The following is a 288,358-nucleotide window of genomic DNA, read 5'->3' as shown; positions in this document are numbered from 1 at the left end:
ATTGTACTACACAAGAAAAAACTGTTGATGTAAAATGTAATCCGTTTTGTAGATTCACATCTAAAGCAGTGTATAATTGATAAAAAGTTTCAGCATTGGAGATTTTTTCCGTTGTTTGGGGCAGTGACCCATAGGTCGCAGAACAGCGATGTCAATGGTACTAAAACAGATAAGCGCTGCAGTCGACTAAAAGTCTCAATGAAAACAATTTTAGAAGTAGCTCTTATTTGATCATTTACAGTATACAAACAAACAAAAATGTAAACACAAAATGTAAAGAAGTAAAGAAATTTCCCGTCACCCTACCTCGCTTAGTTGACGAGGAACTTGACAAAGAATCCAAATCATCTTTTGACATTCTAAGATCTTCAGAAGATAAACTACTATGCACAACTGTAAAATACACACAAACAAAAAAAAAACAGTTTAAGTACAAAACATACAAAAAGTTTATGGTAACAATAAATGAAGAACACATCCTTTTCAATGATAAATATGACTTTATATTATAGTATTATTAAAACAACATTAAAACATTATTATGGTAATTTTTGTCAGACATTCTAATGCATAAAATAATGTTTTACTTTGCAAAAGATTTGAAAAAATATGAATACTGACACTGTTTATATAATAATAATAATAAAAATAATAATAAAACAAAAACATTGTGTTTTATATATACATTCAGTTAAGTGCGGTATGAAATATAGATGAGAAGTATATGGTACTTGAAATATATTATATATATTAAGCTATGATATCAAAAATACAAAACTAAAGATTTAAAAAAATATATAGTTGCTTAAAAAACGTTAATAAAATGAGCATGGAATGATGTTATTAAAATGATATATTTTAATATTATAAAATATTTTATCTTTCTAACCTAAATTTTATAGTAATTATTAAAGATTGAAGTCTCCTTTATTTGTTTTATTTACTGGTATATAATTTGAAATTAATGCATATTAATGCATAATATTAATACATAAATTGTGTATATTTTAATACTTGTAAACATATTAAGTATATACATAAAATAAATATATAATATTTATGCCATATGTGGTGTACATATATGATAAGACTGATTAGTCAAAATCTCTTTTCACCCTCAGTGTTATGGTGGGAAAATAAATATACCAACAATAATACGTATAGTAATCCAGCCCTCGAAATTAACATTGTCAATCAGCATTTACGTCAGCTTTTTTGCAGAGGACTGTAGGTCCCAATTTCGAGAGCTGGTAGTCGAAACATATGTAAACACAGCAAAACAATATAACAACTAAACAAATAAAAGCAAGTTAGAAAAAAAAAATCTGTTCTGGTAATAAAGGTGATGTTTTAGCAATGTTATGCAGCTCCACAGCAAACATATTTCTTAATCACTACCTTCTTTCCTCTGTAATACCGGGTCACGCTGTGCTTCGTGCACATACGCTGGCATTGATTTACGATTTTGCATCGAGGCCTTAGATAGGTTGCTCCTACGGCGAATATAGGACTGATTACCTTGGTCGTCGTCACTCATGAAGGTGTCATGATCAGCTAAAGTACGAGTGAAAGCGAAGAATACATTCAACAAAAACATGCATTGTAAGACACGTTATTAAAAACAAACCACAGAATGTTTAATAGATATAACAAGCAATTGAACTATTTCAAGATCAAAAACAATAAAGTCTACATACATATAGATCTACTAATAAAGCTCTGTCTACACTATCAAACTTTATGTGTAAAAAAAATGTTATGTGCCCAAAAATGGACATATCACTACCATATAAAATCACATTTTGTTGACACATACAGTTTGATAGTGTAGACAAGGCTTTAAGAAATTTTTAAAATGGGAATTATAAACATCAACAGGAACAAAAATACATGCGTAATTATTGTCAGTATAGGGTTGATTTATTCTATTCTGTCTCATACACAGTAGTAAACAGATGGTAGGCTTTTGATAACCTTTTAAAAAAATACATTAACCATCTAAACTGGGGTGAAGACTATGTGACAGATGAGTAAAGTTGGTTAAAAAGGATATCTAAAGCCCATATATGGACATAATGATGTCATATCACTACCATATTTGGGCATATCACTACCATATTTGGGCATATCACTACCATATTTGGGCATATCACTACCATATTTGGGCATATCACTACCAGGAATTATTGTACACTATATAAATTGTTTATGGAAGTGAGCCATATTTGAACACTATTATTATGTGATGTATGTGAACTCTGCTTGTATTAATTTATCTGTTATGAGTTTGTATTTGGTTTTCCTTAATTTTCAAATATAACATTTTATCGGAGAATAGATTCATCAGGTTTGTTTGAAATCCAGAGAAGTAAATTAGTTTGTCAAACAATTTTATTTTGACAAACTAATTTACTTCTCATGACATTTTATGTTTTGTAAAGTTTTCAATGAAGATAAATCCAACAATCTAATTTCTATCATTATTTAGAAATTCTTAACCACAAACATACATCCTAAACACTGTCTTTTTATTCATTTTTTCAATTGATTAAAATTCTTGTTTTGTTTCCATATAACCTGAAATTCAATGTATGTTTGTGATGATAAAAATATCTGATTAGTTAGCAATACCACATGCAAAGCAGTCTCACCTGGCCGTTTGGCCGCTTCTATTGTCATTCCTTCAATCGATTCCCCACCACCAGAGCCGACTGAAGATGTCTCTCCTGGACTGTCTACCATGCCATCCATGCTGTCGTTGCCCAGGGAGTACTTACGTTCCTTCTTAGATTTGTCTTTATTTCGAGGCTGAAGAATTATTTTAAAAAGTTAAAACAATTTATTTACAAATTTATAGATAAACAATATTAATAGTTCTTCTATTTGATAGTCATACTTGGACGTATGCCCTGTCCCTGGCACTAGGTCATGATTGACAAATGACATTAGGTCAGGATTGAAGCTTGACACTAGGTCAGGATTGAAGCTTGACACTAGGTCAGGATTGAACCTTGACACTAGGTAAGGATTGAACCTTGACACTAGGTTAGGATTGAATCCTGCCACTTGATCAAGATTGAATGCAAGCACTAATTTAGGATTGAACCCTAGCACTTGGTCAAGATTGACCCCTTGCACTAGTTCAGGATTGAATCTTGACACTAGGTCACGATTGAACTCTGGACCTTAGGATTATAATGCAGGCACGGTAAACCACCAAGCTACAGCTACACTTTTTAAATTCTTCTACCCAGCCTAAAGTAGCCAAATCAACTTGCCTTATGTATCCGTTTCAGAAGTCCACTAAAACCACCTCCCTTATTCCTGAAAAACAGATACAAAATAATAGTACTATTAAAACAAATACTTTGATTATGGGCTGAATATGCTTTTGTTTTTAATTATATAATCATACTGAACAAGCTTGCTTTTAGACACAAGTCTTAAACAAGAGGGGTACATACAGTAGAATCGTAGGCAGATTAGGTTACATGTTTCTATCATGGTAGTACTGTACTACTAAAGCTTGGTTCCCACTAGAACGTAACGCAAGGACGTAAACGCAACGCAAGCGTTTTAACCAATGACCAGCGAAGTTATAGACAGTTAGCAATCACAAGCGAATAAGCCATCGTTTGTGATTGGTCAATTCACTTGCGTTGCGTTACGTCCTTGTGTTGCGTCGCTAGTGTGAACCACGCTTAACAGACAGTGACTGTATACACTACTGTAATAGTACATGTAGTAATTAAACCACATGCTCATTACTGGTATATGTCTTGCAATAATTAGAATGCACTATGTCCACCATCAACTAGGCACATTCTGTGAATCATCAGCTCATCAAAATGCAATGACAACAATTCCAACATGTAACATGCTTTATTACCAGGTCGCTTGACTTTCTAGGTCAAAGGTCATATAATCCACAATCACATACAGTACTTTATATATAAATACCATGCTGTTATTAGCATACAAATAATCAAACCTGATTGGGAGTATAAACCTACATAAAATATCCATGCAATTGTTAATTTGAAGAAGATCATCTTAACCATTTGAAGAAGTTTAAATTTAAATGGTTTCAAGCATTAACAGTATATACAAATTAATATTTATACCCTTCTAGTACAAAAACAAAAATGAAGTTAATTATATCAAATGGCGCTAATAAAATAAAACTTAAACTAGAGAAACTACGTTCCAGAGAACATATACCCTGTCAAGTGTCAGGGTAAATATAAGTTAATTTATATTAAATGGCGCTATAAAACATAAATTATATATCCGGATACCTTTTAGATAAATGCAAAAAAGTTACATAAATAAAGTTAAAAATAAAATGAAAAAATGAAAGAGAATATTAAACTCTACAGGGAAAACTGTTTATACTGATGAGTGATCTGTTAAAAAATACCGCAATATATTGAAACAGTTTTTAGAGGATACCACTCAAAAATAATAACCGGTAAAATAAAAAAACAAACAAAAAGTAAGAATATTATCAAATGCTGAGACAAGATATTTTGACAACCATGCATCCATGTTGTTAGGGAAACAATAAACAAAAGAATTATGGGTAAAATACCGGTGTACGTAAAGTTTTTAATAAGAAAACAAACAATAATGATGCATTTTAAGATATATTATCAACAGAAGACTTAAATGAAGAACGGATGCCAGGAGAGGGGGTATTGCTAAGACAACTCACCCAGAACAGATTGTATTTTGATAGCTTAGTTCGCTCTCTAAGCTAAAACTACCGCTAGAATTTGATTGGTAAAAAAATCATCATACAGTTAAAAATCGAATTAAGTTTATTTAGCATAGTAATTATGTTGCTTATGGAAGATGTGTTTTAATTTTACCATTAGGTAAAATAAAAAAATTTGTTATAGATGTAATAAATAAATAATTTTGTTGTGCAATATTATGTAGTACTATTTGTGACTATATTGGTTCTCTTGTTTGGATATACAGTGTGCTATGAGTACAGTGCTCTATAATTATATGACTATCAATCATTCAATTCATAATTATATACCTTTTTTGAGGCGATGTGTGGTTCTTATATTGGTCCATAATCTTTTCTTCAAGTTTCTCCTTCTGACGACGTAAATTGTTCAACTTTTCACTGCAAAATAGAAAACACAAACTTGAATGTTGCAAACATGTAAAGGATGGCATAACAAATACTGTAATAATAATGTTTCAAATCTTAACAATATTTACATTACTCAATGCTTTTACTATCTCTTCAGTTCGCATGCTATTCAAATTTTAAAGATGAAAGTGAACAAAATTCCCACATTAACAAATTAATTGAAAAGTGCTAGTATTTCCGGGAGCCTGACTTACACAAGTTGTTTCTGTTCCTCGTGGTGTAGTTCTTTGCTCTCCAGAGTGGACACCAGTAGCTCCTGATTCTGTGCCATCAACTGACTTAGTTGCTCCATCAGTTTCTTGTTCTCTTCTTCTAAGTTGCCATTCAAATGATTCAACAACTACAAAACAAAATTAATAATTTATCAAATATCTTGTAGCAAAAACTGTTTGATCAACGAATCTTCATGTTTAGTTTATCCATAAGAATTATCAAGGACCTACAGAAGTATCTCAACTATTAATTTAAATAAAGTTACCTCACACCGGTGTGCAACCTTACTGCTCTCAATCTCCATTTGTTGACAACGGTCTTTAGCATCATGAAGTTCCCCTTGTAGCACCGTGTGATCTCGCTGTAAAGTCCTTTAAAGTAAAAAATATTAAAACTAAGGTTTGATAGCAGGCCTTATATAGTATATAATTTGGTTATGCACTTGCTGTTAAGCTTTGTCTACATTATCAAACTTCATATGACAACAAAATGTGATGTGCCCATATATAGACATGATGATGTCATATCACTACCATATTTGGGCATATCCATACAATATTTGGGCACATCACACCTTTTTTGTCAAACTAGTTTGATAGTGTAGACAGAGCTTAATACATATGCTAATTCAGTTAATTAAATACATTCCCTCTCACCTGTACTGTCCTTTAACAGTGTTATGCTTTTCTTCCAGCTCCTTGTACTCTTTATTTAAACGGTCATAAATATGTTGTAGTGATTCATGATCCCGTTCTAGTGTGCCATAAGATTTATCGCGCTTCATCTTCCGTATGGAATCCTCTTCCTGACGGAGTGAGCTCTGTAGAAGGAGCATATCAACTTTTTTCTTCTCCATCTCCTCACGCTGTTCTTTCACATTTTCGAACTCGCTCTTTGCGACCTTCAATTCACTCTTGAGGGTGCTATGTTCATTAATTAAGCTTTCATACTCTTGGTTAAGATTTTCATGGAGCTGTGTTAATTGATCGTAATTTGATAAAAGAGAGTCGTATGTCCCTTCCATTTCTTCCAATTTTGACTTTGATTTTTCTGCATCGAGTTCAAGTGAAGAAACCTGTGTTTGGAGGTTAGAGTTCTCCGACTGGAGCGTTGAAATCTGCGAACCAATAGTGGCTTGCTCTACTTGTAGCTTTGCATGTTGGGATTGGAGATTTGAACTTTGTTCTTGTAGCATGCCTATCTTTGATTGATATGCTTTGTTTTCTGTTTGTAGATTAGCTGTCTGGGTTGTGAAACCTTCTTTTTGCGACTTCAAATTATTATTTTCTGCTAATAACGTTGCATTCTAAAGAAAAGAAAACATTTACATAGAGTAATCGCAGAATATGAAGTTTATATTAAAACTTAGAATATGACATTTTCATAGAGTTATTATATTAAAACTAGAGAGTCAACTCCAACATATTCATAGTTCAAAGACAGTGTCAATGTGGAATGGGAGTATCGAATATGGCTGTATTTTATCATCAATTATATAGCTCTTAGCATCATTTCACTGTTACCTAGTTCACTCTCTATTTGTAGCTAAGTATAATAACTCTATGGAAACTTGTAGAATCATTTTCATAGTTGATGGTTGCATCTTTTGTGGGTCACTTTAATACGTACCTCACGCTCTAATTCCACAAGATGATCCTTCATTTGAATAATCTGCTTGGCATGAATCTTATCACTGTCAGTTCTCCTGTAAGAAAATTAAGAAATGTAATGCCTGTATTAAAATGGCATTAAAGCAAAGGGATACTATTTCGAACAGGCCACTTATATTTTCTCCATTTAGTTAAATTGTAGTTGTACATTTATTGTATCATGTCAATAAATGAATTCTACTACAAATAGAAATGTGTTGTACATTAATACAATATTGTGTATATATGCATGTGTTGGTGTTTATTTGAGGAAATAAATAAAAGCCCTGGGATGTTTATTCGAGGAAATAAATAAAAGCCCTGGGATGTTTATTCAAAATTATGTTCTATGGGGGAGGTGAGGCGAGAGAAGAAGTTTATTCGAAAGGGGGGGAGTTTATTCAAAAAAAGAGTTTTTTTTTTTAAATTTTTATATTAAGTTTTTATATTTTATATTTTAATTCCAAAACACTACAATAATATTTATAACTACTAAACAGTTCAAAGACTGAATTGCAGACCTTTTTTTAACAAAAAGCAACGATAAACGATGAAGTTTGTTCACTTACTTAACTGACGCTCTTCCGGGTCCATCCATTGTTGACCTTTCGTCTTCTATTGTTTGTTGCTGAAGGCTGTCGTACTCACGTTTCACCAATCGGATCTCTTCGTTCATCTTTTGGTTGCGACCAGTTGATTCTTGTAATCTAAAGAAAAAAAATAATATTCATTGAATTATTTTATTTTAGTCCAAACAAAAATTAACAATACAGAATCACATATGGAAATAAAAATTTTAAAAGGAAAGAAAAGGAGGAAAAAGAAACACTTCTTAAATTTTCTCCCTACATAAATTAAATTAAATATTTAATTATATCAAAAAAAATTATAATAACTAGACATGAAACTCGTCACTTTGACGAGTTAGTTATCCGCTCGACAAACGCCACGTGCACGTCATACGTTAGAATATTGCACACAGAGAAATATTAAGGCATTATGACCTGAACTGAAGAATATGATATGTTGTTATTTCTGAATTCTGTTATTTTGTGTCATATAGTATACACAGTACAATCTGTATACATATCACAAACAGTGTAAAATAGGTGAAATTACGGGACCCGTATTTTATTGTAATTTTTAACATCTTGACGGTTTCAAAATGAAATGCAAAAGTAGAAATTTCAGAATGAAATTATCTCAGCAACAACATATTAACGTGTAGAAGAAATTTGAATACGTGAAATATTGATGCGCGCTCTTTTAAATGTAATGAAATATAACGCAAAAGATGAAAATACGACTTTTTGTATTTAACTGGCCATATGATGACGTCACAACATTCGATTGGCACAATTTTCACATGATTTTGTATCTACAATACAATAGCTTCCTGAAAACGTTTTAATCCTGATTATCACATTTTATTCTTACGAGCTATAACAGATTAAAATTTACTGTAAAGATGAAATTAATGACCAATGTAATTTAAATTTTTAGGCATGACGACGATAAAAAAATTAAAAAATGTTTAATTCATGCAACAGATAGTTGATTGACCTAGAATATATTAAAATCGGGGTGAAAATCGACTACGAATAAGTGGAGATGCACTCTATTAAATGTGATGAGCTATGACGAAAGAGACAAAAATCCTATATTTTATATTCGCGTGGCCATACGATGACGTCACAATGTCCGGTTAGCCATATTAATGCATGATTCGATATCTACAACTCATCAACTTCCAGAATATGTAATTAAAAAAAAGTTCTCCATGTAGTTTAGAATCTATGACTGTTTAAAAATAGGCATAATTTTGACGAATTTTTGAACTTTTTCACCAGAAACGCGTGCAAATTATTTAATTCGACGTGCTCGTATGACGTAATTTTAAGTCGAAATTGTTTAAAGGTTGGTAACATTACTATAAAAGGCTGAAAAAACATGAATCACGCGAAAAAAATATGTTTTTAACTCTAAGTGTGCACCGCGTGCGTAAAAAGTTTCGCGCGCGTGGGAATTTTTGACATGCTCAAAATGACATGAAACGCATAGAAAGTTGATTAGAAGTTGATCTTTCGCACTCTAAAATTTTAAACGCGCTGGCGCGCGTAATTTTTTGTGAAACATGCTATTTTTAATCCATAGGAAGTTTGCGCTTGATGTGACTTAAATTTTCACAAAGTTTCAAAACAAAATTATGTTTCGTTTTTAGTCTATGATCAATCATTGAAATTCATAAAATCGCGCGTAAGTCACGTTGCGCAACTCTGACGTCATTCAAAAATAGGAGGTGCACAAGTTCACGTAAATGTCGATATGTTGACAAAGTTACGATATGTTCTGTTTACACGTTTTAGAGAAACGCGACGCACAAAGGAAAGAAGTATAATACAGAAAAAAAAAAAAAAAAAGATGATGAAACAGGACGATTACAAGGAGTTATCCGCTACTAAGCGGATAACTAATAAACAAGAGGGCTCCTGAATATCAGTTACCCACTGAGCTAAACTGGAAGGGGTAAACTCTTTAAAGATGGTTGAAATAAAAAAAGAAAAACATAATGCATATACATTGCACAAATATTTATGAGCAGCCATTTAAACAAATTTAATTTCCATTTTAATTTGTCTATAAGGCATTGCATTTCAATGTGAATAGCTTCTCTCAACAGTTATTATATATCCATGGCATTATGTAATCCAGATATATCACATATTTTTATAAGTTCATTGTACACATTATGCAAGGTTTTAAAAGGCATAATAAATAATAAATGCAATTCTCTCCAATCCAAATTAGAAACATCCAGATACTACATATATAATCTATCCGACACAAAATTAATCAATTCATAATTACAAATTTTCAAAGTAATTTTTCATTTCTAATCCCAGATTATCAAACAATAATAATCAAGGACATCATAGATTATAGACTACAGTTAGATCAGAGCAGACTTAAAGTATTCAATATTTAAGCCTAGCCAAGCACGCCAGACCTGTGTATTACTATAGGCCAATAACATTCATGTAATCTAGCATGGCAGGCCTGTCGCGGTAACATTAATGTAATCTAGCACAGCAGACCTGTCTATGACTGTTACAGGTCAGTAACACACAAGTAATGCGTAATGATCAACCATTGTTCAGTGGTGGTGTGATGAAAAACATGTGATTATGCTAAAATTAGTAATTTGATTTATACGATCTTTGGAGATGCGGCTCTTTTAATGTGCAATTTGATGTATTTTACTTTTACTGTCTTTATTGTCTTAATTTGTGCCAAGCAAAAAAATGTCCATTTTAAGTGGACCAATGAAATGTCTTGAATCTTAAAATGTACCTTTGTTTTATGTTTTGTGTGTAAATTGATTAAATTACTGTACTAATATTTAATTCAACAACTAACATTTGTTAAAATGCTAATCACAATCGCAATGACAGCAATAACGATGATAATGACGACCATTTTACTTTTGTATGATAATTTTATTCACAGAAAAATGTCTAGTTTCATTTTCAAACTGATTTGATTATGTAATTTAGCAAAACTCTCATAATGTGGTAGATTTACCATAACATAGTATAGAATCATAAAACAATTCACATGCCTCGGGGAACAATGAACATCTAATTCAGGATGTGCGAATGGTCAATATGAATCATGTGACCTAATACACAGTCCCAAAGTGGCTCATTATTTATATTCCTTCAATAATGATAAAATGGTTTGAAAGTATGTGAGTAAACATACTCGCTGGTAGCACAGTAAATGGATAGCCTCTAGTAATGAATGGTACAGACTAAGTCTTGTTATGTGTGTAATATATGAGTCATGTTTAATGTGTATAAAGGTAAAAATAACATTAATGTTGTGATATTGTGATGTATGGTTATTGTCTCTCATTTCTAATCAAGGATAGTCAACTAATAAACACAATACTTTTGCAAATGTACTTTTGACAAATTTGTATCGAAAGATAAGATCATTTTAATATTAAAATGGATAGATTGCAGTAGAAATTTATTTTTCCAAAAACATATGATTTGCTCATCTTTTTAATTTTACCAGCTCACTATGTCGGTCGGTCGGTAAACACTAACTCAAATTTGAGCACATGACTGCAGCCATGTATATGGCCATGTTCTGCTTTTTATTTCTTTTGTTAAGTGCATTGAGGATTTGCATAATGCGATATATAAGTCCCATTTTTATTATCAATAATTAAAATAAATCAATTGGTATTGGATAAAAGTCAAAGTTATACAAACCTTTGTTCTAGTGATTTTATTTTCTCATCCTTAATTTCCATACTTCTGTTTAATGTATCCTCCATTTGGCTCTGCAGGGCCTTGATACGACTACAAAAAAAGAGTCAGCAATGTTAACAATCATTATACAAAACATAAGGCATCATTAATGATAAAATTATCATTCAAAATAAATATGAACAAATATTTCTCTACCTTTTTTCTAGACTATTTTCTTTCAATATGCTTATGATTAAGGGGCACAAAGCAGATAAAATAACATTTAACAAAATATAGTTACTGCAGTAACTGCAGAAGAACAATTGTTCATGGTCACCAATTGTAAAGGTAATAGAGATTGTACCTTTCATCTTCTCTTAGCTCTTCTCTCATTAATTTATCTTTATTTAGACCAATACGGTCCAATTCTGTTGACAGTTTTTCTAAATCGTTATCTTGTTGCTGGGTCCGAATCTTTTCATTAACAAGTTCCTGAAAAAAATCAACAAAAACTTTTAAAATAAAAAATGTTTTCATAATGGTTCTCAAACATAGATCTCCTTGATTTTTGTTTTGTAGTAAATAAATATATATATTTAAATGCTTTTAACTATATTTTTAAATATTAGTATTTAACTCTAACAAAAAGAACATTTGTGAAATAATGATATTACATCAACATTTAGTAGTAGACTAAAGTAATTGCAGGTCTATAAGTAAGAATGATTTGTTCTGCATGCAGAACAAAAATTAAACCGAGGATTAATGTAGCTAACGAGGCCATTAAATTTACATTGATTACTCCCGTAAGCAACCGACAGTAGAATTTTAAATGTACATGAATGTACAGTAATAATGTTTTTTTTTTGTATGGACTCTTCCTTCTGCATCTATCAAATGAATATTATGGTACTGGCTTTATTTTATTTCGTAAAAATAATGATGAAGTTTATAGTTCAACCAGGAAAGAGTGAAATAACACACTTCCATAATTTAATCTAGCTAAATTTTGAAATTTTACAATTGCAATAATAATACAGTAGAGCCCTATTCAGGGAAACAAACAAATGTCTCCTTAATTATAGGGGTTGACAATAGTGTTAACAAATATAGTGCTCCTTGTTCTCACAGTAAAATATACCTTAATAGCGGTGTCCCCTGAATAGAGGGTTTTATTCTAATGGATGGGTTATAAATTGGCTCCCATTGCACACAGTTGTGTCAAATATCTATATAAACCGAATACTGAGAGAATTACGCTACTAACCTCTCTAAGTGTTGCCAAAGTTTTTTTATCAAGTGTTGACTGTTTCAAGAGATCACGGTTTTCTACTTCAAGTTCCTTAACCCGCTCTGCAATTTCTTTATTCTTTTCTGCTGATTTCTGAGTATGCTTTATGTCACGTTGAAGTGTTGCTATCTTTGAGGAGGCTGCATCAATTTCACTATCTTTTCCTTCTAAAGACATTTTCAAGCGATTATTTTCTTTGTCTAGCCGTCGCTTGTCTTTTTCTATTGTTTCTTTCTCAAGCTCTAATGTACGGTTGTCTTTCTCAAGATCTTCGACCATTTTACTGGATAATTTTTGAGATTCTGACGATTTTTTCAGATCTTCTTTTAATCTTTCCACCTGATTGTCCAATTCTTGATTTTCCTTTTCTAATTTTTCAATTTTTAATTTATTTAACTCAATCGCTTTGTGCAATTGTTTATTCTGTGTTTCAAGCTCGATATAATCCACCTCCAATTGTGATCCTCTTTCTTGGCTCGATTTTAAAGCAACGATTGATTTTTGTAATTGTCTATTCTGCCGGTCTAACTCCTCTTTATCGTGTTCCAGTTCCAGAACTTTTGACATGTTGTCTTTCATAGTATCCAGTGTCTTCTGGAGAGTCTGCAACCTTGATCTCAACTGGACATTATCGGCTTCATATTGCTCTAGTTTCTGACAATGTACTCTAAGATCCTTAAGAGTTTTCTCTTGTTGGTGTTTCTCGTTCTCTAGTTTATCTTTCTGAACCTCAAGTACCATGTTCTCGCGTTCTAATTCCTCGTACTTATCGCAACGAATATTCAACATGTCAACTGTTCGATTCAGTTTATCGTTCTCTCTAACAGAATCGGAGAGGGATTGTTCAATTTCTTCCAACCTTTTTGCATTATCTATTAACGTTTCAAGTTTCTTTTGCAATTGTTTGTTATCAAACTCTACTTTTGATAATTTATTCTGCGATTCTTTCATTTCTTCGTGTAATTTACGATTTTCATTTTCAATATCTCTAATCCGGTGGTCAACGTTTTTCTGATTTCGTTCACGTAATGTATCGATTGTGTGAGTAAGTTGTTCGTTTTCGTTCTCTAGTTCTTTTACTTGTCTTTCACTCATTTCTTTTTCCGTTTGCATCATTTCTTCCAACTGTCCCTTTTCTTTTTTTAGGTTTCCGTTTTCTGTCTCTAAATCAAAGAAATTTTGCATCTCTGACGAACTAGCCACTTGAAGTTTTTCTATTTTCTGACAAAGTCGTTCATTTTCTTTCTGTAATAATTTTCCTTTGCTGTCTGTCTGGAAGCTTTCTTGCAGTGTTTGTAACTCACTCAACAGCTTTTGGTTCTCTCTTTCAAGTCTGACGATTTTACTCGAAGCCGAATCGTTGCATTCCTTCGACAATGAATTACCAGCTGAAAGAGAAAAACGGAAATAAATATAATCATAGGTAAATAAAGTAGAAATTTGAAAATGTAGTAAAAAGATTTCTTTTAAGCTCTGTCTCATGTGATGAGGTAGTGATATGCCCAAAAATGGTAGTGATATGCCCAAATATGGTAGTGATATGCCTAAATATGGTAGTGATATGACATCATCATGTCCATATATGAGTACATCACATACTTTTGTCACATAAAGTTTAATAGTATAGACAAAGCTTTACTGGTTTACAATTTATTTAAACAAAAACTGTACCATTTTACTGGTGTACCTGTAATAGTATCAATACTTATTGTAGATTTTTGAAATGAAATTATGATACTACGTACATGGCGATACAAGTTTAGCCATTTCTAGTTCATGACCAAGCGAAGCAGACTCGTTTAAACTTTGTCGATGATCCATTTGCAGTCGTGCATTCTCTTCAACCATCTCCTGCAGCTTGTCATTGTCCGTCTCGCGCTGTTCTTGTAGCGTGTCAATCTGCGATTTGTAGCGCAACAGGTCAGCTTCTAAATCTCGCACTCTGTCGCCTTTGCTTTGGAACGTTTCTACTTGATCTTGGAGCAATGCGTTTGTTTCGTGAAGAAGTTGGTTATCTTGTCTCAGTTCCTGAAAATAGAAGATAAAATTTGGATATTAGATTTTGTAAAACTCTTATAACTTACCATTGTATAATACTAATAGGTAATAAATGATAGGACTGTGGTTAATTTTAAATTCTAGGCAAAACAATATTTTTTGAAATGTTACCCTTAAGCTCGGTTTACACTATCGAAACTAGATTGACAAAAAAAAGTGTGATGTGCCCAAAGATGGTAGTGATATGCCCAAATATGGTAATGATATGACATCATCATGTCTATATGATGATGATGTATCACTTTGTGAACTTTGATAGTGTAGACAGAGCTTCATTCAAAATGCTATTATCTGTGTTCACCAAATGGGAGAAACATATACAACTTTCTCTTCCGTTTTTATTGTTTGATCTAAAAATCGTAATTTATGATAATAAAGACTAATCTATAGTAGTCATTCATAGTGTTAACCTCTAAATAACCTTTGATGATAAACATGCTTATTATTGCTTTTTATGTGATGAATCTAGATTCCCATAGGGTTTGACCGGTCGAATTCACTTCCGCTTCAACAACTAAAACAGCAATAGATATAAGGATTGCTTTCAAATTTGCCGCAACATACTGTGATGCATAGCTATCATAAATCATATGTACCATACTGCAGCATACTAATTGTGTACATGTGTACGTTTGTACAGGTTTTGATTTATTGAGATATCTTGTAAAATGTTAATTTCAATTAACTCTATTTATGCTAATAACTGTACAATTCTATTTCCTTTGTTTGCTTGCAATAACTGTCATTTACACTATCAATAGAAATTTGATTTCTTCCAAACAATCTAAAGTTGAGATTTTCTGCAATGCTGTTGACTATTTGTTGTCCATAAACTGTTTTTAATCATTTTTATATTCCTTAAAAATGTATAGTTACCAAGGAATTTAGTTTTAAAAAAGTAAAAAGTATCATTGATGATGAAACACATCCTCTTCAAAAACAATTTGGCCTCATGAATTCTGGCATAAGACTACGTGCACTTAACAAAACGGTTTAGGTGCTCGTTTGTACCTAATGCTATACACTTATATAACTCCAGAGTACAAAGATAAAAATAAACCGCTTTTGTTTATTTTTATAGCTCACGCATGTATTTTTAATGCTTTTATATAAACTTTAAATCATCGTTAGTGCAATATAATAATAAATCATATAATACAATTAAATAATAATAATATTTATCTAATTTTAACTATTTTTAGCCACTTAACTTTTTGTGTTTTGTGTTTTTGTAAATTGTATTTGATATTTATATTTTGTATTTTGCCAGTTTTCAAATCACATTTCTGTTTTTTGAAATGGACAATAAAGTATATATGACTATGACTATGACTATGATGTAAATTGTTCTGAATTACTTATATACAACTCGGTCGGTTGGAAGAGACACTAAAAGTTAGAAATCTCGAAACAATTTGTCTTTATACGCCATTAATTCTTTTGGTAAACCGGGAACTGCTTTAGATTTTTTTTAATGCTCAGGAAATTGGGAAGGAAGCGAGGCAGGAAAAGAAGATTGTAAATAAGACAATGAATATCTTATAAAGGTGTGTTCAACCTTTTCTACCTTGACTTTTATCTTAAATCACCTGTTTATTTGATAATATAGTCAAATTATATAACATTTAATAGTAATAATATTCGTTGTTATAGCGTTTATTGCATAATAATGCTTCTAAGCGCCTCACATTATTATCCCAATCATTTTTTTTGGAACAAACATGTATGGAAACATACTCCCATAATAATGCAGCTAGTAACCAGCGCAATGTACTGTCTTGATCTAACCGGGTAATCATTTTAGACACCTGGGTGGAGAGAGGCAAATGTAACTAAAGTATCTTGCCTAATGATACAATCACCATCATCCAACCGCCGAGTGTTGGATTCAAACACACCCTAACAACATTGCAGATTGTTTCTAACTTTAAAGATTGCAAAAAACCTGTTAAAAAACTCTATTGAAGATACTCTGTCTATCTGCAAATTTATTTTGTTATGCTTTTTTTAATTACTGCTCAAGACGATTACAATACAGGAAACGTCCTTTCATTTGAATAATTAATTAGAGTTTCTATTTCAGGTCTTGGCACAAATAAATAAGGTCATTTTTTTTTATTTAGAAGTTAATTGAAAGTAAAGCTCTGCCTACACTATCAAACTAATTTGACAAAAAAAGTGTGATGTGCCTAAATATGGTGGCGATATGCCCAAATCCTGTATGGTAGTGATATGACATCTAAAATGGGCACATCACGTTTTTTTGTCAAATAAAGTTTGATAGTGTAGACAGAGCTTAAGAAAAGATAAAGTTGAAAAGCATACCTCAACTCGTCTCTTTACATATTCCATTTCGTTGAGTCTTTCTCTATATTTACTGATTTCAATTTCATACTTGTCAACTTTACTGGCTTGTTCTTTGAGCGCATCAAGCTCGTCTCTGTACACACGAGCAGACCTTGCATCTTGAACCAAAGTTAAATTCTGACAAAGAAAAAAAAAGAATATCAGTAAAATAAAATTGATTATAATTAAAGTAGAACCCTATTAAGGTGACACCTTTGGGACCCAACAAAGTGTCTTCTTAATAGGTTGTCCCTAAAATAGGGGCTGGGTATAGTGTTAACACTTATTAGGGAGGTTTCGCAACCTTACAAATACGATAACGAAAACGGATACGTCACACATTTGTGAAACTTTTGAGCTGATCCCCATTTCATATTCGTAAAGCGTATTCGTGTTGACAAATATCACCAGTCATATTCGTAACTAAAAAACGAGTATAGTTTTTGATCTATTTTGCACATTTTGCATTTGAATCAGGAATGATTCATGATTATAATATAATTATAGATTTATTGAAAGTAATTTACTAAAGTAATTTACTAATAAGGGTTTTCCCTTGAATAGGAGTTGGGTGTAGTGTTGAAACTTATGTTCCTCTCATTCATTTCACAGGAAAGTGTTCCCCTAATAGGGGTGTCCCTTGAATAGGAGTTGGGTGTAGTGTTGAAACTTATGTTCCCCTCATTCGTTGCACAGGAAAGTGCTCACCTAATAGGGTTGTCCCTTGAATAGGAGTTGGGTGTAGTGTTGAAACTTATGTTCCCCTCATTCGTTGCACAGGAAAGTGTTCCCCTAATAGGGCTGTTCCAAAGGAGGGGTTCTTATATTATTTATTATATCTATATATTTAAGTTTCGTTTAGGTCACATGGTTTGTGAAAAACAAGTCATTTGTCATTTATAGTACACTGCAAATCCTTTTTGTTTCACTTACTTTTATACGACCGTCACATGATACATTTAAAATCTTACAAATTGTAATGTTTACCCATGATATGATCCACATTGTATCTGGGTTAATCTCGTAAAAAGTGTCTGGGGTTCACAACTTGTGTAATATCTTGCTCCCAAGCAAAGTATAAATCTTTCTTTTTCAAAGCTGTCAAACTTGTGTAGTCAAATCGGCCATTTGATTTATTAACACATTACTAATACTAGATGATTTTATGTACCAATTAAAAATGTAGTTATTTCAGTTTCTGTGTTATGTGACTTTTATTTTTTCGCGCATTGACATAATGTACCTTTATTCCACAACCTGGATTTATTTGATATCCACATACAAATATTTTTAGCTTATTACTTTGAGTAGAAACTTATGAAATACACACTGTACATTTGTACCTTATGCCAAATCTGTATATTGCTAAGTTTTGATGGTTTATGATTGATGATATGTCTGTAATAAAGGCATAAATGCAAACTACCAGTATCTTGGAAATATAAGAGAAAATTGGGTCATTTCATGTGATGGTATGATTTATGAGAAATATTCTTACATGATGTTACTTGAGAATAACGTAAATGAAATCAAACATATACTGAATTGAATTGAGTGCATCAATAATTTGATTGTGTTAGCTGCCTATAGGAAGTAACCAATTGCATAATGGAAGTATTTATTTCCTAAGTTCTTCCACTTATAAATTATAAATGTCAAGAATAAAGGTCATTTAAATACCAATTTAATGGAGGAGAAAGAGGTCATTATAGGTCTACATTAAACTGAAAGTACAATTTTGTACTTGGACTATAGTCAAGAAAATATTAAGCTCTGTCTACACTATCAAACTTTATGTGACAACAAAATGTGATGTGCTCATTATATGGACATGATGTCATATTTGGGTATATCACTACCGTATTTGGACACTTTTTTTTGTCAAACTAGTTTAATAGTGTAGACAGAGCTTCAGAAATATCATTCTGGATACAACGCTCTTTTTGCTGTGTAAAAACCATTCATAACACTAACAGGTTGTTCTCAATATATGGAGTTGAATTCAGCTAAAATCTTTAGACTCTGTAGAATAGTTAGGCTTTTACTATTAGATTATTTGAGACATAAAAAAGACTATTCAAGGCATTCTCAGATTAGAATATTGACATTGAATTAAGCATTGTATGTACGTCTAGTACAAAATAAACAAGTTTATGCCTTTCAATTATTTCAAATTCACTCCAACAGAATACATACAATTTCATAGGTAAAAGCTGTTCACCTTTGACCTGTAGGATTAGGGCTGACAATACAACCCTCTCTTGATTTAAGGAAGAGAGGAAAAAACCAACTACATGTATGATCTGAAGGGGCTCTTTTGTTTTTATTTGCATAGAAAGAGGGGGGGGGGGGGGGTGATTGGATTATCTTTGGATTTCTAGGATTATCTTTGGATTTGCATGAATACAGGCTATAACAAAACCTCTTGTTTTGAAACAGAAAAAAAAGTTATTTGCAGGTATGGGGGAAATAACAATTATCTTTTGATTAAATGCAGGGAATATGGGCAACAACTTAATCTTTTAGAAAAGGATCTACATAACTCCAGGGGGTTCTGAACAGGTTTTGGATTAATCTTGTGCACGTGGCTCTTGTTGTACAGCTTAGATCTTTCTGGTGAGATGGATTAACATGGTAATAGCCACACATGTTGTACTCAGTGTAGAACAAGTTTACATAAGGAAGATAAAATGTTTTATATACAGCTAGGAATCATTATATTATAACCAGTAAGTCACTTTCCCTTAACCTTAGCCTATATCACCTGCCATTGAAGATTTTGCATAAAAATATGAAGGTGGGATGATATTTCTTGATGGGCTTGTTACTATCATATGATCTGTTAAAAGCCTTAATACTATCAAGTGTGATGGAGTTAACACTGGACAATCTTTTGACAAAAATATAACTCATTATGTTTAAGAGGTTTCAATTTCACATCTGAAATACTGTATGTAAATTTCAATGTTGATATCATTTTCGTCCTATTTCCTGCTCGAGATTTATTGATTATTTTTCATGTTAAAGCAATTAGTATGTCACCAGCAACATCTTTGTTGTGTATATCAACGGATAATCCAAGCAACATTTGTTTTAAGTAAGGCACGCATGTTTAATAAGGCCTTCAGGCAGGTATTATCAGCACTCCTACTGCCTAGACTGCAAGGAATGCTAGCCACATTGTATAGCAAAACTATGGGAGGCATTTGCTGACATATATTCACTGTAAGGCAGGTGGTATAAGCATACCGATAGCTAAAGTTAATGGTTTTAAATTTGTATAACGCAAAATACAAATAGACTCTAAGCGCTGTTGACTCAGATGATACACTTTTCAACTACTGTACATGCTTCTCCCCTACGGGTCATGTCATGTCAGTGCAGCCACTATAAGACGCTCTCTCATATCTGCAATGACATGACTAGACAAGCGATGCTAGCAATCAATATGTTGGAAAGAACTTATTGACAAATTATGCATTTTCTGTCTTAATTGATGTTGAAAGATCTAATAAGGTGATATATAACGTTTTCATTAGAAACTGAAATTAATTCATTACGTCCGTATCTAAGTTAGTAAACAGACGACAAACATGGTATTAACAGATCATAACAACCATGCCGTTATTTATTGAAACACAGGTAAAGGTTTGTGCGCATCTTGCACTCTGGTGCATTCGCACTGACTCACATTGTATCTTCTATTACTCATAAGAGTCAATGGGTCAGATGGTGGTTTAAGCCAAAGATATTAATTGAAATACAGTGCACAGTAGCACATGTTAAAATGGTCAGAAATTGATTGTCTGAAGGGTCTTTATATAAGCTGTGCTTCCGAGATTTCCCCTTTCCATTCTTTTTTTTTCTCTTTGTACTATGTTTATTGTGTATGTTTATGATTGTGTATAATGAATGGAAATAAAGAAAGAAAGAAGCCATTTCACATCTGTTCCGGCGCCACCAAATCAAATCGAACAGCAATTTCATTTTCAAGATGCTTCATGCAGCTATACGGCAATCGTTATACGCATAGTCGCTTGAAACCGAAACATTTATATTCGATTTGATTTGCCTGCGCCAGACCGGAACAGGTGTGAAAGATCGTTAAAAGAGAAAGTGCTGAGCTTGGTTTTATACCTCTTGCCGCAGCTTATGTAGTTGCTGACCGAATCGATCCAGCTCTTCTTTGTATTCTAATGCTTGTTCTGCTTTCTCTTCCATCTCTTGCCGCGTCCGTCTAAGCTTAGCTTTCGTCTCCGCCAGTTCGACGGTCATTTGATGCCGATTCGCGGTGGGGCTCATCGGTGGGGAAATGCTTTTGCGTCCTTCAATTTGCACCTGCAGAAAATCCTTCTCTTGGCTGAGTTCCATAATGGTCTGAAAATGTGAGAAAATAAATTAAATAAACACTTGCAATGTACTATTCTATGTTTAAACAAAGGTGCATACTAATGAGCCTGTTTAGCTTCAGTGTACACAATTTTCAACATCTGCACAAACTAGTCTTGCAGAGCTACTCATTATGAGGTGGATTGTACACATAGTCATGATAAATAGTAAAACGACCTTTGAATGACCTATGCTATAGTAAAATCATGCCGCATAAATACAGTATTAAGTGTACACAATTTAAAATTAGATGATAATCCATTGCTGACCCTTGTCCAACACTTGCTTGTTTAACGAAGCATCAAAATAACGAGCATTAAACAACGAATATAAGCAGGATTATCACCACTATTAATCAAATGTATGCAGAGATGAATTTAACATTAGTTAGGAAAATTATTGTGTACATTATATAATTCAGATGTCTTTTAGCATTTAGCCTTCGAGCATGATGGAAATTGTAGAAAGTATATTGTTTCTAGTTCAATACGTTATATACAGTACTCTAATCTAATAATAAAATCTATGGTTCAGTTCAAGTACAGGATAATGGAAACTGAAAAAATTGTTTAGCTTTCCGAGGTGTAATATCAATTAAATATTTACAGTTGTATGTTCATATTTATTTCTTATTATTTAAAATAGAATAGAATATTAAATAAAATATTAAATAGTTTATTTTCTTGTTTGTGTTTTAAATACCAGGAATATTTGTTTCAAAATCGCATTACGCAAATAATCCTGTACACACAAGCCTTCCAATACATTATGCATTTATTAACATGCTTGAACGATTTTTATCTTTAAACATTTGAAACGGCTGAGCAAGCTCATAAGATTCCGATATTGATTCTCCCAAAGGCCCGGCGCGTTCTTAAACGCCAAATTTTATGAGCAATTACCGCATTGAATTGAACAGTTTCATATCGTGTGGGGTATCGATTAAAATTTAACGATCTTCGGTATACATTATTTGTATCAACAATGTTTCAATCGCACGTCGAAGATCTCTCAGTTGACTTTTATTTGTATTCATGATCTTCTTGTAGGTCTCCCTTTCCTTGTAAACACCCACCCTAAATCTCTGTCTACAGTACACTATCAAGTTAGTTTGACGAAAGAAGTGTGATGTGCCCATATATGGTAGTGATATGCCTAATATAGAAGTGATATGACATCATCATGTCCTTATATGGGCACATCACATTTTTTTGTCACATGAAGTTTGATAGTGTGGACAGAGCTAACTTTTCATTCACATACATAAAATTAAAATACTCATCTTACCTCCGAGTAATTATCTCTTTCCTTGACGATTCGTTTCATATGACTGAACATATTTCGAGATTGTAAATCTATCTGTTCCATCGACATGTCCACAAATTCACCCCAGTTCAGACTGCATACGTTCTCATTATTGTCGGTTATCTGTTTAAGAAATATTGGTTTGGTTTAGTCGTTAATAAACAAATCTATGTGCGTTGAATGTATGTACATTTCCTTTTAATAGTAACATTAGAAACCATATTTTTTTTAATGTATTCAAGACTTTAACAAATTATTTTTCATTGATTTTAATGAAAAAGTGGTTTTATAAATGTTTTTGTTCAGACTGCATACGTTCTCATTATTGTCGGTAATCTGTGTAAAAAGAAATATCGGTTTGGTTTAGTCGTTATTTTAAACAAAATAAAATGTGCGTTGAATGTATACAATAATAATTTACATTTCCTTTTAACAGTAAAATTAGCAACCATATTTTGAAAAGTATTCAAGACTTTATATTTTCTATGTTATTTTTCCTTGATTTCAATGCAAAAGTGGTTTTTATAAAGGTTTTTGTTATTAAATAAGTTCTAAATTTTAATACCAATTGATAGACACTTGAACAAGTGTATAGTATGTGTGTAAATTTACAAGATAGAATTTAATATACAGTACTGTACATACAGTAATGTATAGCATTTTTAGAAATGACATGATTATGAATAAATGCAATCACTTGACAAAGAGCAATGAAAAACGTATCAGTATTGTTGATGTTAATAACTTTCAATACATTACATTGTAAAACTAAATATACAAACCAAAGTTACCAATAGGCACGATATTTTAACCTATGACAATACTACTGTATGTCTATCAAATGTTAAATTAAATATAACTTTGTGGCACTACTTAATACATTTTTTTTCGTTTCCAGTTGAGCAATTTCAATGATATTTGCATTGGATTCAATTTTCACATAAAAGAATTTTATGATCCAATAAAATCTATTATTGTGCATGCTGATACTGTAATGAATAAGTAGTTCAACAATGTCCTCGGACATTGACTTTTGTCTCTACACCATCAGTTTGTTATTGGACCAGAGGAAACTGAGGTTATAAAATGGTTTTTATTCTTTCCGTGCAACTCCTCTTCCTTTGCATGAAGATCAGATAGACAATACTGGCGAGTAAATAGGAAACTTTTTCGTTCTGGTTATAATTAAAATAAAAATGTGGAATCCATGATTTGAACAGTTTGGAGGGGCCAGATAAACACATAGCTGTTAAGGCTAGTGGATAATAAAGCAGATACGAGATACCTTACACAAACAAAAACAACTTCCTATTCCAAGTGGAGTTGTTCTGTTAGAAGAAAAAAAATCCTGGCATCTGACAGGATTTTAACCCAGGACTCTGGTATTCGGGTTTTGGCTGTACAGCCCTAATATTACAAAGTATGCCTGACAATACTCCATGGAGAGAGGCAGCTATGAATGAAAATTGTAAAAGGTGTAAAAGTGACACATATACCCTTAGGCTATGCTATAAAATAAGTCTGGCATAATACAGCAATTGGCAAGGTTACAATTAGTAATATCCACAGAATAATGAAAGAAATAAGGGCTAATTAGTACTAATTTATAGTGTAAAACTTACATTTCAAACAGTCAATATTTTCAAGTGGTCAACATCATTAATTGTGTTGGTCATTTTGTGAAAATGAAGTATATGTACTAAAAATAATAATAATGTTGGGAATGTCCAAAACACACCAAACGTTCTTATCACTAAGTAGAATGTCTATATTCAAAATTAATATATCAAACAAGTTAAAGATGCATTGTGCCCATGAAAAATATTTTTTTACATTTTTTGTTGTTGAATATGCAATTTTAATTTCCCATTATAGGTATCCACTTTGACCAAAAATTAAATCGAAACAAAATATATTTACCTGAAAAAAACTGTAATTTAAAGCAAAAAATTGTCAAATTGGCTGCCAGTCAATTTATATGGAACGCCGTTTACGCAACATTTTGATGATATGAATTTTATGACGCGATATGTGAATGAAATGCATCGATATGAATTGAATGGCGCGAGATACTGAATGAAATGTTTTGAATTGAATGTTTTGAATAAAATGTTTTGAATGAAATGTTTTGAACGAAATGTTTTGAATGAAATGTTTTGAATGAAATGTTTTGAATGAAATGTTTGAATTGAATTGAAAAGTCAAACTATTGGCGGCGTATGTCATTCCCGCTCGCGATTTTGTTTTAACCTCTTAGGCCTAAGCCTGGGTACCCTCATCTCCTTTCCACGGTGTCATCAATATGGATCCTTTACAGAGAATCCTAACAGACCTGAAACATTGGAATACATATTTCCGAACCCAGGTCTGTTAAGCCCGGCGCACACTAGAGCTTCCGGCTGAGCCAACTGGCACGAGTAACACTTGCCTCAAGTGTGCGCCGGGGATTTCGTGAGGAATCGGCCACGCGTGCCGCTGAGGAAAATATCTATCGTGTTTAATATTTTTTGGCACGCGTGCCATTTTCCTCAAGTGTGCGCCGAACGTGAGCTTCCTGCTCACTAAAAAATTCCACTGCGCATGACATGTTCTGATTTATTATGATATTTCAGCGCGTGCTGTATAGCGTAGTAAGTAATTATCCAATCAGAAAATCGCGTACTCAAGACGTTTAGTGTGCGTCCGATAGAACGCGAACATAGTTTGCGGCAAATTTTTTAGTGAGCCAAGTGTTACTCGTGCCAGTTGGCTCAGCCGAAAGCTCTAGTGTGCGCCAGGCTTTAGGATTCTCTGTAAAGGCAGCGTGGAAAGGAGATGAGGGTACCCACGCTTAGGCCTAAGAGGTTGAGAAAAAAATCGCGAGCGGGAATGACATACGCCACCAATAGTTTGACTTTTCAATTCAATTCAAACATTTCATTCAAAACATTTCATTCAAAACATTTCATTCAAAACATTTCGTTCAAAACATTTTATTCAAAACATTCAATTCAAAACATTTCATTCAAAAAATTTCATTCAAAACATTTTATTCAAAACATTCAATTCAAAGCATTCAATTCAAAACATTTCATTCATATATCGCGCCATTCAATTCATATCGATGCATTTCATTCACATATCGCGTCATAAAATTCATATCATTGAAATGTTGCGTAAACGGCGTTCCATAAATTTATCTATTTATCATGTTATTTTATAAGTGAAAACATTTTTTGAGCGGTTTCTTTTTTTTTTTCTACAGAAGTGATTAACTTTATTAAAACTACAAAATAAACTATTCAAAGTCTGATTTAATTAATCTTCATTTTTCATGTTTTTGGGGGACAATACATCTTTAATTTAAAACAGGTCGCTGTGGTAAGATGTAGGACTGCTGCTTTAGCTTACCATCAAGAAGGACTATTCAACAATGAAAATAGCTTCACTTTTACTTTTCAAGATCATTAACAAAAACAACAGACACGACAAAAGGACTTGATAAACATCCAATAAAGCCATGTTAACTGATGGTTTTCAATTTCTTTTGTCTTCACCAATGTAACCACATCCCTGTAGCTATTTTAATACCACAATAAGAATATTCTAATCTTCTGAGCGATAACAACATGTGTGATTTCATTGATTGTAATTTATCGCCATGGTAGCATAATCTCGTGGAATAAACCAAATGACTTTTTTGTGAATTACAATTTAATGTGATTGTCATGTCATGTCAACATCAGGAATAAATAATTCCAAAAGTTATTCAAATTCAATTGTAGTGTTTTATGTGCGTTGTTTTATATTTTTGGACTGTACCATTTATGGAGAGGGTGTTTTCGAGTATATCTCGCTCTTCGAGAAGAATAGAGCATTTTCGGTTTATCCAGGTAAGCTAGGCATAAAACAGACCATGCTATTTTATGTAGTCAGAGTTCAGTATTCTAGTTATACTACATCTACATCCGAAAAATACATTGTCTGGTCAATTCAGGTGTATGTATAGTTTAAATCTAATGTGTAGTTAGTTTTCTGACATTGACAGACAGTAACATTTTTACAGCGAGTACACTATAAAACTGTCAGTTTGAATAGCATAGTAATATTGTGATAAGGCTATTTAGTGTCAATTAGGGTCTATAGACCCTCAGGAGCCCCTCGGGATATATAAACTGTTTATGCCCAATGTAAATAAGCTATTCAAATTGACAATCAAATGTCTATTGATCCTCACAGGGGATAGTGTGTTTTTGAATGATCACAAATCATAATAATTTATTAAAAAATACAAATAATGTTTGGCAAACAACGACACCTGTCAAGAGATTGATTTAGTACCTTACTATAACCTATGACCAAATATAGTCCCATGGACCAAGGTATAAAATTTGGCTAAAATCAGAGGGTGGGATTATAGTACTTTAATTGTATGAACAAAAATTTACCAAAGTTTTGAATTTAGCAAAAACTATGGGGTGGGATTATACTCGAGTATGGATTTATAATCGTCATAATGGTAATTTTTTTGGGCTAGCAAATTGCATGGGGCTAGTACAACAGACTAGCCCACGGACTCACTACCTTACCTCTTGAATATGATTCACAATAGCATGTTGTACATGAATATCCAACAGTTTAATTCCTTCGACAAATTCCTGTTTTAGTTCGCACTGCACGGCGCACCCGAGCATGAGTAATAGAAGCTTCTGTATTTCGTTGAAGGCCTCTTCGCTGACAGGATCTTTCGCAATAGTGAAGATGCGAGGTAACTCCATCACAATCAACTGCTCAAGAGAATCCTGTAATGTATAAAAAAACATTTCAAATTTCAAAACAAATATACAAACTTGTTCATTTGACATCTCACATTCAGTTATCGTTAACTTTGATGGGTAGGAACCAACTTACTGAGTAACTAAGTCTGAACACAGGCATACTTTAGTATAGAAACCAAATGTTTGTTATTCAAGGCATAATAATTTATGTTCTCTCTATTAATTTTTATATTATTGTTTATGAATTAAGAGCACTTTTGGAGTCAACCGTCATTCGTTTGAATCTGGTGCTTTACAAGAACTAACTTGTATATTATTACTATATTACAAATCACTTTATTGGGCCTACAGTACAGTATTGTGCTTAAATAGTTATAAAGAAAGGTTAATTTTTTTAACAACAGGTCATTCATTTGACATACTGAAATCTGTAAGAAAGCAAAGTTTTAATAGGCACTGCATTTTTATGTTTTAGTTTCTATAGGACTGACATTGTTTGCAGTTTAATTCTATTTTTTTTTCATTAAACATCAAATAGATGTTTTCATACAGTATACAGTAGGAAAGTTTTTTATCATACAAATTTGGACTTTGAATTCCTAACCATATTTACTTTACTATTAATGTTGTCATTGAGATTTTAAACTTTGGTTTTTAGTTTGCACAACAAAGTATTTCTTACGCTCTAAACTAAACTAGTTTGACAAAAAATATGTGATGTGCAAAAATATGGTAGTGATATGCACAAATATAGTAGTGATATGACATCATCATGTCCATATGGACACATCACATTTTTTTGTCACATACAATTTAATAGTGTAGACAGAGCTTTACATATCACCATTCTCTGTGTAATACTCTCAACATAATTTTTAAACATCTTATTTAACACTTCTTTTTTTCCCTCAGGCAATTACTGTCGGTATGTTGTATTCGACAAACCCAGTTGAATTACATACATTAATACTGTCCTAGTTTACAAACGTGTTGAGAATATAATCATGAAACCAGAAACGTGAACACGTTGAAAAATAACGCATCAATATTCATCCATGAAAATTAGTAAAACGATATGATTGTATTTAATCAGAAACGTGGATATACTATGTATTTTGAAATGTGATGTTTAGAGAGGCTGTCTTGAAATACAGTACATCATTTTATGAATATTGATTTAATATACGGTTGATTAATTGTAGCAACTTCAACAACACAGCATCAAGATATGAAATTTAAGAAACACTTATCACAGTTCTGGAATATATATACTCATCCGAAGATAACGATTGTCTGTATACTGAAATATAAATCTGCGTTATTGGTTGTTATCGAATGTGTAACATTCATAATGAAACCCGAAACGCATACCGTAATGAAATTTAATCAGACTGAGTTTAATTAGACAGAGAAATGATCATGAAATACATGGTACAGTTTTTTTGCATTAAGATTGAGATGGCACAATGGTAAGGCACATGACATGATAAGGCACTGTGGCAACTGTTTCCTAAAGGCCAACTCAGACAGCATTGTACAACGAGGCCCGACAAAACGTCTTGACTCGTCTGTGCTGACCGAGTTGAATTCCGATGAGGCGGTTTTCATTCGCAGTACTATACGTACCATTTATTTGTATCAACAAAACAAATATTTTTATACAGTATTTCTTTCACAAGAATATTTCTATAAACTTATTTGATACAAAACGGGTATGTAATGAGCCGAAGCTTTTAAACGCATTACCCTATAATACAGATATCTAATTAGCAAATAAAACAATAAAAGTACAAATAGAAATAAAAAGTAAAAGTAACAAAAGTGAACTGTTGAGTGTTTATTTCGGTGTCGTACAATGCTGTCTGAGTTGGCCTTCATGCTACAGTGCTTTATTCCTGTTGCCTACAGTATCGTCGTCCTTTGGATGGGATGTTGAGAAGTTGGTCCTGTGTAGGCCTACATGTATGGGATAAAACTTATGCACATTATTTTCGGGAGATTAGTGTGATCTTCAGTAAAATAACAAAACTAGAATATTGTTACTTTGGATCTGTGGTTTAAAAGATTTGAATACATAAAGACTAAACTACAGATGAACTTGAAGTCTGTTCAACAATAAACCGCTTTTTAGAAATGTTTATTTGATAAATTCGAGGCTTAGAATTCTCACGGTCTGTAGTATAAATGTGCATTGTCTACGGGATTAAGCTTCATATGGTTACCCATCCAAATCTATATTAAAAATGGACAATATAACCATCCTATTATTATACTCTATCAAGCCTAAAGTAATAATACATCTAGTCATAAACACACATTTCTGACTACAGTAACTTACTCACTGTGATAACATATCCAGGGGTAAACTGGTTTATGAAGCTCAAAAATTGCCTTCTTTTTTTTTAGAATAGTTCATTCTCAGTAGTCACATTGGGTGAGATGGTTCAGTTATTCTTTCAAAAGAATCTTTGCTACAGTACACATAGCCAGATGTATGTACTGGAACTTCTGTTTTAAGTTCTTATTGGGAGGGTGGGAGGGGGACTTGTTCTACAACCAGACCAGAACCATGTTCAACAAGAAGAGCCTTGAACTCATTCAGATTGTATGCTTACTACTGTATGGCTTGAAAAGGAGAAGAGGGGGGGGGGGAGGGGTGAAAACTTGTTCTACAACCAGACCAGAACCATGTTCAACAAGAAGAGCCTTGAACTCATTTAGATTGTATGCTTACTAGTGTATGGCTTGAAAAGGAGAAGGGGGGGGGGGGTGAAAACTTGTTCTACAACCAGACCAGAACAATGTTCAACAAGAAGAGCCTTGAACTCATTCAGATTGCATAGTTACTTTATGGTTTGAAAAGGAGAAGGGGGGGGGGGGGTGAAAACTTGTTCTACAACCAGACCAGAACCATGTTCAACAAGAAGAGCCTTGAACTCATTCAAATTGCATGCTTACTTTATGGTTTGAAAGGGAATATTTTGTTGAAAGAAACCTGTAATTAGGAGAGCTATGTTTTCACAACATAATATCTGACACCCAACATTGACGTTAGCCTAGCATGAACTTAATTAACTTTCCCCAAATTCAATTAACAACTCTCATTATTACTTTCTAAGAAATATTTTCTGCAAACTGTAAAGTAAATTTAGACCAAGTTATCACTCATGTGGTGAGAGAGTATGATCAAGTTACACAGGATGAATCATGACCTTAAATGAACTCTGGCCATGGTCTATAGTTCTGGAACATTTTAACCAAACATTGGTCTTGTCAACAAAGTCTAACAAAGGTCCACCACACCTTGGGAAATAACAATAAAGTTTTGACCAACGCAGAACTGATATACAATATTTATAGCAAATTGTACAGTACAAACACCAGGACAACATAATTTTTACTAATTGACTGATTCATTTTTAGTAATCAATTTATCTACAGTACATACAGTACAAGATAAACATTGCTAACATTTGTCAAAGCCTACCAAAGTTCCATCACACCTTGGAAAAATAACAGTTTTTGACTGAAAAACTGATTTAAAAAAACAATGTACAAGCCCTGGGGCAAAAGATGTCAGTCTAAACATAATGTTTGATTGACCGATTCATTTTCAGTAAACAAGTGCAATAATTTGTCTAACAAGACACTAAAAAGCTAGTTAATTTTCCACGATTATTAGTAAATGCTGAGTTTCAAAGGCGTTACTTTATACTTAGTTGATAAAGAAAGCTTTTAGTTCATTAAGAAGCGATAAAAAGCATAATTGACTAAAAGCTAATGTACATTGGATGTGGAAACGTCAATAAATAATTGATCATGAATTCAAATGGTTGACTAGAATTCGATCCAATAAGTACAATAAATAAGTTACAACTGTAACATCATTTCCGTTTTTCTACTGTCTGACAATTCAATAGTTCTAATTAATACAGGAACACATGACTTCAAATTCAAAATTCAACAAACATTTATTTCATTAAATGTCATACAAATAATACAGAGCATAAAATGAGGACCAACCTAGAAATAAACTTGTCTCAGTTTCCCTTTAACGTGGTATGCTATAAATACTTTTATTAAGCTACAATATGGTATGTATTAACACCGAAAAGTTTTATTATGAGGCACTGATGGGCAGATTTAAACCCAGTATTACCGTTTGATAGGAAGACGATCACATCAACCACTAGATTATGCTACAGAGCCTTATAGAGATATTTTGTACTGTAAATATAAGATTTGATTGTGCTTTTTGTCACCAAACAACATTCCACAACTTTACTATATTAACAAAATGAAATATAATCCCTAATTCTGAATAATAAATGAATCCAACCAGAATCATTTCATTTAAAATATACACAAAGATGTTTTATCCCAAATCATAAAACTGCACGCAGGGAATAAACCCAGAACAGTGACCCACACAAAACGATTTTTAAGTAATTCTTTATAATTGTTTTAAATGGCTTTCATGGCATATTACGGAAACAATTATCATGCTACGGCCCCCTAATGTGTCTTGGTCTGTGAACAGAAAATAGGCGGTGCACAATTTGCTAATTGTTATTGTACCTTGTTAGTTTACACTGGTGAATTGGAACATATGGCTCATTTGAGATTTTAAAAGCGTTGATTTCAAGCAAATTTTCCTGATTTATTTTGACTAATTGTTTATGACCAGTTGCGATATAATAAATGGGATTTTATTATTCATATGTACTACAGTATGCGATTATGAAAAGATTGAAATTAATCGGTACCGGGTACAGTATATGAAAATAACTTTGGATAAAGTTCTGAGTATAGGCTTAAAAATGTAACAAAATATAAAATTATGTAGTTTTTGATGCTTTTGATTAACAGAATTTTCCAATTATAATCTGTCTATCATTTTTGTTGTTTATAAACCTGTTGGAGAGACCAAGGTTTATGAGAAACCACTGTGATCTTTAACCGCATCATAAACATACACCCTCAGGGGTTGTATTCAGTGTCCCCTTGAGTAATGTTTTCCCAACAAACAAGGCCTTTTGATATGGAAGTCACATTTCTTTATCACAGTTTTTTAAAAGGAAAAACCACAGAACATAATCAGAACCGTATTGGTGTATTATAATGATATTATCAATATCATACTAAAAAATAATCATTCTCCAGGCATGGAAGTATAAAATGATAACTTCAACGTTTAGGCAAAGCCTTGGCCTAGAATTTTGGTAAAAAGTCATGTACTATTATTCAATAATAATAAGTAATGATTTGTGAAAGGATACCATCAAAAAATATTATTTTAATTACAGTGGATGATGATGATAAAAACACACTACATTTTATTGAACTAGTCTAGACTGCAGTACTTGAAGGAAAAAAAACATTTGGCTGTCATAATGAAATTATCAGCTAGTAGAATACTGCAGATGAAACAAAGCAAATGGACATCCAACAATACAAGACAGCAAAGTTAAAAGCCAACACTTCTAAAGAAACATAAGACTGACCTCGTGTCTATTTTTGGTACAAGAATTTCCATTGAAAAATCCGCTATAGTTGTTTAATGACTGTTTACCATGCTTCCCACCTTCATTTTTAAAGGGCAACAAACCGGATCACCTGCTAACCCACCCATTGTCATCACTGTGGCTTCAGGATCCAGGATATTGAAATAGGTGGGGCAAGGGCCTAAAAAGTATTCTGTAAAGTTAACATAAAGATGTCCTATTTTTGCATTGTAATGTAACTTTCGCGGACCTCCTGCATCAAAGAGCCTTAGTGTCGGCCTCTAAGGAAGATTTATCCACGGTACAACACACCAATAACCCTACTTAGAAACCAGACAAGAACTTTATTTACTGACATTCATTATTTATTGTCATTTGCATATAAATACATAAGAAATGATGTCATCTATTATTAATATTATTAACTACTTTTACCTGTATCTCAACACTGGATAACATTCTGCTGCACTATCACCCCAGAATCCCCCAGGAAAAGGTTTTGAGATCAAATTCACAACACAGTTATTGATTGTCTCTCTAGGCTTCAAATTTCCAATATGAGTTTGTTTAGTAATGCAACGTAGGATGCTAAATGGTACTATGGATAATGGTAAGGGTGCATTGATACGGTATACAAAAAAAGCTGACGATATTGACCAAATATTTAGGATGGGTGGAAAGATCCACCAGACCCATTGTGAAAATTAAGTTACTGTAGGTGAAAGAAAATTAGGCTGGTGAATACGCCCTATCAACTGCATTCAGTGTAACTAATACATGGGAAACATATTCTCCCTTGGGATAAAGTTTGATTCCTTCAGGCTACAAAATTCCAATATGTGCGAGTTTATTTAGCAGTGATAAACAGAGGATTAGATCCGGTTTAATGAGGTGTAGATGAAACCCAGTTTCTCTTGGTAAAATGGACAGAGGTTTTATATCAGCTGTGGATCATTATTCCCATGTGTGTGTGTTTTTTTCAGGACATTTATTGATCTGGTAAGATCAGCTGATGAATTCTAGATTTATCTTCAATTATAGTATTTGCCTGCTCCACAAGCATTTTAATAGAAAGTTGATTTAAATGTCATTCCATTTATGCCCACTTTGCCTCCCATACCATTCTTTAAAACACTGAATGATCAATTTATTTTATTTTTTGGGGATCAGATGAGCTTATTACAGTACTGTAAACAAGCCATACGGTTGTTAATATTATAGGATATATTTTAACAAATAGTACACATTAACATAACCTACTGAACTATTGCATTGCATTTACAACTAAAATTGCTATTTTCACACCACATGTATAATTTACATAATTTATTACTGATCATGCTTAACAACTGCAATCAAAGCAATGTCTAAGCGACAGATCTGCTATCAGGAGATTAGTGTACTGTTAGATATGTTTACAGTACAGTACTGTATGATGTTCCAAGACAGATTGTGAGATAATACTAAACAATGCAAAACAAATACCGTTTCTTGTTCTACAGTATTCTGTATAATATTACAGTATGCATGTTGTGTTATTGTGTGAGAAAATAGAATTCAGAAATAGACTAAACTATTATACATATTTTATTTTTAGTAGAGCAATCTTCATGCACTATTATAAACACAATAATTTGTTTTATTTTATTTACTTTTTGTATTGAAGAGCTAAATAACTAATGTAAAAAATAGATTCTGTTTAGTATACTGTGCCATGAAACGATATCAAATAATTAATGTTGGTTTAATTTCCCATGAGCTTGCAACGTGAATGAGGAGAGTTAGCCTTGGCTTGAGTGTAGTAATGGCAATGCATAATAAAGATATGGATACACATATACTGGAAACACTATATCATATACTGTAGTCAGATCTATAACAATGTCAAAGTATACAGCATTAGTAGATGAAGGTCGAAAAATACTCATCAACAACTTCTTCAATAATCAACTTCTCTGGATAATATCCAAGCCTTTGGGTACAAGAAATGACTAGTATGTTAATAATACCTACTTCTGTAGCAATGAAGACATTATACTATTACTGTATATTTGTTAATAATATAATAGCTTTCTCAAACAAGGTAAAGATTGAGGGGAAAAAACCAAGAAAAACCACAACAAAAACATTGTACAGTACTGTAGAACAGTATCAGCAAACAGCATTTTTATGCAGTAATTTTATTTGAGAACAAAACAATAAATTTATATTGAATAAAAAGAAAGTGTTATGGGTCTTAGAAATTCTTTCTCCGCTTCATTTAATACATTATGAATAGCAAGACACTGAGAACGTTCACAGATGAACAGCCTACGGAGATAAGTTTCACATGGTGTTGTGCTGGAAAGCAGTTTGCTGAAGTGGAAAACGAATCTTTCTTTAGGAAGTCCAATTACATGTAAACGTACACATATGTTAACTAATATAGACAGCTGAGTAGAGAGTTGCTAGTTAAATGCATTTTGATGAATTTTAAATTAAGAAGGCAGCCTAGTTTAGCAGTTTTTTCTGTGATTCTTTTTTAAACCGAAAACAAAATACAGAAAAAAACACCAATTTATTTAGAACACATTTTTTTACACAAAATAGACACTCATTTTTTATATAACTTTCACACCTACAGTACACTAAAGCTTAATTTTAAGATTTTCCACAAACAATAGCCTAATTTCAGAAACCTCTGTGTTACTTTTGACGCATATTTTATCATTTATCTCTAGCTAGTACTGTAGTATCTTTATATTATTATGAAAGCAAACTTTACATATCAAATAATTGCTTGTTTTTATATTCCATCACTCGTTAAATATTATCATCCACAATTCGCTAACGATGTCTAAATTCTTGTTGTATCTTCACTGAACTACAGAATTAAAAGTTCAATGTCATTGTAGATAACTGCATAGATAATGTTTTTGTTTGTATAGATCCAATAGTCTCTTTATAAAAAGACAGCAGTTTGTTTGTATAGATTCAAGTGTGCTTTATACCTGATGGGACAATAATCATCAGTGTTAATTATAAATGGTTAAATAGTATCCTTGAATTGAAGAGATTTCTGGATGAATAGTGTCACCAAAATGATTATCATAAATTATCTAGGAAGAGGTGACAAGATATGTACCTTTGCCTTTAGGGGACAATGTATTTTGTCATCATAGCTACTGATGGAAAGGCAGGGATGTGATGATACATTCAAAGACACAATATGCAGGCTTTTTCTTTTGAAAATTATAGTTGTACTAAAAATGGCACTCCTCAATACATTCAGAGGTGCTGTAGGTGTGCTGTTTGTATTTTTGGTGTGTAGAAGTTTACCAAATTTAAGCATTGTAAATTGCACTCCTCAAATGCAGTTTAGGAGTGTGTTAGGTGAGTGATTGTACTCGCTCTCCTTAAAAGACAAGGGCTGAATCTAGGCAAGTTTCCGGCAAAGAATTCCACTATTCTACAGATAATCATAGATCATTAACTACTACAATACATTAATAATAACAATGTTTGGTATTGTATGAGGTATGACCATGTACAGTATCAATGTTAAAGCAGCTCTATTCCTAGATGTACGAGAAAGGCTGCAAATTAAAACGTAAACAACATACACATTGACTCATACAATGACTGTTCAAAGCCTACTACAGCATTACAAATAATGATATCCTGAAGCGAGTTCAATAAACCGAATGAATACAAGCAAATAATATTGATTTTTCACAAATGGGAAACACCCCTGTTTTGTACTCACTCCCACTATTCACGTTGTAGCATTGTTTACGCGCTATAACAATATAATTAAAATACAGGATAAATATTAATAAAAGCAGTACAGCCAGTAATAAATAGGATTGGTATCCTTTTAAAGGATGTTGCATCAAATGTATAATTAATATTAATAATATTATTAATGATATATTTACTATACCAGCCAACTAAAACTTAATTGTTATGAGATCATCAACTATTAAAATGAAAGATGAACCACACCCTTCATTACAGATTTCCAATTTATATATAAATATTTTTATTCCAATATACTGTCAGTAAAGCTATAATAACTATAATTTAATACAGTGAGTAAATAGTTCAATATGGCCAAATCCATTTTGTTAGTATTAATGATAAACAGATCAGAACATAAGAGGAATTTTTACTTAAGTACAGTATCAATATCATATCTTCCAAAAACAAACAATGATTGTTAACGCAAAAATAGGGGTGGCTTTTTTTTCTTGATTATCCAATGGTTTGGTTTTTAATTATCAAAACCACATTGATTTGAACCAAGCATGTATGGGACCAATATGGTTAAAATAAAGAATACTGTACATGTAGTAGTAAGTAGTAGCAGAGTAGTAGTAAGTACAGAACTGAAATTTTAAATAACCCTGCAAATAATGTTTAAATTGTGTTTTTTTTTGGTTTTTTTTTAACAACTGTATATTAATTTAATACAGTAATTTGTACCAACTTTATTATTATGTAAGTATAGTAGTTGAGCTACTTATTCAGTGAGACTAAATCTCTTATTCGTCATGTTATTTTGATTTTTTCTTTTTAATTTTGGTTTGGATGCACCGTTATTAGGTATTGTCTAACGTGTGCCACTGTTACTCAAGTGATTCCATTAAATTGTATTATATTGTGTACAATACTCAATAGCCATCATAAATGAATAGCCTTGTTTATTTCCATGGTCACTTTAATTACTTAATTAATTAATTTAATCCAAATCTAGATTAAATAATAATGAAGCTTAGAACTTGCTGTACTCATTGCGATGACGATGATTGACTGTACTGTATGAAGAAAAATACATTAAGGATTATTGCAGGGAGTGCAGTATGTACAGTAATAAAGTATAGTAGAAAGTGCTGTAGTTTACAATTTACATGTACTATTCTGGGATACACACAGTTAAAGTATTTATAGTGATTATTTTTATCTATTTATTTATAATAGGATGCAGTGAGTCATCGTTTGTGAGTAAATTGGAATAGCCTATTAATGAGAACTCCACCTGGTTTTAATAACAATAGCCACTGACTCACAATACCATGCAAACAAGTGAACAAGAACAATAGTAATATTGGCTGTTAAGACCAGTAGTAATGAGAAAGGCTATGATGGGGAAAACCTTAATGCTGGTATACAGTTACTGTTACCATAGAGATATTATATCTCTATACTGTTACTACATTGGAAACTAAAGCTCCGTCTACAACCGTACCAAACTAGTTTTTCACATTTTTTTGTCACATGAAGTTTGATAGTGTAGACAGAGGTTAAAGCTTGTAGTGGAGCTGTAACTTGTTAGTAACAATTAACATGCTTGCCTTCCAATCTTAAGGTCTATGGTTCAATCCTGACCTAGTGCCATGGTTTTAACTCTTTCAAATGAGACTCAGTTAGTTTAAGCACAATAAATTATAATGTAATTAAACTGTAATTGGTGAGTTGCTCACTGTTGGATGAGTATGGTGTGGTTAGGGAGGAGTAAGAGGAAAAGGTTTTTGGTTGGTTAGTTGTTGAAATTAGCTGAGTGAAAATGAATTTAGTAATTTGTCATAACTGAAAACATGACAGCCAGTCAGGGACTACCTTACTTATCATAACAGGAAGTTATTTAAAGTTATGCATATCTTTTTTATACAAAAAAATATGAAGGTAATTTATGTAAACAAATACAGTACAGTTACCTCACCCAAAATGATTTATTATTACTATAATATTTAATAATATACCAGTAATTTTATATTTTTTGATAATGAACCAGCCAGCGTTGTTTATTTTTGTTTTAAAAATATGTGCATTTTTAATTATTAACAAATGAAGATACAGTACAAAATGTATGATCACAATTATTATTTTAATTGAGCATTTATTTATTGGAATGATTTCTATGATAATTTAAGAATGTGTTGTACAGTGTATTATTTTATATTAATACTGTACAGTTAGTATTGTGTAACTGCATTTTGAAAATAGCTATAACTAGTTTTATGATCTGACGACAAGGAAATGTGTAAAACCAGGTTATAAAAAATAATGTCATAAATAATATTTATTACATATTATTGCTACCCAGCAACAATGCTAAAGTTTCAACTTGAAAGGTCAAGGGTAGCTGGGAAAAAACTTGATTGGAATTCTTCGCATACCACCACTGACTACAAAAGGATGCCATACTGGTTCCCTAGCACTGTCACTCTGGTCACAGCTCTTCTTATGCATGCAGTACACTACCTGTACACAGCCTTATTCTCTATATTAAATGCTATGCTCTTAATCTTATAATGTACATGCAGTACATTATACACAGCCAGTCCCTATTACACTAATGGTGACTATAATGCATACTAACTATACACAGTCAGTCTCTATTATATACTATGGTCACTATAATGCATGTAGTATAACTATACACAGCCCTAGTATCTATTATACTTTGGTCACTATAAAATAATGCATAGTACACTATATACAGCCCTAGTCTCTCTCTATAATACTATAGTATTAATATATATTATATTATAAGCTCTTATCCATGCACGGTACAAAACGATACCAACTGGTCTCCTAGTAGCACTCTCTCTATAGTATGGTCAGAAGTCTTATTTAATGTTTGCAGACTTACACAAAAGAATACCACACCATTTCCAGTCCCCTAGTACCTACCACCTGAAATGACCTATTCAAATGCATGGAAACAATACAGTACAGACACCTAGGGGAAAGTAAACTATGGTATTGTGTTTGTATGTGGTTCAATAGAAGAATAGTGAAGTATATTGGGTTACGTAGATGACACGCTTTATTTCTTCTCTTTGTCATACAATTATTTAGGGATTACTATAAAAGCAAATTGCCGTAGACAAAATATAGTTTAAATAACATTAATAGTTAGTCGCTTGGAGCATACTATTCCCTCATGGACTTGATTAGTAAAGACCAAGGTGGTAGATTTCCTTTTTCGGTTTGTCGGAAATGATCCACTTAGGATAAAATCCTTAATCCTAGGATTTAAATGGATCAGCGTAAAATCCATCGAAGGATGTGTGCCAAATGCTAACACAGTTGATTGGGCTTTGAGCATAGTAGTAGCGGGTTAGTAAAAAGTAGGCCAACCTATGCTATTGCTACCAACATAATAAAAAGATATTCCTTGTACAGTTTAGTTTGGTGTACTACTAGTACTAGTTGACTCTTTAAAAACCTGGACCTTTTGAAAATCAGAACCTCTCCCAAAAAGCTTTACAAAAATGTTCTAAAGTGCAAGTTGAATCAACATGTTTTTTTTATCAATCATTAAAAACACTTGGAATACTTCTGATACCTCCCTAAAACATTTACAAGACTTGCCTACAGCAAGGTCCAAGAGGAACCAACTTTGTTTTATCAACCATTAAAAACACTTGGAATACTTCTGATAACTCCCTAAAACATTTACAAGACTTGCCTACAGTAAGGTCAAAGAGGAACCAACTTTGTTTTATCAATCATTAAAAACACTTGGAATACTTCTGATAACTCCCTAAAACATTTACAAGACTTGCCTACAGCAAGGTCCAAGAGGAACCAACTTTGTTTTATCAACCATTAAAAACACTTGGAATACTTCTGATAACTCCCTAAAACATTTACAAGACTTGCCTACAGCAAGGTCCAAGAGGAACCAACTTTGTTTTATCAACCATTAAAAACACTTGGAATACTTCTGATAACTCCCTAAAACATTTACAAGACTTGCCCACAGTAAGGTCCACGAGGAACCAACTTTGTTTTATCAATCATTAAAAACACTTGGAATACTTCTGATAACTCCCTAAAACATTTACAAGACTGACTTGCCTACAGTAAGGTCCAAGAGGAACCAACTTTGTTTTATCAACCATTAAAAACACTTGGAATACTTCTGATAACTCCCTAAAACATTTACAAGACTGACTTGCCTACAGTAAGGTCCAAGAGGAACCAACTTTGTTTTATCAACCATTAAAAACACTTGGAATACTTCTGATAACTCCCTAAAACATTTACAAGACTTGCCTACAGCAAGGTCCAAGAGGAACCAACTTTGTTTTATCAACCATTAAAAACACTTGGAATATTTCTGATAACTCCCTAAAACATTTACAAGACTTGCCTACAGCAAGGTCCACGAGGAACCAACTTTGTTTTATCAACCATTAAAAACACTTGGAATACTTCTGATAACTCCCTAAAACATTTACAAGACTGACTTGCCTACAGCAAGGTCCAAGAGGAACCAACTTTGTTTTATCAATCATTAAAAACACTTGGAATACTTCTGATAACTCCCTAAAACATTTACAAGACTGACTTGCCTACAGCAAGGTCCAAGAGGAACCAACTTTGTTTTATCAACCATTAAAAACACTTAAAACACCGTTATTTCTGAGACCAGCCCAGTAATATTGAAAGTGTTTACTATTACAAATTACAAAATGGCATATTATTGTTGTAGTAAAATCTAACCACTATAGTAAGATAGATTGATCGTTTCCATCCCCGAAACCTTGACTAAGAAATACCGGAATGGTGTCTGGCGGGGGATAGTTTATTACCATTAGTTAGGGTCTATGTAATGCATCTAGAGGGGTCAGTGATCCATTAGGCGCTATATAAATGTAGTTTATTATTATTATTATTATTTATAGTAAAATTTACGTGGCTATAAAATCTTACTACATCAAACAAATATTAATAGGATTTCATAAGGATGTTTTTTGTGCTGAACCTCGGTCTTATTTGATTAAAGAGCAATGTAAGTCAATACACAGAGACAAATCAATACAGAAAGACTAACTTGATTTTATATTTCACTAAAAATCAATTCACTCTATCTTTATCATTGCATGTATGGAGTGCTAATGGTGTAGAGAATCCTGTAATAATACAGCCAATTTACTTAGACCCCATTCACACGATTGAAATTGATAAATGCAGTGCTGTGAATGCTTTGGGTTGATTCTTTACTGGCAAAAATGTTGATCATCTGGCAAGGCGTTCAAACCAAGTTCAGCTATGAATCGTTGTGATCAATGGTAATGAGGTATAATGAATCCTCAGAGCCAAGTGTAAATAATATGCTGGAGCGGACTGAGAAAGTTAAATTCGGCCCCTGATCATGTAGTAGCCCAGGAACGAAATTTGTAAATGGGGTCTTGCACCGTCGGCGAGTTTATCACTGATACAGCATAAAAATATAGGGGACAAACATTGTGGGATCATAATTATTTTTAAACAAACATGAAAGTGATAAGGATTGTATGGTAACAGTTGGCAGGCGGCTCCATTATCTGATAGGGGTGGTGCTTAATGAATGGTGGGCTATTGTCATGTACAGTAAATCCAGGTAAGCTAGCCACATACTGTAATAGACCATCCATTATGGATAAATTACATGAGATTCTTTTAAGACAATTATCAGTTATGTAACGGTTTTTAATATTAGGTTTTTAATTATTATTATTAATTCAAGAAATCACCAACCTGATAATACACTCTGATGCTTTTCAGCAACCGGTCAAGATTCTGTATACGCGAGTTGACCTCTCTGTTCAGTTCATTGCTAACGGAAACATCGCTTGACCGACAATTTCTGCATAAAAAAGGAAAGTGTTTAGTTATGAATACAATTTTACTAGATTCATTGTGAAAAACGTCAACAACAATACGACAAATAATTACACACGTCACTCCGACAGATGGAGTAAACAAGACTATGAAATGGAATTTTGGCTTTAATAATTAATACTGTACAGTTAGTTTAATTGTCAATGGCATTATATAATGTAACATAGTGGGAAAAGGCCCATAGTTTAGTACTCTTAAAGGGGTACTCCAACACTGGGTAGTTGCATTGGAATGCTTTGCTTTGGGTTCACATAACTGTACTATGGGACATGTGCTGAAAGACATTGATTTTTCATACATTAACTCCATTTAAATGTGTACCTAATGTTGTACTGTCCAATGGTTCCTAATTGAATGTGAATATTGTCATTATGTATGCGTATGTTGGTCATGTGGCAATAATGGATGGTTTCTCTTTTAATGCATTCAGATTTTAAAAGAAAAGAAAAAGTAACTTCAAACAATAATGGACGGAAAAACATTTGCATTTTAAAACTTGTTTTGACACTTTCAAATCAAGCATAACTGATTCTAGGTGAAAACACAGCAGAATAGGAAGTGATGTAATTGCAGGCAAGTCTGTAAACGAAAGTTGCTGTGCAGAGGTTTCAACTTATACAGTGTTGGGCGGTATTAATAACTTGTTCTTTTAACCCCGACAAACAGCTTGATCTCACCTTGCTAACAAACAGACACTTTGATAAAACTAGGTATTGACATGTGGCTGCAATAGACAAACAGCAGGTATACGGACATTGCACAAGCAAGTTCACAAAATGATTGAAAATAATTAATACCGTAACAATAACATTCAATTCTAAAGCTGTACACTATCAAACTAGTTTGAAAAAAAAAGTATGGTGTGCCCAATTATGGTAATGATATGCCCGAATATGGTTGATATGAAAACATCATCATCTCCATACATTTAGACAGAGCTTAATAGAATTTGTAAAACACACGCACATAATATTAATATTAATGTAATTAAAAATATATTTTACAGAATAAATTTAGAAAACCTTTCACTATTCGGTTGTCACAGCTTTATATACAGTACAGAAAGAAAATACTGCAACTTTACCTACGAAGTAGCTTCGTAGATAGAACGTAGGCTACGTTGTTGGGTTCGTAGGTTCCATTGTTTGGCTTCGTAACCTCAATAAACAACTTTCAATGAGCTACGTTCTGAACTTCGTAGGGAGTTCGTAACCAAAATAAACAACCCTACGATGTTCTTAGTGAAGTAAGGTGTGAAATTAATGTGTTAAATTTAATTGGCGGAGGACAAAGTTGTAAATTAATAAAAAATAAATAATATTTTTTAAACGTAATATTTTCCTTCGTGCGTGTTTACCTACTCAACGGCAAATATAAATTTCCCACAATGTATAACGTAGAGAGAGACACGATCCAACACAGGTGAACCGCAACGAACAGGCCAACTAATAAACATAATATAGCGAACGTCCCATCCAGAAACGATGCCGAAAAAAAAAAGATCGTAAACAATTCATTCTAAATATAGCATCAGGACGTTCAATCGGTCGTTCAAAAAGACTGCCGACAGAACGACCGTAATTAATACAGACCTAGTTTTTTTTTGGGTCACTTGGCATGAAACGCGATACTCTCTGCTTACCGCAATTTCTCACATGTTTTTTTTTAGGGTGGCTACCGTCTGACGACGATAAAACAGTAATTAAGATCGTGTACCTGGATTTTGTGTCACATGACATGAAACATAATACTCTCTTTAAACTGCTCAGCTCACATGTTTTTTCCCCTCCAAATTCTGGTCGGGCCTTTTTCTTTATACATGTCGTAATCATTTTAAAAGGCCTATTTATTTATGTTAAATCTTAATATGGAATATATATTTATTTTGCATATATTTTGTTGGTGTCCTAGCCTAGTTGTCGTTGTTTTTATAATTCGCTAACCCAACAAGGTAGGAATAAATAATTTATAGTGTAGGCCGCCGAAACAAGCTAGCTAGGCCTAGCCTCGACTCTCTCTACGTGAGCTGATGTCCACCGGCCCGATGTCGTTTCGTCGGCGGATTTCCGTCCAAATTAGGATAACAAACAATTCATCGTAGGCTACAAACAATACATCGTAGGAGAGAACAATTACCTACGATGTAGGGCGGCTACAAAAATTGACCTACTATCTTTAGGTAGGATTTTAATTAGCAAACAATACATTGTTTGTTTGCATTGTCCATGCTTCTACGAACCACCCTACGATCGAGGCGTAGCCTAGATTTCATAACAATACATCGTAGGCTACGAACAATACATCGTAGATAGGAGAGAACAATACATCGTAGGAGAGAACAATACATCGTAGGCTACAAACAATACATCGTAGGCTACAAACAATACATCGTAGGAGAGAACAATGACCTACGTTCTACCTACGAAAGCCTACGCGTAGATACGAAGCAGTAATTTCTTTCTGTACTGTAACAATGGCATGAATACACATCATAAAACTATATATTTAATTTTCATTAAAAACACATTTCTACACAGTATTTATTTACACCATCTGTTGATTGAAATAAATTTTCTTGTTTGCTATGTATTATTATTATACTTTAGTCTCAATCACTGTGTTGATCTTGTCCAACAAATTTTAAAAAAAAACTCATTTTGTTGATTTTGTAAAATTTACAGTTCTGAACACTAAAAACAATCAGCAGATTGGATCATGTTGATAATGGTTAACCTGTAATGCAAACTCTTGGTAACCATAACAACAGGGACCCAATACAGGATGCACTCAATTTGGATTGTAGGTGATAAGAAAAATAAACAGTTGTTTTGTATAGTCTGTTGTCTTGTGTTTTAATACTATCTAGTGTGCAATACTGTCTGGGTAAGAACAGTCAACCCCAATAATCAGAAACTTGAAGAATCAGGTTTTGGGATGGTAAAAGTAATAATTACTCACATTTTCGCCATAACTGTATTGAGATATTTTCCATCAATCAAGTCTGCATAGCTTAGTAATCCACCATCTTTACTTACAGTTTTCACCTGTTGATAATTGAATGACAGAAAAAGTGCTTTTTTAGAACTTTCAGATGAACCATAAACCACATTTGGTACGAAACAGTGGTGGATCCAGTATTTTTACAATTTGCAAAACTTAGAAGAGCACCGGGGCGGATGGGCCCCTTCCTCCCTTGGATCCAACCCTCCGAAATTTTTACCGATTTATTTAATAAATAGATAATTTGATTGAATTGTGCAGCATGACCAATTAATTGTATGTAAAGTTCAAAGTTCTTCTATACCATGGGACATGTGCTGAAAGACATTTCACTCTCTGTACATGTGTTAATTGAAAGAATTTCATCAGCAGGTCGTTTTCAGAATATCAGATAACTGATAATGTGATGCTCTGGCTGGGAGAATGTAGGTGTGTGTCAATACCACTGGGCCTACATTATTATGAAGTGATTCAACTATTAAGTATTAGCTAACTAATACAATTATAATACAATTATACTTGATAATGAATAATCAAATATTCTCAATACAAGATATCATACTTACTACTGTTTGAATATTTTAATTTTAAAACTTATTTCTTACAGAATTTTCATAGCATAATTTTTGTTTTAAAAACTTAAAGCCTTTTTTTTTATTAATGTCTTACTTTATGATACCTTGTTTGTGTTCCTTAATGATCATTTACTGGATAGTTGAATTCATTCAAGTTTAATTGATAACACAACAATAACGACGATTGAATCATAGACTACATTTTGCTAACCTTTGCTTTGTGGGGTTAAAGAACCTTGGGTTTTATATTGAAACAATAGTACAGCAAATATTGAAACTAAAATTATGCAAATGAAGGTTATAAGTATAGAAGGTTGATCAACTGTAATATGCATGTTTTCTACTGTGTTTTACGAAGGTCACAGAAAACAGGTATTATAATCTTTTCCTGTTCTTCTTCTGTGTCAAAACCCTGTGACTACCCTGGATAATAGGCAGATAAACAGCTTAATAAAAAAGAAAGAAAATTATAATACATTATTAAGTTTAACAGAAACAAAATATACTATGTAATTTTGACGATAAAAAAACCACCACAAATTGCAGGTTGCTAAAGGTTGGTTCCCACTAGAACGTAACGCAAGGACGTAAACGCAACGCAAGCGTTTCAACCAATGACAAGCGAAGTTATAGACAGTTAGCAATCACAAGCAAATAAGCCATCGCTTGTGATTGGTCAATTCACTTGCGTTGTGTTACGTCCTTGTGGTGCGTCGCTAGTGAGAACCACGCTTTACACTGATATGATTTCAGTACACTTCACTTTACCACCATCAGGACCAGACAAAGTTGTATACTGTTTTCTACTTTCTTAAACTTACCCAAACCACAAGTGGGTGCAGCATAAAATCATCCACTGTAGACGCCATAGTGGTTTTACTTCCCTCCTGTGTAAATGTATAAATTCCACGTATTTATCCAGGCATAATAGGAATCCGAGTTTAATGTTCCAAGTAAGTCTCCATGGGGAAAATCATAGTATTAGTAGTATGCTTCTGCAATTAACAATTTTAAATTTATTATAGGCCTAGGCCAGTCAAAACTGGAATAATATATAACGTTATGTCTAAAGATACGGTACCGTATCCATACTTTTAAAAACTAAAGGTACGGTAATTATAGAGGGCGCTATGTAATGTGGATGTTAATCAAATAGGTTATTGCATTGGTTTTCTGCAAGCCAGCTGTGTAGCCTAGTGGGCATGTGATGAGTCTTTGGCTTAAGGGGTTGGGGGTTCGATACTCCTCTTGACGTCTTTTTTTAAATTTTTTTTTTTAGTTTTTAATTTAAGAGAGATTATTTAGAGGGTTAGGTTTTTAATATTTAGGAAGGAGTTTAATATTTAGGAAGGAGTTTAATATTTAGGAAGGAGTTTAATATTTAGGAAGGAGTTTTATATTTAGGTACGAGTTTTAGGAATGCAATTTTACCGTACTTTTAGCAAACGGAAGCGCCCTCTATAATTACCGTATCTTTAGTTTTTAAAAGCATGGATACGGTACCGTATCTTTAGCAACGGCGAATATATAAAGCATGCACATTCATCGATAATAATTAATATAGGACTAGCCTAGGCTTAACACCTCAACCACAAAAAAGGATTCATTTCTAAGCTTTTTTAAAAAGATTGTGGCGTTTTGGAATTTCAATTGGTCATTTTATTTTTTCATGACATGGGATAAGCAGACACAACAAGATCAGCACAGGACAGGCACTGGGGGACACTGCAGAACCGTTCAGCATTCGGGCTTAGCCTACTAGCTAGGAGGTAGAGGGTTAGACCTTTTGGCTAGCTGACCGTAGGCTAGCCTACAGTATCAATCATTCTTGTATAGGCCTATGCCACACACGGCACGGCGGGGATGAGACCTCTTCTTTTAATTAAGAAGATGCCGGGTAAGGTGTAATTACTTACCATAAAACAGACTTTAAAATGTACAGAACTTCTATAGAAATCAACTGTGCAAAGCAGACGTTTCAAGCAAGTAATTTAATGTATAATTCCTTTTATTAGTATTCTACTCTCCCCACACTCTAAAACTCCACACTCTCCGCCGCCGCCGAAATTAGTTTTCTTCTCTCTGCTGTTTTTGAAACTTCATTTCTATTGATAGAGTTCAGGTCATCATTAACCAATCAACACTCAATCTATTGTAATTCCACCGGTAGGTGTCGCTATATAAAAAACATACATCTTCAAACGTACGCGTACGACGTACAATGGATGCGCGCGTACGTTACGTATACTTGATGATTTTGTCTAAAATTTTCATTAAATGGTGAATACTGTATATTTGTTATGATATAATTATTAATAATTATATTTTTCGCATGTTGGATAGGGTGTTAAAAATGGGAGTTGGTTGTTGAAGGAGTGTGTGTGTACGTGTGTAGGGGTGATGCGTATGTATTTCGGTGAGTGCGTAGTGAAATGCAGCACGCGTTTCCTTAGTGACGTATGACAACAAAAACATAAACACAAACAAAAGAAAACATTTTTTTTACTGTACGGGCCTAGTTTGTTGTAAACTCGATCAAGATCAGTAGATCTACTACTACTTCAAGTAACATTTTTGTACATTGTCTAATAATTGTTAATAAATAAATTATCTTCGTGATGTTTGGAAGACTTATTGTAAGTTCGGTAAACCGACAAATATTAACTTCTCCTGCTACACGTTCTGTTCAAAAGGCCTACAGAAGTAATAAGGTACAGAACTGTTTAAATGGTTATGTCTGTGTGTACAAATCTGTCATTGTAACGCATAGGTCTACTGTAGGTCTATTAATATAATATTTTTGTTTATCTTTATTAGGCAGTTCTTCCAAAACCTGGTTTGAGTGCAGCAGAGACTGTTATAGGATTCTCATCATTCCTATGCACCGTTGTTTTATACCCAACGTGGTTCTTTAACCATGTTCCGCAATATAAAACTAGAGGTGATGAACAAGAAGACTAAACGATGGAGAAATTCAGCTTGACGAAAACAATTATAAATATTTATGCTAAGAAATAATGACTTGTTCAATAATTGTTTTTATTTATGATTATGAATACAATCTTTAAAAGTTGAATACTACTATCCTACAGTACTGTAATACCAATTTTGTCAAAGGATCTTTTTTTTGTCTGTGTTTTACTTTCTATTCTTAAAAATACCAGCAGGTGTCTGTCAATGTGTGTAAGAGAGGTTTGTTTTTATGCCGTAAGACAAGTTTAATGTAGTAAATTATTCAATTATATATATTTTTTTTTTCTAATAATAAAATGGTACTATAGCCCTATAATAGTTGATTTGATAGAAAGTACAGAAGTAAAAACGTTAATACAATGAAATATGAATTGTTCAATATTAATTATTATTAATTAAAAACAAACTTATCCTAGGCACATCGAACAACGGAATATCGTAGTAGTTGCATTGCAAAATTGAAGAAAACAACAAATAACTACATTAACTAAATAGGCCTACAACATGCCTAAACGTAATATTAAAATAGGGCCTATTGTTTGTACAGTAGAGGCCTATCAACAATTTTCGTTAGTTCTTAACATTTTTTGACCAAGAGTACAGTACATCATTTAAACGTTTTTGTTTGACTCATCTTTATGTCTGTCTCAACTGCGGTGGTATCGTTGAATCACGATCAATGTAGCTGATACAAACCCCTCTCACACCACAACTCCGGAGATCACTCCGGTGTGAAAGGGGTAATAATAGCCAGTCACTCTCTGTTCAGACGTGTTAGGATGTTACTGCTCTGATGATGTTGCCAATGTTGTTAAACATTGGGTCTGTCTCCTTCTGCTGGTCTAGGGCGAGTAACCATTAACCAAGCTGGTAAAGCACAGCAACCAACGGACATCAAAACCAAACCAATAACAGTATCCTTAAAAAAAGAGAAGAAAAAAAGAGATTGAACTAGGCCTACGTATCATGTTTTGGGGGGACAATACATCTTTTAGTGGGTGCATGGGATTAGCATGGATTCTATACGTGGGTGTTAACCCGAACCCACATCGATCATGTATAAAATCGTCATTATTTGTTGAAAAATGGTGATGGTACGTCGTGTACAAGTTGTACACGACGTACCATCACCATCTTTTCAGAAAAGATTTTCTGTAACATTTTTTACATTTGAATTGAAATTTATTTGATGAATGATAAAACCTTTCGTCTACGAACGAGACGTGATTTTCATAGATGCAACAGAGAGAATGCAAAAAGTCCTTTCTCCCAAAAACAAAGAGATGCGCTCCTCGTGTTATAATGGGGAGATAGGCCTGGCTGCTGGGGGATGTCAAAAACAAAAAATAAATCTGTCATTTACTGTACCTGTACAGGAAGCGTTTTTAATGGCGCAGTGGTTGATATTTTTCCTCTTTTTAGTTGCTTCAAAACTGTACTAACTTTAAGCAGACGAAGAGGGATCATTGTAATTATTTGATAATGATTTTTGAGCTCAAGAAGAATGATGAATAGCCTAGATACTGCTGCTGTATGTTTTTCTTCTTTCACACAATTATCGTCGCTTTTTAACATGCGTGCGCGTATGGGTGGTATGTTACATGCGCAACGCACTTCATACGATGACCTCACCACTTCTTCTGTGACACAGTATGTTAGTATTGTTACGCAATAAAATAAAACAATAATAACTTTATGCAAAACACAATAACTTCACATATCGTGAAATCATATAATAACATGTTTGTCAGAGCTTGACGTTGGTGTTCTTTAAACCGACTGTCATTTTTGTTTCCAACTTTAGTTGAATATGCTAAACATGGCTAGGCAAGTATAGCTACTGCAACTGGGAAATATGAAAGGAACCAAACAATTAATAAACAATTACTCTATAGTATAAAAACTTGTTTTTGAAAACTGTTTATTTACACTATCACTGTGAAATTACAATACATTACTGATCAGTGTTTATTTGTGGCCACACAAAATAAATGTTGTTACAGATGATAAATTTGCAAGAATGCAATTCTATAACATTTATCATTTTTATCTTTTAAAATATAACATTTTTATATTTATCATTGTACATTACTATCTTTCACTGAGCTTTATACAGTTTTTTGCTAACAATTAAATATATATAATAAAGGAAAGGGAGTATATCAATAAAAAGAAAATAATTGGTAATGACTGTATTTTTTGATCATTTTTCAGTTCTGAAATGACTACAAGCCAGATATTAGCTAATAAAAAACATATACATTTGTGGTGGATCAGAGCCATATACTGGAAGAGTTCTGACATTGAGTGGATTGGAAGCCATTTTTGTGTCCAAAATATTTCGCACCTCATACACGCTCTACGCGTGTGCATTTAGTTAGGATAGTGATTCTTTATAGTTAATGTACTGTTTTTACATTTTGTTGATTAAAATCATGTTAATAATTAACTTAATAATTTAAAAAAATCCTTTAAACAAATGGATTGTTTTTTGATATTAAATTCGGTAGTTAAATCCTTTTGAATGTTATATATTTTTATAAGAAAGGATTCAACTCCATACTCTACATAGGTATAGTTGGACAGAAAGATGGCTGGTAATGTACTACATGACTTTCTAATCCATGAACACAATGTCGTAACTCTTTCAATAGATGGCTCTGTGGTGGATATATGTCTACCACCCTCATTTCTTCCATACAGGTTGGTCTACTGCCCTAAATTCACATATTGATAAAGTATATAATTTAATAACAATTAAAGAAAATAATGAAACCACAGTTTATATTTAATCTTTGGGATCACCAACACCATCTTTCAAAATAGCAAACATCGCCTCAGATTCCGGTAAGCAGGGTGAATCGTAGATTTTACAGATTCGTGTCTCTCCTCGTCCTTTTCGCAAATATAACCTATAAAAAGATTAAAACTTGTTATTAATCATCATCAGAAAATCACCAAGATCATTAGAAATGTTTTGCCATATAAAAAAGTAAATATTAAGAATAAATTGTAACTATAAATTCTTTAAGATTTATTTTTTTCTAAAACATGGAACATAAAGATAAATAATAATAAACTTTTAATATACCATACTGTTATTTTAAAAAAGTTATCAACTTCCGTCAGAAAAACATTAACAAAACCAACATTATATTATTAATTCACTTGTTAAAAAGGCAAAATAAACCGTTACTATTTCAATAATTTAGATGCTCAATGTTGACATCTAATGGGATGATTGGAGTGTATGACGACGACGTAATAAAATTGGTAATTTAACACTCACCTAGTAGTGGAGGCATGTGCCATAATGTTGCCTCCTATTGGTTTCTTAGGATCCGCGGTAAACATCGCAGCGCCGTCCACTTGTGCCACGACTTGGTTGGTTATCACGATGGCCACGCCATACTGAAAAGAATTGATATGTCAAAGTTTTTGAGATTCAGTACACTGACAGTTACTATTGATGTTAATTACAGACGAATCTCTGAATAATACCCTACTCTCTGAAAACCGAAAAGTCTCCCAAAATATAATTCTTGAGGTCTAAAAGGTCCCAAATTCATTTACCATTCCAGATTATATTAATAATATAAATAATAATAATATTAGTACTGTGACTCATAAATAGATCATCATTTTTACATTGGCAAGTATCTATAGCCTAGGCCTAGTATTAACCCTATAAAAACCATAACCCTTACGGGTTTTACTTCTTGTAAAATCCTCTATTTTTAATGGTATGTTTCTTCTTTATTTAATTTGTTATTTTCTATGCACCATTAATAGAAATAAATGTTTATGAAATGAAAAAAAAAATAGACAAACCTTTTTTTGTTTCAGAATTATATTAAACAATTAATTTTATTGTATTTCAGACCAAAAAAAAAAAAACTGGAAATATTTTGGCCAGCTCAAAGGTGTCTGGTATTGGGAGAGCTGACTGTATATTAATTGATCAATTTAGTGTAATGACATCTTTAATTTGTACAACATTCATCTAAATATAAATATTATATTTACCTCATCAGCAAGTCTAAGCAGTGTTCTAAGAAAACGAGCTAAATGCATCTGTCTGGCCGACAACTCACCGCGCCCACTATAGTCTGTCCGGTACAAAGCAGTAGCACTGTCCACTATCAACAGTGCATACCTGTCACAGAAGAAAACAGAAGTGATTAATGTATAATACAACTATTTGCAACCAACTTGAAATAAGAAATGTTTATTGACTATACAGTACTAAAATAAAGCTCTGTCTACCTTATCAAACTTTATGTGACATTATGTGTATAAAGTACAAATTATGTCAGAGTAGGGCAAACATCTGACCAATTAGAAAATGCATATTATATAACACTCAATTAAAATTTTGTTTTGATTGGACAATATAGGGTCACATATCACATAAGAAGTTTATAAAATTATATACAAATATTTATTTTTAAGACATGTTGTGAAGTATTTTTTCATTGGTTATTCGAGAGATTAGAGCTAAATAATTGTTAATAGGAGACTGTAAATTTAAAAGTATTTTACTTGATAATGCATGTTATTTAGAAAGATTTGAATGAAGAGTATTAATAAATTTTATACCACTACTATGTTAAATAAAGTTCTGTCCACACTATATGTGACAAAAAAATGTATGGCCATATATGGCCATGATGATGTCATATCACTACCATATTTGGGCACATCACAATTGTCAAACTAGTTTGATAGTGTAGACAGAGCTTAAGTGTATGTACCTGGATTCTGACATCATGGCTGCCGCTTGCATCAACAACTGAGTCTGGTGATCGCTGTTATAAGCTCTGGCATAGGCTACATTATCTAATACATCACTACCATTCAGGTTATACCTAAACAAATAAAGAAATTATAAAATCATTTCTAATAGTTAATTGTATAACTAACAGTACTCTGTGGTGAACATATCATTACAGTTTTTTTAAAGATATTTTGTCGTCATTACAATTTATGGGAAAATAATATGTTGAATGTGATTGGCGTGGGAAGGTTAATTAATAATCAAAATGAATTAAGAGTATATTGACTTATATTACCTCTCTGCCACTGCCAATAACCTTTCTGGTCTAAACGTCCCCTCAGTATCAATATAAAGACATTTACCTTCTCCACCACCATTATCAATTGGTAACTGAAAACCAAAAAAAAAAAAAGCTCAATTCAGAGGTTGATTTGAAACACAATTTTGTAATCAATTTCCTTAACTTCACCATATGAAATCCAAAACAAAAACACTATTATTTCAAATTTTATATCAAATCAACATACCTGACATGTAACAGCCATTGTATGACATATCTGTGTTTTTCCTGTCCTAAATTCACCAAAGATTTCTGTTATTGAACCAGTTTCAATTCCACCTTAACATGAAACAAAAATATTCAATGTTTTATGTATGTATATTGTTAGTGTAAGGTGGTTGACCATTTAAAAATCCATAACACAGAAAAACAATCAGTATCTGGAATATGTTTGTTGCAATCCAATTAGAAATCAGATTATTATTTATTCTTTATACTGGGTAGCCTCTTCAGTCAAAGACTGTTCTCCCAGTGTATAGTACTATGATGAGTTTGTGACAGTGGCTGTGTGTGAACTAGTACATCGGGGTACCCCCCTACTTGTCTCGAAAGATGTACTAGGTTCTAGGAACATGAACCAGATGTGTACACTGGACCTACGGTTTATAGTCCTTATCCAAGAATACTCGTTCTACCATCAGAACCATGGAGCGAGTAAGCCTTGAACCCTTGCCGATGTTATGGCTACGTATTATGGTTCCACTGTCTTAACAGCTCGGCCATTCACTCGCTATTTAACAGCATTATTCTATACACATAAGTGAGCATTTGGACTTTTGTCATGTAAAACCCATTAAAATGTTTGTCTGAATATGGAATATATGCTTTGTGACCATCCAGATCTCTGTGAATAAAATTAATTCATTTTTACCTTGTAATAGTTTATCTAATTCTTTTGATCCTGTAGTAACTTGAATGATTTCTGATCTCTGTTGGTGGAATTGTGTTGCTGTTGTGAAGCCCATTGGCACTAGCTTCATTGCTTCGTTCTACAAACATAACAAAATAAAAATAATATATTATACAGGTCCTAAATCACTGACGTGCGGTCAACATTTTTCCATTCTTGCAGCCTAAACACAATATCACTACAGTACCAGGCAGTGGTGGACCCAGGATTTTGGGCCTAAAAATCATGCCCTTCCCTCCGCGCTTAAGCTCTGTCTACACCATCCAACCTTATGTGACAAAAAAAATGTGATATATATGCCTATATATTGACACAGTGACATATCACTACCATATTTGGGCACATTACACTTTTTTTGGGTCAAACTAGTTTGATAGTGTAGACTGAGCTTTAGATATGTCATAGCCTATGCAGGTAGAATAACAAGAAATTGATTTTTAAAGCCATAAATAGACGTTGAATCCTTTGAATGCACCTTGATTTTATCTGCCTTTGCATCACTGATTCCCTTTATATTACAGAGCTCTTTTTTGGTAGCATATGCGACTGCTTCTACAGTGTGATAACCATGCTCTTCCAGTTTCTTGACATCATTACTGCTAATACCATTGGCCTGAAATTAGAAGAAGAAAATAATTGTAGAAATTATATTATAAAAAGCTTTTTTTTCAAATACAAAAAATGTATTATATATCTTTATTCAATAATATGCAGTAATAGTATACATGAATTATATTATTTATTATCACCAATAATTTAGTAATAATACTATTATTAATTAATAGCCATGCCATGGCGTATTATTATTAGTACTGTCTCATTCATAAATGCTCATTTTTAAATCGGCACATATGCCTAGTATTAACTCCTTCAGGCTTAAATAGACAAACCAGTCAAAGAATATTGATGCACATATTTCAATGTTTCCTTTTTTTTCTTCAATAAAATAAAACTTCTTGAATAAAATTTTTTTTAAATATCTACCTCCAATTTTCCAATAGCAAGTGGACCAAAATCCTCCTGCACTTCTTCATGTTGCTGTTCTAATTGCATTGCCATACTGAATGTAGTCCTCTTTAAAACCAAAATATAGGCTAGGCCTTACTAGATAGCTGGTTATCAGCTGGCCACCACCCAGAAGAACAGTGAAAGGAGAGTTTATTCAGGAATCAGGCTGAGCAAAAAAAACCCACACAAACGAATGTCAAAGGAAATTAACTGCATTCAATAAAGCAATTACTGTTAAAACTGTTTATACATACACATGTATATTTTATTTATTACTATTTTGATGTTTTTAAATATTCGAAAACATGTATAAATTAAAGAAAATACAACAATTTAATACATACATTTTAGCTTCAATTTGTTCGACGTCGAAAATTACGTAGACTTTATTATTCTTTTGGACGAGCGCGCCACTTCAATGGCCAATTCCATTTGTTGTACTATTCCTAATGTCGTTTGCTTAAAACTGAAAGTAAACTACTATTACAGTTAAAGCAAATTTAGAATAACCAGTAATAAAAATATTGGTTTTACATATTGTGTTGTACGTTTGTTTGAATATTATCTTTATAATAAGTAATAAACAAAATCAAGTCACTACTGTTATACCCTACAGAAATTATGGACGCGCTAATTTTACCTTTATAAAACATGGAAAGTTAGGGGATCAGGTCGAACTACCAGCATACTAAGAAATAAGTTCCGAAATTTACTTTATGTAAACATTGGTTCTTTTAGATTTAAAGAGTGTGATACGTGGTTGTGAGATTGTCATTATTTTTTCATGTTTATGATTGCATATTTAAAATGAATAACTTTCAAGTTAAAGCTATATTATTAGATTTAGATAACACCCTCGTTGACACAAAAGGAGCAGACACTAAAGCATATTCTAAGGTAAATAGTTGGTGGTACTGATACCTCTACTACTAGTAGTAGTACTAGGCTAGTAATAGTATAGATACTAGACTACTAAATCTATATACTGATCATCACTATATGACTAGTGTTGTGGGTTGTTTTGAACTACTGAATTAAAACTGCTCCTGTATTCTGTAATTAATAAATAAAGCAATAAACCTGTAATGTATATTATTTAGCTAAATTATTGTTGTTTCTTAAGTTACAGGCGGAAACACGAATACCGAAATTGGAGATAAAGTTGCAGTCAAAAATTGAATGAAGACATTTAAAAAGAAAAATTGAATATAATGTGTAATGATGTATTTATAATTTTAAAATCATATTCATACGCCTATTATTTTTAACCTTTCTGTAATATACAAGTAATAATACAATATATTTTATTTCAGGTTGAAAACTATATTTGCACCAACTATCAACATTTTAATTCAAAAGAAGCAATTTTAGCTTTTCAGAAGTTACTTAAGGAAAAGGAAATTGACCCCGATGGTATAAAAACACCAGATGAGTGGCGAACCGGTTTATGGCAGACAGCTCTTGGCAGTGATGTCAGTCTAGCATTAGCATCTGAAGTCTATCAACTGTGGAAGGACACAAGAATCGAGGGTATCTTTTTTACAAAAGAAATCAAATCTTTTTTGAGAGCGTTACGATTGAAATATAAATTACTACTACTAACAAACGGTGATTCTGTAATTCAGCGATCTAAGATAAAGCAATGCAATGCCAGAGACTATTTTGATGGCATGGTGATCAGCGGTGATGAACCACACGCAAAGCCGCATATTTCAATCTTTGAAAAGTCATTTAAGATGTTGTCTGTCACCTCTACCGAGTGTATAATGGTTGGAGATAGTCTAGCTACTGACATTGAAGGTGGAATCAATTCAGATTGTCTCGCAACTGTATGGATAAACCCAGGTGGTCATCCACCTGCGTCTTCTGCTCCAAAGCCTCATTACACTATTTCAAGTATACTAGAATTAACCAATGTATTAGACAAAATTGCAAACAAAAGTTAATAATACAGTATAGGTGTTTTCTCAGTGCGGTCTTAATTATTATGCACTATAAAAAGTTATACTAAAATGTTGAAGATCTTAGTTTATAAAACCAAACAATAAAAATCAAGAAATTACAGAAATCATTTTATTAAACCATACAGAGTGTTAATAAATAGTCTGGGTAAATAGAATAGCTCAAACCAATCATATGGAAAACTCCATTTAATGCTTAAGTATAACCCAATAAAAATTGGTGAGAATATCAAAAAAGAAATGGATAACTTGAATTGACATTTTTACACACAAAAAAATATATGTGTGTATTGAGACATATTTTGACTTATTTTACTACAGTATATTGTTTTTGTAATCTAAGTTCCTTTTAGGAATTGACATTCATGTCATGACAAGAGCACTTTAAGTGGGCTCTATTTAAAAATGTTGTTTGTCTTTTTGCCAGAGATCATAGACGTTGCTTTCATACGCCTCACTGAATCGGTCAATAAAAGATTCAACAATTCCTGTAGCCGTGGCTTCATATTCGCAGAGCTCCACTGAACCACCTAAAAAAGATTATGTTTACAAATATTATTATTGATTAAATTTAAATTATTATAGATATTAAATGTATTTTGGTAATTCTGACTACAGCTCTACATTATTGTTTTCATCGTAGGGTAGTAATTCATAGCGTTTAGATAATCCATTTCTAATTGGGACATATGGCCACAATAAGGTTTATCGCAAATAGTGTGAGCGATGCATGATGGGACGGAATTGGGAGCAATAGCATATAGCGTATATACATTTTTTATTATTTACTATTACTATTTCCCCCAATTCCTTCCCATCATGCATCGCTCACGCTATTTGCGATAAACCCTTGTGGTTTCTACAAAAGTAATGTGATCATTTTAGGTGGTAGGGTTGTTAGCCCAGCACAGTATGATTACCAACAGAGGCTGAGATGAGACTACCCACAGTGCTCTACTATAAAATGATGGCATATATTTTTATTCCACTAATTTATAAAATGCCAAAATCCTCAACTTGGGTCTGAGCACCGAAACCTTTATTGTTTTTATGCTATAGAAGTTTCTACACAGTCCTGACATTCAACCTACCTTCACTCAGTTTTGTGTTTACTTGCACGAACATCCTACGGGGCTGTTTTTGTAGCATCACCACTTCTCTTAAGTTTAGAAACTTTTCAGGTGTGTCGTCATTCACAGCAGAGTACTGGCCATAGTACGCTTTGGCTCCGACAAAGTCACCAGTCGATTTGTACACCTGATGTCAAAAAAATGCAATTATGATGTACACTATATATAAGCATATGTTTTGATTTAGGATGACTAAATCTGTCTACACTATCAAACTAGTTTGACAAAAAAAGTGTATCCAAAATATGGTGGTTATATCCTCAAATATGGTATTGATATGTCAATATATGGTATATGTATATATAAGTTTGATAGTGTAGACAGAGATTAACAAAATTAACTAGTATTTTAATGTGATGGAATTAGTTATTTCCTAGAGGTCATCACAAAGGTCATAAATAACCCATATGACAAAAATTACCATATTTACCTGTAAATTCCTGAGGAATGTTCCAATTGCTTCCTTGCCAACCGTTTCTATCTTGCTGCGATCTAATGTTATGATTGCATTTGGTTGCCCATCCTCATCGGTGGTCCTGGTGATAGTCACTAGCCCATGCCCAGCTTCTAGTAGAACGCGTAGAATCACATGTCGGGCTTGCATATGGGCCTAGAACACAATTAATTAGTATTTTCTAGGTTATCTTTCAAACAAGATGTCAACGTATCCTTTATACACATCCAACAGCGAGTAACTCATCAATTACAAGATGGATAAACTATTTATAATTTATCATGCTTATAAACCAAATCTCATTTGAGGCTCAGTAGGGAGTGGAGTTGAAAGAGTCATGAGTTACAACCCTAGATCAGGATTGAACCATGGACCTTAAGATTGGAAGGCAAGCACATTAACCACCAAGCTACAGCTCCACTATTAATAACATCCTTATTTGGAACAGTGGACGATGAACAAACCTGTCTCCATGTTTCGGTTTCTGGCGTGTAGAATTCCAATCCCAACAGCCCAGCTCGTACCATATTTAACCAGTTAATATACAGGATGTTGTCAGCTCCTTCACCCTCATGTCCAAATATCCTTCAAGAAGAGAGAATTCAGGAATAACAATTACTAGATTTTGGATAAATTTAATACAGCTATTACAGAAAAAATTTAAACAATGTACAGTACATGGGATCGATCTAGACAAAAACTGTGAACCACCGTGTCTTGCCTACTTCAGATAATTCTTGATAGGCTCCTCCATAAATGCCAATGGGCACTGTATGCTTACTCAATGCTACTGTACTTGGCCTACCAATCTTAATAGATTTCCTTCTACTGAGATTAAGAGTTTGTAATGTCAATTTGTTGACAATGTACTAACTTGAGAATATCTCTATTAAGACAGAGGTACAAGCCAACACATTCAGCCCTGCATTCCTCATAAGTGGAGGCCATTGTGGAGAATTTGGTATCCCATGTTTCACCTTCAAGGTACCACGTGGAAATCTGTAATCAACAAAAAGACATCACTAAATAAGGCTCATTACTGTAATTCAATAATAAAAATATTCAAGCGAAAAGGTTTAAATGTTAGAACAGCCTGCGATGTCCATTAATTACATCAGACAGAACTGTGGGAAAGAAAATGTAAATACCTTTTCTCCAGTTATCAGATTCTTGACCTCTGGGTCAAAGTTGAAAGAGCCATCTTTGTTTTTAATGAACAGCTTTCCACTGCCATGTCCAAGCAGTTCATGTAGACCAACCTGCACTTCAAAGGCTGATGCCTTGAGACTAGAAAACAGTTTCTAGAGATTTTAAAGAGAAAATAGGTTTTAGTGATTTGAAAGCAATTTCCTGATGATTCAAATACTGTATATCCTGTGGTTTAATCATACCCCCTAGAACATGAACGTGGGCCGACTTTTGGGAATGGGACTATTACCTGGGAAAACATTGGTTCAGTAAAAAATTGATTGTTATGCATTTATTGCAAAAACTCATCTGAACTGGCTAGAGAGAACCTACTATACATCCAGATCAAAAGCCAATACTGGGACTATACGTGGGGATATGCCTGTTTGTGAAATCAGTTGGATTATACCCGAGGATATACGATTAACTTGTTAGTCTGAAATAGGAACATGTATTGTATTACCTTGTCTTCTTCAGTGAGAAAAGTAATTTTATCGCCTTTGCTATGCGCTGACAGTACATTGCCAAGTGATACATTTTTAAAGCCATCATCCTGTCTAATGTCATCATCTTAAAAAAAATACAAAAACAATAATAAAATAAATCAAAAACAGACAGACAAAACTATTTTGCAAGCCTTGTCTACACTATCAAACTTTATGTGACAAAAAATGTGATGTACCCATATACAGTATGGACATGATGATGTCATATCACTACCATATTTGGGCACATAACATTTTTTTTGTCAAACTAGTTTGATAGTGTAGACAACAGTTATTTTTACATGACATTACAAGATAACATGTCTTGCTATGTTGATTACGTACAATTAGGAATGTTGATTCCTGCAGGAATACCACTGGAAGCAAACGACAACACATCCAAGGAGGTGAAGTCCGGCTTCAAGAAATGGTCCTTCTCATAATCTGCAGTCCATGGTAACAGCGACAGTAAGGTTTCTGATTGGTCGACCAAATTGGAGAACTTGGCGCTCATTGCCTTGTTGACTATTGAAACAAAGCCTTTGAAAATAGAAATTGTCTAAAATTAATTTAAAAATATTTTGTATCAAGCTCTGTCTACACTATCAGATTAAAATAGTGTTTACAATAAAATGTTTAAATTAGAAAAATTGTTTACCTTCCCATTCTCCCCTCACTCCATATGGATCACGATAGCTTTCTATAAAGCCAATATAGCTGAAAGAAGGCACATAAATAAGAGAGCTTACAGAAATAACATTGTGTACATAAATAAAACACGATCATGACTGTGCATACAAGCCTAAATCATATCAGTTTGCATCTAGTCAAAATCAAAGCTCCAAAATTGTTTTGTTACTAGATGAAAAAATATGCAATTTAAATTTTTCTACAAATTCAATAGCTCTTTGGGTTTGAGAAGGTAGGGATTGGGGGTCACTACAATATTTGAATTAAAGAATTACTTTTCTACAATTGGTCCTTTGTCTTTGATCCAGTTTCTGGAGCCTTCCTTGTGAGCGTCTATTGATCCTGTGGTGAAACTCTCTATATACCCATCAATCATTTTACTCTGATTCTCATTGGCCGCAAATTCCTTGATAAAAATTTAAGTAAGTAAATTTGGTCTCACATAACATAAAAAGAAATCATGGTTATTATATCTTTTTGCATTGTGACATTGGTTAAAATGAAAATATAGCAAATTCATACTTTTGCTTTATTCAGATTTTCTGCGACCTTTGACATCAGGTATCCATAATCACCTTGCGTTACTTTGAAGTTAATGCCATCAAATTTAAAGTCACCAAATGGTGCTCCTTCACCTGAAAAAAAAACAAATCACAGTTTATTAGACACTATTCAAGATATTGAGATTATGGGATGATATTGATAGTAAAACCTATAATAAGGGGATACCACCTTGGGTCTAAAAATGTGTCTCTTTAATAGAGGTGTCCCCTTATAGGGGTTAGTTGTAGTATTACAACATATATTTTCCCTCGTTCATGTCTTCCAAAGTGTCCCCTTAATAGGGGTTAGTTGTACTATTACCAGGGAACAGTAAATTACACTAAATTCATTCTTCCCTGGTATTACATCATATATTTCCCCTTATTCATGTCATGTAAAAGTGTCCCCTTAATGGGGGTTAGTTGTACTATTACCAGGGAACAGTAAATTACACTAAATTCACTCTTCCCTGGTATTACATCATATATTTCCCCTTATTCATGTCATGTAAAAGTGTCCCCTTAATGGGGGTTAGTTGTACTATTACCAGGGAACAGTAAATTACACTAAATTCACTCTTCCCTGGTATTACATCATATATTTCCCCTTATTCATGTCATGTAAAAGTGTCCCCTTAATAGGGGTTAGTTGTACTATTACCAGGGAACAGTAAATTACACTAAATTCATTCTTCCCTGGTATTACATCATATATTTCCCCTTATTCATGTCATGTAAAAGTGTCCCCTTAATGGGGGTTAGTTGTACTATTACCAGGGAACAGTAAATTACACTAAATTCACTCTTCCCTGGTATTACATCATATATTTCCCCTTATTCATGTCATGTAAAAGTGTCCTCTTAATGGGGGTGTCCCAAAAGAGTAGTTCTACTGTAGTTGGATTCCAATAAGTTTAGTTTAGAAAATAATAAATCTCAAACACACTCTGTCGACAGTGAGATACTGTGATGCTTCTCATATTATTACACACCTGAACTATCTGATGCTGCCAGTCTAACTTCATACTCAGGTTTCTCATCAGCTCCAATTGTTTTAAACAGACGTGTGTTGTAAGGACTAATTTTCTATGCAAAAAATTGAAAAGCATTTTTAGTAAAATAAATGAATGTATTTATCTATTGTATTTAAGTATGTAAGTACTGTAGTAGTAAGTCATAATAATATTTCATAGTGTATTGTAATATAATGTTTGTTGTGAACCTTTTCATTCAAGAATTTCTGAGCCAATTCAGCATCCTCCAAGGTACAGTTGCCAGAAAAGTAAGTTGAGATGCCCTAAAAAGATGAATAAAAACTGAATAAAACATGTTATAATAAACGGTTTGTAGTCTGGCAATAAGCTTGGGTTTTTTTTATTCAGTATATCGAATGTTAAAAAGCAAATGATTAGGATGTAGAGTATCACAAAGTACTATTATGTTGTGATTGTGACCTCTTAAAAGGGGTCATCATAAGAAATGGTTTAAACCAATCACAACAAGGTATTTACAACAAAAGGTGAAATAACCATTGTTGATTTTAGAAGCCTATTCTAATAAATGTTATATATGGGGTATAATATAAGTGAGGACCAATATGTGTTGGTTGGTTGGCCTGTATTTAGCTAACTCTGTGAGTAGGATTATTACACTGCACATGTGAGCTCATACTGTAATTGCATCAATATGACATTTAACAACAATATCATAGATTTATTCTCCAGTTAAAAACGTCTAAATTTTCAAGTTTTGTGCAATATTGTATGTGTACTCTGTATAGGAATTTTTGTTTTATAGTTTATCTGCTTTTATCCTACTAATATTTGCCAATCTTTAAGAAGAATTTCCATTATTGTTCTATTATGACAATAGACAAAAAAAAGGATTTCAGTATTCAGTCTGTTGGACTAGGCTACTGTATACCTTATCTCCTAGTCCCATCTGCTTTTGCACAGGCTCTAAAGAATACATATTATCACCACAAGCATTCCAGATTTTCTCGATAGTTGTAGAATCTTTTCCGTAAGCTGCACTCGCCCATACAATCTTCTTGAAGCTTTCCTTTAAATGAAGTTTTAATTAAAAATTTTAAGTACAATGTGTTCCATTAAGAACCTTCTTCCTCAATAGAGATATTGAGAACTAATCCAACACAGTACAGTACATCAGCATGCTATATAAATAACATAATCGTTGTCTTAGCAGAATAGTAATTCTATCACAGTAACCAATTACTGTATAAAACAATGTTTAATATTATTTCAGTATACTTTACCATACTACAGCTTCACATTTATAAAATCATTGAGAAGATATTTAAATTATTCAGCTTTATACTTCATCTTATGAAAGCAAATTGCTATATTTTCTTGCGTTCTTGTATTATTTTAATTATACTTTGACGAAATATTTTACCTTTGGTAGATTAGGTACAAACTTTGTGTCACCAAATGACTTGTAGTTGCCAAGGTTCGCGTAGAAGGCTGCAGCATATGTCATAAATGCCTGAAACAAACAAACATTTTACAAATTCTATTAATTAAAATATAGTGGGCCAGAATTACAGTTTGTAAACTCACCAAGTTCCATTTAGGTAAAAAAGACATGTTTGCATCTACAAGATACTTTTATACACATCTAATCCACTGCCAATAAGATTAAGTTTATCAATTGATCAAAAAGTATGTTAACCATGTAATTAACCCAGGACTCGCCAAAAATTTAAATTTGAGCGATTTGACTGTCACGATTTTGAAAATCGGATGTGTCCTTTTAAATAATGTCATATTTATGTAATATATTCTCGTTTGCCATCTGGAGTCCGTACCTCCCAATCTTCTGGACAGATTTTCTTAGCAGCTTCTCCAAATTCCTTAACTGGTTGTGCTCTGAACAACTTCTGAAGCAGATAGAATATGATAGGAGACTCTGGAGAACACTGAAGAAGGCATATTAACCCACCACTCCATGATGCTCTTGAAAGGAAATGCGCATATTTCTTCTCCTTGTCATTGAGGCCATTCCATGCTGATTTACAATCAAGATTCACTATGGGGGCAGAGTTCGGGATAAGGAACTGTGAATCGGTCATTTTGAGTTTCTAAACTGCACTATACTGCTGCTACTGCTGTTGGTTTGGTAGCTGTGGTGATTGATTTGATACCTTCGATCCAATTGAGACTGAGACTGTAGCCACCTGTTAACAAATTTATGCAAATTAGTTATATTATAGGCTAGCTTATCTATGATGGATGGTTGTATATTTGGCCTAAAACAAAGATAATCCAAAACTCATTAACTGAAGAAACACAGTATAGAGGTTTAACTACTACTATACTAACTTGTATTTGTAGGCATTAATTCTTGCTAGATCTGGATTGAAATGAAAGAGAAGCAGTATTCCAACCAAACAAGTCTTCCTTTCTCTAAACTTTATGCTTGAATGATTTTGCAATATCACATGGACGCTTGTTAATTCAGATCCAATAGGAACACAATCAGTAGCGGTAGTAGAATACAAAACTTTCAAGAGATACGATGTATGATTTAACTGAACTTTGACATTGTACATAATAGATTCGGCGGAGAAAGAAACAAAAACCCAACAAAACGCATCTTGTTTGAGAGAAGAAAAACTATCTAAAAATGAATTTTTCTTTAGTTTTTATAGTGGTATCTTGTAGTGCATTTCATATTGTAAGTTGTATGCATATAGTTGGGACGTGGGATAGCGGTAGTTTTTCAAGCCTGCTCGCAAAATTCAGTTTTAATCCGGTTAGCGACAGTGCGATGGACGGAGGAGGATATGTTTATGGTAACGTTACTCTTCAATATGGTTCAGCAGCAGATGACCAGCAGAGCCTAGCGAGTTTTTCTTTGATGTTGCTAGATAAAGACGCATTTCCGAAATACGATGATGTTTTATCGAGTCAAATATTTGATTCCTGCTCAGAAATTTTCGATGTATTAGTCGACCAAACAAACTATGAAATGATAAACAGGTGCAATCCGAAAAATATGGGTAAATACATTGTTGAAGTGCCTTGCCAAATTGACCAGATCTGTCCCACTGAAAGAGAAGACGATCTTGTGCAAGATTCACAATTTACATTCCAAATTTTAGATAGCAAACCAAGGTAAAACTTGTCACATTCATTTGTTTATATTTTCAAAAATGTAAATAAAAATTGTTAAATATTTTGGTACAAAAAAATGTATTTATTTTTCTTCACTTTAGTAAACTTAGTCTAGCATTATAAATTGATGATGCGCAGCACTATGTAATTTTGAAACATTTTTCTTATTTTCCACAGGTATTGGTATCTAGTTCTTCTCGCCTGTTACCCATACGACAACGAGTCTATGACAAAGAACTGCACATGGGCCCAGTCAACATCAGACGCAGTGGTTGACTACAACATCTGGCTCGTCAATGGCTACCCAAACGGCAGCTTCAACTTTAACCCCTTCACATTCCAATTCTCCTACGAGAAACAAACCATCCTTCAGATGTTCATGGTGTTTGCATTCCTCTATACAATCCTATTCCCTGCGCAGATCACAGCGCAATGTGGGCAGTCGCATCCATTGGTGAAACTCCTCACGTTGTGTCTGTTCTTGGAGTATATTGGCGTAGTGTGTTACTTCATCCATTACGTGTTGTATGCGGTGAACGGCAAGGGCTTTTCATGGTTGGAGCACATGGGCCAGTTGTTTCAAATAGTGATGCAGTGTTGTTTTATGCTTCTGCTTTTGTTGCTGGCTAAGGGCTGGACCATTACAAGAACCGACATTCATCAAAAGAAGATAGTTTTTGCCGTTTGGGGTGTTTATTCGCTCTTTTATGTGTTTCTGTACTTTTGGCAAATGGTAAGCTGATTTAATAGTTTAAATATATTTAGTATGATAAAGGCACCTAATCAAATTTATATCAAACATTCTTAATTTTAATGAATTATTTTTCAATAGTTTATCAAATTGATAATAAATTATTTTTAAAGCTTTTATTTATACCAATACATATTTTAAATATATTTTTGTAATTGCTATTTGCTAATATTTTAACCTATTATAATGACGTATAGTTTGTATACCATTGTACAGAATATCAAATATTTTATTTGAATGTATCATTTATCAACGGCCCTTAATTATCAATTCCTTCATTGGCAATAGATAAATAAATTAGTGTTATTAGCAAAATTGGAACTCTTTATAATTTAATGGATGAGTACTAATTTTAAATTTATTTTACAATTTATTTTTTGTAGAAAACCAAATGCTTTTTGTTATCATCAATTGATAATTCACATTATAATATTAATATAGATGAATCTTTAATCATATTAATCATTTTTTTAATTTTGATATCAATAATGTAATTATGTTTCTTTAAGATTACTTTATCCCAGGGCTTTAAAATAATTTAGATTATGTATGCAAACTCATTAATTGTATTTATTTGAATAATGATGGTAAAGTAACCGTATTGTATTGAACGTATGATATCATATTGGATTTGTTTATGGATCATAGCAACTGCCTAAAAACTCATGTAAATGAGTTGTTATATTAACATCAATTTATCAATTTATTTTTACCCTCTTCACACATTGCAGTGCATACAGTACTGTAGTTCCCAGAGTTCCCTCTGCTCTGAGCAAGTCTCCCTAGGCTGTTCCATGTCTGGTTAATAAGATTCATTTCTATAAATTTCATTTAATAGTTGATGATCAGTTTTGTGTCCGATACCACCGAATACCAGTCACTTGCTGGTGGCATTGTTCTAGCCCTCCGACTCATCATTCTCATCTGGTTCGTGTATGAGCTTCACACCACCAGGCTTCAGGAGAGTGCTGAGCCAAAGCTTAAGTTTTACAAGTACTTTGGCATTGGTTACTTTGTGTGGTTTATTCATCTACCAATACTTGTGATAATCGCTGCTATGATCTCACCACAGTATAGACTGAAGGCTATAACTGGTATGTTGTCAATAGCTATAAGAGTGAAGTATTCTGTAACAATCAAAGATTACAAAAACTGAAACTTGCTTATGACAGAATATCTATTGTTGGATAGTAGTTTCAAAACAAGTTTTTAGATTTAAAAGAATAAAATTCTTTTATAATTTAACAATTAAAAAAACAGTAATCAAAGAAAACAAAACCATTATTGTTTGAAATAAATATAATACAATCATACTGTATTAGGAAAAGTTCATGTTTATTGGGTACAACTATTGTAACATACATGACTAGCTAAAACTGGCAAATAAATTCACAATTCTTTTAAAAAGAAAGGTTATGTAATAACATAATTATTACATAATATTATAATAATTTCATATAATGAAACTCTGGCATACTAGTGAGCCTCTTGGGAGTGATAGTGCATGATAAAGTTGCAGCCAGAGATTTAAAGCAGATGTATTTATCTTGAGCTCTGTCTACACTATCAAACTAGTTTGACAAAAATAGTGTGATGTGCCCAAATATGGTAGTGATATGCTTAAATATGGTAGTGATATGACATCATCATGTCCATATATGGGCACATCTTATAATGTTTGATGGTGTAAACAGGGCTTTAAATGATTGCTTGGTTACAAGTACTGTTCAAAGCAATATTTTCCCTTGCTTATTATAATCAAAGACTTTATTCAGGAAGATGCTTAATAATGCACAGAAACAGTCGTTAATGTACATGTCCTATTTGATTCATATTAACGTTTATCAAATTTCCTGTCTATGTTTGTCTGAAATGAATTTGTCATCCAGGTTTATATTATATGTAGGCTTTCATTTCACTACATTATTTTATACAGTTGGTGAATCCAATATTGGTCATCATCCATATATTAAACCATCTGCATATAAAGTTAAATACCTAATAGTTATATAAATCTTTATATAATAAAAAAAAAATAATATTGTGTATATTGGATATATTGTACTGTATATTATTATGATTCCATAGTCATTTTTTAACTGAAGGATGCCTGATCTGTCTACACTATCAAACTAGTTTGACAAAAAAAGTGTTATGTGCCCAAATATGGTAGTGATATGTTCAAAGATGGTAGTGATATGCCCAAAGATGGTAGTGATATGACATCATCATGTCCATATGGGCACATTACATCATTAGTTTGATAGTGTAGACAGAGCTTTAGCCCTGATGATAGAATAGTGTTTTCTGAAAGTTTGACATTTTCTTTCTGGCTGTTGCTTATTTCCATTTGGATCAGCCATTGATTTTTCCATAAATAACCTTTAGCATTATGATTATTTAAATAATAATAATATCCTGGATTTATATAGCGCCTAACGTTGTGAAACCTCTAAGCGCTGTACATAAACTAATACGAAAATAAGTGAATTCCAACCATATTATGTTTTTGTATGAAGGTGGCATATTCAGAATTTTTAAACAGGGAAGCTCTAAACATATACAGTACCAGTAATATTAATAGTAAAAATAGATATCAAATATGTTATTGTTATTTTAGCTGTCAAAGGGGAGCATGTGCCTCTATTGCTACAGTACAGTACCTCCCTGAATCTTTCCAGATCCCTGTGATCTCCATAAATAATACAGTACAATTAGTTATCTTTTATTAAATTCTATGTTTCAGGTATGACCTTGTCTGGAGACCTACTATCAATCTCTGCAATGGTGTACCTGCTATGGCCATCACGCAATCCAACATACTTTAAACTCGTGGTAGATGAGCGGAAGGTACTTCTCCAAAAATATGGCTACGCCTATAACACCATCTAGGGTAATGCTCCTAACCGGTGATTTTATTGATAATCTTGATACAGATAGCTTTTGATTTGGTGATGTTGACAGGATGGAGGATGAAGAGAAGTGTGTCCACATGAGCAAAAATTAAAGGAGTTGATTAGCTCATACTTGGTATTGGGTCAATGGCTTGGCTAAACCTTGATGGTTTTGTTGTCATTACTATACACCAAAAGCTTTCTACTCTACCTTAACCTTAGGACCTAGTCCCTTCTCTACCTTGATAGAATATACTATATATTTCTGAATATGAAATATTATATCTTGATACAAGTTACTCGTTACTCTACATATATAATATAAACTAGAACTTAGTAGTTAAGTATCAGCTCTGTTTGTTTAAATTGGTTGGCAAACATCTGCTGTTCAGCCAGTGATGTAAAGGCTATGAGCACTCACTGGCTAAAACCAGGGGCCCTGGAGCTTTAGGGGTCCCTGTGCAGTGTGCAGAGGAAAAAACCACGCATTAAAATATTTCCAAAAAAAACAGGGGCCTCCAGATTCTGTGTTATGTACAATATACATATAGAGCATTGACCATTGTTATGAGAGGTTTTCAGTGAGGCTTTTTTTTTTATAGTAACATTTATTTTAATGAAATGATCAATCAATCCTCTGCATACAGTAACACTTGATTCATGGATAATTGGCTGCACTGTAATAATCATGATATTCTCTACTTAATAACAACGGTGCCACAATGTTTTTTATTCATTTTTAATGACTTTTTAATTAATTTATTGTACTGTATAGTTAGGTGCTGTAAGAAGAGAAAGTGTTTAGTAGTAATCTATCTCTCAGTTGTAATTATTATAATGTATTTAAATAATGTGATCTTATTGAACTGAGGTGCTGAGTAACGAAAGAGAATTGAGCTAGCTTATCATAGCCTGGTGCTATCCTGAAACGACTGTTGTGATTGGTGCATGTTGAAGTAATTCTAGAAGTATGTATAAAGAATCATATAATTCTACCAGCTGCTGATAAAATTATAGTAAGATAGCTTAGCATTAAACATGTATGAAATATGGTATAGTAATAATAGTAATTGTTATCATTATTATTAACAATATTTTGTTAATATAATTTGAGTATATCCCACCTCTAATTATTTCCAAATTGTTTAGGCCCTTAATAACTCCAACATAGCACTTGCTTACATATAAACATTCTGTGCATTGGTTTCTGAGCATGTGCAGAATGCGGTAGCTGCGTATTCATTACAGGACCATTTTATCTTGATTTGGTTTGGTTGTAATTTTTGTGTTCGATTGTCTTTAAATATTTTTTTTTAAGATGTGTTTTGTTTGTATTACTGTACATATTTTTACAAATATCATAGTTCTGTACTTATTTTTTAATATACCATAGTTCTGTACTTATTTTTTAATATACCATAGTTCTGTACTTATTTTTTAATTTTATAAATTATGATTTGTTTAAAATTTGATTTGGCAATTTTTATTTATATTAAGAAATTGTATATTTAATGATAGTTTAATTGTGTTCAGTACTGTATATGTAACATTTTAGGTTTTTTTTAAAGATAAAATTGAAGATATAACACATGTTAACCTTAATATTTGGTTCCCACTAGGATGCAACGCAAGGACGTAGAAGCAACACAAGTAATTTGACCAATCACAAGCGATGGATTATCCAAACTGTCGCTTGTCTTTGGTCAATTTCCTTGCGTTGCACCTACATCTTAACTTTAGTATCATTTGATTGATATAGCCATATTATTAAACATTCCTAAAGTCTGTTCTTTGGCAAAATTTATTTATTACAAATTACAGTAATATACCACTTTCACATAGCCTAGGTTAATTTTGTAATGGCATGTTCCTGCCCCGGTGTGTGGTTTAATTCAGAATCTCCACCTTCTGAGTGTACAGCTATACTAGTTATATATGTTATTCAGTGCAATATAATAATATACAAAGTAGTGTTAATTATACTGTAACAAGTTATTCACTAAATTAGCCAATCTTAATAAATCTCTGTCTACACTATCAACTAGTTTGACAAAAAAAGTGCCCAAATATGGTAGTGATATACCCAAATATGGTAGTTATATACCCAAATATGGTAGTTATATACCCAAATACGGTAGTTATATACCCAAATACGGTAGTTATATACCCAAATATGGTCGTGATATGATGTCATCATGTCCATATATGGGCACATCACATAAAGTTTGATAGTGTAGACACAGCTTTAGCAATGTAGTTCATTAGCATAGCATAGATTTCTTAAAATGTGTAGAACAATTTATAGCTAAAATCACAAATATATCGCTAAAATTACTAATTTATCATTGTATTATTTTTGTGTACTATTGCACTTTAACTGGTTCATTTTTATTAGCCATGCATGATACAAGAACATCTAGAAATTAGCATAAATGGGAAAACATTATAGTGTAAAAATGTAAACATCATAAGGTGTTATATTACATTTATATGTTGTATATATTATTTAATTACCAGTATACGAATGAACCTTGTTGAAAGTAAAAACACATTGTTATTTACAGTGTAATTGATTATGGAGAAAGCATGCAAATGTTAAATAATAGTCTCGATCTCGCAATTCTAGTTTCATATATCTTAGTTTAGGTAATAGAAATAGTTTCAGATTACACTATTTGCAGTAGTTACATTTTATGCAAAGTTAAATAATGGTAGGGATCTTCTCCAAAATTACATATAGATATAAAAAAAAATATTTATGTCTACTTAATTGTGCAATTAGAATAAATGTACTACAAACATTCAAACCACGAATGGTTACAATTGTGAAATTGTGTTAGAATAGAATTATTATTATTACATTATAATAAGAAATAATAAAAATAAGTCATAAAATGCTTTTCTTTTTGTGGAGCTATTCAATTTGTGACTGATAAGAATTTTATAAGGAGAGATTTAGGATTAATGGGAATTATTTGCATAAATCTTACATCCTGGTCTCACCAATTATTGATACTTAAAATTGATGTTAAGTCCAATTGACCTAGTATTTTAAAAATCCCATACAGCCTACTGTGTAGAATTTCTAACATATACAGTACTTGATGTTTTTAAAGTTCAATCAAAGAAATTCAAATTAAAGTACAACTAGTTTGACAAAAAAAGTTTGATGTGCTCAAATATGGTAGTGATATGACACCATAATGTCCATATATGGGCACATCACATTTTTTTGTCACATAAAGATTGATAGTGTAGACAGAGCTTTAGTATAACATTATTAAACATCTTCATTCAATTTATTAAAATCTTTCTAAACAACATGCATCAGGTAAAATACCTTTTAAATCTACAGTCTCTTTATTTAAATTTAATCTCTCAAATAAACAACAAACGAAATACCAACACTTCAAAACAAGTGTTAAAATAAATATTTATAAATAATTATGTAATATATTTTAATACAATCTGTGAGGGCGTGTGGCACAGTGTGTTGGACGTTGGACTACTGATCGTGAGACCGAGGTTCGAATCCAACTCTCGTCGCATTGCTTGTATCCCTAGTCAATATACTTTACTTACGTTTGCCTCTCACCACCAAGGTGTATAAATGGGTACCCGGTTAGATCAAGACACAACTTTGCACCGATTACTAGCTGCATTATGGGAGTTTCCATACGTGTTTGATCCAAAATGACTGGGGTAATAATTTCAGTAGCGCAGTGAGCGTCTTTCTTAGACGGATACATGCGCTTTACAAATTTCCATTATTATTATTATTATTATTATTATTATTATGTGACCCTATATTGTCCAATCAAGCAAGATTTTAATTGAGTGTTATACAATATACATGATCTAATTGGTCACTTTATACTAAGTACATTCAAGCCCAAGTAAGCAGCGGGTACTACATTCTCAATGAACTTAGTATAAAGTACAAATCAGAGTAGGGCAAACATCTGACCAATTACTCAACACCCTTTCGCAAACATGCATTATCTACTTTCAATGACAATAGACTTAGAATTTTGATACAAATCGGCCATGTAAACTATAAGCCCATCCTTCAACTGGTACCACTGCTCTGCATTCCTCTTTAAAAGTCTTCGCATTGAGGACAAGCAGAAATGGACGCTTTCCTTCTCGGCAATCTAGAACAGTTGACAAGACCACTCCTGGAATATTAATATAACATTTTAATATAATAAGTACAAATATTCTGGGCATGGTGATCAAAGATATTGAGCCTTCCTCCTCAGAAACAATCTTAAAAAGCCCTTTGTGCAGAGGCTCCCTATCATTGCTATCTGTTCCCCGTTTCTGGACTAAAACTTACGATGGACGCTCCTTTTCTTTTGTTGCACCCTCTCTTTGGATCAAACTCCCTCCTTTTGTAAAACTTTCACCTACTTTTGACTCATTAAGATTAATTAAAAAACTCATTTATTTAGCAAATTTCAGGACACAATGCGTCTTTGATCATGATTGGAATTGGTACTATATAATGTTTGATTGTTATTGTTATGGTAATCAGGATAAGATAAATACAGAAATATTTTAGGCGGAACATACCATCATCTTCTTCTTTTGCTTTTGGGTTTGCAACAAACACTGGTTCAGACGCATGGCATCCTTCTTCGAACCACCTCACAGATGTTTTATTTTCAACATCAACTTTCAGTAACTATAAAAAGAAAAGATTAACATATATAGGATACTTAGTGGCGTAACAGCTTTGAGCACTCACTGACTAGACCCAGGGGCCCTGGAGCTTATGAGCAGTGACCAGGGAAAAAAACAAGCATTAAAATATGTTGTAAAAAGGTTAAAAACACCCGGACTCCAGCAGCGTTGGAGGGCCACTTAGGGTTCCTAAACCGGAGGTCTCAGGCCTCTGCATTACACCACTGAGGATACTGAACAGTGAATAAGGGTGTCTCATCGATAATAGAAGTCTGTTCTATGGAGTTTTATAGGTGTGTGTTTGATAGATCATAAGGGGGGGGGGGGGGGGGGCATCGTTCTTACCTCTTTGAATCCGGCACTAACTCCATAAAAGTATTTGTAAGGTTTGCCATTGTATTCTTTGTAGTTCATTTGCGGAAGTTCAATGCCTAGAGTATGAAAGACAAATTTGAATAACAACAAAACATTGACACACAAAATGATTTTAAACTTGAGAGATTATATACACTGTGTGAATTTAATACCTGTATTTATTTATAAGAGTGATTAACTGTACATTAAGCATCATCTTAAAATTTTAAAGCGATATAGAAATGGTGAAAGTTAAATAAATAAACACTGTTGTGTTGTTTTAGCATTTATGCATCATAATAAAAGATGATTAATCTAAAAATGTTTACAGCATTATTCCACTTACGAACATCCATTAAAACCTCTGAGTGACAATGGACCATTCCATCGTCTTGAACAACAGCACGACAGGACGTACCAGCAGGAAGAGTTAATTCACCATTTGTCGCAGAATCCTACAAAAAAGTAAAAACAATGACTTTTTGACTATGTGTGGAAAGCCTCTCTTTTGTTTATAACATTATGGTATTATCTTATTTTACGTTGTCTCGTCCCCGGTATGCATTCAATTGTTTGAAGGCAAAATTAATGGTATGATCCAAGTTAAATTAATATTTTATTTTGTGGTTGAATTTTTTGTTTTATTTGTAAAAATGAATGAATATGTTTTCTTAAGTGGTTGAAATCAATCAGTCTCTTAATGTAATATTATGATTTTGTTCTTTTATTATTTTCTTTAGTAATGATTTTTTTTTTTTCAATAAAGAGTAAAGATACAAATCTAAATAAAAAACCTGAAAAATATAATATATGAAACAATTAGCAAACCTTTTCTACTTTAAGGGGCAAAACAAATCGCCTTGGAGTTGCATATATTTCATTTAAATCATCCTTTCGAATATTCTCAAGGAATAGTTTATGAAAAATATCGATGTTATCATAATGTAGAAGGTCCATGAAGATGTGACCATCCTTCTCAAACGCATTAACATGATGAAATGAAAACATGGCGTCTGCTTTGTGCTTGACAACAGTTTCACCCGTCTTCTTGTCGATAATGTTGATATACGTTGGCTTGGCCTGGTCAAAGGACAATGTGTTGAAGAACGTTTTTCCCGTAAATTGTGAAATGATTAAGGATAGGACGTCGACGATAAACGGGTATTCCATCAGGATGATGTAATTTTCAGTCATTCCAAAGCTGTGGTAATATGATGGGTTTCGTCCTGATGATGATGGTATGGTGCTAACCACTGACGCAGTTGGCCCTGATTCTAGTGACACAAACAAAAACAAAATAGTTTAAAGATACATTGTTCCCAAAAAACATGAACAATGTAGATTAATAAAATCAGACCTGAAAGACCATTTTGTAGTTTTAATCAAGTTATTCACTTCTGTAGAAGAAAAATGAACAAAAATAATGGTTTCACTTATAAAGAGACAAAACAAACTTTATAAATTTACATTTTTTTCAGGTAAATATTTTTTTTATTATCCAATTTTTAGTTAAGGTTGATGTGTGGCATTAAATGGCATATTCAACAAAATTCAGGGGGACAATATACTGTAGTTTAAAATGATATGCTCCATAAGAACTGGAAATTCACAAGTCAGTTAAACAGTTGTGTCAAAAGTTTTTACCTACCGTAGATAGGACAAATTGTTTAGATGACTCTCAATCATATAACAGATATAATATTAATGCAAATATAACCAAGTAAATTGGATTTATAAACATTTTTATTACATGAAATTATCTCAAATTTTATAATTTACTCCATGCAGGTAAATTTAATATATTTTAACACCAGGTCAGGTCAAAAACTCATTTATATTGTATGAAATTGCCTGAAACGTTACGATTCTACCTCATTTTAGTAAATTTCATATATTACTATTTCAATTTAATTTTTAGGTCTTGAGACTTGCTCATTAGTTTTTAAAAAAATGCTCATTTTGAGCAAGTATGAAACCTTTCTTTTGAGCATCAAAGCGGACGATCTTATAGCAACTTCTTCCAGAGAATGCTGTTCCAAGGTTGTAGACAGTCCCGTCAGATTCAACATGTGGATGCGCTGTCTGCGTATTCACAGCTATGTTATTTCTGCGAAAAATATTTACCTGTGAAAAATATAAAATAGATGATAATCTAAAAATAATTTATCAAATCATGAACTAGCAAAAAAAATTATTATAATATGACTGAGTATATCAGTATCTGAATAATACAAATACATTTCTTCATCAAATCACAAATAAAATAATAGTATGTACAATGATTCAAGAAAATGATAAAATGGGGTTTCAAACTAGGGTGCAATTAAAAAAGAATGAGATTACATCAGCTTACAATAAACAATAAAAAGTACAAATTTCAACATCAAATACAAAATTCTTAAGAATTATAAAAATAAGTTTAGACAATGTTTGAATAATCCAACTACATTTTTAGGGGGTGGGATTCAGGATTTCTGAGAGAAATTAATTGCATTGAATTTTAATCATATTTAATATCTACTATTTGTTATAATAGAGGGTGACCCTAAACAGCAATAATATGCTGACAATCAAGGGGCCCTCATATAAAAAAATCATATATAAAAATAGAACTATACAAAAACAATATACTCCGTATAGAGTATTATAAAACTCAGTGGCGTAACGGCTATGAGCGCTCAGGGGGCCCATGAGCAGTGCTTAGAGGAAAAAACAGGCATTCAAATATGACGAAAAGGTTCAAACGCCCAGCCTTGGAACTTGGAGGGGTTACCTAACCAGGGGCTTCATGTCTCTGCGTTACGCCACTGATAAAACTATTGCTCTGTTAAGTTACCTTCTCTGTATTTGTCATTGAATCTAAATCAATTTTGCACAAGTTCTGCGTTTCTGAAGACGCATATAGTTCATCAGCAATAGGAATAATATTCACATTTCCGTTGTCTGTCAGCTCAGGAACCGAAAACTTTGACATGAAACGATGGAAAATACTCTTGCATGGATCTGGGTAGGATGCGGTACCAAATTGTGACACAACGATGCGATTCTGTTTGAAAGATTGTCTGTAAGTCTCACTATTCAAAAAATGACTTTGATACTTAACGCTGCCATCTTTGATTGTGAATCGTAACAACATTGCAAATCCATCAAAGAAGTGGTTCATTTTTTGGCCGCCAACCTCGAATATGGCTGGACCAGTTCGAAGCAATTCCCCACTAAGCCATTGTGGTAACGCTCCTAACATATATAGAGAGAGATAACATCCTAAATTAATAATGTCAGATAATTTAATAAAATAAAACAATGTTGATGAGTTGTTTAGGAGATTTGATTTGGATCAGTGCTAGTATCAGACAATAATAAAATAGGCATCTAACTGTATGCAAATTATTTACTTTCGTTGTTGGCTACTCAGATAAGAAAATAATGTACAAATCATCTTATTATTATGATTACTAAATACTACAGGCCTAATTTGAACTACTATGAAAGGTAGCCCACATAGGGCCGGTCAACTTTGCGACATTGGGAATTCCTCCAGCACAGTCTCCATCGTCACATCTACAGAGAGGCCTATTGCACTGTGTGATGCACCTCCTTTCCCCCACATTTATTGCGTTGGCTACTCAGATAAGAAAATAATGAACAAATCATCTTATTATTATGATTACTAAATACTACAGGCCTAATAACTACTACTGTAGTGTAAAGGTCGACTGTTGCGACATGGGGAATTTCCCATGTTTGTATACATTCCCAGCCTGTCATCACACGGTTTGCTGAGTTGAGTCTTACCTTCGATTACAGCCTCTGTTGGGGTTGGATTATCTTTCAAATAAGTCTTTGTTAACATTTCATTAATAGAAGTCGACATGATGCTTGCTATGCCTAATCTACGAAAAAATAGCCCACTGTTACGAAGCAACATCCTGCGAATGATCCGGATTTCCAAAAAGATTAGGCTTGGCAAACTAAATTACTGTGTACTCCTGGGTTATTCGATTATGATGTAGGGAGTTATTAATAAATGCTTGAACATTGTCATGTCACGAGGAAGTCGACGATAAAATTAATGACCAATAATAGTGCAAGATAATTTCAAAAAATAAAAAATAGTTTCAAAATGCATAAATTACATAGATTGTTTATAAAAATCTGGAGAGGGGCATAGTATAGCTCCATAGGCCTGTGCTCAGCAAATTCGGACGTTAATATTGTGATATTAATAATCTATTAACCAGGCATTAGATATTTTACAGATGCTACACTGACCATATCCGATATTGTGATATGATATAAATAATAATATTAAAGAGTCAGCCTAAAATATGAGCCGTGCTCAGTCAAATTATGACAAACGTTAAATCCAAGTGTGACAATTTTGTCTCAGCCATAATGAAAGAAAAGGAAAACACCTAATACGTTATTTTGTAGGCCTATAGTTACTGATTTATTATACCAATTTTAAAAGCTATATATAATTATTTTATATTTACAATTTATTATTAATCTATAAATGTATACAAAATATACAGAAAGCTAGTTAGTTGTTATTGAGACATATTCATTACAGCCAAAAAAAAATAATTATGTACGAGGACGACACACAATGATAGCTGTCAGTTTAAAAAAATGACTACGCCATTGAGCTCCAAAGAAAAGAACTACATTCTGTATTAATGTTATATGGCCGGTTGTGTGATACCAAAACGGTTCAAAATGCCCGGATAGAAAAGTAATCTCTAAATAGCCAATCAACGGAAAGCTCAATCTTCTCAAAATGCTCAGCAACCAAATGAGCCAATCAACGACAACTATTTCCCTCTTCTAATTTGCATATTAAGTTAAGAAAAGTTAGAGAAGAAAGCCAGAGCGCCAAGAGATGAGATAAAGTAGGTGGTGTTTTATTTGTTAAAAAATATACATAAATCAAACATACGTCACATTCAGGCAATGTAAGTATACATTTAATTAATTGTATAGATATTTAATAGCTTATCAATATTATTAACAGATAAGCCTACTGTAAATAAAATTGAAACTATGAACATGCTCATTTCTCTCACCAGGGAGTGAGATCTCTTCCTCCGTGTCGTCGTAGGCCTAAAGCTCACATCATCTCGGTGTGGTGGAATTTGTTTGTCTTTTATCTTGCCTTATTATACAATTTCAGTTTCTAGACCTAGAATAATCTTTATTCAATTGAAATCATTTTGATTTAGTTTATAAAAGTATCAGGTTTTCCATAAAAGTATAACTTTAGATCTAATAGATAGATGTACCACAACCTCCATTTCATTTCGTGTGGCGCGCATGACGTTCTCAAACTCACAGCCACTTGAGCTTTGCTTGTGAATGACGTCATTCATAGGAGTATGTTTCAACGTGTTACACACACAGTGTCTGTTGACCAACAGATGCCATAATTTCTGTACCATCACCTCTGTCTTTGATAGTTTTATTTTCCTTAGACTTTATTATGCATGTTTTTTATTTCAGCTTCACTCCTAATAATTTTCATGTACAGGGTTAAATAATTATTTCCTAAATGGTTGAATACACAACTGTAATACCATTTCATACATTGTCAAAATATTTCTTCATTGCCTGGTAGTTGACATATTTAACTGTAAAATGATTTTCGCTACTAACACTTAAACATGCACACTGGTGTTGTTGGAAGACTTTTTTTTAGGAAATGGAAACACAAAGGTAGGTTACTAACGCAGCAAGACATGGCTTCAAGCATCCAAGCATAAAAACCAAGTAAGATCTGTAACTAGCTGCTAGGCTTGTACTGTAGATAAAAACTCATAAAGCCCGGTTGATTCATATTTGGTTTGTCTGAAATCCCAGGTATATTCCATTGATTACATATTTCTGCCATGATATGTCATGCATCTTGTCAGTTGGTGTGTTTTTCGGTTTGCGTTGAGGTCTGTTTTCTGTTTGCATTTTGGTTTTCTTTAAAAAAAAAAGAATATTTTGTTCAATGCTTATGTTTCTTTAGCTCCAGCTTCCAATGATTTACATTTGATTATGCAATTGCCATGGTTTCTTATGGCATCTTGCAGCAGAAAAAAAAAAGATTTTTCAATCTGTTTCTTTGCATTTTGTATCTTTTCAGTGTTGCAGTAATAAGCCTTGGTTTTCTACACTAGATTCAAAACAAATATGAACATATATAAAATGTACTTGTCTCTGTGTCTTTTTTCATTAAAAATACATCACACCAAAAAACCCAAAACAAAACAACAAACAATTTAAATACTGAGTTTAATATTATTTTGTATGTTCACTACCTGACTATTCAAAATAAACTTTGAACATTATGAAAAGTTGTGTTATGTCTACTTACTTCTATTTCTATTTAATTTGTTAATTTTTTTGCTTTATATCCTGCTAAAAATATTCACCTATGTGTTTTGATTATGAATCTTATAATAATGTTTATTTATTCATAAAACTTTGTATATGACTTTTTGATTTTAAGTTATGTATATTCATTATATTTTCAAATTGTTTTATTGGTTTAAAGTAATAAATGCATTTTTTAAAGAAAAATCATTTTAAAGCTGTATCTTGCAATTAAAATTTTGTAAACTGCTTTTTGCATCAATAAATGATGGAGGGCAGTGTTTATTGGTTATTGTAAATAGTTTAAAGTTTTGCTATTGCATTTTCTTTTAAATGTTTATAATATGTATTTTGTTTATATTTCTGTATTATATTATTATTATTGTGTCGAATTAATTGATATTTCTTAATGAGGTGACTGAGTTTTAGATTAGGTGGTCTCATCATCCGGATCATTATAATAAGGTATTGGTATAATTTTATCAAATTAATTATAGTTATAAATCTGTACTTAGCCTACGACCTACCACTTGAGATGTGAAAGAAAAACTTTGTAAAATTGAAACTATAGAGGGCACTATAACATTTTTTATGCATGGGTTGTTTTGAGTGGAAAGGCAATTTTTCTCTGTCTCCCAGGCTTTAGCTTTGGTGGTTAGGCCTACAGCGTAATAAACTTTGTTTTGGTCCAATAATTATTGGGTTTATAATATTGCCATTATTTTTGGGCGAACGCATTTCAATATTTGATAAGAATGAGGTAGTGTAATGGCAAGAGGAAAAATCGTACAACATTTTATCATCCCCGCCCTCTTTTTGATCACCTTTCAGCTTAGCCTAGCACCCTTTTTTGTGAACTCTGAAGCCGATGGACAAGGCGAGAAGTCATTTAGAAACTGGCTTATCGACCAGAAACTAGTGGCCTACGAGCATGTGTTTCATGCAGTTGGTGAGTTTGCTTCTGATTTTTCATCAATTGATCAATTTACATATATATTTTTTAAACACACAGTATATATTGTGCAAATTAGCACAATCAATTTATAATAAATTCCCAACATTTATTAAACAAACAATAATAATAATGAAATGTCAATAGAATAGGCGTAGGCCTAGACCTACATTTTTCGGGTAGGCTACATTTAAACGCAGCAGCATGATGAATGTTGAAGAGACATTAGTTACTAGTTAGCCTAACTAAGCTGGCTATATGGCTAATAATGTTGTTAGGCCTACTCTAAGTTTATAGTAGGATTTATTATTTCCAGCCATCCAAAAATAGTTATGCCTTGGTTAAATGAGAAAATGTATAATGTAAAATAACGCATAATGATTTTTTTGTTACGAATATTTAGGATGTAGGTCATTTGAGGACTGCGGAGAAGTTGACCTGACACATAGAGCTTTTACAGATTTGTTTCTTGAAGAACAAACACAAGTAAAAGAAGGAATAGCTCATCTACAGAACATACCATATCTTCTGCAATGGCTTGAAGGCATTGGTCTCAAACATTGTTTTCATAGGTACAGTATATCACATTGATTCAAATGACAATTGTTTATCTTTATTATATATATTTTCAGCATACTAGTACTGTGTAATTGCTTCAGGCGGTTTAGCATTCTCTCTTCATGCCTTTAAAGTATTATTAATATTAGTAGTATAGAATGACTGAGTATTTTATAGGCCTAATCTCACAGTAGTACAACAGGAATAGAGATATGGTGAGATGCGTTTTATGGAACAGTTTTCTCAGGAAATTTTTTTAGTAATTTTCCTTTTGAATTATAAAATAGCATTGAGGAATTATTAAAATTGTTTTAAATAATTATTTAATAAAAATCTACAGTACTATAAAGTCTATAATACAGTATTATTATTGCACGATGTTCCACAGTAATAAGATTTAACATAATTTATTGTGATATCTTTATGCTCAATTTCCATATCTGTAAAGTAGGACATTTTCATAATTGTCTCATCATTGTATCTCATCTAATATATAATGAACTCTTTACTAACTTGGAACTAAAATTTGAATTACAAATGCTGTATTTTTGTTAGGCAATCTATAATTTGATATTACTAAAGGTCTGTTTACACAAACTAATTTAACAAAAAAGTGTGATGTGCCCAAACATGGTAGTGATGCCCAAATATGGTAGTGATATGACATCATCATGTCCATATATGGGCACATCACACTTTTTTGTAACATCAATTAATATTAATATAAGTATTCATATATTTTATGCAGTCTGGCATCCAAAGGCTATTGGAACATTGAACAATTACGTTTAATAGCGGTTTCGTCAGCCATTGATCTGCGGATTTCACCTGAAGATTTTAATGTACTTAAAAATGAGGCAAAACGAATACAATTGGTTTTAAAGGAAGAAAATAAAGATGTCAACATATGGAAAAAGCTAATAGTTCAAGATAAACAAGTGGATGAAAATGAAGGGTCATTTTTTTATTGTAAGTATTAAACTGATTCACCATACTAAAGCTATTTCTACACTATCAAACTAGTGTGTGATGTGCCCAAATATGGTAGTGATATGCCTAAATATGACATGTCCATATATTGATAGTGTAGACAGAGCTTTATGATTATATAACCCAAATGTCATTCCTTAAATGTTATTTTACACCCAAAAAGGTAGTGGCTTTGTTGTACTATTTAGTGTTTTAAATTTTCACAACCGCAATAAAAATGACCGTACTACTGTACTAGTTAAACAGGCCTTGTCATTTGAAAATTATAGGTGTGCTACAAATTGCACTCCTTAATACATTCAGAGGGGCTGTTTGTATTTTGGTTTTACCAAATTTAAGCGTGTTGTAAATCACAACTCCTCAAGGCCATTTTAGGAGTGTGTTAGGTGAGTGATTGCACTCGCTCACCTTAAAAGACCAGGCCTGTTAATTGTCTTTTAATGTGAAGCAATTATCTTTTTTTAAACCATAAAAAAACTACAGTAATTAAAAATCAAATTTGTTTGTTTACAGTAATTGCTTTGTTGATGATATTTGTCGTCTCATATCTGCTCTTGGGAAACCGTAATATCAACAATTTATGGGATAAAAGGAATTTTCTTGATCCTTACAAATCCAAAATAACATGGGGTTGGGAAGATAATCAAATTGTTGGAAGAATGGAAAACTTTAAAGTTGAGGTAAGCTTAATTTTTGTTACTATAAACTAAAATAAGACTGAATATACCTTAAAGGTGTGTTCACACTAAGCCCTGTTTCCAATGTGGTGGCTTAATAAAATAATAAAAATAAAATTGTAAAAGTGGGTGATGTTTAAAGCTCTGTCTACACTATCAAACTGTACAGTGACAAAAAAATGTGATGTGCCCATATATGGACACGATGTCATATCAGTACCATATTTGGGCATATCACTACCATATTTGTCAAACTAGTTTGATAGTGTAGCATTGCCAGGAGCTTTCTGAGGCCACCACCGAATTCGGGTTCAGGCTAAACATAGCTTTAATGGCTTCCTCACATTAAGGTCGACTTGGATTTCTTTTAAAAAATATATAAAATTTGTTAATTGCTTCTTGAATTTGAAAAAAAGAGTAATAATTGTATAAAGCTTTGTCTACACTATCAAACTTTATGTGACAAAAAGTATGATGTGCCCATATACAGATATGATGATGTCATGTTACTGCCATATTTGAGCACATCATTACCATATTTGGGCACATCACACTTTTTTTTGTCAAACTACAGTAGTTTGATAGTGGAAGACAAATATTTAGGTTTATTTGATTGATTGACTGAAGGTGTACAAATCATAAACTGAGGAATGAATATGTGAATTATCTTGCATTGATTTTAAAATCGTGAACTGGTAATCAATACAATCCCTACATTTGATGAATTGCAGAACAACATTTAACTGTTGATATTTAAATTTCTTTTATTAAAAACCTACCTTGCAGCTATGCTTAATTACATGTCAATTTACATTAACATTTAAAACAGCTAAATCACCCCACTTGCAAGTAATTAATGCTTAGATCATGTGAAATAGCTGCTTGCTATTTTTTGACATAATTTGTTTCTGTTTTAGTTTTTCCATGGATGGGGTTCAGTTTTTGAAATTAGCTCAGCTGATGAGGTATTGGCAAGTATCGATGTTGGAAGCCAGTCTGTACCTTGTCAAATTGAAAAATGTGAAGATCAAAATAATGCAGTTAGGGTGTCTTTTACTACTAGACGATCGGGGATTTATAAATTTTATGTTAAAATACACAGTAAACCTATCTCAGAAAATCCATACAAGAAAGAGTTTTTACCAGGTTTGTCTTCTTTTAGATACCACCCCTAAAATGTTATAACATTACATCATTAACAAAAATATCTTCTTTACATAACTGTATAATCATATAAACAAAAACTTTCCAAACCCAAGAAAGTTTCAACTTAATAAGAGTGTCCCCTAAATAGAGGCCTTAGAGACCACTGGTCCCAAATAAGGGGTTGAACCGTAATGCAGTATCATAGTGACTGAGTTATGTCAAGTTAATTCATTGTGCGCATCTGGTGAAGTTAAGACATTAAAATGGCATTTCAACAAAAAAAATGTATTCAGGGGAATAATACATCTATAATACTTTTGTTTTGTTGTAGGTTGCATAGTGCCAGCAAAATGCAACTTTGTAAACCATAGTTCAACCATAGTAGTTAGACAAGATGAGCTGCATGCCTTACATTTAGAAGTCTGTGATGAATATGGCAACGTGTGCAAGGAACGAATATCTAAAGAAAGTATTAAAGAATATGCAATGAAAGTTACAACTGTAAGTTTCTTGGTAAATGGATATACAATAGAACACGATTATTTAGAGAACACTGTTATTACACACGCCCACACAATCTGTGAAATGAACAAGGTGTAATATGTGTATATAATGTTTGAATACTACAGTATTTCCAACCTTTAAGGAACACCTATTTTTTTTGTTAAAGGGACACTTTTGTGGGGCCCAAAGGTTTGATTGTACTACAATTTGTTTTTTTCCAGTATTTATAAAATAATATAAATTACATTACTCAGGTACATTACAAATTAATACAACAAAATAAAGTAACCTTTTACCAAACGTATATAGCTATTACTTTTATTATTATTGTACTACAAGTTTGTAGGTGGTCTTATATTGGATGCTGGGATTATATATTCATTTGGAGGATTATCAGCTACATTAAAGATGTTTTTATTGAGAATAAGTTGCTCTACATAAACAGTTAAATTTTTTTAAATTATTTCATCTTATTTCTTATTTTCCAAAGCTTGATTCTAGCCCATCAGAAATAGACAATCCATTGTGGGATGTGACTGTGCAAGATGACAACCTCATCTCTCTATTCATCAAGCTTTACCAGCCAGGCTGTTTCAAGGCTGTAGCAAGCTACAAGGATCAGCAGTTTGCCAATGGAGAATTCAACATCATAGTATTAACAGGTAACGAGATTTGGGAGGGCTCACTTCAAAATTAAATCAGCTTATTCCTTGAATGTTGTTTTTGTTGCTCATTCATCAAATACAATAATACAAATACAGGTATATACAAATGACAGGATAAGAGAAAGAGGGTAACCCAATAAGCTCTTAGAGCTTTAAAGGTAAACCTCTCTGATCGTTACTCTACTGTAGACATACCCAACTAAATTTTGTTTATTAGGATTCGTTGATGAAAAATGTTAAAGCTATTATACAACAATTTACTAATGAAGTATCAACATATTAATAGATGAAGCCAAGTCTTTATCTGCAGAAAATAATCAGCGTTCCTATTGTAACAAGTTACGTCGCCATTTGATACTAGGTAGCCCAGGATAATTTACTTGTGAGATTTCTGTAGATTGTACAGTATATCATTAAGGACCTTTTTACACCTGCGCCTTAATACAACCACAGGAGATTACATATTTGAAACTTATATTCCACTATGATCATTTTTGTAGCATTTTTGTCATTTTCTTTTTTTAGAGGACGCCATGGCACAGGTCAATAAAACGGTTAGCAAGAAGAATATGGACAGTTATTACGAGGCTCGGCTTTTAGAAGCCAACAGCGAAAAACTTCGTAAACCAAAGAAAGTCTTTTGCTACATCTCACCAAAGCAACTTACAATCAAAGAATTCTATCTGAGGATTATCCCAAAGCGTTTACATACGTTTAGAGTCTGCCCGTCAACTAAGGTAACTTAATTCGAATTTGATTACAGTTGTCTAATGCTTGGTTCCCACTAGAAACACAAAGTAACGCAACATAAGGGATTTGGCCAATCACAATCAATCGATTATTCGATTGTCGCTTGTCATTGGTCAACTTGCTTGTGTTGCGTCTTTGTGGGAACCAAGCTTAAACCTCTGTATTTATTATCCTTGTGTTTCATATTGCATCATATTACTAAATTTTAAAACAATATTTACAGAACAGGCATCAGAAAATTGCAAATAAAAAACAAATTTGCTTGAATATTCTACACATTACTTAAGTAATTTTTCCAATCAGAGTAAAATATTTAATCATTTCTCATCTCAAACATAATTTCTATGTTTATTTTATATGCAAATGAATATAAATGGAAATAATAATTTTCCACTGATGAATGAATGAATGAATTCATTACAAATTCAGAAGAAAGATTTGTTCTAATTATTTACCATGATTGATTTAAAAATAATTTTTAAATATTTCAGTTTTATTTTCACGGGAACGGTGATAGTCCTGAATTTACTATAGATGACAGTGGACAAGACCCAGTCACACTAGCATGTGAGAATCGTGATATACTAGCTGCTACGTATACAAAATTTCTACTCAAGAATATTGGTATGCTTATTCATTTTTTGTTTAAAATACTATATTATGCGTATTATTATTATTATATTTCACAGATTTACAAGTACCCTTCAAATTTCAAAATAAGTAGTTTAGTTAGTATACAACGTGTTACATACTAAAAGTTAGTTGGCGCCCTCTTGGTCTATTCTCTTCAAATTAACTACTCAATTTATCTCGCTTTAATCTGTTGCTTGCCTCGTTTCAACCAGTTATATGATATCTACAGTATGTCCAATTTTAGTAAAAATGTCTTGAAATATGTGGCTTCGAAATCAAGTATGATTAATTCAACTCTGCCAATACCAGACTCTCTGAAAACTCTCCCTCCCAAACCAAGACTTTCTTTGAGTTCCAAAGGTCCACATTTGTTTTTACCATTAAAAACGCATTCAGAACACTTAAACTGTACAATAAACTATCTTTTCTTATCTTTTTAGGTGGTTCGGAAACATTTAAAACAAAGCAAGAATATTTTTATCAGGAAGTTAGTAATAAACACAAGCGGAACTCTCGTACCATTATCCACCTGAATATTGACAGATACTCAATACTTGAAAGTGTATGTATACTAGCATAAAAGGCTTACTTGGTTAAGTAACAACAAAGGACGTACATGCAACGCAAGTGAGTTGACCAATCACAAGCGACAATTTGGATGGTCCATTAATTTAAGATTGGTCAAAACACTTATGTTGTCCTTACATAATAATAATAATAAGATTTTTATAGCGCACATACCACTCAAGAGTGCTCAAGGTGCATTTAAAAAATAAAAAACAAATCATACAAATGCCTGACAAATAAAATGCAATTTCTTTGGAGGGTCCCCATCTGTTCTCGTTCTGTCGCGGTCCTGGACCCCTACCTAGGTGACCAAACAAAGGAGCAGGATACACATTTGCCTTGCCACAGACGACCAGGTGCTCAGAGACAACAACCAAGACAGAGGCACCCCAAAGATAATGCTGGCCAGGAAAAAGTATACTAAACAATTCTAAAAAACTTTGGAAAACTTCATGATTTCCATATTCCATAATGAATAAATGTGTTTTTAATAATTTTTTTAAAGTATCATCATTGTCTTGAGTCCTAGTGGGAACCAAGCTTTACAATAATCAACCTCAAAATTGTTAGTAACTTCCATATTGTCTGACTCACTCTAATTATTGTACAGTATGCTGTGTATTAATTACATGACTCAAACTGTACCTAATTTATGGAAGTGTCCTTTCTGTAACAATCCTAGCCTATTATGGACTTGTGCTGTATGTCTTCCCTCAATGTATAACTACATTATATCTTTTTTTATAGTCTATGAAAGCAACTAAATCCTTTACTACATCAGACTGGTGCAAGAAATTTGAAATCAAATTCCTTGGAGAAGAAGGTAAAAATACTTTTGATTGATTTTATAATATATTATATTTCAATGAAATCCCAATTTCGGCAAGAATTTAAACAATATGTAATGTTTTATTTTTTAATTTAAGGTTTGGATTGGGGTGGCTTATCTCGTGAATGGTTTGGTATTGTGTGTGACAGTCTATTCAAATCAGAGAATGAACTCTTCAAAAGTTTTAAAGACGACGCACAAGGATTGGTAAGGATAGCCCTTGTACAAATTGTACTGTTTCTAATAAACAGCAGATCATTAAATACACACTTACAGTGTGCAACACATGGGCGAGTGGTTAAGACAGTGGAGCCGTAAAATGTAGTCATAATATCGGCAAGGGTTCGAGCCTCACTCGCTCCATGGTTCTGGTGGTAAAAAGAGTCTTTTCGGATAAAATCTATAATTAATCGTAGGTCCCGTGTACACAAAATGCTCATGTTCACTTTAAAGAACCTAGTACATCTTTCGAGACAAGTAGGGGGTTACTCTGTACTAATACACACAGTCACTGTCAACACAGCCACTACTTTAGTAGGCCGTCTAGTATGTCTCCTAGTTCTGTAATAATCAATTTGTTGATTGTGGAACTTGCGACGATGAAGAGGTTTTGGTAGATTATGCTTTATTAAAGCATAGTCTGTAGGAAGGTCACAATAAAGTTGATTCTACCGACACAATACTGGAACGAAAACTCCTTTAAATTCAAACTTTTTTAGGTCTGAAATGTCTCAAACCTATTTCCTAATTAAATACACATTCGAACTACCAGAATTAGGCCAAAAGTGTTCATTATTGGTAGATGGTATTGTTTTTTTTAAAATACTATAGTTAAAAAATAAAATGTTTTCTTGTTACTGTCTGATTGAGTGACATTAAGTATTTCCATAATAGGTTCATCCGAATGCAGATAGGCCACAGCATCTGTCTAAGTTAAAGTATTATGAATTTGCTGGCAAGATAGTTGGGAAGTGTCTGTACGAATCATCATTAGGACCTTCCTATACTCAACTAGTCCGTGCACGCTTCTCACGGTCGTTTCTCGCACAACTTATTGGCTTACGAGTAACGTATAAGGTATGATGATGATTTTTTTTATTTGATTTATAATGTATAAAGCTCTGTCTACACTATTAAACTAGTTTGACAAAAAAGTGTGATGTGCCCAAATATAGTAGTGATTTGCCCAATTATGGTATTGATATGACATCATCATGTCCATATATGAGCACAACACATTTTTTTGTCACATCAAGTTTGATAGTGTAGACAAGGCTTTAGATATTTTGTTGAAGATTTTTTATTCAAATGATTTTGACCTTGTTGTCACTAGCATTGTACTGTATGGACTTGTTTACTTGTACCTACCAAGGAAGTCCATGAAGGCAAACAACTGATATAAATAAAAACAAAAAACACAGACTACATCTTGTCTCAAATTTGCACATCTTTGACCAAACAGTTTTTTTTAACAGAATGAATATTGTTTAGCCTTGTGTACACTATTAAACATTATGTGACAAAAATGTTGATGTGCCCATATATGAACATGATGATGTCATATCACTACCATATTTGGTTTATACTATTTTGATAGTGTAGACAGAGCTTAAAATGAAGTTATATAATACTATGTATTTCAATTTGTTTTTTTAACAGTACTTTGAAACAGATGATCCAGAATTGTTCATGTCTAAGGGCAAGTATATATTAGATAATAAGATAGATGCCGACCTTGGTTTGACCTTTTCAGAAGAGATCTATAACGATCATGGGCAAGTAGATAAGGTAGATAAATCATTCATTTTAAATGTTTTGTCAAAGATCTATTACATCTAGTATTCATGACAATTTCTAATAAATTTTTTGGATAAATATTTCATGTTCCACATCGAAAAAAAATATTTGACATTTTAGATATATAAATGCAGAGAAACAAACTAATCTATCAAAAAAGAAACATTTTTTAGAATTTAAGTTTTTTATGTTATAAATTAAATATACTGTACAGCCATTATTATTAACTGTATAAACTCATATGCTACTCTTTAAATTACACAATTTATCACAAATTGATCATGTTTACATGAACAATATTTTAAAAATATTTAATTTATTATTATTTAATTTACTATAATATATAGGTTGTTGAGTTAAAAGCAGATGGGGCTGGTATCCCTGTTACTGAAAGCAACAAGATACAGTATTTGAATTGCTTAGCTGAGCACAAACTAAGTAAATGTGTTGAAGGGGAGCTGGAAGCATTTACTAAAGGTACTCTATTTTATAGTCCTTTCATTTGACAAAATGTATTATTCAAATTCACCAAAACCAAAATTAGAAACTCTCTATTTTGCTTATAAAAAAGACATTGATTTTAAGACGATGAGCTTTACTTTATTTGGTAAATTGTATGAAATATTTTGTCAAAATGAATAACTATTGTGTGTGAACAAAAAATCTAAAAAGGACAAGCTCAAGGACAATTATATCTTTAACCATTTTAATTGAGTGCCATAGTCTTTACTCTTCCTACCACAATATATAACATTCAGTAGGCACAGGAAAGGCTGTGATAAACTACCTAACTTTTCCTAGAAATAACAATCATTCAAAGTATTTATAGAAATCCATTATATATATATACCTTGTAAAATAACTAATACTTTCCTGTTTCCACACTTATTTCTTTATTCAAACTATTTTTTGCTGAAACTGACAAGCATTCCTTATTTGCTAAGGGCTAAAAGGTTAAAGTAAATAATGATCTGAAAGGCTTAATATAGTGGATAGTAGGCACTATAACAAACTGCCATTATTATTGAAAAAGGAGAAAAATGAAAATCATCCATTTTCAATGCATTTATTTTAAGAGTTTGAGTAATTAATAATCAATAATAAATTGTTTTTGTATTATAATTTATAACTTACTTACTTTTTAACATTGATTTTTGCCTTCTTATCCTGTAGAAGCATTGAATCTGGTCAATTTAAAGCAACTTAACGTTAACTGGTCAATTCAAAGCAACTTAACGTTAACTGGTCAATTTAAAGCAACTTAACGTTAACTGGAAAACACGCTTCAGCCACTGTACAGCATGACTTTTGTTTGATTTGTGTAAATTGAAACTCTATTTTTCAGGTTTGAATGACCTTATTCCTGATTCCCTATTGAGTATGTTTGATGAGAACGAGCTTGAACTGCTCATGTGCGGAACATCTTCTTTTGACATTGCTGACTTGAGAAGCCATCACATAGCAGCAGGTTGGAATGGACCTGATGGAAGCAAGGTAATGAGATATAGATACACTGTGTCTTGCGATTTTCCTATTATCTGGTTAAACTATGGGCAAACCATTATACTATACTCGGTTATATAACCTACTATTTAGAGGTGTTGTAACACTAAATATCAAAAATAGTAAAAACTACAGTATGTACTTGTAAAATGACGTCATTTTTAGTGACATTATTTTACAAATAGTAATTACTATTTGTCCTAAAAAGACAACAAAAAATACACGCTTTTCAACTAATAGCCTAACTAGAGTGTAAATATTTTATTCTTTGACATAACTAGTTCAAGGCATGAACTATTGTTACATCCTTACATGTTTCTGTGTAAAGGTCAAGTGTCTTGTTTTTAACCTATTAACCTAGTTTATTTCAATTCATTGTAAATGAATGAATTGCTGTAACTGGTTTAAGGTTTAATCAACAATAGGGTAGATTACCTGTAATTCGTAATCTAATAATAATCTATTTATGTTAAAATACAGTTGGATATATTTATTTTTTTTTACAGTTATTCATTTATTCGATCTTTTATTTTGGAATCTCTGGTCCATAGAAAGTAAAATTGCATATAAATTAATTACAAATAAACAAAAACTGTAGTAATTACTACTACTCATCTCAAGATGGCATTCCACCTGGAGAGCACCTTGAATTATATAAGACGTTGCCTATAATATAATAGTTATATAGTTATATAACTATTTTGAATGTACAACAAATATTTTTTTTAGACATTAGATTGGTTTTGGACGGTTGTCAGTGGTTTCACTCAAGAAGAGATGTCCCGTTTGCTGCAATTTACAACTGGATGTGCTCAGCTTTCATCTGGAGGCTTCTCACAGTTGAAACCAAATTTCCAAATTGTTGCAGTGCCAGCTCATAATACATTACCCACTGCTCATACATGGTGAGGAATATTGAATATATATTATAATTGCAAAGATATCCACTCCATAGCAACTACCCACTACCCACCCAATCCGGGGTGGTTTTCAAATGTATTCATTTTGATATATGTGTATAGATGCGTAAATAGCAAATATTTTTATAACGAACAAACATGAAAGCACAACTAATGCTGCCAGTTTTACTGCCATATTGAATGCAATATGGTATGATTTTTAAATGTACTGTTAATGTTCCCAGTACAATTATGTATGACTTGCAAACTCTCTGTATCTCTCAAATAATTGATAGACAAATGTCCATATTTTTTAACAATGCAAAAAAGTTGTAAAGAAATGATTTTTTTTATTTTTCACACAATTTAACAAACAGCTCACACAAAACCTTTTATTTGATAGGATTCAATATTCTTTTGTAAAAACTATTTTAAAATTATATTTGCAGCTTCAACCAACTTTGCCTACCTACCTATGACACCATCGAGAAACTCCAGAGGTCGTTAGTGATTGCCATCAATGAAGGGTCAGCTGGGTTTAGCTTGGTTTGATGGTATGAAGAAAAACGACACGGTGGAATCGATTATTCAAAACAGAATCTATCCTTTATATTACAAGTAATTTTTAAAATCGTCTCAGTTGTATTTTTATGAAGGATTTTATAGGATATTGGTAAGGAATTTATTAACAAAATGTTTATAAAAACAACACAGATCTTACCAATACCATTTTGATTGGAAGATTAGTGATGATATGCCTCTTTGCTGCATTTTCACTGAGGTGAATAGGTACACAACAGGTTATATTCTCACCCCACTTTATACATAATGCTCATTACACTACATATAAACATGAAATGCAATCTTTATGTTTAAATAAGTTATACGACATTGTGTTGAGGTAACATATTTTACAATATTATTATTATTATTATTATATCTACTCTTGCACTCTCAACTGAAAAAATATATTGTATTAATATTTTTGTGGGAGTAGTGTGCTCTGTGCCAACTAGGCCTAATCAGGTTACAATGTCTTCTATTGATCAGTGTGCGTTTGAATCACTTGTACGTACACTCTGGGTGTTTTAATATCCCTTTTGTCGTGAATGTTACATGTCATTTAATGGGTTATGTCCCTTCTGTCATCGGTAAGACGTGTACCTTCTGTCGGTCAGTAAGACATGTCACTGTCATTAATGGAAAATATCACTTCTGTCATCAATGGAACATGTCACTTCTGTCATCAATGGAACATGTCACTTCTGTCGTCAATGGAACATGTCACTTCTGTCATCAATGGAAAATATCACTTCTGTCATCAATGGAACATGTCACTTCTGTCATCAATGGGACATGTCACTTCTGTCATCAATGGGACATGTCACTTCTATCACCAATGTGACATCAATGGAACATGTCCCTTTCTATATTCATCTTTCTGACATCAGTGGGACAATTTTGTCATTTGTATGGTATTGAACATTTTTATTTGTTATACAGTAGTAGTTTAGGACTGTTTATACAGTAGATATGTCCAATGTTGTGTGCAATTTATGAACACCCTTTCTTAACTTTAATCTGAAAGTCGTACATTCCTTTTGTAAGCTGATATTTAATGTATTTAAAATAATATTCAATGAATATACCTTGATACACTCTTAAATTCGTACAAACTAACCTTCTATTTAATGTAGTATTCATACCACTATTTTAAAAGATTATAAAGACTTGTATTTAAAATCAGTTGATGCCTTAAGTTTATACATGGAGCAGTTGTTTAATGCAGTATTTAATATAAGAGTTTTGTTTCATCTTCATGATATGAAAAATAATCAGTAGATTGTTCTCTTCATGAGGTTTGAATTGCAAATGAAGCGGTTTGTGCCTTGGTTATTAGTACCTGTGCATGAATTATAAAGTATAAGTATATGCTCAACCTGATACTAAGACAATGGTACCACCATTTGGTAGAACTTTACTATCTAATTATTTATGCTACAAAACTTGCTGATATTCTTCCTGTATCAAGAGGCTTTATTGTTGCATTTTAGTATGGGTTAATTATGGAGCTATTTATAGCTCCATGGGTTAATCATACCTCATGGATGTAAATACAGTAGTAATAGTATAAATTCTAATGTGTCTGCTTATATTTATGTACATAACTAAACCATTTTATTTATTTTACGGGTTTTGCTGGAGTGGTATAGAGTGTGAAATAAGGGAATGCGCCGCTGAGATCTGCTAAAATGCTATTTTTTTGGGTGATTCTTTTTTCATTGAATAATAAAATGCGTTCAATCCTACAATTAAACAACTCACAAAACGTGTTGTAATGGCGAGAAAGAAACTCCTAATATTAAAGTTAATCATAATAAATGTGAAACTTTATTTGTCTGCATGAATAATTAACATTATTGGTTGTTTTACATTAAACATTTCAATTTAAATGGAATGTGAAACTTTATTTGTCTGCATGAATAATTAACATTATTGGTTGTTTTACATTAAACATTTCAATTTAAATAGAATGTGAAACTTCTATTCTATTAAACATTTCACGTGGAATGTTTTTCCCTGCAAATAATTTAACAAACGAAATTACCCCATTTTGATTTAATTACACGAGTGCAATGGAATATGTTATTATATTAAACATTAAATGAGATTAAAATACTTACGTACAAATCTATATTAATTTAATCATCACGCTACAATATTATACATCAATAACTGTTTTGGGCAATTGCAATTAAATTAGTACATTTTTCGACAGACCCAGTGGGCCTACTAAGTTTCATGAAGTCATGTTTTTGGGGTGCACTTATTGTATTGTATGTTTTTAACTTTCAAGTGAAATGTTAAATTTACAGATGATTTCAAAAGGTCGATATATAAGGCCCAATTAATATTACGGTAGTTTTTGCGCTCTGTGATGCGGTTGTCGCGTAAAGATATCATCACGAATGTAGCACGCGTAGATATCGTCGATACGCGCACTGCGTATATTCTTGTGTATCAAAGCTCTAAAATCCTAAAAGATCCTATGAGTAGGTGCTTATAATATTCTATGTTCTATTGTGTAGCCCTCTCGGTGTTATGATTTTATTAAACTTATCAATTTCGGACACTGTCAATTCAGTAACTGTATTACTAATGGTAACTTCAAGCCTATATTGTAAATGTTGTTGACTAATTGTATTGATATGAAATTATATATTTGGTTATTTATTTGTGACTGTAATTTGTTGTACTGTATATCTATTTTTAATGTACATTTTAAAAATTTCCTCAGTACTAATGCTGTATTGTCTGTATATCCATGGATGTATTATAGACCTACCTCCATGTCTACGTGTATCATCAGTAAACTGCGTTGTTTAGTGCTTTTTATATTGAGTCTGGTTTTCTTTAAACTAAAAGGTTGTGAATGTAATCATAATAATATCCAGACAAAAATCAGACAAGACAAAAGTCACATCAAGCGAACACTAGGCCTATAAATTGTTGTTTGTTTTTTGCTATAACAACCTTCCATACATTATTAAAAATTTAATCACGGAATTATTTTTTTTAAATGTTTGTTGTATTAATACACTGCAGGTGGAATTTTTTTGTATTCATTTAACAATTCAATGCCAGTAATTTTATTTCATTTTTATAATCGATGCAACAAAATGTCCTGCCAAGGCAACCGCATATGCGAATGGTGCACACCAGAACAATATTTAGCGATTACAGAGTGAACCCTCCGGTTTTTTCTATCGATATTGTTATAATTAGAAATGTTGATATTATAAAGCAAAAACAGTTTTATTATGGTATAATTTACAGATTTGTGATTGACTGAAAATAAAATGTTCGTGATTACCGTAATTGTTAGGCCTATTTTCTGAGACATAATGATATTCATCATCACCGTTAATACAAATAATAATTTTCCGGCGAGAATGTACATTGGTTTTTAACAATATAAGTTTTCTTTCTTAAACAAACGAAATGTAAACATATGTTGTTTGTTGTGATACAGATGTTTGTGTTTTTGCAGTAGACCTGTTTTATTGCCTGTTAATATTCAAATCAAATATATTGTATATTTGTCCGAATGTACACATGATTATTCCAGGTGTTGATAATTATAACATTATGCAGTTAAGATATGGCATGTGAGAAAATATATTGAATACCACCGTCGAGAAAGTGCTGCGCATCAAGTACTGCTGTCAAAATGCGTGCCGCGCACCAAACTTGATTGTTTTCGAGTACTGCTGTCAAAATGCGTGCCGCGCACCAAACTTGATGGTTTTCAAGTACTGCTGTCAAAATGCGTGCCGCGCACCAAACTTGATGGTTTTCGAGTACTGCTGTCAAAATGCGTGCCGCGCACCAAACTTGATGGTTTTCGAGTACTGCTGTCAAAATGCGTGCCGCGCACCAAACTTGATAGTTTTAGAGTACTGTAGTCAAAATGCGTGTCGCGCACCAAACTTAATGATTTTCGAGTACTGCTGTCTATTAAGTCCCGCGTGCCGCTTCTACCGAACGTGATGGTTGAATTCGCCGCACTAAACTTGAGATAAGGTTTCATTAATTGCCGATTTCGAATTGTAGCCGCGCTAAACTTTAAGTTTGTTTGAAGCTGCAGGGGATTGCCATAGTTAGAGCAATCCCAGGGATGGGAAGCCAACAGTTACCAGCTGTGTATATTTTTACAGAGTTAAGTATAGGTCAATTTTTTAAACGTTTTCATAACAAATATCAAAGCTGTTTAAACTTGGTGTCCGTTAGTTTTAATTTAAAAAATCATAATGTTATTGGCGATAACGTTATGTAGGGAGGATGACACTATCGAATTAACATCTATACTGAGGTCATCATAATGAAATCAAATATTGTAGGCCTATAATTTAATTTAGTAATAAGCTTAATAAAGAGTTTGCCACTTTTGAGGCACTGCATTATAACCATAAGTTTAACAAAAAAATTTTCACTCGTGGACAAATACAATAATTAGAGGTACGCTCTATTTTTAGTCAGTTTGTCTGTTTCAAACATTGTTTTTTTTTCTTAAATTTTCAGAAGAAATGGATGGATCAGTAATTGAATTCAATTGGGTGGTAAGTGATCGTCATGTAATTCTTCCAATCAAAATACTGCAAGGTTCCGCCAATATCTGGGTGTAGCTTTCTTATAACCTAATACGAAAATGTGTTTGGCACCACTCTGATGATGACGTTGTTTCTCTTCTCACCGCTCTCCAAAAAATAAGTGGGGTTATTTTTGTTGCAGATGTGTATATTTTATAATAGGCCCTAAACAAAATAAGAAACTTTATACCATTTTACCCTTTAGCCTAAGTGTTGCCCTAAATTGTCGAGCGCATAGAGACATCGTTCATTTGCGCTATATAAATCTATTATTATTATTATTATTATTATTTATTAATTGATTAGCTTATTAATCGCGTGCAAACGCGACTCTACAGCTCACTATGTCGGTCGGTCGGTAAACACTAACTCAAATTTGAGCACGCGACTGCAGACATGTATATGGCCTTGTTGTTTAAACATCGGGATTGCACTATCGAAATAAGATTACTCTATTGTCAGCGTGTAATAAAGTATTCGATTCGTTATCGTTTGTCGGAATAATGTATGATAGGCCTAATAATTTTTAATGAAAGATAATGCACATTATCATATCGATATTCTACCTAGCTTTTATTAACTTTCATAAATGAGATATACAAAAAAGTGTAAAAGCACGCAGAGTATTAATAGCAAACTCAATCTACTAACATTATCAATACATATTATGATGCAAATTTATCTAAAATGAGAAATTACATCTTCAAAAGAGATATACCGAGTAAACGCCAAAAAGGCTACACAAATGTCATCAGACAACAACCAAATTTTCCTGATTAAATTTAAAAATAAACTAAACTAAAGAATCGCGTACTGCTTAAGCCATGATACAATGTTCTAATAATGTATTTTATATATATCTACTTCTTCAAGGTGCGATAACCGATAGTATCTTAAAGTACTATATAATTAATTACGTTATTAATTACGTTTGTCTAATTATAGTCTTTGAAAAATGTTTGCACGTTCCCGTTTCGATTGGTCTTCAACGTTTACCAAGGAATGCTTCGATTCACCAAGCGTAACGTAAAACTCGTATAAATTACGCAATACTACCATTAGTTATTACCGTATATATCAACGCATAATATAACTCTCTGTTCTTGCATGAGGTATAAACGTAAGTACTTTGACACAAATTATGACGTTAAATTTACGTCATTCAAAATGTTATTACGAATACTATGTTATGGAGCGGTAGTTGGAGTCAGATGTAGAAATCCTGGCTTAGGTGTTTGAAACCATTCCACTGTCATGAATAAAAAATAATTCATGATTTACGATAATAAAGTTGATATTTAGTACCAGGAATGATATCCAATGTTCACCCGCCGAACGAGTGAAAAATAGTAAACCTTATTAGTAACACTGTTTATGACCGGTGTGTCATCATAGTGACGAACTCTGAAGAAAAAAAATACCAAAAATTAGTTTAATTTTGACCCAAAAAATTACTAATGATACTGAAACAAAACATATAAAAGTTATAGTTGAAAAAGTGGAATTTAATGGCCGGGTTCTGGTTAGCCTATAGAGGTAATAAATATACAGTCGCATCTAAAGATGTATCTCAAATATCTTTATTAAGAAAAAAACTGAAAGAAATCATAAGTTATACAGTAGTTGAAGTGGAAAATAGTGGTTCTATGAGATATAATAAACATAATAAACAGTCGCATCTAATGACGTATCTCAAATATCTTTACTTTAAAAAATGCTGACCTTCGTAATTAACTTGGCCGTCTCCGTCGATATCGGCTTCTCGGATCATTTCGTCAACTTCTTCATCCGTCAACTTCTCACCAAGATTTGTCATCACGTGTCGGAGTTCAGCAGCACTAAAGGAAGAGTAATATACAGTTGAAACGAGATTTAAAAATAACAATCTTTGCTAAAATACTGTCTATTATGATAGAAACAAAATATATAGGCCTAAGCCTACATAATCACCAACTTGAATACAAAGTTAGTTGTACAGTTAATTAAAACGAGATCCTTGTTTAAAAATAAAAATCTTTGTTAAAATACTGCCTTTGATAGAAACAAAATATAGCCTATAGGCCTACATATTTACTAAATTGAATACGAAGTTGGTTATGATTTTACATATTCATTTCAAATTCTTATTCCTTGACAACCTAATCAACCATGGAAGAGGGGTTACAGAAATGTAGTAGAGGAGAAACGTGAGTTTCATTTATCTCAACACTTTGCTCTAAACATGGAAGAAACCCCTTTTAACGCAATGATCTCCGGAGAAAAGGGTATTTTAGTTGTTTTGCTGAATATCGATAATGTATGAGGGCCCTGATTATCAGTTAACCTACTGTACCAAAAACTGAAAGGGTTACCCCCTTTAAAGATAGTTAAAAACTTAAATAACGTTATTTGAATATCAATGCTGCAGTACGGTAGCCTAACTGTGTACTGTAAGAAATGATCATGACAAATTAGAGTTTTACAGATAAGAAGTGTGACTATAGTCATGCGTCTTTAAATAAATTATTCACGTCACATTGTTTATTACGTCACATATGCACGTGACTCCTACCTAATAAAACCGTTTCCATCCTTGTCAAAAACGCGAAACGCTTCACGAATCTCTTCTTCGGAATCGGTTTCTTTCATTTTTTTCGCCATCATCGTTAAAAATTCTGGAAAATCGATCGTACCATTTCCTACAAAAAAGAATAACAAAAGCATAACGTTAACAATAACATCGTTAAATTCCCTTTCAATCTCTGACTACATTTTTTAATGTCATATAATAATAATGTGTCTAAAATTACCATATGAGGCGTAACAAAAATAATTGAATTGCTATACTAAACATTTAAAAAAAAAATCAGAAATAGATATGTGCTTGTTTTATCATTTTCTCGATTTTTTTATATATACTGTTATATATATATAAACTTATTTTATTATTACAACACCATATAAATACGACAAAAAAGATATTGAACAAAAAAATTATTTAAAAATATGTTTAAAACCATAGTATTTTTTTCCTTTGTGTGAAATAAAAATAAAAGTTTAAATTGCAAATTTTAAAATTTTATTTAATAATGATAATCTTAAATATCCAGCGTTTTCAGATGTCAACACGTTGTTTCTTCATTCGGTTTGTTTATGTTGGGGGTGTAAATGTGCCGTCATACATGATTAATACCTTGTTTAAAAATTGAGAACGTCTCCGATTTAATTAGTGGCCCATCGCAGCATAATTATATTTTACTAAAGTAGGCCTACCGAATATTCTATAGGACAATGGTATAGATATAACAAAAATCTATCTATCGTTTTGGGAAGTGTTTAGATTTCCATACAGTAAGTAATAAACTTATGATATCAATATGATGTTTCAATGTCTGTTAGAATCGGATCAATCGAGTTATCACTGTTGTAGATGATGTAATGCGATCCATCTGTGTCATTGCCTACGATAAGATATCTTTTCGAAATGTATCACTTTTAATATCATTATTTCTTACATCCTTCGTATTCGAATGTTAATTTAGTAGATGGTGCGTTGCAACCGTGTCATTAAATCGCAATTACTTGATTACACTTCGTATACCTTTTTTTCATCTTTCATAAATATTAAAACTTGCCAATGTCTTCATAATGAAACACCAAGTCCTTTTATTCCGATGTTATTATTATGTATGCTTATGAAAAGAATATCATGATGATGTATATTCATTTTAATATGTTTTACACATGATCTTTTGTTTGGTAAGCGCGAACGTGCAAACATTAATTTCTATAGAAATTAAATGCTTCGTATAGTGTACCGTGACAGTACGAATTGAATACGTATGCGTTGCGCATGAGTGCTCCAGTTTTTTGATGAGGTGGTGCGGTAATTATGTATGCCGAATATAACACGCAAAACAGCATACGATTCTCTGTACGCTTGCCTTGCCATCTTAGGTTAAATCTGAGAAATAATTCTATCTATTGGAATATCTCGCTGTCAAGCTTTATCAAAACTTTAACAAATCAGAAAGTTGACATTGATATGGAACGATAACTGTTTTACTATACATTTTTGTTTTGATATTCACAAACATTTCATTATAGAATTGTGCGGCTACAAATCTTGTCTCGGGTTTTGATATCCACGACGAACATTGCATTAGAAATGCGCGTGTAGGTTTTAAAATCCACGACGAACATTGCATTAGAAATGCGCGTGTAGGTTTTGATATCACGACGAACATTGCATTATTAGAAATGCGCGCGTACAAATCCTGTCTCAGAGAGTGTCACAAGTGACAAAAGATACACGCGCGCGACGCAAACTTGGCTCCCGGGGGCCCGTATATCTTAATGAAATTCTTCACGGACAAAATAACCGGTTTTAGAATTGCATTTAATTAGACAATTGATATGTAGTCCTATATGATTTATTATACTGTATTACAAAAGACGTAATGTATCCAAACAGCTACCTTTGAATCTTCTCCAGTTTTGCAACTTAATATCTTTAGATGTCTTCGAATTGTATTTAGAATTCAATTTACAAAGGATTGAAATTAATATAGGATCCTGATAAGAAAAATGAAGTTCGTATGAAATGTAGGCCTATGTTTTATGTTGTTATACCGTATCTGTCGTAAAGTTTTGTATGAATAAAATCGTTTCATGTTGCCTGGTGCTCTTATTCCTATTTCTATTTCATAGTCATTTGGTTTTTTTTTATGTATATGAGGATTAGTAGGCCTACATATCCTAAAATTGTGTTGCAGAATAAATTTTATTTATGTAGACGTTTGCCTGGTTTAGTTTTCTTAAAATGAAAATCACCAAAGTTCTTTTGGGGTTCTTATGAGGCTAACAGACGCGTATCGAGAAGCAGGTTTCAACTTCTAAAGCAGGTAGTAATCGATAGTATGTAGAGATACAGCCCTGGCAATCGGATGCAGTAGGCCTATTAAGAAGTATTATGAATTAATAAGCAGATCAAATAACGAATCAATCCTCGTTAATTACCATCTTACCCAGGTCCAGACCTGAATAAATAATACACTGCTGTGATGCAGTAGGATTATCAGGGACTTTGGAATCTTCCCTTCGTTTTATAATTTAACACATCCCTGTATGATATCGTATCAACGAATTAATGTTTGATACTTATAGTAAGGTTTCAAAGTTAGCAATTGCAAATATTTAAAAAAATTATGAAATCGTAATTCGTATTTCTGATGTTGCTCTTGGTTGTCTTGCTCTCATTATTTTTGGTCGATATTTTGATATCATTATTATCATTTTTAATGATTTTTTTATTTTTATAATTGTGAATACCTCACATGATGAGCATTTTTGCTAGTTAATGAATTTCAAAAGGGTTGTTATGGGGAGTTTGGAACTGCTGAAAAGAATCGATTATTCTTATTTTATACCAAAACTTTTATTTGAATTGGTTTTTACTATACTGCTAGTATTTTCTTTTAGTTACCTATTTTATTCTTCTGTCTAAATGTTTAATAATGGATGTCAGACTCCTGTCTATCAATCATGTATAACTATTGCTGGATTCAATGAATTGCTAATGTATTTCTGAACTATACGTAACGTTTGTTCTTTAATACTCATATAATCTTTTAATTCCTCACTGTTTCAATCTACCACCAAGGGGCATGCGCATCACGCGTACGTTCATTTGGAAAATGACCACGTTTTTTTAAAGATTAACGTAGATATATGGCACCACACGTTAAGAAGAATGTCATGGACTAAGTGACATTATTAGTGCTAGAAGCAATCGCTTGTAATCTCTAAGCACATTTTGATGAAATCGAAGCTTTAATAAAAGGAAAATGAATAATGAATGCAGTTCCAATGTAGTAACACGTGTCTTGTACACAATTATACGTACTGTAATACAACTTTAATTTGATAATATAAGGTTTCGGTTATATTTATTGCCATGCAATTAAGTAGTGTGGCTATTTGGAGATGTAACTTAAATACAATTTCAGATGCTATTTTAGACTTATGCCTCAATGTTTTGCCAACATTTTTGTGCAATTTGTCAGTCATTTTTATCATTTCTCACCCTGTGTCATGATCACCATTATCATGTCAATGTATTTTCGTTATTATCTATTTAACTGTAAACATACCATCAGCATCTACTTCATTGATCATATCCTGAAGTTCTGCTTCCGTTGGATTTTGTCCCAAAGATCTCATCACAGTTCCAAGTTCTTTTGTTGTGATTGTGCCGTCGCCATCTTTGTCGAATAAAGAGAATGCCTCCTTAAATTCTAAACAATTGAAAAAATTGAAGATCAAAAGAAAAAATAAACTTGGAGAATAATTATTGAACATTGATTATAACTACGACCATATTTCTGGTAAATCAATACATGACAAAATAATATATTCTTTATAAGGATGTGTAATTAATTAAGTGCATGTTTAATTCGATTGCAGTGAAAATCTGGTCTGTAGTAATTACGTTACGTGTCTTCATCTAGATGAAGTTTTGTTATTTAGTTTCATGCAATTGACAGCTTATAGATTTCGGCAGTCGTTAAATTAGCCAACCATAATTCATTAACATAAAAATGTAATTTGCTAATTCACTCACCAGCAATTTGTTCTTCTGTTAGTTGATCGGCCTGTAAAAATATGAATTATGAATGACAGTTATGAAAACTGTATGATATTAATCAGAATGCTATGGAACCAGCAGAGAGACAAATACCATGACATCAAGTGTTCCTGGACAAAATTTTAATGACTTATTAATAATATACCTGTATGTGTATTTTAGTTATTTATGTAATCAGGGCATTGAAAGCATGATGACACAATATCAGCGATGTGTATATAAACGCCGTATCACAATTATCAATGTGTATACGCGCGTGTATAAGCAGTATCTTTATAATATTATTATCATAATCTTTGTGCGCGCGCGCGTCACGAAGAAGCTGTTTTGTGTACGCACGACGAGTTAAATGTCACTGCCACGTCTCTTATTTATAATCGCTTCAAACATTAAATTGCAATTATATTATTAGTGCAATAGAAACAAAAATCGTATTTTTTCCCGTCGCCATTTCGGCGTCTTGAAGACGATTAACCCGAATGTAAATTGTGACAAAACACCTATTTTGTTGATAAGATTCCATTATTAATTGAATTTCTGAATAGAAGATTAGAAATTATTTTAAAGAGCCTTACTAATACAAATCGATTAAATGTTTCAAACCGACACTTTTTATAATATATAATTTATTCTTTATCTCAAGGTTATAAACAAAATATGATTCTATATTATCTATAATTGGAGAAGAAGATATTGTGTTAACAAAAAGTGCTCGCGCCCATACATTTGTCGATTTTCTCTCAATGGTTCCCACTGAGACCCAAAAGAAAGACGTAAGCGTAACATTATTAGTTTGACAATAAAGCCCGGCGCACACTAGAGCTTCCGGCTGAGCCAACTGGCACGAGTAACACTTTGCTCACAGTGTGCGCCGGGGAATTCGTGAGGAATCGGCCACGCGTGCCGCTGAGGAAAATATCTATCATGTTTAATATTTTTTGGTACGCGTGCCATTTTCCTCAAGAAGTGTGCGCCGAACGTAAGCAGATAGCTCACTAAAAAATTCCACTGCGCATGACATGTTCTAATTTATTATAATATGTCAGCGCGTGCCGTATAGCGTATTAAGTAACTATCCAATCAGCAAATCGCGTACTGAAGGCGTTTGGTGTGCGTCCGATAGAACGCGATCACAATTTGCGGCAAATTTTTTAGTGAGCCAAGTGTTACTCGTGCCCAGTTGGCTCCGCCGAAAGCTGTAGTGTGCGCCGTGCTTAAAGCATTCTGATTGTACATTCCATAACATTAATCAACAGTTGTTCCATTGTGACCATTTATATTAATGACATCTCCCTTCACTTTACGCCCTTATAACACATTGTTATATGGAAATCAAAATGAAAAAAATATATAATAGAAAGCTAAAACTATATGCAAAATGTGCGATTTTGTTATACAGCAATTGTTCGCGCACTTATAACATGAGATTGATGGATAGAGATGGACGCGTCTCCATGACATCTGATCATCACATTGGAAATATTAGCTTCTGCGCGGGTTCTCTTCCTGGCCCTGCCTTCTGCACACGCGCGGACCAACTATCAATATTTCTATTTCCGATAATACATTAAAACACTGTTGTTAATTGGCTAAATAAACTGTTTGATTAAACGGTCCCAAAAACATGTCCTCTTTCTATGTTACTTTTATGTAAATTGATTTTGATTGCATGTAGACGAATTGGTACAATGCGACTAAATATTCCTTCGTAGAATTCCAGTTTTCCGCAAGTCAGTTAAATTAATCAGTTATCAATTATCATTTAAAAAATAATAATTTTCCAATAATAGTTAAAATCATCAACCTATAGTTTGTAAACTGATCGATATCTGAAAGTTTTCTCCAAATAAGAACACAGTTATATAGTAAAATTATAAATAATAAATAGGGCTAAATTTGAAAAGGTAAAAACTCACCATTTTTTAAAAGACGGTGTACAGTTGACTGAAAGAAAATTAAACGTACGTATGGTATAGTAGAAACAGAAGTGAAGACTTAGCGATATAAGCGTACACAGAGCCGCCGACGATGATCGACCAAAATGTATGAACAAACCGATTGTCCTATAGAGAGTTGTATTTAAATTAGCATCATGCATTATTCATGAGTTCGTATTGTTGCGCGTAACACATGTGTATCTTGGCAATATTACACCAATTAAAATGTGTTTAATTTCTCAATGGAGTAATAAAATAACAGAATTGGATAAATGAGTTGTGGAATAGCATGATGATAGGCGTTGTAGTAGCGTTGTTTTCGTTTGTCATTTAAATAATTAATTTTCTTATTTATAAAAGCAAACGTAGTTTTCTTTCATAATTTCAAAGATTAATAATATTTTTTTTCGAAAAGAGAGAATGGAATCTAAGGTTTGCGAGAAGAATATTGTGGTTTATATGGGTATATAAAGAAGCACGTACACATCACAAGAACAAATAAATGTCATGATTAATTAGACGACATCTAAATAGGCAAGGGCAAGGGCTAAAACTGTACAACATAGGAATGGACAGCATCATCGTTGTTTGTTATTCTGGCCCTAGCGGCCGCCCATAGGTTAACATATTTCATTTTTATTCAATATCAAAATCGCAGCCAAAGGTAGGCCACTTACAAATATAACAAGAAATATTTCTTACAAAAAACGCTGCTTGCTTATTGAAAAATATTTTTAATTTCAAATGTTTTTGAATGTGTCATCATTTTATTGTCACATAATAGTTATTTTACCTGAAAAAATGTAATTTAAAGCAACAAATACTTATATTGTCTGTCAGACAATGGTTTTTGGGTTTCTTTTCTCTTTTTATAGCCTATGTGAATAAATATAATTTTTTTAGAAGTGAATACTCAATTTCTGTCACTTTAGTTAATTTTATTGCTAAGGTCAAGTCTGGGGGTCACTTCATCACCCTAGACATTTCAAGTGTGAAGTATCCTATTACAAACACAAACTTTAATGGACTGTTTCGATAATAATTAAATAAATATCTGACAGTGAATATACCAGAAATGCTTTGGGATTTGTAATTATGACATGTCCTAATAGACTCTTTTCCCAGACGTTTTTTGGGGGGTCTACTGTAGCAGCTGGAATCAATAAATTATAGTGGAGTTTCCATTTTCGCAAAACTGTCGTCCTTAGAACTATAACTGCTGCTTGCTTTAGCGTCTGATTGAGTAGTCCTAATGGGACGTAGCGGGCTAGAGCAGGAGCGTGAAACATTTAAAACAGGCATAAAACAGTATATAAAGAAGCTCGTGCAAATCACAAGAACAAATAAATACTGAATGAAACTAAATATTGGATACTCTCCTGATCAATCAAGTTTAACATTTTTTTCTTTTTTTGTAGTTCGAATCATAGTCTGCTATATCCTTCCCATACCTGTATACACGGTTTGTATATATGTGGTACGGTACTCCATAAATATTCTATATTGCTGCTCTTTTAATAATGAAATTATACGCAAAGTAATTAGGCTACCTTTCTTGTATACTGAATGTTCTATTATTTCCCGAATCACTTAGCCGTTTTCACAATTGGGATTAAAAGAAGTAATTAGGCTAAAGAAATATGAATATTGATACATATGTTTATTTGTATTGCCTGTGGAGGTGCCATTATTAGTATCATTATAACCAAACTAATCGATTATGATTGCCACTGTCATCATCATTACCACATTCATCAACATGCAATTATCTACTTTCAAATCTTAATTTAAGAATTTCATTATACATTTTTAAATTATACTCATAGCTATGGGCGTTTGTTTTTTATTCTGCAAAATTACCGGTAACCAATGGAAATATGTTTCATGACCGTTCAAATGTAGCAACTACATTCCAAACGGTCGCTTGGTAATTCTCTAAAAGTTTACGCGCGCGTATTATTTTCATCAGTTTTTGTTAGCGTATTGACGTTTAAACGCTCTAACAATTTAACGACTCATGAGTGAATAACAACTCTATACGTTTAATTTTAAATTTGTGATTCCGAAAACTATAAACTCTCAAGATTTTTCGCTCTAACGATAACTATATTGAGAAAATTATATATATTACATATAGCAATACCAGTATAATCAGTTTGTGATCGCAGTATTAAATTCAAATCTAAACAACATTGTTCGGTATGTATGCTTTGTGCACATATCAAAAGATATGATGATGATAATGTTTTTCATTACATGAGAGCTGTGTCAATATTTACTAAGAATATATATGAATTTAGTCGTTAATGGTTCGAATTTTTAAATTAATATTATAGGGCCTCAAGCTCGGTTCCATTGCAACACAAGAATGTAAATGCAACGCAAATAGTTTCACCAGGAAGGTATTATACCTCCGTTGTTTGACCAATCACACGATAGATAATTCGAACCGGTTTGATTGAGCAAACACACCGTCTAGGACATCGCAAAGAATTTGACCAATCAATTCGAATGAATGACATCATACTTTCTTCTGTTCGAGAATTTTTATCATTTATACAATTTGTCGGGAATATAAACTCCGATACTATATTGCTATTATGAAATACTAAACGTTCACAAATTATGATTTTTATTTCCTTTAACATAGGCCTACATAAAGATGAAAGATAGATTTAATAAAAACAACCAATAATTTAAAGCTATTGATAAAACAAAAAAAGATTTTTTTTTTAAAGTTTTAATTGAACACATGCGCAAAATCTACATAATTAATGCATTGGTTTGCAATCTCGTAGAAATTGATAGTGAACCACGGAGAGGTATAAATGAACTTACCGATAGATGTAATGACGCTATAATATTAATAAAGCATAATAGTAAATACGCGGTGTGCATATTTTGTGCCGAAAATTTTACGCAAATATCCAGGCATCTCAGCATTGAGTACCTCTTCTGACCGCGATTAGCATTCAGACGTAAGTGGCGTCCCTAATTCTCACACGATCAAATGTTGGCTCTTTCTGTGCGCAAACCAGAAACAAAATATGTTCCGAGTTTACACGCGTCAACTAATTAATGTAAATAAAACTGTTTTAAATTATCATAGAAATAAATCATTATAAATGTCGCATGTATACTATTATTACATAAGCAGTTTATGTTTTTCCTCGCACAATATTTAACATTCAGAACAGCGCCACCCATAGACTAACATTATTGCCTTGGTGAAACAAACGTGTCCATTATCAAATAATTTTAACTTTATTAATCTGAGCTTTTGTACACTGAATGTTTGTTTTACAGAATTGTATATTGTACAATATACAATTCTGTAAAACAAACATTCAGTGTAAAAATTAGTAAATAAAAATTATAAATAGATCACTCACAAAGCTTCATTCCTACTTTGATGCTACTCAAGTAATTTTTTGAACCAATCACGAAGCGATAGACCATCCGTACTGTCGCTTGTGATTGGTCAATTACTCATGCGTTGCACCTACATTGTCGCGTTGCGTCCAAGTGGAAATCAAGCTATATAAAGCTTGGTTCCCACTAGAACGTAACGCAAGGACGTAAACGCAACGCAAGCGTTTTAACCAATGACAAGCGAAGTTATAGACAGTTAGCAATCACGAGGGAATAAGCCATCGCTTGTGATTGGTCAATTCACTTGCGTTGCCTTACGTCCTTGTGTTGCGTCGCTAGTGGGAACCACGCTTTAGTGCGGTAATGAAAGTATCATTGTTAGATAGTTATCATATTATTTTCCTTTAATACTTTAGTTAGTTCTGTAATTATTATATTTGATATTTCACTATTGGAAAATATTGTATATCCACACATTTATTGTGTCGTCACTAAATTAAATAAATGACAATTCTTATTCACAGAAGTTCTTTCTTTTTTATACATTGATCGTTCTTCCAATCAAACTCTTTACGTAGTTGAAGCAGACGAATTACTGACTGACCACATCATTTAAACTCTCGATCAGAGCTTGTACTTTGTAATCAAATCAAATAATATTAAAGTGGAATTAGTATAACCATGCTACTTCAATCGTCTGTTGGCTATTTCCCGCGTGTTGATTTTTCCCGCGCGTCAAATTTATTTTTCATCTTAAATATCAATCATTGGTGATTTCACAAATCGATATCGTCGTCTGTTCTGATTGGCTGTCACACGAGCTGCACTGCGACATATAATCGTCCGCAATATTATCCCAGCATTCTTTGCGAATTTCAACAGTTCATTGAATGGACAGCGTTCCGTTGCATTGCGACAGACGAAGTTAGTGCTTGAAAATACGATTCCCAAAAGCCCCACAAGCCTAGTAAAGCTCTTACTTCGCCAACAGAAGATCATAATTGTCATATTATTGGTGTTTGATAGAATCATATGATTACTTTTCGTTCATGTAACATGTTTTGAACAATAATAAATACCAACATACAGCCACGCGCATAGCATGGCGATAAATTATTGACAAAAATATTCCTATATTAATAGAGCTACTTATATATAATTATACACAGTATTGTATAAAGTATATAAATTATTGACAGTATCAGTGGCTGGATCTCAATTGAGATATATATTATATATTTATATATATTTTTGACAACTAAACAATTCGGATGTATTTTACTATATCATCTTATATACGCCCGCGTACAAATGCGTACAATCAATTGTACGCTCGTGTATCAGTATGTGATGTGAATGTCTCTCTTTGTGCGCGTGCTCGTCACTGCCAAATTTGACATAATTTCTTGTTTACTTACTTACTACAGTATTCAATTCGTGTTTTAATTGAAGTTATGTAATAATCGTAGTATATATATTCATCTTCTCCTAAATTAACATTAAATAAAAACCAATTTCCTGTTTTTCTCTTAATCCGAATTCTTCAAGGAAACAGCGCCCATTAAGAAAAAAAACCAATTCGTTGATCTATCGTTTTTACGTCATTTAATTAGGCATTTAGCAAAAATACTTTATACACGTCTCTATTTTTTTTTAATTGTTGGTGTTGTTGGAGACAGTTCCAAACTTTAATTATTTGTGGGGAAAACATCGGTGGGCCCTGTAACCTTACTTGTCAGGTCAGTATTGGTAATAAGTTTTAAAACGTGAGTTTTTTTGCGCCGCCCTGAAAAAAGGCACGGTGCATCGATGCTGATGCGTTGTATGTATGATTGAATTGACAGATAATAATTGATCGGATCGAGTTATGAATGCCTCTCACCTCAGAAAATAGTGGTTAATAAGTCAAATTAATTAGCAGACGACAAACTCCAGTTGAACATTAATCTAGTTCATCATCATCTAACTGTGTCGCGACTCGCAAGTATATTCCTCTATGTATGGCAACGCCTATACAACAGTACTACAAATCGCGCGAAGTAGACGACGCAATCATCGATGAAAGAACAGTGTTATTTCAAAGTAGAGGGCGACATTGACAAAAGCGAGAGTCCGAATGATTGATGGTCTCATCTTCATGCTGAATTTAATAATAAGTTTACTCTGTATATATTCAAATTTGATTAGAATGTGGAAAATGCTTTCGAAAAGACAAATTAATATTTAGATATAGCATAGAAACGTCAGCATAGTAAACTAATCTGACCGATACTAATCTAAACTAGACATGTAACTCGTCACTTTGACGAGTTTGGTTATCCGCCGCGCAAGTGGTGAAACATTAACATTAAGGGGATAGGTTGAGGACAAAAGGAAGTGTTCACGTTGGCATTATGACCTGAACTGAAGAATATGATATGTTGTTATTGCTGAATTTTATTATTTAAATCCATATATAGTATAGACAGTATAATCTGTATCCATATCACATACAGTGTAGAATAGGTGAAATTACGGGACCCGCTATTTATTGCAATTTTTAACATGTTGACGGTTTTAAAATGAAACGCGAAGGTAGTAATTCCGAAAGCAAATTATCTCAGCAACAACGTATTAACGTGTAGAAGAAATTTGAATACGTGAAATATTGATGCGCGCTCTTTTAAATGTAATGAATTATGACGCAAAAGATGAAAATACGACCTTTTTTATTTAACTGGCCATATGATGACGTCACAACATCCGATTGGCAACATTTTTACATAATTTCGTATCTACAATCCAATAGCTTCCAGAAAAAGTTTTAATCGTGATTATCACATTTTATTCTTACGAGCTATAACAGATTAAAATTTACTGTAAAGATGAAATTACTGCCACACGTGATATTAATTTTTAGGCATGATGACGTCAAAAAAATTAAAAGATTTTTAACTCATGCGAAAGATAGTTGATTGACCTAGACAATGTCAAAATCGGGGTGAAAATGGAAAACGGATAAGTGGAGATGCGCTCTATTCAATGTGATGAGCTATGACGAAAGATACAAAAATCCTAAATTTTCTATTCGCGTGGCCATACGATGACGTCAAAATGTCCGGTTAGCCATATTAATACCTGATCCGATATCTACAACTCATCTACTTCCAGAATATCCCATCCACAAAAAGTTGACCTTCTAGTTTAGAAATTACGACTGTTTAAAAAAAGGCATATTTTAAACGAATTTTTTAACATTTTCATAAAAAACGCGCGCAAATTGTCCAATTCGACGTGCTCGTATGACGTATCTTTAAGTCGAAATTGTTTAAAATTTGGTAAAATTACTAGAAAAAGCTGGAAAAACATAAATCACGCGAAAAAAAATCGTTTTCCATGCTACGTGCGCACCGCACACGTAAAAATGTGCGCACACGTGGGAATTTTTGACATGCTTAAAACGACATGAAACGCGTAGAAAGTTGATTATAAATTAATTTTGCGCATTTTGAAATTTTAAATGCGCGTGCGCGCGTAACTTTGTGTAAAACACGCAATTTTTTTTCAACAGAAAGTTAGCGCATGATATAAATTAAACTTTTGCAAAGTTTCACTTTAAAATGTTATTTGGTTTTCGACATATGTTAAATACGAGAAAATCGTTAAATCGCGCGTACGTCACGTTGCGCAATTGTAAACATCATGAAAAGCTTCGCTTGACGACGTTACATAAATGTCAAAATGTTAACATAGGTAACAAAATGTTATGTTTGCAAGTTTTAGAGAAAAGCGTTACACAAAAATCATACAGAAAGAAAGAAGAAAAATAAAAAGTTGATGTTGATGATTTCGTACAATCACAAGAGGTTATCCTGCAACTTCGTTGCGGATAACCAATTAAAATGTGATCTTCAGTTCATATCGTACACCGAGAAACTGAATGTTCATAACGAACGAAGACTGAGCGTGTATACAGGAATCGAAAATATACTTGCGACACAGTTATAAAAGCCTCAAAGCATGGACATCTAATTTATAGGTCCATGCTCAAAGTAGTAAAAGTATAGTCAAACCATTCCAATTTGCATTCCAACATTCTAATTCCATATCAATGTCGACATTCTAAATAGTGCAAGTTTACGAGGTACCCATATCATACTACTGTATCATTGCTTTTCGCAGTGTGACCAGTAAATGTTATGACATACATACGGGGCGCCGTTCGGGACATTGCTAATTTGGTGAAATTGAGTAACAAAAAAACATTCTTTAAACACTCAATTTAAGCTAAGTGTCCTTTCTACACAGCTTTAAAGAACTCTAGTCACTCTTATTATAAGAAGTGAGCTTTATTCCAGATGCACAAATGGATTATCAATAATACTTATTAGGGCTATGTGTGACGTCATTGGCCGCGGTACTCAGCTACTGCACCCAATAACATTCCAAACGTTTAAACCGGATTTGTATTGTTTAATTGCAATTTACTACAGTATATATATACACAACAGTATAAGAGAAGCAACATACTGCTCTTTGTTCACAATAAAAAAACAAATAATAAACGTATACAAAGCATAGAACACCAGATGACATTTCCTTGGTTTCTTTACTTTTTACTTTTGTATGTAATATCACAAAATATATTCAGTGGGTAATTACATATCAAACAATTACAAGACACGTATAAAATAATCTAATACTACTGGGTTTGGTCATGTTATCAATCAGAAAAAGGGATAAAATAATCATTTATATAGGAAGAAAGGAAACGTACCCATTTGCGTAGAAAAACTGCGTTTGTGGGCTGTTAAGCTTGGTTTAGCTTGGTTCCCACTAGCGACGTGACGCAACGTAAGTGATTTGACCAATCACAAGCGATGGATTATTCGAACAGTAGCAACGTACAACGTTTCGGAAACCACGCTTAAGAACCCGCAACGCAACGCAAGGACGTAAAGCAACACATTTAATTTGACCAATAATGACGACGCGATCGATCATCCATATTGCGTTCCGTCCTAGTGGGAACCAAGCTTAAGCACTTGTCGGTCGGTAAAGTAATGATCTAATTACGACAGGAAGGTTCAAATCATCGGATGTTGTTGAAAGCAAAAAGACCCTAAAGAAGTGCTCTCTTCTTACGCGCGCCTCCTATGCTGTACCATGACGTTAAAGGGGCTCTTTTTGGCAGTAATAGACACATGGAATCAAGGTTATTTATCCAGTTTGTACAATTACAGCTTTGTGTACGTTTAGATTGTTGAATGATCAACATACAGTTTATTGTGATCAGTAACTTTTCAATTATGTCGCTTCCTTATCTCGAGCGTCATGTTTCGTATTCATTGAAGAAATAAAATGAACAACGCCCTCTGACGATACCACCAACAATGATTCTCATCTTCGGTGAGCGCGCCAAGCATTTACCAGTTCGAACATTCAGGAAGATAATAAGTCAATTTATAGATGGATACAAATCACGTCCATGACCACGTGCCGATCATTGGGATGATGTGCTTAGCTTTTTGGTTGTATGTACACATTTATTGGGTTGTCATCATTTTCACGAACTCTGCAAGTAAAGTAGAATCAAATTGTAAAACTGAACATTGTAAAGTTCTGTATACACTATCAAACATGGTAGTGATATGCCCAAACATGGTAGTGATATGCCCAAACATGGTAGTGATATGACATCATCGTATCCATATATGGGCACAGCACATTTTTTTTTGTCATATAGTTTGATATTGTAGACAGAGCTTAAAAAAAGTTCAGTAAATAAAGTATATATTTGAATCAATACAAATCGTCGTGGTCGTCATCACCTATATCGAAATAAGTGAATGTACAAATAAGGTCGCAGTGTAAAGGGAGTAACTACTTACAGTAGCTTCCCAGAGAGAGAGAGAGAGTGAAGCCAATAATTGAGTGTTACTAGAGTTATTTAGTTGTAAAAAATAACAGCAAAATAATGTATTAAGTTTAAGAATTTGTAAACTGAACGTTGAATTATGTACAATGTACAAGCAATAACGTCGTTTGATTAACTCTAGCATGGAGATATTAAACGATTATTTATACTACCGTGATTAAACATCACCTTCACGGCTCAACCAATCTATATTTTCACTTGCCGAAAATTCCCATGAGATTTTGCGATAATTACAGAGATTTTCTAACACAAATATGTGGATGTTATTTCAGTGTTGTGAATGAACAATTTGCCTCTCTGTGACGTCACCAATATAGTTACGATTTAAACAGAATGAACATGTTTGAATAAATATTTCCAAAAAGCTTCTTTCCCACTTGGGCGAGTTGACCAATCAAAACAAGCGACAGTTCGGATCCATCGCGTCGTGATTGGTCAAAAGTAATTAAGCGTGGTTCCCCACTAGAGACGCAAGGCAAGGAGGACATACGCACAACGCAAGCGAGTTTACCAAATTGTAGGAATAATCCATCGCTTGTGATTGGTCAAATTACCCTGCGTCCAAGTAAGAATCAAGCTTTATAATACCGTGCGTACCGTATTGCTTGTAATCGTTATACATTAATTTCTAAACCACTGTTATTAGAATTTTAATGTATCTTTTACCTGAAAATCTTTATCAGGTGTTTTGATAAACTTGATTACGTTATCACGAACACTGCATGTACTACAGTAGCGTAACCCCATTGGGGGAAAGACAGATGCTTCTTTAATTTCCCTGATTTTGCTTGTGCTTATTATTCACGTCATCCATTAATGTTTTCATTAATTATTGTTGTGCTTGGTGTTAAATTCATAATTACCATAATCCTATCGTAGCAAACTGTTATATTGTAATGAGATTTTATGTAACATTACAAATTATGGCATTCAAACGATTGCGTCTATAATTATCCAGACGTCGTCCTGTTTAATCTAAGTTATGTATGTTTACTAATTGTATTCTTCTTTACGACGTCATTATTGTAATCTTATAATGTGTGTTTTTTATTGCTCTAGATACATTGGTTAAGTAACACAATTGTGGTTATATTGGAGACGTTATGTAACGCGTGGTTTATACCAGGACGCGACGTTGTAATGTGACCAATCACAAGCGATGGATTATTTTTGTCATTGGTCAACTCGCTTGCGTTCGTCGTTGCGTGCCTTCCATATGAACCAGTTTTAAAATAGTATGGAATAATTTCAACATGAATGGTATCTGGGTGGATGGTTACGTAACATTTGAACGTTTCTGTACCTTCGTAATTAACTTGGCCGTCTCCGTCGATATCGGCTTCTCGGATCATTTCGTCAACTTCTTCATCCGTCAACTTCTCACCAAGATTTGTCATCACATGTCGGAGTTCTGCAGCACTGTGAAAAACAAATTATAAATTAGGTTAAAGAGAAAGAGCATAATGCATAAAAAGCTTACGTATATTGACATTTAGCATTCGTTGAAAAAAATATATATAATCATAATTTCATCCAGTTTATTATTATGCATTATCTTACCTAATGAAACCATTACCGTCTTTGTCGAAAACACGGAACGCTTCCCGGATTTCGTCCTCGGAGTCTGTCTCCTTCATCTTCCTTGCCATCATCGTTAAGAATTCTGGGAAATCTATTGTTCCATTACCTAAACAAAAAAATGTGTGCAATCATAATTGGCTAGTGTAAAACATTTAGGGATAGGTATAATCCTTAAAAAACATAGTATGAACAGGGGCTTATCACAATGTTTTGCACTTACTTAGTGTGAACTTAGTTTTGATTCAAGGCCAAGCGTAATGATTTTAAAGGATGTGGTAAATACTAAAGACATCGCGGATTAAGACGATTACGCAGTGAATATGCCTTAAGCATTCATGTCATTATATCAATACAAGATTACATTCTATTCATAGCAAAAAAACAAATTAAAATCAGTTATGAAGCAAGTTCGTTCCAAAACCCGTTTATACATATTATAATCATCGTTAAATAATAATAATCCATTTTCAGTCAAAATTGTTTCCCGTTTTCACAATCAATTAAATAAATTACAAACGCAGAGATCTTTAGTTCAGTAAATATTAAATGTGCTAATGCGTTTTTTGTGGTTTTATGCGAAAATCCATTTGTTAAATTGAATATATAATGCATACATAATGATAAAAGAGCTTTTTGAAAAACAAATTAAATATTACTCTGATATCAAACTACCGCTCTACTATAATACCTGTAATAACAATCTTTTTCTCGGCGAAAAAAAAACACAAAAAAAACACACAAGACCTCATAAAAATGATCGATAACATGTACAATCAACTCCCTTTGACATATTATATAACGACTTATGAATAATCGATATCATAGTTCTACTAATACAAACATCTGTTAATTCAAAACGTATTTTCAACGGAATACAAATGTAAAAGTATTATGATCAACATACCATCAGCATCTACTTCGTTGATCATATCCTGAAGTTCTGCTTCCGTTGGATTTTGTCCCAAAGATCTCATCACAGTTCCAAGTTCTTTTGTTGTGATTGTGCCGTCGCCATCTTTATCGAACAAGGAGAATGCCTCCTTAAATTCTGTGAAAAACAAATTCGAGTTTGTTTACAAAATGCGAGTTATAATTGCTTACACTGTATAAAGATAAACTTTTGAGGAAATTGTTATTAGGCCTTAGGTTCGGGCCAAATTTAGACTATTCAATGTCGATTAACCCATATTAGTTCTGGTACCGTAAAAAATGATTGATTGTATATAAATAAAACACATTTTAGGATTTTCAAGAAGGGCCTAATTCTTAACTTTCGGAAATATTGAAAGAGTGACACGAAAACTTGTAAGATTCGTATCTTTCTGATAGGCATAATACCCATCCATAGTTAAAATAAATTCACTTTCACAAAAACTCACCAGCAATCTGTTCTTCGGTTAATTGTTCTGACTGAAAAAAAACAACAAATATTTGTAAGTGTCTATGTAACTTATGATAACGTCCCTACAACAAGTGGGTAATAGAAACAAGTACTGAAACTATCTTGAAACTTTAAACAAACTTATACAATTAAATGCAAATACGTTACTGGTGAACTTTGTTCCCTCCTGTTCCAAGGTACGCCCATTTTTCTAGTGTTTAACGTTTTACGATATCGAAGTTTAATTCATGTTTCGTTATGCATTTTTTTTGCTTTTGGTTTTTGAATAATGCAATGTTGTTTTAAATTGCTGTTTTTATAAAAGAATGGCAATTTAATTGTTAATGCTAAGCCATTTCGCATATTGTTTATAATGTAATCAGTCAAGAAAGAAAAAAACTGTATAAAACACGTCAAATGATCCGCATGGTTGGTTTGTAATAAGCTTGTCATCACTGTATAATTGATACAGCCAATTGCACTAAAAACATTTTCTTTGAGGTATGATTACTGCAGTAATATACCTGTATACAACACTACAGCTTATACTAATTCCAGTGTACGGGATCCAAGTACCCGCATTTCTTGTCATGGCCAAAATAAGCCTAAACGAATAACTGATTTTGATATTGAAAATGTTTGAATTAAATATTCAATTTTTTATGCATTAAAAGTATATTTGACATTTAATCGAAGCTAAAGGCGCCAGTTCTCCCGCCTGTATTGAACATTTCGATTGCTTTAAGATTCTTCGACTATGTCTACTACGTTGATTTCAATTGTTGAAAAACGATGTTTTGCAAAAAGTGACGTCACAGAGGTTGTATTTTTTTCATTATAATGGCAGGTGTATTATCAATTTCAAATTCAGTTCACGTAGTAAGCCATCAACATCTAATACCGGAATATTTTATAACAACAATTCTCTTTACATGATTTGCTTTCCTACTGTAATTTTAATTTGCATCTGGTATTAATTATAATATTAGATAAACAACAATATATCATGATGCCTCGATATATTAATTATTTATACTATTCATCATAATGCGTGATGTAGTTTATTTGCCTTCGTGTCTCCTCGTTGTCACTGCTGGTGAAGAATCTAAAAACAACTCTATGAATGTCATGCTCATTATTTACTATTTATCAGATGTTTATTATGCGCTTGAGATATGAAGAGAGCGTTTTTAAAAATAGGCGTGTGTGCTGCAGTGTACCATGGTTGTACATTTCCACATGTCCATGACCATTGCATGTTGTTTGTTTGGTGCTTGTTCGTAGATGTCCACTGTTTAGGTTATACGTGTGCGTATGCGTTTACAGTACACACGTTTACGCTACATGTTGTCGGCGTGCACGACATACATATCATGTTGTAGAGACGTCATCTGATATTGGGCGTGCATTGGTGTATGTTGTATAGTGTTCACTGTATACACGGTTACGTCAACTGCTATATGTTGTGGGCGTTCACTACATACACGTTTACGTCAGCTGCTACATGTTGTCGGCGTTTACTGTATACACGGTTACGTCAACTGCTATATGTTGTGGGCGTTCACTACATACACTTTTACGTCAGCTGCTATATGTTGTCGGCGTTTACTGTATACATGTTTACGTCAGCTGCTACATATTGTGGGCGTTCACTACATACACGTTTACGTCAGCTGCTATATGTTGTCGGCGTTTACTGTATACACGTTTACGTCAACTGCTACATGTTGTTGGCGTTTACTTTATACACGTTTACGTCAGCTGCTATATGTTGTCGGCGTTTACTGTATACACGGTTACGTCAACTGCTACATATTGTGGGCGTTCACTACAAACACGTTTACGTCAGCTGCTACATGCTGTCGGCGTTTACTGTATACACGGTTATGTCAACTGCTACATATTGTGGGGGTTTACTATATTCACACATTTACGTCAACTGCTTGTTGTTGGCGTTTACTGTATACACGTTTACGTCAACTGCTATATGTTGTGAGGGTTTACTATATTCACACATTTACGTCAACTGCTTGTTGTTGGCGTTTACCGTAGGCCTATACACATTTACGTCAACTGCTACATGTTGTTGGCGTTTACTTTATACACGTATACGTCAACTGCTACATGTTGGCGTTTACTGTATACACGTTTACGTCGACTGACATTTACTCCAACTGCTACACGAGGGCGTGCAGGGTATACATTTTGTAGACCTTATGCTGTATGTAGTGGGCGTGCACTATATGATGTTTGTAGACGTCTACTGTCTACAACGTGTACACACATGTACAAGTTTCATCACGTATTCTTTGTAGAAAATAACATAGTTTAAATGTCTGCCTTTTGTTCATTGATTGTGTATTTGGCGATTACAATGGCTCACTCTTTCAAGTACAGTACTTGGAATCGTAGCGGATTTAAGGAAGTGTGTTTAGACTATAACGGACATGTTTATGTTCTAATCAACTAATAGGTGTATTGTATTCAGGCCGTAGTGGAGGTCCTACTAATTAATTACTCTATCTGTGCGTTAAACCGATTCGCACTGAAAGGTGTTATTGAACGCTTAATCGACATGAGAGGATGATGATTCATTATATTATTTTAAAATTCCAACTTGGACAATCAATTACAAAGAGATTTGCATAATGAATCAATGATTGTATTAGTTATTATAGACCATCTTCTTAATAATCTGGCGAGAGGTCATCACACAATATGTTCCCTCGTAACAGGCCTAACTGTGTTTTCTATATTCAAATGGTTCGCAGTCTATCATGAGATTACATTTGAATAGAAAAATAACACATTTGTTTTCGACTTCTTGAATGATAATTTTTAATTTTATTTTATGTATTTTAAATATTTGTGTGATAATTATAACTTGATGAAAGTTGAAGATAAATACATACATAGGCCTATTCAGTATTGTTCATTCATCGTTCGTGAATCGGTGATTCAAAACTGTTATAACCTTTTTGAATTACTTTATACCAAATATTAGCTCGTAATCTTTGCCCAGTCACGTCTACTCCCACGCCTGGAGATGAAATTAAAACCAGACTACTCACACAGCATGCGTCCCATTTGGACCAAAAGCTAGGATTTGTTTCACTGTGAGTTTTAGGATGTATAGGCAGTGCTATATGTACTTATGAAATGCATTGCACACCAACTTCTGGTTCAATTGCATGCCATTAGTATAAAGTTTAATTTTATGTGATTGAATTTAATAATAAACCTGAATGTGGATGTACTACAGTAGGGTAATAATGACCCGTGGTAATAAAACGGATTGTACACCGGTAATTTAACAAGACCAATGGCAACTTTTACGCGCAATTAATTTCTGTTAAATCAGTTTCCTGTTGCCTGCCTCATTTTATAATAATACACATTAAAATATACATGCATAAAACCAACAACCTGTTGCATTCAAGATGACCAGGTTTAGAGTGATCAGCATAATAATTTGGGTTATAAAAAATCAGTCGATATTTTGAAAACCAATTAAAACAACTCACCATCATAGAACAACTTAGACGTTACACACATTTTTAGCAGATATAGTATTGGATAAAAAGAAAGACATTTTGAGGCCCCGAAGTCGGAGAAGGAGGTCGGATTTTTTTAAATACAAAACTGTCGGTATAGTATATCATGTACAGTATTAATTTTCTTTTTTTGTCAATGATGAAAGTGTTAGACATTCCAATGCACCCATTGTTCTAATACATACCTATAAATTAGTACATACTGTACATTACAATATAGTTTGGTGAACTTTTAACAGCCCCCTTTGTGCTTTATCATTAATCACTGAAATGCATATTAAAATTATCCAATGAACGATTGACATTGTCCTTAGCAACTGATCGCTGTGTTATTGTAAGTGAGGATGACAAATAGTGGTAGCATTGTTTCTTACAATACCCCCATCCTTTTCCTCTCACCCCCCCCCCCCCCCACCATCCACACTTGTTTAGGTAGGTCTTGCTTTGATACGGTATCACAATTTCATTGTTCAAACTTGAGTAATATTTTTACATTCTTCGATACGGTAAAAACAAAAGGAATCCTATCATCGCCACGTATTTATAGTTTTTATGGACTAAAGTATAATTCTAAGTCTTAGTCCATGGTTTATAATAAATGTATTCAATTCAATATTGAATGGCTTTAGGCAGATAAGTTGGTATATATTACACACAACTAAAGCCTCACATAATTAATTAAACTCTTGCTCGTATCATATTCACCGTCGTCTACTTAGTACTACTACAGGTGGTTTTGTAACCATATTAATCAATATAACGAATAAAACGCTGTGATTTCAACATTAAATATTAAACAAAATATATGCATCATCAATAATCCTATATAGTAGCAGGCTGCCTAATAGTAATAGTACAGTATATTGTATAAAGTTAGCCTGCAAACGTATGTGTGGCAGTCACGTGTAGATAGGGCCACGCCACCTTACTTATTGTACCTCCTCAACGAATGTAAACAATTTCAAAAAACTCCTCAGATTAAGTACGTAAGTAATAATAGTATACTGAGCTTGATATTATTAATAGTACATCACAACGATTTTTTTAAATAATAGAAATTAAACTTACTCCTCCCGACATGATGAAGCTTTTGAGTTGTTCGAGTTACCGTCTACAAAATAATGAACAGATTTGTTTCCCCAAAAATAATCTTTGTGGGCGGGAGACTACAGCGATACTAAACAGCAGTGTTTACTCTGTGTCACACAGTTTGACAATAATAGGCAAATAAACCCGAAGGACAAACGGAAGTTTAGGAACAGATTTGTAATTTGCATATCTAAGAATTTTGACGCACTGCGGCGAAATTAGGAGCAAAAACATAATAGGGGGCGCCATTATACTAATAACTAAAACAAAGTAATATTATAAAATATAGTATTATATCAAGATTTCTATGATAAGAATGGTTTAATATAATTAATTTTGGAATGCATTACATACAACAACATTTAAAATCTTTACATATTTCGTTATTGTTAGGATTATGTTGGGAGACGTGTTTATTGCGTTGTCATAGCAACGTGTCAATTTGGCCGCTGATGCGAGACAAGTATGGTCATTAAAACTGCTAACAAGCTGTTATGTAATTGTTCGGCAGATGGACGTTTAACATAAAGACAATAATGACATTACAGATAATATGGCAAGTAATTAGCAATCCTTTATGGCAATCAGCGACGGCGGATCATAGGCCCTGCACCAATGACACAATATAATGTGAAGGCGATACATTAGAATATGCACTAAGTTACTGACAAAATGTATGGGTTCAATATAGGCTACTAAATCGGCTGTGGTTTTTTTTGTAGGATGCGTTGGTGTTCCTTTGTGTATCAGATTTGATTTTTTCTTTTCTTTTGTTTATACCACTGCCGCAGCCGAAGATGAATTACTGTGTATTTACATTAAATGTATATAAAACAATAAAAGTAGACCTCCATCCACCCACATTTAATATATGTAGGCCTATACTCATGTTTGTTTAAATTATCTATAAAAGTGAGTGGAAAAATAAACGAAACGAAACAAAACACAAGTATAGTATAGAGTAAGAGTATTTAAAAACGGTAAACATTTTACATACAAGAAACAAACGGAATATACGATACAAATAAAATAGCCTATTCTTGCAGTTAGTAGTTTGTATTTAAACTATTTTTTTTACCATATTGAATGAGAGGGTGATCCATCCAGCAATTGCTGATCATTAGGGACCGTCAGAGGTTCACAAGACAAACATACACAAGTCTTTGGGAGTGGAGTTTTAATTTTGTCCTTAGAAAAAATCCTGACATGTGACAGGACTTGAACCCAGGATCATTGGAGTGGTAGCCAAGCATCATAACCACCAACCACAACTCCACTCTTATAGCAGTATTTTAACACATAACACATACAAGTTTTGAATTTATTACCAGTTGTATTCATTGATTGGTTTAATGCATAAAATATGTTCTTCTGCTCATTAATTCCCCTTCACTTAATCTCTCATTTATCAATTTTATTTGTTTATGAATTATTCATATGTTTATTTTCTTTATTATTTCTGTATTGATTGATATGAACTCGATTCATTTGACGATCATTTAACAGAAAATAACACAAGACACCTTTTAACGAGTTTACATATTTAATAATCGAAAACCTTATCTCTACAAATACGTTCATTGGAAATAGTTACACAAGCAAAACTAATATCAAACGTACACTAATGAATTTTAAAAAATCCCGTATATTGACAATCAAATTGAATTAACGTATCATTAAATTGTCTTAATACTATTTGCACTTGTTCCCGGCTGCGAAACATTTTTTTTTATAGTAAACATCTAAACAAAACAATATCGACTTTAACACGTATAAGTGTGTTAGATTTAAAGTAAAAGAACACATTGTTATTTAGAAACAATGTAAAAAATGAGAGCCTACAATAACAAGTCAATAAAACCCGTAGATCCCCTGAATCATTGACTTTTAAAAAGAAATAGAATTGGCAATATACAACGTTAATATGGCATGGCGTGTGACGTAACGTGTCACAATTATCTTAACTACTAACCAGGCGTTACATAATTGCTACATAATTTAAATGCATGGTTAACTACTCTGGAACTGGAAAGAATTAACATAACTTAATTTTCATAAGAGTTATTAGGCTGTAATTTCAATAATCCTTTTTATATAGTGTGGTTTGTAAATTTCTTTAGATTTTGCACTAGTCATATTAGTATTACTGTTTTATTATTACTCCCGTTTTTCCAATTAACTAAAGGTTATAATGTTATTGTTTGAATGCTTCTCTTATTAACGAACTGTATACAATTTGGACGTGAAGTCGACTAAAGTATCCCCCTTTTAGTGAATGCTAACAAGCTGTGTGGTGATTGGACAAAAGTTCAAAATAAACGCCCTCTATCAGTAGTTACGACGAAACTAAGAAAATTGTACGCCCAGGTCCATGTGGCATGTGCAGTCGGCAATGAACACTTTTCGCTAAACTATTCCCACCCCCCCCCCCCTCCCTCCCCACAACAAAAACAATCCGACCATATTACACCAAATAAATTTTGCCTAATACAAATTAAACAAACCTACAAAAAAAAGAACAAAAACAAAAACTAGGTTACCCGATACACATCTAAGTAAGCTGACTAAGTCATGATAAGTAATACTTTGTCATGTTCTATATTCTACTTTATTGATCGTAATGTCACCTGGAACCGATTGTCTATTCAACCGGTGACCGGGGCATTACTCTAATACGTAAAATAATGTTATGCATAGACCAAAAGCGATTTGTTTTCTCAGCTCAAAAGTGTATATACTGCATTCGTAAGATGGCATAAAGGAGAAGGCACATTTACAATCATTAACACACATTCTGTATTAATATACATACACCATTTTGTTCTGTTCATATCCCGCGTTCTTCTAATTTAGTTGTTCTAGTACTTTGATATATAAATTTAGGTTTACTATTTACTTCGATGTCATCATAGTTACAAATTCTAGAAAAGAAAATTTTTTTACAAATGTTAGTACAGTGAGTGTATAACATTACGCCAATATTTTTGTTATGAAAACTAACTATAAACGGTACTACGTCATCTCAGACACATACTAAATTAAATACAATATAATAATAATAATTAAAAATAGGCTTACCTTCATAATTAACTTGGCCGTCTCCATCCAAATCTGCCTCTCGGATCATTTCGTCAACTTCCTCTGCCGTTAGCTTTTCGCCAAGGTTTGTCATTACGTGACGTAATTCTGCAGCACTATAATAATATAAAAGAAATGTATGAACACATTTTAACCTGTTTACTTTATTTTCTTTATGGAAACACTTTTTGCTGATAATTAACAGAGGACAAATTGTACAAAACACGTAACCAAGATGTGTGGTCAGTCATGGGACTATAGTTCTAGTTCGTGCAAAGAGAGTACTTGTCCGCCATCATAGCCTATGTTTTGTTCATCGAAACCATGAATGAATCTACAAAAATGTTTACTTTACTGGTGTATTATTATTATTCGCCACGCAAAAACAAACAATTATAAAGTAATAGTATTTTAATTTTCTATTGTAGTTCTTTATACCTTATAAAACCATTTCCGTCTTTGTCGAACACTCTAAAAGCTTCTCGAATCTCCTCTTCACTATCTACCTCTTTCATTTTTCTCGCCATCATGGTTAGAAATTCGGGAAAGTCTATTGTTCCATTGCCTATCGAATTTAAATAAGTACATACAAATTATGATAACATTGGTTTACGCAGCTAGCTATCTGAAAAATTAAAATACGTTACCAAAAGTTTGAAGCGTGTTAATAAAAGAGGGCGCTAGACTACAATGCTTTACTATTTTTACACTTGCTACTACTGGTGTTACGCAAGTAAATAGTCTTCCCTGACATTACATTAGATAGTATATAGTATAGAATATCGATTTATGACATCAATTTGTGTCTATTTTAAGAAGCTACGTACGTAGGTAGAAGTAACATAAAAGTGTTAAATCGATGCATCAATTTGTTTAAACACGAAATACATTATGATCGAATCATAGAATTGATATTTTTGAGCTACATAGCATAACATCAATACGATAATATAGATTATTATTATTAATAATATTTATTAATATAACCTTCACATGTTTTATCTGTATACATTACATTATTACATTTTATAATGCCGTTCCCCCAATTCAGATCAAATACGTCTTAAAACCCTTGTATTGATAACTTATGTTCACATTAATAAATACTTCAGATTAAAACTCCTAATACAATTTATAGATTAACATACCATCAACGTCTACTTCATTGATCATATCCTGAAGTTCTGCTTCCGTTGGATTTTGTCCCAAAGATCTCATCACAGTTCCAAGTTCTTTTGTAGTGATGCAGCCGTCGCCATCTTTGTCGAATAACGAGAATGCCTCCTTGAATTCTAGTCAAAAAATACCCAATAGATTAGAATCGATATAGTAATTATCAGAAATAATAGTTTCGACTTTACGTGTGTGGACACGTGTTGAGTTCACTGTACCAGAATGATACGGTATCTATGACAATATTGTCTTAGCTAATAATAATACGAACACTGGATAAATACCACCGTATAGAGTTTGTTTTGTTTCGAGGTTTAACAGCCTTTTCGACGGATTCATCTTCGAACAGTGACGCTATTTTTTGCGAATGATGCGAAAAAAATTTCCTTGATTATGCATTCGAGTAGTCGTTCTTGTTATGGTGTTTAATGATGGAGTAAGATGTATTAGTATAAGAACAATCTTACGTAGCTTTTGCGTGGATTAATTTCACGGTTTCTGAATAAGAAAAGCGAGAGCCGTTTTCACGAGGTCAATTGAGAGAACTTTACTCTAATTTACGTTTTCTTGTACATTTATAATAATAGTAATTACATACAGTATTATATATAAGAATGTTATATATTATTTACACTGTTAGTTGCCAAGGCTGAATTTTTATTAACCATTTTGTACTTGTGTTTAAGTACAGATGATTGTACATGCTATAAACGACCGCATTAGTAGTTTGTACTAATCTACTTTTGACAATTATTCTTATACAATTTAATATTATTATTACCGTATTCATGCATGTAATATAATTTTTTTTAAAGCGATATTGGTATTATCACGTCATTTATGACATCATCTTATAATGGCAATTGCAATTAATCATTTGTCTCGGTGTACAATGCATTATTGTTTTTTTAACGGAACGAACGAAATTCTAAACCTCCCCCTGATCGATTTCTCAAACAGACTGATGATAAAATCGAGAATAAAACCGTCACTCATTGAGATTCGAACTTGGACTCTTTTTATAGTTTATTTATTTATTGGTCTTCACTGCGTTTTCAAACTCATCGTTATTCAATATTGTCTAAATTGTTACTGACAATCAGACACCTTTTAAAAATTAATTGTTAATTTCTTTCATTTCAATTTATTTCGGAAAGTCAATAAAAAGCACACGTTAACAATATAACCCCCTTTACGACACCACCCCTTATTATTTAGGGGACACCCTTATTATAATGACACTTCGACATTAAACGAACGAGAGACAATAGTAATCAAACTATAAGAATATAACCCTCCTTAAAGCTTGGTTCCCACTAGAACGTAACGCAAGGACGTAAACGTAACGCAAGCGTTTTAACCAATGACAAGCGAAGTTATAAACAGCAATCACAAGCGAATAAGCCATCGCTTGTGATTGGTCAATTCATTTGCGTTGCGTTACGTCCTTGCGTTGCGTCGCTAGTGGGAACCGTTTTAAATCACTTGTTAAGATTCATTTATTGTTGCCGGTGGTCTAGGATGGTTCCAGTGAAATATATTTAAATATGGTATAAAAGTATAATAATAATGAGAACATGCATTGAAGTTTAGTTTTAGTTTAAGTTTTAGTTTAAGTTTAGTTTAAGTTGTTTTCAAATTTTGTTTAAATGTGCCGTAGGGCCCCTCGGAAGAGCAGTTTTATTTTATTACTGAGAGGGCTACCCTACTAAAAGAAAACGAAATAAATAAATAAATAAATAAAACCACGCTTTATTACCCATATTATATGACACAGAGGCAATAGTTTATGTTTTAAAACCATGACCACCCTCTCAAAGGGACACCCTTTATTAAGAGGACACTTTTTTATGTCCCATGAAGGTGTTCCCTTATAGTATAGTATGCATGTTCTTAATGTAATGAATGTTCTTATTTTCTATAGTGTATTAATCATTGTTACCATCGATACACATTACATTTTTGTACATTATTAATGTTATATATATTTTATATACAACCGTTTGATCTAGACCCGTCACTTAAAATGGGATTAATGTCAGATAATATGGCCATATGGAACATTGCAATGACTAATAATAACCATAGAGTGAATCCCGTTCATTTCATAAGATTGATGACAGTGATGCTCTGAGGTACTCTCTCATGGTAAAAATACATGTTTTATTAGTATGTGTTGTTGAGGTATGATTGACGATTATTAAAATAAATATGTATTCATGCCTGTTATGTTATGTCGAATTGGTGATATTGATGATGATTATGATGATGTTGATACAAATAGTGAGGATGTGAGGATGATAATAGGCCTAATAAGGATTATCAGAATAAAGATGATGATGTGAGGAGGAAGGCTGATTATGACGATGTAAGTATAATTATGACGAGTAGAGGAGTATAATGTAGGTAAAATAGGATGATAATGATGATTTAAGGATGATGTTAATAATAATGATTATTGCTGTGAGGAGGAAGGCTGATTATGACGATGTATGATTATGACGAGATGGAGGATCATAATGTGGGTAAAATAGGATGATAATGATGATGTGAGGATGATGTTAATAATTATTATCAGGATAAAGATGATGCTGTGATAAGGAAGGCTGATTATGACGATGATGATTATGACGAGATGGAAGAGCATGAATGTGGGTAAAATAATAGGATGATAATGATGATGATGATAACAATGATTATCAGGATAAAGATGATGATGTTGTGAGTAAATTAGAATGATAATGCTGATGTAAATATGATGATGTGAGATGACACATAAGGACAATATTATGTGATGTGATGTGATTATGTGAGGACGATTATAGCATGGAGAAATAATTCTCCACGATCATCGGAGCAAGTGGGTGATGGCGGTCATGATGAGGAAGATGGTGAAGATGTGATAATTTGTCCATGTTCAGAAACAATAATTCAATTATAATTAGAGAAGAATGAATTATTTGAAAACAACTTATAATTCAACCTAATTCTATGGTCCTTGAATATTATATCATTGCCAAGTACAAATCAATAATTTACAATAGAAGCGCGTTCCGTCATCGATTGTACGCGCCGCGCTATCGACTTGAACCCATTCAGCCAAAGCATTCGATAAACTGCCGAAAGGCTGTAGAAAAAGGCAAAGAGCAATATTTGTACTTTGTAATCATATCCGCAGTAATTACAAATAATTAGCGTCTTTGGAAATATAGGAATGCGTAATCCACTTATAAATGCCAGATGTTCACGCGAAAACTAACAATTTTACGCGCGAAATTGTTAAAGTTATGGCGCTGAAAAAGTATAATGTTTCAAAATTCTTTGCAATGAGAAATTTCTTTTGTATTCAATGACCGGATTGTACTGTAACAAAACTTCTTTTCTATTTTCCACCTGATTATTTCGAGTCTTAAGAATTAAGTCTAGAGACATGCACCTGCAGTTTCTTGTCTTCTGACTGACCCCTTTCAGTTTATACGATCATTTGAAGTACTAGGCCTATTATTAGGCTATAGTGCTGCTTTCCTCCAAAATACAGACATTATTAACCGCTGCAAACAAGCTCTAACTTTAAATGAATATAAACTGAAAAAGTTTTGAATTACATATAAACTATATCCAAATTATATAGCGTTTAGCGATATAGTATTTTTATTTTTAAACCAGAGTGATTATAGCCGTTACAAACAAACTTTATACCAACTTAAAAAGCATACCAACAGATATTTCAATCATGGAGGGAATAGTCTCCATGTTTAAATACTTTGAGTGACAAACAAATGATTAAAACAGAAAAGGTGATGCATCTTGTAAGTAAGCATACCGAACGATTAGTCTAGTATACCAATCAAGTGTAAAACATTTCTGATATTATCAATACTGACATATAGTATCAAAGTGCTATTTTTACGCGTTTTATTATAGTGTTGCTAAAACGGGACGCAGAACGCACAATCTGTCGACGATCGAGCAAGGATCACATAAACATATTGCGGAATATGCTTGTAAAATTCCAATACTTCGATTTGGTAATTACGCTATTTATGGCATCAATGTTATCATATTCGTCAATAATTATAATGTACATAAATAGGTGATGACAAAAATGTATGTCGATGATACAGTTTAAAAGGCTAAGGGACACTTATCGTCCGTGTGAAATGGAATTATGATTAGATGATAATGATAGGCCTACGATGAGTGTGGTTTAAAAAAAATCTTAGCACAATATAACAGAAACGGATTGAAATGCTGCTCTTTTGAATTTAAATTTTTAAGATTTTAACTATGAACGTGATTGTAATATTTAATGTGATTGCACTGTCAGTGACGCAGCACTAGCATCAAACGTACACAAATTTAGTACTAAATAAAAACAATGAAATGTTGAATTTCAAACAAAAACGAATGAAAAAGAAAAATAAGATAATATATTTAATTCTGCTGGAGAGAAATTAAGAATTTCTGAAGAATTTGTAGAAAATATTTTAAAAGTTAATCATTTGGACGATCATCTCATACTTCAGGTGTAAATGTAAGCTATATCATTGCTTCCTTATTATTCGATGGCTATGATGATTGTAACATGACTGATAATGATGATACTGAAATAATGATTGGCATGGATAATGATATGAAAACTAAAAGAATCCTTCCCGGTTTAACCCTATATTCCACTTACCTCCAATCTGATCTTCCGTCAATTGTTGTTCAATAGCTGCTGTCTGTAAAAGCAAATTCCATCAATTAATATACGCAGGTTTACGCGTACAAATAATAACCATTGCTCGACCTTTTGTACGCCAACAACGCGCGGTGTTATCAATGAAAAGTCATCCTCTGTTCTGAAGTTCTGCGATTTGATAATTAAAAGTTTTGAAAGATATGAAAAACTTGCAATTTAAACTTATTGACGGAAATTATATTATGTTTTATGATATGCCGTAATTATAGTGAAAAATATATCGTAATAATATTTGCGGTCTGGTCGAGTCGAACGGATAAATATGTCATGCTTTTTGTGGTCACTACTGATATCCTCTATTTACAGGAATCACCACAAGTAACTGAACATTAAACGTATTAATATTATATAAGTGACACTTAGCAAAACTATAGATAATACTATTAATAAGCAATTCATACCGGTAATAATGTAAATAGATAACACTTACCATGTTTATTTGCGAATGTGTATTCGGAAAGAAGATAAAAATAAGTGAGTTGCGAAGCGAAACGAAAGTGTGGTTTTCACTTTGGTCTTGTTTTGACAACTGGTAACCCGCTTAGCACAGATGCATTCAGTTTACACATTTCTCTCACTGCAACCTGATCGATAATTTGGATTAATTAATAGTTTGTTTAATACCTGACTAATAATCAACAATATGTACGCGTGAAAGCTTTTTCACGTTCACGTTTGGAAAAATCCATACGTTCGTACGTCGCTTCGACATTTTCACACATCGCAAAACACTGGCCTTCGTTAGCGTTTGTCTACCTTTCGTCAATATTATTAATGTATTATCAAAAGTGAAAAGGCACAGCCTGACTAGACCAAACGTGTGTTTACACGGCGCAGTATGATTATGCGAGTCAAATGTTAGCGCGCAATCATGTGGACGCATTTAATACATCAATCATACGCGTGGCATTCGTTAATGACAATTGTATAAAGAATAAGTTATATTTTCGCCAACCGACATCGCATCGCCGTTACAAAATATTGGGACGTACCGTACTATATAATACGATTGCTTATACATAAGTTCATTCATTCTGCTTTTATTCAATATTTCTCTTTGCAGTATATATAAAATAAAACTGAATTGCGAGAGATTTACATATAAAATTGGTACAAGCTTTCAAACAGAAAAGAGTAAGAGGGTATAGATAGTACAAAATTATGGATGAGTTTGATATTACTATAGACAATCCAATAGAAACTCTTAATGTAATGGTAATTAATACTATATCTAAGTTCATTTCGACATTTTTGTCTCGTTTAAACATTCCTTTTTTTGAATGATATTACACTACCGGTATTGGATCGATTCCTGTCAAAATCAATAATAATTTTTAACCCTCATGGAAATAGTATTACACTGAATGTCATTTGCCATTAGTGCACCAACACTCAAACAACGAACTGTTACAACAGCCAATCACGAACGACCATTGAACGCGCACAACGACAGCAAATCTCAATGGCCAATCAAAAGGGTGATACTTTAACCAATCACATCGCTAAAGTTACTTCTGCTAGAACAGGCAATAGGCCTATATTGTTAAATTAAATTAAGCTGTGTATCAACTTTTTGTATATGCGAGACGTTTAAAAGAATATTAGACTGATAGTATGTTCCGCCATTGATTATCTAATAAACACTTCAGTTTGGCTGCTGGTGAATCATCAATTTTAGCTTTACCCATGGGAGGTTTTACAACATTTATACATTCGTGCCAGTTCGCTGCGCATTACTCAATATTATGTTTTGCGTAAGGTTGCATTAAGTTAGACTTTACAAAAATATGGTATACTTATAATATTCATAATGTAGTATACAGTAGTAGCTATACTATGTGTATAAAAAGCTCAGTTCAGGATTCGTATGATGGAATAAATTGCTAAGAACCACTATTGCGATGATGAACCAAATGAAATAAACGGTTACAATAACGGAACAAACACATGATTAGAAATATTAAAATTGTGAAAAGTTTCCAAATCAATTTTTTATTATATTGATTTCCGAACACACGGATTTTCTTTTAAACTGGATAGATTTGATTAATTAATGTAATAATTTCTTCGTATGCCTACATACTGTTCTCCTTTATGGTCTAATCATTTAAAAAAAAGATATCAACCGACTTAAAGTTTGTTATAATGATGCTTTCCGGAGGTTGTTGGGACAACCCAGATTTGTTAGTGCGAGGAATTAATATACATTTTTTTTAAAGTTTTTTTTAATGTATTATACCATATGGACAATTGTCTGAAATAAAAGTTGAATTAAATTGAATTGAATTGAATAACATTATTATACGTTCATTGTTTAATACACAGAGTAAATAATATATCGATCTGCTGACGACGCGCGCCTACGTTACATCACGCATCAGTGTTTGTGTTTTTCATGCATGTAAATACAGTACCGTACCGTAGTAAGTGACCTGACTGCTACAGTAGTCAAGATGACTTTTGGTGTGGTGTCCTGTCAGAACCGCCAACACACCACCCCCTTTCTCTCCTACTAAAGTCTTATTGTCTTTCGAAATACGGTCTAGAACATTGAAGACTACTCCCCTACCGCCACAACTAACAGTATTATTCCTAAACATTAGCAAACATGAGAAGTGTGCAAAGATGATCACGTCTGCATGTTGCCTCTTTTATTTTATAATGTTAAAACGTAAGTTCCTTCCTTATTAACAATAACATATATATTAGATTGAATTATAGTTTTTATAAATGTAAATATTTATTTTTAAAATATATAATTGAAAACTGGTATGATTCTAAAACATTCAACCAATAACATGATTTGAACGGTTTGTGTGTGTGTGGTGACGCCTGTAGTTACACTGTGAAATATTCCGCCGATTACACACACAGCAATTAGGTTTCTCTGTTTAAATCTATGCTCATGTAGCTAAAAGAGTGTATGTAAAAACCAACAATTTGAATACGTATTAACCAACGATCTTTAATAATTGTGTTTGGCCTAATTAGTCAATTCATTCGTTAACTTCTTTTGTTTCAAATGCCGCATTCAATAACACCGCAAAGCCATCCCATAATTCAATGTGCGATCTAGTATCGATCGCAATATTAGCTCCATGCAATTAACCAATAATTACATTAAGTGGAATATATATCAACATAATTGATCACGATAACGTACCGGTACTATTTTTCTCAAGACGTTGTGTGGTTGGTTCCTCCCCCAAATAGGACGCAAAGGACGATAAAAGCGCGACGCAAGTGATTTGACCAATCACGACGCGATTACGGGCGGATGATACATCGATGTAGGCCTACGTATGAAAGAAAAATATGACCTTTTCTACAAAATTAGACCATCTCAGTAAACAATTTTTAAAATTCGACTTATACTTTTAACTAGCTGATACAGTAGTATGTCCAGACATTCATTTTAACTAGTTTTATTTACGTTTATACTGATATATATTGGTCTGATACTTTTACTACTCTGAGCTGATGCCGTATTACACAGATCCGTATTCATTTTAACTAGTTTTACTTATCGTTTAAACTAATATATAAAACATTTTACGACGATTCTATTGTTTACAAAATAAAAAATGATTTTCCAACCCTATGCATTATGTCTTCAGGAAATAGATGACCTAAATATTAAAATATTATTATTAATCAATTTTTTAAATGTCAAATCAATACTGTACTTTTCATCTTCAATCTGTATGGATTTCAACATTTCAATATCGACGTTTTTATATTCTTCTAGGACTTTTTACTGATTGCATGAAAAAATAAAAGGCTAATAGAATCAATACATTGTATAATATTAGAAAGAAAACATGCAAAGCTGGCGTGCATGCACAAGTGATGTGACATTTTAGGGACTTCAACCGCTTCGACTTAGTACACTTTACTATTTTAGTCGTCCTTTGTCAAATCATAGAGGTATGGTCAAATTATTAATACAGTGTACAGTATCATAACATTATTGACCATGTGAGGGCGCCATCGTTGTTTACTGTATTGCAATGAATGTTGTGTGTGTGTAAATCTGTAGTACTAATCTTCAGCTCTGGAGTCTTGGTAGAGGCAAGTTGTCCACTTATGTTGAGCTTATATTTAAAAATATTAATACAAAGAAAAGTACTCTAAATTGAACCAATTTGGTTTATTGACGATAAAAAGTTTGAATTAGGCCTACATAGACATACAAGGTGGATATATACTAATACTAGAACCATTGTAATTGCTGATTTAACATGGTAAAGAACTTTCCTATAATTCCTAATTAAAAAGCACCAACTCCTTAACTAAGCTAAAGTAAGTATTTACCAGTAAAGTAAATTGCATATCTATTGTAGATGGGGAAACAAGAACAATGCACTTTTTGTTTTAAAATCATTATTTTCATCAATAATATGTATTCATTTTACAACCAATTATGTACTGTAATATAATTTAAACACACAAACACACAGATACATAAACTGATCCAACATAAATATTACCATTCATTTCAGTTGAGTTCAGCTGCTAAACAATAACTATATAACTTACAATAAAATTTTTATTTCAGAAATTTAAAAATGTCCTCATTGAAAACTATTTGTCCAATATTGTTTGTCTGTTTAGAGTCTCCTAATTCCTGGTGCAAAAAAAGTGTAATATATTCTTGATATTTGGTGACATAGCAGCCTAACATGGCAGCATAACCACGCTGTTTTAATTGCTTCTTTTCAGCCTCAATCTTTTGTGCGTTTTTTCCGTTTGGAATTTTTCATTTTTGCACACTGCACTAAAAAACATGGAGAATGGTTGGCCATGTTCTTAACTCCTTAAAACTGTTACCTAAATAACCTAAATCATTCTTTAATTTTAAAATTTGTGGTATAAGTCATATTTTTTCTTGCATGTAAATTACTGCAAATCTTGGATTGTATCCCATTGTGGGCTTAAATCAACATCAATGTGGTTATATATGGACAAATCTTGTAAAACTAAGTACTACGTACATATGTAGAAATTAAGGTAGAAAATTGGAAAAAAATTGTCATTGTAAACTAAGATTTTAGATATCAAATGAATTTTACTGCAAATCGTTGGCTGTATGAAACTGACAAAGAATTTCGAAACAATTAAAGGTATCAAAAAGATTAAATAAATAAAACGGTATGCATTGTACAATTGAATACATACAAGCTGTACCACAACTTATTATTTACAATCCACATGCTAGAAAAAAAAAATTTGGCACTTTTTATAAAATAAAAACTGAGAAAACGTTAATGAACATGAACTACATTTTTAAAAAGAGTATGAAGGATGTCTTCCATGTTACAACATGTACTAGTATCCTAGCAGATTGGTCCAACGAACTTTCTTATTTCGATGTCATCATAGTCACAAACTCTGCAATGACAAAAAAAATGCAACTATTATTTTAAAAGGCCTAATTTATGAAATTCAAGAACCTCAGTTGAGAAATAAAAAAGCAAACTAGTTCCCATAAACTGATGTTAAAATTACAACAGCACCTAATAAATGGATAAATACCATTATAGATTGGTTCAATATTGATAATTTAAATATAATTTATTTAAATTATCAATGCTTGTTATTATTGATTCCACTAATTAACAACCCTCTAGGCTCTAGTTATATATAATATATATATTTGCATATAAAAAGAGAAATAAGTATCTTGATGTTACTACTATTCAACTTTAAATGTATGTATTAATTATCTACTATTGTACTTGGACCAGTGGCCTACATACTATTGAATAAATGAAATGAATATAAGTCTGTTTAATTAAACCTTAGGCTCTGTCTACACTATCAAACTAGTTTGAAAAAAAAATGTTGATGTGCCCAAATATAGTAGTGATATGACATTATCATGTCCATTTATGGGCACATCACATTTTTTTGTCACCTAAAGTTTGATTAAGTGTAGACAGAGCTTTGTTCCCACTACGACACAATTCAATCATCACAAGCAGTAGTTTGGATGGATCTGTCGCTTGCAATTGGCCAAATTACTGTCCTGCATGTACAGTACATTATGTCCTAGTGGGAACCACGCTTAAGCCTCAAAGAACATACTATGTTCATACTGAGAAGACATAAAATAGGAATGTTTATGTTCATCAAAACAAATCCTGCCTGTAAGGAATATACAGGTAAAATAATTTCTCTCTCTAAGGTATCAAAATCCATTATAGATCTTATTACATTCAGTCACTGATGTTGAGAAGATCGACACAATATGAAATTCAATGAATTCTTGAAACAAAATTTACACTTTGTGTTAGACATACAGGAATAATATGCAAAAACGTAATGCAAGGAATTCTTACTATTTGACACTATCTAATGTACTAAAATTATAGTACAGTATATAGTGTCATTATAATATAATATAGTATGTACTAATTATAACTATGATGATGTGGTCAACCTCCAATTAAAAACCACTGAATTAAAGCATAATATAAAATTTAATTTCATTTATTTTTTGGCAAATTGAACAGATAAAAATGGTCAGAAAAGACAAAAGCGACCAAGGTAATTTTGATGTGTAAAAGTAATTCAGATCAAACAAATATAAAAATAGACAAATTTAGTTTAAAAAAACTAACCCTATAAAGAAATTAAACAACTATCTTTTGTTTTTGGTTTTCTAGTTAGATAATGCCTTCCAATAGTCTCATAGAGTCAAGTGAGAGAACATATGTATGTAAATCAAAATTTATGAACCAACTACAAGTTGTACAAATTGGACTATTAAATGAATGTAAATTTCAAACAACAGGCTGACCACTTGTCTCGTCGCTGGTGGGTCATGATACATTTAGAATATTGATGCATAGCACTAACTAAGAAGATGGTGATGGAAAAATGTTTAAAATAAAATTCAAATTATAGGAAAATGAACAAAACTATTGATTATTTTTTTATATTTTTTATTCAGTATATTACACAAAGGCGCCTTACAAGATGGAACCACCTTAGCTTCAAGGCGCCTCAGATTTTAAAACAAAAAACGAACAGAAACATCATTCAAATCTTCCAGAATTAACAAGAAATTGTTGTACATAATAAAATAATAAAGCATTTTCACAATTCGAAAGAAGATCGGAACCAGAAATAAAAATTTCACTTAAAAATTTAAAATTATATGTTAATTGATTATTATTTGATTTAATATCAATTTGACATCTATGTCATAGTGTAATGTAATTAATGGATAGAATAAAAAATCAAACACTCAAATTCTAACGTCAACGCAAATACAATTTTTTAAAAAATCAATAAAAAGAAGAAACTCAGCATTAAACTAAAGATATTAGATAGTTGTAAATAAATTTGTTAGAAAGCAAAGCAACATTAATTTACACCTTCATGCGAATGATGATGAACTTACTTAAATAATCAATTTAAGCGATAGACTGCCGTCAATCACAATATACTGTAATTAATATGTGGCAGATTGGATTTCAGTTAATCGAACTAGCTACAAAACAAGCCTTTTTCCTACCACGTTTTTGATAGTATGATAGCTATCTCAATCTTTATAAATAAATCTACAATTGATCATACATTTTAACCGAGAGAGAAAGGAACTCTACAATTTTTAGTGATTAGGCTGAAATAGATAATATTACACTAAATAATGTAATGTATGAGAAAACTAGAAAGCCACTCCGAGAGTTCATACCTCCGCCTACTGTAAAATTCTCCTACATAAGATTTCTCTAGGAAAACAATATATATATATATATATATAAACACAGTAGGCAAACAACATTAATTCTAATATATATATGTGTGTGTGTCTTAATGCTGTTTGTGATTTAGGCTAATTTCACTACAAGCATGTGTATACGAGTTTGGTGTAATGGTTATGTAACAAGCCTTTCAATTAACAATAGCTTCAGTTGACTAACAATAGAACAGCAACGCGAAAAACACACAAGTGAATTTGAAAATAGGTTTTTTAAAACTACTCGCATCAAAAAACTTGCACATTAAATCAAATTATGTTTTAAAATTACAAATTATAACTCCTGCCTCTTGTACAAAAATTTTTGGACAAGTAGTTCTCGAGCAATTTCAGTTTACTTCTTACTTAAAGAATGCTCGCCAGCTTTTGAAAAATTCTGTCCTATCTTTTAACACTAGCAGTCTGAAAAGTATATTAAAAAGTGGTCCAGAAGTGGGACTGTGGTCTCAAAATTTAATGGAATGGTCCTTGACCACACATCTATCTGTACATTCATTTTGGTAAAGATCTTGTAATTACTTTTTGAGTAATCCTGCTAACAAACAAACAAACAGACAGACACACGATTACATACCTCCTTGGCGGAGGTAAATAAGGAAAAAGTGAGAGTCAATCTATACTTATATCTAGACAATTGATACAATTAGTTTCACCTCAATAGTGGTACAGCGCAATAAAACTTATAAATCACACACAACTACAGTATTATAAGTATTAAGTAATTCTTAAGATAGTAGTAGTAGTCTTCCTCAAGTTAAATGTATTTTGAATGATATTATTACATAAATGTGACCTTTGTTTTTTTAAGTGTATTTTATTATCAACCCGTTATGGGTGCTTTGCACTGTTAGTTGTGAGAATAATGAATTGTATACCAGAGGAGAATTGTAATACAATACCTTCATAATTAACTTGTCCATCACCATCGATATCCGCCTCCCTTATCATTTCGTCAACTTCTTCATCTGTAAGTTTCTCTCCAAGATTGGTCATGACGTGCCGTAACTCAGCAGCGCTAAAAAAGAAGAAGAGAAAATTTAAAAATGCAAATCTACTTCTCTGTAAAAAAAAAGGATTAATGATGATTGAAATCGTATAAATCACTATCAGATGACTAAAGATAAAAAGTAGGTTAATTTTACAAAGGTTTATGGATAATGCCTCACTAAATCCCTGATGCAAAATTACCAAATAGCGACATAGTATAAATATTTAGATAAATTTATTTCATGGCAAAAACCTATAAATCTTTAAATTAATGTAACAACTGATGCATAAACAGTTTTGATCCACATGGGCTTTTATCTGAGGACAAGAATAGAATTATTTTAACTTTATATTTATTAATCCATATTTTTTTTATTGAACAGTATTATAAATTATCAATAATACTATTAATTTTCAGAAATTATTATTATTATTCCATTAATTACATTTTTTTCAAATACTCAACAGTATTATTATTATTAAGATTAATAAATTAATAACACTGGTATTTGAAGAAAAATATTTTATGACTGAGTTACTGAGATATATATTGCAAATGACTGAAATAATAATAATAACATATAAGTTATAACCTTTGAGTGTTGAAATTGAGCAGACATCAAAATGATGTTATAACTAAAACAACTGACTTATATTACTTATAAACGACTTCTGTCTCAACAGCTATTCTCGCATTATTAGTGCGGATGACTCAATGGATAACGAGCCTGACGTTAGTATGTATCCGATATTAACTTTTCTCACTTTTTCTTAATCTTGCATCGCAATTCAAATGCTCACATTTCCAGAGCATCACTGAACCACGGTATGATTTTTCGTATAGAAAGCAATCTATTAAGACATTTTGCGGAGGAAATGATAAGCCCACAAGGGTTTTACATTATGTATTCAAAAGAAACAACGATTCAATGATTACTTTGATTATTAGATGAACCAATAAAGTCATCTAGGATTTGTAATAATATGCAAACACCAGCTTTATAACAACTGTCTCTCGTGGCATAGGCTTAATTAACGTTGGCATACCTGTAGTGGAAGTTAATACATGTAACTACTGTACACAATAATGAAGGACAAAAAATCTCAATAAATCCTATATGATTTAGCATAGTGTAATCATTAAATCAATCGAATTTGAAAACCATGGAAAATTGAGAATTTAAAATAATATTTATTTTCATTGATAAACAAAAATAATGTTGAGGGAATGTACTATATTTATAATATAATTTTTTATTAAAAAAATCAATCATAATTAACGTTTGGTTTAAAAAACGAACCGAACGACACATTTTGGTACCGCTTTATTTTATTTTACCTTAACATGAATGATTACCCTAAAAGAATAAAATATAATATTTAAACTGCACCATCCACCCAAAATATTGTTTTATTATTATTATTATATTATTATTAACTGGCAATGAAAAAATATGGTAATAAAAATGTTAATGTTTACTTAAAATCAATTGAAATAGCAATGTACTTAAGTAGAATATTATACTAATGTTTTATACATTAATTATGTAAAATGTAGTATGGACATATGCTTATTATCATGGTATGTCTACACTATTAGCTGAATACCATATCAGATGAATTATAAATAAGCAAATATTTGTATTTTAATGGACAAAGGAAACGCAAGCAGTACATGGATGACTGTAAATATAGTATTCTGACACTATTGTTAGCTAAAAGGTTTGGATCATAGGCTGCGTTGTCGTCGTTTAGCAATATCTTACAACAATAAATTATTATTAGGTACTTTGCCTAAATTATGTAATATGTAGGTTAGAAATTTGTGTTGCATAGCAAGATATTATTGATTGAATAGTGTCATTTTTAAGATTAATAATAAAACATTTACTTGACTCATGTGGTAATTATGCTAATGAATAAGCCAAATCATTTATAAAAAAACCTCATTTATTAACGTATTTAAATAATTGAATTAGTTAATTCTACAAAATTAGATGGATTTTACTAACTTTTAGTATTAATATTACTAATGGAATTATAAACATTTTTTGGTCTCTGATATATAATATGACATTTAACAACACAATGTGTCAAAAACAAAATCAACCTCATGTTCAATTCAAATGAAAAAGAAATTAAGGCATTTTTAAAAACAGATTGTCCCATAATATTTTACTGATACCAAGATAATTTTTTGTTTCATAAAATGACAACAAAATATTGAGTTACCTAATGTATCCATTTCCGTCTTTGTCAAACACCCTAAAAGCTTCTCGGATCTCCTCCTCACTGTCTGTATCCTTCATTTTCCTCGCCATCATTGTCAAAAATTCAGGAAAGTCTATTGTACCATTGCCTTAAAAATACATTAAAACTATAAATAACACGCATGAAAATAATAATAAAATATTTATTTTTGCAACGGAAAAAACATGTTCACCAGAAAGGTGTTCTTCCACGAGTCCGTATAAACATTGTAACACAAAGTATTGAAGTAAAAAAATCAAGTAAATAAATAAAAAATACTCCTTAGACAATTTTATAGAATTACTGCAGCTAATTTATCTAATTTCTAACCTATATAATAGGATAGGAATAATATTGACTAATCCACATTAAAATCATTTCACCAATTTACTGCAAGGCCTACTGTATCCAATTTTTATTCAAGTTTGTTTAGTTTATTTTTAGTTGAAAATTAAATAATCAACTCTAACATCATGATGAATTTAAGTCAAGAAAATGGTTACACAGCAAATGAAACAAATAAATGCATAAAGAAGAGAGAAAATATGAGAAAGGGTTGTAATTATCTAATAGCTAACTCGTGCACTCAATCAATGTACTGAAGGCTTGTCAAATACGATTAAAATAAGTGGAATATTTCTTTTATATTCGGAATAAGGGTAATCCTCATTGACATAGACAATTCATCGTTTCATTTAATTTACTTTACATGCATCACAACAGCTATCTTGCACCTTGCGTCAGATTGTCAAATGACTTATTGAGTTTTAATCTTGAGAAGATTTCAACGGCTCAGGATGGGAAAATATAGAATTCTGATAAATTAGAATTGAGTCACAATGGTCATACCATCAGCATCTACTTCATTGATCATATCCTGAAGTTCTGCTTCCGTTGGATTTTGTCCCAAAGATCTCATCACAGTTCCAAGTTCTTTTGTTGTGATTGTGCCGTCGCCATCTTTGTCGAACAAGGAGAATGCCTCCTTAAATTCTGTAATATCAGAAGAATAATAGTACTTATCATACCACTTTAAAATACCAACTACCAAATACCAATTTTTAAAAATTGCAATTTAAAACCAGCAATTTCTTGTGACTGGATGCAAGCAAAATCAATAACAATTAAAAGGCAATATATATTTATCAAAGCCTATACCCTCAACCTTATGCTCTATAGACTCTCCCAATAAAATCATGTGGCCAAATTTGTAACCACCACATTGAATTGATACATTTAAAAATAGATTATTCATGCTAATTATTAATTCATAATATGTTTTTTTATTGATTTGCATTAACTAATTTATTTATAACTACTTTCCTGAAACTATTCATTCATACACCACTCAACAGTCAGTATACTAATGTTAGATACATGGCAGGGGAAAATTTCATTTTTTAATTTTGTTCAGCAATATTGCTAATCAAACTGATTTTTGAGTCGAGAAACATAGTTTTGTATTGTATTTTTTGCTACACAAATTTAAAAATCTGTAGCAAAAAGGTTGTTTTGTATAGCTTTTTGCTATGCTACACGTGCGAAATTATTCCCTGCATGGTCACAGTAAAATGGCAATACTTTAAAATAAATCATATTTTATTAAAGTTCTTAGAATACTATATTTAATCAGTCCCAATTAATTCTTGTAGCTGAAAAGTGAAATCCATCAATTAACTGAAGCTGATCTGACATCTAAGGTATCTTAAACGACGTACCTGCTATTTGTTCTTCTGTAAGTTGATCAGCCTGCAAAAAAAAAAAAACAATTTCAAATTTACTGATACATTATAGGGAAAAATATAATAATTTTTATTATTTATTTAATATTAAAAACATGTTAGTACTGATGACTAGGTTTCTGTAAAGGTTGTTTTTTTGCACCTAGTAATAGTACCTTACAGGCAAATGTAATATGCTTTTATAGCTGCTGCCTTTTTATTAGCAAAAACTCTTATTTTTGTTACAAATAAACATTCAGAGGATGAGAGTATTTGTCATGTAAAATATCCCACAATGGGTCTACCCACCCACAAACCAAATATAATGATTAATCATACAAATGTTTATTTTTTTGTAAACAAACTATAGTACTACTGTAATACTATAGAACTGATGACTTAAAGTACGCAGTTAAATAACAGTATTCTAATCCTTTTCAAACGGCGCGACATGAAAACCCCCCGAGGAGGAGCGTATACATATAACTCTTGATTAAAATGCTTCTCATGCTGCGCTGTTATCTCATATGTAACTTTAGTGCTACTGTAAACCTAATTATAATAAAGGTAATAAAAATGTGTTTTTAGTATTTCAACAAGTTCTAATGTTATAACCATAAATGTAATTCAGTTAACAGTAGTAGTCAGAATTAATAAGTCAAAGATGCTCTCCAGGTGGAATGCCATGCTGAGATTAGTAGTACTAGTAATTAGTACAGTCTTAAATTTTTAATTAATTTATACGTAATTTTACTTTTATGGACCAGAGATTCCAAAACAAAAGATTGAATGATTGAATAGATCCACAAAAACTATAGATAGATACGGTAGACAATAACCGTCAGAATTTGTAGACTTCCCTAGGACTGCATAAATGGTGGTTGTGTATTAATTCATATTACTCATCTGTTCAACATGCTTTACTACTATAATTAAGAACCACGCTTTACGTTGCGACTTACGTCCTTGCGTTGCGTCCTAGTGGGAATCAAGCTTTATGTGACAGAATTTAAAACAATGATGATAGAATAAGAATAGGCCTACTGTACAGTAAAGTAGCAAAACAAAAATGTTATATCTTATTCCGAAGGTTTAGAATTATCCATACTAGATACTTCGCTCGCTCCCCCTCTAGGATGTGTAGACGATGGTTCTCGGAATGATAATGTTCTCCTTATACGTTTTCTGTCGGTTACCATTATTGAAAATGCTTGACATTCGTAAAACTAAACTACTTTGTTTCACAGTGTTTTAGATGATTAATAACATTTTAAAGTATAGTTTTTATTGTTTGGTAGGGCCCTTTGGGGAGGCGGAGGTCATTTGAGGGAGGTGCTTATTCGAGGGATATATGTTAAATTTTTTAGTTCTAATAATATGGTAACATTTATAATCAAATGAAATCCTCTCATAGATATGAAAAGTGGTAAAAAAGAATAACAAATGCTTGGTAAATTGCAGATAACAGTGCGGTGAATTCTACTACAAATAGTATAATTGTGTTATTATAAATATGTGGATGGACGTTTATTAGATAGTTGGGTTGTGGGGGGGGGGGGGGGGGGTTATTATTCAAAGTGATGTTTTATTGGAGAGGCGTTTATTCAAATGAATACCATCCTAATAATTATTAATACATTATTTAATTTAATCATCTTTTGAAACTAACTGCCGTGACAGAGTGGGCCCAAGAAAGAAGACATTACGGCTTGCAACATGGGCAGACATCTCGGTCCTAACGGGACAGAGGAAGATAGCCTACAGTTATTCCTGCAAGCTTACTCAATAAAACTCAGCTATCGGGATTTCACTCGAAAAATGTCTTATCAAATCTCCCTATGTAATTTTATAATACTATTCCCCACAATATATTCTGATTCTTTATGGCGTATATTTAATTTGATCTTTAATAATTTGCAGTATAATTCCTATTATTTAACTACTGTACCTTCACACACGTGTGGTATGTTTTAAAATAAACAAAAAACTGAAATGGCTATGATTAATGGCCAATTTTTTTTTCTTCTTCCAAAGGGACACTGTATTGATTGATGGAAAGTGCCTGTACAGTTTCCAGTCACCTTTAGGGTCAAATCTATTATTTTAACTGCTCCCTTGTGTATAAAAGAGAGAAAATATTTGAAACTAAGGTGAACTTATCTTAAACCCGGAAATTACTTTGACCGGGAAGAATTGAAATTGAGAGGAAAATCCAATGTTGAAATCATAAATGTTGTTAAAAAACTCTTTATAATATCTTCCTAAGATATAAATATGGAACAATAGCGTCGGCGTACACACTAATGTTATCAAATCTACGTTTCGCGGTACATCTCGGATAGATAAGGTAGGTATCCAAGGCGGAGATTTGTACCAAAGTTTTTGCATTGTGCTCGCCTATGTCAGAATTAACCATAATTTATATATAGAAAGTAGCTAGAAAAATTAAAATATTTAACTTTCCATGAAAAAAAACCCCAATTTTATCTAGTAGTGGTTATAGGTTACAGGTTTAAATTCTAAAAGATACAAATTATCAGTGTTTTCTGGTCTTAATTGATGGCTACATTTTAAAGTATATCAAATGACTTTCTTAGAAATAAATTGAAGATTTACACAGATTTAGGGGAAATGCAGCTCATAAGTCTGTCTACTTTGTTCAATAACCCAGGCCTTAGAAGCAATAATAAAACTCATTTATGTCAGGCCACAAACTAATATTCATCATAATAGCCCAGTTTTCCCCCAGGTATTTCATTAGTCACGTTGCAATACATTACCTCCTTAGATGCATACTGTATAATATATTTTTGTAATTCAAGTATAATAAATTGAGCATTGCCACAATAACATACAACAAGTTGTGTATTACGTCCATTAGAAGCCACATGGGTGGATCCAGTGGGTAGCGCTAGGACCCTCAGGGGATAGCGCTCTAGCAGTAGGTAGGGGGAAAGCGCGTTTGACAGCTAACTATTTTTTTGCTATCTATTCAGATAGTCTATTATTAACAGGCCTTGTCTTTTGAAGTTTTGAAAATTATAGGTATGCTACAAATTGCACTCCTCAATACATTCAGGGGTGCTGTAGGTGTGCTGTTTGTATTTTAGTGTGTAGAAGTTTACTAAATTTAAGTGTGTTGTATTGTAAATCGCACTCCTCAAGGGCAGTTTAGGAGTGTGTTAGGTGAGTGATTGCACTCGCTCCACCTTAAAAGACAAGGTCTGTATTAACTCTCGTATAAAAATCCTAGGCCTAGATCACCCCTGCACTAGGCCTAATTAAAATAAATTATTGATAACAGAATTTAAATCATGTATGTATTGTAGCCTTCTCTACTTTTTATAAAGTAAATAAATTAGGCATAAGCAAACCCCTATCATATACAATATTTATTGTTATAATAATAAATATTTATAGGCCTTACACTACTTTAGTAGGCATTCTGTCTATTCTATAATAATCTTGACTAGGCTAGCCTACTTTACTTACAAAACAGGTTTTAGTACATCGAGACTGAGAGCTGATTACCAACAAAAAATCAACTTAATTTGGGCCGCCTCGAGTTTCTAGGCAATTAGCCTAGGCTTAGGCTAGTTCAGACTTTGATTTTAATGATATTTATTTGATTAATATTAAATATAAATATACATTTCACATTATAGGGTAGGCCTATAAATTTAAAAGATTTGTGAATGAGGCCCGAATGAAGATACAAACCCACCATCGTACGCTACCACATTCAATTTTAACTTTCTCTCACTCAGCATCAATTTATCTTTTTATTATAATTTTGTGATCACTCAGTCGGTACACCAACCTACTACTACTACCTAGGCCTAAAAATAATAATACGTCTGCTTAACTTCTCCAGACTATAGCCTATTTTGAAATAAAGTATTGACCACACCCCCTTAATTCCCCTGACTCTTATTTATAACAAAAGATAAAACATGCAGCATCCCTCCCGCTCCCGATCCCCTCTGTGCTGCCGGCCGGATGCAGCATGCATCCAATCTAACAAACATAGCACCACTCAACATCTCATCAATGAAATTGTATAAGATGTAGCCTACAAATTAATGTCAAAAGACAAGTTTTTTCTTAAGAAAGCGTAATTAGATTATAAAATAAATAAATATCTTACCATTATTTCGACAAACAAAAAATTCAGGTGGAACAAGACTTTTTTCTTTATAATTGTTTAGCTGAGATTACAGCGGTTGTCTTGGTGCCGCGGTGCGGAGTCAAAAAGTTCAACTCTCCTCTTTTGATAATGTTGTATTATCAATCCGCAATTTGGCGGTAATAAGTTAGTAAATAAAATAACGCCAAAATAGCAACCTACAAACTCAATAGCTACTAGATAGCTTAGAAATAATTCTTTGATAAAAAAAAAAATCCAAAATATATAACAATTTCTATATTTCCAAAGCAAATGGATCTATTTTATTTGAATAAATAAAGTAGTATTTAGGCAGTTAAACGTTGATTGGATGTCATCAGGACGCATTGCGATTGGTGGCCGTTGCTGCAGAGTTATCCCAACATTCATATCGAGAGTATGATTATTAATTTGTGATTGGCGCGAAAAAGGTTTATCGTTGTATAAGTACTACCGTATTTTAATGTATTTACAAATTAATATCCACAAATCGTAAAACCCACAGACAACATTATTTTAAAACTAAACGCAGGTGGAATGTATGGAATATTTTTTCCTAACACACAGTACACAGACCTAGTAGTTTTTAGGCTATATCGGATCGGGTAAAAAACAATTGCACACCTCCTGCAGTCAGTGATAAATAATAAATAAATGGTAATAAATGGCCTACTTGACTTGATTTTTAAAGCAGAAAACAAGGTTTTTAATTAGAAGGGCTATTGGCGCGCGATAGTACTATTATTAATTAGGTCTATTATAAACGCAGCTGCACAACTAGGCTAGGCCTATTGAGTATTAGTGATACAATATACTTATACTTTATGTTTCACCATGGAGCTATATATTTGGTATAGCCGGCCATTAACTACATGGAACTATAGTTCCATGGTATAGCTCAATGGTTTCACAATCTCCCTTGTCAAGAAGACCATACTAAAGTATTAGGATAAATAAAAGTTATTGTTAAATATCGGACTGAGTCTATTAACATTAGCTTGAATAATTTGGTTGTGTCAGTAACCTACTGTAGTTTTATCCAGCATACAATAAGAAGCCTGTGAAGAATATATAGGCCTACTACTATATCCATACTTTATATGCCTATCACCTTTTTAATTTTGTTGTTATTATCCCTCTGATTTGAGTGGGAATTGGCAACATTAGTATAGGCCTATTAATAAACATTCAATACAATTATTAAATATTATACTTGTTTTCCTCTCTTTTTATATTTCGTATTCTAAAGTACGAAATAATTACGTGAAATTAGTGTTTCATGTTCGCTAATAATTAATAGCTACACTATTGTTAATAAATTTATAATCACGGAAACATCAACACATGAGGGCGCATTACGAATTCTACAATTCTCAGCTCTCCAAACACTACAGTAATCCCCTGGAGCAAAACTACTCTACGAGATTTGTTTATGGAGGAGTGCTTTTGCATTAAATCGTATTTTTTATTTTTTTATTATTTATTTACGTGCGCGTGCGTACTAAATTCGCGAATACATAGAGTTAATTAAATAATTATCACTTAACAAAAGAAAAAACAATATTTTAAGAATAGTAGTTTATTATAATTCAACAAGCAAACTGTATTTTAAGTTAGGCCATTATTATAAATAAACGAAAACGTTTTTTATATTGATGTGTTTATAACAACAATCTTAACACTTGCTTTCCATACCGCTTCAACGTCATTACACAGGCCTAAGTACAATTGTTTGTATGTTTTATAAAGATATATTGTCCCCTAAAAAAATAATTTAATTTGTCTTTTGTTGCCTCTCAGCCATTTTAATTTTTGATAATAATTATTCACTAAACATTGAAAATATTTACCTAGTTTTTGGTTAACAGTCTGTTTTTTTCTTTTTTTTTTAATAAGAAAAATCTTACAAAAGTGAATAACTTTATAGTAAAATTACAAAACGGCATATGTTTGATTGATGTTATACTTTATGTTTTGGGGACAATACATCTTTAATAAATAATAATAATTAAATATTACAAGATTTTAATGCGTTCAAGTTCAAATTGCACGTAGTCTAAAAAAAAAAACGAAGCAAAAACGAGATACAAAAAAGATACATTTGGTTTGTTTCGTCATTCTAATGACCAGATATACAAAGTACAGTAATTAAAATTTCACAATTCTTAAAATATAGAACGTTGTATTCATTTCAATAAAATACAGTAAATTGAGGCCTAACTGGATTTAATATTTTATCTGACAATATTATTCGTACAATTTAATTTAGATTTGCAGCATAATAAATATAGTCGAAATCGAATTTCACAAAGACACAAATACGGACATAAATCATAAAATAAGTCTTGTTAAAATAAAAATTCTGTTGGTGGCTTTAAACTAATAATAATAACATTAATAACAATAATAATAATAACATATAATATTTTTATATTTTCTAAAAGTTGAATATGTGCGTTATGAAATTATGAGTCATCCTCTTAATCTCGAAAAAACGGTCTCCACAAAAATCGGTCCTGAAATATTAGTCTTTGTATAGTATGGGAGTTGAGAGGAAAAAAAAAATGTCCATCATCACAGTTCGTCAATATGCCGAACTTTAAACAGAGATGATACATCTCAATATGACGTCACACTTATAAACATTCACATAGTGAAAATAAGCCAATAGAAAAAAAAGGTTTGTGACGTATCCGGAACGCGTTCACACGTAACAACATAATCTATCTATAACTAAACGTGTGTTCACATGTAACTTCGTACCGAGATACGCCACTTGCATTGTCTAGTGTTGAAAAAAAAAGCATTTATTCCGATTCTCGAAAATAAAAATGTTGACTTAACACCAAAGATTAAGCATTAAAAATGTTATCATTTCTTTTTTGATGTCGAGAAAACATTTTTATAGCAGTAAGAGAAGGATCCCATGCCAAAAAATGGTTGACTGCGGGGTTGAGTGGACAGATCTACCGGTCAAACCTTCTGGTTAGACTTCATAGAACACCACTCAACAAACCATCCATGGGTTTACTAAACTAGGAGCACCACTGTAGCACCCACCAAATAAATTGATTTACTCACCCACCCAACATTCATCACGGGTTTACTAAAATAATTAAGGAGTTGATTGATTGATTCACCCACACACCCAACATTTACTTTAATTTCGCGTTTTGATAAATAATAATTAAGAAACAATTGGAATACAAGAAAAGTACTGGTACTTCAAAATGGAAGACAGTTTCATAAAATAAAATGTCATAAATTTTCCCTTTTGGTAACCATTCATTTTGTTATGTTAACTTTGTAACAAAAAGAACAGGGAATTTGTTTTGGAAAATTATTTATAATAGAATAAAATTTGGTATTAACATATTATTGTTTTCTATACCATGGGAAGAAATGTTCTGCGCTAATTAATCATTACGCTAAATATTACGAAATCGGATATACATCATTTATTGATGACGTAATACATGATCGCGCGCGCCGTCACGTGTCTGTTCATCATTGAATTCAACCTAAAATAGGCAGTTTCTAAAAAAAAAACCAACTGCTGGTCGGAGTTTTATTTTTAGTGACGCCTAAGTTTAACACTGGTTTTCAGCAGTTTGCGCTAGGCTTCTTTTGTGTACTGTGTACTCTTTCAAATCCCCGTCTTCGCCTTCTGACTCCATGTTACCACCGCCAGATTGATTAGTCCTGTTGTTCGAAACAACAGCGAGCTCAACCGTCTCGTAAACGTCTCTTGGTCTGGAATAAAAACAAATATGTATATAAATATCTGAAAGAGCGACGTCACTTTACTCCATCTTCCCTTTCTCATCTCAATCTTCCCTTTCTCATCTCAATCTTCCCTTTCTCATCTCAATCTTCCCTTTCTCATCTTTCTTTCTTTCTTTCTTTACCTACCCATAAATATAAATTATAAACATTGTAATAATATACAAATAATAATAATTATATCAAGGGAAGGGCTAAAAAATAGTTAAAACTAATCAAGTTCAGCCCCTAAACATTGAAGTATAAATAGTTATATAAATAAATTAGGGCAACTTGTCTAAAATAAAATTAATATACATAAACATTTTTTTTTTTTTTTAAATACACTTTCTCTCAAATATATACAATATAATTCTCTTATAAAATAAATAAATATCACTATACAAACAAATAATATGTTTTCATTTCTTTTTTGAATTTGCTTTTTGTTAGAAACCTTAAATCATCCCTTTCTCATCTCAATCTTCCCCTTCTCCTCTCAATCTTTCCTTTCTCATCTCAATCTTCCCTTTCTTCACAAAACAAAACAGTTTTATTTCATCAAACCGCCTTTTATAGCGAGCGAGTTGACCAATCACAAGCGACAGTTCATCGCTTGTGATTGATCAAATTCCTTACGTTGCGTTTCGTCGTTGTGTTGCGTCTCTAGTGGGAACCACGCATTAGTACCCTCTTTGCTCTGTCGACAACAAGCGCAAACATAAGGGGATGAACCTCGAACTAATAAATCGGGTATAAAAAGGAACTACGTCCAGACACGACACCGGTTTCTTTGGAGCTCGCTGGCATTGTAAACAGGGTATTTATAACCATGGAGCTACCCTAAGACTTACCTTAAGAATGTGACAAGGAGCGATGGGTCGATTGGCTCTTCTTTCTCTTGAGGTTTAAAATATCTATACACCTCACTCCCAATGATGCTAACGATAGTTGAAATTGCCCACGTAATGGTGGCGTACCACATGAAAGATATCTAAAACGAATGAAACTAATGTTCAGGTTTATTAGGAAAGGAGAATGCTGGCGCCGTTTAATTGTATTATGTCGACAAAATTAGTCCCGAACGAGCTCAGTGTTAGATTGCCTTGGTTAAAACGATGACGATAAATCAATTATTTCATATTTTACAGCAAAAGTAAAATAAAAACATTTAAAGATGTATTGTCCCTTTGACGAATTAAAAAAAAATAAAATATTTCGAAAAAAAGTGGGTTATTTTGAATTATCATAATAGTTATTAACTTTCACCAAAAATTAGTCGAAAAAAAAAATTTCACTGAAATACAGACGTTTTTTTGTTCAAAAAATAACTTTGACTTCCAATCAAAGTTTTCGATCAAACATATCTCATAATGCAACATGCTTGTTTTATGTAGGCCTATAATCATAAAACTTCCTCGCAATCTGTGTGAAAACACCTTCTCAACCGTGACAAGTTGTAAACAATTAGCATCATTCATAATGCATACTAAGTCTGATCCAAATTAATGAAACCTTTATTTGTTTATATTGTTTACATTGTTTTAAGTTTTCATTAATTGAATAAATGTGAAATGAAATGAAATACTCGCGATTTGAAATCTTTGTTTACTTTCGCTTTTTTTTTCCAGACGAAATGTAATCAAATTAATTTACATGTTAATTACGTAAACTTGTTATTTTTGGCTCAAATTTTCGACTTAAAGTGAATAACTTTAATATTACTTTGATATGGCCAATTTAAATATTTTTTTTTTATTTTTTGTGTTTCAAGGGACAATACATCTTTAAAACATGTAAAAGGGACGACTTACTTTGTATAACCAAAATGTATCTGGATCGTCGCCACTGAGCATTGCACCAAACGTGATCCATACACCAAATATGAACCCAACTATAACCCCAGCTAATGTCCCTCTGTAAGATAGCAAAAACAAATTATCAATTGAAACACTATCGGAATTGTCGTACTTCCTTCAGTGAATAAATCTAGTAGATGACGTAAATTTACAGACTACTCGGTAGAAGGACCGGCTACATTCGAGGAAGTACAGGAAGTTGTTACGGGGCAACTATCACATAGATGTATCAGGGAATGGATGCATTACTGGTAGAAAGAAGCATGGACCTACTGGTAGAAAGAAGCATGGACCTAAGGTCCATGGTAGAAACGATCCAGTTGTGTCGGTCTATATGGACTATCATCGTCTAGTTAGAATTCTTTGCACGTCGATCGTTAAATCATCGTGGGCAACATTATTACCACCATTATTAACTGCCGATAATTAAAAAATATATCGTACAGATCAACATGCAAAAAATAAGCAGTCAAATTATAACTTCGGTGACAATACAAAGAAATTACGAAGTTGACGGTGAACGTAGACATGTATTATAACATGCTGTAAGCTTTCCTTTGATTTAAAGTATACGTATGACACACCATGTATGCAAAATATTTATCTTTTACTTTTTATTATTTATTAAGCCTTCTTTTATGTGCGCGTCAAATTGTCTTCAATTGTTGTTTGTTGTCCTGTTCTTATCAGTCATTTACCTTGCTTACGTCACTCCGGTTATTGACACAATGGTAAACATAAACAAATATTATGTGTAAACACTCACGCAGAGTTGGCTCTCTTCCACATCATCCCTTGTGTAAATGCTGCAAGTAACGGCCCCCCAGCCGCCCCAAAAACAGAATTAGCCATAGAAACTAGCGTCCCCATTTCAGCTGCAAGGAACGCCAGGAATATACTGATGGCTCCATAAACACACGCTTTAAAAAAAAAAGAGATAATATTGTTATTTAGTAAATGTATGTTATGGAATGAATTACATATCTAGAAAATATAGCATGACTGATTTATAACCTGTCTACAATATCAAACTTTGTGGCCAAAAAATGCTCATATATGGACATGATAATGTCATATCACTACTATTATTTGAGCATATTACTACCATATTTGGGCGCATCACACATGCACTGAAGGATGCTTATTGCCCGAAAGCTTTGAAATTCATTTCTGGCTGTTTTACTTTATCGTTTTGATTTAGCTGTCTGCTTATCTTATTTGTATCTCTATTGAGATAGATACAGCAACTGATACCCACATCATTGTCATTTTTTACAGTAATTTGCCTTAGGAGAAATTTATTTTTAAGCAGAGAGTTAATATAATTAATATTTTACAACTCCTTGGTTTAAGCATATTGCACATACTGTATTCAACATAACTATCATATCCTGAACATGCCTAGTTTATTAATGTCGCCCTCTCGGAAAACTCACATGAATTTTATTCAGTCTTATCTACGGACGGATTATTTCCGAAATGAAATAGTAATGACCGATTTACTAATTTAATATGAAGACTACTTGTAAAGGTTTAAATGGAAAAGACAACTATTACATACCAGCTATTGTATAACAGGTAAAAGTAATTTGAAAATATTTTAACGTTTAAGTTGCTTTACAATCGTTTTGTGGAGTATTTGTATTATAATAGTCACTCACTCAATAGTTTAGATTTAAATGTATCACTTCTATCGTCTTCTACCACTTCGGTATTGTTTCTGTTGGCTTGCCAGCGGCGGAATGGTTTTACCATATCCTCCAGTGTCACTGCAATCATAGCATTCAGTCCAGATGAAATTGTGCTGATTGAAAAAGAAAGAAAGAGTTGTGTACATTCATTAAACAAAGCCTGGTTTAAATATCGCTACCTCACCGCCAATGCAATCACGAGTGATCCCCGATTCGTCGTACACATTTAGGCAACATTTAACTCTGTTCAACCAAGGAGATCAAAGTGTTTATCTGTGGCTGCGACACAATCAGTTCCACGCCACTTAAGAGACAACGCGTGCCGCGGAGAATAAGTGCATTGTACAGTACTGTTGGTATTTGTCGCAGCCAGACATAATATCAAAGGATTAACTAAATGGTTGGTTGGTGGTGCCGTGATTAATGTAATGTATAACGGTATACATACGTAGCAAACTATGTGCCAATTGTTCATTACATGTATTACTAGTGGTACTAGTACTAGTGGTACTAGCACTAGTGGTGGATCGGCGTATGTTATTCATTGTAAATAAAGTACGAATGAAGTTAACTTTCAGTTGACGTACAAATACTAAATCTTGGTTCTCACTACGCAACGCAAGTGAGTTGACCAATCACAAGCGATGGATTATTAGAACTGTCGCTAGTCATTGGTCAACACGCTTGCGTTGCGTTTACGTCCTTTCGTTGCGTCCTGAGTGGGAACCAAGCTTTATGATTGCGTCGCTTACAGTTCTGTAACTTACCTCAGGGTACCAGCCCAGAGACACGCAATAAACAGACCTTGGTAACCGGGTACATGCCCAAATTGCTCACTTACAAAGTGAATAATAATCTAAAAGATAAAATCAAAATGATTGTATAATTATCAGATATTTATTTTATACAAATATTCTCAAAAGTCTCAAAAATTAACTTGGTCTACTGCGAGTTGCGATTGGCCCATCCATTTACAGGGAACTTGGCCTACTGCGACTGTAGGACCAGAGGGGTTATTTTAGGACACAGTCTTTTTAATTACTCTCGTAGACATTGTGAATAGAGAAATAATCCATATAACTTAAGATTATTTACAACAAACGGAACATTCAAGGTAAACTTACTTGGTCACTTTTTGTAACATTTGGTGGAACATTTGGTGCCTCTGAAGAATGAAATAAAACGTCAAATTAAAATCGAATTATCTACGTATGCGTGCGCGCCTAAAAACTAGATTCCGTAAGCCTCAAATGAGACTTAGTTTATAAGCATGAAATGGTTCATTCGTCTTGTAATTGGCGAGTTTGTGATCGCTGTTGTATGCGTATGAAATTTTTAAAAATGACAAAACTTACCATTATAGAAAGTGTATAAAACAAGTCCTTCGTAATCAATCAAGAATAACAACAAGCTGACAAATGGAAGATTCAGCCATATTGATCTGAATAACAAAAACCATCGAAACACGATGAAAAAAAGCTGAATCAAAACAGAAACTAAAACATTTGTAGGTAACGCTTTAGAAACTTTGATATCAATGTTGCTAGGTTCTATATTTCATAAAAAATAAAAAACATATTTACACACATGGCGTGTCATAGCTATACTTAATCTGGATGTTTCGAAAAAAAAAATCATCAAAACGCCCATCCACTGGTGGCGCTAAATAATAACTGAAGACTTTGTGGCAAGTATAGTGTTGTTGTTCAATATATTCATAACAATCTTGCAGACCATTAACCGAAATGTAACAATAACAAAAACCATTCAGATACAATAGGCCTTTATTATCATTTTTAAATGTGTACCACTTCAGTGATTTTTAGAATGGGCGTTGTGGAACCAACATGTCTCATACATTTAAATGATAGACATCATATTAAAATATTCATTCATATAGCGCATTCCACAAACGTCTCAATGCGCTGCGGTTATGTTAAGTTGGAATGCACAAATGTCACACAATAGTAATAATAATACAGTATAGTACACAAACTATATAGTTTCTCATTCATAATGATTACTAGGCTAACAACGTCGATGGCAGCTATTCAAGATAACTGTTCAAGCAGGGAGTTTAAACAACTCCCTGGTTTATGTATGAGGTTCCAACAATGAGGATATAGATCTGTAAAGAGTTGTAAAGGTTTTGTTTGCTGTGGATTAGTCCACGGCACTTGGTCGTACAGAAGAGAGTCTTTCAAACGTGAACAGAGTAAGACGTGGCAAAGTCAATAGTAAGGTTCAAAGTCACTTTCTAATCGAGTAATTGTATAGTATTCATCTCTCACTCACCCGGCACTAATATGTGATTTGGTTCAATCAATGCATTCATTCAATTTAAATAACAATATACAAGGAAAAGAAATACACTACTACTAGAAAAACAAGAGAGTAAAGTTCTGTGTCTGTACACTATAAAAACTAGTTTGACAAAAAAGTGTGATGTGCTCAAATATGGTAGTGATATGCTCAAAATGTGGTAGTGATATGACATCATCATGTCCATAAATAGGCATTTTTGTCACATAAAGTTTGATAGTGTAGACAGAGCTTTAAACTTGTATAAAACTTCAACAAAATTAATCATTAACAGCAGAAAAGAAGACGACAATGATGATAAACGATCAAAAGGATTGCCACTTACGCTTGTGCATCCTTTATGCTCTTTGCAGCCAGAAATCGTTGAACGGCCGTTTGGCTGACAGCCCACATCGGAAGTGAGTTCATAAAACCACCGATTACCAAATTCAGAAATGTCATACGCTGAGTTGGATCCCAAGGAAATCTAAAATATTTAAAAGTCGGGAACTTAGTGATACGAGATATTTATGTAATTTCAAGCACGACAAAATAAAGTAAATTTGTAACAATGTAAAACTGAGAAGAAATGAAACAGGGACAACCACAAAACAAGAAAAAATGCTTTTACAAGTATAAGTGGTGCCCTGAGATCATTTGTATACATTCACAATTAATCTTGACTTCCATTAATTATAACAAATACAGTCAGGAATCTAATGCTCTGTCTACACTATCAAACTTTGTGTGACAGAAAAATGTGATGTGCCCATATATGGACATAATGATGTTATATCACTTCCATATTTGGGCACTTTTTTTGTCAAACTAGTTTGATAGTGTAGGCAGAGCTTTATATATTTATATACATGACATTCTACTTCATAATATAAAAGTCGATAACGGCCTCCATGATTGCTGGCCCGTGCCAACATTATTTTTATTTATTAATTGTGTTTATCACCTACTGTATTAAATCAAGGCGACCAGCCTCCTTGTTTGTCTCCCACACGTGACCAACACCACCTGCCTTCACGACACCTGTTACTATAACCATAACGGTGGTTCCAAATATCACAACGAACATGATGACGTCAGTCCATATAACAGCTTTCATGCCTCCCTATTAAATGAATGAATAGATAGAATGATGGCCAGTAATCGACAGTGACAACAGTCACATAAATGTAGACGCGGCGCGTGTTCAATAATTGATAGTAATGTTTACGCGCGCGTAAACTATGTGATTCGTAGTGTCTAACGAAACATATGGGTTGTAGTAGTAATCTAATTAAATTATTTCTGTTTGTCTATCGACTACGATGTTGTTTCTTCCATTTTACCGCAACAAAAAATTGCTAGAAAGTAGATTGCGTAAAATTGGCCGAAAAAATGAAATGGGACGTGGGCCTATGGTACCTAAAACGAACAACCATGCCGACGATACTTTAATTAGTGGTTTCATTTGTGACGGCAAAGAATTGATAATGTTGATTCAATAGTAACTATAAACTATCGTGAAATTGATGAATTCTGACTGAATCTGTCTTTGAAAATATTGAAGTGATCAATTGATATAATATTGTGTATGTACACTGTTGGTAAAAACTACATATTGAGTTTCAACACAGCCAAGCTAAATTGTACATGTGTTGATGTTTGGTAATTCTATATGCATAATCGATTAATCGATGATCGAAACAAACCGCGCTGGTCGGCAACAGATGTGACAAGAACATGCTACAAATTTGACAAAATGTTGATTTAAATTTGAAATGTATGCAGTTTAGTGCATGTTATAGTTGTTGACGAACACACAAACAATTCAGTTTTGGGTGCGGTTTGTTGATGAGCCTAATTCTTAGTTCAACGACGATCGTTTAAAAACGATCAAGTTGAAAAGATAACGTTTCAATGTATACGTAGAAGATCGCCGATTATTGTTTACGATAGCGTCGAATAACGTCGACAGGAAAACAGGCTTTAACGATCAACGACGATAACGTCGACATGAAAACAGGCTTTCCTGTTGACGTTATATTCGACGCTATCGTCATTGATCGTTAACAGTTCAACGACGATCGATCGCGAGTACCTTTTCCTGTAAATGTTTACGTACAAGATCGCCAATTATTGTTAACGATAGCGTCGACAGGAAAACAGGCTTAAGCACGCGGCAAGTAATTTGACTGAAAGATCATCCTAACTGTCGCTTGATTGGTCAACTCATTTGCATTGCGCACGTCCAATACGTTCCGACGTCACCAGCATGAACCAATCCGGGTCACTCTTATACAATTCATGGTGAAAGTTTATTTTGATCAGAAAATGATTTTAAATTACACTTAATCAATTATAACAGATACAGACGAAATTATTTCATGATTAACCACTATGGTAGAGGAAGTGAAGATGTTTATCACAATTTCGTTACAAAGTAATCATTACAACAAATATAAATAGTTATAAAATTATCACTATATAAACAAATGTAATCAATTTAGTTATATGCCTGAGATATTAAAAACATGTTCAAATTTACATCAATCACCACACAGACTGTCTACTGTAGGCCTACTCAACGATTCCATTTATACACGATTGTGTGACGAGATAAACAGATAGGGAACTGTTATGTCATCATATTATGTATTGAAAGTGTTTACTAAAGATTACGACAAAAAGTATTTATTGATTGTATGTAACGCTATGTTAAACGAAGCCCAGAATAACGCTTATGGTGATGTCAATGACGTAATTTAAAAGTTTGTAAATACTATAGAACTCAGAACCAAGTAAACAATAACCGTTGGGCGTCATATAAATCCCACATAACCCACACATGTATACAACGTAACGAGACAATAAAGTTATCAGCCTACTTAATTATTCAAATAATCTTAATCAAAAATCAAATAACGGTTGGCACAACTAATAACAAAAATACTATAGGAGGGCACGAAAGCCTCTGAAGCATAAACTATTTTGGATATTTCAACCTGTTTTGTTTTTAAAAAAGTATTGTACTTTAAAGGTCATTCAACGGTCAGTCGGCCGTTTCAATATAGGTCAACTACAACTCTCATTGACGGTTGAAATTAAACAAAGATGCGATGACGAAGTATTTTCTACAGGAGTATATTTTGTGCCAGTCCATGGCCAGTCAGTAGTAGTGACTTTGATTATAGCACTAGCCTAATTAAATGGAGTGCGTACACTTCCAGATAACATAACCAGCGCGTCTATAAATTGTTCGCAATAACAACGCGAGCGTAAAAAAATAGTTGCATTATTATCAAAATTAGAACGCTCAGGTCGATGTTACAATTTAATCACATTTATTCGTACATCTGAACATATTGTTGATCAATTATTGTCAATCATCGGTATTCAAGCAATTCACATCGAATCACAGTCTTATTGTTCGGTAAAAATTGCTGGTAAACTATTAGGCTACATTTTTTAGTTCAGTTTTACGACCGTCAATATTTGTGTATATTATTTAGATATTATTTTATACCATGCTTTAAATAATAATTTGTAAGTGAAATGAAATCATGTAATAAGCAGTCGGTGCTACAGAGGTTTGACCTTACTCTAAACATTAACAGTATAGTGAATGTTTAACCATATGGAAGGTTGAACGGAAATGGGTTCAAATTAAATCTTCCACTAGTCTGCTGTTTGATAACGCCCACCACCGGTACCGAGGAAGTATAAAAATACCCCGTTAAAAAACAGTTGGCCGGGTTCGAAAAGTCGACATCTCACTGGGACCGTTTGCACGCAATTACGTAAGTGCACTGCGAATAATTTGACCAATAATGACGCGATGGACCGTCAATTGTCGCTTGTGATTGGTCAACTCAGGTTGCGCCTACGTGGTTGCGTTGTATCAAGTTGGAACGGTACAGTACCAAGTTTTATGGAATAATAGTCATGGAGTTAAGAATGAATAATTCAACATTTTTAAATCACTCCAACACATTGTAAAATACCTACCAATGACGTATAAAAAGTACATACGATCCCACCAATCATCACCGTTTTCCATAAACCGAAACTTGTTACTAAAAAAAAAAACACATTGAAAATCGATTAACTTTTGCCTCGTCACATTATCACATTCACGTTTCATCTTATGACTTTGCCTGCGATCAAAATCATATCGGTATAAAAATCTGTAGGCCTATTCATTTTTATTTCGAACACTTGTTTCTAATTTCAAATGCAACGATATCGTATTGTTTATCCCACATCGCAAATAATGTTATATTTTCAAGATGGTAATATTTCTAACCATAGAAGTACTTTACTTTAAAAGCTTCTTGTGTGGTGGGTTTTTATTATACCACTACTCCATTATTAGGCATATACTGTACAACTATATTCCAATCTCGACATCCTCTCTCACGTCATTTTCACAAAACATTCACTCTGCGGTTGTTCAGTTCTCATTCAATTACAAGGTCAGGGTCATTTTATAGTACTGTGAACTTTTAGTGAAAACTTAGAATTTTGGTCTAGATATAATATAACTATACTATTAATTTATGCAACCAGTCGTTGTCCCGAACGGCGCCCCGTATAAATTCAGTAATCAACTCCGGTAAAAGAAGGCATCCAACATACAGCCGGCCTGTGGGTTTCCGCTGGATTAAGGCAAATGTATTTGAAAGCCTATATAACCATAGAGATATTATCTCTATGATATAACATACTATAAGCATTCTTATTAACACCAGAAGGTAGTAGGAGTGGACCAGGCAGTGGATTTAGGCCTACCTTTGATCTTCACCGACTACGAAAACGTACTACATTATGGGTCTTGTTGTTTTGATGTAGGCCTACAGCTCTGCAGTCTACACTATCAAACTGTATGTGACAACAAAATGTGTTGTGACCATATATGGACATGATGATGACATATCACTACCATATTTGGGCATATCACTATCATATTTGGGCACATCACACTTTTCTGATAAAACTAGTTTGATAGTGTAGCGAGAGCTTAAGTAAAAAGTCCAGAATTGGGATCCTGATCCGTGACCACATATCTATCTGTCGTTTAAATTTGGTTAAGAACCGTCTTTTAGTTTTTACGTTGTTCTGCTAACAAACAAACCACACACACACGTACAGTACATAAATATCTCAGACAACAAATATATATATATATATTTATATATCAGATATATAACCTCCTAGGTGGAAGTGATAATTTAACATCATACTCATCAATTGTGTACTAATCTTGTCATTTGTATACTCACCGAATTCTATGGCCAGTGCGGGAGAGTATAAGACTATAGCCATATAAAATGAGGTCTGCAACATAAATATACCTGCCCCACATATTTGAAGCGGTAGACCAAATCGTAGTTTAAGGTACTGAAATATAAATCAAAAGTAGCTATTAATTAGTTATTTAGTTTTCGTAACGGAATGAACATACGCATTTTATATAGGTTTAGAAATTTGAGTTGGTAAATGTACGTTCCATTAATGAGTAGTACAGTAGTAGGCCTATGAACCTGTATGGTGGGAATTTGATTTATTTATTTTTTATTAGTATTTTTTATTTTTTTCCTACAAAAGAAAAATTTTTTTTTTTTTATCCCAGAACAATTGCAGACTGAGTAGGTGACGTGAATAGAAGGAGTAAAGAAAATCCTAAAGAGGGAGTAACTGGTTACTCCTCTATTTTAACATAAAAGATACAGGAAGCGATATTATTACATGGTATACCGACATAAACTAAAACAATGTCTAAATAAGGGCGTAGGCTGTATTTACACATTAAAATGTTTAGAATCATGCAACGTGCGTAACAATAGTTACGATAAAAGAAATAATCGACATTGTACACAATATATTGTGTTATAGTTTATACTATGGGACGCCGATTGGGTCATTGCACTATCACAAACTGTAACGTTTAACTGGAAACCAAATGTTGTTGGAATACCGTTCATCGGTTGTTCCATCGCGTTGATTGGTCAACTCAGTTGTGTTGCGCCTATACGTACGTTGTTGCGTTGCGTTAGTGCTGCAGTACTGTTACATTCCCAGACAACCACGCTTTAACAATGTTACGAGGAACACTGTTTCTAAACCTCTGTCTAAACTAGTTTGACATAAAGATGTGATATCATCATGTCCAAATTTGGGCACATCAGACAGAGCTTTAATTATTGGAACTGCGCAATTGAAATATAATATTAAGCCTACTAACTACAACATTAAATTACAGATACAGTAATGAGTTACAAAGGTCAATTTCTTGTCTGACATATTAATACAGTATGTAAATAATAATGAAAACTAAATATAATGTAATTAATTATTTACCTCGTATGCGCTTGTTATCCTCAGTCCGTGAAAGACTGGAATAAATATAAAAGCGATTGCTGGAAATAATAGAAGATGACAAATAATAAAGACGAAATATTGCCCGCCGTATGTATATATTTCTGCAGGTTTTCCTAAAATCGTGATAGGTGATATAAACGAGGCTAGCAGCGTCATAGCAATCGGCAAGCTAAACATACTACGATCTGCGACCAGAAACCTTTAGAAAAAAACAGAAAGAAATTCGTCATTCATCAAATATGTGTGTGAAAATATTAATATACATACCTACATGCCTGGGACCTCACAAATATCCCCGTAATATAAAAAGCTTGTTTTTCCTTCATTTTGTTTCCCAGTAGGCACTTGTCCCCCTATTGGGTGTCCCAAAGGAGGGGTTCGACTGTGACATTATTCATTACTCGATGATATAGTAACCGGACTAGACTATATCTACCCAAAGAGGAGAGTATAGCCTGGCTGTGTATAAGAGTAGTAGTATAATTAGAGGAAGAAGTCACACAATACAATTATTGGAATTCTTCAGGACTAACAAATTGTCGGTTGTTTTTGGTGGGGTAGGTTTAACGTTTAATGTCAGGCTTTGTCTACCAACTATGTACAGTACAATACAACAGAACAGAGCAACAGAAGGAAAAAACGTATAATATTACTTAGGATAACCATGGAGAAATATGTCTTATTTCAACATTATTGAAATAACCATAATTTGTTGCGAAACAAGTATCATTGTTTACCGTTTGTCTACTTCATCACATTCGTCAGCACCGATATTATTTTATTTAGCAAAAATGACAGAGATGATCATTCAATGGTTGGGTTGTAGTAGTATAAAAATTCCAAAATATAGCCTAATTCACTGGAACTACAGTACAGTAGTATACACAAAGTACATCATACTGTCATCAAAAGCCAATTTGTCGGCGTCCCGTGGGGACGAATTTTTTATTTTATTGAAAAAGGTATAGATATTGCACCTCTTTTACATATGATGATCCTGGTTTTTAGAGCAATAACATTAAAAAACAAGTTTATTCCAGATTCACTCTAAAATATAAACATTCAAGACAGAGTCAAACAAAGTGTGTTTATGTGAAAAAGACATTAAAAAACTTAGGCCTACAAACAACTTTAAAATCAAAATATAAAGACAGACAATATTTTAAAAAGGAATAAATAAAGCCTAAAGGGATCATACACTGGCTTTTCATTAATCCAACCCATTTAAATCGTCACTGACATGTGATAGTCGTACAATGTTTTGTTAATGCGAGAATAAACGTTCGTTGTCATAATAACGAGATGTTACGTAATAAATAACGTAAATACGACTCTGTGATTGGACAAAACTGGAGGTATGGCAGTGGGTGTGACCGTAAATTGCTTTCATTTCAACTCATGAGAAACAACGTTGTGTTGTGTATATATTGTGTGTAAACTAACAGTAGAATTTCAAGTTGACATGGTGTTAACAATACTGTCAGAAATTCCAATTCTGGGCGAATAGTTTTGATACAATAAAGAATTGGCATTTTTCCAGAATTCTTTTTTACAAACTGTTGTTGTTGTCAAGGACATTTGACAACATCTCAATGGGTTGAAAGAGCGCACGACGTGACCCGGAATGTCTGATTAAAAACAGGTTTATTCCAGATTATGACGCTCTTCTAAAATATAAACATTCAAGACAGAATCAAACAAAGTGTGTTTATGTGAACTATTCCCAATCATATCTGCTATAAATGTAGTATACATTTTTAAATAAAAAACGCATACCTAGCTAACAACAATTACAATACATCTTATTTTATTGGAGAGTGTGACTGTATTTATTATATTTTGTATAGGCCTAGGCTAGGCTTAATAATAATATATATCCTAGGCTCTAGCTAGGTCTAGCCTATCCAGTGCCATCACTCCACCCATGATGGCTGGCCATCCAAGCCTAGGCCTATATTGTAAATAAAGCTGTGTTCTATTGCAATTAAATTGTATAGCCCAGAGGATGAATAGTAGACATTATTTTCCAAACAAAACAATATATTCATAATCATTTTCATCATCATGATAAAATTATAGACGTGGGTGGGGTGGGCTCTAGTCTACCACACAGCAACAGCACCGGCCGGAACGAATGTCGGCTAGTTAGCGGCTTCTAGCCTAGCATTTTAAACATTTATGTAATATGTATAGGACCTAGGCATACAATAGCATAATATATGAATACATTATGATATAAATAATTTAAAAATACTTACTCTTCTGTTGTAGTTTGACCACCCTTTGCAAATCCATGATATATTCCTGTCACAGCGGCAATCAAAACTACAAACGCTAAGATAACATAGTCAAGAACACCTAAATAGTTGACAATTTCATCTCCCGCATCAGTTGTATCGTTATCCATTATCTGTTTTATTGAAATTTGTGTCAAATAGTTTTAATAAATCAAGAATATCCGATGTTTGATCTCTTAGAATGTATTGTATATCTCTGTCTGACCTCAGTGTGCCGACCGAGCCTTTTTTAATAATTTGTTAACGACTCGCTTGAGTGAGCAGCAGCGCATCGTTAAAAAACGGGGCGGTGCATTCTTCAACGTTCTTTTCACTGATTGGTCAATTTTCAGGAGGATAGGCCACGCACTCTGGGGAATCATTCATTCATAAAAGAATTACATTTTAATTGTATTTGTAATACGAATAAACAATGTAGTATAGTTTTTTATGTTATTGTTTTTTTTACTACTTTTTTATTTATTAGCAGTTTGTCCTTTTTTACATACGCACCACCAATCGATATCAAGTTAAACAGAATTAAAATAAGTTATTTATATTACAGTATTATAGTTACCACCAACTGAAAAAAATACAACATTACATGTTTGACTACATTATTGGTACCGCCTAGTAGGCCTACTGATCACTTCAGTTTCTTTTCATTAGTTTCAATCACTGAGTTGGACGTTTAGATTATTCTATTTTTAATACCCTGACGTTGTCGGGTTCGGTATTTGGTCGAAGATTTTGTTTTTAGACTTTTTTTAATTTCGAGATCTACCAAAAAAGAAACCCCAAAACCATTGACGGAAATCGGATGTTTTAATCGCACAGTATAGAAAACGAATAGTTTTTTAATAGTTTACCGCAGATAATAATAGGGAAAATATTATAAAATATTTTCTAAAAAATTTGTCTGAGCTATACTTGATTTGACCTACAAACACTTTAATACCTGAAGCTGTTTACTAAAGAAAAAAAGTGGAATAGTAAAACACAGACGAATGGTTGGTTATCGATGTAACGTTACGTCGACAGGAAAACAGGCTTAGCGGTAAGCAGAAATATGTAGCTTTTCCTACGAAGAATCTGCATCTATCCTGAACGGAAACCGTCGGTCCGCTCCGTGTTGTATGTAAATGGTCATAAGGAATAACATAGATTCTATATTATTATTACCGTTACCGCTCGTTCCGTCTGTGTAAATTGGCCATATAATAATGATTTTGTGTCAAAGTTTACTTAATACGAAGATAGGCCTACGTTTGATAAATGGGTTAAAAACTATCTCATCTGGTCCCCGACAAATTATTCATTAACGAAACTGTGTATTTAAAGTGGAGGCCATATGATGATTTATATTAGGGAGGTTTCGCAACGCGGCGAATACTATAACGAAAACGGATACGTGTGTGTGACGTATCCGTTTTCGTTATCGTATTCGTAGCGTTGCGAAACCTCCCTATTGAATGAATCATTCACTTTGTGTACGCATGCACGCGTCAGCTTCGCGTTTCTTCTAGTTTCGCAAACGCGTTTACACATACATTATGGTTGGTAAGAAATTGTATTGCATACTGGGAAACGAGATACAAGAGATAGAAAGCAACAAACTTGATTCTGTACCAACCATCTGTTGTTACCACGTCACCACATACGTTTAGGCCTATAGTTAATTTCAATTTCATTAATATATTTCATAAATATTATTTATTCATTTATATATACAGAATGCATCAATTGTATTGACGGTATAGTTAGGTGATGCGCGGAGCGCGAACAAAGGATCCTCATATCAGTCTTGGTGACCAATTTAAATCTAATTTTACTTTCATTTATCATTGCTGGACGTCATTTGAGTACATTACAAATGTGTCCTATTATAAACATCACCATACATGAAATAATATTAATAACAACTTCTTCATCGGCATCACATATTTTAAAAGTCTAAAGCTCTGTCGACTACTACTTTGACCACAATGTGTGATATGCCCAAATATGGTAGTCATATGACATCATCATGTCCATATATGGGCACATCACACTTTTTTGTCACATAAAGTTTGATAGTGTAGACAGAGCTTAAGTATGCCTATAGAAACGAATAAAAACAATTCATTTTAAAAATGAACAATACACGGTTATTTAAAGATTATTATTATTAAACCATTTTCATTATATGGCCTATTATTTACGACGAAATGAAGTTGACCTCTAAGCCTTAAAAAAAAAATTGATAATAGGCCTAATAAACATATGCCTATATTGTAATTGTCGCCAGTTGTGTTTTTATTTATTATTATTTTTAATTGATTGTTTCGCTGGTAAATGCATGATGTGGAAAGTCAGTATTTGTTTAAATAACAACAGCAGGTGAACTATTTCCAGTGTATCGATTGGATATCTTGCATAAATTCTCGTTTTGCAAAACATGCCAAATATTGAGATTCAAACGAGGGCTGCTCGCGATGTCAAAAGAAATTACCACATCAGTTGTTTTTAAATGTTTAGTTATATTTATTTATTTCTGTTCAATTTATAATGAGGAGTACGTGATGAGATGGATTTATTCCCACTATGCAACAATGTAAGCGCAACGCAAGTAAGTTGACCAATCACAAGCGACAGTGATCGTGATTGGTCAATAGTACTAAAGCTTGGTTCCCACTAGGACGCAACGCAAGCACGTAGACACAACGCAATGACAAGCAACAGTTCGAATAACAGATCCCTTACGTTGCGCTCATGTCCTTGTGTTGCGTCTCTAGTTCTAGTAAGCTTGGTTCCCACTAGCGACGTAACGCAAGGACGTAACGCAACGTAAGTGATTTGACCAATCACGTCACAAGCGATGGATTATTCAAACTGTCACTTGTCATTAGTCAACTAGCTTGCGTTGCGTTTACGTCCTTGTGTTACGTCCTAGTGGAAACCATGCTGGACTTAGGCCTACGTCCTTGCGTAGGCCTACGTTTTTGCAAGTGGAACAAAAAAATGGACAGAAAAGGCGATATTAACTTATTGGTTTTCATCGGCGAATGCTCCCTGTGATTTACTCCGTCCTCCTCTTATTTATGTTTTATATCATTAGGACACTACGGTACAGTCCATTTTGATAGCGCTTCAAAAATATCAAGGCGTCTTGAAGGATAATGGCAGAAAAATATTATCCCCATCATGTGGGTACGTTTCCCCCATAAATCTCCCTGGTTCACTTCTTAATAACTAGGATGTGCGCTTGGTTTAATTCTGAGAGCATTTTAATTTGTGGTTGTCTCTCTATATGAAAACAAGATCCAATACAGTCAAAATTATTGGCTAAAGTTTAAACATATTTCCAAACATATGAACAGGTTAATTAGAGTTAATATGTGTAAAGTAAGAGTGCAATACAATTACCTTTGTGCCTTAAAAATATTTTCACTGTAGCCTATACGCTGTGTTGATCATTAAAGTCTTTATAAAGTTATTAATTAAATGATAATTTCGAATTGCCAACACGAACATTAATTATAACCCGGACCTACCTATTCATAGTGCGCGCGCTCTTCTTGATAGGATATACTTCATAATTTAAGCACAATTTCTATTTTTTATTCTAGTTTATTTTGCTTGTTGTCATACGCGTAGAAATCGATTCTAAAAACATTGGACATAAGCCTAATGGACAAACTTGGGAGTAATGACTTATCTTTGAAATCCCTGGATGTATTGGTTATAACAGTACGTTGTATTATGTTTGGTGTTGCATCATACATACGGGGTGGCACTCCTATTTCAAATATAAACAATAACAATATTATTCATCTAGGCTTACAAATGTATAAAAATGCACAGTAAGCCACAGAAGAACTTAATCCGCAATCTTAGCGCTGGTAATCCTACTGGTAAATCGGAAGAGACGTACCTGGGGATATTTATAAAAAAGTATTTCAAATTGGCCTATGACCAACCCTGTAATTGGGCTTGGCAGAATATGCACCAAAGTGAAGATATAAATATACATGTTATTATTATAGTGTAAATATTTCGCGTGTGATAGCAATGTATTTGTCACACTTAATCATTTTAATAAAGGATCATGCATTTAAACATAGTAGGCCTTGTCCCACTTAATCAATGTTATAAGGATATCATACTATTTATACATAATAAGACGTCATATAGGCGCGCGACTGAATCAGAATGTCCTCCACATGGATAACTTTGATATTCTTGTAATTTCACTCATACCTGGATTTATTCCCATACAATTCATGTTCACACTAAAATGCCATTTGCTAAGCTGTCTACACTATCAAACTTTATGTGAAAACAAATGTGACTTGACCATCCAACCTGAAAGAACTCTGGAAAACCACCACCAGGAGTTTCAGCCGTATGCAAGAGATGTGTAATTGCAGAGGGGCGAATAAGCAATTTGCTTTAACCTCAATTTCAAGCTAAATTTTATATAGACATGATGATGTCATATCACTACCATATTTAGGCACACTTTTTTGTCAAACTAGTTTGATAGTGTAGACGGAACTTTACTGGTAAACTTGTGCAAAAACACGCGTTCAGACGACACATCGATTTGAGTTTAGTACACCTGGTTTTGTCTTTTATCTGGTAGGTTTGTTGTAATATTATAGGTACATGTAGGCCACTAAGGGCCCACCATAATTACTGAATATGAAACTGGTATAAACAAAAATAATGCAAACACAAGATTCAGATTTTGTTGAAGACATTTTTAATCAGCACTTTTACAACATAATCAATACCAGTGAAAAACAATTCTACACTATACAACTATTTTGTAGATACAAATAAATGAAAAGCATGCATGGTTTCTTGAAAAGATTCTTAACAGGCCGGTAACCACAAAGAAAGCATTGTCAGAAAGGAACCTTTAGATAGATTAGTACTTGTCTGGTTCACATTAATTCAGTGCAGTACAGCATCTACTCAATAATAAATGAATATGCTTATACTAATACTTCCCCAGGCCTAGATCACAAAAATAAAATATGATAGGCTCCCAAAAGACTGCTGGTTATGGTGCAAAATTAGCCATGCATTTATTTCTACCCTGCTTGTGAATATCTTCAAACTAAATCAACTTGACTACCCCTTGCAGTGGCAAATCAATAAAGGGGTGAGTTGCTGTTAAAATTAAATTTATATTTTAAAATTAAAAAACGAAATAATGTATAAACATTAAAAGCATTTAACATTCAAAATAATAAAATGTATCGACTTATTATAGTTGATTGAAATGCGATTAGGATAAAAATGATAGGAGTGGTGGAGAGGGGGATTCCCCTAAATCCACCACAACAAATAAACAATCAACGTAATGCTGACAAATTGTTTTAAAATAACCACCCACAAAAATTTAAAAACTCTGCTTTCTTTGACTAGCAGCTTCATTGTTTTTCTAATACTGTAGCATTTTTATTTCAAATACGTACACATTGAATTAATGCATTTCAAATTGATTTTTACTCTTACTCCCATTATATACAAATTGTAAAAACACATGGCTTCTAGACATCGGTCATGATTACAAATTTATTCAAAAAACAAAATGTGGCAGCTATTCAGTTTTAATTCTTAATTTTCTTGTTTTAGAATAAAATTAAGGTGATTTCTTTTTAAATATTACACGGTTAATAGCGCCTAATCATCTTGTTACTAAAAAAGCTATTAACAGGCGTAATAATTGATTATGAAATAAGGTTCACTGGGCGTGCATTGAATTTGAGAAGCACAGCTTGAAAGTATACGGGAAACGGCCATCTGAAGAGAAAAAAAAAAGTTTAAATATTTCTGTTTTCTGTCAGAAAATAAATACAATGTATTTCCAATAACATTTATAATGCATACAATATTCATGTTATAATTCTCAACATACTATAATAGCTGCTTCTTGGTACTGTATCTGTAATTGAATCTGTCACATACACATAACATGTGATGCTGTAAATTAGGTCATATGCCTAACCTTAACATAATACACGTTATAAATGTGACTTTGTATTACAGACAGTTAAAATATCTAAAGCGCTGTCTACACTATCAAACTGGTTTGGCGAAAAAAGTGTGATGGTAATCATCATGTCCATATATGAAGATAGTGTAGTGATAGTGTAGACAGCTTAAAACGAGGGCCATTTCAAAGTAAATTTGATAATGAAAAAAAAAAATTTAACTTAATCTCAGGTAAAAACATTTGTCTACAGTAGTACGCTTACTTGGGTTTTGCATGGGTGTGTGGTTACAGAGAATAAGGGCTTCAATTGCCTTGGCTTTGTCGGGGAACTCAGCTAGGCCTGTACGGCTACGTTCACCTATAAATGAGGAAATCAACATTATATTAATTTAATTACTGTAATTAAATAAATAATTATACTGCAGAAACTATAATTTATTCACTGTATAACCTGTTTATACATTATTTAGCAAGCTTTTACTGTAAATTATTGTTTTAATTTATATTGTTGATGTTCTCTACTGAACCACTTTGAAAAACAATTCCTTAACACTGAAAATGTCATTCAGTATAAAGAATATATTAAATATTATATTCTTAATAATTATAGCAGTGACTGACTCAGTACACTAAACTAAAGTAAATAGTGTAATTTTGACACGACTGCCTGTGTAGACTTTTGGGTTTATAATAAATAGTGTCTAAACTTAAATGCAATTTATCAGCACATTTCTGTACAACCAGATATTGTGGAAAGACATTATACAACTTGTGAGGTCACCTGGTGGCGACAGATGTTTCAAATACATTGTATTACAAATGTCAATTGTAAAGTAAACATTTTTTGTGTAAATAGTCGATCTACGGTACAATTAACCGGAATAAATTACAAATTTCATAAATTTGTAAAAGCTGCTATCATGTTTATGAATAAATTGAAATATATTACTTATTAGCTTTTTTTTCTTCAAATTACGAGGTAAAACTATCTAATTGAATTTATTCAGAAATACATCAACATTTATTATTATTATTACACTTGTAAATAAAAACCATATTAATTATCTTTAACTCTTACTGAGGGCAATCTAAAGCTCAGTCTACATTATCAAACTTTATGTGACAAAAAACGTGATGTGCCCATATATGGACATCATATCACTTCTATATTTGGGCATATCACTACCATATTTGGGGTACATCACACATTTTTGTCAAACTGGCTTGATAGTGTAGACAGAGATTAAGCTTTGAATTGTTTTGTATATTTTTCTGTATTGATTTGATATTTCAACGTATCTCTTCATTTCTGGAGGTTTTTTTAAATAGAATAAATAATAAATTAGTATTATTCAGTATACTAACCTTTCTGATACTCATTGCTTTTTCCTTCAAACATTTTAATGTTTAACGGCTCTACAGCACCACATGTCACAAATACCTAAAAATGATTGAAATAAAAACGATTAAATTAGAGAAATCTAATTCAATTGGATGGTTGATGATTAGATTAGGATCTGAGTTAGAAACGCCCAATACTAATAGCCATGACTGAACTACAAGTATTATCAAGGTTGTTTACTAGGTTTTCGAGAAAAAAAAACCCCAAAAAAATTCTTAACAGCAATACAAAGTTGACATGTGAAGACTAGGTCTTACAGGTTAATTATTTAGGTACCTTTATTTTTTAAACATTTTGATCTTTATTATGTAATTGAAAAACTAAATTATCACTCTATGTGTAGATAGAGGTGGAGGAAAGGAGGAGGGGGGAGAGGGGGGGTTAGCGAGTCAAATTTAGAGATCAGCTTAGTGGTGTTTTATTAATAATGGTGTGGAGTATGGAATGGTATTCCAGTCTTTCACTGTACTGTATTAGGAAAAAAAGAGCTCTAGAAATGGTTGGTCTTAGCCACTGGAACTTTAATTGTAAGCAGATTTTGGTTCCTTGTACATCTTACGTTTATACTTTTATTATGAACAGAACAGTTTTATTCAATCAACTATACTGTGAAGCTTAAGTCTTGTGGCCTTAGAGGTAAAACTTGTGAAGCTGAATGGACTAGAAAGAGAGATCAATGTGGTTTAATTTGTGTTTTAATATTTGATGGCTTCTTCTATATTTACCTGTCTTATCCTTTCAATATCACTTTCTGGGTGGGAGTTGAAGAAGTGAAGCACCTTGGACGGTTGCTGAATACGTGAACATATAATTAAGGTACAACAATATAATGAAATCATCAAATGAAAATAAATACATATAACAAAATACACCATCAAATCTAAAAAAATACAAATTTAAACAGGTTTTGACTACATGGGATTTACACCTACTTAGTACCGTATCTAGAACATATGGCTCTTGTCAAACTGAAGTTTTATTTTAACCAAAACATTTTATAAATTCAATTTCCTATGCGAACATTAAACAATTTTTCCCTATTAAATGTAATGCCAGCTCAGCTGTAATACATTTAAATGTTTTTAAGATAATAACAAAATTATCTTTTTGTTTAAAACGATAAGTGCTCATCCATAAGTCAAACTGATAAAATATCTATATCATATTGTAACAAACTTAAAAAACAATCATTTTTTCAACGTTTTTAAAGGCCTTTTCATATATGCAAATTTTAAGTCTTATTCATGAATAGAAATTTCAGGAATGTTAGATTTCCAATAATGATAAAAAGGATATGGTTCTTGGCAGCAGACTCTACAGTTGAGAAGCGATTGTTACGGCTACTTGAGAAATCTTTAAACGCAGGTGTACCATCAGATAAGTCTCCAACTACTGGTGGTGGAGCAATGTACATTTGTTTGGAGAAGCTATAGTAAGATAAGATAACCATAAAGATGAGTTACTTTTGTAATATTGCAATGCAGAAAAGGTACCATGCCAAATTATACTACTTAAGCTAATGCTGTAACTACATTTTGTTTGCTCTTTAAGCTGTTAATGCAATTTTGTAGGCAAGCTTTTTTTTTGGTAATCATACACATTGCTTTATGTAGGGACTGCCTCATAAACTTCTACTTAATTGAAACAAACAAATTGAAATCATAGGTTATTAAAGTAAAAATGTATTCGATGATGAAAATAATTTGAAATGATCTCTTATGAAACCTCAACATCTCATGAAATCAAGATTTGTTTAAAGTTTAGTGTGTGAAGGGATTGTCAGCCCTATTTTATGCTGGTGAATATATGCTATTTGACATTCTACATAAGATTCTTACCCAAGCTGGATAGTCTTTCCAAAGAATTCAATGTTGCTCAGGTTAGTAATGGCCCTTTCAACTGCTAGGGCATCAGCCATCTCGGCCATAGCACACCCTGGCTTTGTCTTCATAAACTTGACCTGGAAACACAAATGAAATTGTAATATAACAACACACTAAAAAGTTAGTATGGTTGTTTGAACCTACAGCTTTAGATACAATCCAAAGGATGAGGGAATGAGAGTAAATACATATTTTTATTGTAGGGGCCTTCATGAGACAAGCTTTTTTTTCTAGTGTGGCCCCCAGTTATTATTGTTATAACTGAATAAATGCATTTGAATGAATGAATTACCTTAATGTTTCCATACAGACAGAGGAAGTTGAAAAGAGAATGAGAGTAAATACATATTTGTATTGTAGGGGCCTTCATGAGACAAGCTTTTGCTTCTAGTGTTTTCCCCAGTTAAATAACTGAATAAATGTGTATGAATGAGTTACCTTAACAACGTTTCCATACAGACAGAGGAGGTTGAAAAGCCTCTCGCAGTTCATCTTCTCTGGGTCCATGTTGTAAACCATCACCACGGGGCCACCAGTCATGGCCGACGATAATGCAGAGGGAGACTGCATACCGTATGGATCCTGGTAAGACTGGCCATAGTCACCTCGTTCGACAGGATATCCACCACCGCCGCGACCTTGAAAGCCACGCTCTTGGTAACCGGCACGAGAACCATTACCATATGAAGGCATAGGTGGCTCCATACCTAAATAGATAATGGAAATAAAGTTAGATATAAATCAGTACGTTGGCACTAACCAAAGCGGCTGTGATTTCTAACAAATTCCACATTTTGGAGTTCACAAATAATGGACATTACCATAACGTCCACCACCTCCTGGGCCCATGCCGTCATTACGGACTCCACCTCTGCTTCGGACACTTGGTCCATTGTAAGCTGGCTCTGGTGGGTCATCTAGAAGCGCTGAACCACGACCTATTAAGCAAAATTAAACACGTTAGCTGTATGCAAAATAGCTTTTTAACATTTATAAAACATAATAATAAGTAGGCAATGCCGACTGAATGACGTGGAAAGAAAAATAAATTATGAAAAGACAACCAATTTTAACTTTTTAAAACATAATTAACCTGTATGGATAAAAACCTGTACTTAAAAAAGAAACCAAAGATTATGACAAACATTTTCTTTTTCAACAGAACATAGTTAAATATTAAAACACCAACATGTTAACATTGGATTTATTGCACAGTATATTAATTATTATATTTATTTAAATACACTTATATAAATTACAACTACCTAAGTAAAAAATAACATTCACTATGACTTACACACAAGTGTGCTCAGGTTGACGATGTCAACACGTCAGGCTTGTCAACGCACAGCCAGAGAGCAACTTCGGCAACAATCTCTCAAATACCACCATGACGGCAACCTCTGCCGGGTATCAGTAAGGGGGTAAAGGAGGAAACCAGGAAAAGATTCCAAATATATTGGGAAGATGAAGAAGAAAGTATGGTCATAACCAGCAAATAAAAGGTATTTAAAAATAAAAGAGATTGAATTTTCAATGAATTTTGTAGATATTTTGACCAGAATGGTAATTTCTTTTTGTAATGTTGCAAATTGGGTGAGCTATATATTTGTACAAATTTCATATATAAAATGGCAAGTTATTTCAGTTAAATGCAGGATAATATAATGTACATTTATTGTACGGTATATTGTTTTTGTTCAAATGCTGGTTTGTATATTAAGAATCTTCCATGTACATTTCTTCATCATTGTAAATATACATTATTCAATTATTTCATTTGTTGGAATATTGCATTGTGGGTGGGAATATTCCATTGTTGGTTGGAATATTGCATTGTGGGTTGGAATATTGCATTGTTAGTTGGAATATTCCATTGTTTTGAGGTTGGTGAGAGTCATATTGCTGTAAGTTGCCTTTTCTCGATGATGTAATAAAAACTAACACTCAGGTTTTTGTATTTTTATTAATGATACAATGTTTGTGTTATATGCTCCACAATGATAATAGAACATAATGAAACATCATATAACATGTCTAGTATAAAAATATGTAACAACTTAAGAATGGTAACGTATGTTAGTATGAGAAAATTAACTACTGTTCTGTGTGAAAAATATGTACATGAAATCATTTTAAGAAACACCACAAAGGAAGGGTAGACAGGCTTGATGCGTAAAGAAAACCAATTGAAAGACAGGAATGCCCTTTTGTGTAAAGGTTAAAGTTCGAAGAACCATATCCACACAATGTAAGGTGTTGTTAACTCTTCAAATGAACTGATGTGTATAATCATGATTTCATGTTTCCTGCGGTCACCATGTTGTGTCACCTTGTCATGTTCATTGTCACCTTGTCATGTTCATTGTCACCTTATTGTGTTCATTGTCACCTTGCCATGTTCATTGTCACCTTGTTGTGTTCATTCATGTCATTTTCTGTAGGCACTGTATGAAGTGGCTGTATGAAAGATATGTGGTGACAAATAGACGTTGGTTGTCACATGACTGTTGTCACATGACTGTTGTCAGCATCTCTTGACTGGTTATGATAACAGTGAGGCCTTCATGTCTTATGCAGATCATGGTCTTGTAATATACATTATGGTGATATCACATGGCATCTTTCAACCATATATCTGGTGTACTATTTCAATGCTTATTATGTTGATTCAACTTCTGATATTATTACGTTGAATGCTAGTGAGAGGTAACGAATGTCATGAATATTGTTGTGCTTTGAACGTCATTTGTATTCCGTGTTAGCTTGCGTTCTACCTGATCTTGTTCTGAGAGTCGATTATGTAACTTGCTGAAATGTGTTGTCACTCTGAAAATGGTCTTATCGTGATATGATAAGACTGGTTGCAATGTTACAATTGAAAGATAAAACATTGTATGCTTATTGAGGAAGTAAATGCATGATAATATATTACTGTTAAATATAAAGGAATGTTGGTTATCTCTAGGAGATTGAGAAAAAATGTGCTGAAATTGAAAAGAAATGTGGTTAATGTTAAACACAGCCATATAATGTAACCATGTAATTTACAGTACATTATGAAATACAGGGTGCTTGCCAGCATGTATCAGGCCTTTTCTTTTGAGGTGAGCGTGTGCGATCACTCACCCAACATACACTTAAACTGCCGAGGAGTGGGATTTACAACAAACTTAAATTTGGTAAACTTCTACACACCAAAATACAAACGGCACACCTACAGCACCCCTGAATGTATTGAGGAGTGGAATTTGTAGCACACCTACAATTTTAAAAAGACAAGGCCTGATGTACTGTAGAGAGTGGTGACCACACCCTCTACCACTGGTAACCGTCGTGGCAAGAACCCTGGAAATATGTGATGGAAAACAACAACAAAGTTTTTGATATGCTACCATTGACCAACCCCATGAATTTAAAAAACAAATTTTGAAACAATCCCTTTTTTTTTAAATTGTTGTTCCCTCTAAAAACCTTTCGTCATTTATTTATTTTTATTAACAGGAAAAACACATTATGTACATTTTAAATAGAATGTTATTATTTAAAAGAGACTTACTCGGGTTGTTTGGAGTGGCTCCGAGGGTAGGGTTGGTGTAATCAAAAGTTTCAGAGTCATTTTTGTGTACAGTTAGTGTCTTGGGCTGCAAGAATAGTAGAAAGAGTAACATTGAATAATTGAGCACAATACAATCATTTCCTCAAGGACTATAAGGGGTAACTAACAAAGTAACCAACTGGTTCTACAGTTTGAGATCTTTGGAAGCAACATGCTATGGCTTTCCTCAAGCAGTGGACTGGCTAATTATACCTTTAAATGACCATATGGCTAGAAACTAAGTGCTTAGTACATAGTTTCAATAGAATCACTCTGCAATGTACATACCCTAGCATAGTCAATACGAAGAGAACAACAACCAGAGTACACATCACAGCCGTTTAAGTTCTGAAGTGCTGATGTTGAGCTAGTAATTGAGTCAAACTTAAACAAAGTGTTAAGGAAAATAACTCGAATACAATGATATACTTGGGATTTAACAATGGCATAGTGCAACAGTTGCATTTTTACACCTTTTATCTCACAATGCAAGGCGGATACAGGATTATTTAATGGCGGAGTGCTAACATTAACAAATAATATTATTAGTGTTGTCAGAAATAGATATCAGTATTTCATATTAGCAGTTAATTTGTGCCCATACCACAATCTCCTGTAATATTTTTGCATTTAAATAAAAAAAATTGTCTTACACCTCTATTACTAGGCAATATTTGGCAATAAAAAGCTTATATTGTTTGAAGGTTTGCATGGCGAAATCAATATGGTGATATACAGTTTGCTGGAAAACCAGAAACATCGAGAAAATCAACAGTTCTTTTCTAAACTGTATATACATGGTGAACCGCAAACTGCATATAACATATAAAAAGCTTTCATTAACTCAGCACACATTATATGGATTAAAATGATTTGAGGAAATGATTTATATTATATACTGTAGATATTAAAATATCATATAAAGGATATTCAACCATAGCCTGTACTCCATTTTTCTTGAAAACCACAATACGAAGAACTTCACCATATCCCTTGCAGATGGAATGAAGAACGTCCTGAAAATAAACACATCAATTAATAATTAGAAAGTGAGCCATGTCTCAGAGAGTTTGGTCCATATTGAAGATAACTCTAGATTTTAATAATAAATTATTTATGTATTTAAGAGGGGGGGGGAGGGGTTAATTTCAAATGATGTTTAATTTCTTGTACTTACTGTGGTAATAGGATAGCGAGGGTTCAAAATGGTAAAAAGTAGTACATTATTGGCACCACTCTCATCAAGACCATCACTAAAAAAAAAAAAAACAGGCTTTGAATATTAATGGTAGGACATTGCTGTTCTATATCACTCCTTACTTCATCTAGCTGTGATTTCACCAAAGATTCTTCCAGTAAAGCTCTGTCTACACTATCAAAGTTTATGTTACAAACAAATGTGATGTGCCCATATGGACATGATGTCATATCACTACCATATTTGGGCATACTGTGTCACTACCATAATTGGGCACATCGCACTTTTTTGTCAAACTGGTTTGATAGTGTAGAGAGAGCTTAGGTCTCTAGTTATTTTAAATCCTATGTATATTTTGCATAGCACATACTGTGACACACCTTCCTAATACTGTCAACTACTACTACCATCCTGCAAGTACTTTCATCCTAACATTTTGCAAAATGGCCAATTATTACAATATTGTCTAATCCCCTTATCCAAAAAACAGTATAAATATGCCTAATACTGTAAACTACTACGTAACTTCATTCCTAACATTTTGCCAAATGGCCTACTATAATATTGTCTAATCCCCATTATCCAAAAAACAGTATAAATATGCCTAATACTGTAAACTACTAAGTAACTTCATTCCTAACATTTTGCCAAATGGCCTACTATAATATTGTCTAATCCCCTTATCCAAACACAGGATTAAGATGTGCTACATTAAAATAAAAGTAACAGTATTAGTAAGTTGCAATACTTAACTATCGTAGGCATCAGACATATTTGTAAAGCACAACGTAGCAAGCTCTAACTGAAGAATGCAAGTACTGTATGAGCAGCAGCAACATATGTGTAGTTAATCATTAATCAACCATTTAATTAAGTCTCATCAGTGATATAATAGGGGGGCTTTTCTTGAAATTCATACCAGGCATTTTATGAATAATAATCATGATACAAAATTTATCAAGTTCATTCAACTTTGATTAATTATTACTACTAATAATTAATCAGTTCTACAAGTTTATTAATGTCAGTAAACCACTGACAGATCTAAAATATAGCTAAATTTTTTACTTAAAATACACGTTACTAAAATTGTTTCTGTGTTAAACGACCCTAATTGGAACAATTAGAATTTAAAATCAAATTCTTTATTAGCTCAAGAATTTTGCATTTCTTTTGTATATCATTATCAGACTGTAAACAAACTTCCAAGTACAAAAGTAATATTCTTTATTTAAAAAACAAAAAACAAAATGAAGAATCTTGAAGATGTAGTGAATCTTACCCTGGCCTTTTGATCTTTGAGCTGGTTGAGTAGTTAAAGAATGCAGGGGTACCTGCAACATTTACCACATTTTCTGGATGTTCCTGTAAATAACAAAAATTATTACTTATGTATACCCTTTATTGTCATTAGGGCATCTTCAAGTCAGCTGTACTGCTGTAGTACAGCGGTTAGAGCTACCCTTGTAAAAAAAAGTTAATTAAACAAATAAAGATCTTTTAACATAAATTTAATAATAATATTTTACGTAGCGCTTATTGCTCAAAGTGATTCAAATTATCAATCAAATACTTACATTCACAAAATCTACACATGCCTTTGCACCAGAAAACTCTTCAAATTCTACCAAAGCTTGTCCTCGTCTTGGCATCATGTAAACATAACTGATGAGAAAATGGCAAAATGATTTACAATTATCAATTATTTGAGATATATTAAGCTCTGCCTACACTATCAAACTAATTTCACATAAAAAGTCTGATGTGTCCAAATATGGTAGTGATATACCCAAATTCGGTAGTGATATGACATCATGTCCATGTATGTGGGCACATCACATTTTTTTGTCACATAAAGTTTGATAGTGTAAACAGAGCTTTAGGTTTGTTATCAAAAATGAAGAAAGCGATAATGGAAATGTAAGGGCTACTTTTCTTTTGTTTAATAGAATGGGAGTTACTTGTAATTGATTAAGTACTGCTGTATATTTATCTTAAATTACCTGATTTGTCCAAAATGTTGAAGGGCTTCCACAAGATCACCTTTTGTTACATTGTCAGCAAGTCCACGGACATGAATGACTTTAGACGGTCCTGGCTTGCCATGTGACTCTTCAAATGGATCCTACAAATGAATAAACAATACATTGTGTCATTAATGCCTGGGTAGATTTAAAATATTGAAAATTAGAGAAAAGTGTGATATAAAGTGATATAGTGTATTTTAACTTATTTTTTTGGTTTTAGACAGTCGTCCTATAATTAGTACAACAATAATAATATTTCAATGTGCCTATATTAATTATTATGTATCTTTTTGTCTTTTTTTAGGATACGAGCAGTCAGCCTGATTCAACTTACAAACAAAAGATATAAACTAAACGCAATTTTTTTGTTTGAAAACAACGACACAAAAAAGAAAAAAAAAAATTCAGTATAATAATTGTAATAATATGCACATGTAGGATTATTATTATTATTAGGCTAATTAAATATTACGAAATATACAAAACAAACACGTCATATTTGCAATTATTTTTAATACAAAATTAGATGTGTTTTTTAGTTATGCTTAGCTTAAAATAAATTATTATTTTAAAGACCCCTTCCCTGCAATTTTGGACGTTTTTTGGAAAATAATACATATATATCACTTTAAAAACATTAAACCATGTCATTCCTTGTCTTAAATGTACGTTTTATGGTAAATTATGATAAAAAGTGAGAAACAATGCACTACCTAAGTAGCTCGCGGCGATCGACCTCTCGTGGACGGTCTTAGGCCTAGCCTAGCTAGGCTTAGTTTTGTAGGCCTAGCTGGTAAACATCGGTAACGTACGAACATCATACGCTAGCTATATACCTAGCCTGACGTTGTATAGTTGCTGCATTAATTGTCTTTCTATTTTTGCCAGACTCCGTTGATACAAATTGGGGAAAACCCGGTATTTTCGCTGAAAAGTTAGGAGTCTTCCATTTGTTTTGGCCTCACGATCGATCGAAAAGTGGGCGAATTACCGGTGAAAAACAAAAATATCAATCAATCAATTTTGGGATTTATAGTAGGGATAACGATGTAAAATTAAAAGTTAATATTTTGCAAACAAATTATACATTGCCTGTTAGTATTTTGTATCAATATTATAATAAAGAAAGAATTATGAAAATATGACTTGTAGTTTTCGAAATATAGGGTTTAAAACATCGCCGAAAATTATCGTTTTTAGCCACGAACGATGTAAACAAATTGCGCCCCCAGTCGACAATTGTATGAACTAGTCATTTTTCGTCAAAATAATTATATAAAATCACGGTTTTAAGTAATATATTTTGTATATCAACATTGTAAAATTCAATCAAATATGATAGTACTTATTTATTATATAAAAAAGAGTGTTTATTTAACCTCATTCGAAGAATTTCAATGCATTATTTTCCCGTGTAATTGGACAGGCCTGACACCATGTGACTTCACGGCACTTGCGAGAAAATTATTCCGCTGTGTGTTGATTCGCGTCAACCAATCAAAGGGCGAGAATCCAAAATCGGTCAACCGTGAGACATGCGGAGCGGTCGAATGCGAAGGTTTGATTGGCTTGCGATGACATCATACCATAAAATGGCGTTTTTGTAGTTGAGCCTCTCGGAATTTTAAAGAAATTATTTTTAAAATGGACAAAACAGCTATTTTTCATGGTATATGGGCTGTTACTACGAAATATTCGAATTATATAGACCTCATATCGGGATAAAACTGTTTTTTTAGCACTTAAAATTAATATTTTTCTTAGTAACAAGCACATGGTATGTGGAACTATATTATCTTGGTGTAGGAATAAAATACATTTTGAGGTCATAAGAGGCTCAACTACAAAAATAAGGTTGAAAATGGTAGGTCATTGAGCCGTCCGAGGGTTTCGTAGTAAACAAAAGCTATACGCGCTAGGCGATAACGATCTTTTAACCACTATATTAACATTTTTGGTTGAATGAAATGGAAATAAAAAATACTTGATCTTATAGAATAATAGGTAAATGAATATTTACTCAAAAGGATATTTTCATAATTAATTTATTTTCAGAATAATTACCTAATAAAAAGTGTTTACCAAAGTAAAAAAATACCGCGTCAATGACATTGCGCGCATAGTAACGTGCGCGCTGTTTAATCGTGGTAATGAAAATGGAGTCAGCTCTCGGTATCCCTATTTATAGCGGGCCGCTATAATTATTAGAATCGACTTATTTTTCACATTTTTAACCGTTTAAAGACGAAAAAAGTTATCGCAATAGGACCATATAGTATTATTTTTACATTAAATATAGTTTGTGATCTTAAATTAGATCTAAAAAACGTAGGGAAGGGGGCTTTAATATCAAACGCCTCAATCGCTTCGACGCGCTCCACAAAACATCACTCACTTATCAGAGAAGAGAGGGCGGTCTTCAGTTCTGGAATAAACCAATTTTGACAGTTTTTTTACATTAAAAATATATAAATAAAACGTACAATTAAATATCACAATAACACTCAATATAATGTTAACATGTACTTGTATAAAATGCACTACATTTTAAATCATAAAACCCTACCGGGCGATACCGGGTGTAGATTCAGAACGACTCACCGGGATTTCACTAACGCACATTTACATTTACAACCATTCATCACCATGATACCTTTTCGACAAAAAAGCAAGCCTGGCTGGCTGGCCTAATATAAGATTGCCCTTAAATTGCATAGTATACTTACACCAGACTGCACTCCTCGACCTCCTGTATCAGTCCTCTGTCGTTTAGCAGCATGTCCATCATAACCTGACATCATCTTGACGGAAATATTTAGGTTAAAAACTGAGAGAGATAGGCCTAGGCTAGAGAGAAGTTGTTGAAAAAAGCTGTAGTTGATCAAGATGGCGTCGCTTCTCTTTTTCCCTTCCCAAAGTAATTGTAATAAAGAGGGCGACATTCCTGAATGAAAGATAAACCGAGAGGGATCGAAGAAGAGTACCGTTTCACTCTTTCCCGATCCCGTGTTTTAATTTATCGTAATAATACAGTATGGATAAAAATAGGCCCATTTAAACAAACATTTATTATTGTGTAAATACAATTATGGTCAACTTAAAAAGCTCAACCCATACAGTAAAACGTGGGAAGGAATATCTAGAGAGGGAGGGGAATATAAATAAGCATTTCTTTGCCCAACAACGTTTCTTTTTTGTAATACTACATAGGCCTATAGGGAAAAAATGTTAATATACCATTTTAATGTTACATAATAGTTATTCACTTTGACAATTGGATCGCCAACAAAATTATATAATTTAAAGGCTTTGGCTAATAACCGTTTATTTGGTCCTTTTATAAGTGAAATCATTATTTTTGTTCGTTTTTTTCCTATTGAAGCGAATAACTTCATTAAAACTCAGTGCAAATTGGCATATTAAAAATCTGATTTTATAAATCTTTATTTTTCATGATTTTGGGGCACAATACATCTTTAAAGTAAGGGTGATATCAGAGAGGCTTACTGTAAAAAATGCAAAACAAACGAAAGATAAAGTGTTGGTGACATAAAAATTGCAAAATTTTCCATGCAAAAAAGAAAGACTAGAAAATCAATTTTTAACTGTATAAGATTATCGGTTAATAGTAGGCCTACGATCCTTTGTATCAGCAAAAACATTAATCCGGGTGTTTTTCGATTGTATTTTATAATGATGAAAATATTAATGTTATAGTAATACTGTATATTCACAATTCATGATTTATATTATCGTTTCTTTTCTAATCTAACACCAATTAATTTGTGAAGGCCTATTACTAATTAATCGCAAGGGCTACATAATTACCTTCTATGATTTGCTATGCTTTAATATATCTTATCATGAGGACTTGAGTATTTAACTTTTCCTTCTTTATGTCGAAAAGTATTTTATGTGGCATAAAAATGAAAAAAAAAAAAGATTTCAGTATTACATTAACAATTATCTTTCTTTGATAATACCAAAGAATATATATCACAAGAATGAGTAATCCGCGATTTTCCCTGTAACAGTAATATTGTCCATGTGGTAGGGCGCCGCCATAAGTGTGGATGTATCTGGGATGTATACAACTTTTTGTGACGGACGGTTTCACTAATCAAAGGCTGGACCACCGGTAGTATTTTCATGATAAAAAACGTTATAAACAACATGCCAACATCATGTTAAATACTATTTGGATATTTAATTGTTCGTTTTATGCAATTTATTTAGTAAAAACTGCCGTATAAATAGTTTGCTTTATCAACCGGGCGCTACGATAGCGTGACCGGGCGTGTTGGTGTTTACGCGTTTTCACGAACGATAGTTTAATATATTCCTATATTTAACTTGTTTCTGGTAAAACAAATAAATGTTAATGATATTTAACATTTTGTCCTATTAATAACATGTATTTTATACTAATTTATATCATAAAAACAATGTTTAATTTACCGGGCGTAGAGTAGTACACGGCAATGGTAAAGAATAGGCCGCCGTGCTGAGTAACGATTCGTTGATTTTTGGTGTTGCTGTGTTAGGATTTTTTTGTGAACTAACTTAGCATTAGTAAATAATTGTCTGTAAAAGTGAATGTACACTAGTTTGTTAATAAAATGTATTATAAAATAGTTTAAAGATGTATTGTCCCTTGAAACACAAAAAAATGAAAGTCAAATTAATCTAAATTTAAATTGGCCATATCAAGTAATATTAAAGTTATTCACTTTAAGTCAAAAATTAACAGGTAAATTAGTTTTATTACATTTTGTCTGGAAAATCGTCACAAGCGAAAGTAAACAAAGATTTCAAACCAAGAGTATGCATTATGCATGATCCTAATTTAGGATTGTTTACAACTCGTCACGGTTGAGAAGGTGTTTTCACACAGATCGCGAGGAAGTTTTATGATTATGCATTCATAGTAGCCAAACAAGCGCGTTGCATTATGAGATATGTTTTGATCGAAAACTTTGACTGGGAGTCACAGTTTTTGTTTAAACTAAAAAACGTCTGTATTTCAGTTAAATAAATTTTTTTTCGACTAATTTTTGGGGAAAGTTAATAACTATTATGATACTTCAAAATGACCCACTTTTTTTTCGAAATCTTCTAATTTTTATTTTTTTTTGGAATTTGACAAAGGGACAATACATCTTTAAATTGCAAAATATATTATCATAATTCTATTTAATGTGACATGTATAATATCTATTAAATCAAGTCTTATTTAGTATGTATACATCCGCCCTTATGAGGGCGGGCATCACTCTCTGGAGCTCTCTGTTACAAATTTCTCATGCAAAAATCGCGGAATACTCATTCTTGTGATATTATATTCTTTGATAATACCGTAAAACTAAACAGCGCCGTCTATGTTTGGTGTTTGTAAACATGCGCTAACTTGCAATTTAATTGCAAAAAAGAAAGAATGATAGCGAAGAAGCAGATATGAAATGTGTATCGATTGAGATGGCTTCGTTTGTTTTATTTATGTTTGTTGCGCTTTTATCTAGCTGCAACTCTGATCATACAGATCCAAATGTACAGTGTAATATGAAAGTCAACGCAGATGAACGATGTGGTGGCTCGCAATCAGGGCAAAAAGTTGTGCATTTTCCGATTGAACCTCTGATAGTAAACGCAGCGACACCGGTCAACGTCGCCGCAGAGAGACCATTTCTACCCTTAGATGGTGTCGCCTACCAACAGTTTATTGATAACTCCCCAGGCTTAGGTCTTGGCCTAGGCCTGTTAGGTGTAGCCTACTCCGACAAAAGATGTGATAATTGTGATATAACAGGATCTTCTCCTGATTATCATAATGGGCTGATATCAATAGGTGAAATTGTACCAGAATGTGGCAAGTATTTGTTGTTTTTTATTATATTTAGCCTAGCTAGGCCTAGCTAGTAGGGTTAACTAGGGTAGAGTAGTACTACTGTACTCTACTGGAGATATGTAGTTAAAGTTGTAGGCTAGTAGTAGTAAGCCCTAGCTAGTGCCTTCTTGACTGAGTGAAATACCTACTCTACTACTACTACTACTAGGCCAGGGTCTAGGCCTAGTATAACTATGTTATGTTATAGTATTTGGCAATGTCTAGATGGGACGGATATGGAGGCCTAATAAAGTAATAGATAACTACTACTCGATTCAACAGCTATCTTAAAAATGTAGTTTTTGATTGATGTTTATAATGGCAGTCCGCATGATTTTAATTTTTCTTTCCTTTTACAGGCCGTGATGAAGATGTCGAATATGAAATACCAGTCCTTTGTTCCAAGTCTATAAAGAAAGTTGTATACTCAGAATCTGAAACAATAGATGATGAGGGGAGTGAGAGAGACTTACAAGTTATCATAAATGATGCAGAGATAGAGGTGAGTGACATGGGCGAAGGTAATGTACTTGTAAAATTTGCATGACCCAACATACCACCCCCGGAAGAGGTGCGTCATTTACAAATGATTATTCACGCAGGGGTGTGCTATAAAAACCTAAATAGTACGTCACATCAATGAACAATGGTTAGTCAATGTCTGTCACTTTACAACTTCACACTATCATCACAGATTCCATAGGTATTCTTTAAATATGATATGTCATCAATAGTACTGTATCTAAATAACTGTTCATCAAATTGAATTGAACATTTCCTTTCTGCATTTAAGTATATTGGTCAAAACTTTCTGTTGCTTTATCTTTAAAATAGAAATATGCAAATATTATGATCGAACGAAATTTGATTCCAAATCAAGTAGAGGATGATGACATTAACAGGAGATTAGGTGAGTATTAGTTACTAAATAACATTGTATTTTATTTCATTAATAATTCTACTAGAGTTACTGCAGTAACATTGTTTACTGCAATAATGTATATGATTTTAGTTTCAATTTAGAGGTTTATATAAGATAGTTCAATGCAATCTATAATGTTTATGATTTACAACAGAGCTTGCTAAATAATTGAATAAACAGGTTAAGAAGTTAGAAAAGTGTAGTTACTGCATTAACTGCAGTACAATAATTTTGACCTGATGATCCCTTACCATTGTTTTTTAAACATTTTTTATTCAGGTATAACAAATTTACAAAAAGCATACAAAAGTCTGAAAATATTGTATTTGAAACATTAAAAGATTGAAACATTAAAATGACGGATCAAAAGTAGACAAATTCACAGCAAAACAACACATGAAATTTAAACATATGATACAGAAAGGCATATAAAAAAAACATTAAAATGTAACAGTATTGCAAGGTCATTAGATTACTATCATACATTTTCCACATAACATATCTTCTTTAAATTATATTATATATTAATTCAATTCATTAGTAATATAAAATCAAAAAACACAAATATTGTGTACTGTACAGAGTGGAGATAGGCTAGTATTGAAGTTTGTGATTTTATGTGACAAAAAGTGTGATTTTCCTAATTATGATAGTAATATGCCCAAATATGGAAGTGATATGACATCATCATGTCTATTATTATATACGGCACATTTTTTTTTCACATTATACCTAAGAACCACTGTGTGTACAGTAATAGTTTTATTGTACTAGTTTTTGTGTATTTACTATTTTGCAATTATAATTTTTAACTTTTTAAAACTATTTAGAACCCAGAAATTTTTCTTGGAATTGTATTTTTTTATTATTATGATCTGTATTTAAAGGAACCCTGTCGAAACGATTATACTGCAGTTACTGCAGTAACTACGTAATGGTTACTCTTTATAACCAGTTTATTCAACAAGCTTTTTTGGTAATTATGCACACTGTTTTTTTTGTTGTTCTTATAAACTACATTAAAATCATGTTGCAGTAACCAATGTAGTTACTGCAGTAAGTGTAGTATAAGTAGAATCATTTTAACCTGTTCTCTTACACAGTATATATATGAGAATGAAAACAAATTATAAATTCATCGTTTGCGTTAAAAGCATGATAGTGTTTGAGAATAATGGCATCAGTTAGTTGCTTGATAATGCTCCTATTGTTAAGATTATTGATTAGTATTGATCCCTTTCTGTTCTCGATCAATGATCAGTTCTATTGCTGTGGAATGAACGCCACGTCAGATCTAAAATGATATTTCTTTAGCAGTGGCCCATTAACTATGAACCAATTATGCAAAGTTAAATACAATTAAACACTGCAATATATACATTGTATTGACGAAAGCAGTCAATTTTCTTTATGGCAAAAGCAAATATTTGCAGTTTTAATTCATCTCATCAATGTCAAAATTTTTCTACTGCAGTTATTGCAGTAAGTACATTTTGTTGTTTCAGTTGGCATGGTTCCAACCATTTAATAATACTCCCTTTTCCTTATATTTTGTTTGTTTATGGTATAGTATTCCTGTTTATATTATTAAGTTACTAATAATAATACTACATAATTATTAATAAACATTTAATAACAACATTTCCATTTAATCATCGTGAGGTAATTTCCCGACTTATCGTAATCAAAACGATACTGGGTTTTGTCTACTAGCATTCCTGCTCCCAGCTAGTCAGTCTATTCTATACAAGTTTTTATATGGCGCCCTACAAAAAACACAGCGCCTAACAATACTTGGTAATTAATTAAAAAGAAAAATTTTAAGTTGACGTTTAAATAAAGGTGCCGAAATCGCTCCTCTCAAATCGACAGGTAGCGCGTTCCAGATCCGCGGAGTGGTGACAGAAAAAGCATTGTCATCAGCTTTCCGATTAGATCGTGGAACGGAAAGTCGGGTGGGATCATAAGAGGAGGGAAGTCGGCACCCGTAATTAAATGAAAGCTGGTCTTAGTTAAACTTAATTAAATCAAAAATGTACAAAGGAACAACAGAGTAATCCAAATAAAAGCCTCGATGAAGTAAGCCTACCTGGTGGTGACTATAGAATGGTCCCAAGATAAAATTACTCTACTGCAGTTATTGGAGTAACTACTGTATAAATGTTGTTTTGGATTCAGAATAACATTCCCTTTTCCTTATTTTTGGTTTGTTTATGGTATACAGTAGTATTCTATTCCTTCCTGTTTATTACTGAGTTGGAATAATACTACATAACAAAACATTTAATAACAACAGTCCCATTTTGTTGTAATGTTAATTCTACACAGGGTTTTTCGCTTCTTCCTCTCTGTGGTCAGAATAAAATCAATAACAATTAATAAAAGATCAGATCATGTGGAAGAATTCCTAACATTTAATCTCTCTCTATAAAATGTTTAACAAAAGTAAAGGTAACGCATTGTTAACACCTTAGTTGTATTCACCTGTTGTGAGTTTTACAAAGCACATTTATTTATCCATTGAACCAGGGAGTTGTAATTACAACTCCTCTCTGATTGAACCATGTTTCATGAGGGTAGCCCACGTCCAGCAAAGCTGGTCATTGAGGCTCTCAACAATACATACAGAAAAATGTTTCATAAAAATTCAATTATAAAAACTACTATAAAAAGATATAAAAATTGCAATAAAATTTAAAGTTCCATAAAATTCAAAATAACTATAATATAAGATTTTTTTGATTTTTTTAAATATATTTTTTTTATTTTTTAAAATCTATTTTTTTTATTTTTTTTAATATATTTTTTTGGGATGGTTTTGTAATGCTGTATGGTGTTTCCTATCATGATTGATAGGACCCTTTTTTATTTAAGATTAAATGTTTTAAAACCCTTTAAGAGTGTAACAACTTACTGTTTCCCAGTCCACAAATCTAAATTTAAATTTTGGTTAGCCTATTATGAATATTTGTTATGGGAAAACAAAAATGTTTTAAAATTTGTTATACATTATCAGACCTTGTCTTTTAAAAATGATAGGTGTGCTACAAATTGCAATCCTCAATACATTCAGGGGTGCTGTAGGTGTGCTGTTTGTATTTTGGTGTGTAGAAGTTTACCAAATTTAGGCGTGTTGTAAATCGCACTCCTAAAGGGCAGTTTAGGAGTGTGTTAGGTGAGTGATTGCACTCGCTCGCCTTAAAAGACCAGGCCTGCATTATATAAGTAAATGAGTTTAACATAACAATTTGCTGTTGAATATAAATATCGTGCTGTTTGTAAGCTGCATTTCTAGGCAATGCTTTGTATTATTTAGTTTGTTTATATGTTTTCTTAATTTATTTATACATTATTAAAGAAAAGTAGATTAACAAAAAACCTTCTTCATTAACTATGCATCATCTACCGAAGAAAGGCAGTTATTGGCTTTATTTGAATCGATAAGGTAGTAATAATGAGAATCGTGTTGTTAATGTCACGCTTCACTGAGCACACATGACTGGCTACCTACTAAACTGTGCAGCCACATCTTAATGTTCAAAATTTAATCTCCACAATGAATATTGAACGACGCTACTAAATAATTTAATAATGAAAAGTATAACAAAAGCTGAAAGGAAAACACAATGAGAATGTAATACGTGTATGAGTACAATTGGATCACCTACAGTGAATATTATTCTGTTTAAATAGAATAATATGGTTATTAAAAGAAGCGTGTATGCCAACACAGGCTGTGTGTTTATCAATGTGTTTACTATGTAGACATACAACAGGGTAAAAAAATAGACATACTAGTAAAAGTTCAGGGTGTAAATTCTCATAAATACTGTCCAATCAATAATACCATCAACCACAAACATATACATTAAAAATAGAACTACACAAAAAGACTTTATTGCAATCTTAAGCTCTGTTTACACTATTAAACTTTATGTGACAAAAAAATGTTATGTGCCCATACAGTATATAGACTTGATGATGTCATATTATCAGGGAGTCCCTGGTCATCACTACCCAGTCAGGGGAAAAATGGCAAAAGGTTTCCTACTTTCTAGGATTTTTATCAGATAATCTATTGTAACATGAATTACCACAGTGCTGTTTTTGCAATTTTTACTGTACCATATTTGGGCACATCACACTTTTTTTTCCAAACTAGTTTGATAGTGTAGACAGAGCTTTATTAATAAATTAAAAATTTGGAATATTAAAGCATTAGTACTAGTAATAAACAAATGTTTGTATAGTTCTGGCCTTATTATTACTTTCTCACTATCTCGCCCGTTCCCAACCTTTACTTATACAACTCAATATTCTTAGTCTACAACACAAATTGCTTAATTTATTTTTCAATTCTTTAATACCAAACTTCCTGTGACAAATGTCTAATCTATTAATTCATCATACAAAATCACACAAGTACAATTTACGTATCGACAATAAATTTCAGCATCTTGATGTACCTCCTTTTAGACTGAAAATTTCTGGAATGATCTTGATGACAAACTAAAGCATTTTAAATCTCTTTATACTTTTCGTAAAGATTTTTAAAAATATCTTATTTCTTTATACTAATTTTAATATTATTAAGATTGTAGTACACTGAAAGTATCTATTTTTATTTCATCGTTTTGGTTTTTATTTATTATTTTAAGTAGTAAATTGTATTAGTTTAAATGTATGTGTATTGTTTCTGGGGTCTTTCTCAAGACAAGAAACTTGATTTCTTCTAGAGAAGACCCCAAATGATGATATAATGCCATTGTTGAACAAATAAATGTTGGCCTTTAATAAACACTTTATAGACTTTGAGGTAATAAATATTGATTGAATATTATTAATTAGAAATCCAGTAGGTTTGGCAGGAAATACACGTTTAACTATGATAAGAATATGAAACAAGACACACAAATAAATGGTGAATATCATTTTACAAACATTAAATCAGATAAAGTCCTGATTATTGGTAATTATTTTTCACTGTGTGAGTACAGTACAGCCTACATGATAGTTAAATTGAGAAATTTATACTACATAGCGAAGGAATATACATATTGTATGTGGGTCTGACCTTCTGTATATGAAACACATCTCATTTGTTAAATTTTCAATCTCTCTGTTTGTAGACACTGAGCATTTTTGAATCAAAAATTAAAAAAACCTAAAGGGTCTTCTTTCATACCTGTTTTCCGCCGACAAATAAAATCGAACGTATGTTTCGTTTTGACGTGTGGCTATGCGCCAATCGATATGCAGTACTGTAGGCAAGTGAAAACAAAACATTAACATTTGATTTGAAAGCATCGGATTGGAACATGTATGAAAGAAGGTTTCTTACACAATACACAGTTGTTACACTTCTCCTACCACCTGCACCAGAGAAACAAATTGAAAGAAAAAAATCGTATCCAGTAAATTACAATTTTATAAACAGATATATAACAATAACATTAATAAACAAAAGAAGTAGAGGTCTATATTTGGCAACAACTTCCTGGTTTAACTTTATTCAAGTATGACAGCAAAATACAAAAGGAACCCAGAAAAATTGCAGTCTGGCCCCTGCTGACTTTAATGTTACCATATCTCTATGATGTTACATACGGTACAGTCTTTTGAAGTTAATTTACATCGTCAATATTAAACAAAAATTAACAATATAAAACTATTTACCAAACAAAATATTCAGTACAATACATTTTGTCTTTATGATTAAGGTATCATTGTCAACATGTTAAGGTATCATTGTCAACATGTTAAGGTATCATTGTCAACATGTTAAGGTATCATTGTCAACATGTTAAGGTATCATTGTCAACATGTTAAGGTATCATTGTCAACATGTTAAGGTATCATTGTCAACATGTGTGAGTAATTCTATTGATGTTTTTATTGCACATTATTCATCTACACTATAAAACCAAACCTCATAAATATTGATAAACAATGCACGCATACTGACATTAATTATTCAATATCATTTCCTGTGTGTATTGAATTGTAACAAAGAAAAGCACTTTACAATTAGTACAATTAATATTAGAGCTGCTAATGCTATCTAAAACATTTCTTGTTTATTGAATTGTAAACGTCTCGCTCATAGAACTGCTTGGAAGAAAGAGATGGTAGCCAATCGTCAGTATTGAACTGAAATTGTAATAAAAATTAACATACTTTTACAGAAATATCCATTACTGTATCCAGATGGTATCATCATCTTGTTTTCAATTACCTCACTCAATTACCTTACACTATTATTATTAGATAATAATCCAACAAAAAAACGAAACAAGGAAAGAATTGTATTTTAATTGTTTATTTTCTTATTACCTGGAAAGGTTGGAGAAAGTATGAAAACTGATTCTGAAACTGAAATCTAATTTGAAATAGCATGGTAATCACTTTATTGTTGCTTACTATAATATTTAATAAGGTAATAAAATATTAAATACTCTTGTATGAATAGAATATTTAATTAAATATAACAAAGTAAATTGGTAGTAAATAATGTGATTTCTTAACTGCACACACCGCGGCGTCAACTGCATTTTGTATGGTGTGAACCATGTTGTGTGTAAACGTCTTGCTACGATGTGAAAAGGGTAATAGTAGGCAGAATATGATGAATAAACTAAAGCATTGAATAATAGGGCTGAAGAAAAAAATACAGAAAGCCTAGATATTTGCTTGTTCAGTTTTCAAGACTTAAAAGGCTGAAAACAGCTTAGAAAATGTATTTATTTTATTTTATTAATCCATCTTTATACTGAATGACACTTTCAGTGCTAAAGCATTGATTACCAAAGTGGTTCAGTAGAGAAACATTAACAATAATGAAAATATTTCAAAGACAACTAACAAAATAATTAACATTATTACACACACATTTATACAAAAAGGTAACTATCTACAAAACATAGAGTATATATAAAAAATTGAAGAAATTCATCATCATTAAATAAATATGTACAAGTTCTCCTTAAATAATGTTAAGTGGTCTGCCTTTAGTCACTCAGTCTAAGGTTACATTTTTTCTCTTTATCTTGCAGCATCCGGCGTTATTTTATTGAATATTGGTCAGCTGAACAGAGCGATTAAACAATTAACTGAGTTGATCAATGAGCATTCAGACTTATTGAGCGCTTACCACGCACGGGGTATTGCCTACGCTAGGAAAGGAATACAGGTATGGTATTTGCTATTGATAATAGAATGTTAAGCACTTTTCAACACAATGTCCCGGATTTTAGAACATAATACCAACTATTCAGCCACTTAGAACACCTATGATCATTTACTATACTATAAATTATTATATAACACCATTTGATTGGACAATTGTGGGTCACATGGTGTGCAATAGTATGGACTATTGAAATATTCACCTCATTGAAATATAACCTTTCATCGTTCAACTATTATTGTTAGTGCCATTACACTCATAAACATTCATTATATGTATACTATGTAAAGCTCTGTCTACACTATAAAACTTTATGTGACAAAAAATATGATGTGCCCATATGGACATGGTATATATCACTACCATATTTGGGCATATCACTACCATATTTGGGCACATCACTACCATATTTGGGCACATTACTACCATATTTGAGGTTAAAATGGAATGTTTGTACAGTTGTTTGCTATACAAATTATAATTATATGAATAATATTTGGCATCAATTATCAATTGTTTATTCGCTATTTCTTCATTAGACATCACCACATTTTTGAGCAAGCATGTGTATAGTGTTGTTACTTTTTTAATGTTTGCCATCCAAGATTTACATGTGCACTGTACTTTAATTTCTTGTTCTAGTTTCCATTAAATGCAGAACTTGCAATTCAAGATTTTACAAAAGCTATTGATATAGACCCAGATGTAGCCGAAAGCTGGGAGCGAAGAGCTGAGGTAAGGCTGCAGCGTAGGTGGATTCATAGACGGATATTCCACTTAATTTTGAAAGATACAATGCAAAACAGAACACACTTTACGCGGTATTTGAAAATCCTCGATCCGCCACTAAGACAGTTAATTAACACATGATTCACAGCGCTTGTTTTATATTTTTAAATAAAATTTTATCATAATCAATCAATCTTTATCAATCAATGATATTTTATATAAGATGATGATGTTTATATTTTTTGTTATTTATATATGGTAAATTTAACACGATGCTTTACCTTGTTGCATTAAAGAATTTGAATAGATTTAAAATATTTTTTTGTTTCTCAATATAAATATATTTTACTAGAAGCATGATAAAATAGGTTAATACCTTGCTCTTTGCTCTTCTGTATTCATTATATCTTGTTTATTTCTTAAAGATTTATACTCCTCTGGGCAGGAACAAGGATGCCATGGCAGATTTAAATAAAGCATTATCGTTAAAGATCACTCCAAGGCCTCTCGCACACCGCGCCATGATTGCCTTCAAGGAAGAGGTACGAACCATTGATGACGTTACATGGCGCATTTCGGGAGAAAGTGATCAGCATATAGAGCTTCACAAAATTTAGTTTATTTTAAAGCAACTGACAGAGATAAAAACCTCCACTAATAAGTTAAAAAACATGAAACAATAAAAACATACAAAAATGACAAAATGGGCTTCTTTTAGAGATTTTAGAGTATTCATGTATATTTTGTATATGGGATTTAATTTTAATAATTATAGTTGTATAATAAAACTGAATATTAGTGTATCACTTTCTGTAATTTGAAACAGTATTAATAATTAGTGCCACTTTGTGACTGATAATTTTTCATAACATGATCATATCATTCTGGTTTTTAAGATAATGTAACACACCATATGCCTAATAATTGCAAAAGCTATAGCCAGTGCTTGTGAAGTAGTAGCCTTCAACTATGGAGTTTACTTCTAAATGGAAGTAGAATATTTTATCAAACTAACTAAATATTTTGCCGTTTTTCCCCCTCTTGTGCAATTAACAACTTACTTATCACATTTGCTCTCTTTTCATAGAATTACGTGCAAGCAACAAAGGACTTTTTTGCATCTGTACGCCTAAATCCAACCCAACCAGAAACATTTCATTTTCTAGGCCTGGCAATATATCACCAAGGAAAAATTGGGGTAGGTTTGTAAATTTCATTTCATTTTAATCGAAATTCATATAATACAAATTAAATTACAAGGATAAAAACACAAAAAAAAAAAAACGAAAAAGGTTAACTAATTTCAATTGTGGTCTTTCAAAAAAATACATATACTATAATCCATTTTGAGATTTTAATATGAACCATTCCGTCTCTTGATTAAGTTCACCTTTTATGAATCCTGTCTCTGTCTCGTTTTTTTTTTGTTCATTGTCCACGTTTTGTAGATTGCATTGTTACGGAGACAAAATAAATAAAATGAAATTTAATATTGATCAAACTGCTCATGTTATTTAATATCTGTAGGAAGCAATTAAAGTATTTGAACAAACATTGAGGCAGAAACCGGAGTTAGTAGAATGCATCAGAAGTCTAGCACATGCTTATAGGTATCTATGTTTTTACATACAGTACTAATTAAATTCACTAACAATAGACACACTGCAGATATGCATTACATTATCAACATTTTTATTTCAAATTATAAATTCTACAATAATACTTCTCATATCATTCTTAAAATTTTGTTTGCCCTAACCCTAACCCTTTCTCAAAATACAATAGACCCACTGCAAATATACATTACATTTAGCAAATTACAGTATTATTTCTGCTTATTCTAAAAACATTCCATATATCGAGTTCCATCCATCATCCTGTTTAAATTCCCTCATATTTTTTTATGAGGATGATATTCTATGATTTCTATAATTTTGTATAAATATCTCATTAACCTTTTATTAAATCTTTTAAATCTACAAACATCTATTATTAATATATTCATTTAGTACCTTATGGTGTTTATGTAATTTGCATCACCATCTACCAGTTGATTTACAAGACTATGATTAATAGATTACAGTACAGCTGCTATACCATATTAAGATCAATTTTACAGTGCTTAGAAATTGACATTAAAATAGCATATTAAAAAAAAATTTATTAACGCCCCTACCCCGGAATATGCACAGTTCTATTGTTTAGGATTATATTTTTGTTCTATACATCAGTAGGCCATGGACTTTGTTCTAGAATAAAAATGTATTGTTTGATTTAATTAATTGATTGATAAGAAAAGAAAACTAATTCCAATCATAATCCCCATCCTCAAACAATTGTGTATTTAATACCCGATAGGTCCTGCTTTAAAATTAAATAGCGCATTTCATACTGATTGTTTACTAGGCCTACTGATTGTTAAACAAATAAAATTGATAATTATTTTTTAAATTATTAAATAGATTATCAATTTAAAAAAACTTCATTTAATGACGAAATATCAATAATTTTAAACTGTTAAAAAGTTGAGCGGCGTTTTTTGTAAGAAATATTTCTTGTGCATTAATTTTTAAAGGGGACACAATTATGTATCTTTACCTATAACATCATAAATTTAAGGATATTATTTATGTCTAAATAAATTGGACATGTTACAAAGAACCTTAGTTTAACTTTTGCTTGTCTTGTTGTAGGGAGCTAGGTGATTATGACTTGGCATTGAAGCATTTTACATCAGCATTAACCATAAATCCTAACCATGTGCAATCACTACAGCTAAGGGGATCGCTGCTGTACCATGGGGGTAAACCTGCTGAGGCTCTACCTGATTTTAAGGTATGTACTGTATTTATAACTGGGAACGTTTTACTGGATTTTAATTGTTCTGAAGCTTTGTAATATAAAGCTTGGTAATATTATTTAAGGCTGTGTTCGGATGTAAAATCAGTTTACATATGTAACTGTGGAATACCCTTGAGAGTTTAACCAACGATCGTTCGGACGATGAAAAATTTACAGATGTAAACTAAACAATTTATATTTATTTATTCATATTTCATGCATCCTTTTACACTAGTAAGGTCAAAATTGCTTCTTATCTTGTGATTACTGAGCTTGCGGAAAGGTGTACTTGAACAATCCACCTCATGAGTTGGGTTTTTTAAACAGGTTTATCTCAAAATGTACAAACACGCGACTATTACATGTGTAAATTTTTACGTCCGAACGGACTCTTAGTAACTTAATTTTTAGTGGATCATATCATAGATATGAGTATTTGTAAACATTTTACCCATTGCCTGAACATGTCAAGGAAGAAAAGATATAAAATAGTTAATATGGCTATGGTTCTTCTTCCAGTTTATATCTAGCTATTTTACCAATTTTACCAGACCAGTTTCCTCTCACATGTTTCCTCCTACCATTTTCCCAGAATGTTTTCCTCACTGTCTATACATGTCAAAGAAACAAAGATATGAATAGTTAATATGGCTATGGTTTTTCTTCCAAATTTTTTACAGTTTCTAATACCTAGATATTTTACCAGACCAGTATCATCATCTCAGCTGTTTCTCTTACCATTTTCCCAGAAAGTTTTTCTAGACTAATTACACTCTCTTGACCTTCATTGGAAAAAAGCTATAAATTACTTGTTTATCTCATTTTTTTCTAGGCCTGCTTAGCCTTAGAGCCTCACAACGACGTATGCCAGTATATGAAAGGTCTTTCATATGCCGCTGTCGGCCAATACTTTGAGGCCATCAAGTCAAATGCAAAACTGATGGTACAGCATCAAATACACCACCATCATGCTATATTCAGTAATGAGCACACAAAAGCTATGTATTTAAGAGGTAAGCTTAGTTTAGAATAAAACACTAGAAACATAGGCTTAACTTAAATACAATGCAACAAACATATGCCAACTAATTAATTCATTGGCAGATTCTGCAAACTACACAATTTCAGAATTTAGTACTAAATTTTAAACTAATAGTTTTTGTATTCTGATTCTAGAGTATTCACGGTATCTTCACTCTCATCTGGACAGTCCGTTTCAAGACTATAGCATCGGACTGGATCTAGATCCTATATTTAAGGACCGCTGGGTCAAAAGTCTCCCGTTTCAGCATTTTAATTATGTTGAGCAGCCTGGGTTGTCTCCAGATATTGAGTAAGTTTGACTAATAAAATGAAATTTTTCTACTTTTTGAGATTAATTGATTGAATTTTTATTATTATATATTACTACTGTATATTATAATTATATTTTATATATAATATTACTATAGTATTATTATATTTTATGCACATATAAATAACATCGCAGCACATTATGTTGAGTTATGTATGTTGAACAATACAATATAATAAAATTTATTTAATCAAAACTTTTAATGAAAAACCAAAATTCCAGGAAACAAATACTGATGCATCACAAACAATTATAAGTGCACAAAGGTTAAAAAATGCTCTTAAGCTCTGTCTACACTATCAAACTTTATTTGACAAAAAAATATGATGTGCCCATATATGGACATGATGACATCATATCACTACCATATTTGGCCATATCACTACCATATTTGGGCACATCACACTAGTTTGATAGTGTAGACAGAGCTTTACAAACTAAAATGATTTGTATCAAAGATAACATACATAATGTTTAAGATGACAATGATGTACTAATTTGGTAGGAAGGAAAAGCATTATACTTAACTATTATTATTAACTAGTGATTCTAAAAATAACATAATTTTGTTTTAATAACAGGGATGTAGAGGCAATCTCATTCGAGGAACTCAGCGATGATGCTCAAAAGTTGATATGCAAAGGAGCAATGGTAGGGCCATTGACCCAGTATGACGCCGATGGTTTCCTACCTAGCAAGCGGGTTCACCTCGCTATGGGTCTGGCCGCTATTGATGTTGCGCAACACGTGAAACAATTCTGGAAAATGCCACGATCATTCAAAAGTGTTTATGGAAAAAGATTTACGTGGAGAGATGTTTTCAACATTGCAATCAGATGGAGAACGTTAGTTATAAGCCTAATTAAATTAATTATAAATAACGTTTTTTTTTTAATTCATTGCTTATTTTTTATTTTCAATGTTTATTTTTCAATGGTGCATTATTTGCTTAAAGATCTGATCTTAAAATATGCATCCTCCATGTACAAGTGTTTTTGTGTGAAAATAAAGAAATTGAAGACATGTAATTATCAAGAAAAAGTACAGAGAAGTAGAAATAAAAATTGGTGCAAAGCTTTAACATACACTTTAGACCTGACTGCCATTTGGAAAAAAAAACTCCACTCTAAATCTCTGTCTACACTATCAAATTTTATGCGACAAAAAGTGTGATGTACCCAAATATGGTAGTGATATGACATCATCATGTCCATATATGGGCACATCACATTTTGTTGACATGACACATAAAGTTTCATAGTGTAGACAGAGCTTAATACTAGAATGAGACTATTAATTACAATTTTTTCTTTTACAGTATCGTTGATCCAGAACAACCAATCATGTGGCTTGATATGATGCCACAAACAAGTTTCCAAGCAGGGTACAACACACACATGAACTTACAGAGAGGTCAGCTGTTCAATATGAGATTTGCAAAATATTTTGATGTTATTTTTAATCTTACAAAAAAAATGGTTGTCCAACATGGGTGAGTAAATAATGCGTCATATATATTGCTTTTTAAGAATAATACTGGAAAAATTTACATTGTAGGCTCATATTAAAGATTATTGTCCCTTGAAACACAAAAAATTTAAATTGGCCATATCAAAGTAATATTAAAGTTATTCACTTTAAGTCGAAATTTGGAGCCAAAAACAACAAGTTTACGTAATTAACAGGTAAATTAATTTGATTACATTTCGTCTGGAATTTGTGGCGAGCGAAAGTAAACAAAGATTTCAAACCATGAGTATGCATTATGCATGGTGCTAATTGGGATTGTTTACAACTCGTCACGGTTGAGAAGGTGTTTTCACACAGATCGCGAGGAAGTTTTATGATTATGCATACAGAGTAGCCAAACAAGTGCGTTGCATTATGAGATATGTTTTGATCGAAAACTTTGACTGGAAGTCACAGTTTTTGTTTAAACTAAAAAACGTCTGTATTTCAGTTAAATAATTTTTTTTTTCGACTAATTTTTGGGGAAAGTTAATAACTATTATGATACTTCAAAATGACCCACTTTTTTTTCGAAATCTTCTAATTTTTATTTTTTGGGAATTTGACAAAGGGACAATACATCTTTAAGGATTTTACTATAGCTTTGAAGTCTTTGAAAAACGTCTGTATTTCAGTTAAATGATTTATTTTATTTATTTTTTTTTTTGGTGGAAGTTAATAACTATTATGATACTTCAAAATGACCCACATTTTTTCTAATTTGTGTTTTTTTTTTTCGGAATTAGTCAAAGGGACAATACATCTTTAAGGATTTTACTATAGCTTTGAAGTCTTTGAAATACTTCAATTTTTTTTTAATGAATTAAATGACCTGTATGCTTGCTCTGTGGAGCGGCATGATTGGGTTTCTTATAGCTTCGGAATACAAATTTAACATTGTGAAGTGATGGTACACCCCCCTCCCCAATAATTAGTAATATCATACCTAATTAACATAACAGAACAATTAGTGTAATTAGAACTGTGTAATTATGTTTGTTTGTTTGTTGTTTGTCTACATTCACTCAGCATCATACAGCCATCCGTATCATGCGGGTGTTGCCAGGACCGTCAGTGTAACCGGTAATATATCATATTGTGTTGCTGCATTTAGTTTGGTTACCACTTAGATGTAGGCACAACGCAAGTAAGTTGACAAATCGCAGACGACAGTTTGGTTGGTCCATCGCGTCATGATTGGTCAAATTACTTGTAGTGCGGTTACGTCCTTGTGCTGCGTCCACGTGGGAACCAAGCTTTAACTTGTCACTTGACTTGCTTTTGTCACGTATTCACTGTTTCTTTACACCACTCAATGCCTTCAGCTTTGTATTCTGCACAAAATTATTTGTTGTCATCAATTAATAAAGAGATAGAGTTAGAATAGTTGGTGTGGCTCAGAGCAGAGAAAGTGCTGTTAACTGGCCATAGAGTCATAGCTCAATGGTATAATCAACTTTTAACCGGACCAGATACATTGAAATATTGACTGAATGGTTTTGGAAGACTGTAGTAACAATTATTCCATTATTATTATATATTATAACACACCTGATTGTATTGTTGCAATTTGATTGGTTAATTTACGCATCACGTGTTATTTTGAAATTAGCCCTGTCTAACGAAAAGTGATATCTAATAGTGATAATGAACATGCTCTATGCACCTCGTTAAAAATAGAGCAATTTTTCAACTCATGAAATATTTTCACCATCCAACTCATAAAATTTCATTACTTGCATAATAATTATAAAATAATAATAATTTAGGCTTTATAGAACAAACAACAATAAAAATGAAAAATACAGATTATAATTTTATGTATTTATTTATGGCGATTATTGCTATTGTAAAAAAATTGTAAAAAGTAACATACAGTACACACCAATGCTAAATTGGCTAGTTAGTTTTTATTTGTCATTTGCTCACTTGAAATAGATAACAATAGACTCACTGCAACAATGCAATTGTCATGCTTAATAATCATTTTTAGTTGTTTATCATCATACAGTGAAGAGCCTATGTCTGTGTAAAGTATCGATTTAACCCATAGCATGGTTTAACAGCCTTAATATTAATATGACACTATGCTCTGTGAAATAAAATACTCTGTAGGGGCCCTGGTCCATCAATTCTTGCAATGTTATAGTTACCTTACGCATGATGAGAATTCACTTGACTAGAAGTCTCGCACATTTCATAATTTTCGTTTTGGTAGATTAAAAATATTATTTGCAATGTTTACGTTAAATATAAATTTTTTAAATAGAATTAACTTTATATTTTATTAAAGCAAGTAAAAAGTCATATGTAGCATCAAAATGTAAAATTTTGCTTAAAAAAAAGTTTTATTTTATAAGGTTTATAGCAAATAGTGTGAGCGATGCATGGTGGGATGGAATTGGGAGCAAGCGCCACCACCAGTATATAAAGTTTTTAATATACTGGTACGTTATTCCTTCCAATTCCCTCCCAATTCCTTCCCATCATGCATCGTTCACGCTATTTGTGATAAACCCTGTTATTCTTGGTTTGTAGTGTTGCTGTATACTTGTAGTATTTAATATTCAGTGTGTGCTTTTGTAAAACTGCTGTATCCTGTATATAAAAATTATTTGGTTGGTCTTAAATGTATTAACACGATTAGGATACGTATTACTAGTGTAAATTGTATACGTTTAATCCATAGTGAAATTTGTTTCCTCTGAAAACACAGGGGTGAATCCAGGCTTTTTAAAATAATATTAATACATTATTGTTAATCAAAAGTTAGTTTATGATTTTATTTTAGCTCCCAAAAAAAGGGAGGGGTGGAGTGTCATCCCTTATCACAACATCCTGTATATGAATCCTAAAGAGTGTTTTCTTACATCAAAGTCCTATTGCCAATTGCCACCTTCTGGCATGGAATGACCAATATCTGATAAATTTACATTTATCAATTTCACTTTCATCAAATTATTTAATTTTCTGAAAGCTATATACGGTAATATAATCTGTTTTCACAGAACAGACAGTCTATTTTATTTTTATTTTATTTAGAAACCCAAACCAACAGAAAAATTCACCAAAAACAGAACGGATACAAATACAAAGAACAAATGTCAAAATAGTAAACATTATAAGGTTGCATTTGAAAATTATAGTAAACTTAACATTTTGTTCTTAACACATTGACTGCCAAGGCATTTTCCGTAATTTCTGTCCCAGTGCCAAGTCCCGTTTGAGATGATTATATTGAGTATGAGGGCGCCATATTCCATGCATGAGGGAATAAACACAAACAAACATATGACATTTATTTTTAGATTATCGTTTACGTACATCATTCATAAACTGCCATGTGATAATTCCTGTTCCAATCACCACTGCCAGCGATTCTACATACAATACAAAAGTGCTACGATTTTGACGTAGTATTACGTCTTGGCAAGTAGCCACACGCAATTTTTGACGTATAAATACGCCGTGGCAGTGAACGTGTTAAGCTTAAATTTTATCTTCAATTAAATTATGTAATCAAGAATTCTCTATTTTTACTTTTGCAGACTAGGAAAACCAGAAGAAAAACTCATCAATGCTATAGATAAAGTGGATAACTGTGAACAGTTACTAAAAGTTGTCAAAAAGATTAAGATGACCACGCCTATTGGTCCCGGGTTCATGGTGTCAACAAAGATTGCTGGTTATAAAGATTCAAATAAAAGATTAGAAGGATCTATTTTTGCTTTAACAGGTGACGTGTAAGTTGTATTGCTGTTCATTATATTTTATAATTGCAATTCATAATATTATGAGAGAAGTTTATATTTTTGGGATGACTTGGACCAGTCTAATGCTTTGCATCATTGTGTAATCTTCAATAATAATGTAATTTTTGTTTGTAAAGCTCTTAATAATAATAATAGTTCATTCTTATATAGCGCTCTACAAGCAAGCTTCTCTAAGCGCTGAACATTATTACCCCAGTCATTTTTTGGATCAAACACGTATGGAAATATACTCCCATAATGCAGCTAGTAATCAGCGCAAAGTTGTGTCTTGATCTTACCGGGTACCCATTTATACACCTGGGTGGAGAGAGGTAAACGTAAGTAAAGTATCTTGCCTAAGGATACAAGCAATGCGGCTAGAGTTGGATTCGAACCTCGATCTCACGATCAGTAGTCCAACGTCAACCATAAGCTCTTGTCTATACTATATATATGAAACTTGTTTGGCAAAAAAAAGTGTGATGTGCCCAAAATATGGTAGTGATATATACCCAAATATGGTAGTGATATATACCCAAATATGGTAGTGATATGACATTATCATGTCCATATATGGGCACATCACATTTTGTTTGTGGACAGAGTCATCACCATCAATATCTACCATTTGCGAAACATTTCTAACATTTTGTGCTATTTATTTTTAAGATCTGGGAACGTTCTCTTTTCACTTGACACGGCGACTACGAAAAAACGGACAGATCAGTACTATGTGGAATTAGATTATATTTGGCAGAGTTTGACGGAGGAAATGAAAAAGGCTCATGGGCCTATCAAAGAATCTGTAAGTATTTGTAATATAATATATCATACCAGTATCATAGGCAAATTCCATAATATAGTAAAACATGTGTGTCACATGTGTGCCTGTATCTTGGAAGGTTAGTTTAAAGTTTATGATGTAGCCATCACATATGAAATGAAATACATGAGATTGAATATATAGAAAATGGATATTTATTTATTCCGTACAGGAGCTGGAACGAATTACAAATTTAATCCTGTCAATGGTGTACTATTTTTACAATCTTATGCCCTTATCAAGGGGAAGTAGGTAAGTATATTTATTGTCTGTTTTGATGTATAATATAGTACATTGGTCAGTCAACTCTCCCAATACCGGACTCTCTGAAAACCAGAAACTCTCCCAATACCAGACTTTTTTTGAAGACCAAAAGGTCCCAAATTTATATTTACCATTAAAAACACATTCCGAATACCAGACTTTCCGGAAAACCAGACTTATTTGGCCGGCCCAAAGGTGTCCAGTATTGGGAGAGTTGACTGTACATCACATTTGTAGGTAGGATGACCATTGGATGGCAATATAATGTTAATATAATATCATTTGCAAATGTGTGCCCCAAGACTGTAGTTATTGTCTTTTTTATGTTAGTCCACCAGCAGTCTACGTTCAATTTTTGTCTAAATACTATGAAAATACGAGCTCATGTATTATACATATGAAAGTATTTATCTTGTTAATAATTTCAGTTTAGAACCTATACTAGACTAATGTGTGTATATACTACTGAATGCTCATCATGTATATCTGGTCTGGACATCACAAACACCCAAAATGCTTTTATTTCCCAGTTTCTGAAAAGAAGATATTTTAATTATCATTTTGTATACCATTTTGTTTACTTTTAGTGTTGTAGCATATACAGTAGCCATTGGTCTGGTCTTAGCTATTGGCAAAGAGGTTACTGGGAAAATTCCTAAAGGAAAAGTGATGGATATCGAGGCTATCCTTGCTGGAAATCACGAAACATTTGCAAGTCTTTCAAGGGGCTGGATGAACATTCAGCCGTGAGTATATTTCATTGTTGCCTAAAGCTCTGTCCACACACGCCACCATTTATTTCCAAAATGGTGGCGTCACCAATAGAGCAAATGCTTGTGTCAGGGACGCCAAAACAAAACAGACAAAAGTAAACAAAATATATATACATATAAATTACAGAAATTAAAATAACAATAAGACATCAAGCGGTACATTTCAATTGCAGTATAAATCGTATTAATACATTTTCAATTGTTAAAGGTAAATATATTACAAAATCATGGCCGCTAAGTATCATTTGATAATAAATAATATTTTGCATTCTTTTTAAAACTATTTACATTTTGTATGTTTTGGAACGAAAGAGGCAAAACATTTTGCACCAGAGTATCTAATACTTTGGTGAAGTATAGTGGTCCTGTGTTTTGGGAGATAAATATAAGAGGATGAACTAGTGTTGTAAACTTTATGTGACAAAAAAATGTAATGTTTCCATATATGGACATGATGATGTCATATTTGGGTATATTACTACAATATTTGGGCACATAACACTTAGTTTGAGATTGTAGAGAGAGCTTAACAGGTCAACCTGGGTCAAGTGATCAGATATTTATTGGATAGTTTCTTCATATATTTACAGAAGACATTTGTTTCTTTATTTTCTCAGAACTTCACTTAATTTATCATCATTACCAACCGTTTCAAAAACATTTCCATCGTTGCGAACAATGTTGGAAGCGCTGAATGTGGGAGCTGACTCGTGCCAAATGTGTTTTTAGGTCACATGACTTGCTGCGATATTGATCTGCCAACGATCAGGGTCTTTTACAATTATCGTCCGAGATGGTTGAACTACAGTATAATTTTATTGTGCAATTTTATCTCTTTTAACTTTTAACAGGCTGTAAAAATGTATATTTTCTTATGGGACAAAGAAAGTGCCTTAAAAAAATATTTAAATAATTATCTATTTCTCTACAAATGTTTCACTAGACTACAAAATTGCAAACTCAGAGATTGAAAAACCTGATTTAGGTTGTATAAAATAATTGTTCATTTTCAAACTGTTCCTACATTTTTCAAACAAATTTTATGTGCAAATGTTAAAGCTTAGTACTGTAGTTAAATTTTAATAGCATTTTGAACATTTGAAATTGTTTTAGCACATGAGGTCATAATGAAAGAACAAAATAAGTTGCAATACAAAAACAGTATAAATCAATTTAGATACAAAAATTATTCTAATGAAGAATAGATTATAATTGAAACATTCAATGCTTGTTTCAAAAGTACCGCAACAGTTTAAAAAAATTGTTCACAGAAGCCTGAGAGTTCATTGTGATTAAATCATACTTTTCATCAGTCATATTCATTACTAAAAAAAGTGAAATAACTTCACCGCAAAAAAGTTCAAGTATTAAATCTAAAAATTGGTTCTATTAATAATTTTATATCAAGATATCTTCATTTTCAACAACCCGTAAATCTTGACTTTTTTTAAGCAAGGTGGAAAAACCACTATGCAATCAAATTATTTAGAAAAAAATATACAACAAATATATTTTAAATTATTTTAGAAAAAATTTTTAAATTCCAAGACCTTGATTAAGATAGAAGCACTGTCTCGTATAAGTATTACTGAAAGAAAATTGATTTAATGTAAAAGAAAATTGTATTGGACTTTTGTTATGAGTTTGTTTGCATTGAGAGCTTACTGGGTTCACATTCGAGTTTTCTGTTTAATTTGTGTGAACATAGTTTATTAGATGTAGATTACAGGTGAATGGTTACCGGTGAAAGGTTAACTGATTTAAGGTCACATTATGCAATTCCATCCAGATTTTTGTTTTACACATTTCATATAATACACAATCACTTTTTATATTAAAATAAATAATAAAGGTACTGTATTTCTAGGTTCTACTACATAGAATATAGATATCTGTGATTTATGGTTCAAAAACCTATGCAAAAGGGGCCAGCCAGCCAGCCTTTTTGACCCCAATATCAGGTTATTTCACATAGCTCAATTGTAGCTATATATACCAAGATTTGTATTAATTTTGTTTGAAGAAAAAAGAAACTCTGGCTGCTGTGGTGAATGAGGTTCAGGTATTAAAAAACAATACAACAAGCTCAGTAATTTATATGAATTTTACAAGTTATTTGTATTTTTGGAAAAAAAAATTGAAACAGTTTTTACTCGATTGAACCAACAGGCTTCATGCACTGTTAAAACATGATGCATTATGGCCTTAATATGTTTCAAAATCACCATGGTAATAAATGTTGCATTTCTAAATGGTATGCTGTCTACACTATCAAACTAGTTTGACAAAAAGTGTGATGTGCCCAAATATGGTAGTGATATGACATCAGCATGTCCATATATGGGCACATCAAATGTTTTTGTCACATAAAGTTTGATAATGTAGACAGAGCTTAAGAATGTTTCAAAATCGCCATGGTAACCAGTCATCAAATGTTGCATTCCTAAATTAAAACTTAACCAAAGGCAGGGCAATTTTTCACTTTAGATTTGATTTTCATATTGTAAAATTAAATCCGCATTATTAGATTAAAAAATATCAGTACTTTAAATTATTATATTATATATTAGAAACAAATGTTTATACTTCTGTTTGTGATTGTTTAAATTAATTTAATTTATTTGTACTTTTTTATTGTATTTCTGCTGGCATACTTATTTTATTTGATAAATTGCAAAAATAAATGGGATCTGAAATAATTATTATTGTTGATGTACTTGGTACACTGGTTGATATGTATACATCGATAACAACGATAGCGTATATTATATAAAGGACCCATGTAGTACACAATATCCAACACTTTCATCATGCATTCTTTCCTTAAATATTTGTAAACAAAATTACAGAACATTGTCTTTTAACACCATAAACTGGTGGTTTTATTTGTACACATTTAAGTTATGGCAGTACAAGATTAAGTAACCATGAAAATTGATTATACTTGTCTTACATAATATATTTAAATCCAGTATATTTATCCATTTTCCAAATTGTATAGTAATTACTGTACTGCATTTAATTTCAAATTGTATAAACAATTTCATAGTCAATTTCATAGTCAACAATCGCGGAACTGTCAATTGTATAGATGTCAATATTTAATGTGTATCGCCAATATTTCCTTCATATACAGAAGGCATGCTTTGTCCTAGAAATCCTGAATTGACACTAATGCATGCTACGTTCATCTGTTGTTTCCGTGTAGGCCTGGCCTCCCTGTTATCCTGATAGTAGGCAAACCGGGAGCAGGTGAACCACCTATATTATGTGGGTGTGGTGGCCTAGCAGGGTGTGGTAGAGAAGGAGGTGGATGACCGTAATTGCTGTATTGTGATGGAGGATAGTCTCTTGGCTTATCCTGTGGCGGATATCCAGTATAGTTTGATGGAGTAGGACCCCCCATCTGTCGAGGAACAGCTGGTGGTGGCGCATTCCTCAGCGGAGGGGGCGGTACACTCATGTTGGGTGGATGCATGCCATGCCTGTGTCCACCTGGTGGTGCAGGTGGTGGCACGTTCATGTTTGGTGGAGGGGTATTCATATTAGCCACTGGCGGTCTTTGAGCTGGAGGCGGTCCAGAATACGCAGCTGGCGGTGTTCTATGGTTTGGATAGTTCTGATTGTAGGTATTTGGTTGGTTATAAGATTGAGGCGGTTGCGTCGACTGAGTCGGATTACTTCCATAGTACGGTTGCGAGCTGTAGGAACCATATTGTGTATTCTGAACCGGTGGGGGTTGCTGTGGTGGCAGCTGCTGTGGTGGCGGCTGCTGTGGTGGCGGTTGTTGTGGTGGCGGTTGCTGGTGCGGCTGTTGATATCCTGGTTGACTAGGCGTATAAGCTGGGTTGTAAGGCTGTTGGACTGCTGGAGGGGGTGCCGTGTACGGATTGCTATATGGTGGTTGTACAGGAGGCGGTGCTGTGTAGTTTACTGGTGGTACACCCATTTGAGGGTAGGATGTCGTCGTAGTTGGGGGTGGCAGTACAACTTGTGGTGCCAGAGTTGGAGGTGGTGTATGCTGCTTTGTCCAGTCTGGTTGGTCAACTGTAGGCCTTACATTGGCCAGTACATCAGCAGGAGCAGGGGCTGGTTTGGATTCTACTACTGGGGTTGATGGCTTTGATGCTTTAGCAACCGGTTCTAAAAGAAAACAATATTTCAAAATTATAATCCTTGTTTACACTGTAGCTTGGTGGTTAAAATACTTGCTTACATCATAGGTTCAAACTGTTTTATGGTACAATATTATTCTCATGACTAATTAGTTTGGAAAGCCATTGGAATTTTTAAAATTCTCAATCTTTAATTGCATTTCACACGGTTTGATGTGTCTAGATATGACTTGGTAAATACTAAAATGAATTGTATACCATTGTGTATCAATAATACACACTCAAACACACAAATTCTCTTACCTGCTGATTGTATTTCAGTCTCACCTACAGGGGGAGTTTTCTGTTTAAAAAAAAGGGGAAAAATTAGCCAACATTAGTAAACATTAGTAACTCCTTGACCTCGTCGCTGAACAAACCTCACAATTCCTGATGATACAACCTGGATAGGTCGTGAAACTGTGATTCACTTTAATTTTCAGTTTTTATAATTTTAGAAGAAATCTAATCTAATTTCTACCATTAATGAGGTCAAGATGGACTTACTGATCTTTGTCTTTTTGACACTTTAGTAGGCGTTGGTTGAGGGATGCCTTTCTTCTCCTGCTGACCACTAGCATACAAATCAAGTAACCGGTGACAAATCTCTGTAACAAGGTAAACATTTTGAATACTTTGACGGTAAAATTTAAACCACAAAGGAAAAAAAACCATTTTCCACCAAGAGCAAGATTCAAAATGAAATAATCATTCCCCAGCTACTAAACACAACAAATTTTTTTTCATTATTTTTTATTTATTTACCTTCTAGCATGTCAATGGTGACCTCTTCATTCAAGTTTTCCCACCATTTTATACGTGAATTTTTACAGGTCCAATCCAACAGGTCGCTTTTTGATAGCCTGCCAGCAAGGTACAGAAATGCTATAGAGATTATTTCAGGCTCCCATTCAAGACACAATGTTGTACACAAGCTGAAAATAAGTAAGTATCGCATATGTTAATTTTATTCTGCTGTAACTTTGAACTACCTTATTATACCACATTTCATTCTTTAATGTCGACACAGTTAAAATCTATTCTCAAAAACATTAGAACGAGGCTGAGCGCGTTGTAAATATCAGATAAATTATAAAAGGTAGTGTAAATAAATGCAGTCGCGAGTTTGAATCTAATGCTCGTCGCATTGCTTGTATCCTAGGCAAGAGACTGTCCTTACGTTTGCCTCTGTCTACCCAGGTGTACAAATGGATACCTGGTATAGGTCAGTCACAACTGCACTGATTTCTCGCTGCAATACTATGGGAGTAGGTTTCCACATGTGTTTGATCCAAAAATGACCGGGCTAATACATAATAATGTCATTCTTATATAGCATTTCATGCAATAATATGAAGAGCTTAGGAGGCTTTAAGCGCTTTACAAGCTCTCTTACCTATCATTGACAAAGGTCCACGCCATTTGCACCAGTTTCTGTATCTTGTCTTTCTCTCCTTTAAATGTCTTTGCATGCTTCAGAAGGTACGAGTAGGGATGATCAATTTGCAGATCAAACTTTAGAGATTGTAATAATATCCTCTCGTATGTCATTATCTCCTCCTAAAAAATAATGATAAAAAGACTATTTGAAATGGAGCAATCTTTATTAAACTACTCTGTAGCTGCAGTGTGTATCCAATTTTGGGATTGAAAAGGGAATATATTTATAAATAAAAGTATATATATGTAGAGTCAGAAGAAAGGAACCCAACTAGAGTTTTATCTATCAAGACTGTTTTGTATTACATTGTTACATAAAGCGCTACTTATGTAATCTTTTCTACTTTACTGTTTTGAGCATTGTATATAAAGCAGACTGACATTTGCAGGACATTAATAAACAATAAATCATTGCAGATGTTCTGCTGTGGCAGCCAAAGCCATGGACTTGCAAGACAAGGAAGACCAGCACTCACATACACTGATGTACTAGATACGGATACTGGTATGCAGAAATGAACTTGGGGTCACAATGGCAGATGAAGGAACTAGTCAATAAGTTTGGGTATGTCTCGGACTAAGTAAGTAAGTAACAGTCAAATTGAACAGAAATAAATTAAATTGTATATACATACTCTTGGGTCATCACCAAAGAAGGCCCAGTGGGCTTCTGGTATTTGTGTACGGGCAACTCGTATAATATCTTTGCATTTCTTTGGTGTCTCTTCCACTTTGCCAGCCAAAAACAAGCATGCCGATCCTGTTACCTATATGAAATATAAATAAATACATTTTTGTTTATAGACTGTGCAGTTGTAAGTTTGTAAAAAGGTGGGTTGTGGGTTAAAGGTTTGAACAAACCTCTTTTTTTCTTCTAAAATATAAATTAGTTTAGGCCTTAATAGCCTAGTTTATCATGATTTATGCTCCTGTTGTGGAAAAACAAAACCCTCCCTGTCAAATTCTGGCTACGGGCTTGAGTGGTGGTGGTGGATTTCTTGAGAGAAACACCCACACTGTAATTGGCTTATACTTACAAATCTTGGAAACTCTTTGAAAGAATGAATCATATAGAAACGGTGATAGTAAACTACACCAGAAGCCATAGTGTCAAAGCGACTGAAAAGTATTTATCATGAAAAATAACTGAAAAAAATAATTACACCAGAATAGATTATAATATTAGAGAAAATTATTATTAAAAAAGGATACAGTCCAAGCTCTGTTCCAACTTCAATGATAAAGCGTGCCCCTTCTCTGCGGTATCTGGCCTCTGTATTTGGATCAATGGAATCTTTAGTGGATGGGGTGTTGACAAGTTCATCTTTATCGTACAACCAGTAAGGCATTTTGAAGCTGTAAACCAACAATAATGTATTAATTGTGAGTAAACATTCATTTTTCATCTATATATAAATTTGCATAAGACAAAATTTGGTATATCGCATGCTACTTCTAGAATGTTTACTCGATAGTATATAAAGTTGGTTCGTATTTTCGATAGCTGACAGTTCTAACAAGATATTAAATTGCAAACTTTTTACTGTATTTAGTGGCATATTATTTTTTAGGCCTATAAAACATGAAAACATATTTTGTTACTGAGTGGATAAAGAATATATTAAAAAATTAGTCATCTTTGTACCTATCCTCTTCCCCATCCCTCAACACAAATTTGTTTGTAAAAAGAATTTGGACTCAATTTGTGACAAGTTTCTCTTTCGGAAGTAATTCCAATGAATGGCCATGCCATGGTGCTACTCTCTCTCTCTCTCAAGCTTACCCAACATTGACATTATTGGTGTGTCTGTGTGACCGTGAAGTCTTCTTATGCCCAGTTTTAGGTGCGAAAGTACAGTAGCACCGGCCTGCTACTACGTGCCTAGCAGTGATGGTACTTCTTAGCCTAGCTAGCCTGGCTGGGCCTAGGCCTACCTAGCAGTAGCTAGCCTTTTAGTTAGGCTAGGCCTAGCTAGGCCTAGCCTAGGCCGGCTAAAATTCGCCTAGCTAGGCTAGCCTAGCTCTCTAATAAGTAAGGCTAAAATGTAGGCTCGGTACACATCTGAATGAATGGTTTGAGGATTCAAAAAAAGTTTAAGAAATAATTATTTAATTATTACATAAAATATGTAATTCTATTCATACTTACATATAAATAATGTAAAATTATAAAAAAATTTAATTTCTTACACACGACGATCGACAACGCTGCCTGGTTGTATTTTTGGTAGGTCGACGAGCAAGTCCACTTTTTCAATCAAAGAGAGTACTGTACACCTTAAAACGTCTGAACATGAGTCTAGTTATGCGGACCTACTTCCGGTCCAATACAGCAACATTTTTACTGAATCTGATTGGATAAAGAGTACACCAATGGGTGATGAGAGATATTTATTCTGTACATTTTCCTCCATGCAGCTCTCTCTCTGTGCACGTGTTGGTTCGATATGTTAGAATAACTTGTAGCGCGCAAACCACATATACGTACGTGGACCTTGTTTTGAATGAGAGTACTACTGTATTCCATTTGGAGATAAACAATTAACTTATCGTTTTGCTTCAAACAAAAACATATAGCAGTTTGAAAGAATAATGTGCACGCGTACCTAAAACTAGTGTACACGCGCGCGCGCAAGAGATACGGTGATGATGCGCGCGACGATGCGCATTCATTTAAATGATGATGAATGAATTAGGCAAAGATTGATGATATAGCTGATCAGTGATAAATAGTGATAGCAACCAGACCAGAGTTTAATTGTATCATCTCTGCCGCCTCCTCTCCTGGACAGAATGTTGTGCAACAATAACATGAGCTTAAAACTGTTCATAATGCATTTAGCAACTTTTGTATTAGTAGGTAGGCTAAATATTAAAACTAGCCTAGGCCTAGTAGGCCTAGGCTAGCCTAGCTAGGCTAGGCTATCCAATTTATAGGGATATATAGGGCCTAGCTAGCCCTAGGCCTAGCTAGGCCTAGGTAGTGCAGATACTCTACTAGGCTAGGCTAGGCCTAGCCTATATATAGGTAGCTAGGCGTAGTAGAAGTAGGCTATAGCTAGGCCCTAGGCCTAGTAGCTAGCCTGGGCGCCTAGGCTAGTAGGTAGTGCAGATACTCTACTAGGCTAGGCTAGGCCTAGCCTATATATAGGCCTAGGTAGCTAGGCGTAGTAGAAGTAGGCTATAGCTAGGCCCTAGGCTAGGCCTATACCTAGAGCCTAGGCTATATGCTATACTATATTAATATTTTAATATGCTTGGCCTATATGCCTCTCCCTCTCGTGAACAGGTTAGCAAACTCGGACTTCTGCAAACTTGTTTTCTGCAGTTTTCCGAAGTTCGTCAGACTGGAGTTGCAAAAAAGTTTGCCAACCAGCAGACATGTCCCTTTGATTGGATTTGCGTTGATAAATGCATACCATATATGCCTAGGCTAGGACAGTAAAATAAGTGTGAAATCTAGCCTAGGACTCACTAGGCCTAGGCCTAGATGGAAATTGAGAGAAAGTTGACTATTTATTGTATTGGAACACCATTAATATTGTTAACGCATAGGTAGGGCCTAGACCTAATTAATATAGTATAGGCATATTATAATTATTAAGATCAATAGGCCTACTTACTATTCCGTTTTCATTATTTTACAGAAAATCTGGATGTTACAGTTTATACTCAACCACTAGGAATAATTCATGTTCAATCTAATGCCTTCATAATTGTTACCAATCCACTTGCCGCTTCAAAGGTGTGGTTAGGCTTCAATCACCATCCAGCTGGTAGCCCATTTGAAATCGAAGGTTGCCATAGTTCCTACACTGACGCACCACTTGTAAGTTGTGTATATGATGGATCATCTTACACTTTTAAAAGAAGACCCAAATATGAACCTGACCCATCTATATATGGTGGTCTTTTTATTCGGACAACTGCCACTGTTAATGGAAAACTGGAAGAGTCCAAATATATTATTGATTTTATTTTTCCCGGCAGTAAGTTGCAATGTATTTTACAAAACAAAAATAAACACATTCATAGTTACAGTATTTCATTCCAATGTTTCAATGGAAGAATTTGTTTATTATTTATTTTGTATATCTAGGCCTATCGTAGATTGTCCCCCAAAAAGATTATTAAATTAGATTTTTAATATTGCATTTTGGAGTTTTGAAAGTTATTCACTTCTGTAAAAAACGAACAAAGGTGATCAGGGGCACAGCCAGCAAAGAAATATAGGTGGGGGGGGGGGGGGGGTCAACCAATATGTGAGTATTTTGCGAGCAACCATGGGCGGGGGGCAGTGGGCCGCAAAGGGCCCTTGTTTGGGGTCCCCCGGGTGGCGAAGCCCCTGGAACCTTTGGCGGTCTAGGGTAATCTAGATCATTTGAATCAGTTTACGCACACAAATATGACAATGTTAACACTAATAAACTGCAACAAAGAAAACAAAAAACAACTCTCATTTTCATTAATACAGAACATTTTAATATTCCAGGCTGCCACAGATAGCCTAAACACTTTTTTTCTTGCTTGTTTGTTCGTTGTTTGTTGATTTGGGTAGAGAGGAGAGGCTGTAAACTCAGAGGAGGAATTATTTCAATTCAGAGACAAATTCGCGAATGACATTCTCTGTATTAATTTTCATGTTAAAGTATATGTTCATGAGGCACAATCCCGAAAAGCGTTATGTTATTTCGCAAACAGGTTTTTGTTCTCCGTAAAGTCGAAAAACTTGAGCGATGATCCATTGGTTCTGCAGGTAACTGCCACAGAGAAAGATTAGTTGAGAGTTGACATGGGTTCTGATAGCATGTAGAAATGATGATAAGTGATCAATGTTGTTGCAAAGGCTTTTAACTAAATATTTTAATCCCCCGGAGCTATCCTTTAATTTATCCAAAAACTGCTTACTGTACACCTTGCCCCGCCTTAACATTTGTGATACAATAATTTTGTCTTTTTAACATTTATTTAGTGACGGTGTTTTATATGGTAGGCGATGATAGAATTATAACAGCGAGCATAGGGGATGACTTCACATTAGAAACGGTGGAAGGATATTGTTACCAGTGCCCACCGTTTCCCACCAATACTCTTAAATGGCGACACAATCGAACAGAGTGGAGACCTGAATGGGCTGGCAATTTTACAAAGGAAGTGAAAAGAACTAGATTAGAAGATTCTGGAGTTTATGATCTTATTCAGCATGGCAAGCAGGAATATGAACGCACAACATTTCAAGTTATTGTTCGAGGTACATTTAACGGTTAATTAGTGGTTTCTGATAATAATAATAATATTAATAAACATGTTTTGTTTTAAAAATGTATTTTCATTTCCAATAGCCTACTGTATGTGCCTACTTTATATATATTTATGTTTTCCACTTGGTTAATTTATTAGCGCGAATCTAAATCGTCAGTGTATGTGTATTAATATTTTCCTTCTCGACAATACTGTGATGAATTCCGTTTTAAACAAAATTAGTATTTTAAACGTTTTTCCTTTTTGACACAAAGATCTAACTTAAGAAAGCAGTTTTCCAATTGAGCAAATCGTGACACGTGATTCATTGTGAGACAAAATAATGGTAGTGATATGCCCAAATATTGTAGTGATATGACATCATCAACCTGTTAGTGGCGGTTTCATCGCTGTTTGTTTTGAACTGAATAAAAATAAATTAATCATGTCCATATATGAGCATCACATTTGTTTGTCACATAAAGTTTGATAGTGTAGACAGAGCTTTATAGAATGTGTTTCCGAATGATTGTTGAGTATAGTTTTTCAGTCATTAAGTACCTATTTTAACAGAGTATTTTCGGATTGTGTTGTTTATTAACGTTTTCTATTCGCATGATTTTCTGTCGAGTACAATCTGTTCACAATTTACCATTCAAATACAAAAAGTACTCAACGAATCTCTATGTTGACAACGAAAGTTCCCAATTAAAATATAACAAATGTAAATGATTTTATTTTTTTAGTTTGCCCTAAAGCAAAATATGGATTTCCAGATTGTCTTGATGACTGCCCTATTTGTCATCATAGTGGTGAATGTGATCCCATGACGGGGTTATGCATCTGTGCAAGTGGATATAGGGGAGAAAATTGTGAAATTCGTAAATATATAATCACTGATTTCCTCAACTTTATCGTTTCAAATTAATTAAATAATTTGACCAATCAAATGTTATTGATTATGTGTAACCAGTTCGGGTGGTAAAGTTAACCTGACCACTTTTTCACAGGGAGGTCTTTGACAACCATCTGATAAGCAAACAGATTGTTCCCTTTTCTTGCAACCACCTCACCACTTTATTTCTCGTACTACAACACTTAATTTATCTTTATAAATAGTTTTTTTTTGTATTGAAATTCTAATCTAGCTTGTGCTAAAAATAAGTTTGGACAGAGTTGTACCCAAGTTTGTTCTGGCGTTGATTGTTCTGGCTACTATCTCTGTCCGCCTAGTCCACAACGATGTCAATGTGGTTCTGGCTACATGTCCGAAACATGTGACTTCGGTAAGTCTTTTCCGATATTTAATTAGCTCATGGTATCATCACTCGTTAGCTAGCCCTGCCCTCTTTTGATCATTAATTGGGACGGACGAAGTTTGCTATTTGAACTGTCTTGTTGTATATATAGTTCCTGGTAACAGTGTTGAGTTTGGTCTAGCAAAGACTTTTTTGTATGAGTTACCGTATTTGGGTGGGGAGTTAGAATGGGAGCAATGCCAGCAAGAAAAAGAAGTGTTGTCAATACTTAATACCAATGGAACATAAAAAGACCAATCATAAGCGCTTGACTATCCGCAGGCTATCTGAACCGTCACTTGTCATCAACCTTGCGTTGCGCTTACCCATTTGGGTTGAGTGGGGAGTAAGCTTTAGTTACATAATTATGTACATATAATAATATGCTATAAACCATGTATATCAAAATGTATAATTCCTGTTCGTTCGAAGAGGACGTGATCTACCCGTTGATGTGTTGATCAGTTTATTATCAGGGATTAATAAAACTCTGCTCATCCAACTTCAGAACATTTAACATACTGCTGCTGCTCGACTCATTCTAGTTAAAAAACGCAAATACGATCCAATCAGCTCAGATCTTGTTCCATTACATTGGCTGCCGGTTAAACAATGCATAGAATTCAAGATTATCATGCTCACAACAATCACCGCAATATCTTTTATCATTTGCCTCCTATATCTTTGTCTCGACTATTCCAACCAAGAACATGCTGACATACACTTGCTGACTGGTCATTCTCTTGCACAGGTCATTCTTTGGAATATTCTTCCACAATCAATCTAGAATGCCAACTCTATTGACATCTTCCAAACCCATCTCTTTCGCATAGCATATGAAATGACGTAATTTCTACCTAGATCGAGCCTTGTGGTAGTAGCAATTTAGAGAAAATTTATTTTGGTTAGGCGCTATATATACAAACAATTGTTATTATTATTATAGGCCTTTATAACACACCTGATTGTATTCTTGCAATTTTATTGGTCAATTCGCCAATTATGTCATTTGGAATTAGCCCTATCTAATGGGAAAAAAATGGTGATAAATGCACGTTTGTTTTTTTGAGTTGTGTAAACATTTAAAGAATTTTTGCCATGCCACGTTGTTGACTGATTGCGACGTTGTTGACTGATTGCGTTTGGAAATCAACTTGCTGTGTCTATAACTGTTCTACTCTGCGTCTAAATTTGGAACACTGCCCTTTTTAATGGCCTAGCTTTCCTAGCATACGTCAATGATTTACAATGGATTGAATAACGTAGGTGTGTTATAAAACAATAATTAATGTTTTGTATTAATTAGATTTCATGAGGTGCTCCCATTTAACAAGGCGAGGCTGAGTTATAGAGCAGTCAATTTTTCAACTTTTGAAATCTTCTCACCATTGAAATCATAAACATTAATTATTTGTATATTTTAACCTGATTCTTGGTAGGCCTACTGTATCTGATCTGATCTCAGAGTCCTGTTGTTAGATTGCCTTGTTTCAACACCATTTTATTTTTATACTTGACAGCTTGCAACTATCCATATTATGGTCCAAGCTGCACTATGCCTAGTCACTGTAACTACTACTCATGGGATCCATATCATGGATGCAGTGGCCAATGTAACAATGCATTTTCTGGAAGTCGATGTTTAGGTAAGTATAGTACATAGTCGGAGACGTACTACCTTAAGATATCCACAATACGTATGATAAACACCGCACAGTAGTAAAGATGGATAAGACGGCTACAGAACATTACTTCTATCTAGGCCTACTATTCAATACTCCTACTTGTAGTAGTACTGTATGCCTGACTATGCAGGCCTTCTTAATTATCCCATCTGCATCCCACTCTATATTATGCAACTGCTGGTGCATGTCTTAACTTACACGGACAGTCATCTAGATAGCTGGAGTCTGCTGTATTGAGTAATTTTAATGCATGCTATCACTGTCTAGTTCGTATGTAGAGACGACAATTTTTTGATCGAAAATTCTGAATAATTTAGTAATTTCTTAATTGCAGTACTTAAATGGAGTTACCACTGTTCGAAAATTAGCTTGAAACTGAAGAATTTTTTCGGTGCGGGATGTGACAAGAAATGCCACTGCAAACCCGAAAAACAATGTTCACGATCTACTGGTTCATGTCAAGGTGATCCTTGTGCAGATGGATGGGGTGGGGCCGATTGTCAAATAGGTAGTAGTCCACAGATTTGTATGTTATAACATTAAAGGAATAGATATAGGGCAAGTTAAAGATGTATTGTCCCCCTAAAACCTGAAAAATGTAGTTTATTTTAAAAAAAACTTTTAATAGGACATTTTTTTTCTTCTGTACAAAAAAAACATTCCCTTGTAAAAAGACGAAATAAATGGTTAAATTCAACCAAAAATTCATCGACTATTAGACTATTTTTCCCCCTTTAAATTACAGTTTTTTCAGGAAAGCTTTGTTTTGTCAATATTTCTTTAATATATCTTTAACAAAACTTATCCGATTAACATAAAGACATCATTACTGTATATATAGACATTATTATTCGGATCGGAATATGATTACTCCGCATTATATTCTTGTGAAGTTTCTTGTGAACCATATTCAATCAACAATAATATTTATTTTACTAGTCATAATAATGATAACCATAATAACGTGCACTGTACAGAACTAACCATAATTTACAACAAAATGTATAGTCATAATACCATGAGATCCACAGAATAATTACAGATAAATAATAAAGCCAAATAAAGAGACAGAAATAATGTTGTGAATTTGATGTTTGATAATTTTCCGAAACAGAAAATCGTGAACTTGAAATATATCAAAATGTGTCTTTTTATTTGGAATTGCCCTGATGTTATTGATTCTTTCAGCACTTCCAGCGTTATACGATGCCCCGAAATTTTCTGATGCCACGCAATCTAGTAGTATGTCCCCGTTATTTTACAATTTAACGGTGTACTGGTCGCAGTGGATGTTTGGTCACGATTACGGAAATCTAGGGGAGCAACCCTGCTACGGATTAAAAATCACTGAAGTTGGAACTACGTTGTCAACCATAGTCAACACAACTGACATTCAACTTACGATTCAATTGAACATGTTCTCAGTCCTGTATGAAATAAATGTTGTAGTCTATCGTACGGTGGAAAATAGCATAGTACCTGGTGTTCCATCCCCATCTGCTTACACAGAGATTACATGCCCAGGTATTTCACTTTGTGAACTTTTTGTACATAAAAAACATAGTTATTGAGATGAAGTGAGATTACACCATTACTCTTCCCTGGTTATCCAGATAATTATCCGATTAATTCAATGATTTGGCCTTTTAACCAAATTGTTGCATAATGGAATTGAGAGCTTGGTGTTAATGTTACGATTATGATTGATTGTCTCGGTTTCCGTTGAGGACGTAACGCAGAGGCGTCCAACATAATTTGACCAATCATCAAAACACGATGGATCATCCGAACTGTCGCTTGTGATTGTTCAACTCACGTGTGTGTGTGATACCCACTTGCTTTGTGTCCATGTGGGAACCAACTCAATTGTATTGACAACTGATGCAAGCTTTTATTTCATATTTTTAGAGCTTAAAAATGTTTCAGGTCTAACAGTTGGTGAATATTTGAACAAATTGGAAATAAATTGGGACCATCATGCCTGGTATGACCTTCGCGGATGTACCATACAGTATCAAGTCACATACACCTTAGTAAAACTTGTAAGCTCTGAAACTACCAATAGTATGACTATCACTATTAATGGAACCTCGTTGGAGGTAACGGATGTGGTACCAAAGAGAAAATATGAGATATACTTGCGAGCCATGTCGAACGGTAATTTTGGTCCACAAGTTCAGAAAACAGTTCAAACAATAAAGCGTAAGTTGTATAGAACAGTGTTTCATTTGGAATACAATTTTGATTACATATAGCTAAACATGAGGCTAGCAGCAAGGCTAGCCTTGCTAGCAGTATAGTTTCTCATTCTTATAGATTCTCATAGTTTTATATTATTAAATCGTTACACTACACCAAACCAGGAAAAAAACGTACAAAGCAAACTTTTTACAGCATTGCAAGTGAAATTTTATGGAGAATATCAAAAGTGCGATTTCTTTCTTCTTGTGGATTTGTTCTCCATTTCTGCTTCTAATGGAGTACACATTTGTTTTTATCTTTATATATATATTATATTTTTCAGATTCACCGGTTTCTGAAGTAGCTTATGTATACATGCTTACGCCGTTGTTTTTAGTTGTGGTAATGATGACGATATCGTATAGGCCCACTACATAAAGTTATATATATCGGACCGAATTTATAAGTAGGCATCTATTCAACAACAAAAGGAACTCTGAAAATAAGTTTGAGAATAATTATAAAAAATATTTAAACTTTCATTATTGACTGACTGATAATATGTTATGTTAAGCCCATTATTTAAATATTTTTTAAATATGCAAGTGAAATTGTAATTGATATATAATTTTTGAAAATACTGATAAATATGGTCCACAGGTGTTATGGTAATCACAATAAAGTGACTGACTTGCATGTTGTAAAAGGGCATTATTCATAATATTATAATATGCGGTATTTACAACGTGAGAGGAGTGGAATAAAATATTTCAGCAAAATGTTAGTTGAAAAGATTTGAGAAGCTGTTTGAATAGGCCTACACACCCAATTTGGTAGAAAGAAACATTTAAACATTTTTTAAATAAGACAAAGAACAATTTAATTATGTTGGCCAAGTTATTAACTTGGCGATATTTATTTCACTCACGGCAATATAATAAATATTGTGTTTTTCTGTATATAATGATAAAATAGTTCAGCAATCATTAAAGTTAAATTATAATAATTATTACATAAAATATGTAATCCTATTCAAATTTCTTTCACACACACCACACAACGCCGCCTGGTTGTATTTTGGTAGGTCGAGCAAGGTCGACTTTTTTCAATCAAAGAGAGTACACCTTAAAACGTCTGAACATGAGTCTAGTTAGGCGAACCTACTTCCGGTCCGAAACATCAACATTTTTACTGAGTCTGATTGGATAAAGAGTACACCAATTGGGTGAGAGATTTCTGTACATTTTCTGCTCTCTTATTTTATTATTTCGTGCATGAAAATTAGAAGGGGCTACGTTTTGTTTGACCGCAGATCGTCGTCTGCAAAAAGGACACAGTTCTATCGATTTATGATACAGTAGTATAAACAACATGTTGTGTAGTGATTTTGAAATGACATAAATGCTCAATAAGCGCTGTAAGTATAGTTTTGTTTTATAATAATTAATTGATTATAAAGTGTTGAACAACAACCATTTGTGGCTAGGCCTGGCCCAGTTTTAGGCTAGGCCTAGCGTAGCTAGGCTAGCTAGGGGCCTAAAACTAGCCCCAGCTCTCCTAGCTCCCGGACCCAGAAAAGTCTGTGTTAGAACTTAGGCCTATGCCTAGACTGACTCTAGGCCTAGCTAGTGCATACCTAGAGGTAGACCTATAACATATTAGGCCTATATATAGGCTTTAGGCCTACCATATTTTTTTCATCAGAATTAATTATGACAATAATGATACCTAGCCTAGGTCCTAGCTAGCCTAGTCCCGTCGAAGTAAACTCGTCGCTCGACCACCATCATCATGCTTCTTCTTGTGCTATTTATTATCTGTGTATATCATAGGCCTATCTTACTTCCAGTAATATAATATGGTATTTTAATTGTATCGTTTTTACACATTATTCTTTATTGAGTACAACATGGGTTTTACTTTAGCCAGCTTTGTTTGCTATCGCCGTGCATTGTGTGTCGTCTGGTAGTAGAGGGATGTTTCTTAATTAATCTTTTTTATTTTAGCTAGCATAATGCTTCATACAAAATATATCAGAAATTTATTTATATTGTGATCAAAATAAAATTCAGCAGTTTGTCCTAACAATTAATATTTTTTTTGCAGGTTTTTAAATTTTCTACAAACATACTGTAGCCTAGAATCATACAGACATTCGGAATATTAATAGGCCTACTAGATAAAATTTAGGATTTAATCAAATCGATCAAAAGCAAACGATGGACCCTCACATGTTCAAGCTTCCTGACGGGAAGTACGCTGATGGATCATGGGAACTTACGATTTACATCACCGATTTACAAGTTGAACGTGTCCTCCGTGTCACTGGTGATATTCATATTGGTGGCATTATGCTGAGGCTTGTTGAAACGTTTGCAGGTAGGTAACATCTTCTTAACAAACATGAAATGTATGTGTTGCATTTCACAAGATTATATGTGTGGTTAATATCTCTCTATACTCGTTCCAGAAACACTTTTTTAGCCCACTAATGCGTAGGTCTTGACTTTTGAGGTGTGCAAGTGTGTTCACAAACTTCACACTCTTGAGTAAAATGCCTTTTAGGTGAGGGGTTTAAAACACACAATTTCTATGTACAGTAACAAGAGAAACAGCACACCTAGTAGTAGTACAGTACCCCTCAATACAGCACACCTGAATATTTGTTGCAAACTGCAATTTTAAATGACAAGGCCTGCGAACCACCTTTTACTCTATGGCTTGGATTCACAAGGTGTTTTTAGAGGAAAAGACGGGTTTGCCAAATGAAATTTTGTTTTTTTGGCCTGTAATTCATTTAACTTGGCTGTACAGTATGTCCACCATTCCCAGAGGCGGATCCAACAGAAAATCGAAATACAAAAGGCAGTACATCAAATCCTAGATCCTCCACTTGGATTCCAGTCTCAAGCATCCATATTTAATACTGCACATTAATACAGTACCTACCACAGCCATTTCAAGTTTGCCACTACCACTATCAAAGGCTCAGTAATGAATGTCAATTGTCTAGTGATTAGTACAGCATTCCTTCAGTCTCCAGTAATTACATGTTAATCAACAAGCAAGTCATTATTAACATACTGCATTTTGTAAATGCAGAAAACACATGTCAAGTGTGGACAGGATCTAGATTATTAAAGTCATATATATTAGCAGAATAATGACTCTAAACTAGAAGTATTTCACTGTACTACAATTTCATACTTTAGTTTATTAACAGTACTGTAGTAAAACTGCATGATAATTATATACTGAGCCTATTTTGACATGACATTTTTTAGCATTTTACTTTTTAAATTCAAAGTCGTCTATATAATAATCCAAATTACATTAAAAAAGATTGAAAAGATCTAAATCCAGTTATTTTTGTGTTTGTCACAATTTATATTTAATGCAAAGTATCATTTTCAATTTTTGTCTGTTTCTGCTGCTTTTTAAGGCAATTTACATAATTCATTCACATCATATCGACAGATTTGAATAGTTAAAACTGTAATGTAATGAATTTGAATTATCTATTCCTAGATGTACAGGTAATGTTACGTTTAATGTCGATCAAAATGAAACCGGTCCACTGATTCTGGTGCTCTAACTGTATTATTTTTTTAATGCATTAAGCCTACTGTAGACCATCTGTATTATTTATAGAGTACAGTATATCTGCTGTATACCCTACCACTAGGCCATTTTTTCATATGAAGCACAGGCATATCCTGTATGACAAGGTCATGACCTCTTGCTAATGCAGTAAATGTATAATATATTTTTTTAGAAAGTGAGATATAAATATTAAATTGTAGTACTGTCAGGTAGTGGCATTTCCCCATTTTACTGTTATAATCCGATTTTCATGATTAAATATTATTAAAGATTATTGTATATTAACTGGCCTTTTTAATTTTACAATACAGGACTTAATTTGAAGGTTTAATTTAATAGTGTCGTCCAATTTGTATAGCTAGTAAAATCTTGAGGCAAGATACTATGTTTTTAAAAAAAATTGACCAAAAAAAAAGATTTAGAAAAATGTAGTGTAAATCATTGCTGTAGATGAGTCAAAATTATTATACCGAGTCATACTGTAGACAATGAATTAAGATGCTATAGCACCTGTAGGGTAAACTATGAAACTCTATATGTACCTTACTGTATGGATACTGTACTATATTATAGTTTATACAGTAATGTACTGAGATATTTACTGTTAAAGTTATGCACTGGCTCACTCACTATGCAATGGGAAAAAAACGGAATTTATAATGTTCAGAGTTGAATTGATAGTTCATTGTGTGACTAAAAACTACAGATATACTGTCATTCTGTAATATAATATTCAGTCAAGCTATTTAAGTATTGGGACATGATCTTTGTTTTCTCTATCAAGGTTAAAACTAAGTTTGTTTCCTCATGCATAGATTAGAATACTGTATTAAAATTTAGTTGCTGTGTGGAGTTGCCAACTTACTATTGTAATATTATCTAGTATAGTTTTTAGTAATGTTTAGTTTTTCTTACATTAAGTATACTGTATACATAGTATAAACATCTTATATTTTACTTTACTGGCATACTGATATAAATCATAACAATAATTACACATAGTCCTGACCTTTATGGTCCAGTCCATTATACTTGTAGGGTTACAATTATATTCGTACAATGTTATAAACATTTGCTAAAATATTATAATTACCATAGGGTCATTTAGTAATGCCATGTCATTAAGTATTTGCCAAATCACTGCAAATAGAGCATAGAAACATTGGTGTAACACAGGGGAAAAGGCCCCTTAAGGAACCCTCCGATGTTGGGTATTTGCATTGGAGGGCTCATGATCTGGGGCCCCTTAAGCTCTGGGCCCTTGGGTTTAACCAGGGAGCGACTGCACAGAAATGAGTACAGTAACACCATCATAACTTAGACATTCATCAGTACTTTACTTCTCAGCTTGACGTACACTGTATTTGTCATGTTTTTATTTCTTAGTATTTTAAGCGTCATCCGCTTAATCTTCCAATACTTTTTTTTGTATTAAATTGTTTGAATCTATTGTGTCATTTAAAAGGGGGAATTATATAGGAATGTAAACTTCATTTAGACTGTAGAATCAAAAACCTCAGAGATTCCCTTGCTCTCTATGCTTTCATGCATGAACAATCACAAAGAATGCGACCCATGACCCATGTCCTTGCATGTAATAACATAGAAAATAAGCACCTCCAGCAGATTCTATCTGTTGGATTTTATCACTAGTCAAAATTCAGTTTATAATAAATCGAATTTACCATTTTGATAAAAAAAAATAATTTTTAAATAGTTAAGAAAATTGATTGAATAATACGCCCTGTGATCTTTTATCAAATTACAGTAGCATTATCAATCCTTGTTACAGTATATTAGCAAAATCAATCAAAAGTAAACACAAGAAAAAAACACAGACTACAACAAGGAGGAAAATGGTTTTAATGTAGGTTTTGTAGTAGTTTTGTACTGTGCATACTGCAGATGGTATGGTATAGTAATTTAAAATACTGATCTTCACAGTTTTAGGAAGTACATACTGTACAGTACATACCATACAGTACATACCATACAGTACATACATGTACAGTACATACCGTACAGTACATACATGCACAGTACATACATGTACTGTACAGTACATACATGTACTGTACAGTACATACATGTACAGTACATACATGTACAGTACATACATGTACAGTACATACATGTACAGTACATACATGTACAGTACATACATGTACAGTACATACATGTACAGTACATACATGTACAGTACATACATGTACAGTACATACAGTACATACATGTACAGTACATACAGTACATACATGTACAGTAGATCTAGACACAACTTTGCCCTGGTTACCGGCTGCATTATGGGAGTATGTTTCCATACGTGTTTGATCCCAAAAAAATACTGGGATAATAATGCTTGTAAAGCGCCTTTGAGCATGATTACTCATGAAAAGGTCGCTATATAAATGTGGTATTATATTATACCATACAGTATGTACTGTACAGTACATACTGTACACTGTACATACTCTGTGCAGTACTTTTCAGATTCTTCATTGTCCTTGTAGTTGCTAGTATGATAAGACCTTGTGATATCCTCTCTTTCATAATTTATTGACTATAACCTTAACAGTTAAAAATACTAAGCCATATTTTTATCATGTGATTGACAAACTATACAAGGATACCTATTCTGTTTTATAGTGTTATTAATTACAGTAACATTAACAAATATTTCTACTGTAGTAGAGATCACATTGAATACTGTAGTTTAATAGTAGTAGCATGGAGCAGCTACATGGTAGTACTGTAGTTTAGTACACTTCTTAAAAATATTAAATTAAAATACTAATTTATAATATTATCTGTGTGAAGTATTATGAACAAAATATAAAGCCAGGATAAATTTTTGAATACAGATAGTTGTTCTGTACTACGTACAGGATAAGGTTGGTTTTTTCAGAAAGGGGATAGGAAGGTCAACTGAGACTAAAGCCTTGTCTACACTACAGTATATCAAATATAGTACTTAGTAGTGATATTTCCAAACATGGTAGTGATATGACATCATATCGATACAGTAATATGAGCACATACATTTTTTTGTCACATAAATGTTTGATAGTGTAGACAAGGCTTTAGTATTGTTTGTTCGTATTCTAATGTTCCATGGAAACAAATATGTGTGTACAGTCTTACATTGTTGAACACACTTAAAGGTTGATGTAATAATATTTCTACAGAAAAATGAGTAAACAAGATGGAATTTTGATTTGATTTATGTTGTGGTCTTAGCCAGGTGAATTTAGCACTGGGTTCCATTTCAGGAAGTTGGGATTTTTACTCATTGATGTAAATATTGCAGTTTAGCAGGAATGCAGTGACATCATCATACAACCACCCTGGGTTTCAGTAAAGGAGTGACATTTATGTATGGTTGTTGACCTCAAAGATTATTCATACAGTATTTATAGCAAAGATAAAAAAAATGTGTACTGTATATAATTAATTTATAAGTTTGATATATTATTATACAGGACAGACTCACATACAGGGAGTATAGTACAGTTCGCCATATCAATATCAGACTGTAAACCTACTGTAGACTTTTCTTGAGGTCCAAAAAAATAATTCTTATTCTACACAGTAGGCCCATTACACATTCAAAGATTTACCAGAGAGTTAACAGTATTACTTAGGCCATCCCAAACGTATCCTGGTGGTAATCACTTTTTTAGTTGGTTTGCTATATGTTTAGGTTTGCTGAAGTTTTGCAATTACCTGACACCATGAAATATTTATATTAAGAAAATTAAATTGGTTGCTTTACTGTCAGATCAGTAAATATACTTATGTGCATTTAATTGATAAATTCTATTTTTAACACAATTAAAATTTGCGTTACAAAATTATGGAGCAAAAATTATTTTAAACAAAACATTTTTTTTTTTTCAAACAAAGAGGTCATTCTGATAATGATATGAATGTGTATTTTAAATAATACAAATTTCATTTTTCTACTAAAAAGGTTAACAATAGGAATCCTTGACAATCAGCTGCCTGCAATATTCCTCACCAATTATTACTGATGACTCATCAAAGGAGTTCCCTCAATAAAATATCAGGATGGTAATTAAAATTCTGACTACAGATTGAAAAGCTTTTAGGGCCTGTTTCTATTGAAAAATAAAAAAAGAACGGTTTTTTGGAAACCGGTTTCGGCTGTTGTTTATAAATAAAGATCGCGTTGCAGCTCAATTTTTACTCCAATAAAACCGGTTCCGTCCATGTGCGTTCGTTATGAATGACGTCATTATATACACCACAATGCAGTTCGTTAGGCGGAAGCCCGATTTGATCGTGGTCATGTTTACTTTTTTTCGCATAGCGCGATCCCCAAGAAATAGCATCCATTTCATCATAGAAGGGGAATTATTACCTGAAACGTTATTGTGGTCCTTGGTTAAAGTATAGGTACGTCGCACCCTCTGATATTGTCAAGTTGAACTCGTCTATTTTTCACACGCTTTACAATATTCTTAAAAACATGTAGGCCTATACGTGAGTCTTTCTTCCGACTCCCGACAAGTCCCCTCATCTTCTTTCCTTCACATATTTTTTACGAACCTCGTAATGGCATCGGTCAACATTTTTTAGTTAAATAAAATACTCACTATCTAGAGAAATAAAAATGACTTAGGCCTAGGTCCTATCGCGCGAGTTTGACTGCGAGATGACCGCAATCATCCCAGTGCAGCAGACTGCAGAGTTCAGTTTTTGGGGTCAAATTGAGACCGCGATTGTGTTGCAGCTAAAAATTGCTCCGCGGAAACCGGTTTCAGAACGGTTCTTTGCGATCGAGACCGCAATCAATTGGGGTTTTTGAAACCGTTTTTAAGATCGGTTCTTTTTTGTGGTTTTTTGTGGGGACCCATTTCTGCTGGCAAGAAAAAACGGTTCTTGAAAAGAACGGTATTCAAAACCGTATTCTCTGCTCTATAGAAACAGGCCCTTAAAGATATTTTTCAGAAAACTCTCCCAAATTGATAATTATCCTTGAACGTCTTAATTACCCAGTAGCTTTCTGTCAGCTTCCACACACAAAGCAAATTCTTCTAATTTTGGACATTTTTTAAGTTATTCCCATTTAAACAGTCATCTGTGGTAGTAGTGCTGTATGTGGTGGGAAATACCATATCAAGTTCCTCAGGGGATTACTATAAACTGGATGGTTTTGGTAAAATAATCCCCAATTAGGTTGTTATTCAGGTCACATTTTATTTTAATTAAGCTGTTTGTTTGTAGGTGAACTTCTATGGTCATTAACATTATATTTGTGTCTCCTGGGAGAATACATTGATTTATTGTGGTTTTTTTTCTAACAATTACATTATTGTCCTGTTGTCGCTGCTGTAAATGTCGACCAACTTAGTTTTATCTTAAATTATACAAATTTATAAATTACTATTATATTAAAATATTTATTATAATGTTTTTAACTTTTTTACTCATTGTGCAATTTGGGATTGGACCGTCCAAGAGGTGTTTACCACCTGTTGGTCCCATCCTTCACTGAATGTACTCTGTTCTTTTTATATGTTTTGTCTTTTTCTTGCTTTGTTTGTACATTTTTGTGAGAATTTGAATAAATAAATAAAATAAAAAATAAAGTGTAATTAATTCTGCATGCCATTTTATCAATAATTTTCAAATATAGATTGTCTACTGTTTTTACAGGTAGTATAAAACTGATTCCTTCCAATTGTATTTGGAGTTATGTTGTCTATTTTGTGCCTAGCTTACTTGGATAAACCGACAACAGCCTTTCTCCTCGAAAATTGAGATATAACTCGAAAATTAGGAATTTCTATTGAACCTTAGGTGAGAGCATCTATTGGTTTTCCAGTATTATAGGATGTATTTAATAGTTCTGCACGTCAAAGCATTTTTCTTTTGTTTCCCCGAAGTTTAGTCTTGAAATTCCTGTATATTATTACATTTTATTTTTAAACTTTAAGGCATGAGAATAGTGCCAATGAGTTATGTTTAAATAAGTATAGAACCATATATAATGGTACAGTACCTGTCAGTTTTGAAGTCTGTCATGTAGTTTGACCTATCTGCACCTTTCAAGAGACTTGTCAAACAAATAAAGTAATGTCAATCAAATTTAAGAAATTAAAACTGAAAGTATTAAAGGCATCAATGCTGTTAAGATAAACAAAACTATGATGAGTATGAATAAATAATATTTCTTCTTATTTGTACAACACGTTTTCTTTAGAATTCAAATGCTTAGAGTAGAAAACACTACAAAAAATTGGGTGTTGATATCTAGGACTGGTAGCCAGTTTGTCTGAGAAGCTGTATAGTAGTTAGTAAAGAAGGAATGTTCATCATGTATCTATTAATCATCAACACAGTTTCCCCCAGCTTCCCTTGACACCTCATTGGTGTAGTATTTGTTAACTGTTAGTCATTTTTAGTTACATCATTTGTAAAGTACTGTATGTGTCCCAACTTCATCAAAACAGTTTCTTCCAGCGTTGGTTGGTATCTTTGCACCCTTCTTTCCTTGACAGTTATTTCTGTATACTTTACTGTATGTTACAGTATATAACAGTAACAGCTATAAAGTAATTTTCATTATACATCATTTGTACAGTATGTGTCCACCTTTATTGTTAAAAATAAAAAATATAACCCAAATTCTAGTATCTCTTTACCATTTCTATTTCTCTAATTTCCAGTATGTAAATTTATAGCTTGTTGACAAGGAAAACTTAGTTGTAAATTAAAAGTACAGCACATGCATGCATTCATATCATTTTTTGGGGGGAAAAACTAACTTGTAAAGATTCTATATGATAAGGAAGCAGATCCATTCAGAATGTTAAGGAGTTGCGGACACCAGAGATTCAAGGAAAAACAAAACTCTGATTTGAACACAGTTTCTGACCTGGTGGTCACATCTAGAACCTCTTCTTTTCTGAGGCAGAAAATATGTGAATTGGTTTGATATGTTTCTGATGATTGTTAGTAATATTGTACTCGTAATCGCATCCCAGGGTTCTCATAAAGTGATAACATTACTCTTAACAGCAGCTGTACTTGGACCCCTTGGAGGCTGCTTGATGCAGATTAGACTTGAACCTTTTCTAACATTCTATGTGTGGTGTAAATAATGTGGTTATTTTATCTTTCAAATGGTTTAAAACATTAAAAAATCAATGCTCTGCTTATATCAGAGGCAAAAAAGGGGAAAAGGCAGGGGTAACATATACTTGCTCATTTTGCTTGAAATTCCTTTTGGCCACCATTTCCCAGATGAAATAGTGCCTATATTTTTATTTTAAAAAGTCAAGTGACTCTAGGGTAAGTTAATGGCATACTGTACAGTACATAACTAAAGCTCTGTCTACACTATCGAAACATTATGTGACAAACAAATGTGATGGACATGATGTCATATCACTACTACCATATCACATTTTTTTTTGTCAAACTAGTTTGAATTTGATTGTGTAGACAGAGATTAATACCTACTGTAGGTTATTGACAATACTGTAAGTAAACATTTGTAAAACTTGTATCACTGTGTTCTACAATTTTATTTGTAAGGATTGCTATGTTTGGGTCGTCTAATGTTTGGCAGGCATGTACACAATACTACTGTATATAGTTGGTAGGTAGTTATGGTACTGTATGGCAGGTTTTAAATTGTAATGATTGTTAATATCCCAAACTAAAATTACAATTGCTGTACCAACGGACATTCTTGGTCATAAAAACTCAGGGAGTTCTAAATAAAAAGTACCTCAACCTATTTTATCACCAGTTTAGTATACCAAAATAAAAGATAGCCTAGATCTTTTGTGTTTTGACACATTTTTGCCAGGTGCCAACAATCAAGAGGTGACCATCAAAGTGAAACTGTCATATGTAGTAGACTGGTGTACTTCTGATTGGGTCATTAGTCACCCATCCAAGAAATAAGATTATGTTTGGGATTGTAGTAGTAAATGGATTTTCCAATGTCAATAATTACTACAGGGTACTACTATGACCCCATTTACACTTACGTTTTAGGCCGGCCCTGGGTCGGCAATTGATAAGTGTAAATACTCCAAAAAGTTAGGCCGGCCCTGGGCCGGACGCAGATCTGGGCCACCTCTCCAGGTAGGTTCAGGAGCGGCTTTTACGTTTGGGCCGGCTTACGCAGTGAACCGTGAACAACGTTTGACCTTTTTATGAGGTTGTTGTTATGACGATCCGACATTCTCAGTACATACCGTACCTTCCTCCTTTTCGGGCGACAATTTGTTTTCTTCATTAATATAGTTAAATTTATTTTCCGACATCTTCTTTCAATAAAGTATTCCTCCGCTTGTTTCGCATATACATAAAATATAGCCATATTATAAATAAAACAGTGGGGTTCATTTTGTTTTTAATGGGACAAAAAACAACAATACAGTATAAATATAAAACGGTCGGTTCGCGTGGAGAGTTGAATTGACGATCGAGAGAGAAAAATGTAAACAAACTGTACTTCGTATCCCAGCATGCAATGGTACTTCCGATAAAATTATTTACGACCAGTAATCTGCGTCGCTAGTGTAAACGCTTTGGGGCCGGCCTAAAAGGTAAATATTTGCAACCGGCCCAGGACCGGCCCTGGACCCAAACGTAAGTGTAAATGGGGTCTATGTTGCAGATACTATATACAGTATTCCCTCTACTATCTTAACACATCAAATCTTGCATCTAGATTTTCACCTGAGAATTATTAGCACAACAGTGATTTTTTATAGTAACACATGTCACACCTTAAGCCAGGTGGTAAATTTCTAAAAATGATGTCCAAACTATAACTGTCTTTTGCAGACAGGTGTATTGGTAGTATTTTGGGGTTCAATAGTTCATTAAATTCTAGTCTACATACAGGTAGGCTAACCAGTTTGTAGCCTTTTTGATACTACTAATAACTATCAAAGTTTTTTCAATTTTCATACATACTGCGGATTTACACTACAGAAACTTGAATATGATTCGGTTCATCTTTCTGTAAGCATTGTATAGAGCATAGTTACAACAGTAACTCTAGTAAGTAGTGTCGGTGACGAAAGGTTAGATACAGCATTTTTTCAGACTAGGTTCTGCAAAAGTTTCAGCAGATATCTTTGGAGCATCAAAATGAAGACCGGAGCTTTCTCAATGCTGGTGTTAGAGGGTTAGAGTTAGTGGTCTTTCCATGAGTAACATCAATTTGATGGTCCGAATACATCTCGGTTAAAAACAAGGCCAAACCACTCTAAATACAGTAGAACATCATAATGAATTAAGTGTTTAAATGCTGTATTGATCATGCATTCATAAAAATGATCAACATTATAGATGACAATATCAATGTTCCATAATAAATGCATGTATTATGGTTCATTTATAATAGTTTGACTCGGATACTGTAACCTTTAGTATTAAAAATAGAATAGTACAGTAGTTTATTTTTTTAAATGTTCAGTTATTTTGGATTCATTGATCAAAACCCTAGTAAAAGGTTGTTTTATTTGACCTATAGGTAATCCTAACTACATTTTGAACAAAATCAAGATTCATGCTCTGTTTCAGCAGCAGACTATAGTTTTCTGTGGTCACATGACTCTTCAAGTAGTAATTTCATTGGCAGGGTCAAGGTAGTCGATATCCTGTAAGAAGAGATATGATCAGATTATAAAGGAATGCTATTCAAGCCCCAGGCATGCATTCCGTTTTCCTATTACACATCCTAAATAGGCAGTATATGTTGTGTTGAAAACCTAGCCTGAGTAAAAATGAGTTTGAGCTTGTGGTAATCACCTCCTGGGTTGCATTTTAAATGAGGATGCTGCTTAGCGATGGGATTTCATTCTCAGTTGTAGTGACTTGACTCTGTTCTATTTTATACATTCCAAATGATGATATGTAAATAAAAGAAACATATCAAGTATCATGAAAATTAAATTGTATATGAGACATGGTGCTTATTAACCTAAATACATCTTTTAAAGTAGATAGAAAATATCTATCTGAAATGGAACCCTGAACGAAATTCTGCATGTTTTCAGCAATTAATTTTAAAATTTTATTTAAACTGTACTATATATGTTTTTAATATCAAGAACTGAAAATGAAGTATACAGTTTACGATACTCTGGACATGGTTTCAAAAATGATGACGATGCGAGTCTGCTGTTAGCTAAATCTGATTAGCCGAAGTTCGTTAATTGCAATATTTATAATTAATATAATAATGCTTTAAAATATTGGTAATCCTATACAGTAAAGCTATTTAATCCTGTAAGCTGGACGAATAAAATGACCTTTGACCTTTGTAGATATTAATCTTGATGTCATCAATGGAATATTATTTCATAGAAAAAACAATTATTGTTATTAAAAATAAGATGATATACCAATATTCATTCTCAATACTTTGCGAAAGCTATGACTGTTTTAATATTTTTATTAATTAATAATACCAATATTTAATAATTAATAGAGAAAAATCTCTTTACATTGGTGACATATGAAATCCATTTGTCACAAACACTTTTAGTCATTGTTATTATGTATGACTCTACTTGATGTGATTTTCAAATTAAAAAAAAGATGCAAGTAGTTATTATAGTACGGTAAGTAATATGCGCACGTAGCAAAATAGACGGGATTAACAATCGTAAAAATTTTTCTGGATGATAAAAGGAAATAAAAATGGCATTGCTACATTGCAAGCATTATCAAGATGACAAGATTATTGCTTGAGATTTCAAGAATTATGGTGAGTCAACAGTCACAAATAGAATACATTTATTTCTCAAGAAACTTGAATAAAAAAAAAAGATATATTGAATATAATTGCTATTAATAGAAAGACAACTTTTATGTAATATTTTAATTTTTGGATCAACTACCATTTCAAATAAGCAAAATATCATTTTATTTTAACTGTGTTCGGTAATATATGGTTGATTCCAAAAGATGTTATATATAATATATATTGTTATAATTATATATTTCCACCTTCTCTTGCTAAGCTCATATTTGTTTTATGTTGCAGAAGTTCCTCAAGACTGAGGCTGTGCCTTGTGAGGTGCCTCTGAATATAGTATTGAATAAAAACATGTTTAAAAAGACTGATATATTCCAAATGTTTTAGTTTTGAATGTACTGCTGTATGCTAACAAATCTTGTTAAAGTTCAATTTTTTGAGTTATACAGATGAATTTCTAATTTAAGTATTTTATGCAAATAATATGAGATATGATTCATCTTATGAATAATCCTTTATTTATGTCTAAATATAGCTCAGTACAGATAACTTTCACAGAATTGTTCGCAACTTATCTTAAACCGTGGGAGAGTACTGTACATACTTTGTAGTCAATGAATTATATTCTGTATGGGTTTTTTTTGTGGTGAATTAAGCATGTATACATACATACAGTACAGCCTAGTCCATAACAGAATGATTGTTGAACATTAAACAACTTGTTTCTCTGTTGTAAAACAGCAATAAATTCTTTTAATCAATAAGCACTCAATCATTATGTGTTAAGAATTTGTATACAAGATTTAACACATAGATTTTTGTGAAGGTATTGTACAAAGATTAAATAATGGGCTTAACCCTTGTTGAAATTAATCTTATGAATGCATGGCCCTAGGGGAAAACGTGGGTCTTGTTACATCACACACCATCTGTACAATTAAAAGGGGCATACATCTGCAAGTACATTGACTCTTGTAAAACTACCATGAGAACTTATTCTTCTGCTAGAGAAAAAACAACTTTTCAATTGTTTGTATTTTGTATACAATGTAATGTTTGAATAATAACATGTGATGGATCAGTCAAATGAGCTTTTTTTTGGTAGTTTTGTAAGGCAAAACAAAAGGTTATAGAAATACCAAATATAAATATATTTTTTAAAATGTGTTTTCCAAATTAAAACAATAACCAAAGTGCAGTCGTCACTATACAGTATTTGGCTGCAACACATAGGCCTACTATAGTAATTAGTATTTAATGTAATTTTATATTGAAGATTACAGTATTTTGACAAAGTTTAAAATGTTTAATTTTTGTGGTTAGTTATTGGATGTTACGTAGTAAACGAATATTCTTTGTAAAACTGCAGTAAACTGTTTTAGGGTACAGTAGTTATTAGAAAAGGGTCACTCATTTTGTGGTTTCTGCAGTAGTATACAGTAGGTACTTGGGAAGATACAATAACTATACCGTGTCAATAGAAAGTACTATAAAGGATGCATTCTCTATCCTAAACCCTACTCCTTATCCTTCCTGTGTGGTTTCTGTTGTTTATAACTATGGTTGATATGATTATTGTTGCGGTTAAAATGTGGTAGGTGTTGGTAGCTTCCAGTCTTCTACCTTAATTCTTCTTATTGTCTTTATTTGTGTTAAGTTCTGTCTACACTATCAAACTAGTTTGACAAAAAAAACTGTGATGTGCCCAAATATGGTAGTGATATTCTTAAATGTAGTGATATGACATCATGTTCAAACTGTATATGACCACATCACATGTCACATAAGGTTTAATAGTGTAGACAGAGCTTTAGTTTGAGCATTTGTGGCATATTGAAAATGGATCTTTCTGTAAGAATTCATGTAATATAATAGAGTATGTGTTGATAATAAAGTTTGCGGTACACCATGTGTATAATAGTTCTGAAAAGCACTGTTGAGTTTCTCAACGTTTCGATCAATATACTTTGATCGTCCTCAGGAGTGAGAATACTATAGTAGTACTGTATGAATAACAATGTTCACATAAAAAGAAGGAGAATGGTATACAAATGGAGACAATAGAGAATGGGAAAACTAATAACAAATCTGACAATGAGGATGCATGCATGTAACCTATTTTAGGCTACATTGAGATAGTAGATCAGTATTTTCCCCCAGGAAATTATTATACCACCCACCTCACACAGTACTACCAACCTCACACAGTTCGCTACCCACGCAGCCCACTGAGATGAAGAATTAATATTGATGACTATGTATGCCTTGTTATGATTAATCGCATCACATTTCCTATACAATTCCAGATGAGTGAGTCTCCTTGATGTTCACATGTGTAACATACTCTCATCACCTGGTCATTGAGTAAACAATGTCAAACTACACTTTCTAGTATGAGTTTTCATAATTCTACTCTGATCCTACCAAGATTAATGACTTCATTAGTACTTTAGAAAACCAAGGCATACTTAATTTAGCTCTCAAGGGTATTCCACAGTTACACATGTACTGTAGGCCTTCATGCTCTTAAGCTACACAGTTATCAAACTTTATCATATGTGACAAACATGTGATATTGTATGCCATATGGACATGATGATGTCATATCACTACCATATTTAAACATCACTACCATATTTAAGCATATTACTACCATATTTGTAAGCATATTACTACCATATTTGTAAGCATATCACTACCATATTTGTAAGCATATCACTACCACACAATTTTTTTGTTAAACTAGTTTGTACTCTATGGTATATTGTACAGTCTAGTATACGTCCTTATGACAACATTGAGTCAGCGTACAGTATACTGTATCACCATATAGGCCTAAACATTAATTATCTGACTGGCATTTATTCTTCTCCTTCTATTCTATGCTTCACAACATTATTTTTTTGTTCAATGTGTTTTAAAGCAATTGAAAGCAAAAACCAACCAAAACGGAACCTCATTTGTCAAGGGCTAATGAATACACATTGGTTGTTGTAGAAACAATATGGTTAGTAGTACTGTACACATAATTATTTAAACATTTGTCATAAGTATGTCCTAGTAACATAGCAGATGGTAGAATGGTTATGTGCTTCAAAATGTTATAAATATGGTTGATACTCTGGTAGAGTAGAGTACTACTCAAGCTGGTTGGAGATATTAAATGTCAATAAGGTATACACAGTAGTTAGAAATCACCATCTGAAATAAGCCTATATTTAATGTTTTATTGTTCTGTTACTTGTATTGCTGTTATTGTATTGCTTTACCATAGAAACTAATAAATGTGAATTAACGTGATTAATGTCCTATCTGTTATATATAGTAAATTTCTAAATGGGTGGGGCCTGGCAGGATGGGTCTCCTTGAGAAATTATTTAGCTTTACGTAAATCTTAACCCAAATCTGGTCATTCAGCAATGTTGAGCACATTCGTAACTTGTTGTTTGACTTTTGCGGCGGTTAATGTCATAACGGAGAATCAATAGCTCAAGCAGGTGGAAACGCTTACGCTGGACAATTGTTTAAGTAGAAAGTTGATTAGGCTAGCGAAGCGGCAACATTGCATAGTAATTCAATCAATATTGAGATTCTATTCAATCTTAAGCTCTGTGTCTACATTATCAAACTTTATGTGACAAGAAAATGTGATGTGCCCATGGACACAATGATGTCATATCACTACCATATTTGGGCACATCACATTTGTTTTGTCAAACTAGTGTAGACAGAGCTTTAAACTGTTCCTTAATGACAAAACTAGTGATATACTGTAGTAACAGTACCATTTGTCTGTGTGATCTAAGATTTTTTTTTTTATATACCGGTATATACAGTAGGAGGTGATATATTGGAAGGGCAGTGTTACAGGGGAGGAAGAATGCAAGCATTAACAATGTTTAATTTGTCAAATTTAGCATGGGGTTAGTGGGATTATATTAACACATTGGATTATACATAAAGTAAAGCATTTGTAAGAAACGTAATAATTGCTATTTAAAAATTATATATTGCTTAAAAATTAAATTTTAATAAAACATTTGAAATGTTCTTGTACTTTAATAATTAATTAATATTTAATAATTATGTTACGATTTATTATATTGATATTTTGTGAGTTAATTCTATTCAAGTGATAAATCAAAATAAACAACCTCAATATTTAGAATTAAGCTGTTAATTTATCTTAAGTGGTTTGTCATTAATTACATTGATTATTATTGATATCTCCATTCATGTGTATCAGAGCTTATGATTTAATCAAAGAAGCTAAAAAATGCTGTATTCTCAGTAAATGTTCAGTAAATAGCTTGGTCGTGAGCATAAATTACATATTTTATTTAAATTAGCAGGAATACTGTACATAAAAGTTAGTGCAGTAGGTATCAGGCGGTGCCTTTTAAGTTTTAAGATCTATCTACAGACTTTTTGTGACAAATACTGTACATGGTAATGTGACAAATACTGTACATGGTAATGTGATGTGCCAACATATGGACACGATGATGTCATATCACTACCAACATATTTGGGCACATCACGCTTTTTTTGTCAAACTAGTTGATAGTGTAGACAGAGCTTTATATAACAATCTTATTTCCCTTTTTTTTTTACAAAAAAAAAAAATGTTTATTTTCCACGACAGTACTCTATTAATAGCAGGTAGATAGTACAATTTAATATTTTTACCCAAAGGCCTCATTGGTTTATTTCTCATTAAACACGTTGTAATGCAATAAAAATCTGACTGATGCCATATTATTCATCATTTCAGTTTTTCACGTGAATGAGCTGTACGTAATATTGTATGATACATCAGAGGCCTTATTGAGGCAGTTTAAAATTACACAATTTTATCTGAATTTTATGCTATGTATTAAATATTAAAGATTTAAAGCCCCATTCCCTACGTTTTTTAGATCTAATTTAAGATCACAAACTATATTTAATGTAAAAATAATACTATATGGTCCTATTGCGATAACTTTTTTCGTCTTTAAACGGTTAAAATGTGAAAAATAAGTCGATTTTAATAATTATAGCGGCCCGCTATAAATCCCAAAATGCATTGCGCGCGGATTGATATTTTTGTTTTTCACCTGTAATTCGCCCACTTTTCGATCGATCGTGAGGCCAAAACAAATGGAAGACTCCTAACTTTTCAGCGAAAATATCGGGTTTTCCCCAATTTGTATCAACGGAGTCTGGCAAAAATAGAAAGACAATTAATGCAGCAACTATACAACGTCAGGCTAGGTATATAGCTAGCGTACGATGTTCGTACGTTACCGATGTTTACCAGCTAGGCCTAAAAAACTAAGCCTAGCCAGGCTAGGCCTAAGACCATCCACGAGAGGTCGATCGCCGCGAGCTACTTAGGTAGTGCATTGTTTCTCACTTTTTATCATAATTTACCATAAAACGTACATTTAAGACAAGGAATGACATGGTTTAATGTTTTTAAAGTGATATATATGTATTATTTTCCAAAAAACGTCCAAAATTGCAGGGAAGGGGTCTTTAAATATTAAATGTTAATATGATACAATGAATATGAAAAAACGAAAGTGTAGTACTTCTGACTTGTTAGCATAATATTCCTCATCTATATTGCCTCTTTTATAGTCTCTTTTAGAATTGTAGTCATGGTAACTGTATACAAGACCCTTGTTTATCATCTTTCACGTTTTTTTGTGACTCCCTTCAGAGTGATCTAGCCTTCTCATGATCATCATCACCATATTACACTTTCAGCCTTCAATAATAAGGCTGTCTGTCAACTAAACCATGATACAAGAATTATCTAATAAATTTCCTTTTGAGCCCCAAAGCTTGAGAAAAGTTCTCTCCCATTTGTCTCCCTCTCCACCATCCTATACCAATCGGATATCTTCTATATGTCACATAATAACGATATACTGTACAGAGATACAGGAGTGTCATTATCTGACATCTCATACTACAGTAGGTACAGTGCTTCTTATATTAATATGCTGGGGTCTGTTCCTGCTGCGTAACACCAACTGAACTGTTCATTTCAAAATAGATTAAAAAAACAAGCAACTTCACACACTATTGTTTTTGACATTATAAATTATATTATTTTATGTCAGAAGGATTAACTTTCTCCATGCCTACAATTCTCATGGGAAGTGTCTTTTTCTGCTAGCTAGGTGCAATCATCACAGTGCGTTTTAAAATAAATCATTTAAGTAGTTAATGGGTATCGGCTCAAAAGTCATCTTCTAAGCGCAGCAGCGTTTAGAAGGATGCGTTTAAAAGTGCTGTTCATGGTTCATTCTTAATTCAGTTGTACTTGTTTACATCCAAATGTTTCAAGTTTGAGTCTTGGGTAGAGGCGATTGTTCTCAGATATCTATAAGTATAAAGTACCATTTCAAATATCTACAGTCAATGGAGTAACGCAGAGGCCCCTGGATTAGGAACCCAATGCTGGAGGGCTCTGGCGTTTTAGCCTTTTTCGATATATTTTAATGGCTGTTTTTTCCCTCTGGACACTGCTCTGGTCCCCCATAAGCTCCGGGGCCTCTGGGTTTAGCCAGTCAGTCACTGTAAATTGCCATTCAATATTTAGCAGATTATATAATTAAATTATTCCAATGATGGGATCATGAAACATGGTTTATATATTATGGATCAATAGCATTAGGTTCCAAATTGTAGTTTTTGAGGTCATTGACTACAATATTTACATTTTTATTTTATTAATATTATACAATAAATATCAGGGAGTTGTATTTTACAACTCCCTGATAAATATATTGTACTACTTGCAAAACTGGACATTTTTTATATGCCGCCCGTGAAGAGCTACAGAGCTTACAAGACTATTATACTACGGTAGATTACAATTAATTTTGCAGATGTGACAATGGACTGGTCTGACCACGCAATGTGGTGGCCAGATAAAAACACCTGGCTGCTTCGAACCAACTCAACGCTTGACCAGTGTCACGTGATGGCCGATTCTAAACTCTGGTTCACACCGATGCATAAAACACTGCGAGTACAGCTACCAGACATGCAACTCCTCGACCTACCTGTCAGTTTCTCTAGTATGGTGTTTAATGCTGTACAGGATTTGTGTAAAGATCTTGGTAAGTTAATTATTTATTATTAGATTGCAGTTATGATTAATTAAATCATTGTTAAACAAGTGATTTACTAGTTGTAGTGGCAAAAGGACGCCTCGCCAACCTACTTTATTACCCATTATGATAATTTGAGGAGGTGCATACATGTTAACTTTACATTTTTTGTTCATTCATTTGTATAAAGGTATTCGTCATCCAGAAGAACTATCATTTTTAAGGCGGCCCCAAGAAAAATCGTTATTAAAACCAAATGGTAAAGACACGATAAGGAAAAAGCGTGGTGACCGAGACCGAGACTCAATGGCGTCTAGTAACAGTGCTGATTTAGCATCTACCGGGAGCTTGGACGGAATTGCTCCACACTCCCCGACACCTTTTAATAAATCCAGATCCGGTACCAATACCCCTGGTACACCCGGATCTAACTCAAGTTTCCCAGGACAAAACGGAACAGCTGTGTCAATATATAGCACAGGATCTAGCTATAGTGATGGGTCTTGTGAAGGCCTCAACATGTCGCTCACAAACAGTCCACAAGTACCTACAAGAGAAGCTTTAGATGGACTTGTCAGGCCGAAGACATTCAGAGAAAAAGCCATAATAAATAAGGGGTAAGTACATTCTAGTCATTTTGAGATTCCCAGTTCCAAGCCTTTTTTCCACTAAAGCAAAGAACAAAATCATGCTACCCTTTCCACTTCAGGAGCGATGTGATTTTCATTTCCATCACGTGTCTAATGAGTATTTCGATTTATGTGAGTGCTCCTTATAATGACGTCATTATTCATTTCCTGAACTCTGATTGGTTATGCATTTTTCGCAACGCAAAAATTTGAACTACTGTACCAATTTCGCTGAATTGGGAACTAGAATTCGTTGTAGAAAGAGATTTGAAAATTGAATGATAAATATGCATGCGTATAGCTGGCGCTTTTGATTCGCGCAAACAAAGCAGGCTTTAGAGATTGCAGAATAAATATACACCACCAATAAATAATGTTCAAACATTTTATAACATCCCTGAGTTCATCTGATTATAGTTAACTATAAGGTGGTCCCTTATTCTGGTATGACTCTTCATCCTATTCTCACTGTGTGATGTGAATCCTCTCAACTCATCACACCTTTAAGCCCTCACTCTGCCCCCTACTAAGCTAGGGTCAACTAATGACACACCACCAAGCACAATACAGTACCAGGAAATTTTGCCAACCTATTTTGTCCCTCCTGGGTAATACTAATGCAGTGATAAATTCTCATTCTCATTCTCAACTCATTTTTAACTTTGGCACCAGAATATTATTCTATAAATGACCATGTAATCAAAAAACAATTTCAAGAAGTTTTAATGGTAATTATGATGACCCTCATGAGACTATTTGCTTGAATGTAACTTTGTGAGAAAATGTTGTCTCATAGGTTATCAAAGGTCAGTGACATGACCTATTTCATTGGTCGTAATTATGAGGATAATAAATTTTGATGTTGATATTAAAACTACTGTACTTTCTTTCCCTTAAATTTATAAAACAGATAAACATGTAGACCTATAAAAATAGATTAGCTTTATTTAAATATAATTTGTACTGAATGCCTCGGAAATTAGTAAATGGTTTTTATCAATCTGTGTCATAGACGTACAGTACTAAAAGCTATCTCATATTCTATAATACGAGGGAAAAGTTCGAATAACTCTTTCTGATAATACTTTTAATTAAAAATGAAATATTAATTAAAAATTAATATTTGTTGTACAACTATGAAATATTTTTCAAAAATATGGATAATAAATGTTGTGATACTGCACTTTATCCAAACTAAAATGAAAATTAAAACCTTTGCAAAATTTACTAATTTTAATATTGCTGCAAAGAATAGTAAACAAATATTTCCTTTTTTTTTTGTATAAAAAATGGTGTCAAGTTTTGGAAGAGTTCACAGTTTGTAGTAATATTAATAAATTGATTGAAAAATTCCTACTGCATACACTGTATAAAGGTAACTTTAAAAGTTGCCAGGTTACGGTATATTAAAAAAGTACAGTAGTATAGTGGAACAAACTGTAAAGTAAAACTATGATGCGATGACGAGATTAAAATGATAGTCATGGTGGTGTCATTTTATTTTGGACTTTGTACTGTACCAGGGTATTGTTTGCTTAAAACATTTATGATCTTATTTATAGATAAAAAAAAAATTGAAAGCAGTTTTACCATGTTTAATAGTCACATTAATAGTGTACTACACTACTAGTGCACGTTTTAAAATACTTATAATATGACAGTCCCAATGAAAACCTAATGTCCGGGCAATCTATTAAAAAATATCTCACTTGGGAAAATTGACAGTTTGTTAGATCAAGAACCAAACTGTGAATTAAATTAAATGCCAGTGTAAACACAATATTCATTGCCTCAAGTGCTGTGTTCAGATGAGTGGTCATCTCGTATTGACCCTTTGGACAAACGGTCAATTGAAACACCTTAGGTCAACAGAATACGAGTTTCAATATTATAGATTGTGTTAGTAACTGAAATGTGTTTTTATCTGAATTGGATGAAATCTTTAATTGTAATATTTTGACGACTTCTTTGACTATAAAATTACAGTACTTAATAGTGTATATTCTATTCAGTGAACAAACATATTATTTATTTGCTTCCAATTTACTTTGTTATTCCATAATGTTACAGTATATTTTATTTATATAATAGAATCAAAGAGATGATATCTCTAAAATATCCTTATCTGACTGTGCCGTATTTATCTGATGCTATTAATGGTGGGAATGGCACTATCAAGATTTCTGATTTGACAGCAATAATCTTGCACAATCCTTTCTCTTATTCAGATTTTAATTGTCTTCTGATCTTATTATAAGATAATTTTATGTAAATCTTTAGGCTCCACAAACAAACCATTCTAATGCTGGATAACTCATCGTGGATGCTTATCTGTTTGCTACAGTAAATTCAATAGCCATTGTTTATTTATACTCTGATCCAATTCTATACAAGTGTTTCAACTCTGTTTGGGTGTTTACCTATTCTCACAACTAATGTACAATAGTAGCCAAACAAAATTAACAAGAAAAGAAATATACTGTAGCAAACATTTGGAAATGGTAAATTAATTTTTTAGGTTGATTCAGTTTATAATGTAGAGCTATAGAGTTGTAGCTTGTTAGTTAACATGCTTGCCTTCCAATCCCTAGGTCGAGGGTTCAATCCTCTGACCTTATGCCAGGGTTGTATTACAACTCTTTCAGCTCCACTCCCTATAGCCTCAATGAGACTTAGTTTATATGCATGATAAACTATAAAATTGGCGAGTTTGTGTTTGAGTATGACATTTTTGTTAAATATGTACCGTAGTACTACTATAGATAATAATAAATCAAATTTCATGTCCATTTCTTTATGTACAGTTACTCTTTAATTATTTGGCGGTCTTGCTAAATTAAGATTATCTATGGCAACATCCGACATCGTATCTGGTACATTTCCTCTGTCCATTTGAACTTTTGCTACAAATAAAATAAAAGTGAAAGATCAACAAGAAGAAGAAAGTGGAAAGTTTAAAAGTCAAGTTGCCGGTAAACACATTCATAGCGTGGGGTTGTTGTTTAGATAAAATGAATATATGAAGTTATATTTTTCATTGACTACAATCGCGCTCACAGATAAGTGTTTTATGTAAATAGAACTAGTATTTCTGGAGGCGTTTTTTATCAAACAATTGTGCATTTTAAAGAGCAAACATTTTACTGTAGGTTGTCCAACTTTGAACTAATAAAGTATTGAGCATTGTTTCTCATTTAAAACTATGCTTGTTTATAGTACTATATGTTTTGACATCAAAAAGTCTCCCAAAATTGTATAAAACAACACTAAAATTTCTGTCCCAGTTGACTAATCAATGTCACTGAAATGATACCTTGTTTAACTTTAATCTTTTCCTGTTGACTTTAAATGGGAAATGTGTTTATCCTTGTCTAGGATGTTTTTAATATTTTCCCAATATTTGGATAAGTTGAAGTACTTTAACCCAGATTTTAAAGTATACTGATATTGACTGATCACGAAGATAGCAGTCATAATGATATTGACATAACTTTGTATAGTATAGTGACTTTAGAATAGATCAATATGTAGTGTGTACATTTGATGTAGCTTTGATGTGCTAAGTAAAAGAGGGAGGTGCTTGGATGTGTCTTTAGCTTGTGCCTATAGTAAGGTGCTATCAGTAGGCTAGATAAATGGTTCCGTTAATTTTATTAAAAGATTAGTCAAAAGTATAATATACAGAGGGTTCCGTCCACAAATAAATGCAGTTGTTTATTTTTCTTTTTTCCTGTTTAAGGGTTGGTATAAGAGAAGTTATTTTACTCCTATTTCCGATCTCTAAAACTGCTCCTACAATTGTTACCACCAATTGTAAATTGCATGCTTGTTTTTTTCTTGGAATGTTTAAAATAAATGTGAATGAATGAGAAAACAATTTAAAGGAACTAAATAACCTTTAAGATAATGTTGTACAGTAGATAACAGTTCTGCAAATTTGGGGTTTTAATTGCAGAGGTTACTGTACATCATGAATATTCAACTTGTAAAGTGATTAACGACTTTTAAGCGTGTTATTGTTTAGTGCTTGGTTCTTTGAAAACCCATCCTGTTATTGGAAAGCTCCTTTTCTTCCTAGTAAATTTTATCAAATTAAAATTTAGTACCAACATTAACATTGTGGTTTATGTCGTAATTATTGTCCATTCCTTCTGATACAATGAAACCATTTATCTTTTCTTTTCTTTCAAAACCATAAATTATGAAAGTACTGTATCTACCATCCCACTCACATCAGAAAATCTACGTCATAGATTGTTATCAAAAGTAAACAAAGATCGTTATTTTACCCACAAAACCACTGAACTTCTGTAAACTTGGTCATGGTTTATAGTGGCTTTATATCATAGGGTATAGTTGTAGATTCACAAAACTAGGTTCGAGTCGCACTGGGTTTTTTAAGAGATATGGAGAGAGGGAAAGGAAGGATGGAGGCAGGGAGCTAATATCCAGCATTATATTAGGGGGAGGGAGATATACAGTATTTCATAAATGATAAAAATGATATTGCAGAAAAATGAAAATAGTCATTATTTTATATTTTAAAGACATGGCTATTAAATTTTAGGTGGGTTAAAGCCTGTTTAGCCTGTGCCTGTGTGGTGGGCATATAGGATGACCAACCAATTGTCATGTACCCCTCGTGAATCATTTTCCATAGTATTCAGTAGTGTTGTATTAATTTATCACTGAGATAATGACATTGTTTGTGTCATGTATGTACATATACAGGCAGTGTGTAATGTATAGAATGAGCATTGCTCTTTTGGTTTTCCCCACTGTTTTGCTTATTTTATTTTTTAATCACATACAATTTGGAAATGAATAGTGTAAGTTGAAGCTGAAGTTTGCACAACCTGACAAATTATAGCCAGTAATTGTTTTTGTTGATACAAACACATTGTTTAATAGATTTACATCATTTATTCATAATTTGTCATGAAACATACATACGTTTCCAGGCCATTGACTGGTAACTTGTTATTTTTAGCTTTATCAAGATGTAGGTCAGATAGATAAGGTCACACTAGTAATTAGCATCCAATGGGTTAAGCTGTTCCCGATGTTGCAAGTTTAATTACACTTTATACACGGGCGGTGATGGTGGAAGATGAAATGGTGAATTTGTGATGATCAATTTTGGATCTGGTTTAAATATATCAATAGATAACTAGCATTTATTAGTGTTCTACGATCATCAAATGTTGTGCCCCTTTGCACTAATCAGTGTTCTATGATCATCATACTATAATGCACAGTTTTCAAAATGTTGTGCCCCATTGGCATGTAAGATTAAGATGTACTTATTAGTGTTCTAGGATCATTATACTTTAATGCACAGTTTTAAAAACGTTGTGCCCCATTGCCATGTAATGTACTGTAAGATGCACTAATTATTGTTCTAGGATCATCATACTATAATGCACAGTTTTGAAAACATTGTGCCCCATTGCCATGTAAGATGCACTAATTAGTGTTCTAGGTCATCATACTATAATGCACAGTTTTCAAAACTCTGTGCCCCATTGGCATGTAAGATGCACTAATTAGTGTTCTAGGTCATCATACTATTGCACAGTTTTCAAAACATTGTGCCCCACTGGCATGTAAGATGCACTAATTAGTGTTCTAGGTCATCATACTATTGCACAGTTTTCAAAACATTGTGCCCCACTGGCATGTAAGATGCACTAATTAGTGTTCTAGGTCATCATACTATTGCACAGTTTTCAAAACATTGTGCCCCATTGGCATGTAAGATGCACTAATTAGTGTTCTAGGATCATCATACTATAATGCACAGTTTTGAAAACATTGTGCCCCATTGGCATGTAAGATGCACTAATTAGTGTTCTACAGTAGGATCATCATACTATAATGCACAGTTTTGAAAACATTGTGCCCCATTGCCATATGTAAGGTTAAGATGCACTAATTAGTGTTCTAGGTCATCATACTATTGCACAGTTTTCAAAACATTGTGCCCCATTGGCATGTAAGATGCACTAATTAGTGTTCTAGGATCATCATACTATAATGCACAGTTTTGAAAACGTTGTGCCCCATTGCCATATGTAAGGTTAAGATGTACTAATTAGTGTTCTAGGTCATCATACTATTGCACAGTTTTCAAAACATTGTGCCCCATTGGCATGTAAGATGCACTAATTAGTGTTCTAGGATCATCATACTATAATGCACAGTTTTGAAAACGTTGTGCCCCACTGGCATGTAAGATGCACTAATTAGTGTTCTAGGATCATCATACTATAATGCACAGTTTTAAAAACGTTGTGCCCCACTGGCATGTAAGATGCACTAACTAGTGTTCTAGGATCATCATACTATAATGCACAGTTTTAAAAACGTTGTGCCCCACTGCCATGTAAGATGCACTAATTAGTGTTCTAGGATCATCATACTATAATGCACAGTTTTAAAAACGTTGTGCCCCACTGCCATGTGAGATGCACTAATTAGTGTTCTAGGATCATCATACTATAATGCACAGTTTTAAAAACGTTGTGCCCCACTGCCATGTGAGATGCACTAATTAGTGTTCTAGGATCATCATACTATAATGCACAGTTTTGAAAACATAGTGCCCCATTGCCATATGTAAGGTTAAGATGCACTAATTAGTGTTCTAGGTCATCATACTATTGCACAGTTTTCAAAACATTGTGCCCCATTGGCATGTAAGATGCACTAATTAGTGTTCTAGGATCATACAGTACTATACTATAATGCACATTTTTCAAAGCATTGTGCCCTGTTGGTATACTGTATAGGTGCACACCTTAGTGTTCTAGATTCATCAAAGTAACTACAGTACAATAATGATGTTTTGCACAGTTTTCAATCGTTGTACTTTGTTGTTACATAATAGATTATAATAGATAAGATGCACAAAGTTCATCACACTCCAAAAAAAGACGCATGATGTCACTAGTTCATCACACTTTGTGATGAACTAATGACATCATAGTTCTTTTTTTCCAAAGCCCTAACTAATTATCAGATTGTTTTGCGAGGCAAGTTCAATTACCTAACATCGTGTTATGTTTTATGGGATTGATGGAGATGAACGATATTACCATATCTAGCAATTACAGTTACCAACGGGCACACATAACGTTGATTGAATCAGCAAAATGAGAATTTGTAAAAATATTCAATCCCATTAGTGCAAATTAGACTCGTTGTGTCATGTGTAGGAATTGCGTACAGTATGTTTTAATTTGACCAGATATCCTTTTGTCGGAGAAGCAAATTGGTAAACAGTCCTTGTCTTTAGAAAATGATAGGTGTGCTACAAATTGCACTCCTCAATACATTCAGGGGTGCAGCTGTAGGTGTGCTGTTTGTATTTTAGTGTGCAGAAGTTTACCAAATTTAAGTGTTTTGTAAATCGCACTCCTAAAGGGAAGTTTAGGAGTGTGTTAGGTGAGTGATCGTACTCGCTCACCTTAAAAGACAAGGCCTGGGTAAAGTTATTTTGTCATTCTTTCTATACCATGATTTTAACACAAGTAATAGCCATTCCCACAACAGTTGTTGAAGTTAAATACAATAAACAAATACAATATATTTCATAAGCAAAATACTGTTAATTATCAACTTTAGTATAATTATTTTTTAATTTGTGCACTGAGTAAATATTATAAGCTAGCAGCCAGTACTTGTAGGATCACTGTCTATCTAACCATTTGTATTGGCTTACCAAGATTTCCTGTCAAAACTCAATAGGTTCCGCAGTCGGTACCCAACGATCTAGACACTATCAGTCGAAGTGTTACCTCCTAAACCTGAAAAATTACACTTACACAATTACAGTTTACACAGCCTTTATTACGCATCTGTGCGCATATTATGAACAGTGGTATAATAGTATAGGTATAGATTTCCAACTGGCATAGTTTTACCTACTTGTAAGAAAAGATTTAATTGTTAAACTTTGGAGCCAGAATTATGGTGAATTAGGCCTGGCTGCCAATTAGTATGTTTACATTGACTACAATGTATAATCAGGGTAATGGGGTGTATGATGTGGTCTTATAGAGATGTAGACAGTTTGTAGGAAGGTTAATTGATTTTCGTACATTAATGTATTTTACTCCAAGTCTGAGTGCAATGACAGTATTTAATGAATAGTAGTTAAGTTTTTACACATCGCGCGTGTTGAGTTTTTACACATCGCGCGTGTTGAGTTTTTACACATCGCGCGTGTTGAGTTTTTGTGTAAACTCAACTCGAGCGATGTCTCCATACCACGAGCGATGTGTAAACTCAACACGAGCGATGTCTACATAAACAGCAAGGTCAACTTGTCATAGTTATGTCCGTCCTGGCGTGCCATAGTTTACAGTATGTTACAATAATTATGTAATAGGGAAACCAAATCTTTGTGGTCATAAAAAGAGACCTGTTTCAGCTGTACACCTCGCACTGATCTCGCAATAATCTGGTAACCAAGTATTATGATGAGATGAAATATGTTATTTAAATGATATTGTGGTGAAAAGCTTAGCCTGTGTCTAGCCTGGCTATTAAGTCTGTGGATATTGTTACTAGGGTTAATACTCTATACCAGTTGGACACAAATCACCAAGGGACTTGTTACAGTCCATACTGCTATTAACCATCAAGTCTTGGATTTCATATTTCCTGTACAAAACGACTACTACGCAATAAAACCGGTAACCTGTTTAAAATCGTGACAAACATCTCAATTACAAACTGTCTATTTCACAATTTTTTTGGTGCCGAATTTTACTTACAATGTTTGTGATTACGACAACATTTAAAAGTATACTTATCTGTATAACCATATGACTACAGTAAGTATACAGTAATCCTATCCGCTAGTATTGTCCCACCACCTAAATTAGGCTAAATTCGCACACAAGTTTATGTAATATGAGTACTGTATACTGTAATTGTGAGTGTGAATGGTGAATACAGCCACAGGCCTGTAGCTGTAACTAAACTTCTCAGTCACTGTATTATTTTAAACTTCTTCTACTTGGTTTGACAGACATTTACTTTAGACAAAATTCTTAGAATGACAAAAGTATATCGATGGTTTTCAATACTGTATACATGTTTTCAAGTATCTTTTTTGCCAATTATTTCTAATGAACCATAAATAATTAACAGTCTACTAATAATAATACTATGAATATTTTATAAATTCAACAATATTTGTCATCCAAACTATCAAGTTTCGGGAGAGAATTCATAGAAACTGTATTGATGTCAGAACGTTGACTTTAGTTACCATTGAAAATTAAAATGCAATTATTAGCCATTTATGAATTTAATTAAACTAGTTGGTCAGTAATCATGGTCATTACATTTAAACTCATCAATTGTTTTAATTTAAATGAAGGATGGTCACTTTATGACAAAATTAGTTTCTGTGATGGTATAGATTTTAACAGGATGAATGATGTCACTGTTGGTCAAAACGTGACTGGCCTGACATGGTTAAGTAATTCAATGGTCAATTCTGTTAGATAGATTACTGTACACAATAACAATATTGTTGCCATGAACTCAGTTGCCTTTATATACGAAATGATATAAGGAATATTTTAGTTTTAAATATAATAATTCATCATCATATACTATAATGCACTGTCTTCTGTTAAACTGTGAAAGGCTTTCAACCCACGTTACTTTTCACTTTCTTTTTCATTTGTATTCTAAATATGGCTTTTTTATTGTTGCCATGAAAAACTGATATGAAATGATATAAGGAACATTTTATTTAGTTTGAAATGTAATAATTCATCATATACTGTACTATAATGCACTTCTGTTAAACTATTAATTTTTAAAGGCTTTCAACGCACAGTACTTTTTACTTTCTCTTTTGTTAAATTCTAAATTTTTTTTGTCAGTGTCACTAATTATAATCTATCTATTGTACCATAAACACAGGGAACTTTTACAATTCTACAGTACATCAGAACTTCTTTTCCCTAAAGAATTCTATTTCACTAAAGCCACAATAAATTTCAGGAAGTGTTCAGCATTATTACTCCAGACATTCTCCCTCTTCCTCCCTTTTACTTCCTCTATTCCTTTCCTGTTTAAATATTGCCAGTTAAAACAACAGAAGACAAATAAATTAACACCGACCTCTTGTACGAACTAATGAAGGTTCGATAGATAGGCTTATACCTGAGAAGGGCTTATACTTGATCTATCCATCCAATATCGATTGTGTTTTAACTTTCAATCCACATTCATTACTGTAATGATTTTGAATGAAACATACTTTTTTTATGAAAGCATTTATGTAAAAATCTTTATGTAAATTGATAAAAATATATAATAGAATTTTATTGTTACACGTCAATAATCTATCATAAAATAGAATGATATTAAATCACATGATAGCAATGTCTCAACATGAATGTGATTACAGTACACAAGTATTGTGGATTAATGTTTGATATATTTTTCAGAAATAGGGATTACTATTTAAGCCGGATACAGATTTACATCCAATTAGGTATTATTTACATCAAATTATTACTACAGTATATTATAGTAGTACTTTATTCCAACCATAATTTTTTAATTTATTACATTTTTAGAATGGGTTTAAAAAATAATCTTGCCTTTCATATACACTTGAAATTGTCTTTTAGTTTTTAACAATTTAGATAATTAATTTTAGGAAGTTTACTATTAAATCAGCGATTATTTCAGTCTATTAATAAGTATGTGTTCACATGGTCTATAGCAGGGTAACTTAGCACTTTTTTTGTGCACTTTGTGACAAAAGCACCAAATTTGGCACAAACCTTCTTTAGGGTATATCTAACAATCCTAGAAGGGGTGCCCAAAAATCGGAACAATTTAACGACGTCATTTGGACCACGCCCCTTTTTTAGTATTACGTAATTAGGTGAAAACTTAAATCTTCGTATATACATACCAAGTTTGGTATCAAATTAAAACTCATGACATGTACATTGCAATACACACATAAAACATATATGATTTCTCTTCAGACGGAATATATAGGTCAAATAATGGAATTTTCTCTCATATTGAAGGGTATTTCAATCAAAACGTGCCAATATTGTGTTATGTTATGAACATTGTAGTTATAAGAACAACAACATTCATTTTTGTAATAGAACTACTAATATATATTTATCCTGTTACCAGTTACTTTCCTTTAACATATAATTAGGAACCACTGAAAAAAAGTATATAAAACATATACTGTATCAAACTTGGCTCAATAATCACTGGACTATGTAAACAGACAAAAGACCATTTGACTGACAATTATGGCGTTAGCATCCATAACAATACATGGAAGTGATTATCAACTTTACTTTTATGAAATTATTTATCTGGAAACAAACACTTATAATGGTACAGAGTTGATAGATGACGAACAAGTTCCACGGCATGGGTAACAAAGACCAGTGCACTGCTGAACGGCACTTGCAGTTCCCTGAGCAAAAAGGCAACTTTTTGCAGCCACACTTTAGCAATTCCCTACATGCCTTAGATGCTTCAGGTAGTATTGTCCAGACTGGTGTCCATGTACTGCCGGTTTTAATCCAACCAAAGTCTTCTGGTGATGGAGCATTCTGCTGTGGCTGTAGACTGGTGGTCCAAATGCTTGCTTGGTATATGGATCTGTTGGAATGCTGTAAAAGTGCATCCTGCAATAAACATTTTAAAGATTGGTGTTACCTTTTAATGAAAGAAAAACATGAACCTGATAATAAATTATTAAACGACAATTGACAATTATATGGAAGCGCCCCTTACCTGTGTAGGAGGAATGTTGTCTATTGTCCGTGCCTTTCGTGAAAAAAAGATATTGTCTTAGCTTAGTAACACTTCTTAAAGTACTTGTCTTGTCGTATAGATGACATGTAAACTCCTCTAGCAACTGGAATTGAGATGAGTTGACTCCTAGAGATTTGAAAGGGTGATGTGCCACGAAAAGAAAGGCTTCTGTGACTGCTGGTAATGAGTTCCACGTCTCCCATGCGGAGTGTTTTGCTTTTCCGAAGAACTGGGATGTAGTATCGGACCCAGTAAATGCATGAAAAACTGGCAGCCCTCTTGACTTATCCTCTCCTAGGTTATGGCAGATGGTATTTATATTAAAATATTGGAAGTGCTTACCCATGCCAAATGCGACCCAGATACACGTACCAGGATAACAGGCTATTAGATTGCAGAAAATACCAACCAGGATAACAATGGCATCAGTAGTACGCACCAGAATAACCCTGCTGCCTTTCTTTAAGGCATCATCAATGTGAATGCACATCCTGGAGTCGGCCTCTTCATGGTCGCAGATTGACATAGGTTGAGTATATGTCAACATACAACAGACTCGCCTACAGGACATATATCAAGAATTACTTACTAATTTAATATGCCTTTTTAATTAATTATTGGTACGAAACTGTATAAGTAAATTAATCGTTTGGTTACAAACAAACAAACAAAATGAATTAGTATGTATCATAATAAAACTTACCTGATGTAATGTCAACTTCTTTGCAGTCAGAGTAATCATGGGTAGACATCTTTGTAGTTAAAAAGTTAAATAACTCCTCTTTATTTACTGGATCTTTCAGAAAGTCTGGAAAATTCCCTGGAATCTTTGTTTGTCCCCCAACTTTCCTTCTGACCCCTTTTCCTCTTTTTTCTCTTGTAGACTGCTTAAGACTATCTGTTCTGTAAGTGTCCCACACTATATCAATTCTGTTACTATTCTGCAGCTGCTGTCTGGTGCACGGTAGAAAGACCTGTCATACAAATGATACAATAATAACGATCCGCATATAGAAGTGACCAATTATGTGGTGGTTAAACAATAGATACAATCCTGAATGCAAAGAAATGTACTCACCTTATTATCACCGTAGTCATCAAATGTAAATGCATGGTTGCTGGAAAGAGCATGGACAATAGCAGCTCCGTCAAACACCTTTACGTCAAAATATGTAGGAGGTTCAGGCTGGCCTTCAGTCTCCAAATGCTGTAGCAACTCAGACTTCTTAGTTGGTAGTCGAAGCTTTCCATTTACTGCCAAAGAGGGTGGCCATGGCTGGTTTTCATGCATGAAGAAATCTTCCAAATCTCCATCACGAGATTGACTTGCAAATATACAGTCGACTGAATAGGCTGCAGTCACTTTTTAAACTCTTAACTTGTTGCTTTGTTTTGGACACTCATTTTGACCGTGGTGTGTTGAACAACGGCAGCTTATTCTGTTTGATGGCTTGTTGAATTGCAACACTTCTGTCGAGAATAACTTCCTTGAAATATTTTTGGTACTGGGTAGTACCTACATCCTGAATTGTACGAACTGTCACTACTGCACTTTCATTGGCACAATCTCGAGCATCCAAGACCAGAAGTTCTGAACAATTATCGAGGAATGGGTTGCCTGCATTGCTCAGGGAACTGCAAGTGCCGTTCAGCAGGTCTTTCTTGCACTGGTCTTTGTTACCCATGCCGTGGAACTTGTTCGTCATCTAGCAACTCTGTACCATTATAAGTGTTTGTTTCCAGATAAATAATTTCATAAAAGTAAAGTTGATAATCACCTCCATGTATTGTTATGGATGCTAACGCCATAATTGTCAGTCAAATGGTCTTTTGTCTGTTTACTTAGTCCAGTGATTATTGAGCCAAGTTTGATTACAGTATATGTTTTATATACTTTTTTTCAGTGGTTCCTAATTATATGTTAAAGGAAAGTAACTGATACAGGATAAATATATATTAGTAGTTCTATTACAAAAATGAATATTGTTGTTCTTATAACTACAATGTTCATAACATAACACAATATTGGCACGTTTTGATTGAAATACCCTTGAATATGAGAGAAAATTACATTATTTGACCTATATATTCCGTCTGAAGAGAAATCATATATTTTTTATGTGTGTATTGCAATGTACATGTCATGAGTTTTAATTTGATACCAAACTTGGTATGTATATACGAAGATTTAAGGTTTCACCTAATTACGTAATACTAAAAAAAGGGCGTGGTCCAAATGACGTCGTTAAATTGTTCCGATTTTTGGGCACCCCTTGTAGGATTGTTAGATATACCCTAAAGAAGGTTTGTGCCAAATTTGGTGCTTTTGTCACAAAATGCACAATCTTCATAAAAAATGGAAGTTAGCAACCCTGCTACTATGCAGACTACTTCGAATCAATTCAGTTTAACCTTTATATCTGTTGGCAGGCCAGCAAACATTGATAAATAGAAACCATTTTTGCTCCGCTGATTGCATGATGATTCAACCTTTTCATATGGCAACAATTGCAATGTTGTCATCCTTAGCTTCTGCTTTTGCTCGGAGATTGATAGTCAGTGTTGCAGATTAATTATGGAGATTGAGCAGGGCAGTGAGGCTGAGAAATCTAACGCATTTGTTTATGTTGGTGATCAGTGAAGCGTGACCTTTTCTTAGTTTAATACTCAGTCGAGTTATTTTTGTTATATTCTTTCTATGTTAATAATAAAGGGAAGAAAAATGTTATACTGAATACATACTATTCAACAAAATATATAATATTGCTGCTCCCTTAGTGGCTATACGGCGAAAACACATTGTGTGGTTTTTTTTGTATATTTTGATTATTAGGACAGAATTTAATGTCTTGTCTAGACAAAAAAAAATGTTTATGTAATACCAAATAGTACTTCCTACTACAATATTTTCTTTTTTGATTATTATATTTTCATAATGGAATTGCCGTTAATTTTTGCATGATAAAATTTGTGTCCCCAAAAAAAATAATAACAACTATCTTGTCTGAACTTTTCAGATGGTTGGACTCGTCGAAATCACTAATGGAACAAGGATTACGAGAAAACGACACGTTGATGTTGCGTTATAAATACTTCTCATTCTACGACCTCGATCCAAAACAAGATGCGGTCCGAATCAATCAGATCTACGAACAGGCTAAGTGGGGATTGTTGACTGAGGAAATTGATTGCACAGAGGAAGAAATGGTTATGTTTGCCGCGTTACAAGTAAGTTGACGCTCATCAGGTAATCACTAGGCATTATTATTGCTTAATAATATTCACGCTCTTCTTTTACATTTGTATTGATGGATTGCCTTTCTAATTTTGTGAAATGAAACATTAAAGTTTGAAAAGATTTCATCAGTTCTTGAGAGAGTTGCTAAGAAAATTCAACTTCCTAGCAGCTATCTATTACCTAATAGTTATCTAAACTAAAGGCATAGTTATATCAAAAAATATCCTTCAAAAACAATGTCGCTCTGCCAGTACAAATTGGAGGTAGATCTTTTTAAATAAAGTAAAAAAGCGGTATCATTATATGCAAGCAAGATGTCTTAAGATTACCCTTATTACAGAAGTTCATCTGGAATAAGGTGATCTTTACAGGAATTTAACTTTACGAGTGCCAAAGTCTAAAAAGTCAACAGTATTCCTAACAAATTAAGAATTTCTTTCAAATATTGACTTTTGAATTTTTTTCTTTCACAGCTCCAAATAAATTTACAATCAATTCTGCCACAACAAACAGATATGAACGCAAAGAATGGCAAAGATGACATTGATGCTGACCTTCTGGATCTGGAAAAGGTTTTACAAGGAACAAACATCTCTTCAATCTCACATGTAAGTGTCTTTTATTTTTAGGTCTATTTTGTGCCTAGCTTACCCGGATAAACAGACATTTACCTTTTCCCTACAAAGTGGAGGAAAAAATAGTAGTGGAAAACCCCTACCTGCTTGCTCTGCTTCTAGCTGTAGTTTGCATATCTTTTATTTTAACTATTTTTTTTTTTAAAGATTTCCAAAGACAAAAAACACAAGCATCACAAAACACTTAAATGATAATTTTAACATTACAATTGTTATAAGCAAGCAATAACGATGCAAGTAATAAAAATCATGCAATATATCGCAAAAAAAAAATATATATATATATATTCTACAGAGGATTAAATAAATTGTTTGTTAAATTTTGAAGAAAGTATGTATTAGAGAAATCTTTGATAAATGTCAAAATGTATTGTTGCATGTACAGTTTTTCTTTTTTAGACAAGATTATATTTTTGCGTGTGCTTTTTCATAATTTTATGAATGTTTCTGTCCTCAGCATGACATCACAAACGTGCCCGAACTGAAAGATGAATTCAAATATTTCAGGTAATTATTAATAGATTTTTAAAAATGAAATCATCACTTGAAAATAAATCCAATATCTACTAGGGTTTTACCCTAATATATACTTTAAAACATAAAGGAAATTGTCCTATAGTTTGACATACCCTATTAGTATGTTGAAATTGTTATACAATGTTTATATTTATAGCAGCAATAAATACTTAAAACTACTTGTTTCTGTTTTCGATTCAATAGAAAAGATCATTAAACAATAGAATCTTATAAATTTGCATTGATTGAGTAATAATCTATTTTCCTGTTGCCTGTAAAACACATACAACATCTCATAAAGCCTTTATTGTTATTATTGCATATTTTCCTGTTTAAGGAATCTTATTTCTCCTAATAGTTTTTTAAATGTACAGTTAACTCTCTTAACACATTTCACCTCTTCAAAGTCCGCCTCACTATCTTTAGTTACCATAGAGTCATAAAGTACAAGTTTATTTTTACACAAACACACAGGCATAGGTAAGAGGATGAGGATTTCCTCAATTTTCCGAAGAAGCCCAACTTTTTTCCTCTCTTTTGAATGCCTGACGTCCCCCTTGCCGCATCCCATACCCTTTCATCTTTCAAAATGTTTTTGTACCCTTGCAAACAGTTTGTCATAGATGTTTTATTTAACCTTTTCAAGACATACACATGATGGATTAGAAGGTAGCATTATATACCGATAAGTGTCATTGAAACGATTCCCTTACGTGGATAAAATAGTCTAAGATTGCGTGGTTAAAATGTTGAGTAGATCGCCAAGAGCATGCCTGAAGCTAGTAGTACATCATCATGAAATAATGAACAACAAGGCTTTTGGACTATGAGCTAGGATAAATGCCAAAAAAAATCTGCAATTGTTAGTGAATTGTCAGAGAACAGCGATATACTAAATTGCTGATATGCAAAGATTGGATAGTAATTTCTTTTCATTCCTCTTTACTTTGGAACATATCCATAGAATAAACAGGACTTGCAACAGGACTTGCATAATGAAATGATAAAAGTACTCAACAACAACAGTTAGTTACATTTAGGTTGACTTTACTAAAAAAAACAAAAGATCATTCCATTTTTTCTGAAGTTTAATGATTAAAAGAATAACAAAATATTTATTTCAGTGTCTATTTTTTTTTTGACAGACCAAAGAAATTAACACTGAAAGGATACAAGAAAGGCTTCTTTACATTCAGAGACATCCACCTGACACAGTACAAGTCAAAAGAAGATATGCCACATAATCCATTACATAAACACAGTTTGAAGGGTAAGGCATCACTATAATACTGATGAAAGAGGTGCCATAATGAAAGAGGTGCCATAATGAAAGAGGTGCCATAATGAAAGAGGTGCCATTAAATGAAAGAGGTGCCATAATGAAAGAGGTGCCATTAAATGAAAGAGGTGCCATTAAATGAAAGAGGTGCCATTAAATGAAAGAGGTGCCATTAAATGAAAGAGGTGCCATTAAATAAAAGGGGTGCCATTAAATGAAAGGGGTGCCATTAAATGAAAGAGGTGCCATTAAATGAAAGAGGTGCCATAATGAATGCACTCCTTGACTTGGATATTTTGAGCAGATAATCCTCGGATCTAGCTCCTCAAACTGCTCACTGTTTATGCAAGCAATCTAAGAACAGGATGCTGAGCTCCAGAGATCAAAGGGTTTATTTGTGGCTGCGACACGATCAGTTCCACTCCATTAAGAGACACCACATGTCGTGGAGAATATACTCTTGGTATTTGTCGCAGCCAGACATAAGATCAACGGACTGTGTTGAGTTACTATCTTGGCAAGGCAAGCTCAGTGTCCTGTTAGATTGCCTTGCTGGATGTAGATCCTTGCGATGTGATACAAGAGACCCACTTTAATATGCCTATTTTCTTCATTCAATCAGTTGTGGGAAAGCTCAGTATTGTTGATTGAGCCTTTAACATGCAATTTGTACATCAAATCTGAAAACAACCTTATTAATTACCTAAATACAGTAAATCCCATATTCTAATCTTGTATCAAAATGAAAGTAACTCTTTATGTCTCATAATAAAAGTTGAAAAGTTTAGTTTTACGTAGGTTAAGTTATAGTAATCAAAACAAGCTGACTAGAATATGATGGTCCAATATTCCTATGACTTTAACAAAGGAGTTTTGTTCTTGTACCATTACACCCACGGCATCTGTACGATGCCAGCCAGAGGTGTATTTATGCTAGGGTGTAAACTCTTTGATCATTAAAAGCTGGCGACACAACCTCGCACAAAATGAACAATAACTCGTCAGTCTCATCAATAGTCACCTAATAAACATTAAAAACTTCATGTCACCAGTTTATGATTAATAATATTTAAAGACTTACTTCTCATTAAATTTCTGATTATTTAAAGGTGTTTGTAAAAATATCTCGTAGATCATACTTTTGATATACACTGTTGGCGGCCATATCGGACTCTCAATATTTCTATTAAAATCATTGTGAAACTTTCACTTATCACCATCCCCGCCCAAAGGCAAGCAATTTACAATATTCCACATGTTTTAAGGCTTTTGAGAATAACTGAAAATTAAGTATACCTGCAAATAATACATATAAAATTTTAGCTTGGGGCCATAATGCCTTTCCCAAGTCACAAGGTATTGCCATAGAGCCATGTGACCTAGATGAAATATGGCATTGTTGCCATGGGTTTTTCCAGTTTATTCCAAATATTGTAGAACTTTTTTATTTTTTAAACATCAATAATTAACACATGTCCATTTTATATTCCTAAAATTGCTTAAAGCTCTGTCTACACTATCAAACTTTATGGGACAAAATAATATGATGTGCCCATATATGGACATGATGATTTCATATCACTACCATATTTAAGCAGATCACTACCATATTTGGGCACATCAGTTTGATGGGCTAGATAGAGCTTTACAGAGGATGATGTATAGACACTGCTTTTTGCATAACAATTTTATAGTTATATTACAAACAGTTTATACTGTATAAATAAATAGCAATAATAAAACTTTATTATCCCATGTAGGAAATGTTACATGCTGACATTACCTCTAAATTATGTTGGAATAGAAATCATTATATCAAATATAATTTGTTCACATAATATTTGGAATACATTTTTTAAACATACATTTTTTTTTACAACTGGTTGTTTCTGTTTTCGTGATATCATATATAAAAAGACAATATAGAAAAGAAATGAAACTCAATTTACCAACACGTCATATTGATGGTCTTGAATATCAACAATCATATATATCTAGACAACCAAATTAGGTGATGTCATTTTAATAAATTTTTCTTCAACTTCTTTTTATATTTATAGAGTTCCGAGTGTTAGATGTTTTATAATATTCATTTTAATATTATAGTGTAATACAGTTACATAGTTTTGTTGTTGTGCCTACATTTACTCCTTGCCAGGATGTACAATTTTTACTAATGTTAAGTCTGATTGATTTGTCAAAAACAATGACATAATGACAACATATGACAGTATACTAAGTTAGTTTGGAGTGGAAATTGTATAAAAGGGAATAGATTGACTTGTTGACCTTTACAAACAAGTTCGGCTAAAAGAACCCCTGACTATGATGCAGCGTGATATATTACTGAGACACGCGATGTTTTGGCTAGCGCTAACACTGCATTCACACTATTATATCTACAATCAAGTAAAATCCTAAACTACATTCAGAACTCATTGAATTTTAACTTATGTATAATCGGACGATGACGTGACCACGGCCTCGTTTGCAAATAGTTTTGCGGTAAAGATTTATAACAAAAGCATGATTAGGAGTTCACTACTTCCTACTTAAGTCTGTGCAGCATTCTCAGCGTGTCTTAACGTTAAATCTTTCCGTCATTAAGAACGCAATTAAGTATATTTGCCAAGTATTTTGCATTTGTCTCGGATGCCTGTATCATATATCTATGTTGTATAACGGTACATATACTTTCTTGTCTATTTGGAATAAAGTACTAGAAATATTATAGATGATGATATTGATTCTGTCAAGCAAATTTAGTATCTAATTTAGGAGCCTATTTTGAGGCCTATATCATTTAAATGTTGAAGGTATAACAATTCTTTGATGTTATAAATCTACCTTTGGCTATACTCCCACACTATGTTCCCTCTAAAGTTCAGCGCTTAATTTCACAATGTTTTGGCCATGGACCTCAATCCTGGATGCACCACAGACTTGTCACTAAAGAAACCTATAAATTATATTAGTTTCAACCCCTTAGAGTAGCATTGATTACACTATGATTGAACATACCAACACTTGGAAATACATTGAATCTTTTACTAAAATATTATTAATGTTGTTATGATTCATTTTTGCTGTGACAGATGACTTATTATTATGTTACTGGTAGCGTAAGACAAGCACATGTGTTGTCCAAGATGAATTATATAAAGATGTAACTCAACTCATCATCGACCTTGTTTTGCCGATTATATAATCCATCAGTACACTTAAAATATAAAATAAAAATTATTCACATGTAACTTTTGCAGACATCGTGAAGAAAAACTGTTAAACTATAAAATCAATAATGATATAATTACATGACACGACGTGTACTAATGGTTTTTGATGTGTTAAATTACTGTAATAAAATATATTTTCAGATTTACAATGATATTCTTACAGGCTAGGTTTTCTCTATATGTTATGTAGATCAGTATGTATGGTGCTTCTGTATACTGCAGTACATAAGTCTAAAGTTCGAATCCTTGTTCTGGTATCTTCAGCAATTTTTCATAAATACTACCTACATACACATAAAAGTTTTATATGATATGACAGCAATATTAATATCCTTTCTTTAAAACTAAATTTATTGAAAAAAATTAACATCTAATTTTTAATATTTTATTTCAAAAAACAAACTGTTAACTGTTATTTTTCACTGATCTGGATTTGTAATCATTCTGCTAAGCTTATAAAAAGTAGTAATACCCACTTATTTTTTATTGGAAATAAAGAAATATTTGCTATGGAATTCTTGTACATTTCCTCTACATTTTCTTATTACTTTTGACAGTTGAATAGGGCTTTTGTATGTGGGAATATTTGCTCTGTATTCACCATTCTTTTCAGCACCTCACCTTACCCTATCAGCTGTTTTCGTTCATGACTTTTGTCCTCATAATCTATGTCACAGGCCTTTAAGTTGAACTTAACTTAGTATAGTTGTTCCTAATGCACATAATAAAAATATCATAAATTATGAAAGGAATGGTGGGACATCTCAAGCAGTTTGATTCTAATATAATAGTTATGGGAAAATGTTTCATTCTCACAAATGTTCAAATTTTTTGGACAAATGTCAAAATGATTGTACTTCAGTTACTGCAGTAAATGCATTCAGTTTTCAACCTGTTTATTTACTTATCTAGCATACTTTTTGGTCATTATAAACACTATTTATTGAATTGACTAAACAATGACTAAAATCATACAAAGTAGTTACTGCCATAATTGCAATAGAATAATTTGTCTTTTTAAATATATTTTTTAGGCTGTGAGGTTACACCAGATGTGAATATAGCTAACAGTAGGTTTGGTATCAAATTATTGGTGGCATCAGCGGAGGGAATGCAAGAACTTTGTCTCAGATGCGATAATGTAAGTACTATAGTTAGTTCTTTTAATATAGAAGTACAGTATACTGTTTAGTACAATATTGAAAGCTACTAGTTTTCAATACTGTACAAAACAGGCCTTGACATTCACCCCAACAAACTAGCAATACAAATACTGACTGGTTGTCATTTTTGAAGAAAATGTAACTTTTTAGCAAAAGTACAGGTACTTTTTTTCTTGTATTTATTATTAAAATATGTTCAATATTGAATTTATATTCATTATGTATTTTGCTCTATTATTTGTTGAAATAAATGTTATTATTATCTTGAGGATTGATCTGCCAATTACTATAAATGCAAGTTTATTAATTTACCAAAACATCTACTTGATTTCTAGTTGGTTTTCTCATTTTGCTAAGTTAGATTCTGTACAACTAGCAAAGGTATGCTACTCGCTAGTGGATAAAAAAAGTAAATATCCCTATGTATATACAATGATTGATATCTAGCCTGTAAACATCCTCCTCCTTACATTGTATGTTATAAGATTACCCTCTTCATACATTTAATCTTTAAGCTCGTAGATGAACATAAAATTTGTCCAATAATGTCACAATGCTCTGCAAATAATGCAGGATTAGTGCATGATTCATAAGTTCCTATCAAGATTACAATTTCCATTTTTAGTCAAATCATCATATTTTTATGCTTTATGCAAATTTGGAAAGATTTTGGAAAGTTTCCAATGCGCATAAACTGAATCATTCCGCAGGGACTTGTCAACTGTATGACAAGGGGGTCGTTCAACTATGTATTCTTAAATGATACATGAAAGTGGTATTCTTCAAGATGGTATCCATTCAATTATGGTCTAGACTCTTATTGGCTGTATATTTTGTATACCATTTAACCTTTTTATCTTCTAAAAGGCATTATGATAGAAATAAATTTAATAATCAAAAAGATCCTGACAATAACAAGGGGTTATCCGCCAAGTGCGGATAACCAAAAAACATGAACAGTATATACAGTATGCACTTCTCCCAATTTAAAAATTAATTTCAGACAAAGTACCGAATCTTATATATTCTAAACAAAAATATCAAATATGGATTGTCAAAGTACAATATTATTTTACCTTTTTTGTGTTTTATAGATTAGTTACTAATATTTAAATATTAAATTTAATATGTAGTACTGTAATTCAATAATTCAGTACCATATTTAATACTGGTTGGGTGGAAGCAATGCATTTCGGTAAATCTTGCTGATAAAACTAGTTTAAGAAGAACAAATCAGGCAGCTCCAAACCAAATGTAACCAATTACTAAAGCATACTACTGTACTTGTACACACACACACTTAATGTAAATATACACTTCACAAATCCTTATCAAAACAAGTAATAAATGTTTCATAGACATACTGTAACATGACATACTGTAACATCATACATACCGAAGTTTAAATTAAGTTATGCTTGCTTAACACTACTAAAGCATATCCCACCTTATTTGGTGAGTAATAAGTCTATAGCTACTCATCAGCCTTTATTACCAGGAAAAAATGTGCGTGAAAGTGAGTGGGTGAGATGATGGGTTGCAATCACAGTATTAACAACATCGTAGTCTTGGCTCCTTATGAATGATCATCATTATTATTATTATCAAAGGAAAAAGAAACCTTTTCCTGAAGTGTTTTCCAAATTAGCAACCGGCAGAGTAAATCTCTGTCTATACTATCAAAATAGTTTGACAAAAAAAGTGTGATTGCCTAAATATGGTAGTGATATGCTCAAATAGGGTAGCAATATGACATCATATATATCATGTTCTTATGAATGATCATCATTATTACAGTATTATCAAAGGAAAAACCTTTTCCAAGTGCCCTTCTTAAATTAGCTGAGGAAGTGGTGGTATAGGCCTACTGTATCTAGCCTATCTAGTAATGATTCTTTCCGCTTGTGTATAAATAAGATTCTCCCATAATAATATATCAATCCTGAATATGGGTTTGCATTTTAACTTGGCGTCCTGGGTAATTATTTAACATTATAAACTGTACTGTATAACAACAAACTATTGTTTTTCCTTACTAAGATACCTGTTTTTATTTTCATTGCTATTTTTATAACAGAATACCTGTAAAATACTGAAAGTACAGTAATTCAGTTTGTTAGAAACTACAATCATGATTATAACAAAATGATATTGTTTCCTAACTAGGTTAGTTTCCTTTTCAGTGTTCAATTAATATGATATATAATACCTGTCAAGCCTTCTATCTGTTTATCGTTTCCGTAGTTTTAAGTACATATTTGGTCATATGTTTACACAATCTTAAATATTGAAACCTAGAAAATGAGTCAATGAGACATAATCAAAACCCACTGTATGTTTGACATCTGGTCTGAGTTTTTATAGATCTGAAAAATCAGACTGAGTTTTATACAGCCAAGTCAAGACATTATGTGTAACAAAATTGTCTTTGTAGTTTTAAAGCTAATTTAAGAAGGGCACTTGGAAAAGGTTTTTCCTTTGATAATACTGTAATGATGATCATTCATAAGAACATGATATATGATGTCATATTGCTACCCTATTTGAGCATAGGTGAAATGTTTTTTTTGTTGTTTTTTTTTTAACCATATTTAATGAGGGTGATCCATCCAGCTATTGCTGATCATTAGGGACCCTCAGAGGTTCACAAGACAAACATATACACAAGATGCTCTACATAAACAAAGTCTTATTACAAGTCTTTGGGAGTGGAGTTGTAATTTGGTCCTTAGAAAAAATCCTTCCCATTCGTTAATATAACACGACAAAAATAAAACAGTAATGTATGTCTTCCAGGGCACAGTATAGTTAGCCTTTTATCCATCCATAATACTGTAATGGTAACGATATTCTCAGACACACCCTAGGCTTTTTTGTGCCTGCATTCAAAGCTGAGATGAGAATATTGTAATGTATTACATATCGTGATTGTTGTGTAACATAGATGGAACACACTGTTTGTTTTTTTAATATGCATCCAACAGCGAATAACTCGCCAATTACAGGATGGATAAACTATTTTATAATTTACCGTGCTTATATATAAGTTTCATTATAGGCTTAGTGAGTGAAGTTGAAAGAGCTCTAGGTCAGGATTGAACCCTGGACCTTTACTTGGGATTGGAAACATGTTAACCGCCAAGCTACAGCTCCACTACACTACTGTTAAAATTTACTGTCTACTTCATCTTGAAAAGATAGCTTGATAGCTATTAGTATTACACAGCGCATAGATCTTTATGTAGTTCAGTTTTAATTTATTTCTCTCTTCTATGTATTGAGTTATCTTCTTGTTATCAATATATGGTAACCTATACCCAGTGATTATAAATCATTGCGCACATCATCGCAATTCATCTTTAAAAAGGAAATAATGTGGAAATTCTATAACCTATGTAATGCTTGCTTTCAATTTTCTCAAGGCATCAGCCATTAGATGATTTATGGTTACCTAGCAACAAATTCCCTACGGGTCTCCTGATTTTATTAAAAGAAGTTGTTTCAGAGTCATCTGGAATATGTTTTGATTTACAATACAAGAATGTTTTGTGTTTGTTTACTAAAAAAAGTAAAAAGTATAATAATTGTATAAATTCTGATCGTACGAGATTCTTTCTTATTTATTGTAATCTAATTACTGTATGTAATATTACCAATGCCCGTAATTTACTATACTTTGGCATATAGTAGTACTGCAGCCTTTGTAATGGGAAGTAAGTTGCTGGCCAAGATTGTTACAGGGAGTTGTTTTTCTCCCTCAAAAAGGGGGAAAAGTGTAAGCATAAGCAAGAACTATGAACTGGGAGACCCTCAAACTTCCCCTCTCTTTCCCCGGTCATCCAGTTTTGCATATGCCTACAGTAAAGCATTGTCTACACTATCAAGTTGACAAAAAATGTGTGATGTGCCCAAATATGGTAGTGATATGACATCATGATGTCCAAATATGATGCACATCACATTTTTTTGTCCCATAAAGTTTGATAGTGTAGACAAGGCTTAAGGTAATAAACTAATACTAGCGGAAAAATGACTAAAAATATGGTTAGGCTTACACACCTTGAAACATGTCACCCACTTTGCCCACTTGGTAATGGTATCTATTTTGTGTTTCATTCTTATGCAAATATGATGCCTAAATAAGGACAACCTTAATAACCTGTAACTGGCCCTTTAAGGATGATAAATTGTTAAGTTGATATCTTGTAGAAGTTGAGGCATAAGTATGGTGTTTGGTTTCAATGTTATAGACTGCTATGTCTGCAAACAACTCAACAATATGTTGATTTAAAAATTTTAATTTAATAATAAAGTAATATGTCTAGTATAATTTTCAACAATATTTCTCATGTGTGTGTAAGTACAATATTTTTATAAAACAATATCTTAAAGTTTTATTTACATTTTACTAGGCTTTGACAGGTTTGTAGAACTTATAATAATAATATTAATGACATTAAAGCTGGGTGGTTATCAATGCTTGCCTACTAGTCCTAGCATGACATGTTCAAATCCTGTAATACTCCATTTTTACAAAGGCCATTACCAAAGTCTGTATATAAAAATATTTTTTTCTCAATTGCTATTGGATGTTTGCTGTAAAAAACAAAATTATATTTGTCTCTTTCAGGAGAACCAATATGCCCGCTGGATGGCAGCGTGTCGCTTAGCATCGAAGGGCAAGACGATGGCAGATAGCACATATGATACAGAGGTACAAGGAATCCAAGCCTTCTTAAAAATGCAACAGCATAAACCATCAAGTACGCCAACCATCAACCCTGATGCCGTTGACATCCAACCAGAGAGTTACATTGCTCCAAGATTTCTCAAGAAACTAAAACCTAAACAGGTTAGTAATTTAGAATAAGAGGTATATTTCTGCTTATAATGTATTACCCGTTTCAGAGAATTTTTTTTAAATCGATATCCTATTTGAAAACGTTATGAAACTAAAAACAAAACAGGTAGTACCGGTATTAGGTTTTTGTTCATCTTTAATACTCAGAATAGACAAGAGGAACTGTAAAACCTATACTGAGATTATACTAGTCATGAGATTATACTAGTCATGGGATTATACTAGTCGTGGGATTATACTGGTTGTGAAATTACACTAGTCATGGGATTATACTAGTCATGGGATTATACTAGTCGTGGGATTATACTCGGTCATGGTATTATACTCGGTCATGGGATTATACTAGTCATGGGATTATACTAGTCATGGGATTATACTCGGTCATGGGATTATACTCGGTCATGGTATTATACTCGGTCATAGGATTATACTCGAGTCATGGGATTATACTCAGTCATGAGATTATACTAGTCATGGGATTATACTAGTCATGGGATTATACTCGGTCATGGTATTATACTCGGTCATGGGATTATACTAGTCATGGGATTATACTAGTCATGGGATTATACTCGGTCATGGTATTATACTCGGTCATGGGATTATACTAGTCATGGGATTATACTAGTCATGGGATTATACTCGGTCATGGTATTATACTCGGTCATAGGATTATACTCGAGTCATGGGATTATACTCAGTCATGAGATTATACTAGTCATGAGATTATACTAGTCGTGGGATTATGCTGGTTGTAAGATTTAACTCAGTCATGGGATTATATTACTAGTCGTAGGATTATACCAGCTGTGGGATTATACTCATCGTGGAATTATACTAGTCATGCCCAGTAATAGTTTTCAATATGGTTAAAACACTGTACATTACAGTTTTATGGTTATCTATTATATGATATTCTCCCAATGGTGATACAAATTGTCCATGATTGATCCCAATAGATTGCCACAAGGATCCTGGAGGCGCATGCCAACGTAAGAGAGATGTCACTAATGGATGCCAGATGGAACTACATTAAGGCTTGGCAAGCACTGCCGGAATACGGAATCACTTATTTTGTGGTGCGCTTTAGGAATTCCAAACGAGAGGCAAGTTTAATGATTGTCTATTAAATTTTGTGCCTGATTGAGTTGTTCTTTGATTTATGTTATAAATTCAATAATACCCTTCATCAGACCAATACCCTTCATCAGACCAATATTTATAAAATTGTTCACAAAGTATTTCATGTTTGTTTATTAAAATACAAACAAAAAAATATATATTGTGTAGTTGGTTGTATAAATAATTTATTTTAAAAATTCATTAACATTTATGTCTTGTCAAATTTATGTATTCCACTGATATTTTCTGCCACTGGAATTGTCTTATTTTATCCGTCTGTGCAATTTTAATGGATTTAATTGTTTATATTTTAACAGGATCTTTTAGGAGTAGCGTACAACCGTGTAATCCGAATGGACATTAACACTGGTGAATCACAAAAAAATTGGAGGTATAGCACGATGACCGCATGGCACGTGAACTGGGAAGTGCGCGAGGTTACGATTCAAACCGAAGACGAAGACATTCATTTTCAGAGTCAGTCTGCCGATTGTAAAGTAGTCCATGAATTTATTGGTGGCTATATCTTTCTGTCTATGCGATCTAAAGATCAGAATCAAACTCTCAACGAAGAACTGTTCCATAAATTAACCGGTGGATGGGTTTAACAAATCTGTGAACTTTGACCTGGACGACGATGATAAGCGGAAGCACGAATTGTATAAAGGTTTCAATGATTTTATTTGTATAAAAAAAACATGAATACAAGACAATGGGAAGAATGTTTGACAAAATGTAAGATAAAAATAGACAAGAAATTTAAGAAAAACTAATGAATTGATAAACATGTATTTATTTAGGTTAAAACTAACTATGTATATAAAACACTTTTCTGTTATTATAATGATTGTATTTTTTTTTCTATTGTGTGTACGATTTTTAAACATTTACCCCACATGACATTGTTATTGTAAAAGGATTAAATTAAAATTCTATTTTTGTCGTTAAATGATGTACCTGCATCTAGTGTAGTTTGAAAGAGTGGAATAGAAAACCTGTGTACCATTTTAAGCATTGGATCATATGCATATGTTCATAGGGCTTATGTCCATACCTGATATATGTTCATATGACATTAATTCATAGGACATGTGTGCATATATGTGTATGTGTTCATAGGAAACAAACATGGAAGATATGTTCCAATAAAAACAAATGAGGTGGGGAGGTAGTTAATTGTTGCATCAATATTTGGTAATAAATTCATCTTTTTAATCATTTGCGGTAACATACTGTAGAATGCTAGCCGTATAGATGACTATAAATGTTAATTAAATCAAATCATACTATTTTTACCTATTTTATTTTCATGTTAAAATATACTGTACATTATCCATCTTTACTATTATTAATTTCTATAAAAAAATCTTTATTATTACAAAGTACAGTAGTCTTATAACAACACAATTACAACATATACATATTAAATATTTTATAATAATTCTCAAACGATAATAGATGCCATTATTATTTAGGATAAAAAAATATTGCTTAAAAAATATCTTACATTTAGTAATGTAAAGCTTTGTCTACACTATCAAACTTATTAGACAAAAAAGGTGTAAAGTTCCCAAATATGGTGGTGATATGACATCATCATGTCTATATATGGGCACATCACATTTGTTGTCACATAGGTCAAGCTTCTTTTTCTCTTTTTCCTTTTCTTTATTTCCACCAACACTAAACATTATACTAGCCGCAAACAACAAATCTGGTATACACGCCACCTTGTCTAGTATTTATTATTTTTTTCACAACTTTATTGTTTCAAAATCTGCATGTTTTATACTGATTACTTTCCCATCTATGAAACTATATCAATATGTTAACATATTTACCACCTATATTATATTAACTTGCAATTTGTCTATCTGCAGTTGTTTCTTTCCACCCATAATAAATAAATGTCAATACTAACCCACTGATTATTGCTATTTTACTGCGTTATAGAAAACTGAGGTTTAATGACAATTCTGGGTCTACTAAATGATAAATACCATATGTCTGATTTAAACAATTATTGCTAGATTTCGGTCATGCGGGTTTTTATTGAGTGTGAAAAACAAATTATGTATATTTATTTTCATAATTATTTTTGCTAACTTTTTTTGAGGGGGAAAGGTGAATCATAAGGATATGCCATTGGTGTTGTTGTAACACTTATGTTTGTTTATTAATAAATATTATAAATTGTTTATGAATTACTTTATCTTGGCAAATCATGAGGAATCTATTAATAGAATCATCAAACATATCTCATTATTATTGTTAAATATTTTGCATAATACTTCATACGATACATAGTAACTGCTGATATTGTATCAACATTTAATTAAGGCTATTGTTATAATTATAGTCAGCTGATTCTAAGTACTGTATCCTCTACATAATATGAAAAGATTTGTCCAGTATTATAGGCAAATGTTTAAATGTGATGTGTATGTCTCACATGTGCTACTGTATCACAGAGTTTACCTATGACACTAGACAAATTCACATACAGTACCGAGAATTGGCTGTCACGGTAGTATTCATATTTAATATTTCACAATATGTATCTGTTTTATTTTTTATATTATAATGATGATTATAATCCTGTCCGCTGCTTTAAAACATAGACAAAGAATTTACGCCGCGTTAAATTACACGAAAACAATGAGTAAACATAAATGTGCTGCTAAATGCAGCTCTGTCTACACTATCAAACTAGTTTGACAAAAAAAGAGTGATATTCCCAAATATGGTAGTATACATGGGCACATTGATAGTGTAGAAAAGATTTAAACTAATATTAACATAAAAACAATAAATCCCACACCTCGATACCCACACAAATCTGGTTTACTAATTTATTTTAAAATGTAATATTTGTCTTAGAAAATATGTTTTTATATTGTTTCTATTCCTCTAACAGATTTTTTTTTTATATAAATATTAACTATTTTCAATAAATCAAATGTAGGTATTATTCTGCTGTTGAGGTGCTTGTATTCTGATACTCAACCCCATCGCACATTTTAAAAAAAGTAAAGGCCAATTTACAAGACAAGCGGTAACGGTAAGCAGCAAACCGCGTAGCTTGTCCCACGTAGAATCAGTATCTTTCCTCAGCGGAAACCGCACGTGCGCTCCGCGCGTTGTGTAAGTGGTCATAAGGAATAACATAAGCTTCTATATTTGTATTACCGTTACCGCTCGTCTGTATAAATTGGCCATAATTGTCTGCATGGCCTAGGCTTCAACATTTATCACTAAATCTCAAATAATCGCCCAACAAAGTAAATAGGTAAATAAAATATTTACTGCACTCATTATGAATGTAAAGATATTGTAAGAAAACACATGGATTCTAGTAGGAAGTTTCAATAATCTTATTGATGTACAGTAGTTTAACCTAGCCACCAGGCCTGTTGGATATATTTCATTTAAGAATTTGTAATAAAATAGTCCAAGACATTGTCATTTTCATTTAGTAAATAAGTTTTACAGAAATACAGAAATCCCTGTATTATTTTTAGTTCACAAATGCATGGTATCCCCCAAGATATGTATTTACTACTAAAATTCAATTATCAGATAATATTGCTATTTTTTTAAATATAAATATATATATATATTATGGTCTCGTAGGGCCAAGATTATTTATTTTGGGAAAAGTATTATGTTACCTTATGATGTAGTACCAAGTGAAAAATAGGCCGAAATTTTGGGGGTTTTTTTGGTGGCATAATACATTGATTAAAATTGATGGGAAAACAAACCTTATGATTTTTTCAAAAAAATTGCCATATTTCTACTATTATATTTTTTGACGTTATCATAATTAACATGCGCAGAATCAAATAATAGTACAGGGAAACGGGGAAAAATTGCCAAATATTGACATTTTTAATAGGTAACAGGCGCAGAACACATTGCGTGCGTCTGCGCATGCCAATTTATAATATAACAACCAGTTATGTGGAAAAATAATAGGGTTGAAATTTTGCCAAATATCGACATTTTTAAATATGCATATAATATTATAGTACAGGAAAATTTTCGAAAAATGACCATTTTTATCGGAAAATAAAAAGGTCAAAATTTACTATAGTTACTATAGCATAATAAACATGCGCAGAGTCGAATATTGGGTTCTGCGCATATCAATTATGCTATAGTAACCAGTTTTATCAGAAAATAAAAAGTTCGAAATTTGGCTATTTTTCGACCCTTTCATTTTTTGAAATAAATAGTTACTATAGCATAATAAACATGCGCAGAGTCGAATATTGGGTTCTGCGCATGTCAATTATGCTATAGTAACCAGTTTTATCGGAAAATAAAAAGGTCGAAATTTTGCTATTTTTTGAAAAAATCCCTGTACTATAGTACAGGAATTTTTTTGAAAAATTACCATTTTTCGACCCTTTTATTTTTTGAAATAAATAGTTACTATAGCATAACTAGACATGTAACTCGTCACTTTGACGAGTTTGGTTATCCGCCGCGCAAGTGGTGCAACATTAACATTAAGGGGATAGGTTGAGGACAAAAGGAAGTGTTCACGTTGGCATTATGACCTGAACTGAAGAATATGATATGTTGTTATTGCTGAATTTTATTATTTAAATTCATATATAGTATACACAGTATAATCTGTATCCATATCACATACAGTGTAGAATAAGTGAAATTACGGGACCCGCTATTTATTGCAATTTTTAACATGTTGACGGTTTTAAAATGAAACGCGAAGGTAGCAATTCCGAAAGGAAATTATCTCAGCAACAACGTATTAGCGTGTAGAAGAAATTTGAATACGTGAAATATTGATGCGCGCTCTTTTAAATGTAATGAATTATGACGCAAAAGATGAAAATACGACCTTTTTTATTTAACTGGCCATATGATGACGTCACAACATCCGATTGGCAACATTTTTACATAATTTCGTATCTACAATCCAATAGCTTCCAGAAAAAGTTTTAATCGTGATTATCACATTTTATTCTTACGAGCTATAACAGATTAAAATTTACTGTAAAGATGAAATTGATGCCACACATGATTTAAATTTTTAGGCATGATGACGTCAAAAAAATTAAAATATTTTTAACTCATGCGAAAGATAGTAGATTGACCTAGACAATATCAAAATCGGGGTGAAAATAGAAAACGGATAAGTGGAGATGCGCTCTATTCAATGTGATGAGCTATGACGAAAGATACAAAAATCCTAAATTTTATATTCGCGTGGCCATACGATGACGTCACAATGTCCGGTTAGCCATATTAATACCTGATCCGATATCTACAACTCATCTACTTCTAGAAAATGTCATCCACAAAAATTTGACCGTCTAGTTTAGAAATTACGACTGTTTAAACAAGAAATATTTCTTACAAAAAACGCTGCTCGCTTATTGAAAAATATTTTTTATTTCAAATGTTTTTGAATGTGTCATTTTATTGTCACATAATAGATAGTTATTTTACCTGAAAAAATGTAATTTAAAGCAACAAATACTTAAATTGTCTGTCAGACAATGGTTTTTGGGTTTCTTTTCATTTTTTATATGTGAATAAATATTACTTTTTTGTTACAGAAGTGAATACTCAATTTCTGTCACTTTAGTTAATTTTATTGCTAAGGTCAAATCTCCGGGGGTCACTTCATCACCCTAGATATTTCAATTGTGAAGTATCCTATTACAAACACAAACTTTAATTGACTGTTTCGATAATAATTCAATGAATATCTGACACTGACAGTGAATATAGGGATTTGTAATTTTAGCATGACATGTCCTAATAGACTCTTTCCCAGCCGTTTTTATGGTCCACTGTAGCAGCTGGAATCAATCAATCATAGTGGAGTTTCCATTTTCACAAAACTGTCTGTCCTTAGAACTATAACTGCTGCTTGCTTTAGCTTCTGATTGAGTAGTCCTAATGGGACGTAGCGGGCTAGAGCAGCAGCGTGAAAAAGGCATATTTTAAACGAATTTTTTAACCTTTTTATAAAAAACGTGCGCAAATTGTCCAATTCGACGTGCTCGTATGACGTATCTTTAAGTCGAAATTGTTAAAAATTTGGTAAAATTACTAGAAAAGGCTGGAAAAACATAAATCACGCGAAAAAAAATACGTTTTCAATGCTACGTGCGCACCGCACACGTAAAAATGTGCGCACGCGTGGGAATTTTTGACATGCTTAAAACGACATGAAACGCGTAGAAAGTTGATTAAAAATTAATTTTGCGCATTTTGAAATTTTAAATGCGCGTGCGCGCGTAACTTTGTGTAAAACACGCAATTTTTTTTCAACAGAAAGTTAGCGCATGATATAAATTAAACTTTGCAAAGTTTCACTTTAAAATGTTATTTGGTTTTCGACATATGTTAAATACGAGAAAATCGTTAAATCGCGAGTACGTCACGTTGCGCAATTGTAAACATCATGAAAAGCTTCGCTTGACGACGTTACATAAATGTCAAAATGTTAACATAGTTAACAAAATGTTATGTTTGCAAGTTTTAGAGAAAAGCGTTACACAAAAATCATACAGAAAGAAAGAAGATTAAGAAAAAGATGATGATGATGATGATTTCGTACAATCACAAGAGGTTATCCTGCAACTTCGTTGCGGATAACCAATAAAAATGCGCAGAGGCAAATATTGGGTTCTTGCGCATGTCAATTATGCTATAGTAACCAGTGTTATCGGAAATAAAAAGGTCGAAATTTGGCTATTTTTTCAAAAAATTCCTGTACTATAGTACAGGGAAATTTTCGAAAAATTGCCATTTTTCGACCCTTTTATTTTTTGACATAAATAGTTACTATTTATTATTTATCGGAAAATAAAAAGGTCGAAATTTTGCTAATTTTCGAAAAATTGCCATTTTTCGACCCTTTAAGTCATACCGCCCCCTATAGACACGCCTAGCCTAGCGTAAGTCATACCACCCCCTATAGACACGCCTAGCCTAGACTATGTCATACCGCCTAAGTCAGTCTATCGCCTAAGTCAGTCAGTCAATCGCCTAAGTCAGTCAGTCAATTGCCTAAGTCAGTCATTCAATCGCCTAAGTCAGTCAGTCAATCGCCTAAGTCAGTCAGTTAATCGCCTAAGTCAGTCAGTCAATCGCCTAAGTCAGTCAGTCAATTGCCTAAGTCAGTCAGTCAATCAATCGGCTTAGTCAGTCAATCAATCGCCTAAGTCAGTCAGTCAATCGGCTAAGTCAGTAAGTCAGTCAATCGCCTAAGTCAGTCAGTCCGTCAATCGCCTAAGTCAGTCAGTCAATCAATCGCCTAAGTCAGTCAGTCAGTCAATCAATCGCCTAAGTCAGTCAGTCAGTCAATCGCCTAAGTCAGTAAGTCAATCGCCTAAGTCAGTCAATCAAAAAATTCCTGTACTATAGTACAGGGAAATTTTCGAAAAATTGCCATTTTTCGACCCTTTTATTTTTTGACATAAATAGTTACAATAGTAACTATTTATTATTTATCGGAAAATAAAAAGGTCGAAATTTTGCTAATTTTCGAAAAATTGCCATTTTTCGACCCTTTAAGTCATACCGCCCCCTATAGACACGCCTAGCCTAGCGTAAGTCATACCACCCCCTATAGACACGCCTAGCCTAGACTATGTCATACCGCCTAAGTCAGTCTATCGCCTAAGTCAGTCAGTCAATCGCCTAAGTCAGTCAGTCAATTGCCTAAGTCAGTCATTCAATCGCCTAAGTCAGTCAGTCAATCGCCTAAGTCAGTCAGTCAATCGCCTAAGTCAGTCAGTCAATCGCCTAAGTCAGTCAGTCAATTGCCTAAGTCAGTCAGTCAATCAATCGGCTTAGTCAGTCAATCAATCGCCTAAGTCAGTCAGTCAATCGGCTAAGTCAGTAAGTCAGTCAATCGCCTAAGTCAGTCAGTCCGTCAATCGCCTAAGTCAGTCAGTCAATCAATCGCCTAAGTCAGTCAGTCAGTCAATCAATCGCCTAAGTCAGTCAGTCAGTCAATCGCCTAAGTCAGTAAGTCAATCGCCTAAGTCAATCAATCAGTCAATCGCCTAAGTCAGTTAATCGCCTCAGTCAGTCAGTAAGTCAATCGCCTAAGTCAGTCAGTCGCCTAAGTCAGTCAGTCAATCGCCTAAGTCAGTCAATCGCCTAAGTTAGTCAATCGCCTAAGTCAGTCAGTCGCCTAAGTCAGTCAGTCAATCGCCTAAGTCAGTAAGTCAATCGACTAAGTCAGTCAATCAGTCAATCGCCTAAGTCAGTTAATCGCCTAAGTCAGTCAGTAAGTCAATCGCCTAAGTCAGTCAGTCGCCTAAGTCAGTCAGTCAATCGCCTAAGTCAGTCAATCGCCTAAGTTAGTCAATTTCCTAAGTCAGTCAGTCGCCTAAGTCAGTCAGTCAATCGCCTAAGTCAGTCAATCGCCTAAGTCAGTCAGTCAATCGCCTAAGTCAGTCAGTCAATTGCCTAAGTCAGTCAGTCAATCGCCTAAGTCAGTCAGTCAATCGCCTAAGTCAGTCAGTCGCCTAAGTCACTCAGTCAATCGCCTAAGTCAGTCAATCGCCTAAGTCAGTCAATCGCCTAAGTCAGTCAGTCAATCGCCTAAGTCAGTCAGTCAATCGCCTAAGTCAATCAGTGAATCGCCTAAGTCAGTCAGTCAATCGCCGAAGTCAGTCAGTCAATCAATCGCCTAAGTCAGTCAGTCAATCGCCTAAGTCAGTTAGTCAATCGCCTAAGTCAGTCAATCGCCTAAGTCAGTCAGTCAATCGCCTAAGTCAGTCAGTCAATCGCCTAAGACAGTCAATCAATTGCCTATGTCAGTCAGTCAATCACCTAAGTCAGTCAATCGCCTCAGTCAGTCAGTCAATCGCCTAAGTCAGTCAGTCAATCGCCTAAGTCAGTCAGTCAATCGCCTAAGTCAATCAGTGAATCGCCTAAGTCAGTCAGTCAATCGCCGAAGTCAGTCAGTCAATCAATCGCCTAAGTCAGTCAGTCAATCGCCTAAGTCAGTTAGTCAATCGCCTAAGTCAGTCAATCGCCTAAGTCAGTCAGTCAATCGCCTAAGTCAGTCAGTCAATCGCCTAAGACAGTCAATCAATCACCTAAGTGAGTCAGTCAATCGCCTATGTCAGTCAGTCAATTGCCTATGTCAGTCAGTCAATCACCTAAGTCAGTCAATCGCCTCAGTCAGTTAGTCAATCGCCTAAGTCAGTCAGTCAATCGCCTAAGTCAGTCAGTCAATAGCCTAAGTCAATCAGTGAATCGCCTAAGTCAGTCAGTCAATCGCCGAAGTCAGTCAGTCAATCAATCGCCTAAGTCAGTCAGTCAATCGCCTAAGTCAGTCAGTTAATCGCCTAAGTCAGTCAGTCAATTGCCTATGTCAGTCAGTCAATCACCTAAGTCAGTCAGTCAATCGCCTCAGTCAGTCAGTCAGTCAATCAATCGCCTAAGTCAGTCAGTCAGTCAGTCAATCAATCGCCTAAGTCAGTCAGTCAGTCAATCGCCTAAGTCAGTAAGTCAATCGCCTAAGTCAGTCAATCAGTCAATCACCTAAGTCAGTTAATCGCCTAAGTCAGTCAGTAAGTCAATCGCCTAAGTCAGTCAGTCGCCTAAGTCAGTCAGTCAATCGCCTAAGTCAGTAAATCGCCTAAGTTAGTCAATCGCATAAGTCAGTCAGTCGCCTAAGTCAGTCAGTCAATCGCCTGAGTCAGTCAATTGCCTAAGTCAGTCAATCGCCTAAGTCAGTCAGTCAATCGCCTAAGTCAGTCAGTCAATTGCCTAAGTCAGTCAGTCAATCGCCTAAGTCAGTCAGTCAATCGCCTAAGTCAGTCAGTCAATCGCCTAAGTCAGTCAGTCAATCGCCTAAGTCAGTCAATCGCCTAAGTCAGTCAATCGCCTAAGTCAGTCAGTCAATCGCCTAAGTCAGTCAGTCAATTGCCTAAGTCAGTCAGTCAATCGCCTAAGTCAGTCAGTCAATCGCCTAAGTCAGTTAGTCAATCGCCTAAGTCAGTTAGTCAATCGCCTAAGTCAGTCAGTCAATCGCCTAAGTCAGTCAGTCAATCGCCTAAGACAGTCAATCAATCACCTAAGTGAGTCAGTCAATCGCCTATGTCAGTCAGTCAATCGCCTAAGACAGTCAATCAATCACCTAAGTGAGTCAGTCAATCGCCTAAGTCAGTCAGTCAATCGCCTAAGTCAGTCAGTCAATCGCCTAAGTCAGTCAATCAATCACCTAAGTGAGTCAGTCAATCGCCTATGTCAGTCAGTCAATCGCCTATGTCAGTCAGTCAATCACCTAAGTCAGTCAGTCAATCGCCTCAGTCAGTCAGTCAGCCAATCAATCGCCTAAGTCAGTCAGGCAGTCAGTCAGTCAATCAATCGCCTAAGTCAGTCAGTCAGTCAATCGCCTAAGTCAGTAAGTCAATCGCCTAAGTCAGTCAATCAGTCAATCGCCTAAGTCAGTTAATCGCCTAAGTCAGTCAGTAAGTCAATCGCCTAAGTCAGTCAGTCGCCTAAGTCAGTCAGTCAATCGCCTAAGTCAGTCAGTCAGTCAATCGCCTAAGTCAGTAAGTCAATCGCCTAAGTCAGTCAATCAGTCAATCGCCTAAGTCAGTTAATCGCCTAAGTCAGTCAGTAAGTCAATCGCCTAAGTCAGTCAGTCGCCTAAGTCAGTCAGTCAATCGTCTAAGTCAGTCAATCGCCTAAGTTAGTCAATTTCCTAAGTCAGTCAGTCGCCTAAGTCAGTCAGTCAATCGCCTAAGTCAGTCAATCGCCTAAGTCAGTCAGTCAATCGCCTAAGTCAGTCAGTCAATTGCCTAAGTCAGTCAGTCAATCGCCTAAGTCAGTCAGTCAATCGCCTAAGTCAGTCAATCGCCTAAGTCAGTCATTCAATCGCCTAAGTCAGTCAGTCAATTGCCTAAGTCAGTCAGTCAATCGCCTAAGTCAGTCAGTCAATCGCCTAAGTCAGTTAGTCAATCGCCTAAGTCAGTCAATCGCCTAAGTCAGTCAGTCAATCGCCTAAGTCAGTCAGTCAATCGCCTAAGACAGTCAATCAATCACCTAAGTGAGTCAGTCAATCGCCTATGTCAGTCAGTCAATCGCCTAAGACAGTCAATCAATCACCTAAGTGAGTCAGTCAATCGCCTAAGTCAGTCAGTCAATCGCCTAAGTCAGTCAGTCAATCGCCTAAGTCAGTCAATCAATCACCTAAGTGAGTCAGTCAATCGCCTA

General features: G+C 33.0%; 18 protein-coding genes across 31 annotated transcripts in view; 6 read left to right on the top strand and 12 right to left on the bottom strand.

Moving 5' to 3' along the window:
- The window catches only part of LOC140060434 (uncharacterized), a 57,508-nt gene extending 9,266 nt beyond the window's left edge, over positions 1 to 48,242 (bottom strand). For 4 of the 7 annotated variants that reach the window (XM_072106634.1, XM_072106635.1, XM_072106637.1 and 1 more), the window contains exons 1-23: positions 48,087 to 48,242; positions 46,992 to 47,165; positions 45,554 to 45,639; positions 42,452 to 42,560; positions 27,246 to 27,458; positions 22,660 to 22,800; positions 21,121 to 21,360; positions 16,963 to 17,121; positions 14,325 to 14,607; positions 12,556 to 13,967; positions 11,653 to 11,780; positions 11,310 to 11,399; positions 7,599 to 7,736; positions 7,010 to 7,085; positions 6,037 to 6,686; positions 5,646 to 5,751; positions 5,362 to 5,507; positions 5,048 to 5,137; positions 4,715 to 4,768; positions 3,279 to 3,324; positions 2,652 to 2,808; positions 1,399 to 1,554; positions 307 to 393 (exon numbers count right to left, since the gene is read on the bottom strand). In XM_072106634.1, the coding sequence (XP_071962735.1) occupies positions 307 to 393; positions 1,399 to 1,554; positions 2,652 to 2,808; positions 3,279 to 3,324; positions 4,715 to 4,768; positions 5,048 to 5,137; positions 5,362 to 5,507; positions 5,646 to 5,751; positions 6,037 to 6,686; positions 7,010 to 7,085; positions 7,599 to 7,736; positions 11,310 to 11,399; positions 11,653 to 11,780; positions 12,556 to 13,967; positions 14,325 to 14,607; positions 16,963 to 17,121; positions 21,121 to 21,360; positions 22,660 to 22,800; positions 27,246 to 27,458; positions 42,452 to 42,560; positions 45,554 to 45,639; positions 46,992 to 47,039 (4,615 nt within the window). In that variant the 5' untranslated portion in view covers positions 47,040 to 47,165; positions 48,087 to 48,242. The remainder of the gene's footprint in view (positions 1 to 306; positions 394 to 1,398; positions 1,555 to 2,651; positions 2,809 to 3,278; positions 3,325 to 4,714; positions 4,769 to 5,047; positions 5,138 to 5,361; positions 5,508 to 5,645; positions 5,752 to 6,036; positions 6,687 to 7,009; positions 7,086 to 7,598; positions 7,737 to 11,309; positions 11,400 to 11,652; positions 11,781 to 12,555; positions 13,968 to 14,324; positions 14,608 to 16,962; positions 17,122 to 21,120; positions 21,361 to 22,659; positions 22,801 to 27,245; positions 27,459 to 42,451; positions 42,561 to 45,553; positions 45,640 to 46,991; positions 47,166 to 48,086) is intronic. The other 3 variants (XM_072106638.1, XM_072106639.1, XM_072106636.1) reach the window with 2 other exon arrangements.
- Positions 48,243 to 51,108: 2,866 nt separating this feature from the next.
- On the bottom strand, positions 51,109 to 56,576 carry LOC140059987 (DNA repair protein RAD51 homolog A-like). The gene is made up of 10 exons (XM_072106001.1): positions 56,523 to 56,576; positions 56,155 to 56,344; positions 55,646 to 55,783; positions 55,132 to 55,249; positions 54,448 to 54,539; positions 54,216 to 54,310; positions 53,898 to 54,011; positions 53,170 to 53,299; positions 52,433 to 52,554; positions 51,109 to 52,055 (listed from the first exon to the last, which is right to left on the bottom strand). The coding sequence occupies exons 2-10, from the start codon at positions 56,227 to 56,229 to the stop codon at positions 51,932 to 51,934; spliced, it is 1,008 nt and encodes a 335-aa protein (XP_071962102.1). The 5' UTR covers positions 56,230 to 56,344; positions 56,523 to 56,576; the 3' UTR covers positions 51,109 to 51,931.
- A 347-nt stretch (positions 56,577 to 56,923) lies between these two features.
- Positions 56,924 to 58,338, top strand: LOC140060437 (N-acylneuraminate-9-phosphatase-like). Its single transcript, XM_072106642.1, has 2 exons — positions 56,924 to 57,075; positions 57,492 to 58,338. The coding sequence occupies exons 1-2, from the start codon at positions 56,986 to 56,988 to the stop codon at positions 58,122 to 58,124; spliced, it is 723 nt and encodes a 240-aa protein (XP_071962743.1). The 5' UTR covers positions 56,924 to 56,985; the 3' UTR covers positions 58,125 to 58,338.
- Positions 58,279 to 66,060, bottom strand: LOC140060436 (dipeptidyl peptidase 3-like). Its single transcript, XM_072106641.1, has 17 exons — positions 65,970 to 66,060; positions 65,456 to 65,824; positions 65,044 to 65,133; positions 64,552 to 64,689; positions 63,851 to 63,925; positions 63,621 to 63,714; positions 62,609 to 62,721; positions 62,362 to 62,492; positions 62,055 to 62,113; positions 61,742 to 61,936; positions 61,375 to 61,481; positions 60,872 to 61,024; positions 60,598 to 60,722; positions 60,188 to 60,308; positions 59,700 to 59,879; positions 59,231 to 59,396; positions 58,279 to 58,669 (listed from the first exon to the last, which is right to left on the bottom strand). Exons 2-17 carry the CDS (start codon positions 65,717 to 65,719, stop codon positions 58,539 to 58,541), a joined length of 2,142 nt encoding a protein of 713 aa, XP_071962742.1. The 5' UTR covers positions 65,720 to 65,824; positions 65,970 to 66,060; the 3' UTR covers positions 58,279 to 58,538.
- Positions 66,061 to 66,216: 156 nt separating this feature from the next.
- LOC140060365 (integral membrane protein GPR180-like) lies at positions 66,217 to 72,210 on the top strand. Its single transcript, XM_072106541.1, has 4 exons — positions 66,217 to 66,764; positions 66,942 to 67,497; positions 68,354 to 68,609; positions 70,262 to 72,210. The coding sequence occupies exons 1-4, from the start codon at positions 66,274 to 66,276 to the stop codon at positions 70,405 to 70,407; spliced, it is 1,449 nt and encodes a 482-aa protein (XP_071962642.1). The 5' UTR covers positions 66,217 to 66,273; the 3' UTR covers positions 70,408 to 72,210.
- A 1,054-nt stretch (positions 72,211 to 73,264) lies between these two features.
- LOC140060364 (beta,beta-carotene 15,15'-dioxygenase-like) lies at positions 73,265 to 79,423 on the bottom strand. The gene is made up of 8 exons (XM_072106540.1): positions 79,245 to 79,423; positions 78,286 to 78,686; positions 77,426 to 77,573; positions 76,278 to 76,723; positions 75,796 to 75,904; positions 75,441 to 75,526; positions 74,985 to 75,096; positions 73,265 to 74,587 (listed from the first exon to the last, which is right to left on the bottom strand). Exons 1-8 carry the CDS (start codon positions 79,375 to 79,377, stop codon positions 74,433 to 74,435), a joined length of 1,590 nt encoding a protein of 529 aa, XP_071962641.1. The 5' UTR covers positions 79,378 to 79,423; the 3' UTR covers positions 73,265 to 74,432.
- A 3,023-nt stretch (positions 79,424 to 82,446) lies between these two features.
- On the top strand, positions 82,447 to 98,150 carry LOC140060272 (apoptosis-resistant E3 ubiquitin protein ligase 1-like). Its single transcript, XM_072106412.1, has 18 exons — positions 82,447 to 82,755; positions 83,162 to 83,330; positions 84,065 to 84,285; positions 84,820 to 84,986; positions 85,901 to 86,129; positions 86,461 to 86,630; positions 87,124 to 87,295; positions 87,824 to 88,035; positions 88,540 to 88,672; positions 89,122 to 89,243; positions 89,996 to 90,071; positions 90,175 to 90,284; positions 90,972 to 91,154; positions 91,737 to 91,865; positions 92,222 to 92,351; positions 93,220 to 93,368; positions 94,107 to 94,282; positions 94,726 to 98,150. Exons 1-18 carry the CDS (start codon positions 82,575 to 82,577, stop codon positions 94,826 to 94,828), a joined length of 2,832 nt encoding a protein of 943 aa, XP_071962513.1. The 5' UTR covers positions 82,447 to 82,574; the 3' UTR covers positions 94,829 to 98,150.
- Positions 98,151 to 99,980: 1,830 nt separating this feature from the next.
- LOC140061359 (calmodulin-like) lies at positions 99,981 to 108,080 on the bottom strand. Its single transcript, XM_072107872.1, has 6 exons — positions 107,968 to 108,080; positions 106,028 to 106,058; positions 105,558 to 105,701; positions 101,978 to 102,104; positions 101,149 to 101,264; positions 99,981 to 100,830 (listed from the first exon to the last, which is right to left on the bottom strand). Exons 1-6 carry the CDS (start codon positions 107,968 to 107,970, stop codon positions 100,799 to 100,801), a joined length of 453 nt encoding a protein of 150 aa, XP_071963973.1. The 5' UTR covers positions 107,971 to 108,080; the 3' UTR covers positions 99,981 to 100,798.
- Positions 108,081 to 115,669: 7,589 nt separating this feature from the next.
- On the bottom strand, positions 115,670 to 125,024 carry LOC140059882 (calmodulin-alpha). The gene is made up of 6 exons (XM_072105856.1): positions 124,862 to 125,024; positions 120,238 to 120,268; positions 119,763 to 119,906; positions 118,838 to 118,964; positions 118,581 to 118,696; positions 115,670 to 116,914 (listed from the first exon to the last, which is right to left on the bottom strand). The coding sequence occupies exons 1-6, from the start codon at positions 124,871 to 124,873 to the stop codon at positions 116,886 to 116,888; spliced, it is 459 nt and encodes a 152-aa protein (XP_071961957.1). The 5' UTR covers positions 124,874 to 125,024; the 3' UTR covers positions 115,670 to 116,885.
- Positions 125,025 to 126,420: 1,396 nt separating this feature from the next.
- LOC140060430 (calmodulin) lies at positions 126,421 to 134,425 on the bottom strand. 2 transcript variants are annotated; one of them, XM_072106629.1, is made up of 6 exons: positions 134,308 to 134,425; positions 133,815 to 133,857; positions 129,109 to 129,252; positions 128,399 to 128,525; positions 127,961 to 128,076; positions 126,421 to 127,803 (listed from the first exon to the last, which is right to left on the bottom strand). In XM_072106629.1, exons 1-6 carry the CDS (start codon positions 134,308 to 134,310, stop codon positions 127,775 to 127,777), a joined length of 462 nt encoding a protein of 153 aa, XP_071962730.1. In that variant the 5' UTR covers positions 134,311 to 134,425; the 3' UTR covers positions 126,421 to 127,774. The 2 variants fall into 2 exon arrangements, with proteins under 2 accessions (XP_071962730.1, XP_071962729.1); XM_072106628.1 differs by lacking the exons at positions 133,815 to 133,857; positions 134,308 to 134,425 and adding an exon at positions 129,418 to 129,570.
- A 3,583-nt stretch (positions 134,426 to 138,008) lies between these two features.
- Positions 138,009 to 150,917, bottom strand: LOC140059839 (calmodulin). Its single transcript, XM_072105781.1, has 6 exons — positions 150,751 to 150,917; positions 146,601 to 146,631; positions 145,732 to 145,875; positions 144,865 to 144,991; positions 142,545 to 142,660; positions 138,009 to 139,268 (listed from the first exon to the last, which is right to left on the bottom strand). Exons 1-6 carry the CDS (start codon positions 150,751 to 150,753, stop codon positions 139,240 to 139,242), a joined length of 450 nt encoding a protein of 149 aa, XP_071961882.1. The 5' UTR covers positions 150,754 to 150,917; the 3' UTR covers positions 138,009 to 139,239.
- A 1,420-nt stretch (positions 150,918 to 152,337) lies between these two features.
- LOC140060664 (putative sodium-dependent multivitamin transporter) lies at positions 152,338 to 169,266 on the bottom strand. Its single transcript, XM_072106964.1, has 14 exons — positions 169,015 to 169,266; positions 166,736 to 166,955; positions 165,658 to 165,775; positions 164,384 to 164,451; positions 161,350 to 161,504; positions 160,728 to 160,868; positions 159,436 to 159,521; positions 159,205 to 159,245; positions 158,848 to 158,936; positions 158,051 to 158,193; positions 157,156 to 157,309; positions 156,345 to 156,447; positions 155,385 to 155,524; positions 152,338 to 154,521 (listed from the first exon to the last, which is right to left on the bottom strand). The coding sequence occupies exons 1-14, from the start codon at positions 169,161 to 169,163 to the stop codon at positions 154,359 to 154,361; spliced, it is 1,770 nt and encodes a 589-aa protein (XP_071963065.1). The 5' UTR covers positions 169,164 to 169,266; the 3' UTR covers positions 152,338 to 154,358.
- A 4,487-nt stretch (positions 169,267 to 173,753) lies between these two features.
- Positions 173,754 to 188,027, bottom strand: LOC140059891 (heterogeneous nuclear ribonucleoprotein L-like). Its single transcript, XM_072105867.1, has 16 exons — positions 187,853 to 188,027; positions 185,103 to 185,224; positions 184,677 to 184,764; positions 184,382 to 184,464; positions 183,079 to 183,154; positions 182,833 to 182,917; positions 182,190 to 182,287; positions 181,863 to 181,947; positions 179,125 to 179,241; positions 178,742 to 179,010; positions 178,259 to 178,380; positions 177,718 to 177,847; positions 177,146 to 177,220; positions 176,384 to 176,459; positions 175,281 to 175,376; positions 173,754 to 174,825 (listed from the first exon to the last, which is right to left on the bottom strand). The coding sequence occupies exons 1-16, from the start codon at positions 187,925 to 187,927 to the stop codon at positions 174,767 to 174,769; spliced, it is 1,656 nt and encodes a 551-aa protein (XP_071961968.1). The 5' UTR covers positions 187,928 to 188,027; the 3' UTR covers positions 173,754 to 174,766.
- A 2,545-nt stretch (positions 188,028 to 190,572) lies between these two features.
- Positions 190,573 to 213,846, top strand: LOC140060318 (tetratricopeptide repeat protein 13-like). 2 transcript variants are annotated; one of them, XM_072106469.1, is made up of 19 exons: positions 190,573 to 190,992; positions 191,370 to 191,512; positions 191,845 to 191,920; positions 198,985 to 199,121; positions 199,761 to 199,853; positions 200,273 to 200,389; positions 200,935 to 201,045; positions 201,375 to 201,457; positions 202,541 to 202,682; positions 203,521 to 203,701; positions 203,865 to 204,021; positions 204,624 to 204,887; positions 205,361 to 205,534; positions 206,581 to 206,634; positions 209,100 to 209,294; positions 209,973 to 210,108; positions 210,299 to 210,378; positions 210,978 to 211,136; positions 211,781 to 213,846. In XM_072106469.1, exons 1-19 carry the CDS (start codon positions 190,581 to 190,583, stop codon positions 211,890 to 211,892), a joined length of 2,826 nt encoding a protein of 941 aa, XP_071962570.1. In that variant the 5' UTR covers positions 190,573 to 190,580; the 3' UTR covers positions 211,893 to 213,846. The 2 variants fall into 2 exon arrangements, with proteins under 2 accessions (XP_071962570.1, XP_071962571.1); XM_072106470.1 differs by lacking the exon at positions 206,581 to 206,634.
- A 175-nt stretch (positions 213,847 to 214,021) lies between these two features.
- Positions 214,022 to 220,505, bottom strand: LOC140060330 (uncharacterized). 4 transcript variants are annotated; one of them, XM_072106486.1, is made up of 9 exons: positions 220,381 to 220,505; positions 217,970 to 218,113; positions 217,795 to 217,876; positions 217,393 to 217,524; positions 216,714 to 216,877; positions 216,083 to 216,252; positions 215,825 to 215,925; positions 215,582 to 215,621; positions 214,022 to 215,306 (listed from the first exon to the last, which is right to left on the bottom strand). In XM_072106486.1, the coding sequence occupies exons 1-9, from the start codon at positions 220,392 to 220,394 to the stop codon at positions 214,351 to 214,353; spliced, it is 1,803 nt and encodes a 600-aa protein (XP_071962587.1). In that variant the 5' UTR covers positions 220,395 to 220,505; the 3' UTR covers positions 214,022 to 214,350. The 4 variants fall into 4 exon arrangements, with proteins under 4 accessions (XP_071962587.1, XP_071962588.1, XP_071962589.1 ...); XM_072106487.1 differs by lacking the exon at positions 220,381 to 220,505 and adding an exon at positions 218,907 to 218,984 and having other exon boundaries at positions 214,023 to 215,306; XM_072106488.1 differs by lacking the exon at positions 220,381 to 220,505 and adding an exon at positions 218,948 to 218,979 and having other exon boundaries at positions 214,023 to 215,306.
- Positions 219,427 to 228,138, top strand: LOC140060329 (uncharacterized). Of its 3 annotated transcripts, none has more exons than XM_072106483.1 (10): positions 219,427 to 219,617; positions 220,405 to 220,746; positions 221,730 to 222,008; positions 222,745 to 222,879; positions 223,147 to 223,284; positions 224,817 to 224,942; positions 225,316 to 225,489; positions 226,170 to 226,505; positions 226,890 to 227,183; positions 227,506 to 228,138. In XM_072106483.1, the coding sequence occupies exons 1-10, from the start codon at positions 219,551 to 219,553 to the stop codon at positions 227,598 to 227,600; spliced, it is 1,986 nt and encodes a 661-aa protein (XP_071962584.1). In that variant the 5' UTR covers positions 219,427 to 219,550; the 3' UTR covers positions 227,601 to 228,138. The 3 variants fall into 3 exon arrangements, with proteins under 3 accessions (XP_071962584.1, XP_071962586.1, XP_071962585.1); XM_072106485.1 differs by having other exon boundaries at positions 219,435 to 219,613; positions 220,405 to 220,586; XM_072106484.1 differs by having other exon boundaries at positions 219,435 to 219,617; positions 220,405 to 220,586.
- Positions 228,139 to 228,431: 293 nt separating this feature from the next.
- LOC140060328 (fermitin family homolog 2-like) lies at positions 228,432 to 280,597 on the top strand. Its single transcript, XM_072106482.1, has 12 exons — positions 228,432 to 228,579; positions 229,269 to 229,541; positions 248,403 to 248,636; positions 248,818 to 249,244; positions 264,100 to 264,310; positions 264,794 to 264,928; positions 265,413 to 265,462; positions 266,617 to 266,741; positions 271,021 to 271,127; positions 275,780 to 276,001; positions 276,970 to 277,116; positions 277,450 to 280,597. The coding sequence occupies exons 2-12, from the start codon at positions 229,382 to 229,384 to the stop codon at positions 277,738 to 277,740; spliced, it is 2,109 nt and encodes a 702-aa protein (XP_071962583.1). The 5' UTR covers positions 228,432 to 228,579; positions 229,269 to 229,381; the 3' UTR covers positions 277,741 to 280,597.
- LOC140060013 (uncharacterized) lies at positions 261,623 to 262,938 on the bottom strand. Its single transcript, XM_072106042.1, has 3 exons — positions 262,161 to 262,938; positions 261,786 to 262,056; positions 261,623 to 261,642 (listed from the first exon to the last, which is right to left on the bottom strand). Exons 1-3 carry the CDS (start codon positions 262,371 to 262,373, stop codon positions 261,623 to 261,625), a joined length of 504 nt encoding a protein of 167 aa, XP_071962143.1. The 5' UTR covers positions 262,374 to 262,938.
- Positions 280,598 to 288,358: the final 7,761 nt, after the last annotated feature.

This window comes from Antedon mediterranea, chromosome 10 (assembly GCF_964355755.1).
Source record: "Antedon mediterranea chromosome 10, ecAntMedi1.1, whole genome shotgun sequence".
Taxonomy (NCBI): domain Eukaryota; kingdom Metazoa; phylum Echinodermata; class Crinoidea; order Comatulida; family Antedonidae; genus Antedon; species Antedon mediterranea.
Note: the sequence above shows the minus strand (reverse complement) of the source record. Positions and strands in the feature narration are given on the sequence as shown.

Bases quoted from the DNA above. Each gene is read 5' to 3' on its own strand.
- LOC140061359 (XM_072107872.1), bottom strand. The intron at 105,702-106,027 runs GTGAGTGAATTA...TCAATTGTTTAG, and splicing joins AACAGAAGAACAAATTGCTG to AATTTAAGGAGGCATTCTCT. The intron at 100,831-101,148 runs GTCAGCATTTTT...TTTTTTCTTCAG, and splicing joins CGGCCAAGTTAATTACGAAG to AGTTCGTCACTATGATGACA.
- LOC140060664 (XM_072106964.1), bottom strand. From the start codon at position 169,163: ATGGATAACGATACAACTGATGCGGGAGATGAAATTGTCAACTATTTA. The intron at 158,937-159,204 runs GTAAGTTTACCT...TTTATCTTTTAG, and splicing joins ATGTTACAAAAAGTGACCAA to ATTATTATTCACTTTGTAAG. The intron at 155,525-156,344 runs GTAAGTCGTCCC...CATTCGTTTTAG, and splicing joins ATACATTTTGGTTATACAAA to ATATCTTTCATGTGGTACGC.
- LOC140059891 (XM_072105867.1), bottom strand. From the start codon at position 187,927: ATGATGTCAGGTTATGATGGACATGCTGCTAAACGACAGAGGACTGAT. The intron at 178,381-178,741 runs GTAACTCATTCA...TTGTGTTTCCAG, and splicing joins TGTATGGAAACGTTGTTAAG to GTCAAGTTTATGAAGACAAA. The intron at 177,221-177,717 runs CATATCCTTTTT...ATTATATGTTCA, and splicing joins TAGAGTCTGCTGCCAAGAAC to CGTATTCAGCAACCGTCCAA.
- LOC140060365 (XM_072106541.1), top strand. From the start codon at position 66,274: ATGAATTTTTCTTTAGTTTTTATAGTGGTATCTTGTAGTGCATTTCAT. The intron at 66,765-66,941 runs GTAAAACTTGTC...TATTTTCCACAG, and splicing joins ATTTTAGATAGCAAACCAAG to GTATTGGTATCTAGTTCTTC. The intron at 67,498-68,353 runs GTAAGCTGATTT...TTCATTTAATAG, and splicing joins TTCTGTACTTTTGGCAAATG to TTGATGATCAGTTTTGTGTC.
- LOC140060328 (XM_072106482.1), top strand. From the start codon at position 229,382: ATGGACCCTCACATGTTCAAGCTTCCTGACGGGAAGTACGCTGATGGA. The intron at 264,929-265,412 runs GTAAGTGTCTTT...TTCTGTCCTCAG, and splicing joins ACATCTCTTCAATCTCACAT to CATGACATCACAAACGTGCC. The intron at 265,463-266,616 runs GTAATTATTAAT...TTTTTTTGACAG, and splicing joins GATGAATTCAAATATTTCAG to ACCAAAGAAATTAACACTGA.
- LOC140060436 (XM_072106641.1), bottom strand. From the start codon at position 65,719: ATGACCGATTCACAGTTCCTTATCCCGAACTCTGCCCCCATAGTGAAT. The intron at 61,482-61,741 runs GTACGTAATCAA...ATTTTTTTTAAG, and splicing joins AGGAATCAACATTCCTAATT to ATGATGACATTAGACAGGAT. The intron at 61,025-61,374 runs GTAATACAATAC...TAAAATCTCTAG, and splicing joins TTCTCACTGAAGAAGACAAG to AAACTGTTTTCTAGTCTCAA.
- LOC140059987 (XM_072106001.1), bottom strand. From the start codon at position 56,229: ATGGCAATGCAATTAGAACAGCAACATGAAGAAGTGCAGGAGGATTTT. The intron at 54,540-55,131 runs GTAAAAATGAAT...TTTCATGTTAAG, and splicing joins ATTAGATAAACTATTACAAG to GTGGAATTGAAACTGGTTCA. The intron at 54,311-54,447 runs GTATGTTGATTT...TTTGGTTTTCAG, and splicing joins CAATGGCTGTTACATGTCAG to TTACCAATTGATAATGGTGG.
- LOC140060329 (XM_072106483.1), top strand. From the start codon at position 219,551: ATGTTGTGCAACAATAACATGAGCTTAAAACTGTTCATAATGCATTTA. The intron at 220,747-221,729 runs GTAAGTTGCAAT...ACATTTATTTAG, and splicing joins TGATTTTATTTTTCCCGGCA to TGACGGTGTTTTATATGGTA. The intron at 227,184-227,505 runs GTAAGTTGTATA...TATATTTTTCAG, and splicing joins AACAGTTCAAACAATAAAGC to ATTCACCGGTTTCTGAAGTA.
- LOC140060330 (XM_072106486.1), bottom strand. The intron at 216,253-216,713 runs GTAAGAGAGCTT...ACTTATTTTCAG, and splicing joins TGGACCTTTGTCAATGATAG to CTTGTGTACAACATTGTGTC. The intron at 215,926-216,082 runs GTAAATAAATAA...ACCTTGTTACAG, and splicing joins CACCATTGACATGCTAGAAG to AGATTTGTCACCGGTTACTT.
- LOC140060013 (XM_072106042.1), bottom strand. From the start codon at position 262,373: ATGCATGAAAACCAGCCATGGCCACCCTCTTTGGCAGTAAATGGAAAG. The intron at 262,057-262,160 runs GTGAGTACATTT...TTTGTATGACAG, and splicing joins ATGACTACGGTGATAATAAG to GTCTTTCTACCGTGCACCAG. The intron at 261,643-261,785 runs GTAAGTTTTATT...TATGTCCTGTAG, and splicing joins AGAAGTTGACATTACATCAG to GCGAGTCTGTTGTATGTTGA.
- LOC140060272 (XM_072106412.1), top strand. From the start codon at position 82,575: ATGGCAAGAGGAAAAATCGTACAACATTTTATCATCCCCGCCCTCTTT. The intron at 83,331-84,064 runs GTACAGTATATC...TATTTTATGCAG, and splicing joins CTCAAACATTGTTTTCATAG to TCTGGCATCCAAAGGCTATT. The intron at 84,987-85,900 runs GTAAGCTTAATT...TTTCTGTTTTAG, and splicing joins TGGAAAACTTTAAAGTTGAG to TTTTTCCATGGATGGGGTTC.
- LOC140059882 (XM_072105856.1), bottom strand. The intron at 119,907-120,237 runs GTGAGTTTTTGT...TGTTTTTCACAG, and splicing joins AACCGAAGAACAGATTGCTG to AATTTAAGGAGGCATTCTCC. The intron at 118,965-119,762 runs GTATGTTGATCA...TTTTTTGTTTAG, and splicing joins CAACGAAGTAGATGCTGATG to GTAATGGAACAATAGATTTC.
- LOC140060430 (XM_072106628.1), bottom strand. From the start codon at position 129,472: ATGAATCCGTCGAAAAGGCTGTTAAACCTCGAAACAAAACAAACTCTA. The intron at 129,253-129,417 runs GTATTTATCCAG...TTTTTTGACTAG, and splicing joins AAAACAAACTCTATACGGTG to AATTCAAGGAGGCATTCTCG. The intron at 127,804-127,960 runs GTAAGCCTATTT...TTTCTTTTCTAG, and splicing joins CGGCCAAGTTAATTATGAAG to AATTTGTAACTATGATGACA.
- LOC140060364 (XM_072106540.1), bottom strand. From the start codon at position 79,377: ATGTTGCTTCGTAACAGTGGGCTATTTTTTCGTAGATTAGGCATAGCA. The intron at 77,574-78,285 runs GTAACTTAACAG...TATTTTTCACAG, and splicing joins CAATGACAAATACAGAGAAG to GTAAATATTTTTCGCAGAAA. The intron at 75,097-75,440 runs GTAAGAACGATG...TTCTTTTTATAG, and splicing joins TTAGTGCCGGATTCAAAGAG to TTACTGAAAGTTGATGTTGA.
- LOC140059839 (XM_072105781.1), bottom strand. The intron at 145,876-146,600 runs GTACGTCGTTTA...CTGATATTACAG, and splicing joins TACAGAAGAACAAATAGCAG to AATTTAAGGAGGCATTCTCC. The intron at 144,992-145,731 runs GTATGACCATTG...TGTATTTTTAAG, and splicing joins CAATGAAGTAGATGCTGATG to GCAATGGTACAATAGACTTT.
- LOC140060318 (XM_072106469.1), top strand. From the start codon at position 190,581: ATGAAATGTGTATCGATTGAGATGGCTTCGTTTGTTTTATTTATGTTT. The intron at 191,921-198,984 runs GTGAGTATTAGT...TTTATCTTGCAG, and splicing joins TGACATTAACAGGAGATTAG to CATCCGGCGTTATTTTATTG. The intron at 204,022-204,623 runs GTAAGTTTGACT...TTTTAATAACAG, and splicing joins GGGTTGTCTCCAGATATTGA to GGATGTAGAGGCAATCTCAT.
- LOC140060437 (XM_072106642.1), top strand. From the start codon at position 56,986: ATGAATAACTTTCAAGTTAAAGCTATATTATTAGATTTAGATAACACC. The intron at 57,076-57,491 runs GTAAATAGTTGG...ATTTTATTTCAG, and splicing joins ACACTAAAGCATATTCTAAG to GTTGAAAACTATATTTGCAC.